Source organism: Gavia stellata, chromosome 18 (genome assembly GCF_030936135.1).
Source record: "Gavia stellata isolate bGavSte3 chromosome 18, bGavSte3.hap2, whole genome shotgun sequence".
NCBI classification, from domain to species: Eukaryota; Metazoa; Chordata; class Aves; order Gaviiformes; family Gaviidae; genus Gavia; species Gavia stellata.
Genome location: NC_082611.1, coordinates 1192178 through 1436150, shown reverse-complemented (window position 1 = coordinate 1436150; position 243973 = coordinate 1192178). Strand labels below are relative to the sequence as shown.

General features: G+C 56.5%; 3 protein-coding genes across 4 annotated transcripts; all 3 read left to right on the top strand.

Moving 5' to 3' along the window:
• The first annotated feature begins 10331 nt into the window (after nt 1-10331).
• Nucleotides 10332-16713, top strand: AQP8 (aquaporin 8). Its single transcript, XM_059826568.1, has 6 exons — nt 10332-10378; nt 10622-11137; nt 13387-13513; nt 14340-14554; nt 16174-16308; nt 16671-16713. Exons 1-6 carry the CDS (start codon nt 10332-10334, stop codon nt 16711-16713), a joined length of 1083 nt encoding a protein of 360 aa, XP_059682551.1.
• Nucleotides 16714-35020: 18307 nt separating this feature from the next.
• On the top strand, nt 35021-168291 carry PRKCB (protein kinase C beta). 2 transcript variants are annotated; one of them, XM_059826663.1, is made up of 17 exons: nt 35021-35190; nt 35628-35659; nt 87732-87814; nt 102529-102640; nt 103840-103968; nt 119260-119416; nt 119800-119934; nt 122223-122319; nt 128170-128316; nt 134644-134817; nt 138638-138729; nt 139679-139741; nt 141704-141842; nt 145113-145193; nt 145467-145574; nt 152178-152318; nt 168139-168291. In XM_059826663.1, the coding sequence occupies exons 1-17, from the start codon at nt 35021-35023 to the stop codon at nt 168289-168291; spliced, it is 2013 nt and encodes a 670-aa protein (XP_059682646.1). The 2 variants fall into 2 exon arrangements, with proteins under 2 accessions (XP_059682646.1, XP_059682645.1); XM_059826662.1 differs by lacking the exon at nt 168139-168291 and adding an exon at nt 162475-162889.
• Nucleotides 168292-179168: 10877 nt separating this feature from the next.
• On the top strand, nt 179169-211633 carry CACNG3 (calcium voltage-gated channel auxiliary subunit gamma 3). Its single transcript, XM_059826513.1, has 4 exons — nt 179169-179379; nt 207505-207588; nt 209687-209827; nt 211122-211633. The coding sequence occupies exons 1-4, from the start codon at nt 179169-179171 to the stop codon at nt 211631-211633; spliced, it is 948 nt and encodes a 315-aa protein (XP_059682496.1).
• Nucleotides 211634-243973: the final 32340 nt, after the last annotated feature.

The following is a 243973-nucleotide window of genomic DNA, read 5'->3' as shown; positions in this document are numbered from 1 at the left end:
GGGTTTTGCTGTCTGGTTTCACACTGTTGTTACTTGGAGTTTTTGAATATTTTTCATTCCTGCTGTGCAATTGCTCTGTCTGACCCTGACATGAATCCAAGGAGCTAAATTCAACAAGGTTCTATTAATCTGTCTTAATTAGACCTCTGAGTCCTCCAAACTTACTGCCTAGCTAAATATAGCATTTATGCCAGAGACCTGGAAGAAGAAAAAAACATCATGCATGCCTCCTTGCCCATCTTCAGTGTACAGTTTCTCCTGAGGTAACCTGCCTAGCTGTGTAAAGAGTAGATACTCAGCTGGCATAAAGAGGAATACCAGTATCCAACTGCTTTCTTGGTCTCTGCCTCTTCAGAAGGTCAGTGCGGAAAAACTCACCTCTAAAGATCTGGAACCTTAAGTTTGAGTAAAGACAACTCTCTGATAACCACCCGAAGACGAGAGTATCAGGGTCACGAGGGCAAAATGATATGGATAAAACTTCCTTTGAACCCCCCAGTGCAGATTTATAGCTGCCCTATTCAGAGCATAAAAACTGAAAAGGTTCCTACAGAACCACACGCTTGTCCTCCCTCTGTACCCTCCTGGTTTTGTTCAGGAGGCAGAGCCTGACAGCTAAAAGGGTTTGTCAGCTTCAATGTGACACTGACAAAATGGCAAGGGTCTCTGCCTAGGCTGGGATAGGGGCTTGAGAAAAGGTAGAACAACTCAAGAATCTCAGTCAGTTCTGCTATATTTGCAACATTTTTTTTCTCCTCTTTTGCTGTTAGTCATGATCAGTTGGAACAGCAGGTTTTTATCATGGATGTGCTGCCCAGGAAACCAGCCTAAGTTTTGGTGGGAAGACGGGTCTGATTCTACTGACTGAGCCACAGTCTAGTAAAAGTTTACTGCTCAGTTCTGCTAACATGGTTTCGTGCTGCCCAGAAGCTTGGTTATTGATATTGTAAGCACGGTTACTCTGAAAATATACTTAGCCATGATCTTTTTAACTTGTTTGCTAGTCCAGGCGTTGAGCCGTCTGAAATGGCGACGGCTTTATGACACATGATCTCTTCACTGACAGTTGGTTTGGACTGAGTGGTTGTTGGGTGTTGCTGGGTTTTGGTTGGTTTGTTTGTTTTCTTTGTTGTTGTTCTACATTTGAGGAGAAATGAAATAACTTGCTAAAAGAACTGCTATATTACAGCTGCATATTTAGGTTGTGATTCTGAGGTGCTTGTCTCGCCTTCATGCCCCTTCACCCCCACCCAGCCCTTTTCCTTTACCCAAAGACTATTTTCCCAAGTCTAAATCCTGGTAAGTCTTTTACTTGGATGCTGCCATCTCCAAACTGTTTTGGACTTCATCAGTACTGCATCTTGGATCATGATGTGGACCGTTAAGTTGCTTTTCTTGCTTTTAATGAGCTTATAGCATACGAGGGCCTCCCACCTACAGATGCTCTGACTCACATGAGAGCTTTGCTCCTGTGGGGTGTGTGCGCTGTCTTGCAAACTCATTTGCTAGATCAAAGACGAGATGTTTTGAAAGCTTGACTAGAGGTTGGGAACTTCATTGGTTTGTTTCCATTCTGAAGAAACAGTAAGGTGCTCCTGAGATGGGTAACAGTAAATGTTTGATTTCTTCCTCCTTCAGAGTGGACAGTGGCACTTGGGGAACGCGGTTGAGCTAAGACCTGTTGTTCCGTCTGCTGGTGCTGTATTTGAGATTCCTTTTGCTTCAGGTGAACTGACATAATGGAATTTGATGCTTTTATTTAATCAGCAGAATCGGTGGTTTTTGGGAGTGGGCTTATACCTGCTCTGTCCTTGCAGTGTGCATTAACCCTCTTGTAGAGGCGTTTCCATCATTTGGAAACGAGCCACGTTAAATGTGCATCCCTGCGGATGGCTGTCAGGGGATCCTGTTGGAGCAAAGCGTGGTGGTGACTGCTGTGCCATTGCCCTCCAGCCACCCGGAGTCGGATCTTGCCGCCCTTCCAGCCTCATCACATACCTAGCTGTCCTTGAATCTCGCTGTTGATCTCTCAAAATTCTCTTTCTAGTGTATATAAAAGCTAGTTCCTACTTTCCTGTGTGTTCATATAGATGCAATTTTCCTCCTTGTGGTTTATGGAGTAAGAACTTATTAATGGATGACTAACCTCTCTGTATTGGAGACTCCTCGGTACGGCTTTGACAAGATATCTGATTCTGCCTGCAGTACTCTTTGATGTTCTGCTCCTTGATCTCCGTCCGCAAACGACTCTGATCTGACTTGCTGGCATTAGCATTACCTATGTTGGGTGCTGCATAGGCACCCGGTGAGAGATGGTGTCTACCATGAAAAACCTCTTCATTTGAATTAATGTGCAAAAAGTATCTGAAATAGCTGAGTCAAAGGTGCTTAAATACGAAGGTGGGGGAAACGAGACAATGTGTAATGTCACAAATCTGCTCATAGCTAAGTTTGACAGGTTACCTGACAGTTAATATCTCTGTTAATAAGAATCGGGGATTAAAAAAACCCAAAACACCAACAAACCAAAAGCCCTATAACACCCTCTGCACTGCAGGAGTCTTCTTGTGCAGTGACTAACGCTTGCTCTGTGGCAACAAGACTATCCTGCTGATTTCTTCTGAATAAAATGAACGAATACATAGTAGCATAAAAGCCCTGTCTCTACTATCGTTTTAACTTTGGCAAGACCCCCTTTGAGAGCATATTCCTTGAGCCTCTTGTGACATGTTTTTATGAGTGAGAGCCAAGCTGAAGTCTTACCTCCTCTGGAAGAAACAAATGTGCTCCCTTTGAACTGGTCGGTATGTAAGATGCAACCACTGTTGCATTTTTCATATAAACGGGCCGTGAATGCAGCTCACTACAGGAGAAGGTCCTGTGCTCTATCAGTCTTTTTTGTTGTCTTATTTGTCATAGTTTCATCCTCTCTCTGTTTGGAAATTATGTCTCTGCTAGCATGAGGCAGATATTGGTGGAATTTCTGCTCATCAATTTCTATTTTAGGTCCTTGTCTAATTTGTTAATCTGAGGGATGCGCTGAAGAACGCAGCATAGGAGCAGAGCTGGTGCCATGGGATGAAAGGCACGATGGTGCCCCGTTCGATCTTCGTCTGACTGTCCACCTTGTAGCTGTAGCTACACGGTTCAGCATCCAGCTAGGAGAAGGGAAATCATTCTGCAAGAGCTCTTCCAACAGTCTCTTCCTGCTTAGTTGCCAGCAGTGGCAAAGAAAGTAGGTCACCTTGTGCTTCAGGGTTACAAGAGGATCAAAGGAATTTGTGGTACCTCAGGAGCTCATGGGGGGGAGGATGGGTGTGGGCAGTCTAGCTCTCATGATTACGCTAACTAAAATAAATCTTTCACCTCTCTTCAGGGAATATTTGGGTTTGGAGAGTGCCTGGTGCTGCTGAAACAATGCTACGTTGCTGGAAAGCCACTAGCTGAAAAGGACTGAGAAATGTTTTCTAGCCAGGAGAGAGGGCCTTTGCCTTCTGCTGCTGCTTGCTGTGCTTTGGGAGCCTCTGCTTGTTAGCGGTGGCTCCCTTGAGCTGCTTGGGGAATCTCTGCCTCTCTTTTCCCAGCCCAGCCTTTAGCCCGGGTTATTGGTACTGACAGTACAACGAAATTCATCCCTGCAAATGGTTTGTTTAAAGGAAAAAAAAAAAAAAATCATTTAAGCTTGAGTGAACTGCAAGGTGAGAGTTGGCTGCGTTGCCCCAGCCAGCCGACTGCGGTGCAGGAACTCCATCCTTCCCTCTGCAACCTCCTGCCCCGCCGGCAGCTTCCCCTGATGCTCAAAGGGGTTTGCCTGGCCCTGCCTGCAGGAGCTCGCCGGCTGCTGTCTGCGGTGGAGCTGCTGGCCGAAGGGGCTGAGAGCCAGACCTGGCTGGTGCCCGCCTCTAGATAAGGGCACTTCACTGTCACCTTTGCCACTGGGTGTGACGGGTGCGCTCGACCCCTTGACCAGAGTGGCGGTGGTTTGGTGCAGGCTCCGGAGGAGGTAAAGGCTTGAGCTGTAGCCGGGCCATGAACTCCTCTAGTTTCAATCTCTTCTCTGAAAACCCACAACAGAGCAGAGTGACACAGCGAGCATCGATGCATATGAGCTTGGAACACCCATCGTGCGATTAACCCGTGAATAGCGGGTGGCTTTTCCAAGGCTCATTTATCAAGGAACAAAGAAAGTTGTGGGTACACGGAGTCTCATGCATACCTTTCCCATCGCGTGTAATTTGACTACGAGCCAACCATTTTATCCCATAAATGTAACAGCCTCAGTGAGCCTTCTTTGAGCTCTCCCTGCTAGGCAGCGTGGCTGCATGGCGGCGATCTCCCCTTGAGCTGGGACATTTCTCAGGGTTCCTCCTCGAGGCAGAGACCTTTTAGCAACGGCAGATCTTTGGTAAGCGACTGATACGTGCATAACCTTGTAGTATGGCAACTCTGATTTTGCCTTGGTAACTTTGCATGCTGAATTGATGCTCATGAAACATTGCATAAACTTGCATATATAATCCTTTAGACTTAAACTGTTCTCCAAGTCTGAGACTAAGGTTGGACCTAGCCGCACCTAAGCTCCATCAGGAGTTTAGAAAGCAAGGGGGTCTGCTCTGAACCTCATGACTCACCGGGAGGGTCTTCCTTACCCCTCTCGTCTCCAGTCCCTCTGAATCATTCTAACTCGAGTGTAACTCAATTTTCCTTTGCGTGTTTTTCCATGCAGTAATTAATAGGGTGAGTCTTGCCATCAAACTTTGTTAAGTCGTACTTTCACAAAATTGTATTAAAACCACTTTTGCTAATAGCTTTGATGGTGATTCTTTAAGTGATCTAAATCGCTAGTTTGCGACAGATTGGCATAGTTGGCAGGATCCTAAATCAGGATTCACGACACTGGGATTTCTCATATTGGCCCTGAATTTAGCTCTGGTCTCCATGTCATAGCCACGCCTGTGTCATTTCGTTGGAGATCACTTAAAAGTACTTCAAATAGTTTCCTCTTTCCTACTGAATATAGGTTCTGTGTCTGTAAATGTAGTAGCAGCAGGAGATTCGATGTCATCAATAGGAAGAGCTCTGCCGCACGTCTATGGCGAGGAGCCTGTGATGTTGCTCCTCGCTATGGCTTGTGGAGCACCTGAAAAGCGGCATCTCCCCCCGTCCTCCCACTCTGTTTCGACTGCGGGGTGGGTAGTCAGGCTGTCCTTCCCGTGAGCCGTGCGTTCGGAGAGGGTGGGTGACGTGGGAGCTCCAGCGAGGACGACAGCCAGGCTGGTTGTGGCCCTGTGTGGGGCTTTGGAAGGAGACTGCCCCGGCAGCCCCAGGGTGTGGGGGGTGAAGGTCCTGCTGAAGGAGCTCTAGCAGCGAACGGGGTGGCAGGAAGGGGCAGCCAGAGGAGATGTGTCTGGTCGTACTTGCCCTTCTTGAAGCAAGATGCTGTTAATCCTCTTTGCTCCTCCGTGTGGCTGTGGCTGCGAAGCACTTGCACAATGAGGATGCTGAGTCCCGTTGCCATGGCAAATTGAGGGAGTCGGAGCACGTGGTCCTTGCCGGCCTTTGAGATGCCTGTCACAAATTGTTCCCGACAGGTACAAGAAAATCCTCGTATCTGCTCCATGCCGAGTTCCAGATGTTGATCCTCGCTCTGTCCGAGCTTCAGCCACAGTTTAGGTGATTACACTTTACTGTGCCTGTCTTCCAGCCAAGTGACCCATGCCTGAGCATCGCCTGCTCACTCTTAAAAGATGGAGAAGTCCCCTTCTAGAAAATTAAATTATTTAGCTTCTTACAGGGATTATCCATCTCTAGGAACTGAATGAAAAGCAGTTGTTAGCTTAGCACATAGCATTTCAAGCTTTTCTGCAGTTACCAGTGCCTCACTTCATACTTACAAGATTTTTCAGGTCTCTGTGCTGCTGGGGCACGGGGAAAGGCGGTTATTGAGGACAGAAACACTCTGTTGTGGTCGGCCTTACGGGACAATCGTGGGGAGCCAGGTATTAGGTAATTGCAGGGAAGAGGTGCACGTGTGTATGCTGCATGGGACCAGGAGCATCCATCCCTTCTCTGAGAGCTTGGTGGATTTTAATGTTAAATACCAGAATTAAGGTCTAAGTGTGGCTTCACCCTATGGGTTATTTTCCCTTCGCAAACCCCAGTCTACTCTGTGAATGCAGAATTCCAACAGACAACGGTAAGTCTGTATTAAGAACCCTTGGAAATTTCCATCTGCACTCAAGCTTTACGGCAGCAGTTTGAAGTGAAACTATTATGCAAGGTAGGCTCTATAGATGGGCAGAGGTCAGCTAACCTGTGTTACTGCTACGAGCTGCAAAAGATCGGCAAGTTCCCATTCAGTAACAGTTGTGTAATCATTACGACTGTCAGTCTCCAAGATAAATACTGTAAAGATAAGGCAGTGTCAAGTGAGTTGCCTTTGCCTTCTTTATGGCTTTTTAAAAGAGCTGACCATGGATGCTGGCTATGCCGGGGTCTTTCCTTGCCACAACACCATTGTGCAGCTCCGAAATACTTTGTTGTATCTTTTTTATAGACACGCAGTTGGAAGTCTGTCCTAAAAAATGTACCTGCACTGATTCAAGAGAGACTCCACGCGTGCTCAAGGCCTGCACTTAAGCACTGTTAAATGTTAATGGAACTTGAGCATGTTCTTAAGTGTCCGCTGAAGTGCTTTCTTGAATTTGGGCGGTTGAGTTTGGGTGTGATGGTTCGTATAGAAAAGCAAAGGGAAGGTTGCAGATCTGCAGATGAAGCAGGGAGAAACGGAATGAAACGTGGGGGGGAGCTGGATAAAGGTGTTCTGACTTTTCTCTCCAGGGCGATGGACATGGGAAACGTTCTCTGCAGTTCCTAAAAAGGATTTTTCGAAGCTGTTGCTTGTTTTGTACCACCATTTCCTCTACTAATTGACACAGTTGCTGTTGTCACTTATTTAACAAATCGGTGCAAGCACAAACAAGGACAAAAATAAATGTCTGCTAATATGAACAGATTTATCTGTTCTCATCCCCACGCCTTTTCCCACGAGCGTAGTTTCTATCAAGCTTACTGAGCAAACCTCAGTGCCAAGTATTTCATCTAATTTGTGAGGGGCAAAGGGTGCTAAGAGCAGGGGGGGGTTTCTTTGCACGTTGGTGGCATCTCTAAACAAAAGACAGATGCTGGAGTGGCCTCTTCTCAGAATGACATAGAAATGTTGGATGGAGGTGTCGCTTAAACTGGGTCTGTGGCAATCACTTATTACATGTTTGGAAAACGCATTATGCTCAAGAGTTGTAAGCTCAGGAAAGTCACCGTTCGGGGTAAACATAAGAGAAATCCAACACCACCTCTGCCAATTCGTGATGATAAATATAGATCATGCGTATTGCTGCCGTAAACCTTTGACTGCATGGGAGAGTCCAGGCAGCCCCGGGCGTGCTGAGATGACGCTGTTCCCTTCCAGCCTCGGTGGACCTCTGAGCCCAGAGCTCTTTTCTTCGCCTGCCCTTGCCTTGCCGGTGGTGTGACCTCCTGACCACGCTGAACAACCCTACCTCCCTTTGTCTTGCACGCTCTTCTGGCACTTCTCAGTGTGGCACGGCTGAAAACTTCGGATAATTCCTCCATGGCTAGTTTGTCTTTTGCCCGCCTGCCCTCCCACGCTGCCAGGTCCGGTGCTGCCCCTTTGCTGGTGCTGCTGCACGGACCCAGAGATGACTTGAGGACAAGCCAAGTGATTGCTCGCCCTTGCTTGTCCGTCAGGAGGTTCGGGTAGGATTTATGCGCTTGGGAGCGCTTTAGAAGGTGTAGCTGAGAGGTGCTGAAAAAATCATCCTTATTTTATTGTTATGGTTTTGTCCCTGTTTTTAAGGTTAACTTGAATTGCATACGGGGAGTGTTATTTTCCCTTGTAACCGTCCTTACGCCGAGGCAGCGGTTAGAGAACAGCAGCGTTCCCTGGACCCCAGGAAGAAAGACAAGAAACTGCCAAGTGAACTGTTCAGTTAGTGGCACATCAGTCGTGGCCCTGCAAAAAACATTTCCTTTTCCCTAATCTTCCAAAAGAAATCAGCCAGGGTTTTGCACAGTGCTGAAATTTCCCAATCCGGTTTCCTCCATCAATCTTTCCGTCAGTCCTGCGTGGCAGACACGGGATGCCTGGGCAGTGCTGCTAGCAGTTGGTGCGGAGCCGCTCGGCTGGGGCTCCTACCGACGGGGGGAACGTGTTCGCTCAAGATCACGCTTCTGTTTTGTTGTTTCAGTCCTATGCTTAGTAATAATTAATTCCTTTGTTGCCTGAACGCAGAGCATTTCCCCGAGAAGGCTCAGGCAAACACCCCTGCTCCCTGAACAATAATGGTAAATGTTTAAAAGCCAAGGACGCGGAGTTAATCTTCACTTTTGGGCTGTGACTTTCCAGTGCTCCGCTGGGAGACATCTGCAGCAGCCCACGTGGCCGCGGTCCAGGCGTGATGGCATTGCCATCGACGGTGTTCCTGTGCCGTGTACGTGGCAGCAGTGTCTGGAAGGGGCCGTTTTGCTGCTTCCACCCTGGCCGAGGAGCGGGGACTGGCTCCCGGGGCTTGCCCGCGCTGCCGGCCAGCTGGGGCTCAGCCGCCTGCCGGTGCACCGACGCGATGCCCGCATCGCTTGCGCCGCGCTTTGAGAGCTGCTGGTAAGAAGCACCAGATGAATTCTGGATAGGTGTTACGTTTATCTCTCATAATAAACAGCTCAAAAAATAAATGAAATCTGGGTTCCTTTTGCCCGAGGTAAAATCCCCCTCAACAAAACCCTCGTCCCGTTGCGCTGGGAGGCGTGGTGGCTGATGAATTCGGTGTACTTGTTGGAAACCTGCTCGAGGTCACCGTGCTCTGCGAGCTGATGAGACTGTCAAGGATTTTCCTGTTCCACAGGTCCACGCAGGGGCTTCGGAGAGGAGCCCCACAGACCAGCCAACCCCACCGCTCACTCTCCATGTTCCAGTGATTTCTATAACCTGCTGCCAAGACCTTTTGTCTGTAGGAAACAAGCTCTCGGGAGGGGACGTGACTTGACGGAGGCTCATTTAGAGGTGCCTGAACTGGGATTCCTTCGTAGCTCTGGCCTGACCCTCATCTGGCCTGTGGCCAGCAGCAGCCCTCCCTGGGGACAGGCAAGTGGAAATTTCCTTCCCATCCCCAGTGTCTTGTGAAAACATCATAAAACATCCGTGGCGTTCTTTACCCTTGCTTACGAGAGGAAAAAAAATATCTATAAACCCCAATCCTCAATTGCCCACTACAAACATGAAACGCCGCAGGCGATTGCTCAAGGAGACGCAACGCCGCGGCGGGTGGGTTGCATCCCCGCTCAGACGGCGGGCGTGTTCCTGCTGCTCGGTGCAAGCTGCGCTGCGCTGCAGAGACCCGAGCATCTGCATCGCCGGGGCGATTTCTGCTGTGCCCATCGCGGCACGGGCGGCGCAGTGCTGCCAGCGTCCCCTGCCAGGGCTGCAGCCCCACGGCCTCTGCTGCGGCTTGAATCTGGCTTTCTGGGCGGTGATCCCTTATGGGGTGCGGTGGGCGTTTAGGGAGGTTTTGGTTTAGGTATCGGATCAATGACAGCTTTCGAAGCTGCCGGTGGATCCCTAGGTGCCCTCGCCAGCAATCGTTCAGCTGAGAGCAGAGTGAGGGGGGTACAGACCGTCAGAGCTGGCTGATCCTGCTTCAGGAGCTCGGGGCGGGATGGGGGCTGAGCTTTAGAGGAATCGGCTGTGACTGTGGTTTCGGCAGGCTCCTTTGGTAACTGGCGGCAAATCGGTCGCTTTACCTGCTCTCTGGGGTCTGTAGGAAGAGATTCAGCGATAGGTCTCTCTGCACTGATGCTATCTTTAATGATTTAGAGCCCCTTAAGTGTTACTGTAGTAACCCAAAGTAAATTCCATGCTTGCCACGCACAAAGGTACCCGTGTCCCGCAGTTTTTGAAGAAGGCGCCTGCCCTCCACGCCTAACCCCAGACACTGCTCCGAGTCCTGGGCTGGCTCCAAGGGGCTTCGGTTTGCCCCCCCGCGTGTCAGAGCGGCGACTCTGGATGCGCTTTCCCCAGGTGCAGCCTTCCCCCTTGCTCCCCGTGCATCCCCTTCCGCACCCGTCTCGGGTGCACGCTTGCACCGTGCCGGGAAGGGCTCTGGTCTCTTGCGTTACACCTGGGCTTAGGCCTAATTACAGAGAGCTAAGCCTTGGCCAGGAGTGATTTTTCACAAGGAGTGGTTTTCTCCCTCCCCAGAGCTCCGTAAACCATTTCCCAGAGCGCTGCTGGATCCGTGCATGCCCCCGTCCATGCGATGTTGCGGTGCTTCGGGCACGTGCTACCTCTTGGCAGCACAAGCAGGTAAAAGCCGCCCGGTGAAGCAAGCCAGCTGGGCTGCGCACAGGTGCCGGCACTCCGGGTATCCACACGAAAGGACTCACATCCTGAGTCTTGGCAGAAAACCCTAAAACAACAACGACAACAAAAATATGCAGGGAAAAAAAACCCGCAAAGCCTTGAACCAAGGGACGGCAGTGATAAAGAGCTTTTATATTCCTGGGGGCTGGCCTATCGCCTTTTATTGCCCTTTTTTTTTTTTTTTAGCAATGCAAATCCAATCTGTTTTTTAGAGCCTCCCATCCACTACCTCTTCATACCGGTGAAGGGGGGCCTGCCAGCCTTTCGGCGGGACAAGCAGGGTGCTCCTCGAGGGTCCTCGTCCCTGCGCCAGGACCCCTCGGAGACCGGAGCGGGCAGCCTGCGCCTCCAGTTTCTCAAGCCCTCTGCTCCGCAGCATCTCCTCGCTCGTGCCCGCGGGACCGGCTGCCACCGGGGCTCTGCCCGCTTTCTTCCAGCCCCGCTCACGGCCGCTGCCCAGCGCGGTCACCCCCCTGCGAAGGAGGCGATGGTCGACATCGACGTCAAGTCCAAGCCCTCGCGGCCTCACTGGTACGAGCGCTACGTCCAGCCCTGCGTGGCCGAGCTGCTGGGCAGCGCGCTCTTCATCTTCGTCGGCTGCCTCTCCGTGGTGGAGGATGCGGAGGGCACGGGGAGGCTGCAGCCCGCCCTGGCGCACGGGCTGGCCCTGGGGCTCACCATCGCCATCCTGGGAGACATCAGGTAAGGGGGGGCCGGCACCTGGGGCCGCACGTGCTCCCCCCGCCACCTCCTCTGCACCCCCTCGCCGGGGCGGCACGGTCCCTGGGGCAGCACCCGCGCCGTCTCCCTGCGTGGGCAGGAGGAGATGCTCGTGTCTCCCCACACGCAGCCTTTAGGATCTTTCCTGCCCAAATATTGGAGACCGCGGCAACGCTGCAGTGCCAGCGAGCCGCTCGGTGACCGGCCTGGCTGCTGAGGCGGTGGCTGTCCGTAACGCCTTGGGTTTGGGGGAGCCCGCCTGGCTTTTGATTGCAACGTTTTGGTTTTAGCCCCTTTTAATGAAAATGGTTAAAGCTGAAACAAAAGCATTGCACTGGAGAGCTGAGACATTGCCCTTTAAAAGGATGTCAGAGTGAAACATTTTGACCTGCGCATGCTGCTCCCCTGTGTATTTTCAGGTGAAAAATTTGGATTCCACTTACAAACGGTTTCAATTCCTCAAAAGCAACATTTAGACAAACCTGCTTGTTGACAATGGTGTCGTTTAACGCTAAGATACAGATTTATCCCGAAGGCAGAAGCTGGAACAGTCCCTGTGGAGTTTCATTCCCTTCTCTCCGGTCGGCTCAGCGCAGCCCAGGGTCGGGGTGGCTCCGGGCTGGGACACAAACCTCCCCTGGCCGGGGAGGGTGGGTGGCTCGGCCGGGCTTGCGTGCGAGCCCTGGAGTTCAGAGAAAACTGACTGATAATTTATCAGTGCCTAATTAGGAGGGATAACGCTGCGGGGTGAGGCTTGTGCAATCGGGACTCGGTGACCCGGGGTGCGTGTGGCGGCGGAGCCGAGCCGGACGCCCGCTGCACCCCGAGCCCTCGGCACAGTGAAGCCACGGACCAGGGGAGCAGCACGGGGGGGCTTCGTGGTGCAGAGGTGTCTCGGGGCTCCTGGGGGTCCCCTGTTAGCTCCGAAGCCGGGAGGAGCCGGCTCAGGGTCCTGTGCAGGGAGATGTTTTAGCCTAAAGTCAGGTTTTTAGAGATTTGTGTCCAGAGGGGCTGGGGAGGAGCCTGGCTCGGGATGCGTGCTCGCTGGCCAGGCTGCGGTCCGCGCCGCGGGCAGGTGGGTGCTCCGGCTGGGGTTTATTTGCAGACAGGTCCTCCTTTAGCTCCCAGGCTCCCGCCCTTCCCAGAGGCATCTGCAGGCAGAGCCCTGTCCAGCCGAGACGTTTGCCAGCCTAAACAGCACAACTTCTTGCTCTCATATGACGGGTCTTTAATTACAGCTGAAGAGTAAGATGTAATTATAGTTCCTAGACACTCTGACTCATTGCCTTCACCAGCAATTATTATTAGGGCTGATTGGTTATGAAACTTGTTCATTAACGCGTGTCCCGTGGTAATCTGTTTTAATTAGAAGGTATCTGAGTTTGTCTTGCACATGGTCTTCAAGATGAATGATTTAGGTTCTGCAACGAGGTGAGCGCGGGCTGCTGCCAGCCCTTCCCGGGGCCGTGGTGGGCAGCAGGCAGGGATGCGGGGAGACCTGTGTGCCTTTGCGTTTGCATCGAGAACAGGGAGATAAACCCTGAAAATCCCAGCAGAGTCCAGCAGCGCTGGTGTGGCCGGGAGGCGGCCTCGGCCCTGCCCGACACCGCTTGTCCCGTTCCCTGGGTACCAGCTCTGTCAGCCCCTCTCCTTCCCCCAGCGGCAGCGATGGCCGCATCCGTACGGAAAGGGCAATGACTTTCCTCCCTCAGCCTTTGCCCCCGGAGGAGCTGCTCCAGAGAGCGCTGGTGGCCGGGCTGTGCTGCTGCCACAGGCAAAGCTCTTGCTGGGGGGGGGCCAGCAGCGTAACCCCCCCCGGACCAGGGCCTTGGGCACGGCTGCAGTGCGCCCCACAGCCTGCAGCACCCTGCAACGCCGGGAGAGACCCCTTCTCCCCGCACCTCCCCCGGCAGTGCTGTGGCAGCTCCTTGGAAGATCCTGGGGGGCTCCGGAGACGCAGCCCCAAACCCTGTCCCTCAGGCTGCGCGGCGGCAGCTCCTGCCCCTGCCAGCACTGCAGAGGGGTTGGGTATCCAGCGTGAAGGTGCTGCAAGCGGTAACTGCAGAGAAAGCAAAGGGCCGGATTCTGCCCTTCTGCAGTGCATAGCACCTTCTCACGGGAAGGACTGAAAAAGCATTTGCGGCTCTATGGCGAGCGCAGCGCTCCAGCCCTCGGGAGTGAACCCCGAGCTGGGGGCGAACCCCACGCTGATGCTCCTCTCTCCTGCGCAGCGGAGGCCACTTCAACCCCGCCGTGTCCCTGGGCGTGTGGCTGGTCGGTGGGCTGAACATCACGATGCTCATTCCCTACTGGGTCTCCCAGCTCTGCGGAGGGATGATAGGAGCCGGCCTGGCAAAGGTACGGACACCCCCGGGGACTCTCTTTAACCAGGGCTAACGCTGGGGTGCAGGGGCTGCCCCCCGCTCTGCCAACCTGCTGCCCAGCCCTGGGGTCTCCAGCAGCAGCGTGCCTGATGGGAAAGGCGAGGGGGACTCGGTGCATCAGTTCTGCATGTAATTAAGAGCGACGACTTCTCGCAAGGCGACACGGCTCAGAGGCTCGCTGCGTGGGCACGGGGCTCGTCTGGCGCTCGGGGCCGGGGCACCCGGTTCCTCCTCCCGGGTCTTTCACAGTCTGACTGCAGGACTCGGACATCTCGCCCCCGCCAGTGCCACGCAGACGTGGGGTGCCGCCTCTGCACGGCGCTCTGGGGCCCGGCTAATTAATGCTCGATGCAGCCGTTCTCCAGAGGTTTGCTGTGGCGTGCTAATTAGGCACAGAACGATGCACGGTACCTCTGCATCTCCAGCCATTTTCGCGCACGGTGCTTGTCTGTGCTTCTACTTACGGCACTGTGCTGTAAGGTTAATTTATGTTTGGCGCTGCCCGTTCCCAGCGTCCAGGCACCCCGCACCCAGCAGCAAACCCCTGGGCAACTGGGTGAGGCTCATCCCGCCGGGAGAACGGTGGCTGGCTCATTATCTCAGGAGACACTAAGAGCCTTTGCTAATGAGTTTATATTTGCCAGGCGCTTAGGGCTGGCTTTCAGGAGGAAAGTGATGAGATTAGCTCCTCTTTAACCTGATGCTACGTCTGCCCACGCTGTCCTGACAGTGAGCACATATGCCCGTTAAAGCGCACAATATGGAGTGTGGAGGGCACAAACAGGGCTCCCCCTGCGCAGGCCGTGGCAGCGAGCGAGCGGTACGCGAACGCCAGCGGAGGAGCCTTCAGCAGCATCGCAGCCGACGAGCAGATCCCCTCCGTCCTTGTGGGCGAGATCGTCATGACCACCTTCCTGGTCCTCGTGGTCTGCATGGGCGCCGTCAATGGGAAGACCGAGACCCCACTGGCGCCTTTCTGCATCGGCTTCACGGTCACGGTCGACATCCTGGCAGGGTGAGCTCACGAGTCCTCTCCCCGGGCGCGTTCCTACCGGCCCGTCGGTGCCATCTGCTCTGGCAGCCACTGTCACTGGGCAGGGTGCCTCGAGCAGAGGGTCAGGATGGGACCATGGGCTGCGGGGATGGAGCTGGTGCTCAGAGCTCCCTGCGGTGCTGGCTGAGCAGAGCCCGGGGGGCTCCCCGCACCGGCGCTTCCCCGCTGCCTCCCTGGCCGGCGCTGCGGCTGCTGCATCCCGCACCAGGGAGGGGAGAGTGCCCGGGCCAGGGATGGGGTGGGGTGAGATGGGGTAGGATGGGATGGGATGAGATGGGGTGGGGTGGGATGAGGTGGGATGAGATGGGGTGGGATGGGATGAGGTGGGGTGGGATAGGATGGGATGACATGAGGTGGGGTGGGATAGGATGGGATGACGTGAGGTGGGGTGGGATAGGATGGGATGACGTGAGGTGGGGTGGGATAGGATGGGATGACGTGAGATGGGGTGCGATAGGATGGGATGACATGAGGTGGGGTGGGATAGGATGGGGTGGGATGAGATGAGGTGGATGGGATGGGATGACGTGAGGTGGGGTGGGATGGAATGGGATGGGATGAGATGGGGTGGAGTGGGATAGGATGGGATGATGTGAGGTGGGGTGGGATAGGATGGGGTGGGATGAGATGGGGTGGGATGGCATGTGCCCCCTCGCAGCACAGCACGGGACTCGCTGGCTGGGGCAACTGAGGAGAGCCGAGCACGTTGCAGAGGCTGGCGAATGAGCCCACTGGCCCCCCTGACGCTTTTGGGGAGAGCTGTGGGGCGCAGCCCGGCCGGGTGCGGGAGAGGCCGGCGGCTCGAGCCCAACGCGTGGCACTTGAGCCAGAACAGCCTTTACAAGTACCTGTTACAGGCTGATAAAACCGAAGGGCCGCACGGGCGGTGTTTGTCATAGGAAGCCCTGAGCAAACAGGATAGGGTTTATCTGGAGCCGTTCCTCGCCGCCTGTCCTCACGGCTGCTGGAAACGCTGCCAAGCTCAGCCTCGGTGCAGGCAGGCGTTTCGGGCGAGCAGCCTGGGTCTTGTGCCACTGCAATCAGATAACGAGTGCACGCAATTATGAATGTTAATGGGTTGTTTAGTTAAGGCAGTGCCCCCTCTAGCGGGACTCAGAGCTCTTATTTAAACACTGCACAAACCTCGTCTGCAAATATTTATCTGTTGCAGTTTTCTCTAATCTGTAAACGCTATTGTCTCTCCTGGCCTGCTCCGCTACCTACGCGTGATGCAGAGCTTTCCCTGTTTAAAAGCCTGGCTCCCGGTAAGCCCCAAATTAGACTCGGCACTCCTGCTTCCACCCCGCACGCCGGGTTTTCCCCAATAGCTTGCAAACGCTCATGAGCAAAGGCAGGTGCCCACCGGCGAGCAGCCGCCGCGGGGCTGTCGGGGCCGGGCTGGTCCCTGCGCAGCTAGGACGGGGCCAGACCCCCAGCGAGGAGCCCCGGGAGGGGTACGCTGCTGCCCCTCGCCCAGCACCCCCTCCTCGCCCCGTGCATTGCCCTGTCCATGCGATGAGGAAGACGGGTGCTGCTTCGTGTCCCGCAGGGCTGATGCAGCCGGTTTGTTCCTCTTTCAGAGGCGGCGTGTCCGGAGCCTGCATGAATCCTGCCAGAGCCTTTGGGCCAGCTCTGGTAGCAAACTACTGGGACTATCACTGGGTTTACTGGGTAGGGCCCATGGTCGCTGCCCTCCTCGTTGGCGTGCTGGTGAGGTAGGTGATGCCCACAGCGGTAAGGAGAGTGGGGCCGTGCAGGCTGACCCCCCTTTCCCACCCAGCTCTGCCCTGCGCGCTGCCCGGCTGCTTCCCTGCTCCCTGGGACAAGGCTGCAAGCAGCCGCTTTTCCAGAGTTGTCCAAGGGCTGGAGACTCCCTTCCCTTCCTCCCATGAGGACAGGGCAACAGCAAAGATCCAACCGGTCTCCAAATCCACGTATTTGCTCCTTCCGTGTCTTCTTGTGGGGAGAATCCAGGCCCGGGCTGGCGCTGGGCTGTTGCTGTCGCTGGGTTTCTGTTGCACGCTTGCAATGGTGAAAACACTAACGCCGAGTTTCTCTCTCTTTTACCTCCCCAAAGGCTCCTAATCGGCGACCGGACCACCCGCCTGCTCCTGAAGTGATGCCAGGCACGGGGCCGTGTGCGTGCCACTGTCGCTGACCTGCCGCAGGCGGCCGGTGTGGCTCAGCACAGCCGGCACGAATCCCCCCGCCCCTCGCCATCCCACCTCCCCTCTGCATCTCCCAGGCAGCCCGCGCTCGGGAGATAGTTCACTTGACGTTGCAGGGACGATGGAAAGCAGCGCAGCAGAACCAGGCAGCCCTGTGCTGGCGGCAGGGCCGGGCAGCACCGCTCCCACCCCGGTCCCCAGGCCTCTGCCAGCCCCTGCCGTGGCTGCGGGACCGGCTCGCCAGGAGCATCCTCTGACCCGCACCAGTGCCCAGGAGGTCCCGGCCTCCCCCGGCGTCTGCCGTGCACGGCTTCCCTCCCACCAGGGCTGTGCCTGGGCATCTGCGGTGCCGGGGAGCCCTGTGCCCTCCGGCATGGGCACCACTGCCCCACGCTCAGGGGGTCCGATGTGTGTGGCTGTGGCCGGCAGCCCGGTGCTGGGCTGCTCTCCAGGACCCTCTCCAGCTCTCCGAGGCCAGCGGTGAGAGCTGCCAGTTCCCAAACACCCTGTGAGGAGCCTGCCGTAATCCTGCTAAGGTGGCGAGAAGCAACGTCAAGCAGCCGTGCCTGGGGACCATGCGGCATCGCTCACCAGCGCTGACACTAATTGCTTTCTAACTTCTTCAAGACAATATTAACTCCGGGGCCCGATGCAGCTAGCTCCCTCTGCCCTGGCACACGCCTGCAGGAGCTCCCCAGCCCTGAACGCGGCGGTGGGTGCTGCGAGGCTCCGTGCCCTGCCCTGTGCTGGCTCCTGCATTGGTCTCCCATTCGAGCATCTCCATCAACTCCCTTCTCTGCATCCAGCCCGCGGGGAGCCCATGCTCCAGCATGGCAGGATGCTCCTCCATGGGATCCCGCTCTCCAGCTTGTGCCATGGGTCGGCTCCTGTCCCTCGCACGGGTCCAGGATGAGGCCAAGCGGCTCTTGCCTGTGGCCTGCCCCACAGAGGCTCCCATGTAGGAGGGTGACGGGAGAAGGGAGCTTTGGTGGCAGTCCGATTTCTGGCCCCTCTCAGCTCAGGAGGGCAGGGGGTGAAGGACCAGCTGAGAGCTCGGGGTGGGTCTGTCCCTCCCCTGCCAAAGGACGAGTGCTGGGGGGCGAGGGGAGGGGGCAGCCTTGGCAGAGGGAGCTGCTGCCATAAGCAGGAGGAGTCGGCAGAAGGAGAGTGATGGAGCTGTGTGGGCACGGGGAGAGGAGCCAGCGCAGCAGCTTTACATCAGCTGAGTATCCGTCCCCTACGGCAGCTCTGCCCGGACTCATTGTGCGGACTCCCCAGCCTCCCCCGTGGTGGGGGGCTCATGGGGACCCCCTCCCCACCGCTCAGAGGGCTTGTTGGGTGGTAAACTGGCACATGAGTCTTGTTGCGAATACTCCCAGCCTCAGCAGGGAACCCCTCAAGTTGCCTGGCTTGAGTCACTCCTCATTTTGCAGACTTTTAACTTGGGAACTGGCTGTTGCTTTCCCAGACCCTGCACGCGTGGCTCCGCGGTGCTCCTGGGGAAGGGGCTGTGCTGGGAGCCCTGTGCCCCCCGCAGCGGGGCACCAGTCTGGATGCGGGGCTGCAGCGCAGGGGGAGAAGGGAGTGGGACAGAGCCAGGACGCTGTAAGTGGGAGCAATAGCATCCTCCCAGGGCCAGGACCAGCGTGCTGGGCTCCGGCTGCCGGCAGGTCCGGAGGAAACCCCTGGGCAAAGCAAGTGCTTCCTACCCCTCCTCCTGGGCTGCTCCACGCAGAGGCAGAAGAGCTGTTGCTGTGGCAGGGAGGACATTCCCAGCTTTCTGATGTCCCCGTGGGGCTGGCAGAGACCTGCACAATGTCACCTCTCTATTTTCAGCTTGCTTTCTTTTTTTCCCAGCCCAGGAGGTGACCCACACATCATGCACACATGCACAAAGATGTATTCTTTTTTAGAAAGGGACAAGGCTGTAGAGATGCTGAAGTGAGGAAACGCCAGAATTAAAGCATCCCTGACTCGGGGCGTGCGTGTTTGCCTGCATCCCTTCCCGCAGGCAGCTCTCCCGGGGCTGGGCAGGGGGACGCGGTACCCCGCGGTGGGCACCCCAGGTGAGCCAGGGCACAGGCAGCTGCTCATTCCGGAAGGAAAATGATGTAACCCACAGAAGGAGACAAATAGCATGAAGATGTCACTAGGACAGTTGTCATGGCAACGCCACAAAAAATGCCAAACCAAGCAAGGAGTAAAGTCACTGCTTCCTCCCCGGAGGGAGCCTGGGGGGCACCGGAGCGGGTGCTGGTGGGAGCTCGGGGCCATGGGGAGCCACCGCGGGGGCCCCGACCTGCCCCGGCCCCTGCTCGGGGCGCAGACCTCCACAACAGGCACCCACCTTCCCCTTTCAAAAGGAAGCACGGCCCTGCGACGCCGCAGGAAACACGCTTATGGCTGCAGCTGCCCCCGCACGGGGCCACCCCCTCCTGCACCCCAGCCCTCTCCTGCACCCCAGCTCCAGGACCCTTCTCCCGCGGGTGCAGGCGAGGGGGGCTGAGGGCCGCGGTCCCACTGGGGCAGTGACGCTGCTGACCGCTGCTCGTGGTCCCGGGGCGCAGGCGAGGGGGCAGGAGGTGGGGATGGCCCATGCACGGCCGCGTGCGCTTCCCTCATTTGCTGTTGATGTGTTCAGTACATTCATTTTTAATTCGTCAGGGTGACTTTTAATAAAGCATCTGTAATACCGCATTGTTTTTCCCTGAGTATTATTAAAAAGCTTAATTTATGCTAATTAAATACCAATTAACTTCCAAGCACTTAATGTGCTTTAAGGATATAAAATACGTCTCATTCCCATTCAATTAAATTTGCATCGGGCCTGGCCACGGGTCTGCACCGTGTTTTTATCGGCACATGGATCTGCCGCAGAGCCGGGACACTGCCTGGTGTTTTCCAGCTCCTTCGCATCCATTGGGATGGAGATGCCACTCGGGAGCAGGCCAGGCGTGGGGCAAGCGTGGGGCACCGATGCTGCGGGCACCTGTACCTAACGGGGCAGTAACTGCAGTGGTTTGGGGCTGGTGAGGACACGGACGCCCGCAGCCCTGGGCGGTGAGGAGCCCGGGGGGAGCCCAGGGCATCGCCTGGTCCACAGGAGCCGCCGAATGCTGCGGACATCGTGCATGTGCTCGCCCGGGTGCTATCGGCCGTGGCTGGTGCCAGTGCTTTGAGGACACAGGGGAAAAAATCAGGGTGTGCTCTGGGAGCAGTATCAGAAGGGTGTTTGTCTGTCCCTGCGTCTGCCCGAGCCCCTCCTGCCCTCACACTGCAGCTCTTTCACTCTGGATAAATACCCTGGTTAAACATTGACCGGGGGAAGAAAGCCACGCTGCCGCCTGCGGTCGGGTTCCCGGTGCCAGCCCACCCGCGGGGAACAGCCACGTGTTTGTCCAAGACCCGCCGAAGCCCCGAGCGCCGAGGGACGGACACGGAGCCCGGCTGCTCGCTCGTGGCCCACGTCCAGCAGCAGAGGAGCCCGGACCTCGGCTCGGGGCCCCGATTCGAGCCGGGCCCCTGCCCAGCCTGTGTGACCCCCCCGGCCACGCAGGAGCTCTCGCCGTGTTTTACACCTTGCTCCAAACCCCACGCCCTGCGCCCCGACCCGCGGCCGATGATCCCGGTCCCCGGCGGGGGTGGCTCTGCCCGCCCTGGCTGTGGCTGTGTGGGACGCGGCGGCTGGCAGCAGCATCACGCTGGAAATAGCTGACACGCAGCGTGTGAATGTGCGAATTAATGAGTCGGTTAATTCGGCTGAGTCTCTCCTTCCCCAGCTCACAGACCTGCCCAGCTCCACGGCGCTGCAGCCCCCCCAGGAATAGGGAATTTGCGGCCGGTGGGGCAGCACACCATGCGGTGACGGGGAGCCGGGGTGGCAGCGAGGTGCAGCACGGGATGCCCCTGGCCCCCGCACGGTGCTTGGCGGGACGTTGCCCACCCACTGCCCATGCACAGGGCAGCGCAGCTCAGCCCAGTGCTCAGTGACACGGGGCCGCGGCCGGTGTCAGGATCCCAAACACCGACGCTGCAGGACCGAGTCCCTTATTGCAGGAGATCCGGCTCCACCGCTGGGCCAATGCCCGAGCACCCCTGAGCTCGCCTCCAGGAGCGAGACAGTCCAGGCAGTAGGGAAAAACGGGCTGAAGAAGCAATAATTCTGCATGTTAGCAATAATCGGACAACAGCGCTCGTAACGAGAAAAAATCACCGGGGCCGTGAGCTCAGCAAGGCGCCGAGCGCTGCTGGCCCTGTGGTGGTTATTTGCTCGGCAGTGGAGCCTCACCGGGTGATGTTTCCCCTCCCGCGCCGCCGCGCCAGGCTCACAAAAGGCTTTTCATCCGTGGGCAGAACAACACCTCCCTGTTCCCCTCCGCCTGCTCGCCTGCCACCCCTGACCCCGCGGTCCAGGAAAGGAGGAACCCCCAGATTTTTTCCTTCCAAACTCTCCCCTCAGAAGGACTAGGGGTGTCTGGCAGCGTGCTCCCCCAAAGCCTCCTCTTAAAATAGCAGCATCCCTGAGCAGAGGCAGCACATCAAGATGCCAAGAGCGTGGCTGCGGCAGAGTGTGATGGATGAATGCTTTTTGGAACATGCCCCACGAGAGCATCTGGGAATTCTCACTTTGCTCTGCTGTAAAGGTTTTCTTTGCCAGTCTACAGCTGGAAAAATCACAGCCTTAAAAATAAAAGGTGATTTAATTCTTTTAGCTCATTTTGTCCATCGGGCGGAACGGCAGCGGCTGCGGAGCAGTGAGCAGGGACGGCTGGGGGCAGCGGGATGCTCTGCCCGTCGCCAGCACCCGCCGGTCAAGGCCGGACCCGCTCCCACGGCACCAACCTGCTCCTCGGCTCCCCGGTGCCTCCTGGCTCCCTCCCGCCTGCGGGAGCAAACTGGGGAATGCTGGCCCCAGCCTATGTAAAAAAAAATTTCAAAAACCATGAATTGCACTAAAACCGGGATGCAGGCAGGGCAGCGACAGCAGGGATGTGCAGCCCCCAGACTCCTCCAGTGCTCGCGGGTGTTACATGAGCCTTGCAGGGGAGGGGGGGGCAGCCGGGGGGCACCTGCAGCAACGGCCCCACACAAGAGTCTGCGTGGGAGCAGGGAGCGGCACAGCTCCTGCAGCCCTCGTGCAGCCCCGAGGGAGCGGGCAGGGCGGCTGCTGCGCCCGCAAGGCTTCCAAGGCAGCTCGTAATTTGGCTGGCAGGTCTCTTCCAGCCTCCCCTGTACTCATCTCCCGGGTCTCTGCACAAGCCCTCAGAGCACCCTGCTTGTCACCCTGGGTGCTGGTGCCATGGGGAGCTCCCATGGGTGCTCACTGCTGGGTTGGGGCGCCCCGGGGGCGAGTGTAGCGGTGGCTGCGTGGGCGCCGGCACGGGGGCGCAGGGGACAGCGGAGGTGGGCGATGACGTGCGGAGCCAGTACCATGCGTGAGCTGGCATCTGTATGTAGGAGACGGGGAGCCAGGCGATGGTAAAGGGAGTGGGAGTCTGAATGTATTCTGGGGAAGCTTTTAAAGCCGTGCCATTAGCGGGGTCCAGGCGACACAGGTGTGGGGATGGGCTCCTGCCCTCCCGTGCTTGGATGGTGCCCGTGGGGTTGGGGGACGCGCCCCGAGGCCAGGGAGCATCCCTCGCCGCCATGCCACAACTCCCGCCGCTGTGCCACGTCCCTCGCCGCCGTGCCGCCCCGGAGCGCCGCGCCAGCCTCCGCTGCTATATTTACTCCACAGCCGGAGAACAAGGCACAAATGCCAGAGCAGCCTCCCCGCCGGTTAGCATATATGCAAAGACCACTAACGAGCATCACCATCACACGCAAGTTCCGGGGGCTTCTGTGAACGACAGCAGCCAGAGGACTGAGGTGCTTCATGGGGGGCAGGCGGGGATGTCCCCAGCCCGGCTTTGGGGGCCCGACCAAGCGGTCCCAGACCCGACCCCAGTGGCAGAGCAGGAGAGGCCCCAGAGCAATGCTGGCAGAGGGGCAACGGGGGGAGAGGGGCTCATCCCTCCGCCTCCCGCCCCCTTCTTCTGCTTCTACTCATTTTATTGATCTTTAATTTCTTTTTGCTGTCACTGGCAGCCCACTTGGGCTCCCTGGAGAGGAGCCAGCACAGAAATGTGCCTCCTGGGAGGGAGCCTGGGGGACGGGATGGGGTGGCGTGGGGGCCCGGGACCCCCGGAGTCCCGCTTCCCCCCGGCTGGCAGAGGAGCCGAGCCGCTCCCGGCTGCGGGGGCTGCACCTCCTCTCTGCACACCCGGTGACATTCAGCCTCGCTTCCCCCAGCACCGAAGTGTTTCTTTACCTGGCATCGCTCGAGCTGCAAGGATTTACATTGTAAAGGGTTTTTAAAATGGATTTGGATAGATGTTTATTTGCATGTATTTTTTTTTTTCAGCTTTTGCCACTTTGAATGTTTGTGGAGAGGAAATAATAAACAGAAACCACACAAGGCAAAGCTTCAGATAATTAATTTGTGCCAATGCAAATGTGATGAAAGTGGAAGGCCAGGTTCAGACACATAGCTCCTGACCCTCGCTGTCAGGCTTGGTGCGAGTACCGGTGCTGGAGGGGTGTGAGCAGCCTGCGGTCCCGCTCCCCGGAGCCCCTCTCCACCCCACGGCGTGTCCCCAGCACCCCGTGGTCCCCGGTGGGAGAGCTGCTCCACTCCCCGGCAGCGCGGCCGCTGCCTGCCCTCCGCCCCTGCACCCAGCGCCGGAGCCGGCACAGGCTCCTGGTCACCATGGAGACCTGGGAGGAGGATTTTGAACCATCTTAGAGAAATTTCTGCCCCCCCCCAGCACAGCCTGTTCTCTTTGCTGGGCTGCAGCTTCGTGCTGCCCAGCCCCATGCAGGGGCTGCAGAGCCGACTGCGCAACCGTGCGCCCCATTCCTGTCCCTGTCCCCGTCCTCCTCCAAGGTCAGCCACCACGGAGGTCGCTGGTGCTGACCCATGGGCTCTGCTGGGAGCGGGCAGCGTGGAGCCCACCACTGCCGTGTGCCGGCCTTGGGAAAGCGTCCCCTCGCTGAGACACAGGCGCGCGCTCTTGAAATGGGCTGAAGCTGCCTCCCGGCCCCATGGCCGTGCTGCGAGCCCAGGGAGAAGGGCAGTTCCCAGCGGGCTTGTCACCCCTTCCGTGGGACGCTTCGGTCCCTTTCCGGGACTTCTGTCTGGATGTGCACCCTTCTACCTTACAGGTGCTGACGGGGCGGATGGGGAGGGCTCCTGCCGTCCCGGCACTGCAGGACCACCACGAGCCTTGGGGCAGGCGCCTTCCTCCCCGGGCCGTGCAGAGAGCAGGCAGGAACCCCCTAACCGGAGGTCACAGCTGGCAAAGGGCTCACTGCCCCACGGCACGGCCCCTCTTCCCCAGACCCGCAGTTATCCCATTGTCCCCAACACGGAGATTTGCCCATAGCGGCCAGACCCGATGCTGCCGGCAAGACCCCAAGGAGCGGGTTTTGCTTCAGAAACAAGAGTTTCTATCGCTCTTGGCCGGGTTTCTCAGCTGTTGGAGGGTATCAAAGCTCCGTTTGTTCTTTAGCAGCGAGGAATCTGAGCAGCGGGACTTGCAGACGTGGAGGTGCTTCGGCTGCGTATTGCCAGCCGTGCCGATGTCGGAGCGAGAGGTGCGAGGATGAAGGAGTTCGCCGGAGCAGCGGGACGGGCTGGAGCAAAGGCTCGGGGGAAGGGGAATGCTAATCAGGTTCTGTGCTGGCAGCAGCCAGAATGCTGCACAATAAATAGCCATTTTAATTACTGCACAATATTTACAAGATTGCTTCCTCATTTGGGAAATTAAAACAAATGCTCCGTCAAAATGATCAACATCGTACAGAGAAGCACAGGGCTGATAAAGAAATACATTGGCTGCTAACGGAAGAGTAATTGGCACCTTGGTGCTGGTGGGGCCTCCTCCTCTTCTTTGCAGCCATGGCGTGGCGATGGCAAAGGGCACCCCAGCGCCCGGCGAGGTGGGTCCCGTGCCCGGCTCCCCGGCCGAAGCGCCCCGGCCCGCGGTGGGAGAGTGCGGGACCAGGGCCCTTCGGCAGCGCGGCCCCTGCAAGAAGAGGACACGTGAAGGTCGGGCAGAGGATGCTGAGCTGCCAAATGCCTTTTGCGTCCACGGGTTTCTCCCGGCCGGGTCTGTCCGTCCTGCCTGCTGTTGCCACCAGCCGGGAGCTGCCCCCCCCCGCCGGCTTTGCCGCCCCCCCGATGTCCCCTCCCGAGCCACAGGTCCGGGATCATGCGGTGATTTGGGACTCGGCCCGGATTTCAGAGAAAAGGCTTCTCCGGCCGTGTGGGACATGGGGACAACCTCTCCAACCGCCGGCACGGGGCAGAGCGGACTGACCCCCCCCGGGTTGGGTTTCCCAGCGTTTGACACGGCTAACGGGTCCCCGGCCCCAGCAGCGGTCACGCCGCCGGTCTGCGCGGGGCCCGGGCCCGGCAGCCCCTCCCGGGGGGGGGGGGGCAGCCTGCAGAGCCCCCCGCGCCTGGGCCGGGCCGGGGGGGGCGCCGGCGCCCTGCCGGGACCCCCCCCCGGGTCCGCGCACCGGCGAGCATCCCCCCGGCCCGGCCCCGCGGGGTGGGGGTGGCCTCCGGGTACCGCCCCCCCGCGCTTTCCTCCGCTCCTTTCCCCTTTTCTTCCCTTTTTTCCTTGCCCCCCCCCCCGCAGCGCTCCCGTTGCCATGGCAACAGCGACATCCCGAGTCGGGCGGAGCTGCCGGGCGGTGCGGAGAGAGCCCGGGGGGCCCCGGACACGGGTGGGGGCTCCCCGGGTGGGGGCTGCCCCGCTCGGGGCTCCCCCCCAGCGCTCCCCCCCGGGTGGGTCCCCCCCCGGCCCGTGTCAGCACCTTTCACCGTGCGGCCCTGGGGCCCGGGCCCGGGGGTGCTGGCCCGGGGGGGCAAGGCGGGCTGCCCGGGCGGGCCCCGGCGTTTGGGGAGCGGGCAGGGCACCCCACGGGCGCGCCAGAGCCGGGTGGGGCGGGAGGTTTCCGAGGACCTTCGAAAAAGCAGCGGGATTCGATGATGTTCCGATACCTGCTGACAGCAGGGGAGATTTCGGGGGAGATTCCACCTGGAACGAATCGGGGGGATGGCAGGATGGCCCCCAAGGTGCCAAATGCTCCTTTATCACGGGGCGTGCAGGAGCCGGCGGACGGGGTCCAGCCGGAGCGGGGAGCGCTGAGGGTTTCACCTCCCGCTTGTTGCAGGAGCGGGCAGCCCCGGAGCAGGGAGGGGAAAGACCCGGTGACATCTCCCGGGTTGTCCTCGGGCCCCAGCGCGGCCCCGGGGGTGCAGAAGCACCTGGATTTTGTGCAGAGGTTGGGAAGCGGAATATGGAGGGAGAGCCGGGGAAAGTGGCTGGCTCAGGGACTGCTGGCGGAGCACAGACCTCCCTCCCGTGTCACTGCAAATGTCACCACCACCGCTGATGAGGATTATTTCCACCTGAGCACACTCCAGCAGCTCCCGCGCTGGGTGCAGTGAGTGGATTGGCCATGGCCTGGCATGAAAATCCCCCTGAAAACAGCAGCTTCCATGGTGCTTTGTGCCCTCTGGACCTCTTGCTCGGGTCTCCGTGGCCCTTCCAGCGGCCCTGGGCAAGGGCTGGGCCATGCGCTGCAGAGCTGACCTCTGCCCGGGTGCTGCGGAGCTCCGGGCTCCGAGAGCCTCAGGAAGGAGCCGGAGGAGCCGCGGTCGGTAGGGAAAAACCAGAAAACAATTTACAGCTTCCTCCAGATGGCAACCGGTACGATCTGGCTAACGAACACAGAGGAGCAAGCGTAAGGGAGGGACAAATAAACCTCGCAGCTCATGGAGTAGAACAAGCTGCTGCCGTTTACAGCAGAGATACCCCACTCGGCCAGTGCTGAGCTCCCTCCGCTTCCCTGCGCTGGGGCCGGTGTGGGGTGCCGGGGCAGGACCCTGGCACCCGCATCCCTCCAGCCTGCTGCCCGGGGGATGCCCCTGGGCTTAATGGAACCCAACCCAGCTGAGGCACTGCTGTCCAAAACCCCAAACAGTCATCTCGTTAGAGAGGAGTGAAAACCTCATGCAAATGTTTTCCATTCAAAAATCCTTTTGATTTCTAAATTCGTAAAGCAGCAAGTCTTTCTGGGGGATTTTTTTTCTTTTTTTTTTTTTGATGAAACATTTTCAAATATTTCTGGAAATTCCTCAATGGGTAGCTTGTTCTCTGTTTTCAAATTTATTTTTCATGGCTTTTCCTCCCCAGCTTTGTCTGACTTTAAGCATTTGTGGTCTGAGTGGTACCATGAGGTCCCACGATGCCATGCTGTGCAGAGCAGACCAGTTTGTCTGCAGCTCTGGCACTGGAGTCCCGAAGCTGTCCCAAACAGGAGCTCGCTCGCCTGCTATCGTGCTGCTGGAAGGAGCCCGGCCGGAGAGGAGTAACCGAACTGCAGAGAGGTGATGCCACGACTGAAGATGGCAGCAATAAGTCAGTGGAAAAGCTGCGGACAGGGGTCACCGCTCCTCGCTCCTCGGAGGGAAGGCGAGACGCCTTGGCCATGGCTATCGCAGCCCATCCACGATGCTCCGGTAACACAAACCTGCATGTGAGGATCCACAGCCCGGCAGCCGCCAGCGGCATGGGGACATGTCACCTGGGGTGGGCACGGCCAGGCTGCTCCACCCGGGCAGGCGCAGCGCCCGGGGAAGGGGTTGGTGGCATCCAAGGAGTGGCATCCACAGCCTTCACGGGTAACGGCGCTGGGGCTGGTGTGTGTTTGTACCCACGTGTGCGTGCGTGGGCTTTTGAGGGTGAGGCTGAGAGGGCAGAAACACCAGGCAGGAGAGTGCCAGGAACAGGGGAACAAGGAAGGAAACCCACGTCTCTGGCTGCAAATCCTCTGCGAGTCCCCCTCCTCTCCTCTGCCACGGTGCCCTGACACGCTCCTGCCAGCTGTGGGGTCGGGGAGGGCGGCCGGTGGGATGTCGGGGGCCAGCAAGGCAGGACCCCGGCACGCCTGGCCCGCAGCTCTTGCCTGTGCGCCCGCCTTCAAGCTGGAATAATCTCCAGTGGAAAATAACATGAGATAAAAGCGGTGAGAAAAGGCAGACCCCACCCTGCGCTAACGGGAGATCTGTGCTTTATCCCAGGCTTGTTTTTGCTGGGAAATGACCAGAGCAGCTGGAGAGACGGTGGCCCAGGAGCAGAGGTGCTGGGGGAAAGGGAGCAGAGTATGAGCACGATGTTTCAGCGGTACAAGCCAAATAAGACCCGTGCTCACTCGGAGCAAACAAGCAGGGAAGAGCCGCCCGGTTTTCCATGCAGCATCTGTGTGAAGGGATTTACGTGCTGAGGGCACGCCAGCAGCGGTGCCGGGCTAACTGGGGGTGGACAAAGGCCAAAGCCGTCGTAGGAACATCTACCTGAGGATTTCCATCTCCCAGGATTTAAGGCACCCAGGTGACAGCATTCTTGAAGAAAGAGGCCCCAGAGCATCTCCCAGCGCAGTCCCGACCCGCAGCAGGGCCCGTGGGTTCTGTGCACCGAGCGTTTGCGGGCTCCCAGTCGGTGGCTGTAAGGGAAGAGGTTAATGGCTCAGCTGCGGGGAAAGCCCTCGGAGGCAAAGCTTGATGAAGAAGTCATCAGAAGGATCAGCCCTGCCGCCTGTAACTGAGCCTCATTGTTATTTAAATACAGCTCCTTGCAGGGCTGGGTGAATAACTTCATGATCAGATGATTTTTTCTGAGCGATGTGATGAACCAGTATGTAAAACCAGCCATCCTTTATGAGGAGGAGTGCTGCGGAGAAATCCGGTTCCTGGGGGATGGCAGCTGGAGTTTGCCATGGCACAAGCAGGATTATTCTGCATCCCAGAGGAGGCAGGTGCTGCAGCCCCGTCCCCAGAGACAGGACAGGATTGCAGGGGCCTCGTGGCACCACCGACACCGGTGGGTGTGCGGCACTTCTGCTCCCCCTCTGCTCTGCCTCCAGAGCTGGGCTTCGTCCCCGGACAAGACTGATCCTCAGAAAGGGAGAGGGTGAACAGCTGCCTGGCCGGGAGCGTGCCAGGCACTCGGGTGCACGCACGGGTGCGGGGACCCTGTTTGTGCAGCTGGATGGGAAAGTGGCCGTGCATCAGCTCGAGCCCATCGCTTACAGCTTGGTCTTGTTGCTGTTCAGTCTGGGTCCCGCTTTTATAATCCAGCAGAAAATTTAAGAGCTGTCCTTAACTCTGCATGGTGCTGCCTGGCTGTCCTGAGCCTGGAGCTCCCCTTGGCACACCGGTGAGACCAGTGGAGGTGGCACCCTGGATTCACCCGTGTGCTAACCCAGCATGGAAGGCAGTGGGAAATCCCCACCGGTTTGGATCAATAGCAAGAAGTAATGACCACTTCCGATCTTACAGTCATAGGACGTGAAAGCCACTTACCGACCAAATGGTTTTGGAAAGAAGCAGCAAAACCCCAAGGATTTTACCACTAACTTTGTTTAACCAACTGTGCAGGAAGGCGGTTTGATGTGGGCCATTTCTGGGTACATGAAACAGAATTAATTTGTTCTCCCTGAAAGCCAGCAGACAGGAATATGAAATATTTAAATAGCCTAACCATGTTTGTGATGTGCCGCACCACACAAGTACCCTATGTGTGACTGCGCTTTCCGTGCACGCAGGTTTGGAGCACTCGGTTCCTGCAGCTTTTTGGCAGGTTTGGTGCCTGCGCCCCTCGCCAGAGCGAGTGGAGGGTATATCGCCGCGGGGCAGCGAAAGACACAGGCTCCTCGTCTCATTTATTCATCCACAGCGTGTTTTGCTTTGAGGAGGGATGGAAGAAATGTTGGTGGGCCTGAAAAATAGCAACGCATTTACACAAGCCCTGAACACCCAGCACTGCAAGTCTGCATGCCGAGCAGGAACCGGCTCGCTTCTCTGGCTCTGCCCCGCTGCCCCTCCCAGCCTGGCAGCTCCCCCTGGGAACTGCACCCCCAGGCCGTCCTCGCGCCCCATCCTGCTCTTGGGTGCCCGTGAGTCCCGGGCAACGGAGCACGGACCAGCTGCGAGCCTGGAAACAGGGCACGAGCTCTGCTTCTGCAGGAAATTGCGTTCTCTGGTGTGATGGGGAGATGCTGCCGTGCCTGCTCTGCCCTGGGCAGACAGACTTGGGGTGGACGGAGCCCTGTTTAACTACCTTTTTTTATTGCAGTCCCTTTCACTTGCTCGTGCCCTCCTCCCCCGGGATGGCTGGGTGCCACCTCTGGTGCAGACAGCATGTGCCAGCTCTCTGCCAGCTGAATAACCTGCGCTCGGGGGACTGGTTGGGGTAACATTTCTTTGCTTTCTTTGCCCAGGTTTCCTCCTCTCCGCCCAACATACCTGGCTGTCTCCATTCCCTGTGTTCGAAACCTCCCCTGGCCCGGAGCCCGCAGTGTCCCCCGGCAGCCCCGCCACCGTGGGCAGTGGTCCCGAGGTCCTCAGCATCAGCACTGTTTGATTCCCCTCCAGCACCTCCACGCAGACCCAGAGCAGACGGCTGTTCGGCATCTGCACGGCCGGATCAAAGCTGGCTGCTAAAAAAGTGGGGTGGAGGTAAATGAAAACGATTGCTTTTCACGTCTGAGATTGGAGCAGCGGCTGTTCCAGCCGTGCATCGCTGCCCGGCCGTGCCCCTGCGGCTCTCCCCATTGCTCTCCGCGCCGCCGGCCACTCGTGAGGGTTTGTGTAATGCTCAGGCACTAACGTTTGGGCTGCTTTGTTTTCACGCAGCGGCTGGCTGCGAAGGATGCTCTTGCCTCCGGTGGGTGAGTAACTAGGTCTCTCCTCACATGAACGCAGCTTCTCTCTTCCTCGCCCCGTCCTCTCTGCACGGAGGACGTGAAACATGCAAAAACGGTGAAAGCAGAAAGGGAAAAACCAGCGCAGCCAACGCCGCCCCGCTGCATCCCCAGTGCCCCACGGGGCCCGGGGCAGAACCCCCCTCCCCAGCGGGTGACCGGTGGGGCCAGCGCTGCCCGGAGCAGCAGCACGGCCAGGGATGCCCCAGCGTGCGGGTCCAGCCGTGGCTCTGCCCCACGGGCCCTTTGCCCGTGTGGTGTCACTGGGGCCGTGCTGCCCTCCGGGTACCGCCTGCTGTGAGCAGCAAGAAGCTTTTCCAAAGTTTGGTGGGACCAGGGCTTTCCTCCAAAGAAAGGAGAAAATGAGTGTGTGGGGGGGTGGGATCTGCCCTTTCTTGGCAAGAACATTTTGGGTGAAAGCTTTTAAAACTTCACTTGTATCTCCTGGACCCAAAGGAGCAGTGCTGCTGCCTCCGCATGCACCCCCAAGCCCTGCGTGACCCCTCCCCGCACCCCACCAGCCTGCACCCAGCCTGCCGCTCCTGTGAGCTTTAACTGCGCTCTGGCACGTACTCAGAAAGCGTCACACGAGCTCCGCAGAGCTGCAAGGAGGCACGGGGAGATGCACGGTGTAAGAGCCAGAGCCAAGACTTGCTGCGCGTGGAGCGATTGGTGTCGGCTGCACCCGCAGGGTGGACGCAGCAGGTCCCTGCTCCAGGGTCCCCTGTCCCTGCTCCAGGGTCCCCTGTCCCTGCCTCGGCCCTCCCGGCACGCTGCGGGGGCGAGACGGCGTCCACAAACGGAGGCGGAGGCCGCTGAGCGCTGCTGAGACACCTTTATATGTAATTAGAGTTTGACTCTTCCTCCACCTGTTTCCTGTGGCGGATTTGGGTCCCTAAGAAACAAATGCTGAAAAAAAGAGAAAATCTGTTCTCCAGCTTCTTTGAGTTCTTTAGAGAAAGCCAACGTGGGCACCAAGGGAGCAGCATCCCTACATCAATGCAAGGCTGGAGGCTGCAGCGCGCTTACCAGAGCTCGCCTGCACTCCCACGCGAGCCGCTGCTCCGGGACGCCAGCTCCTGCATACGTCCCGGCCGTGCCAGCAGCGTCAGGGGCTCCGGCACGTGTGGAGGCGAAGCTTGCTGAGGAAACGGGGAGAATTTACCTCGTCTTTTGGGATGCTGCCTCTTTGCTGGACTTTGGGGCTGGCTCTCCCCACCCTGGTGCAGAGCAAGCCCCTGTGAGGCTGCGGGGCTGGAGCCGGCCGGCACCGCAGCCCCGTTGCAGCGTGCCTTGGTGCAACCCACCGGGCTGTGCAATTGCAGCGGGTTTCTGACCCGAATCCCTGCAATTTGTTGGTTGTGGTTCAGGGTTTTCATTGGAAAGGGCTTGTGTTACTCGCCTCCTGCAACGCCGGCCCCGCAGCCTCACGCCGAGCTCTTCTGCTCAGACATTTCCAGCGGGAGCCGCAGCCCTGCGGTGCTCTCCGAGCCTTCCCTTCCATGAAGCAGCTCCTCGGTTGCCTGGTGGGAGGATGAGGTCCCTTCCTCAGGATGTGAATCATGTCTCTATGGGAGCCTGCTCCTGCACCCGCTGTCTCCCGCGGCTGCGGGGCTGCTCTCCCACCCCCCGGCAGCGGAGGGATGCCGCAGAGCCCACGCCTAACGGCGAGCCTGGATCTTACAGCGCTGAGCTCCACGGAGGTGCTCTGCAGCTGCAGGCAGGGAAAGGAGACCCCATAGCCCGCATCTCCGGTTGGGTTTCCGCGCCCCGCTCTATCTGACGGCAGGAGCCGATGGAGGGGGAAACGCGATACAGACCCTGCGCTTTTATGGAAACAGGAACGAATTGGGCTGGTTTCCCCTCCGCTCCACGCGCTGCGCTCCCCTGGGAGTGCCGGTTCAGAGTTGTTTGTGCATTAGTCCTCGCGTCGCACCTGTGGGGACTTCACTTGTGTTAATAAATATAACAGTTTCCTTAGAGGAAGGAGCTGCTGGGATGTTCAGCCCGCCATTTCAAAGCGCTGAGGGGATCCGGGTACCCAGCTCCCATGAAAATCAGTGTGGTCTTGAAAATCCTGCCTTTAATATGACGTGACTCTGAGTAAGCTAAATAATGAAAACGGTAAAAAAAGGAAAAAAGAAAACAACCTCCTGAGAGCAGGAACCGTACCTGGCTTCTGTACTTCTTGGCCTAGAAGAGCGAAAAAAGCTTGCGCATGAATACTAACATGATTATCAATACTTACAGGGGGGATTAAAGACGTATTCTCAGTGGTTTCTGCTGCTGCTGGGTTTCATATGCAGCAGCTACGCAGGCTGCGTGTGGAAAATGGGTACATACAGTAAAAGAACGACAAAGAAGAAGCAGGCAAAGCCCAGAGTTTACAATTAAAATAAGAATAATCCAGCCTAGCACGGCTACATGTGAAATGTAGCATGCACGTAGGGTAATACACCACTTTCCTTTGCGAAAGTACACAGGAAAAGAATCAAAATGACCTGTTATTATTTTCATTATTACTCTCATTCCTTTGCATGCGGAAGGAGTTATTTCTGTTGCGAAGCTTTCTATGTGCAAACCAGCAGTGCGCAGGGCCTCACGCCCAAGGCAGAAGACACCCCGCGGCACGGGCTGGCACGCCGGCGGGGAGGGGGGCACCACCTTCGGCCCCCGCCTCCTCTGGCACGCCGCGGGGGGCCTCGGGGAGGTTCCCCTTCGTTTCCGCGTGACACAAGCGCAGCACGAGGAGGGATGCCTGCAATTTATTTCTCCTCCTTAGCATTAAAGTCCCGCGGTGCTGGGTGTTAGTGGCAAGGCTGTCTGTTCATGGAAAGACGGCATCAGCAGGACAGGTCAGCTACGTTTTATTACTGCAATGAACCTTTTAAAGCAGCCGCATAATAACAGCTCTGGGCCTATTTCTGGTAAGCCTCCTGGGCGTTTAATTCCACAGAGCTCGAGGGGCATTCTTCAGAGAAAGAGCTTGTAGGACGGAGGGCTGGATCGTGGCGGAGCAGGGACCATCTCAGGCCACAGAAGGAAATCACACGGTTGCAGACCCAGAATTAAATCCTGCAAATGAGAGTTTAGAAAGCCTTGCTGTTCACGGAAATATTTTAGGTTTCAATCAAAGGTGTCTCCCGTTTTGATTTGAATTTTCATTGCCTCAGCTCCCAAGCCAGGCACGACGCAGCACCGGGCTGGCACAGGGAGACCTGGACATCGGAGCGGGATGCCGAGGAGGAGGCTGACATGTCTGGTCTTCAGCATCCGTGAATGCCGGCAGGTAGCAAGAAAGACGAATGGCAAATGTGGTTTGCAAACTCCTCCGTGCCAGTCAGCTGAGGTGTTTTCAGTGAGTTGGGTAAAAGAAGGTCATTATTTGAACTACAAGTTTAAAACGACGTTCTGAGAGGACCTCTGAGCTCCTCAGCTTTGCACCCCTTGGGCCTGGGTGAGCCCTGTCCTGCCTCCGGGAGGGTGGCCCTGCCTGGGCTGCACGCTCCTGCTCCCCCGAGCCGCGGTCACCCCCTGCGCCCGGCCGGGCACGTGGCCGTGCCCCTCCTCTGCGTCTGCCTGAACTCACGGCTCCTGCTGCTGACTTGTGTTGGGGCAGAGCAAAATAATTCTGGCCTCGACATGGGAAAGCCTCGGGCTCCTGAGGGAGTTTGGGAGAAACCGTCGCTCTCACTGCCAGTCCCGCTGGAGGCATTGGCCGTTCAGCACAGATGCCCCCGCGCCTGCTTGAAAATGGGATTTCCCTGTTGTGTTTTTTTTTTTTTTACCGTTGTCATTACCATTATTATCGCTTATACGCTTCTCCCCCCCCCCCCCCCCCGTGCTTGTCCCCCACCCTGCCTGCTCGGGCAGCGGTGGTGAGATGAAAGGAGCATGTCTCTGCCGTGCTGCTGGGCAGGGTTGACCAAAGATCCCCCCAGTGCGCCCCGTGCCGCTGCCGGTCACCCCACGGCCCCCCGAGCACGCGTGGGGCTCCAGCCGGGGTCCCCCCGCGGGGCCGGGGCAGCATCGGCGCAGGGATGCAGGTGGTGTATGCAAATGAGGTGCGTGGGCGGAGCCTCTCCCGGCACCGCCCACTGCGCCCCACGGCGGCCCGGCGGGGTGGAGGGGGGGCCCCCAGCCCCCACCGCGCGGCGCTATGCAAATCAGCATGCAAAGCAGAGGGGCGGGGCTATGGACGAGCGGCGCGAACGGAGGGCGGGGCTTGCCATGCAGATGAGGGGCGGGGCGGAAGCGTTATGTAGATGAGGGGGCGGGGCGGGGCCGGGTGTGTGTCGGTGCCTCCCGCCAGCTGCAACCAGAGGTGCCGAGCGCAGCCGAGCCCCGGCCCCAGCTGCAGCGGACGAGCCGGACCGAGCCGGGCCGGACCGAGCCGAGCCGAGCCAGAGCGGGCCGGGCCGGCGGCCGGCAGCCCGCGCAGAGCATGGCCGAGCCGCCGGCGGCGCCGGGCCCCGAGGGCGAGGAGGGCCCGGTTCGCTTCGCCCGCAAGGGCGCCCTGCGGCAGAAGAACGTGCACGAGGTGAAGAACCACAAGTTCACGGCGCGGTTCTTCAAGCAGCCCACCTTCTGCAGCCACTGCACCGACTTCATCTGGTGAGCGACCCCCGGCACCCCCGGACCGGCGGGACCCCCCCTCCTCATCCGCCCCGGGACCCCCCCCGGCCCGGCGCCCCCCCCCCCCCGACCCCGGCCCGGCGGAACCCCCCCCACCCGCTCCGGCACCCCCGGACCGGCGGGACCCCCCCTCCTCATCCGCTCCGGGACCCCCCCGGACTGGCGCCCCCCCCCCCCCCCCCCCGACCCCGGCCCGGCGGAACCCGCCCCCCCCCCCCGCTCCGGGACCCCCGGCCCGGCGGGACCCCTCCTCACCCGGCCCCGCGGCACCAGCCCCCGCCGCTACCGCTCAGCCCCCCCGGCCCGGCTCCCCTGGGCGCCCCCCCGGTGCCCCCGCCCCTCCCGCCGGCGGCGGCGGGCCGGGTCGCTGCGCTGCGGGGCCGGGGCCGGTGCTCACGCCGCCTCTCTCTCCGCAGGGGCTTCGGCAAGCAGGGCTTCCAGTGTCAAGGTGAGTGTCGCGCGGGCGGGCGGGCGGGCCGGGGGGCTTGTGGCGGGGGGCGGGCGACGGACCCCCCCCGGGAGCGGCCCCGGAGCCCCCGCGGAGCACCGCTGCCGGGCAGCGCCCCCGGGCCCCGCCGTGCCCAGGCCGGGAAGCAGCTTAGTCATTTTTTGTAGCCAGCCGGGGAGCTGCTCGGTGCTCGCCAGCCGGGCGGGTTTCCTTACCGGAGCCCAGCGCCCCAGGCTTCAGATAACCCCCCCCGAAAAAGGCAGAGGGAAGTTTATTGTTTTTAATGCGCTTAACGCGCAAACACGCGCTTTGACGGCAAACGGGCTGCGCGCTGGCCGGGCGGCAGTCCGGTGCCGTAACCACGCACTCTGGAGGGACTCGAATGGCTTACTTGTGTTGCTGGGGAGAAACGAGGCTTTATACCAAAATACGTTGCGATAGCTTCGGGGTTACCACGACCAGGGTTCTTTGTTCTGGTAAGGCTGCAATTCTGGAGGGGCTCTTCAGGGATTTATGATGTCCCCTCAGGAAATTAGGATGAATTAACCAGGCTTTATCTGGTTGCCTGGCGCTCTTTTAGCTAGCCCAACTGCAGGGCGCACGTGCTCGCAGATAGCCTGGCTAATCCCGGCACAACGGTGTGGGTCGCGCCTGCCTGAGGTTAAGGTCTGGCCTTGGGATCCGAACGGGACTGGTGCTCGCAGTGGCTGGCAGTGAAATTTTGCTCTTACGAGTATTTGGGGCAGAGTTTTATTTTGGCGGGTGGCTGAATCCCAAGCTGAGGTACTTTGCATGAGAATAAAACGCTGTATAGCTCTAATATCTCAAGAGCAGCTCCTCTTGGCAGCCTGCGTCTCTGTCTGAAGCAGAAAACAGACCCCCCTGGGTTGCAGTGTGGCACAGAATGAAAACCGGAGGTGCCGCGGTGGGTCCGAGCCCGGGACGGCAGCTCTGCCCGCGCTGCGCCCACGAGCCGGGGTGGCTGCAGGCAGGAGTGCTTTGTCCTGGCCGCTCTCGGGAGCGTCTCTGCAGGCACTGGTACAAGCGGTGTAAGTCTAGCCCGATCTAAATGGTGCTGCTACTCATCCTTAACTCTTGCCTTAGGAGTATAACCTTAAAATACCAAAAGCATCTCCCTGCCGCCCCCCAGGCCCCCACCTAAAGGCCTGGGCTGGTGTTGGCAAGCAGAGGGAAGCAGATGTGGAGATTAAAACATGTCCTAGTGGTGTCACTCAAGATCACAGCTTCCCCCGGTACCTGAGGTTTCACACATGGGCGGTTAAGTCGTGTTGCTCGGAGGAGTTTTGTGCAGCCTGTATCTCTTATTGTGGGTCTTCCCAGGTTTACCCGGCCGTTAGTTCTCTGACTTCCCGTATGGTGCAGGCAGCGTCACGCCAGGCGTGTTTGTGCAGACACACGCCCCTGAAATTCGAAGTGTGCTGGAAAAACTAGTGGGCATCGCTGCTGCGGGGCAGGGCTTTTCTTTCTTCCTGTGTCATTTCTAGTGCTTTGCTCAGTTCTACCTATAGCATTCAGTATCAGATAGCTGGAGCCTTTTCCAGTCTCTCTTCCAGCCGTTAGGAACTGTTGTCCAAACCTGTAATTGTCCACTTGCTTCAAGGTTTGTCCTTAAATGTTTTTAACCGGTATTAAACCACCCTTCGGTGTGAGGTCAGTAAATGGGACCCAGGAAGGCGGTCTCAGACTTGCTAGCGCGCAGCAGTTGGCCTCCGAATGGGGAGACCCTCCACCAGCTAGCAGGTGTTTAACAGCGCAGTCCTGGCCTGCGGTTCTTGGAGCGGGAGCCCTGACGAGGCCTTACGAGGAACACCGGCAGAATTCCCAGTAGCACGCTGCGCTCGGTGACGTCTCCCGAGGTGCGTGGCTGGTCTGTAACACACCTTTCTGCCTTAAGAAACCATTTCCCAGGTTGTTCCGCTGTTACAGATGTGAAAACCGCATTATTGCAATAGGAAATTTTGCAGGCTGCGGTATGTAGAACAGACCAATCTTCACCCCAAATACTGGCCCAAAATCAATGATCTTCTGTGGTTTTCCGCATACGTTCCCTTCGGCGAGGTTCTGAGGTCCCCGGGTGAAAGCTCTCCCATTAGTGAGGCAGCTGCAACTCGGACTGTGGGTGTGATCCCCATCACAGCGAAAGCATCATGCAGTTGGTGCCCCACAACGAAAGGCGCGCCGCGTCTGCGTGCAGAGCGCTTCCAGGTTGGAAAGTCAAGCACGAGCGAGAAGTCGCTACCGCCTGCCATCTGCTTTGAAATCCCAGCTGCCCCGGGAGGCTCCGGGAGGGAGAGCGGTTCTGTGGCAGGAGGAAGAACTCAGGGTGCCAGGGCTGGCACTGCGTGCCGCTCCTGCCCCCAGCGCGGGTCAAGCTATTGCGCCGGAGCCGTTGCAGTGCCGGGCTGTGCTGGGTACCGCTCCGGTTGGCGAGAAGCGCTAGACTTTGGGTTTGTGCCCCACAGGTTGCGCTGCGGCTTCCGTTGAACTTGGTAAATACGACTTATTTACCGTGGAAGGGAAAAACCCCAGGGCTAGCGTTTGTTTAGGGGCCATTTTTCTTCGGCTCTACGGGGCTTGCGGTAGGCTTTGATTGCAGTGTTCGGCTCTCCCTTTATTGAATGCAGCTTGAACTCAACTTCAACAACTTCCCCAACTGTTTTATCCTGTTGTACAGTGGGGATGGCTGGAAATGTAGCTAAGGCATGTGCCTGTCTCGCTTCCGAGCCGTTGCCTACTGCCACGCTTGCTTGAAGTAGGTTTTCACCTGTGCCCTGATTTCTTTCTAGGGCATTTGCAATAATTAGATTGTTAATTAGCTCATTACTTGTGACTTTTGGCAGGAAGTTAGCAGAAACTGACTCTTTGTAGCTTGAAATACTAATGGATACCGCAAGTGCCACTTAATTGCTTGCTAATCTGCTGCTTATCCTCGCATACAATCTCCTCCTTATCCTTGTATGTATCTTAAGACTTCCCTGGCCACGGTCTTTCTTCAGAGCCAAAAGCGATTCTGCGCTGGGCAGCGGGAGGTCTGTGCGCGGGCGGCCCTGAGGAGCGGGGCTGGTTCCCGCGGGTTAGCAAAAAACATCAATAGATGGTGGGTGTTGGCAGACTGAAGCGCGGTGGATGAGCCCGGAGCTGCCAGAAAGACAAACTCTTCCTGGGGAGGCTGGATGTGCACTGCCCGCGTGTCAGATCGCGGTGCGGAGGGGGCTTTCTGCCTCTCTTATAACGATCTGTCGTAGCCGGAAGGTATGTGAGCTCTCATGTGAACTCATAAATAACAAAGAAAGGGGTGTACGTCTTCTCCCCTTCCTGGGTTTCGAGATCCGTCTGTCCGATACCATTACCAGGGAATATGTGAGGAGGGAGAGAGCAGCATCTCGTTATCGGCAGGCTGTCTTGGGGAAGGAACGGCGTGCGGCTAAGTTACGGCTGATGGCTTTGCTGTCTCGGTTCTCCTGACTTAAGAAGTGCTTTCAGGATGGTAAAGGAAGGGGAACTGGTTTGAAAGCTGTCGAGAGTGGAATTCTTGGTCTCATTCTCGGGATGTGCCGCTTCTGGGAGCTGGCAGCTTTCTCTTTGTCTTTTCTGCTCGTCTTCCCTCCTTGCCATCCTTGGGTGTCTTTCTCCTCTCGTCCAAGCAGCTCTCGGTCCCTCTGCAGATCAGGGCACCGGTTGCATTGGAGGTTTTGTGAGGGGGGCGAGCCAGGTTTGCTCAACCTGCAGCCACCATCGCAGCGGCTGGGCCGTGCTTTCACCTTGGGAACCTGGGAAGAGCAGGGGACGAGGTGCTCGCGCAGAGGTGAAGAGGCATGTAACGTGATTCTCACTTGGGAGCAAAAAATAACCTGCATCTGTTACTGCTTTCACGTGTACGGAGTAAGCAGAAAAGATCTTGGAAAGAAGAATCCTGATTCCTTAAGAGAAGGGGAAAAAAAGAAAGCATCGTTTAGTAACGGATGCTTAGACCTCACGCAGTAACTTTTCTGGGGAAAATGTTCACGTCTTACCCCTGGTTATGCATGAGTAAGCAAAGATGCTCGTCGAATTTAATCTCTTTCCCAGCTCCATACCAAATATAACTCCTTCTTCCAGGTTTTCTTCTCCCCGGCCTCCAAATCTCGCTTGTTTTGTGTTTTCACGATTCAACCTTTGATACCCAAACCGAGAAGCTGGGAAGTGTCAGGCCTTACCTTTCAAGCCAGTGTTTCTCTCTTGCTATCTGCCTTCAAAACCCACCCTTCCTTCCCCCCCTCTTCGCTGCCCTCCAGACGGAAGCGAAACCCGTAACAGCTCTGGTCTAAGCTGCAGCTCGTGCTGCTGCTCCGGGTTTTGGTTTGTCGCCATTAACTTCATGCAGGCGTTCAGTGCGCGCTGTTATTGACTGTATTGAGCAAGTGAGAAACAAAAGCAAAACAAACTCCAATCATTCAGAGTTGCCTCAAACCCCATAATTTTGTGTCAACATATTATGCATGCTGGAGAAATGTTAGTGTTCAAATAGACTAATTAAAAATGTTACTGCAATTACTTTTGCAACACAAACGATGCTAATTATATAATGCTGCAGAAATTGGAAACATAATTCTGGAGGATTTTTCGAGCGCCTCGCAGCGGTAATACGATTCTGGGTACTGTGGCCCTGGGAGCCTGGTTCTCCGGCCGCTGGGGCAGCGCCTTGGAGCAGGTAGGAATAGAAAGGGGAAGTCGGTCTGGTCCCCCGCGCTGCGCCAGATGGTCTGCGGTTCTGCAGAACTGTGACTGAAAACACAGTTGACAGGGAAAATGGGAAGATGTGCCCCTTCGCATGTCGGTCGAAGGAGCAGGTCTCCTTCAAAGAGTAGTTTTAAAGCCTGTAGGCTGAGCTGGTTTCCCTAATCCTGCCCTTTCCTGCGCCAGGTACCTGCGGCGCAGGAGAGCAGCCGGGGAAGGAGATCTGCTTTGGGAGGAAATCCGGACCTGCAGAAGCCTCTTGCAGCGCAGGGCCTGTGGCTGTCGGCTTCAGCAGGGATCGCTCGATACGTTAAGCCCCGTTAGTGTCTCCTTACAGCGCAGAGGGTTCGTTTGAGTTTCTCAGTGGAAGTGGTTTCTCTTCCCTCCCCCTTTGCAGTCAGCGTGGTAGATATTTCTTTCTTATCTCCCGAGATAGCTGTCATCCTAAAATGATCTTAGTCTTTGATAACGAAGCGTCTCTTTCCTTCCCGGGGTATGTGCCTCTGGCCAGTGTCAGCACTAGGAAGCTGGGCAGAGGGTCTCGCAGCTGGCCCCGGGGGGTTCGGGGGCCATGGGGGCCGCAGGAGGGTTTGCATCACGTCTAGCTGCTGTCTGTCAGCTCCGACTCCGCCACAGAGTTTAAACCACCCCGGTACCCGAGCCTCTGCCATGATTATTCTCCAGGTATTGAGTCTTTCAGAGGAATTTAATGCCTGGGCCGTCTCTAAGGAGACTTCTCAGCAAACAGTACAGGCGTTCCTGTACATCTGCTAGCTCGCTCGCATGCGATCCTACAAATTCCTACAGCACGCGGGCTCCCGGAAGGCTGCGTAGGGCATCCTTGCACCAGCAGCAAGTTGTGGGCGAATGCTCAGCTGCCTCAGCGCTCGCAGAAGATGCTGGGGCTACAAAACAGAGCGAGACCTTGAGGGTTTGATAGCCGGTGTAAAACAGGAGGTGGGGTTGAACCTCCTCCCAAAACGTGGTGTGAATTCTGTTAACTGGCAGGGGTTTGTCTAGAAACTCAAGCTAGAGGAGTTGCACCAGCCCGTCTGGTGGGCTGCTGCCCTCCCAACCAGCAAGCACCGCTCCTCGTTCTTCAGTGGAAAAGGCAAAAATCTAAAAATGTTTGAGACGCTCCTCAATGCCATCCAGTCCCCCTTCGGATTTATCAGCAAATAAGTCGCGTGATCACAGGGACTAAGAAATGAACTTCTAGCTGTGCCCATAATCTGGTGCAGGGCAGAACTGCTTGGACCACGTCATTATAAAGCGTACAAGCAGAAGGGGAACGTTAAAGTGCCATCCCCTGGTCTGAATCGAACGCGTGCGGTAACGAGAGGGGATGCTTGTAATGGTGGGTGGGATGGGATTTTGCCCAAGAGGAGTGTTTGGGTGGATTTTTCCTGCAGAAGCCACCTGTGGAGAGGATTAGTGCTGTACGTTGACACAAACAGAGCTGTGGACCTGCCAGAGTCCGACTGTGGGCTGGTCGCCTTTTTATGCATGCGGTAAGGCTCCAGCATGAAGGACAGCACGGAGCAGCGGTGGAGGGCGTTTGCAGTGCTGTGCGATTAATTCCTCTAGCGTGGCTCCATGAATCATTATTCTGAAAGTCCGTCAGTTAGAGCCGTTTAGAAGAGGTGAGTAAGAAGCTCCCTGTAGGAGAGGGGTAACTGCTGGTCTTCTGGGCAGCGTGTTCCTCGCGTTCTTCAAGGGCTGCAACCCAAGACAGGTTGCTGAGAGCAAGCCCTGTGAAAAAGGCGATAGAAACAAAACCAGCAAAGCAGGAGTCCTTGTGCGGTGATCCTGGATGCAGCCTTGGGTTTCCATTGCCGCGTTCTCATGTCGCCTTCTGTGTTCCCGGCACAAATACCCTTCGCTCTGCTGATGACCGATGTGCACGCTGTCCCTGATAGCTGGGCAAGGGGAAGAGCGAGGAGAGGGTGCCAAGTGCTCCACAGACCCCCCCAGGCTTTTTAAATGGCGCTGTAGAAAACAAAGTGCAGCAGAGGACTTGTTCATCCTGCGGCTTGGCATTGCCCTGTACCTCAAGTTTTAGCAGAAGCTCTTACCGGAGCCAGAGCCACTGCGCTCCTCGGAGCGGGACCCCTGCAAGGACTCCCCGGAGCGAGGCGTTGTGCTGAACGGAGACACGGGGCTAGGGTGTCTAGAAACGGGGCTACCCCTTGGGTTTCGCGTTCCCCAGGAAAAAGACAGCTGTGGGCTGCTACTTCCCCTGCTGCGAGCCGTGGAGGGTTTGTCTCCTCCGGAGGCAGGTTTGTCAGCTTGAGGCTGCTTTCCCCGCCCCGCGATCCAGCCAGCCAGGGCTGGGCTGGTGTCGGTGACCGCCGTGCCTTGGCCAGGAGTCCCCTGAGGCAGAGGGCGATAGTACCGGCAGAGGTGTGAAATGGATGCAGTAAATGCTGTAGTCCTCCAGAGACTGACCCAATGGATGAAAATCTCTCCGGAGCTTTTCAGCCCACCAGGGTGAGTGTTAGGGGGTGCTTCCCCAGCACAGGGGCTATTGCCCCGGCAGAGAAGGGGCTCTCACCGGGAGAGACTTGGCCCTGGCTGGCCCCGTCCCGCCAGCCTGCACAGCCGTCCCCGACAAGTCAGTTTTTCCACAAAAGCCACAGGAGGGGTGGGGGAGGTGGGAAGAAAGCTCCAGTTGTGTGGTGCTCAGTAGCAGCCAAATGCTTCATATGAAGCAGAAGCAATTCCCAGAAGTAGCTGTGCTGGCTGTAACCCCTCCTGGCAAGGCAGCGTTCCCAGCCCTGAACGGCTCCTGGTGAGAGTTGCACCCGATGCTGCACAGGGGCCGGAGCAGCCGAGCGCTTGGCTTGCTTTACCGGGATGATAAGGATTCCTGCGGGCACCACGCAGAGCAGTAGCCCCGGGGTCTCTCCCTGGGGGTTGCTCTGCCCTCTCGGTGTGTCTCATCCCAAGGAGCTGAGGGCTGCGGGGCAGCAAACGGCTTCAACTGCGGTGAGCTATGCCGCAGCTTCCAGGGGTGGTCGTTGAGCTAAACGGGGAGCTGAGCTGAGCTGCCTGCGCTGCGGACCCCGGGCGCTCGCTCCCCTGCACGTGGCCAAGGCTTGACTGAAACGGCCAAGGGATGGCTCCGGCCAAGCAGCCTCTTTGGCTTCTCCGTGTCAGTCCTGATCGGTCCCAGCGCTGCGCGCAGAGAGATGGCTGGAAGCCATTCCCTCCTAAAACAGCCGCTGCCCCGTGAGAAATACTTCTGCAGGTAGTTCTGCTGGGGAGGAGAAGGGGGACCAGCAAAAACCTCCCCTCCCTCGGGGAGTAGCAGGAATTGGGGGTGCCCGGCACAATGCAGTGCTGGGGTGGTGCACGGCCCTGGTGCGCTGCAGCCGCGGGGGCTGATGCGGGCTGTGTGTCGAGGAGAGGGGGATCTCCACCGCTGTTTTGTGGTAGCAGTGCTGTGCTCTCTGTTCTGATTACCTTAATATAGGCTGCGAGTGATTTATCTGTCTGACCAGCCTCCATTGGAAAAATCAAATAAAGTAAAATGTTCTCCTTGTGAGTAGGCCACCTGAATTCTGTATAATTAAAACAAAACTTGCAAGCAGCAGTCTTTTATTTTCCCTTTTCAGGATTGTTTAACTGTTCATTGATATGGGGGGAAGCAAGACGCGTCCTTACAGGGTCCTGCCTTATACAGTAAGTCAGCCCTCACCATCGCTTCCGACAGCTGATCCTGGTTCCCTGTAAAAGGAAATGCATTTCATGAAACGTGACAGCTCTGCTCCTGCAGCGTCACCATGCAGACGAAGCTGCATGCTGCCACTGCTGCTCAGCTCAGCATGCGCTGGCAGCCACGGGCGTTGTGTGCTGGCCGCGTGCTGGTCTGCATGCGGGTCCGCTTCAGGACGGTTCCCCTGCACCTTAAGGCTCGTTGCAGACTGGAAAAGGACTTGTTGTCGTCCTGCGCAGAGGTTGCTGGAAGCCAGTTACTTTCTCTCCGTGTTTACAAAGCGCCTCTCTTTCTGGAAGCTGTCCAGGGCTGGGCAGACCTGGGCTGTGGCAATCGTTGCTCTGCTGTTAGGTGCTGATAAATGCTGTTTAGATGAAGATGTGATTCTTTCCCTTGCTGCTTCTCCGGCACGCCTGAGTTGCCTGCGCAGTGTATCTGCCGGCGTGTGCCAGCTGGGGGGGATGCTCGCAGGCTGACGTACGGGGATGGCGTGCGCGGTCAGGAACTGGCCGCGTTGGCTGGCCGGCTCTTTGTGCCTCGTAGTTGACCTGAGGCATAATTGCGGCTCAAGCTGTTTGCTTTTGAGGGATTTGGGCTGACTCCTTCAGCTGTTTGTAGCTGTCCTGCTCTTCCCATCGTGTGGAAAAAAAAAACCAACCCCAAACCAAAACAGTTCTGGCGTGATACTTGAATCGGCAAGTCTTTGGGGTGAACACCTGTAACCCCGTTAGCCTTTTGCTTTCGGAATTCAACCTCTCGCAGAGGAGCACAAGTCTTCCTGCCCCAGCTGATGTGCACCGATTGCTGGATATCTCATGCGTTTGAGTTGCATCTTGTCGGTGTCAATGATTTGCTTCCATATTTGGTCTTGCTTTTGTGCCAGACTTACACATCTTGTTTAAATATGACAGGCAGAATATACTCGCTGCTAATCCTAGCTGGACAGGCAATGCCTGCCAAAACCCCCCATATTAACAGGCTCTGGTACGTGCCAGTTGCTGGACTTGCTAACCTGAGACTCCTTACAGTACGACTCCCCTTAAACTGTCTCTTTTGCCTCCAGTTAAATCTGTGTTTATTCCAGTCTACTGTGAGCTTCCCTCTTCGGGTGGGAGTGCTCGCTCCTCGGAGCAATCTCCTGAGCAAGGAAGAGTGGTGGTTTGTGTTTTTGGTTTTTTTTTTTTTTTGTAATGGTTGGACTTGATGATCTTACAGGTCTTTTCCAACCTTAGCGATTCTGTGATCTTTCTAGCTCCAAGCGGGAGAGAAAAGAGGCGAATGTTTTTTGGGGTGGTTGGGGAAATGGGGGGATAATTAGTGGCTCTGCAGGGAGGTCTCGGGAGCAGCTGGGCTTGAGCTGGGCGCGTGGGTGCTGGTGCAGGCAGCTTCAGCGGGGACGCGTAGGGAGGGCAGGGTGCGTCGGGCGAGTGCACGTGCTCTCGAGGGCAGCGGCAATGGCTGGGTGCTCGGGGTGGCTCTGCCTCTGCTGTCGGCTGGGGGTCGGGTTTAACAACTTCAGCCTGCTGTAGTTCTGGTCCGGTCTGCCTACATTCGGCATTGAGTCAGCAGCAGGGAAGCTAAAAAAGGATTCCGATGCCTAAATCTCAGCCTTCAGCCGCTCCTCCTCTTCCTCACGCTGTGACGCTGGTGGCTTTTAGCTGGTAGATTCCTCCCCTTCTTCTGTTGCCATGTGAAATGATGCAACAGTAATAGCCTCACCTTTGGAGAGAACAGCTAAATACCTTTATTCTGACGGTCTGAACGGCAAGCACATTTAATAGTTGACACTCTTAGCACACAAACAAATGCGTTTTCATGATTTCCAATTATAGCAGAAGAATGAGAAAGTGAGGTTGTGAAGAGGAGTGAAAGTCATCTTGGCTCTCCTGAATGGCTTAATGCAACTTTGCTCGGTGACATAGCTATGAAGTCAGGAGTCAGTGCGAAGATTGTTTTATAATATCAGTAAGAAGCTGGAGTGAGGGGGAAGTGGCCCACGAATTTAATTTGCATCACTGAGTGGATTAGCTCCTGACGCAGTGCAAAGTCATTATTTACCATGTCTCCAGATCTGCTGCCTTTATCAGTGCAATGGTTTGGAGAGAGGCTGATTCAGAGATCATTACTTCTCGGTGTCTTACTTGGCAGGGACCGTTAACACTTGCCTTGTAAGCAAAGTGATGGGGCTTGTCAAGATTGCTAATATTGTGCCTACCCCAAAAGGCTGAGTAATTTGGTTTCAGGTTTTTTAGTTTCTTTCCATTCATTACGCTAAATACTTGTGCTTTAGCTTGGTTTAGGAACAATATTTGGAAATACTCCATAACCTGCCATTAACCTAGAGTAGCCAGGAGGAGGAAGATTGCCTAGGCGATAAAAATGGTGCATCCCTGGTCTCCGAGACAGATGCCTCTTCCCCAGCAAGCAGCAGAAGGTATAGCTGAGTAGTGCCGGCGAGCTCGCGGGTGGCAGCAGGGTCTCTGCGGTGCTTGCTGCTTTCAGCCTCGGTCACGGTGCTGGAGCCGCTCCGTCCCCAGCAGTCGCTATCACTCAGGATAAGTCAATGCATGGTCACCTTTCCTGTACTGAAGGAAGATTTATACACAGCTTGGAATAATCCCCCAAACTGTTATTTACAGACTCTCCAGAGCTTGACACTCTTTGCTGTGGAGCAACCTTTGCTATGTCATCATGATGATCAGCTTTGTTATAGGCTTTATTTTTCGTTGCCTGCTTCAGCCTTTGTATGGGCTTCTTTGGGAAAACAGCCTTTACAGGAGAGGTTATCGCCTTCTCCATGTTCGCTTGGTTTCTGAAGAGTTTGGAATAACTTGCTTTTTGGGGGGACCGACCAGAGAGAAGAGAGATTCTGCTGCTTCAGCTTACTGCCCCAGGAATGGCTGTGAAACTGAACTAATTCACATTTGTGTGATCATGCGTCTAAGGACCGTCTCCCGTAGCTCAGTCCATTAACTTCTGAATTTGTCTTATTCGTTTGTCTTGATGGAGAGGTGCCTCAGGGCCAGAGTCTTCTGGAAATAAGGCTCGTAGGTCTGTAACAGCAGCGCGTGACTCTCCTGGGTAAAACAAACTGACCTTCGCAGCAGCTGAGAAGCTGATTTTGGAGTTTGCTTCTGGGGGTTTTCCCTGCCTGGGACATCTGTATCTATGTGCTCATGGTCCTGCGAGGTGTCCCCTCCGGAGGCTGGCACGTCTCTGTCCCAGAAGCCTTCTACCATCGTGTCACCTCCTTGATGCCATCTCCTCCCAGTTAGAGGAGCCGGCTGGAGGAAGCGAACTTGTGCTGAAACAGCGAAGCTCTTGCTTTGCTGTCAAGTCTCCCGGGGCTGCCCCTGCTCCTCCAGGTCTCTCCAGCCGTCCGGAGCCGCTCCATGCCGCCACGCGTGGGGTGGGCTGAAGGATGCCCGTCAGCCTGGGGAGCGTGCCTGGGGGCTGCGGCCGTAAGGGCGGCTGGGGACAGAGAGCCGGTACAGGCGGCGGTGGCCGGTGGGAGGGCGGGGGACTGGCCGCCTTCAGACCTGCCTCTCGGAGCTGGGGCGAGGTGTGCCGGTGGCGAGGTCTGCCCCGGGAGCTGCCTTTACCCGGCTTGTTGGAGAAGCTGCAGAAGGTGGGGTGGTGGCTGGGGAGACGTCTTTGAACCCACGCTCTGGCACCGCGTGGCTAGGAGCAGCAGGGAGAGGAGCCGGGTATCTGTCCGTGTCACCTCTGTCCTAGACACCATCGGTGGGCAGGACATGGCAGATGTACAGCCGCAGCGGTGGTAAGAGCATAGCTTCTGACCTAGAGCCTCCTGGGGCTTCTGAGGTGGAAAAAGTCTCACTTACTGGGTCATTTAGAGACTCCGAATCTGGGGTTTGGCAGGAGGAAAGGCTTTAATTAGCTGCTGCTCAGTAGGGCTGCTATTAGATCTTCAGAGCAAGATGCTGCTGGACTGGAAAAAATGTAACAATAGCTCATTTGCTTAGGAAACCATGATGGTGATTTGCATTTTGGTTGAGTACTAAACCCTTGTAGAGGATTTTTCTAAAATAACTTCAAACTATAGTTCAAATTTCTTCCTTCTCTGAAACTGTATGACTAGCTGTCTCGGTGCCAAACAGTTGGAGTTTGAATTCCTTTGTCTGCTGCTCCCGCTCCGCTGTAAGGGAAGCGAGTGCTTGTCTGGGTTGTGGACAAGTACTGTCATCAAATACTGCGTGACAAATGGCTTGCTCCTCTCAACCTTGGAGCAGAATTAAATTCTCCCTTATTACATATCTAAAAGGATTTTTTTTCTCTAATAGCAGTCCCTCTGTTGACCTGAATACTCAGGAGACACGTACTGGGGTAGGAAGCTTCGCAGCATGTTTTCTGAACCTCAGCTCTGCTGCTACTTGAAAATAAGGTGCTTTGAAATACTTTCTGGAAACTCCTTGTTTCCGCCTGCGCTCGTCAGCTTGCACAAGACGACGCTGGGCATTGGCAACACAGAAAGAGAACAAACCTCTAACCTTGGGCTGGCTGTTGCTCCAGACTCCGCATCTGTATTACCCAACAGATGAGGACGGCGGCTGACGTTGGCAGGTTGGGTGTTGGAAGGCGATGGCCCTATCACCGGGGTTTACGCGGGGCAGAAGCGGCCGTCGCTCCCGCGATGCGCAGTTCGCTCTTGGGAGAGCGGTAGAAGCGGGCGGGGGGCTCGCAGGCTGCCCCGAGCCCCCCGGCTCAGCTGGGCTACGGGGAACCTGGGGCTGGGTTCCCTCATGAGCAGCTCCTCGGCTTGCTGGGGAGGCTTTCCACGCGGATCCTTCTGGTCTGGTCACCGGAGGATTGGTCATCTTTGATCCGCTAAGGCTTCGCTGCAGGTGGTTGTGCCTTTCCCAAATGCGAGTTAGAAATCTCCAGCTGTTCTGGCCTCAGCGTGCCACGCTTCGGAAACCAAAATCCCTTCTGCCTTCAGCTGGCTACGGTATGGCCCAAATAGCAAATGACTAGGCAAGAGGCTTGTCTTTTAGATGGGTTTTAGCCCTTTCCCCAAGCTGGCATGAGAGTCGCTCGCTTGCGCGGGTAGGAAAAATGGGATATTAGCGCTGTGACATAATGCGCTGCCTGTACCTCCTTGCCGTTGGGGGAACAGGTCTTGCAGGAGGTGGGACGGAGTGGGAAGGGAGCGGGAAGCCCTCCCTGCCTCCTGGCGCGCCTGCCTGGATGCGGACGGAAACCAAGGCACGGCATCCCTGGCTGGCGGCAAATCCCGGCGCTGCCGATGGTCCGCGGCACGGCGGAGCTCCCTTCCAAAACCGCCTCCCCCGTTCTGGGTTTTGTAAATTTGGAAGAAACTTAATTTCTCTGGTGTTACTATTAACTGAGTCCAAGAGGATGAAAATAAACGGCTGTTGGGAAGGGCAGGCTGACTCACTTTCTCATTCTCCTGTAAATTTCCATTTAAGTTTCGGTTTAAGCTCAGGTATGAGGGGAGTGAAAGCTAGTAATTTGTGACAAAAACTTCTATTTTAGATCACAGTAGAAGAACTCCCTTTCTAATTGCAGAATGCTGCGATTCTTGTAAAGGAATACTGCATCCAGCGGTTACCTGCGAATTGCCTTCCAGATGCTCCACTTCAGAGCCGCCCAAATGAACTTCAGACCGTACAGCTTGTGTTTCGCTGGCTCGGTGCTGCTCGTGCCGTGACTGCCGCTCACCTGACCCGAGGGCTGCAGGGGTAACCTGCGCGTTCTCGCCTCTCCCCCAGCCTGAACGACCACCCTCTCTTGTTGGCTTTTGCCCTTGCTGTCGCTGGCTTCGTTTGACAGCCTCTAGCTCTCGCCCTGGGAGAGGCGGAAGAGCCAGTCCTCACCCCTGCAATGCCAGCTAGGATTTTGGAGGCTTTACGGTGTCCTCCATCATCTGTCCCACCTCCAGGTTGAGGGGTTGCAGCCCACTCCATCATTCCCCGTATGCAAGCAACTTCCTAATTTTGGTCACCTTGCCCTTTTCCAGACCTTTTCCTGCTCCGCGGGGGCTCGAAGGCAGCGAGCCTTTTCTCATGCGGGCGGAGAGGCTGCCCTGCGTCCCCCCGGCCCCGGTGCAGCCCCAGGGCCGGGCTGTCTGGCAGCAGTGGGGGCCCCTTCATAGCTGTGGGGCGCAGCAACTTATCTTATTCCTGAATCGGGTGCCTCGGCGGCTGGGTGCTTCAGACTGCAGCTCTGCTGCAAGTTCCTTCCTTATCGCTGCCGGCTGGGCTGTAATTTTTCTTCCACCGTGTCAGAGTGAAACAAGAATACTTCTTTAAAAAGCAAGAGGAAAATCATGTGAGTAAGCAGTGGTATGTCAGCACTTAGAGAGGGTTCAAAATAACGTGGCCGATCCGGTCACTTCCGAAGGGGGAAGCAAAGGGCTGCCAGGCGTCGGGCTGCGCTGCCGTCCTCACCCTTGCGCTGGCACGCTGGGGGAAAAAGCGGCGGGCCCGGCTGGACGGTGGTGCTGGCTGCAACTGGTTGGTGTGGAAGGCAGCACTGGGGCAGGGGGACGGAGGCCGGTGTCCCCACGGAGCCCGCAGACGTGCTGACTGGTGTGGGTGACAGCAGGAGCAGAACCCGCTCCCCCTGGCACGGCGGTGGGAGTGGTTTGCATCGCCGCTCAGCACTGCAGGGTGCGGTGGTGCTGCCAGATGCGCCCTGGGTTTGACAGTGCTGCTGACGAGAGCTCCTCAGGGGTCTTTGGCTGCCTGGATGGCCGTGGCTCTCTTCGGAGCAGGACCCCTTCCCAACGTCAAGTGGCGAGCGACGCTTGTCCCTTGCTGGCCGATGTCCTCGGTGTGGGACGGATGGCGTGAGCCTGTCCGAGGGCACTCCAGCCGAGGTCTCGGCTGTACCCGCACGCTGCATCTCTGCACTGCACAGGCATGCACGGGTGGCAAAGCTGCTGTGGGGACATGACGAGCTCAAAGCTCTCGCTCTGCTCACGGTGCTTCTCCCTCCGCACGTGCGTGGCTGCGGAGGGGGGACGCTCCCACTGTACAGCCAGCGCTGGTGCAGTGCCAGAGCCCTTTCTCTCGCCTTTGGGACGGGTGATGTTGGTGACTGCAAAACTGCATTATGCACAGGAGCAAGAAGCGCCTTCACCCTTTGAAATGGCACCACAGTCCCACGTGGGTGCTGAAGGCAGGCTCCCCGGGACGGGCCCCTCAGCCCTCCTCGGCAGCACAAGCGTATTCCCGCCCCCCCCCCCAAAGAAACACGTTCCTTGAATATATTTTTGGGACGTACGTTCTTGAGCGGTGTTTTTCTTTTCATCTTTTCCTTCTGCAGCCTCTTGCATTTAACAAGCGGGGCGAGCAGGGTCCGGAGCTCTTGCAGCACCGCGCTGCTGGAGCCGGCTGGGAACCGCTCCGTTCTTCAGCGGACCTGGGGCGAGGAAACAGTCATCCACTCCAAGTCAGTCTGTGCCCTAAATTAGAGCTGCAAGATGCTGCAATGGGTCCATATGGAGACTCCTAAAATAATAGCTGTCGTCTCACTCCTGACTTGTATGGGGTGCTAAAGCTTTTGGCTTTAGGAACGGCAGGGAGCAAAGAAAAACGCTGGTGGGCTGTAGCCAGACCTGCGGTGTGGGTGTCTTGGCCCCGCAGGACATGGCCTTTGCGACGGTGGCACTCGGGACCGTGTTCTCCTGCTGTTAGAATATCCCATGGTTTTTGAGGAGCTGTTATTATCCATCCATTTATTACAAGGCCAAAACGGAACTTTCAGGAGAGCGAGGGTCAAACAGTTTCTTTTGGCGCTTTTATTCATAAAATTTCGAGGGCAGGTCCGCGACCCTGAACTGTGGAAGCGCTCATGGACGTGTGCCTCTGCTGGAAACGCTGGGGCAGTTGCTGCATAATTGCCTGGTATTTTGGTAACGGAGGTGTCTGTAAATGGATCCCCGCTGCTCGCATTTAAATCCCTGTTTATTGGCTATGGGGATTGATGTGCCTTTCCTCTAATGAGCGAGGGCCGATGGGTGTCTAATAAAGAACTCGTATCTCATCTTCCCACCGCTGTGGAGACCATTGGACTCCTAATTGCTCTGCAGTGGCCTTCTGGAGGTGGCTGCCTGTCAGGACAGCTCTTCCCCTTTGATCGGGTTATTGCACATTCAGGTCTTGTCCTGTTGAGGTTTTATTTGCTGTCCAGGCCCGGCTGTAGGTGAACTGCCAAGCCATTACACCAAAACCAGCCGCTTAATTGCGAAGGCTGGTGGCTCGGCATCGCTGATCGCGTCGGTGGGAGCGGGACGTGTCCTCCCGCAGAGCCGTCTGGGAGCATCGGCATTGCACTGTGTGCCGTCGCCGCTGCTAAACCAGAGAGTGGTGCTTGCCCAAGGAGACTGTAGCAAACCCATGCTGAAAAAGCTGAGGAAAGTGGCAGTTTGTCCTGGAAAAAACACTTTTCCTTTGTTACTGAAGCTGTTAATGTTTGGGGTGTGCGGCTAGCAACCCTCTCTCTGCAGCAGCGGGGGGAAGCGGATGCTGGAGGGGATGAGCTCTGGGTGGGAGCGAGCGGAGCGGCCTGTCGCGGGACTGGTGCTCTGTAAGGACAGGTGGATCTGATGGTGGAGTCCGCTTGGATGGCTAAAATCCACGCGTTTGCTTTGTATTCAGCGATAGCGAAGCTTGGCTGGGACCCCTGGTCTCTGCATGGCAGAACCGGGGCTCCTCGGCTGGTGCTGGGTGCTGCGCACCGTGATGCTGTTCCCATGATGTCTCCCCCTCCGAGGAGCGGAGCTCAGCTGCGCTGTCAAATGACATCCCACCACTGCCTTATAGCTGTTTTCGGAGGGGGAAGGAAGGATGTGATAATTACCCTGTTTCGTGTGGAAGAGCTGGGGGAGCAGTTCAGGATGCTGCTTGTTTTTCCTACGAAGCATCTGGCTCCCGCGCTGCTGTAACGCTGCCCGTCCTTTCAAATCTGCCAGCCCCGGTCCCCCCTGGCCGCGGGGTGCCCGTACCCTCTCCCCAAAGCTTGATAACACTTTCCAAGGGGGGCTGTGCCAGGGAAGCACAACCCCCTGCGAGGGGAACGGTCCCCATTTCTCCGTATTTTCCTGCTCGGTGCTGTTACCGCTAGCAGGTCCTGTCCGTAGGGCAGCCCGCTGACGGCGGTGAGAGCACCAGTCCGGGGGCTCCTCTGTACGGCCGCAACTGGGAGTGGGACTGGGAGTTGCATTACAGGGCTTGTGGGGACACTGGTGAGCTGGACAGGAGGTGGCAGATCCTGGCAGGACAATTTTATTGGCGTTGGTCCCAATGGGTGCATCTTGGAGCTCCCTGGCCCAGGCAGAGGTTTCGTAAGTAGGGCTGTGCTGAAGTAACACGGAAACCGTAGAGTAATTTCCTGTAAATGGCTTGCTTTCACTGGGAGAGGAGTGAAAATTATTACCAGAAAGGTTAAAGAACAGTACTCTGGAGAGCTTTCAGGTTCAAGAGTGCTGGAGTAGCCTTGGAGGAGCTGCTTACAAGTCTCTCTGCAGAACTGGGGTGTTCCTGGTCTAGTTTGTCTGGACAAGGGCTCACCCCCGGCCCCCTGTGAGCAGCATTCCTGTGCTTCGGATGGGTCCCGGAGCCGCTGACACCAGGAAAAGTGGCGCTGCTATGCATGGCTCCTGGGGTGCTGGCGGGAGGACGGCGCAAGCGCTTTTGGGGTGCACCAGCAAAACGTTCACTTGTCACCAGCACTCTCTGCTTCTGGGGGAGACGGGGACTGTGCTCCCTCTGCCCTGGGGGGACCGGTGTGCCGGGAGGCTGAGCAGAGCCCTGCGCCGCGGCGGGTGGCCGGGTGCTCCGGGGCATCCTCTGCTGCACGGCGTGTTCCCATGCAGCGGGTGACCTGGGAGCTCTTGAACCTTGTCCCTGGGCTGCGGTGGCTGGAGGCTTGGCCATGCAGCCCCTGCTCTCTGCAGCGTTACACGCGGAATCAGACCAAGAACCTGAGTTTTTACTTTCTTTCTTCACCCTTTGGGTTTTAGAGCAGTCTTTGAAAAAAACCTGGAAGACTTAAATGAAGAATCAAACCGCACATTTGAGGTGTTTGCGTGTTAGGTGTGTCAAATAGTCATTTTGGGGGAGTTTATTTGCATGTATGTGATTGATTGAGGAGCCTGCTCTGTTGGATGGCCAGCTGGGGCATGGGGTAACTCATCTGCGTGTCTGGGGGAGACGACATCCAGCCTACCCAGGCAAAAACTTCTCCTGCGTAGCTTAGCTCGCTCCCAGGGACTGTCCTGCCTTCCCGCAGGACCGCTGCTCATGGCAGGCTCTGCTAGCCCAGCGTGACAGTGCACCCGCCTTCCTTCCGAAACCAGGAGCACGCGTGCTGCTTCAGGCTCAGCCTTCACCTCCGTGTCCGTAAAAGCTAGAAGGTGAGTGTAGATGTGTGCGGTCTGTTGGCTGAAGCAACGTGGTGCAGAAATTACAAAACCTGAGATGAGAGCGCCTGTCGCGTGGCGGCACGGAGCCGACCTCGCTCCTGGGCAGCCTGTAGAGCGAGAGCGATGCACCTCGTCGGTGTGAAACACGGCGCTCCCGTGAACAAGCTCGAAGTCGGTGAAGCCGAGGGGGAGGCTGTGGGGCGGGTGCCGGCAGCCGCGCGGTGTGCGGGCAAAGCCCCCCTTGCCTGCGCAGGCAGCGTGTCCGTGCTGCGCGGCCAGAGCTGCGGTGCTGCGCCGTGTATGTGTGCATTGGTGTCGGTGGGCTGACAAAAAGTAATGGGAAGTGCCAACAGACGAACCCCAAAGGCTTCGAAGTCCTCATTTCTTAACAAACCTCCTGAAGGGCGGCTCGAGCTCCCCAGCGACCGTGTCTGGATGCCTGAGCGCTGCCTGCTCCTTCCCCATCGCCGGCTTCTCAAGATGCGAGTGCCTCGCGCTGTGAAGCCCCAGCTGGCTGCAGCCCTGTTTTTTGCAACCTCTCCCACAGCTTTTGTTGTTACTGCAATCAATATCTGTCTCTCTCTGCTTCTGCCTTGACACGTAGTGATTTTTCTTTCTGTGAAGGTTTCTGAGCGATCTAAATTGGGGAAGGGGTGGATCGCTTACAGACACAGCACCGTTTCAGATGCGAGAACAACTATTTTGAGGTAGTGTTTTGAGGTTTGACTCAACTTTAGCAGCTTCTCTGCAGGGAAAGCTGGATTGATAGTCAGAAGTGGTAGCAGGTCAGGTAGTCTATTTTTGGAAGTGCTGTTTAATTGACTGATGTTATTCTTGCAGTGCTCATAGCTGGATGGTTAGTTATCTTCTGTCAAAGTTTGTTAGCATAAGCCAGGGCTTACTGCATACTTGTATTTATTAAATAACAGATCCATCATAGGGTCTTGGATCTTTATGTTTTATCTTACTTGGTTGGGAGGGAGACAAGCGGTATGACGAAGCGCTCAGCATCTCTGTATTTTAATGCCAGAGAAATGCTCCAGAGTTCCTGTAAATCGGCTTTCTGCGCTTCTCCCCGCTGTCACCGCGTGTGCTCTGACGGGTTCGGCTGGCATCGCCGTCCCGGGGGGCTGCGCTGGGGACCTGCTGCAGCTGATGCCTGCCGGCAGGCTCTGCTGCCCTCCCCGCCTGCTGCGTCTCCGTTGCACTTGCTGGGTTTGGTTTCCTGCTCTCATACTCCATCTCAATTGCATAAAGGAAACGTTCTCTGCAGCGGAGAGGTCTTTAACTAAATGCTTTTTATTCACGTAAGCTAGTGATTAAAATGCTTTTGCTCTGCCTTGCTCCCCGGCTCCGTAACGGGTGGTTCTGGTGTATAAGGAGCCAGTAGACTGGCCCGGCAGCCTGCGTGGATGCCAGCGGCTGTACGGAAGGTGCCTCCTCTGCTCATCTGGCGATGCTCACGGTGTGGGGGCTCTCCCTGGGTTACGTGTCTGCAGAGGGGGAAGACCGCGGCAGCCCCGTTCCTGCCAGCCGCTGTGCACGTGGGATGTCCGTGAACACTTACAACGCCGCACTCTTCTCTTCCTAGCCTGTGAGACCTGTCCCTGGGGGTATCACTCTGCAAATGGATGTCCCAGCATTTATTTGCGTGGCATTTCCATAACACCAGCAGCGCTGTTCAGTGACATTGAAGGGTTTAGGTCCTCCCCAGTCGCTGGGAGCTGCGGCAGACCTGGTTAAGGCATTGTTTCTGGACCTGGGAAATGCGGACTCACATCCCTGTTCTGCCGTAATCTGCCTGTGTGACCTTGGGGTCTCCTAGTCTTGGTGAGCAATTACACCCCTACCTCCACAAAAGAGAAGGGGAGGATAAATACATTAAAGGCAGCAAGGTATTTGGCTGATCTACTCCTCCTTGCTCATCCTGCATGGACGGGGGACGGGTTACGCTTCATTTCTGTTGCTGGTTTGACTTGCCGCGTCCAAGTCACTGTTTGTTCGGTCTTGTACAAACACCGCTCTCTGCCCTCCACCCCTCAGTGGGTTGGGAATGGCTTCAGGTGTTCCCTCAACCCAAGCATGACTTCTGCAGTCTCCAAGGCTGAAGTAAAGCACTCTCAAAATTCATCTCCTGGTCTCTGTTGAGGAATGTGGTCCCTGGTAGCGAAACCCTGACTTCTACCTTGGTATACGAGTCGTTCTGCGTACAGTCTGCTGCAGAAGATGGGAGCCAACGTAGTGGGGTTGTGTGCTGCGTCCCACTGATGCAGTTGGCTTTGTTTGGGGTCTTGAGTATGTTGGAACATGCTGGCTCGAGTGAATAGTTTTAATTAGTTACATTCTTAGGCTGTGGTTTACTGTGCTGACTCACTTCCAGCTCTCTGATAACTTCAACACATGACTTCATATGAAGACAGAAGAACAGAAATTAAAACAAGGGAAGATGGCAGTGCACAGGCTTGGGGCAGGCTGTTCCCGTGCCCTCGGTTTTGGGGAAGCCGAGGCCAGGCTGCGCTTGGGGCAGAGGGCAAGAGGGACCAGGCTGGAGGTGAAGGAGATCCAGCGACAGCAGGCATCCGCTCCCCAGACTTGCAGAGCGGTGGAGAAGAGCCCTCCAGTCTCCATCCAGTCCAGAAGTGCGGTGTTCAGCTTGCTCTCGGCTTTCCCCAGTCCCCTGGGCAAACGCAGCGCTGTGGCTTGGTGAGGGCTTCGGGAGCCGAGCCGCCTGTTGAGGGCATGCGCTGCCGGCCCCGGGGCCGCGGTCCTGCCGGTGCCCGTGGGAGAGCAGGAAGCCACCGCAGCAGAGCAGTGCCAGGCACTGTGCCCCGAGAAGTCCCCGCGTGCACCCTGAAGCGTCATCTGTAGTATCGCTTCCCCAAAGCTATTTCTGAAGCTTGGAGGTTCTCACTAACCAGCTTGAACTTTGCCGGGCGCAAAGCAAGACTATAGAGCTCGAGCACTAATGCCGTGGTGTGACAGTGCATCCTTTGCAGGGTCCTGCTCATCCTCGCTCCGAGGAGGGGTTTTGGGGGGCGGGAGTAGCGGCTGTGCTGGCGGTCGCAGGCAGGGTGTCCAACGGCTGCAGTCGGCAAGTGCGGGGGAGCCTGGACGCCCTGCGCCCCGCTGCTCTCTGGTCTTGCTCCTGGAAATTCTGCAGTAAAAGGGAAGTGGCTGCCTAAGGTTTGAAGCCCCTAGTTACTCCCCTGGCAAGCAGTCAGGATCCTTCCCTTTGCAGAGGACCTCTGTGCTGTGCTCAGCATCTCCTTGCTGCCACGCGTGGTTTCTGGCTCCGAGTTGTCCATCCTCTTCTTCCATGCTGGAGCACTGTTCTGCTGGATTCTCCCCGTCAATACCATGGGGTTCACTGCCTTTGCATTCTAAACTGGGGCATCGGGGCCATATTAGACTTACCCTGTTGCGATAAACCTTCTTGTGAGAGCGGTTCAGGATTTGTAAGCCAAGACTGTACATCTCCGTCAGGGCCGGGCGATGGCCGGTGCCCCGGGGACAGCCTGCAGGAGCTCCCCGCCTTCCCCGTCCTGCGCTCTTCTGCCGCCTCATCACGCTGCTGTACAGCCGTTCCTCTTTGCTCTATGCCTGCTCAGTTTAAAAACAAGGTGTTGGTTGCAGTGCTGACCCCCAGCTTCCAGCCAGGGCTGGAAAGCTGCTTTGGTGTCGCCGTGCCGCTTTTCTGTCGGCAGCAAGAGCTTTCCAGTAGCGTGTCTCTGGCCACTGGCGAGACCAGGCAGCAGCTCCATCCCCAGCCCTTCTGCAACCTCACAAAGACTTTGACCGTCGTCTCTCTTGCGATGCTCGAAGGGGCAGGTGCCCCCAAGCTGGCGTTGGCGTGGAGGGTCGGGGCTGCGCTGCTGGGGGGCGTGGGGGGCCCCGCTGCGGCGGGGAGCCGCTCTCCGGCACTGCGGCACGATGGAAGGTGTTCATGAGTGGGAAGGCTGGAAGGGGGAGAAGCTCGTTGCTGTTCCTCCTAATTGCTCTCCCACTTCTGTACTCGAGCGAGCGAAGAGCTGTCTTGAGCTGCGTCCCTGGGGACGCTGCCTGGTTCTGTCATCCCCACCAGCTGCACCGGGACCCTCCCCGCAATCGGTCAATTTAAAAGGCATCCTTCTCTGTTTTGACTCGGTCCGTCTTTCCTTTGACGCGAGAGTGATCCATCTGCCTTTTGATGGGGTGGAGGATGCACGGGCTGTAGTGAAACCTGAGCGGGGGCGAGAAGCGCTGAGGACCGTTCCCGTTGGCGCGGATGAGCAGCGGGATGGCGTAGGAGCAGGACCCGGTCCCTGGGCGTCGGGTCCCTCCGCCCGCCCGTGCGGGAGGCTGGGCTGCCCGCCCCGGCCTCTCCCCTGCAGCCGGGGCTCCGCGCGTGGGCTGGGGCGGGAGCACCGGCTGCCGTCTTTGTCTCTGCTCCCAGGAGGCTGCGCTTTTCAAACGAAAAATCTGATGTCGCAGCCGAAGTTTCAAGTGCTGAGGACAGGATAGCTGTCCGTGCTTGGCAAGAGAAGTTTGTTTTCTAGAGCTTCTGCATGTCGGCTGAGCAGCACGAGTTTGTGGCGAGCCCCTTCTAGGCAAGGAAGGTCAAAATGCTGCCCTTGAGGGGAAGTTTCTGCTGCAGCCCCCAAAGAGATGGCAGCTTTGGCTACTGCTTGCTCTTTCGAGTTGTTTTGGTCTTTGTTTTGTTTGGTGTTTTTTTGCTTAAAGAAATCCTTGCTCCAGACTTGCTACTAGAAACTGGTAATAAAATTTGCAGGAGGTTTTTCTTGTGGAAGGTGTGGGGGTGCAGGAAGAGCTCCCCCGATCTGCATGGGCCGTACGTGGTCTGGGGTTGCGTGAAGCCTCTTGCCCTGCAGTCCTGAGGCTGGGCTTCGAGGTGGAGACCCGGATTTCACCGAGGCAATGGTCCGGGGCCGCCCTGTGACGCAGCTGCGTGGCGGAGTGCAAACCCAGGTGGACTCTGCTAGTGCTGAGCCTTGTCAGGTCCCAGAGGTGGGTACGAGGGAGCGCGGGCTTTCCACGGGCACATCTCCCGCCCCGCGCAAGTACTGCTGCAGAAGGAACGCTTCTGTCAAGGGAGTGGAAGGTTGCGCCAATATTGATGTGATGCTGTTGCATGCTGGGTCAGTCCCTTCAAAATCAGCGTTGTCTAACCTGCCGGTACCTCTTAAATCCTGCCGCATCTTTTCTGTCGGGTGCGCTGGGCTGATTGGCACTCGCTTTTGTATGAACCTGGAGACCCGAATCTGCTAAGCTGATCCTCGAAGCAAGCTTTCAGTGGCCTCTTTGGCAGCTGAAGGCGGATGGTGAGGTGTTCTCTCCTGAGGTGTCTCGCCCTCGCGGAGCTGCGGGTAGCACAGCAGAACCGCGCTCTGTCTCTTCGCAATCAGACGTGCCCAAACCGTTGCGGCACAGCCTTGGAGTCTTTTTCACCAAGCTCTGTCCACGCTTGTGTGAAAGCATTTGCAAGGAACCAGGGTGCTGCAGGAAGGAAAGCTACCAAGTCCTTAGACATCAGGTTGCCGGTGGCACTCGGCACTTCCTATGTGGGCAACTCCAGCGGGACGCTGGCACATCAGTTTGGTCTGGCCAAGGCCCAGCATGGCACTGGTGCCAGCACCACTCCAGCGTCGCTGGTGCGGTTCTTGCTCCGCAGCCGTGCGGAGGTGAAACTCCCGTGACCGTGTTTGAGAAGCGCGTGCTGTGGCGAGCTCTCGCCCTCGTCGCACCTACAGCAGCCCATCGTCTGGTGCGCGTAACCCCCCTGTGCCCTGTGGGAGCTGCTGTAAACCCTTCTAGCGCTCAGCCCTTACTGCGTGGGGACAGCCGAGCTCTTCGTTCTTAACTCTGTGAGGAGCTTTTTGGTGGTTGTTCCAGAGCTGCTCCCTACGACTGAGAGAGAAATGAGCCGGAATCGCTTATTTGTGCGTCAGGCTTGGAAAGAGTGAGTGCGGTGGGAGCGTGTTTGTGGTGTTCTCAGTGTGGCTGCGTGATGATGTTGGGTCACTCTCAGTATTGAGCTGGTGAATACCCAAATCTAGGAGGAGCGGTGAGACTGAAGAGTTGCATTTCATTCTCATGATCACTTTTGGATTAAAAAGGAGCTTTTTCTGCTCCAGAGTCACCTAGCAAATTTCACCTGAAAGTTGACTTCAGGCTCATTCTGCTGAAGATTAAGATTGGGGTTTATTCTGGTCTTTGTAGAAATAATGATGCCTAAGCACTGTCTTACTGGCTGGCCAGGAATTCACTGGAGAGTTGGTAATTCCCCAGAGGAGATGTTCGTACGCTGGTAACTCTCGCTTCCTGTATGCCCACCTGGATGCTTTTTCCCCAGAGAAAATTACCAGTTCAGCGGTGGTTACACACTTTCTCCTCTTTGTAGATGCCACCGGCCCCTCTCTTTATGCCGAGCCATCAGAGCACGTCTTTCAAAACTCGCTCGTTCGTACGCTGAAATTCCTGCAAGAGCAGGCTGTGCTTTTTCTCGGAGACTTCTGCTAACACCCGGGGTGCAGCGTCGGCCATGCGCGGTGCACGCCGCCGCTGCCGGACACAGCCTCCCCATCGGGGCGGCTTCGCAGGTCCTCTGGGTGACGGGATATTAGGAAAAATCTGCATGCGGCATACCCATCCGCCCGTGCTCTGCCGGAGCCGTCGCAAATGCTGCCGTTGCTACGGGAACGGGCGTTCTTGGGTTCGAAACCTGATTTAATTTGTTCTTCTCCTCCCCGCTCCCTGTTAGTTAAGACACTCAGATGGATTTTAAGTTGCGAATATAATAGTTTTTCGGGTTGTGCAGGGAGTTCAAGAATATCTTTTGCTAATGAAAGAGCTGCCTGAACTCTCAAGGGACTGAATGAGATTATTTTTTTCCCTCAATACCTACTATCAAAAGCAAAGTTTACAAGCTCCGTGTGCCTCGGGGCTGCTCGCTATGCCACCTGCATGGATAATTAAGACCTTTCAGGTTGCCATAGAGAGTAGTTTGGCTTCCAATATTGCATCAATTGATATTTGGGATATTTTCCTTTAAAACTGCAAGAGCTGGGAATGTTGTCTTTGTAAGGTGCACCGGTGGCAGGTACAGAAGGGGAGGGCTTTGGCAAGCCCTGTAATTTGCAGGATGGAGGCGATGATCAAAGCTCTAGCTATTCCTTACCTTTGGCGGTTTTAACAAATATTGTCCAGAATGTTCCTTTCTCGCCAGAGGGACTTCGGCAGCCTGCGCAAGGAGTAACGGGATTTTCTTTAGGCCAAATCCTGGTCTTACAACGGAGCAAGCAACTTCAGAGGAATTATTCCTCAGTTACATCAGCCCAACTGAAAATGATCTGGCCTCTTCTTGAACTTGGCACACGTGAGCAGGCACTACAACTTTAGAGGAATAATACTGCAAGGGGAATTAACCTTCAGTGCCGAGAAGTTTTGTTCTGCTCCTGGGAGCTTGCTTACCCTCTCTTGCTTTCTAAACCCCTGTTAGTGGTAGTGGCTCGTTGAGGTGGTGATGAAGATCATGGCTGTTGGGACCACAGCTCCAGAGCCCTGCCCCGCATCCCGCTGCATGTGCCAGGGCTTAGCCGCTTCCTCCGGCTGCTTTGGGAACTTGCAGCACTCAGTGGTGAAGCACTGGCAGAGGCTGCCCAGGGAGGTGGTGGAGTCACCATCGCTGGAGGTGTTCAAGGAACGTGTGGACGTGGCACTGCGGGACATGGTTTAGTGGGCATGGGGGGGTTGGGTTGGTGGTTGGACTTGATGATCTTACAGGTCTTCTCCAACCATAGTGATTCCGTGATTCTGAGAAAAGAGCAGCAGCAAAAAGCGTTTTTGTTGAGTTATAAGTTTATAGCAAAGAGCTTCTCTGAAATGCCAGTCCCTGCGTGTTGATGTTCTCCTTGCAGTACATCCCGGGATGCGAACTGGGATAGCAGTAAGGGTGGCGCGGGGCCGGGGGGGTCCGGTGGGGAACGGGGGCTGTGGGCATGTCAACACAGACCTCGGAGGAGAAAAGGCTCAGGCAGCATCGTGTTTTAGTCGCCTCCTTTTTGCTTTTGGGTACTGCTGGGTGGGCGTGTGAGCCTGTGGCTCTCAAAAGCTGTGGCCTGTCTACTGGGGGATCGGCGGGCGGTTAAATTCGTGCTAGGGAGCTCGCCGGTGCGTGGCCGTGAGCTTGCCGGTGTTCGTGCATCGTGGCCGTAGGGACTGTACCAGCACAGAGGGACACTTGCACGAGTGGAGCGTGGCACAAGAGCGCCCGACTGCAGGTTGAAGTTAGAGACGCCCAGAGCGAGCTGATGCAGGTGGGAATAGCCGCTTGCTCAGCAAAGACGAAGCCTCCGGAGCCCGCTGTCTCTCGTCCCCTGCGGCTCACGAAGGTGGAGGTGCAGCAGGTCGAGCAGTCGGGGCCCCTCTTGCCCGAGAGGAGCACGCAGCTCCGCTTGCCGGTTTGCCCGCTCGCCGGGCGGTCAGGGCTGCAGAAGGAGAGGTAATTCCATTAGCAATAAGAATCTGCTGGGTTCAGCCTTTGCCATCCGAAATAATATTATAATGAAATAGAATTATGATGTAATTATTATTAATGGCACCGAAGTTGGAATAGGGCTGACACAGGCAGGCGAGTGTCACGTTGGGCCATGGCCGAGCAGCAGTGCCCCAGTGATGACGGAAGGGGGGAAGATCCTGGAGCTGCTAAAGGAGGCAGGATGATGGAACGCAGGAAAACATGCAATAAAAAAGGGGATTCAAGCATCTAAATAGGCTCTATTTGAGAACCACATTTGCAGCAACTCAGAATCCAGGCAGGGTGTAAAACAGATGAATTTTTTTGGGAAACACCTTTTTGTGGGTGTGCTTCTGGTGTTCCCGGAGTCTGAAGGGCAGAGAAGTGCTTCCCTGGGGGCGGCTGGCAAATGAGTTTGCTGTCCTAGGCTGAACCTGCTTCCTCTCCTGTAGCTCCAGTCTCCATAAATCCCAAGATAAATCGCCTGCCTGATATGCAGCATTTTACAGGGGGTCCTGTCTATTCTAGCTTGAAGGGTGCGTGCGGGGGTCTCTGGGGTCTTTCGCAAATTTGACAGGCTGCCGAGTGCTGGGAGCAGCCAGGAGATGCAGGAGGAAGGCGAGACGAGCCCGGGCTTTCCCGTGCCACAGGGCTCCCGTGACGGGGAGGGCTGGGAGAGGCCATGGGAGGTGTGCTCTCACGCCGTGCTCCGGCAAAACATCGGGGGGCTTCAGAGGGGCCGTTTACAACGGGGAGATCCAGAGCGAAGAACCAGGAGCCACTGCAGCTTGGGAAGAGCGAGTCCTGTGTCCGGCATCCCCGGCAGCTCCCTCCCGGGGTGCTGAGGCGCGTGGCGAGGGTGGCCCGGGGCAGCGGGTCACTCCCGGGGCTGGCGGGGATCGGAGCAGCGCCGCGGACTCCCGGAGAGCGTCGCGGTGAGGAGGGGACTCTTGAACTGAGCCTCTGCAATATGTTGTTACTGTTTATGTAAAACTAACAAACCTTTCCAAATATTTATTACTATATCATGTGCTGAGGAGCGGGCGCCGTGCGTTCAGAAATGGAAAGCCGCCCCCAAGCAGCTGCCAATCTCACATGAGGCTCAATCTGAGATGCGGTTGAGGTGGCAGGGTGCTGGGGAAGCGGGGTGGGGGCCGGTGAGGACCCTCGGGACGGTCGAGCACGGCAGCGTGGCGCAGGTGCGAGGGGGAGGGCAGAAGGCAGCGTGAAGGGGGGGCTTTTAAAACGAGATCTGGTTGGGACGGCACCTCTCTTTGAGGGGTTTTCTCACCCCGAACTCTTCAAACGGACCCGGGTTTGTGTTTGCCGTTGCATTCGGGTGGCTTTGCGGGGGGCGTTGAAGGCAGCAGGATGGGGGAGCATCCCTCGGCTGCAGGGAGCATCCCTGGCTGCGGGGCCATGGGCAGCAGCTCCCTCCGCTCAACCACCCCGAAATCGGTCCCTGCCCACCAGCGCTGAGCCTGACCAGTGACGGGGCTTTGCGCCTGTGCCTCCCTGTTCGGCACCAACAATTCCGGGCGGCCTCTAAGCTCCCGGGAACATTAATCTTCCTGCAAAGGTATGCAGGAGGCTGCTGTGCAAAGCAGTTTTGGGGACATTTCTGTGACTTTCCCTGGGCTCTGCCGGTGCTGGGAGGCGTTGCAGGGTGGGGGTGATGCTGCAGTCATGCTGCACCGTACTCTCCTGCAAGGAGACGGGGAAACTTCGGATGACTCAAGGGAGGATTGCTGGAGGTGGGGTGGGATTTTTGATCCAGCTGCTGCAGCTCATTTTCCTGCCCCGGTGAGATGGCCCGGCCCCGTGGCACACTGGCATGTCACAGGTAAAGGGTGAGCACCTCTTCTTCTGCTGAAGATTGGCTTTTTACTCCAAAAATCAACCCGGGGGACTGCACAGCAGATCTCGGCGTGCAGCTGTGGACATGCCGGCTGAGCGCGGCGGAGGAGCTGGCGAAGGCGGGCGGGCAGGCTGGGGTTGCCGCTTGCTGTATGAGCTGGTACTGCAACTGTCAGTGAGTTACTAGAAGCTTCTGTTCTGTCCCCCCAGCTCAGCAGACAACTTCTTACAGCTCAGCAGAGAGGTTTCTCTCTTTTTATCGGGTGTAGCAGGGAGAAAACAGGAGGAGAGGCCCGTGTGAACTGGAGAGACTTGCTGGGGATGCACAAGCAAAACTCAGTATTTCTGAAATTCGCCCTATTTCATTTCTATAAGGTGCTCCATAACAGCTGGGAGAAATTTCAGGCGAGCTTAAAGATTTGTATCATTCCGTTTAGTTTCTTATGTATGGCTTCTCCCCCTTCATTGCTTTATTAAAACAAACTGAACGTAAAGCTGCCTTGGGCTAGCCGGTGACGGCCCGCCTTTGCTGTGCTGAGGACGGTGCGGCTGCCGCGCGAGCTGCGCAGCGCAGACCCCGTATGAAGCGGCACCCCGCCGCGAAGAGGCGGCTCTGTAAAACACCTGGAGTTCAGAAGACGAGCCACGGCAGCCCGCTTAGGGGGGCTGACGGGGCACAGGCTTTGTGCAGGGGTTATGGCGGGCAGCGTGCCGGGGGAGAGGCTAAACTGCTTATCCAAATTTCATTAAAAATGCAAATGGATTCTTTCACTGGGACAGAGTTGCATTAAAAAGTAGGCCATATCGTAAACATTAATAAAGTCATATTGGCCAGCAGGGACGGGGATGTGGAAAGTAAGCCAAGAAAGCTCTTTGCAGAGCTCCATGTAAATAAAAAGACTCTTCTCTTTTTCTCTTCTCCTCCTCTGAAAGCTGGCAGCCTAGATAATGTTTTAATTGAGCACAGTGGCATGTAATCGCACAGGACCATTGCCCAAGAAGAGCAAATTTAATTCATGGCTTGGTGAAGTTTTGTTAGTGAAGCAGAAGCCAAGCATGCCGGCCGCTTAGAGCTAAAGCAAAATTCACCTAAACGGTAATTGCTTTAAAAAAACCCAAAAAACAACAAACCAAAACCAACTAAGCAGGTCTGGTTTCTTTGTCCCCCCCAATGTGTTTTAAGACGCTTCCCTTAATGTGATACTGCAGGTAGCGTTCCCTGCTGACCTTGCTCGAGTGCTGCTGCGCCTCTGCGCTGTCGGCTCTCCCCGGCCATCGTGTCTAACAGGTTTCTGAGTGCATCCTACCCAGTGCCGAATCCCGGACCTTCCCTCGGGAAACCTGGGGCAGGGACAGATGGATCCTCAGGACAGAGCTGCCCCGCTCCCTCCCGTAGCAAGGTGACTCCTCCAGCCTGTGCTGCACTGTGCACCGCCTGTCTTGCGGCATCAGTACAAATCTTGTTCTAAACGGCTTTGGCTGGAGAGAGAGGAGCGAGCAGACATAGTAAATCTACATGTTGGAAATGTTATTTTAATATCTTATCTGTATAGCATCAAAAGGAGTGCCAAGTACACTAGAGATCTTGCCAGCTGCAGCCCTTTGAATGTCTTAAAGGCAGTAATGTTGCTGTATAATAACATACAGTGCTCCAGACTGTCATGAGATAATGGCCTGTTTTCAAGGGAAGAAAAACCACAAAAAGCGGTGTAATCTGCATCCTTTCCCGCGGCAGCGTAGCTGTGGTGTGTGGGGGCTGGAGCGTGGTAGCGCTTGTCTTGCGAGGGTCAGCACTGCGGGGTTTTGCTGTTGGCAGCGCTGCTGGCAAGGCTCTTCCTGAGACGTGAACGTTCATCTCCTGCCTGCAGCCGAGGCAAGCCTGGGAAAGCACTCGACACCGTGGTGAGCATCCTTCCTCGGGCGAGACTCGGCTTCGTGCCCCTCTGCGTTAGCGAGGTGCCAGGTGGTCCCAAAGCCCCGCGGGGGTCCAGCACTGGGCGACTTGCTGCGGGCAAACCCTCGTGCCCGGCTGGACCCGCAATCGGCGTTAGCCCCGTCCTGCCATGCCAGTCCCTGCTGCCCCAGCTCAGCCGGGATCTGCCCCGCGGGCAGGACGGGCGGTACCACGGAGAGCCAAAGCCTCGGTGGGAGCAAGGGCTGAGCATCCTCCTGGGTGGCGAAAGGCTTTCTGCCCCCGGCCCTGTGTGCTGCTGGAGCTGCCGTGCTCTTGCCCTCCATCCACTAAAGCCGATTTTTTCGGTAGAGGAGGCGGCTGGATTTCTTCTCAGCACGTCCCCATTGGCAGCACAAGGAGCAGGAAGCCCGTGAGACCCCCCAAAATTCCCCCGTGGAGTTGGGGACTGAGCAGACTTGTAATAAGGTGGAGAGTGGGTTATGGATGCTCCAGCCATCGTTACTGGGGTGCTCCATCCCTGGGTCCCTGCTCTCCGCAGCCCTCGGTGCCAGTCCCCGCGCAGGGGGTGCGTTTTGGGGAGGGCTGGCGGCAGGGGGGGGTGAGGTAGTTGCCGGAGCAAAATCAGGGTTTTGCAGCTCTGTGCCCAGCTCTGTCCATGCCTGATTTATGCCAGAACTGGGTAAATCACCGTGTTCTTTGTGGTGAGACCTGTCTGGGAGGCTGCCCAGTACTGGTGGGTACCCCGAAAGCTCCTGCTCCACCAAACTCAGCCTCCCCATCGCAGGGGCCCCCGTGGACGTCCGTCCGTCTCTTGGACTTTGGCTCTGCCCAGGCTGCCCTTGACCCCCGGCGCTGCTGTTTGCTCTCCTGTGAAAAGGCCTGTGTTTGATAAATGGCTTTTCTGCTTGATTGGAGGTTTCCGAATTATTAGGGGTTTTTTGTGGGTGGGGTTTTTTTGCCTGCCCTCCTCACCAGCATTCCCCCTGCCTCTTAGTGGGAGGAAAGGGTTTAATGTCAGCAGCGCTCTGAGGCTTTCAGAGGAAATCAGCTGTCCCAGGACAAATCCTGGGGGAGTTTTTTCATTTCACAACATGAAACGGGGCTCAAAGTGCTGTGGGGAGAGGGAAGAGCGGAGGGGAGAGGCTGCAACTTCAGCGAAGGTTTGGGATGGTCTCGTTTCCCATTTTTATGGGCACATTAGGGAAATGTGGTTTAGGTGACTGTGAAGTATTTTCCAGTATGGTGTTCCTGGTAGGATTTTCCTGATGGATGGGGAGTCAGTTGGAGGCTGGAAGCCTGCGTGGCTGGGAAGGGCTCTCGAGGGAGGCTGCTCATAGCCGGGGTCCCGTCCCTCGCTCCTCTTCCCTGAAAGCTCAGCACGTGTGCAAGGGATCAGCCCTGTGCCATGGGGTTAACAGAGCGCATGGCGCAGGCAACGTGTTTCCAAAAGAACAAATTGCCCCTGCAAATGGTCTGACCGTGACTCGCTGTGCTGGGGATGCTGTCCCATCCCGTGGCAGGCTGTGGCTCCGGCAGGTTTGGTACAGGCACCGCAGCACTGCCGCCGGGCTCAGGAGCCTTCAGCAGAGCTGTTTTGTGGGAGCCTCGTGCACGGTGTCGCATACCCCAGCATGTCCTTTCTTGTTAACATCCAATTTGTGTGCCTGTTACGTAACGTCAGAGATGCTCGCTGCTTCAGAAGAGCCTGAAGTTCAGCAGTGGTCCCTCGTGTCTGCCGGGGCACTGGCTGGTGGCCACGTCCTCTCTGTGCTCTCCCCTCCCGGCTCGCAGGGCTGATGTTTGTGGTACGGGGCTGGGAGCCGAGCCCGGGCTGGCGGAGGGCTCCCCGGACGTGTGGACCCCGGTGATGCACAGAGGATGCTGCACCGATCTCGGAGCCTGCCCGGTGCATTGGGTGCATCATCAGGACAAGCCTGCAGCCGATGTGGTGGGCAGGTTTGACAACAGCCCTCGGTCTGAACAGGATTTGGAAAATAAGAACAATTTGTTCCTAACGAGCTTCCCGTGAACGATTCCCCAGCAGATTCTGGACAGCAAGCGTGCCTCTGCTCTCCACAGGCTCGTAGGGCGTCTGTGGTCAGGTCGGTGCAGCACCAGGACAGCCGAGCTCTGTCCCTTGCTTGGCCACAGACCTGACATGTGGCTTGGGACAGATCCTGCCTGCAGACTGACAGACGCTGACGGCACAGGCTGACAAGACAAGCAACCTCCTGGTGTGCGTAGCAGGGCCTCGACCGCCGCCGGAGACCCTGGCTGTGGCTCTGCTGCTGCGTTCGCTAGTTATAACCTGACCCACGGGCTGGCCCCAGGGCTCCACTGCCCACCCCGGGAGGTGTGCCGTGGAGGGAGGGGTGGCAGTCCCGTCCCGAGCGATGGCGGTGGGTGGGAGTGGGGCTGGGGTGCAGGTCAGAGCCCTCTCCACGTGGGGAACGTGAGAGGAGTGGAAATGGGGTCCCATCTCGAGCAGCTGGGCGGCCCCGTGCTGTGGACCTGCAGGAGGTGGCTGGAGGAACCCGGGCAGGGGCTCCCCGCTCCGCCACCTTGTCCAGCATTCATTGCAAGGAGGTTTGCTTTCTCTGCCACCCCTGCTGCAGCACAAGAGAGGGATTGAGAACGGCCTCGGCGAATTAAGCTCATCAAATTAGCGGTGTCCGCTGGGGTGAGCGGGTAAGGCGTGACAGCAAGTGAAAGTGAAATGAGGCTGCAGGGCTCGGGTTTTGCTCTTCCCTTGCTGCGTCCTCTCAGTGCACCGTGTGGCTTTTGCTTGCTGAGGGTGGAGTAGCTGCAGCCTGGCCCGCTTGTTAGCCTTAATAAGGCGATCGCTAATTGATCAGCGACTGGAGCTGCACAGCATGTCGCTGCTCTCGCCTTTGCCAGCCGAAAACCTGGCTGCTGCCTTACGGCGGGGGCACGCGTCCTCCAGGTTTGGGTCGGCAGTCTGCGACCTTGCATCGGTCTGGTGCCTCTGCAGAGAGACGCCTGGGCGGGGGCACCCCCGCGTGTCACCGCAGCGGGCGTTGCGTCAACGCAGGGCCCTCTCCCGCCGGGGGCAGCTGCCTGTGAGCGTCCGGGGGGCTGCCCCGCGTTCCTCCCCTCTTCGCCGTGGTGCAAAGCCCTGGGCTGCTGTGTTCTTACTGGGGACCGAATGTCTCCCCAAGCTGCCCGTACTTGATGACGGGCCGTTTATTTGCCCATGTGAAGATGCTGCGGTGGGGGGGGAATAGCTGCTGGTGGCCGTTTGGGGAGGTCCTTCAGTGGGAGCTGCTGATGGAGAGCATCCCTGCTATCGCAGGACGCCCATGCCTGCGGCGTGCTGGGGCATTTGGCGCTCCTGCCCATGGTAGCGGTGATCTTTTTAAAGTAGAGAGACAGTGAGGACCAAATAACGCTTCTTTTTTTTTTTTTCCCTCTATTTTAAAATAGACTTAATGAACGTGGAACAACTTCTTGATGAGCCTGTTGCTCGCGGAGGGCTGCTGGCTGCCAAGCCCCGCTCAGCCCCTCGGACCCTCCTCCCCGGCCGGGTGCTGGTGCCTTGGTGGCGGGGTGGGAAGGTGCAGGTTGTTGGGGGGACGGGGTGGTGCGTGGGGGAAATGTGAGTCAGCGGTCACTGGTGCAGATGGAGCTACTGCCTCGATACCACTGCTGGAGGCTCAGCAGCACAGAGGTTGTGCATTCTGTCATGCTTCAGCCCCCCCAGGGTGTCCCTCCTCTGAACCCCCTCTTTGCCATCAGCCACAGAGGTTTGGGACGTATGCTCCTCTTGTGGGAGAGCCTGGGGGAGTCAAAAACTAAAGGAAACCCCTGTTCTGCTTCCGAGCTGTTGAAGACAAGCCTGCTTTCTGCTGGCGTGTTGCAGGAGGAAGTGGTTGAAATAACAAGATAAAGTCCGGTTGGCGGCTCTCCTCCGCCTGGGTCGCGGGGGAGAGCGGCACCTCCCCACGCAGCCCGGGGGCTCCGGGACCCTGCCTGGCCACGGCCAGCCACGCTGGGGGAGCAGACCGGGCTCACGGGAGCGTTTTCTGGCTTCCCCCCCAGAGGAGCAGGGATGGAGCTTCACCCCCTGCCATCCGGCAGGTCCTGTGGCTGTTTCAGGGGCTCGCAAGCTCCCAAGCGTGCCGGCTGATGTTAGTCTGGGTGGGTCGGTGGGGAGACCCGCGCGTTGGTTAGGTGGCAGTGGAAGAGCTGACGGTCGCGCTGTGCTGTGGTCTGACCCTCCGGCTGGAGGCTCAGGTGCCCAGCAGCGTGCTGGGGACCTGCCCAGCTGGGGCGGAACACGGCACGCAACAGCCTGCGGAAGGGAAAGGCCAGAGATAAACTGAAAAGCGTCTCGAGCGCTCCCCTTCCCTTTTCGATAGGTCGCAGGCGTGGGAGGGATGTTAGTGTCAGGAGCCGTTTGTGCCTGCCTCTAAAATGCTGTCAGGGCAAACCCGTGCCTTGGGTTCCTGCCCTCTGCGATGGGCCGGTGCTGGCGAGCGCGCGGTTATTTGGGGAAGTGCTTTGCCGGTGGTGAGGCAGCGGAGGAGCGGTCAGCGTTTGGCTGTAGGAAACCCAGGGCTGTGGCACAATTACAGCTTCACCTTGGGGGGACCCTGGCTAACTGCTTCTTGCAGTTGTACTTAAATTGATCTGTTACCGTTTCTGGGTGTTTGAGAAACCCTTCAAACATCACTTTGTATGCAGAGAACAAAAAATCCCAAGATGCAGCGTGCTCACAATAAGCCAGAGGCAGCAGCAGGGAAGTCATTACTCTTCATATTGTCCAAAAGAAAAAAAAATGTTGCTGTTGCATTCATGATTTTTTTTTTTTTCTGCACTTCCTGCAACGCAAAGGGACCGTGCAGCAACTCGGGTGCCTCAGCACCATCACGGAGTTACCGGTGCTGCAGGGTTAGGCAGTCAGCGCAGGAGCTCGCCGGCACGGCGGTACCGGTACGTTGTGCCCACGCTACGTTAAGCCCTGTGCGGATGTAAAATGGATCCCACCCAGCGCAAGTCTCTCCTGAAACGCAGCGTTGGGGCCGCAGGTCCGGCGGTGGGACAGGCACCCGGCTGAGCGGGAGCTGGTCCTGGCCGGTGGCGTGAGATGGAGATGTGTCAGATCTGGATGCTAGGTGGTATATGTGATTAATACATAGAAAATTATCTCCCGAAATGAGGTGAGAGGTAAACACCTGCACCCTGCTATTGTTCTGAATAGATTTCCTTTACTAATTTCCCCAAATTTGCATTAGTCTGATTTATTTGAAGCCTCTTTTTTAGAAATACACGGGGACACAGGGGAACGAGATTAGACCACGCTGTCTTTTTAGCGGTATATAAATGCCTCCCAGACTTTGCTGTGCAGTAGCCCTGTGTTCGTGGTCTGCTCTTGATGTTGTCTTGGTTGAAGACCTTAAATTCTTCACACTTGTAGGGTCAGTGTTGAACTCCAGCCCTTGACTCACCTGGTTACAAGTTGCTGGAGGCAACGCGAGCGCTCACGAGTGCTCCTGGGGGGGGACTGGGAAAGGAGGAATGACACTTCTGGCCACGGGTGCTTGAGAAATTTCTCACCCGTGTACGGGCTTGGCTCTGTACCCTAAATAGACTATCTAAAGGAAATGAGTGCTTTATCGTGCAATGTGTGCTCGGCGTAAATTCCTCTTGCTGTAGTCTTCAGGAACAAAAAGCAGCTCAGTCTCTGGATCTCCAGTGCCATGGAAACTTCATTTGGAGATCAGAATGATGAAGCCACTTGGCCAGGGGGTTCCGAGCACAGTGAAATCCTCGTCCTGCTTTGTCTTCCATCTGTGGGTTTCATTGTGCTGCAGGTTCGGGAGGAAGACACAGTCTGTCTGGAGCACCCTGCGCCCCGGGTGCCTGGGGATGGTTGGGGGGGGGGACGCCAGTGAGAGGATGGTTACAGATCAGCTACTGAAACTTCATCATAGGCGTGGGACTGGCACCTGATCCCGTCACCCTGAGGCGCTCTCAGTGTAGGCAAGGTCCGTGGTTTATACAGGGAACTGGTTTAATGCTTGCCGTTTGTCGGTAAGGCTCCTTAATCCACTTGCCTTAGCGAGGTGTCCCTCTTCCCAGGCTGGAGCCACCGGTGTGGTTGCTCCCCTGTGGCTCGGGGTGCACCACCGAGGCTTCGGTGACACCAGGCAGATAAAACCATAACGTTCCTGAGACAGATCTCTGCAGATCCCGTTGCCTTCCTGGGACTTTGAGTAGCCGCTGCCCCTGCAGATCCCGCCGAGGTTCCCGAAGGGAACTTGGAGAACCCAGCCCAGGTCTCCCTCCAGCAGCAGCGGGAGTCTCCTGATCCTCTCCGCGCAGTCTGACACCCTGGTACTCCCAGCAGGTTAATCCTGGGTCTGTAGCGTTGGAAAGACATCTTTTGAGAAACTGTCATTAATTTTAAATCCCATCTGCGAAAGCATCGCTGGAGGTTACCCCGGTTATGTCAGACGAGCCTGACAAAGCTGCTGCTGGGCTGAGTGTGTTCATTGCTGGTGGGGCAGAGACAAAAACCTGCGCTGTGGTCAAATGCAGGGATTTTAAAATGACCATCCGACTGACCCGGGGCGGGCCGATGGTGGAAGCGGAGGGCAGTCGGTAGCAGGTACAGAGATGGCGTGGCTTTTCACTTGACGCTGCAAAGGTTGCGACGGCGCTTACCGCGGGCGGAGGGAGCAGCATGGGATCTGCAGCCGGCTGTGCCAGCCAGCACCGGTGCCAGGAGAGCCGGGCGGCACCAGGCTTCAGGCAGAGCTGGAATCGGGACAAGGTGGAACAAGCCGTGGGAGGTGGAGGGACGTGGCCGCGTGGCTGTGGTACACCGGGTGATGCTGCACGCACCACGACCTGTATAAATGCTGAAGGATCCTTCACCAGCCTGGTGTTCCTGAAGCCTCCTGGCTTGTTTGGAGGTGAAGGTAGAGTTATCTGAGCATTGCTACTCAATAATTACCTTGTTCTCTGGTTTTGGAAATAAGACAACGTTCAGAATATTAAAATTTAAGCGGGGATGCGAGGAAGAAAATGGGGGTGAAGTTCCTGTCTCTGTCTTGGAGATAAGTGCCAACATTCAGCTTTAACTGAGTTATATTATGAGCACTTTGGGGACTGGGTTTTTATCTTCCTCAGATAGGATTAATACGCTGTTACAAAAAGAAACGCGTCTTTAAAGCAAGCTAGCAGCCATCTTCTAGGGCTCTGAGATGCAGGTATAACAATTGGGATGATGGTGGGTTATCGGGAGCTGGGACTGCCCTCTTCTTAACGTTTGACTTGTTCTCTGGGCTGGACTGATCCTGCAGGGATACCTTTCCATATTTCTACCTCCTCTCAAGAGGCTGACCTGGAGTTTCAATTACAATATTAAATTACCAGGTCACCAGAGTTAAAGTAGGCTGCCAAGTTTTTAATGCTCTTCTCTTTCTTGTCATGTGCGGGTTTGGTGTTTTTTTTTCCCCAAGCCTCCTTTCCATCTATGCGCTTTTAATTGAGACCATCTGTAATTTAACAGATCACAACGGCGAGCCCGAGGAGCGAGCGAGCGGTGAGTTGTGTAACTGGTGCAGGCGAGGCAGGGTTTTAAGAGGACTCGGCGTTCGTCCTCCAGGGACTGCGCAGCTTTCCACTGTCTTCCAGCGCCTTCGTAAGAAATCCAGAACTAATTGCCAAGACTGCTTAATCTGGTCCCTCAGGGCCTCGATTAATCACAGAGTACTCATTTTTCATCTCTCGCTGGGGGAGATGCTGACGGTGGTGTTGCGGGGCTGGGACAGCTCCTGAAGCTGTTGCGCGGCTGTTTGGGAGCGGAGCTGGCCACCGGCACCGGGGCGTCCCCAGGGATGTCCCCGGGGACCCAGACCCCGTCCCCTCGCAAAGGGACCAGGCTCCGAGGGGGCTGCAGCAGTTTCCTCGATGCTGCCTGTCCGGTTTGTCTAAGGTGGAACCTGAGTTTGTCCATCAGTCCTGCATCTCGAGAAGCCTCTCGTCTGCCTAGCCTCGGCCAGCACCTGGGTGCTCTCCCTCCGACACTGCCATCCCCATGGGAGCCACTGCAACCTCAGCATCCCCGCTTCCCTCGAGCGTCGCAGGACGGCTCCGTGGTCCGGGAGCTGGGGCTGTCCCATTCCAGCCCAGTGCTGTCCTTCTCGCTGCCCGAGGCAGTGACAAACTTCTCTGCGTGCAGTATCATGAGGCCCGTAATCGGGGCTTTTAAGAAACGGGTTAGAGGGGATGTTAACATGGAAAGAAACAAATTCCAACTTGAAAAATTACCTGTTAGTGTTGCTGCAACGTGTCACCTGGCTATAATTAAAGATTAGGGAATAGCACGTTTCCCTCCCGTTCATTCAGGGCATCTGTCAGGGCCGGTGCGTGGGCAGTTTCACGGCTGGTGCGGTTCCCCCTGCTTCTGTGCGTGGGTCTCTGCAACGGCACCTGGCACAGGGAAAAGGAGCGGAGAAGAAAGGTGTCTGCGATTCCTGCCCGCTTCGTGCAGGGAAACATATTGGCAGCTTCGTTCTCGTTGCTTTGAACTTCTCTGCTGGCCCCGGCTGCGTCCCGGGAGGCAGCTGGGTTTGGAGAGCGGGCGAGCGGTGCCGCGTGGTGTCTGCACGCTGCGTGGTTCGCGTGGCCCCCCCCCGTTCAAGTGCTGGGGCGTGCAGCTCCGCTCGCTGCAAACAGCCTCTCCCTAAAGGTTCCCGCAGGCGAGCCGTTCTGCCAGGGGCTTTTGTTGGTCCCTTAATAGCGTGCTTTGTGGTGGGGTTGGCCGTGCGCCTGCGCGACCGTTCCTGCCTGCACCTCGGGGGACAGGCACGTGGAGGGGAGCAAGGAGCAGTTCTCGCGCGGTGCCTTTGGGTGCTGGGGGCGAGGCTGCTGGGGTGCTCTGCTCGCTGCTCCCAAGCAGCTTTTTTGGCCCAAGCAATTCGGAAAGGGAGCAGGAGTTGGACTTCTGCCGTGTCCTGGGTGGAGGCTCCCACCCTCTGCCACGTCCGGTGACCCCTGTGCCAGCGGGAGCTGCAGAAGCCAGGCCAGCTGCGTTACCCATGCTGCTTCCCGGAGCAGCCCCCCCGTCCCTTGCAGCCCCCCCATCCCTTGCAGCCCCGCCGTCCCTCGCAGCCTGGATGTAGCTTTAGGTGTTTCTCTGGCACATGCAGTGAAAGAATGAAGATCTTTCCCTGATCGGAGCTCTAGTGCTGTCATGGTCCCCTTCCCCGCCCACCCCTATTATATTGCCTCGGATGATTGATGTTCCTCATCCTGCCTGGCTTCAGTACATTCATTGTCATGCAGAGGATGTTGTCAATTCATTACTGGTATTTCATAAAAAAGCTGCAGACTTTTTTGAATGTTTTGTTCATGCGTACTCAAATCCTTCTAAAAGTGCACGGCTGGGCTCGAAATATTTAACCCCTTTAAAAAGAAAAAAAGGAATATTAAAGATGTCTCTTTCAGAAGCGAAGAGCAGCGTAGCCTTCCTCCCCTGCTCTTCAGCGCAGCTGCCGTGGGCTGCTTCTGCGTGTGGGGCACTGCAGGCACTGGCTTCACTTGATTTTTGTTGACGAGGTCATTCCCCGAGAAGCCACAAATGCCGGTTGTACCCCCCAGCTCTGGCACCTGAGCGCTGCTGCGGCTGCGGCTTGGTGTGGGGAGGTGTCTGACCCTACATCTCCTGTAGGGACTCTCTGCCCTCCAGGTGCAATGGGAGCAGCAAGGCTGTATTTTCTTTGTATTTTTGTATTCTCTCAGTCCCTAAATTATGTGGGGAAGTGAGTGCCCAGAAGCATTGCTCGCACTGAACGGAGCGACAGGCTTCTGCTGTACAGGAGTGTGTTGGGGGGATCCGAACCACAGGCGCCTTTTGGGGGATGGAACTGGAGCATGCGGAAAAGTCAGCTGCTCCAGGGGCACACGTGCAATTCCCTGTGGGAGCAACGGGTGCTGCTGCGACCATCCAGGGACCTTGCTGGGGGTCAGAGCTGCAGAGGGGGGACCGTGGACAGCTGAGCGTGCTTTGAAGTCGTGCTTGCCCACCAAGTCCTCTCCCTCCTGAGGACCGAGGGTGGGTGCCACCACTGAGGGTTGGGGCAAAACTTGTGTTGGAATGTGCTGAGTTCATCTGGCCCTTGAGCGTGAGAAACTGGAGGAGCTCAGAGCAGGCAAGTCATAACTGGCTTACAAGGAAAGGGCACAGATAAATGATAGCCATGCAGCGAGCGCAGGGTACGTGGGAGGGATGGGGATAGTTACGCTGCTGCCTGGATGTGTCAAGAGCTCTCTGGGGCGTCCTGCCCACGTTGCGGCAGCGCGGGCGGTGGTGTGGCGAGGGGCGCGGGCAGCAGAGAGTCTTGTCTGCCAGAGGTGGGGAAGGGCTCAGGGGCTGCATCCGAGCCAGCCTGGTCTTGGAAATTAGGTGGGTGCTGCCATGCTGAGCCATGGGTTGGAGATGCTGTGGGAATGCAGATGAGCACCAGACCGTGGAGACAGCGCAGGCTGGCAGGCTCGGTCATCCATGATCTGACGGAGGAGAGAGGGGAGGAGGAGACCACAGCGTCCGTAGGAGCCTTCCAAAATACCCAGCCTGAGGCAGCACGAGAAGCAGCCTGGATCCTGCCCATGAAACCCCTCGGCACCTGAATGCATTTTCCTCCCCGTCTCGGGGCATCAGTAACACTGGAACCTTCCTGGGGAGTCCTGGGGAGTACTCAACGTAATGAGTAATTCATGGAGGAATCGGGGACGGGGTAAAGCCAGCCTGGCACAGCCCAGGCTCTTGCCCGGCTTTGGGGCTTGCGGCAAGTCCTGCTGCCTGCGCCGGAGCCTGGTGGGTGCGAGCTGGGCTCTGCTGCCCGATGCTGCTGCTGAGAAGTGCCTCCTCCCCAAGCCGCCTGGCTCTGGCCGTGCAGCCGGGGCTGGGGGGGCTCGGCGGGGCTCACCGAGCTGCTGCTGGCACTGCTGGTTCCTGCCGGCACGGCTGGCAGAGGCGCGGCTGCTGCTTCATGCGTCGTGCCGGCCAGGAGCGTGCACAGGGCTAAATTATTCAGTCTGAAAGTGAATCTCTGTTACAGCTCAGTGCGGGAGAAATGCTGATGAAGTATTTAAATTCTGAGCCGGGACGAGGCTCTCTAATGTAAAATTAATGTCTTTGTGTCTGGAAATAGCTGCCAGCCCTGGCGTGGCTGTGCAGAGCGGCGGGCGCTGCCGGCCGGTCAGCATGACGGGTGCCGGGAGACAGCTCCGAGAGGGGCTCTTCTGCAGGATCCCGGATCTCTTCAGACACAGCCTTGTTCAAAAGCCAACCGTGCCCCTCTTCCCCTCCCAAAGAGCAAGCAAGCAGGAGAGCAAGGGCTGGGTTTTCCTGGAGAACTGGGAGCTCTCCCTGTAGGGTGAATGGGAGATGTGAGTGAAAAGCCCGGAGCTGGTACGGGGTGTATGGGCAGACGAGGAGCCTAAATAAACAAGGATGTTTCAGTCTACCCTTTCCTTAACAGGGATTTTCACAAAAGAGAGGATTCCTGCTCTTCAGGCACGTAATCCTCGTCGCTGAGCTCCTCGCCGGGAAGGCTCAGTCCTCCCGCGGTGCTGGGCAAGGGCCTTGGGGGGCCGGGAGGAGCCAGAGCATCCTCCTCTCCCTGTGAAAGGGGAAGCGGCATCGGCCAAGGGGCTGCTCGGTCGGGGGCAGCTCGTGGAGGCCGTGGCAGGCCCTGATCCTGCGCGTGTTTGTGTCCACGCTCCATCCCTTCCCAGAAGCCAGCCTGGGATGGGGAACGGTGGGTTGAAGTCCTGCCTCTCGTGTCGGGCCTTGCGTGGTCCCTGCTTCGGGAACTGCTGACGGGATCTGCCGGAGGGCAGAACGGACAGTGCCAATTGTTTTTGTAATGGCTGGAAGATTGTAGAGCTTTAAAAAATTATATCCTGCTGCTTTTCCTTCAGAAATACCAGGAAATGCAGTTTTATCTCCCTGGCACCGAATGACAGCTTTCTGTAAGGCTGGGCCCCTTCGAGTCTGTAATGAAGGTTTCTTTGTACCATTAGCGCAGAATTAACTGCTCTGAATAAGAACCGCTTTCGGGGATTGAACAATCTTTGTAGCTGTTTGGGCAATCACAGTCTTCTGGAGAAATAAGGCTGGTGGGAGCTCGCAGAAGAGAAGCCTGCTGTCTGGCTCGCTCTTTTTCTCCCCCCCCCCCCCCCGTCCTTTCCCTGAGAAAAGCAGCTCTCTTTTTCTGCAAGACACCCAAACCGTACAGAAATGCTGCCTTGCACTCCTTCCCCCCTGCACCCCTCTCTATCTTTTGCCGGAATCAGCGGCGTCTCCCGCTCTCCCTCGGCCCCTGCTCCCCTGGGGCCTCTCTCCCCGCCGTGACCCTTCCTGCTCGTCCCGACTCCGGGACGCTGCCGTCCGGGTCTCCTTGCCGGGGCTGCACGCCCCAGCGAACGGGCACAACCCCAGTGTCTTCCAAGGGATGCGAGCTGCTCGTCGTTCCTCGGGGTTGCCGTGCCGTGGTGGAGGCAGGCACGGACCTAATGAGTAAGGGCAGGGGTTTTGCGACTCTTGCTTCGTCCTCAGGTCCAACGAGCGAACTAACGCACGCAGAACCAGCGCGTCAGCCTGGACCTGCCGCAAACGCCCCGTCATCCCAGTCCCCGGAGCTTTTCCCGGTAGGTTTCTGTACGGGAGAACTGCAGTCCAAAAATCCCAGAGCACAGTCATTCGTGCTGTGTGTCTCGAGCTGACAAGGGGAAAACTGCTGACGCCTGATGAGGAGCTGAGGATATTTGTTGTGTTGTGAGAACTCCAGAAAGCTTTTAACCAAAGCTGGGGATTAAATCCAAATAGCACAAATTTTAGCTCAGCTTCTCTCCATGTGCTGTAAGTCATTAAAAGCTGCAGAGTGCTGTCAGAGATTCAGGACTTCCCCTCCTGGAAGCCTTTCCCCTTATTTTATGATTACCATGCCTCACTGACTTTGATGTAGCAGGTCTTATTTTTTAACGTGGGAATGGAAAACTGTGGGCAACTGCTGGCTGTGGTGCGTTTCAGTACATCATCAGGGCACAGCCGGGCTAATGCATCTGACCCCGAGGGTTTGCCCAGCGTAGGTGGATCTACACAAAGCTCCTTTAAAAATATTTTTTTTTTTTGCTTATTTTGTTTTCTCCAGCTTTGATAATCCAAATTCCAAGCTGTTTCCTGAATCTCTTGTTATTTAGGAAGTGGAAATGTTATCCAAATGAGAATTTCCACAGGTTGTAAGGCAGCAGCTACGCACTGAGATACGCTCGAAATAATCTTCGAGCTTCATGATATTAGAACCATCTGCTAAAGCACAGCTCCGTCAGCTCTCTGGGGAGGTTTTAACTCCTCCCTGGGTTTGATTCTTAGATGAGTCTTGCTTGATCCTTCCTCTGGCTCCGTTAACTCTCCATCTGTCCGCCTTCTTTGACGTACCGTATCGGAGGCCGTTCTCGGTGCCTCCAGACCTCTCCCTTGCCAGGCGGAGGTGGACAAAGGGCTTCCCTGCAGCGGGAATGTGTATTCTGGGAAGAGATGTACTCGGTGGGAGGCATTAGAGGTGACTTCCCTGAATTATTCATTTCATGAAGGACTCGGGGAAAATTGATGAGCCCCTTCTTCGGAACATGGGGACAAGGAGTTCATGCAATGAGATTAGAGCAACAAATGGAGATCAAATAAAAGGCAGCGCTGCTTTGCGCAGCATGGAGTTGCTAGGCAGGGTTCATTCCTGCAGGAAGGCATTTGTCACAGCGTCTGGGTTTTTGAGGAGGGCTGGATACCTTCCTGCCAGCTAACGACGTTTCATGTGGGAGATGAGGCTAATCAGATCTCATGTGGCCGGCTCCCAGCCGATAGCGTGCAGGGGCCAGGAGATGATTTATCATCTCGAGCCGACCTTGCTCTGCTTGCCAGGTACATCGCAGGTTTGTGCTCTCCCGGCGTTTTTAAGCCCTCAGCTGTGGGCTGGGGCCAGGGCCCCGTGCCAGTGGCCAAGAGCTTGTGTCGGGGTTGCTGCAGCTTGGAGGCAGCTTTGGGGCTCTCCTGGCTTTTCTGGGCTGTGTGGAGATGTGGTGCTTCGGTGGCACGCCGCCACGGCTTCCCCTCCAGCATCTGTGACCCTTCGCAGTCATCCAGCCCCTTGCATGGGGTGGATCCATGGTGCGGGGCAAGGCAGTTTTCCCCTCTGAAGCGTGCTTCTAGCATCCCAAAAATCTGATCCAGGGCAAGGTCAAGGTATGCTGAAGAAACGGGGCCCCAAAATACCCACTCGGAGCAGGACTGGCCGCTGCGTCGGACAAACGTGTGTCCCGGCAGTAACAGCACGGGCAGAGATGCAGCTCCAGCACTTGGGTCTGCTGCTGCTGTCCAGGACGGACTCAGCAATGTCAGGCATTTGGAGTTGTTTGCAAATAAAACGCTAACCCTGAGGCTTTTTTCGGCTTTCATATTCCTGGGAACACCTGGACTCACATTGCACTGGCTCCCCAGGTAGCCTGACAGCGGTGTAAGGAGCTTGAAGCTTTGATAAAGGGCTTTTCCTGGGCAGAAGCCACTGGACTGGGAAGGATTTTGTATTCTAAGCACAAATCTTTCCGCATTGTTGTATCTTTGGGCAAACTGCCCAACTGTCTGCTTTTGGGAAAGCATCTGAATGGAGACGGAGCATGTGAGGTGAGCTGTGGTGCATATGGTGGGGAAACTCTTTTGCATTTGTTTACATTTTGGAAACAGAAGAAAAGAAAATACTCGGAAGGAGAGGGAAGGTGCACGTGCAGGCGATGCAGGGCAAACAAGCTCTGTCTTCGGGGTAGACAAACCCGGTGAGACAAAGGCAGCGATACCTGCGTCGGCGTGGGGGAAGTCTGCTCCTGCGCCTTCCCGGGGCTGCTGCCTGGGAGAAGAGCAGAGCCCCGGGCGATTGCCCGTGGGAGCCCCTTGCACGGGTGGGCTTCTGCATCGTGGGCTGGGGCTGTTCCCGTGGGCAGGAAGAGGGGGGACCGCGCTCCTTCCGCAGCCCCCAGGAGCACGGGGTGGCGGGTGCCTCCCCATGCCCAGGGCTGCCGGCTGCCCAGCCTGTCCCGGCGAGCCTTGAGGGGCGTGAATGCTGGTCCTGTCACACTGCAACGTCTCTCCTTGTCCCCTCTGAGAAAGAGCTCTTTGCTGCTTTTACTGGGCACAGCCGGAGGGACGAGGGGGCTCTCTGTTCCCGCAGGACTGGCTACACTGCAGTGACAAGCTGTGGTGGCTGCAAGGAAATACCTTATTAGTGGCTCTTCCCGGTGCCTTACTCACTCGGATGTTTGCGGCGGGTGCCTGCGCTTTAAGCAGCCCTCAGCTGATAACTTGGCGTGCCAGAGCCCTGTGCAGCTCTCCGGGCGCACAGCTTTGGGAGCTGGCTGTTCCCATCAGCTCTGCCCCACGTCGAGGTGATGTACCCTAAAACCTGCCTGGCTGCTCCCAGAGCTGCTTCACGACGCTGGAAGCGCCTGCTCGTCTCTAGCTGCACTCTGGTTATCGGCGAGGTCTTCTACCCGGCTTCTTGCAGCAGTATTTCCGTGCGGTGCAGTCAAGTGCTGGATTTGTCCCTCCTGCCATCGCCGTGGACGTACCGGGGGCTTCTGTCTGCTGCAATAATTTGCAGCGTTGTTCCAAAACACGCAAACGTATGACTGCTCCTGACCACATGCTGTTGAGTAAAGCTTGAATTTGCTGGCCTGTCGCCCTGTGTTCGGCCGCCCGCCTTGGCCGGCTGTCCGCAGCCCCGAGCTGAGGGATGTTCTGCCCACCGCTGAGCTGCACTAGCAGCCCTCGCTTCCCCAGGGGGGCCCTTCCCATGCGGGAGGTGCAGCCGGACACGTGCTCTGCAGCGTTCGTGCTCTTGGAATGCGTTTTGGTGAGGTTTTTCTAGTTGGCAGGTTCTGTGATCAGTTTGGGAAACTGCTTTGTGGTTTTTCTTGAGGATTTTTGAGCTGTAAGCCTTTAAGTGTGTGTATATATATTTTTTTGAAGCCACACCATTAGCATTTTCCTCTCTTTTCATCCTTTGAGGTCAAGCTAGTTCCTAGGGTTTGAAAATACCCTGGTGCCCTGTTGCTGTTGTGGTTTCTCAGCTCTGAAAACCAACCTTCTGGGAGACCTTTCTTCCCAAAACCGCACCAGGATCACAGGGAACGGGGGTGCGTGATCTTACCCTGACGCTTTGGTGCAAGTCTCCCCAGATCTGAGGAACTGTGCTGGGGCTGCTGTTCAAAACGTGTGTTCCAGTAAGTCTCGTAAGCCTGTGGGGAGTCACTGAGCTCTGGGGCTCTGCCTCTTGTCTTTTGCTGGGCTTTGTATCCTTCCTTCGCTTCCCCCGGGTGCCTGCGGTGGAGGTAGCTCTAAAGAAGAATTTAGGGCCAGGAAACGTTCTTGCATTATGCAATAACAAATGGTAAAGGGTCATGTTTCATTTTTGTCGTATATAAATGACTCAGGGCATTTGTAGCTCACCAGTGGGATTTGATAACTTTATTACCCATATAATAAGATTTACAAATTAACTGTCTAATTAGCAACCTGGGAAAGCTGCTGCTTGTACCGCAGTTTCTAAACTGACAGAGATACAGGCTTAGAACGCTGACGTGTGATGAAACGAGGAGCGGCACGGCAGCGCTCGCCCCAGCAGACCTGCCGCAGCTGCCCCCTTGCCTGTCCCAGTGCGGCGCTGCTGGAGAGCCGGAGCCCGGCTCCTGCTCGGCAGGGTGGAAAGCGAGCAATCTCTTCCCAGCGTGATGCGCCGGATTAGTCACGGGAGGAACGATCTGTCAAATCTTCTCGCATCTGTTGGGTGGGATGCATGATTAGGAGTTGAGGCAGGATTACTGGCGTAAGCTCCTGTACCCGATTAATTCTATTCGACCTTTTTTTGCACGGATTGACTATTCACCTAAGCATGCGTGAAATGTTTGAGTGGCTCTTTCCAAGGCTTGCAGAGCTTCCTTCGAGGTGTGGGACGCAGAGCCCGCACCGCTGCAATCAGCAGAGCCTCTTGTTTGCTTTGGATGCATAGGGAAGTGTTAACGCTTCGCCGTTGTCCAACGGATTGTCCTTACAACCAGTATTACCACTGACTGCTGGAGAACCTGCTGTTCTTGATAAATATTCCATTGCCACAAAGATGACTTGCAGTGACTCGGATATCATTTGCTTAATTGAACTGCAGTATGAATGTTTTGAATACACGGCAATTATTTTGCCACTCGAAGAGAAAACGCTGCATTTCTAGTGTATTCTTTAGGTCCCTGCTCAAAGGGCAGGAAAGGTTACCTGTGTGTATATATTTAATGCCATCTTTAATAACTAAACTCTTTGGTGAAACCTTAAAAGAATGAGGGGGAGAGGCTGCAATAAAAATCTGGGATGGTTTTGAGCTTCTCAGACATTGGCTTTCTTTCTAGTCTCTCTTGCCGCGAGAAGTGGGAATTTCCCCTCTTCTGCTTAGGCAAGTGAAAATGTAAAATGAATGTGTTCTGCTTTCATAGTGTCTTTGGAGAGGCATGAGCGAGCAGCTCGCCCGGGGTTGGTGTGCGCACACGCGTGCGCTTCGCTTGCTCCAGTCAACCTCTCGCACGTCTGTGAGGATCGGCCGCTTGGCTCCGTGCTCTCCTTTCCCTTCCTTCGCCAGATTCCCTCTTTGTTTCTCCTTATCGCCCGAGTTCTGCCTGTCAAATTAAATGTGTAATGAGCAGAGTATCGAAAGCCGCTGCGGATTCCTCTCATGCGCAGCAGAACTTAAGACTTTGATTTTGGGGTTTTTTGGGGTTTTTTTTTTGGTTTGGTTGGGTTTTTTTCTTTTTTATTTTTTTTTATTTTTAAATCAAATGCACTTGAAACCCACAGCTCTGATGTGCTGCATCTCCTGTCTATGCAATGCAGACTCGGGGCGCGGTGCATCCCCGTTGCTGCGCTGGCAGAGCGGGGCCCTGCTCCGGTCTGCCTGGCGCAGAGGGGATCCAGGAGCTTTTGAAAGCGAAGCACCGCGGCTTTCTGCGAGAGCAAAAATAGATCGGTCAGATTTCCGACTTCCCATAGAGTAAAGGCAAACCAAGAGCCTGCCCTTGCCGTGTTCAGGGGAGGCGCGTGCGGAAGGTAAAGCAGTGAGCACACGGAGAAATAGCCAAGGTGGTGAAGCCGCTATTACAAGGGACAGAAACGAACCTTTTTTAATCCCCATCATACCTCGAGCGCTCCATGTGCTGGTAGCAGTGTTTGGGGAGGCTGCTTTCCTCTGCCTGCTCCTGAACCGCAGGAAATTTGTTGTCGCACCCAGCGCTGCTTATGTGGGGCGTGCTCGGCCGGACGAGCTGCTGGCAGGGCTGCCCCGCGTTCGGAAGGGCTTTCGGCGGAGCTGCCGTGGGGATCAGCTCGGCAAACAGGCAGCGTGCCGCGTTATGTGGGTCCGTTGGGAGACGGAAGGGGCGGTTAGGAGACGGGAAGGGTGCGGCAAGGAAACCTGTTGTAATGCCGGGCAGGTTGCAGTGGTGGAAGAGGCAGGTTGGTCGGTTGTCACGTCCTTCGGAAGAGATTGGCGATGGCTTCGTTCTCCAAAGCCCTGTGGAGCAGAGCCTGTCCCGCCTGCGGTGGCCTCCCTGGACGCATCCAGCCGGAGGAAGGCTCCGGCACGGGCAGAGCCGGCGGGATGCTCGGTGCCAGGCGAGGGGTGGGAGGGCAGCTGCCGCCAGCACCCGGTTAACGCCGCGTGAAGCAGAAGCAGGCGGTCTCCTGCAACCCAGTGTCGCTCGTGGGTGAGCCATCACTGTGGGAAGACCAGCACAGACAGCTCCTGCTTTTTGCCTTCTCCAGCTTCTGTCACCCCAAAGGCAGGAAGGTTATTTTCCCCAAGGAGGAACAAGTATTGCTGTCCCGAAGTGCAAAAGCTTCATAGGAGCTCAGGAAGCACCAAAGGACCTGCTTTTCTTTCTTTTACCTACTCTTCAGAGTCAGGTTTGCATCCAACAGCCTTTTTATGTCTGGCATGGAGGAACGGCATTAGGCAGTTCAGCCTAGTAGCAATCTTGTTCCTTCTGTTGAACCGAAATCCTTCCGGCTCCGCTGGGAACCTCTCACCGCAGCCTGGATGTTGGCATCAGCGCACAACCTCCCGACAGCGCCTGCGCTCCAGCGTGTCGCACAGCCTTATTGAGTTTGTACACACATGTCAGGACGAATCTTTGCTAATAGACTTCTAATTTCTTCCCTCCTGCTTCCCAGGTGCTTCTGCCCCTGTACACAAATGACAGAAACGGTGAACAGCATTTTCAAGAAAATATTTATTTGTTAGACTCAGAAAAGTACATGAGAGGTCCTGCGAGGAGAGAGTTCTTGGCAGCTGTTGTGCCTCTTAAACCTGCTGGGTTTGTTGTTTTCGTAATGAAAAATGTGAAAAGGAAAACGAGTTTAAAGCTGGACGTGGCAGGGCACAATAAGGGGATGGTGAGCATAATGGCAAACGTCACTTGCCTTTTCCTTGTTCCTTAGGAAAAGCCCGATATCGATGCCACTGAAACCTGCTTCATTTTTGCACTGCTCAATTTGTTTTATGTGCTCAGTTTCTCTGAACCCCGGTAGACTGCATCTCATCTTCCAGTTGCTCTTTCATTTAGCGTAACTGCGGCTCGCGGGAAAAGGACGTGGCAAACGAGAGGCCCCTGAGACAGAGCTGAGTTTGGTGCCAGGTTTCCCCCGGACAAAGCACAGCCTTTGCCCAGTTTTGCTCTGTTCACGAAATCAGCACTTGTTCCCTTTGCTCCGTTCCTGCACGGGCTCCCTTCCTGCGCGGTGCTGCCTTGGAGCTCAGGTCCCAACTCTCGGGATGGGGCGCAGATGCGGGGACGGAGCACGGCGCGGATGCGGGGATGGGGCACGGATGCGGGGACGGGGCGCGGCACGGATGCGGGGATGGGGCGCGGATGCGGGGACGGGCACAGTTGGCCCTGGGGGGCTGGCAGCCAGGAGGAGGTGACGTGGGGTGCGAGGTGGTGCCTGTGCTCCCCAGCCCCGGGGCATCCCAGCCTCCCAAAGCAGTAGTGTCCCCTCCAGCTGCAGGGTGGGGTGGGCTGAGACCCTCAGAGAAGGACCTGGGCCGTCAGCTGAACTTATCTGCAGCGCCGAGTGGCCTTTTTAAGGTCTATTGCTGAAAGTAAGGTGCTTATTTGGCTTTTAAGGGGAAAACCAGCCTTTAAGTACGGCGCTTTGACTGCAAAAGTACTGCCGGCAGCTTTGGATTAGCGTGTGCTGTAAGGGTTCGGTGCTTTAAGGGATGTGGATTTAGCTCTGGATATTATGCTTGAAAGTCTGGGTGATGGCATGTTGGGATGAATTTTCCTGCGCTGCTCCCAGAAGGGTGACTTTGTCATCGACATGCCGTGCGTGAGGAGAGGAGGACGGTCGTGTCTTCTGGTCTGGCAAATGGAGGCTGTGGAGTTGCTGAAGAAAAGCGGAGCTGTGGGAGGAGAATTGCCCGCCTGTTCCCGTGGGTACAACCTTCCATTTTTGGACACATGCACTTTTCAGCTCAGATACCCGCGAACGCCAGATTCTCCCTCGTTTTATACCCGGCGGTGACCTCAAAGCGTGTGCCACGAGTGACAGTGAGCGCAAAGCGAACATAAGGGCTCCCAGCCCTCCTTTGACGTTTGCTCAACAGTTTGCTTCTGCTTAGTTTTACTGGGTCCAGCTGACGATATTCAATAAGGTTTAAAAATCTGCCACAGGTTTACTTACAGAAAAATAAAGTCTTCCCATAAATCAGGTATAACAGCTCGGTATTTTCTAAGCTCTGGGCTCGTGCATTGCCAATCCCTTAACATACCCCTGACACTGTCGCTGTCTTCTCTTTGCAGTTTGCTGCTTCGTCGTGCACAAGCGGTGCCATGAATTCGTCACCTTCTCCTGTCCCGGAGCTGATAAAGGCCCCGCCTCGGATGTAAGTACCAGCTCCAACGCCTCGAGTGAAGGCACAGCGCGGGGTTTTGTGGATCGCTCTGTTTCACAGCAATTTAGAGATGTTGTTCCTCCAGCTTTCTTAGCTGATGACGCTTCTGTGCTGTTATGTCACGGGCATCTCTTACTCATTGTTGTGAGTAGTTGTGTGGGCTCTCAGATATTTTTGAGACACTTAAAACACTTTCAAATCATCCAATAACGTGCTCTCGGCAGAGCAGGGAGAACATACGGGAATGCAGAGATGTTTCAGCTTGGGGCTGAGTCTGCAGCCTCACCCTGTCTCCCTTTTGTCCCTTGAGTCGCAGCCTCAGTTTCCCCATTGGTGAAGTGACGTTTCCAGGCTGTGCCACCTAACTGAGGTTTTAGTTTTGGGGTTAATTAACATGCACGAAGCACTCAGTGCTAAAAAGCTGGTTTAATCTTCCAGTGGAAGACTGTGGCCAGCATGTCCTGAGCCGAAGACGACTCTCTTCTGGCTGGGCTTGGTTCAATGTCTTGATCAATTCCTTTTGTCACGAGTGAAATACCTGAAGGAATCGGCTGTCGTTTAACTGATGCCTACCCTGTGGCTAGACTGGAGTCAGCCCCGGGGAACGTGCCTGTCCTTGTTCCTCCTCAGCTCGTGACTTTTTTCGAAGGCATCGCTGACCCACGTGTCGGTCCCGCGTTGCTCCGCGGTTGTTCGGCGTTACCTGGGGTCAGGGCTCTCGGCCACTTGCCTGCAGCATCGCTGCTCCTCACCCCGGGGGCTTCTTGCTAAAAGTGGGCACCGTTTCGTATCATCTTGCAGGTTTAATTAAACCAATCTATATGTTTGGTCTTCTCAAGGGAAAAAAAAAGCCCGCAGGCACATTTCGTGCTTGCTTGTGATTTGTGTGGACAGTGTTGCTGTGTTTGCTCCGACTTCCCCAGAAAACACAGAACTGCCCAGGCAGCAGCATCAATGACAACAAAATTACTGGGAAATACCAGTTTAGGTGTGACTTTTGGAAAACAGCATTGCTGGTCTTTAAAAACGGAGAAAACCACCCAGATGCCCGCTGACTAAGTCCCCATCCTTATTTTCACAAGGACTTAATTTCCTGGTGAATCCCCAGGCGTTCAGGGCGAGTGGGAGAGCTGGAGCCGCGGAGCGGAGCTGGCTTAGGCTCCTCGGCGCGGTTCTGCCAGCGCCTTTCAGGTCTGTCTGGCAGTTTTTGTGTTTTACCGTGGAAACTGGCTAATTTGGGGAACTGCTAGGAGGAAAGAGATCAAATTGGGGAAATGACAGTGCACCACAACTCTTACCCTTAAAAATAGAAGCAGTGGGAGCAGGCGGTGTAACAGGCAGCTGAAGGTGGAGGCTAAACACACGTTGTCAGTCGCCCTGCCCGAAACTGGGCTGCGTGCCCTGATTGTGATAAGTGGGAGCTTTTGGGGAGGGGGTGCGGCTCGCGGGGAAGGGGCAGAGCGGGGGGGTCAGCCCCTTTCGGGTGTAGCGGTGGGCAGGGAGTTGTGGGCAGGGGCTGCCTGTGCCCCTCGGGGAGATGCTGCAAGGGGAGGCCGTGGGGGGACAGGGCTGGGTGTGGGTCACGGTGGTCGGGGTCCTTCGCCAAAACTGCCTTTCTGTTCCAGGCAAACCGGAGGGCCAGCTTGCTGGCTTCCCCTTTCGTCTGGTTTCTCCTCCTGTATGAGTGTGCTGGGTTTGGGGCATCTCTGGGTTGGATCTGAGAAATCTGCCTGGGCTTTGGTCCCAAAGAACCGCTGGGCAGCTCCACCGCAGCGCTGCCGGGGACCCCGGGCAGGGGGACGGGGTGGGATGGTACCTGCCACCCCCCACGTCCCCAGAACTGCCCTTGAAGCTGGTCACTGCTCTGGCTCTAGCAAAACGCTGACTTTATCCCAGTGCCCAGCTTGGTCTGTGGCTGATCGAGGGACCCGTCTGTGCAAAACCCTGTTTCCACCCAGAGCCCCTGATGTCGGATTTCTCGGGACACGTGTGCTTGCAGCCCCCCAGCCGCACAGCACAGTGCCGCCAGCCTGCTGAAGCCTACCTGGCCACCCTCCTCCTCCTCCTCCGGAGAGGATGCCTGGCAGAGTGTTAATTGTAACGAGCTGATAATGAAGCTTTTGGCTGTTTCCCACAGGCTGAGGTGCCCTGATAGGCGTCTTCCAGCTCGCCCAGGTGGGTGCCGCGGCAGCCTGGATCCGGCTCCCGTGTGCTGCCAATGTGGTTGCTGGGGGTGCTGCAGGAGCACCCCCGAAACAGGCTGCTTTCAGACTTGGGCCTGTGTGCAGATCGCTAAGCCCGGTTTTATTTCCACTTCCCGCCAGACAATTAGTCAAGATATTATGTGGGTTTTTTTAACCGCCGCCCCAGGCACTTTGCATATGACTATCACTTTCCTCACTGAGGGCTTTCTTCTCCATAGGGGCTACTGCTAATTGCGGTGCATTGGTGGCTATTGAACCTTAAAAATCAGTTAGCGGAGGGGAAGAGGAGATGCAGTAGAGATGCCAACCCGAGAGATACTAATGCATCCACAAATACTCTGGTCCTGCAGACTGTTAGTCCATAACACATCTTTATGAACCTGAAGGTCAGGAGAGGCTGCTGGGGTCCTGCCTGACCCCAGGGCAGCCGGCGGGGTTTGTTCCCGGCCCCGGGTGACGGCCGTACCCTCCGCCTGAACCGTGGCAGACGGGTGTTTGCGGCTCCGTGCTGTGCAGCCTCCGCGGCAGCAGCTGCAGCACCCATGGCTCTTTCTCTGGGGTACAGCAAACCCGAGGGGAGGGTGGCAGGGTGGCACCGGTGTCGGGCCGCAGGACACAAGCCCCCGGCGTCTTTGCTGTGCCTGGAGCAAGCAGGGTCTTGCAGCGGAGTCGTGGGCAGGAGCTGCTGCCTGCTCGGTGCGTTGCTTGCAGGGAGCGAGGCAGAGGCAATCAAGGACAAGGCTCCATCGCTCTGCTCCTGGGACGAGGCTTGACAGGGATAAAAGCATCCCTCTGCCTCCATCTCTGGACGCTGTGGGCCTGTGCCAAAGGGGCACAGTCAGGATCCGTGCAGGGGAGCGGTGCTAAGGTCTGCGTGTGAGCGTGCACGTGTGCACACGCAGTGTGCCCGCACGGCATTTGTCCCAGTGCGCTTGTCCGGAGCGGGTCACTCAAGGGGGTAGAGTTGTGGGAGAGGGAAGCAACAGCTTTGCACCGCTTGCCTTCATGCCTCTGTTTTTTCTGGGCAGTTTCACTCACTGTCCCTGCTGCTGCTCCTCTGCAGCGGGCGCCTGCTGTAACAGGGCCAGGAGAACTGGAGAAGGCGTGGGGAGGGGAGGTCTGCCCTTCCCTTAGAGTTGACTTTGGCCAAGCAAGGAGCTTGCATGCGTGTGTCCGGGTCCCTCTGCACAGTGCCAGCGCTCCGGGTGGGGGTAACGTGGCAGAGCCCCTGCCACCAGCACGGCCTGCCCTGTGCCCGCCGGGCAGCGAGGCGCGTGTCCGGCTCCCTCCCTCCTGCAGCCGGCGGTGCTGGAGGTTTTACAACGACCTTTGCTGCTAAGTAATGACACACTGTGAGATTCCTTCTGGCCATGTGGATTTAATTCTGACACTCACGCTTTCTCTTCTCTATTGTCTGTCATCTAAAATGTGTAAAGAAAATGGCAGCAAGACCCGCTTGAGGGTCTAGCACCCTGCAGACCTGATTCAGGCTACAAGAGGTATATGTCATATAACCAAAAATATATATGTTTAGATATGTATTTAGATATTTGTGCATGCAGATGTGAAATCTTACTTATAAGGCTGCTTTAGGTGCAACGTAACCAGAGAAGGAGCTGCTGTCTGAGCAGAGCCCCCACGGTCCCGACCCTGGCTGGGCGGGTGGGCGCTGATGGCTGCGGGCACCCGGAGCGGGTGATGGCAGCGGGCGAGGGGGCTGCTGGCCCCACAGCTGCGAGTGGCCCGTTGCTGCTGCGGCAGCCCCGGGAGCGGCTGGGTGGGTGCTCTGGGGCGCTGCGGGTGCCTCTCGGGCGGCAGAGCTGGAAACCCTCCCCGGTGTGGTGCAAAACCGGCAGGACAGTGCCAGTGAAGGCGATGAGGGCAGAGGGAGATGGAAACGCTGGAGCCACTTAACCTTGCTGAAGGAAAATGAGGCTGGCAGCGGGAGAGCAGGGACGGCTGTGATCCAGATGCCACCTCCGGAGCTTTGCTCAGGCGCCGCTTTCTTATCCGTCCTCATCATCTGGATAGCAGCGCGCAGCAGGCAGGGCGGGTAGCGGGGAGATGCTTCGCCTGTTCCTGTGCAGAGTTTTGGCCAAAGGTGGATGCAACGCTCTTCTTTTTCTCCCCACCAGCCCTGTCCAAGGGGTGAGCGAGGAGCCCTGGGGCAGCCGGGTCCCTCTCCCCGAGCGCGGCCCCTTGGCCCCGGACCAGCAGGTCTCCCCACGCGTCCCTCCTCCCGCCCTGCGGCTCTCCGGCCGGCTGTAGGTTACTGTGGGCAGCCTCTGCCTGAGAAGGGAAAGGTCCAAATTAAATCTCTGTTGTCACCTTTTAAGAGGCGCCACTCGATGCCTTGATCGAATAGTCTATTGCTTGCTGGTGTGGCTGGGTGGGAGCTGCCGCTGTGGTTCATGGAGCAGACAGGTGAAAGCTGCCCAGTTGGTGTTAATGAATCTTTAATATATCATTTCTGAAAACGAGGAGGGGAATGCAGATGCTTGGGGCTTAAAGCAGGGAGCAAAAATGGCCCTTTTGTAGCCAGAATTTTTTGTCATTTGGCAAAGCCCTCTGGGAGACCCTCTGGTTTGTGCCCCTGCACAACTGTCACTGGGGGGTGCGTGCACGGCAAACTTCGTCCCTCCTGCACTGGCTGTCAAGCTTCTTACAGCGATACAATCCTTAAGGAGCTTTGAATCAGGAGGCGGAAAACTACTTCGCCGAACAGCAATGTCCTGTCTACTTCGGGACTGAGCCGAGGACAGGGGCTTCATTCTGCGCTGGTGCAAAGCTCGAGTTTTCCTCTGCTCTCTTGTTAATAGCTGCGGCATGAATCCAGAGCGACCTATAATTATGTCAAACGCTGGTAGCATCTAGGTTGTAACCATTATAGCTATGCATTTTGTCAGCCAGTGCAGCAATCTGGTAACTGTCTTTCCTTTCACGGATATTAATATCCAATGAAATCCTGCAGAAAGAATGAGTTTCATTTATTGCATTTGTTTAAACCCTGCAGTGTGTTCGTCATTACAGTGGGCCACGTGACTTTGCTGAGCTGGAGAGGGAAGAGATTCGTGCGGTGAGATGGCATCCCCGGGCTCGGCGTCTGCAGGGGCAGAGCAGAGCGGCGGCTGGAAGAGGCTGCTCTGGCTGGGGCTGCCAAGGAGCGAAGCTGCAGTTCCAGCCAGATCCCAGCCTGGGCTGGAGCTTTTAACGCCAGCTGGCTGCTGGTTTTCATCCCCAGAGCCGCTCTGTTCTAGTATGCCAGTCATGGAGCCCGGGGAAAAAAAATACATGGAAAGAAAAACATTTTCTAACTTTGCTCCTTGATCTCTGTGTCTTGTAGTACTTCATAGTTACTTGAGAATCAAGGAGAGAACCATTTTGCATCCTGTAAAGTGCTTGTGGTATATATGGATGCTTAATTTTAAACACCTGAGTAATACTAGTTACTTAAATAAAGCTCGTCTGTTTAAAGTTAAGGATGTGCTTGAGTGCTTTCTGGGATGGTGCCTTGTGCATGTATCCAGCAGATAACCCTGGGGGGAGGCTGACGTTTTACACTTGTCGGAGCATAACCGAATAACTGGAGAGCAGTGAAATGTCAAAGTCTCTTTCCGTTACCGTTGACTAGTCCTACTTTGGAGCAGTTTTCTGTTTGATCTGGTTGTGTTTGAACCTCCTTGAGGAGAGAGGGCGGGTGTGTGTTTAACCTTGCAAAGCCTACCAAATGGGAATCTTCATCTAAGGAGAGGAGGGCTAATTATACAGCAATGATAGGGCCTCTAAGTCAAAAAAAATTAATTGCTTCTTGCAATAGAGAATGACGCTGTAGCTGTAAATGCTGCTACTGAAGACACCGGGGCTGCTTTCATGCCAGATTGCTCTTAAGCCACGGCAGGATATTTTATTTTTTTTGATGGCTGAAGAAGCGACAGCGGGTCTCTGTTTCGGGCGGCGGCATTGCTGAGGACAGGGTGTCTGTCGCACAGTGCTGGCTAGCTGAGGGCAATGGCCTTGCTACCGTTTGCTTCTCTAACTCGGTCGGCGCGCGTGCCGCGCCGAGCTTGGAAGCGCTGGTGATGAGGGCTGCGCGCGCTGCCTGCGCCGCTGGGCTGGGCTGCCTGGGCGTGCGTTCCTGCGGCGGGTCTCAGCTTCACCCTCGCTTTGGCGTTAACGTGCTCTCAGGTTGCGGTCTCTCCCCAGCATCCCGAAGTCAAAAGCGGCGAGCGGCTCTGGAGAGGGCGGCCAGCCCAAACCTGCCCATTCCAGCATTAAACTCTGCTGGTTTTCATGACGGTCGCGGGAGGCAGAGCCAGCACGGCCGGTCAAGCTGAAGTTTTCTGGAATATGGCAAGGTCTTCAGGAGCTGAAGTCAGGCATGTGTAATGTAATGCAGTTGGCAAACCTAATTATAGTTGGAGCTATTAGTAGAATGCATAATTATTTAAATTGTAGACAAAATAATCATTAAAATGACCTTCTTTGCATTATCCTGTTAAAGGTCATCTAATCAGGATGCATTAATAAGTATCAGAGTTGCTCTAGGAAGGTAACAGGTCAATGTAGCTTCATTTTGATTTTGCATTTAATTTTTCCGCCATTTGCAGCTTTAGGAGAGGGTTTCTGAAATGCTGTCACCACGGCACCTTTGGTCCTTCCACGCTTTGTTTGCTGAGGCGGAATCTTTTCACCTTTCTCTTGGGCTCCTCCTTTCTTGAAAAGCTCCAGAGTTGAGCGTTTGTATGATGAGAACATTGCTGCCACCCTCTTTTCAAACAAGAGAGAAACTTCACAGGGTCATACAGGTGTTAACCAGGGTTAGAAGCTGTCCTCGCAGCATCGCTACGTGGTCGTTACCCCATCACGCACAGCATCAGCAGATCCCAAGCTGACGCTTGTAGCAGGGTGCAAAGAGGGTCGCTCCACTTTCCCAAATCTGGCTTCTTCTCTAGAGCGTTTGGGCAAACGTGGGCTGGCAACGACTAGCAGTGAGACTTCAGCGGCAGAACTAATGAAGATGCCATTTGTACTACCTGGAAATTAGCAGCTGCCTCAAGTTTCTCCCGTCCGGGATTATCTCCGGTGGGAAGGGTCGCCTGCTGCGGGGCAGTCCCTTTGCACGGGGTAGCCATGGGGTTATCAGCAGGCTCTGCCTGGCAGAGGGTGGAGGTGGGACACGCAGCTGCCTTCCCATGCTCCAGACGTGCCCGTTGAGCCAGGACCTTCCTGAAGGCTCCAAGCACCCTCTTGCCCAGGTCCTGCCTTAGAGAGCAGGACCCCGATCTCTCCTCGCACCTCACGTAGCTCTGGGATGCCCCTGGTCCGGTGCACAAGCAGATCTTCACAGCCTCGCTGCAACTTGCTGCTTCCTTTTGTCTTGCTAATTAACTTCTCCAGCTCTCGTGGTGTGCCATCTGCCCCTTGCGCGAGGGCACATGCTCGCTGCTCCTGCCGGCGCTGCCAGCCCAGGCAGCCGGTGACGGTTCCCGTGGGATGAAGATGTATCTGCCGTGCTCCCTCCCAGCACCTTCTGGTGCTTCCCTGGCTCTGCCGGAGCCCGGCTCTTTCTCCTGCCAGCCTGCACATGTCTTCAGCCCTGTAATTGAAAAGCTCTTCTCTTGTTTTCTGGGCGTGTGTGTGTCTAGTTACGCCCGTTATGGTGGCAGCCTCTCCGTTGAAGGAGTGGATTGGAGAGGGTGGTTGGGTCCGTGCCCTGCCCGTGGCTGCCGAGAGCTGGTGGCTGGGTCTGAGCTGGGTTTGTGCGGAGCGGGGCTATCGGGAGGGCAGTGAGGTGGGTGGTGGCACCGGTGGGGGGGTGTAGAAGGGAAGCGTCCTGCAGGCGGGAGCTCTTCCAGGGGGTCCGCACTGTTCCGGGCAGCCCGGAGGCTGCGGAGTGCAGGGAAAGCGCTGTGGGAGCCCTGTTCTCACGGAGAGCGTACGCTGTAATAAAATGACTCTGAAGGCATGTGAAAGATAACAAACGTTTCTAAATGATGTTGAGATGCTACCGCTGCTCAGGGAAAAAAGCTGAATTTGGCTCTTTTTTGCTGCTTGGTAAGAGAGTGTATTTTATTCAGTGTTGGCAGCAGCACGAAAAGAGTAACTGTCATCCATATCGCTCTGCAGTTGCCTGACTAGCAGATGAGATCTTTTGTCAATAAAAACGCATTAACTTGCTGGAAGCTGTCAAGGAAAGCTGTCAAGGGCAGGTTTGAGCTGCGGCCGTGTGTTTGACATGGAAGCGGCCCAAGCTGCGATGCTCGTGCCCGCAGACGTGTTAGCTGCTGGTGCGTTGCTGGCCATGCCCGGGGACCGCTTGCCCTTCCACAGCCAAGATCCGGGCAGAGGAGCTGCCTGCGCTGCCGTGCCCTCAGGGCCTGCGCTGTGCAAGGTGTTCTGTGGCTGTACTACTGTAAACGATAGAAAAATAGTTCTGGTGTCGCTTCCTGGAGCAGCAGTGTCAATCGTCTTTGGAATGTGGCATGCTGACTTCCACGGAGTTGCGATAGCGATAGAAAAGATCGCCCAAACCTTTGCCGTCTTGCCTCAAACAGGACCCGTGTTTTCCTCCTGTGCGTAACCTCCTTTCAGTGGAGTCTCTATGGTTTGTCATGGCTCTTTTCATTGAAACAAAGACCCGTCGCTCTTGTTCACTTGTTCCTTAACTTCCTCGCTTGGTTTTTGCTGGGACTCGGCGCTATTTCTCGCCAAAGGCGTTTCTCCAGCCCCGTGCAAGCGGGTGGGAAGATGCAGGAGGTGCATCCCCAGGGCAGCAGCTCCCGGCTGCGGGTCCCGAACAGGGCGAGCGCTGCCGAGAGCCTGTCCTCGCGAAAAGCAGGGGGTCCCTGTCTTTGGTGGCCACGGTTGTCTTCAGTTCCTCTTCCCCCGCCATCTCCTGGCTTCAGTAAGAACTCGCACAATCAGAGGCTGCTGCTGGAGCTGTTTTATTCATGTCCCTGGAAGCAACGACAGGCTTTTCTCTCCAATGTCACCTTTAGAGTCACTGTTAGGCCACTTCTGTCTCTCTGCTGTGAGTTATTCCATATGAACTGGGCGGGGAATTTTCCCCAGGGGAAGTGTGGGAACAAAATGCAAGGGTTTTGGTTTTACGTCCAGCGTCGGGGTTTCGTTAGGTACAGACAGTAAGCTGTCCCTGTGTTGTATTTGCTCTGCTATCATGCTGCTTAAATTACTATGAAATTCACTTTAAAATAGTCTCTTTGCATGAGCTGTGTTAATTCTTCTTTGGAAGAGATAATTTAAAGCTTTCTCTGCAGTGAGGTGGGGAAAGCAGGGGGGCGTAAGATTGAATCAAACCTCGGTGGCTGTTCACACAGAATCATTAAGGTTGGAAGAAACCTATAAGGTCATCAAGTCCATCCTGTTCTGTAGAGTCCAGGAAATTTTGACGGTACAAAGGATTAAAATAGCATCAGCCATCGGTGTAGGTCTGGGCTGCCAGCTTCGCCAGGGCGAGCGGGGCGGCCGGACTCTGCTGGAGGACAAGCGGTGCGGTGCTGCGGGAGAGCGGCGGGAGCTGGGGACGCAGCAGAAACCTAAGTGCCCTTTGTGTGTGACTTACTTTAGAGATGAACCCAAGTGAGCTGGACATGTTTTAAAAACGTTTTACGGCTCAGACGGGTGGGCCTGAGGAAGGGTCTGGTCCTCCCTCTGCCTCCCACCTCCTCCCTGCCCCAGGGAGAGGCGATGCCCGTGCTCCCCCTGCCCCAGGCAAAGCTGAATTTAGTGCAGAAGTAAATAAAAGGCCAGGCAGCATCCAGCGTGGTGTTTGCAACTCTGGGCATGACAGCGAGCTGCTGCCCTTGCCAGGACACAGGCTTTGCATGAGAAACAGCTGAAGCAAAGCGCCCTTGCTTGCCGGTCGGCGCTGCGCTGCCCTGCCGCCCCGCTCTGCGCTCGCGCCTCGGCTCGCCACTGCCTGATGAGCCTCTGCCCGGTGCCATCCTGACACATCTTCTGCTGCCACAGAAGAGCAGACGGATTCCTGCCTACTAGGAGCGGTGAATAAATCGTCAGTCCGATCAATGCCACCAGCTGCCTGCCTGCACGTAACTGATAAGCGGTAGCCCCTGCATCTCCGTCAGGGTTCAGCAGGGAAGCGTGCGTGACATCGATGCGGTCATTCAGCGAGCTCGGTGGTGGGTATGACCGTGAAGAAAGGCACGGGTGATTGCTGAGCCTGAATATGGGTCTGGCTGTGCTGTGCTCGGGGTGCCTCGAAGGCCACGCGTTGATTACTCAGTTATGAATCAAATGTCTTGCGTTCCTGGGAGAGCAGGAGAGCTCGGGCTGCTGTCGGCAGCACGCAACTGCCTCTGCCCGTGCTGGGCTGACTGGGGTAGGAGCAGCCGGAGATGTGTGCGGTTCTGGGGGCAGCCAGGGGCTGCGAGGTTTGCTCTGCAAGTCAGGGATGCGGGAAGTCAGGGATGCAATTGTGCACTGGCTCGTTTCAGACCAGAAACCTGCTGTCGAGTTGAGAAGCAGAAGCCGGCCGCCTCTGATGGGGGTCGGTGCTTGCAGGGCACCAGGTCAAAGTCAACAGCTGCTCCTCTCCTCGCCTGGCTCTCGTTCCGACCCCTCGTTTGGGCTCACGTCCTCAGAACACGCACACGTCCCTCCGCTCGGAGGCTGACAGATCTGCGGCAGCACTGATTAGAAAGGTCAGAGCCTCCCAGTGCAGTAGAACACTCCTAATGGCATTTTCCAATTCTGCTCCAAAGCTTTTTCTGCCCTGTTCTTCAGGGACAGCTCTGCGCTGGGAGGATGGAGGAAGAGCGCCTTTTCTTTTCTTGGCAAACTTCTTTTTAACCATTCTTGTTTTAAGTCTCTCAGCATCTGCACACGCAGTGATCTTGTCATCCCTGTCTCTGTGGTACAAAAATAGTCTCTTTGTAAAACGACTTCAGCCTTGTTCAAAAACGATATCCAGCATTTCCAGTTTCTGGCACCTTCTAAAGCACCGGTCAAGGTGAAACACCGCCCCCCTCCCCGCCATGCCCCGGCAGCCAGAGAAGCGGCTCTGCCTCCCCCGCGGACCTCCGTCACCCTCGCGCCCTTTGGGCTCTGGCCCTCGGGGTGCCGGGTCTCCCCAAAACAACCCCTCGGGGTTAGGAGCAGAAGGTGAAGCCTGACATTCCCCCGTCAGGGATCCGGCTCCCCCCGAGCGGAGGGTCCCTGCTCGCAGGGCTGGGACGCTGAGGGAGCGGTTTGGAAGCCTGCGGCCGTTCCTGTGCCAGCACGCCCTTGCCGCCGCAGCACTGCTTGGTGCGTGCTTTGCTTTTCTAGCTCTGGCTTTTTTTGAACTCCCACTGGGAATTTAAAATCCTTCGCATGAAGTGGAAATTGTCTCGTTTTGCATTAAGCTTGTGTTTTTTATGAATGACTAAAGCTTTCATTTGCCTAAACAGGAATATCTGTTTCTAGAAGGGAACACAGAAACTGGAGCACTCGGGGGCGATTCCTCCCCGTGTCGCACGCCGGGGTTTGACTGCCACGTGGCTTCTGCTAGAGCTGCCCCCGTGCCCTGCTGTCACTGCCCTCGTCCTGCTGCCCACGGAGGGTTGGCGATGGTGGGCCGATCACAGAATCACAGAATCATTAAGGTTGGAAAAGACCTGTAAGATCATCAAGTCCAACCACCAACCCAACCCCCCCATGGCCACTAAACCATGTCCCGCAGTGCCACGTCCACACGTTCCTTGAACACCTCCAGGGATGGTGACTCCACCACCTCCCTGGGCAGCCTCTGCCAGTGCTTCACTGCTCTCTCTGCAAAGACATTTTTCCTGATATCCAGCCTGAACCTCCCCTGGTGCAACTTGAGGCCATTTGCTCTTGTCCCATCACTTGTCACTTGGGAGAAGAGACCAACACCCACCTCCCCACAACCCCCTTTCAGACAGTTGTAGAGAGCGATGAGGTCTCCCCTCAGCCCCCTCTTCTCCAGACTGAACACCCCCAGCTCCCTCAGCCCCTCCTCATCAGACTTGTGCTCCAGACTCCTCACCAGCTCCGTCGCCCTTCTCTGGACACGCTCCAGCTCCTCAATGTCCTTCTTGGAGTGACGGGCCCACAACTGAACACAGCATTCGAGGTGAATGCCCGAGCATCCCCGGGGTTGCTCTCTGCTGCAGCGTGGTGCGGCGGGGGGCATGGGCGCTGTGCCCGGGGGGCTCTGCAGGATGCGTGGGTCAGTGTCCGAGTGCCCGGCCAGAGACCTCCTTTCTCCTGGGACGGTGGCAAAAGGAAGCTTTTCATTTTCTTGAGTGCCTCATCTCCAGGGAGGCAGCCGACGCCGTTCCTGCACATGTGCTGGTGGGCTCGTGGGCGCTGCCCCCGTGCCCGCAGGCGTTCAGCTGCCAGGGCCGGTCCCTGGGAGATGCAGTGAGTTGGTTCATGCCGATTAAAGAGCGTGTTGCACAGGCAGAGCTGCCCATGAAGATGGTCCTGAGCTGCTCTACAGAGCTCAGGTTATAAAATCAAGCAGGGTAAGTTTTCAGGGGCTTACAAGGTGTCCGGTGGAGGGGTCTGACTAACCCTGTAAGCCTCTGTAAGAGATGTTTGGGTTTGGCGTGGTGTCCGTTTGCGCTCTGGGGAGCAGTGCCCGGTGTTACCCTGCGTGCCATCGCGGCCCGGCTCAAGCACCCGCTGCCTCCCCCTGCCTCCTCTTCTAGCCTAAAATCCAGGTTTAAGTTTCCTGTGCTCTCACGTCTCTGGGGAATGCAAAAGGCTTTCAGATGCCCGGGGTCGCTTCATGAACTGCCTTTTTGGTAGCAGAAGACAGGTTCTTGGGGAGCCCTCGTCCTCCCAGGCTTCCTGCGACACAGCTGACAGAGGAGCCAGCAGACAGAGGCATGCTGCGCTCTGTGTCTAGAAGTGGTTTGCGTAGGGTTAAATGTGAGCTATTTTCAGTTTCAAGTATGATACATTTGCTGAAGCGTGTACCTAATCCCTTCCGCTTAACAGATTGAATTGAATGAAGCTCCGGTCCTTGTCCGCCTTTCTGGTATCACTAAAGTTACCTGGGATGCTGTGAAATAATGTACAAGATTAGTGATTAATGCAACTGAAAGCTTCGATGCAATAGCGGTAGGAAAATTAATTTCAGGGGAAGGTAATGTATTGGCAGCAATGTTATAGCTCGATTCTGACTCCACTCTTTATTTATTTACTTAGCTTACAGTGCCCTGAAAAGGTGTCTTTCCTAATGCCCGGGCACCTTTCCAGGCCATTAAAAAGCCAGTCAGCTCAAATGGCCGAGCCAGGAGCTATGCCTCATCCCTAACCCTTAAACAATTAACCCGAGATGAAATTAAGCCAGCTGCTACTTGCCGTAGTCTTCTCCCTCGCCCGTGCGCCTGCTGCTACTGAGCGTGCTGAGCGCCCGGGCCGGCTGCCCCAGCACCCTCCTCTGCAAAGCCGTGCTGCTCGGGGCTCTCCGTGCAGCAACGGCACTGCCCACCCCAGCATCCGCCTTGGGCCCCGCGTGCTCCCGGCGGTGACGTTTCTCCAGCGCCCGCCGCGGGGCAGGGAGGAGCAGGCAGCTGCTGCTGGGCTCTGCGTTTGCTGCCCCAGCTTCTCCAGTCACCACAGCAGCTTCAACCAACGCTGTCCGTGCTGCTTTGGGGGCCAGCAGGAGACATTCTGTTCCTTAGTCCCGTCTCCTGCGGAACTTTGTGTTGTCTTAACATTGCGTTGGGCTGAATAACCGAGGTTTCATCGGGGCTTCCGGAATTGTCTTGTCTTGCATGGAAGATACCAAGAAATAGCAAATCCTTGGTCCCCCTCAGTCATTTGTGCCGGTGGTTGATCTTATCTCCCTGTTGAGAACTTCTCATCTGAACTTGTTTGGCTTTAACTTCCGTAGACCCTTGTTGGAGTCCAGGAGCCCTGTTTGCAAGGTGCCTGTGCGAGACTGCAAACAGTGTCCGGGATAAACTGGGCTCTCCTGGCTCTGCGTGCTCTGCTGTTGCAGAAGGGTCTGCCGTTGGTTTTAAGAAAGCTCAGGATACTAAAGTACAGCCTGAGCAGCTTGGTTCCCTAGGAGTGTGCTGGGGAGGGGCTGGCACCAGAGCACAAAGATGTTTACTGGGTAGTCTGAATATAGGTGGAATCATGGGTGGCTTTTTCTGCTTTACCCCACTGGGTTGACGTGGAAGTTGAGCAGCGTCCAGCCCTTATGTTGGTTCTGACGTACCAATTTCACCTGGTGTTTTCTGTGCTAAGACCAAGTTATTGAAAAACAATAAATCCCCGGACGAGCCAACGCATTGCTTTTTCATTGTTATGGCAACACATATAAAGAGTAATAAAGCTGGATCTTGGCGACTGTTGGAAAAGGTCCACATCAGTTGGTGGCAGTTGACTGAAGTCCATTAACAGCACCTCCGAAGCCAGCTGGCATGCGAAATGCGGAGAGCGGCGGTGCCTTGCCAATATTTGATGCAAGTGTATAATCTTCATCTTTTCTTTTCCTCCTAGGATCCCCGGAGCAAACACAAATTTAAAATCCACACGTACTCCAGCCCCACCTTCTGTGACCACTGCGGGTCGTTGCTGTACGGGCTCATTCACCAGGGAATGAAATGTGACAGTAAGTGACGTAAGGGGTGGCTGCGGTTGCAGCAGCGGGGGGCTCTGGCACCCAGCGGGGCACTCTGGCACCCCGAGGTCCTGGGCACGGGCTCCCAGCCCGCCTGCGCTGCGGCCAAGAGCTTGTCCCCTCTGCCACCGGTGCAGAGCACGCTGCTGGCATCCGAGGGGCTGGGCACGAGTGGGCACCTTCTCACCTCTCGTGGGGAGCCCCCGTGACTGCTGCAGGGAGAGGGGAGGGCAAGGCGTCTGGCTGGAGGGGATCCTGCCCGCATCCCCCCGGCAGCGTCACCCGCATCCCCCGGCAGCGTCACCCGCCAGCTCTCGCAGCGCTGGCTCCGACTGACACCCTGTGGCGGTGGCGGTGGCTGCTGCAGTGACACAGCCTCTCCAGCGCGCCTGGGTCTGCAAGCTGGGGGAATTATCGTACAGAGAGGAGAAAATGGGGGGTGAAAGAGGAGGGGCGGGATGGAGAGAGAGATCAGTTGTTTTCCAAGTTAATCTTGTACGTTCCTGTTTAAAAGGACGGTGAATATACAGCGGCTGCTTACACGCTTACGCCGTCTGCGGGGAGCAGCATCCTCTGCTGCTCACCATGTGCTGCCTTTCTCATAAATATAGAAGCTTGCTGACTGTTGTGGGAACAGTGTATTCATTATCACCTTTAAAATGTTACCAAGTGGAAATGAATTTAAAATACAAATTTAAAATATAAATTTTTATATATCTATATTTTTATGTATTTTATATATACATACATTTTTATGTATTTTATATACACATACATCTTTATACATGTATATATGTATACACATATGCAAGTAATTTTTAATGCCCCTTGTCAGCTCCTGGTGAATCGGGCTGAATACCCAGCGTTGCACCGTGGGTGTGATGGAAGAGAAGTTTGATAAATCGGCAAAACTCGAGTAATTAGAGGAAGGGCTAAAAGCCCTGTAGTCTCTGCAGGCCAGACCCAGAACTGCTGGTGGCGGCGGGTCCCGGTGTCCCTGCAGAGCTCTCCAGGGCCTTGAAGGCTGTGTTTGAAGGTCCATTTGCTGCATGTTTGTCCCAGAACCCCTCACAAACATCCCCATTTAAGAGGAGGACAAGTTCTTCCCCCCATCCCCTCTGAACATCCCATGGGCTCTGGCAGAGGTGACAGGAGTGCTGAGCGTCCCTTTCTTTCTCTCCACCCCACAGCCTGTATGATGAACGTGCACAAGCGCTGCGTGATGAACGTCCCCAGTCTGTGCGGGACGGACCACACTGAGCGTCGGGGACGGATATACATCAGGGCTGACATCGAGAAGGATGTGCTCACCGTCGTAGGTAGGTGTGCGACCCAGGTACAAACCCCGCACACGGGGTTGCCTGGTTGCCTCTTGCTGCTGGCGTGTGCCGTGCCGACAGCGGTGCCGGCTACGGTGCGTCCGGGCAGTGCGGTGCCCGGTGTCTGGCTGGTCAGGAGCAGGCTCCTGGCAAGGCTGGACAAGGCTTTGAGCCTCCTCCAAGCACGCTCCTGCCCTCTGGCAAGCACTGGCTGGGGCTCCGGGGGCTATTGGTATTAAATAGCTTTTCCCGTTACAGACTGCTTTGAGAATCATGTAAAATTTCAGCATCCGCAGCATCCTGGGAAGGGGTGGCGGAAAGTTCCTCCGTTTAGCTATGCCGTGTGAAAAAGCATGTTGTTTGTATTGTGCTGTCCCTGTGACGGTGAATGTTCTTTTCCTGCTGTTCTTTCCATGCCTGTAATGGTACCTGGGCCCGTACAGGTCTTGGTGGGAATCTCGGATGGTCCTTTTATCTGACTAGAGCTTTGCAACCTTCTTCCACCGATCTGGAGACTCCACTGCCTGCGCCTCTCTCCGAGGCGTGTGCTGCCCTCCCGCTGGGTGCTCAGAGGCTGCTGGGGCAAGGCTGTCCCTGCGGCGTGGTTGTGCACTTGGGGGGCACAGAGGGACATCAGCCCTTCCGCGCTGCCACGGTGAAGATAACCATCGTTCTTCACATTTCCTTGCTGTTTCCCAGCCCCGATGGAGAGCTGGAGCACGTCGTAGCGCTCGCAGGGCAGGCTGCTGCAGCTCTCTGCAGGGCCGGCATGGATCGGGGGGGCTGGTGTGGGTCTGACCACCCCAGTGACGGGTGGCGGGCAGGAGCCATCCCGCGCGGGCGCGTCCCCAGGGGAGGTGCAGAGTGGCAGTGCCATCTCGCCGCGTCCGCCTCCGGGATGTGCCAGGTGGCAGGAGACAGGGCCGGAGGAGGCTGCAGGCAGCCGGGCAGCACTGGGCTTAGCAGAGGCTCCTGCTCTGACTGTCCCAGGGACCATCCGCGGGGAAAGCACTTGTCCCCCATCCCGGTTTCCTCTGTCCTGGAACTCCTCCGTTCTCGGTTTGTGGCAGGAAACAGGATTATCCCGTCTCTAAAGGCTTTTGCCACGTGGATTTTGAGCTCCTAGAAGATACTGCTTCCCCCATGACCTGTGAACATCTCATGAGACATAAGCTGTATTCTTGTAAAGCCTCTTGTCCCCTGCATGGGGAGATCAGATGGAAGACGTGACTCTCTCCGTCGGGTGCCAGTGACCGGCGTCCCGTGGTGCGGGTGCCGGCAGGGAGCAGGAGGCAGGGAGAGCTCTCTGGCAGGCAAGGCAGGCAGCTTGCAGAAGAGCTGGGGATTGTCTCGCGAAGGCTGAGCCCGGTGCTGAGCCGGGGAAGGAGGTTTCTGCCCACGCTGGGTAACCAGGCAGCTCTGGGCGGTTACGGTCTCTGCAGGGGGCTGCCGAGCTGTTCACGGTTATTCACAGGATGAGTTAAGACCCAGACCATGGGGTGTAAAATGCCACCTACCTGCCCACGCTGCAAAGGTCAGACACCACTTTGGGCCCCAGGGGGTACCAGACTGATGACACCAATAACAAGGACTGGATCCTTCCCTGTCGTCCCACCAGCTTTGGCTGGCTCCTCCCGGAGAAGCCTGGTCTCCAGCATCCCGGAGAAGCCTGGTCTCCAGCATCCCGCAGGGCGGCTGGGCCGGCAGCAGGAGAAGCTGCAACATCCACGGGGTTCGCTTCAGTGGGATGGGGTCAGGTCTGAGGCGTCCCGCTGTGCTCATGGCCGCTCTGACGGGCCCTTTATCCCCCAGGGAGAGCGTGCGGCTGTGCGGCTGTCGAGGTCTCGCTGCTCTGGGCTGGCTCCTTCTTGCTTGGGAGGGCAGGCTCGGCCGAGCGCATCCGAACAGAGACAGCTACAACGCCTGTGATCCCGGCGGGGGGGCTCCGGCCCTACCTGCCCCGTCTCTGCTTCGGCGAGGGGTGACCCCAGCCAGTCCCCCCAGGGTGAGGGGAGGCTGAGGGGAGCGTTGGTCCGTGCTGGGCACGTGGCGGTGCCCAGGGGTGGGGAGGTGGTGGTGCGGGTGACCCCAGCCTCGCACGAGGACACGCTCAGGTGTGATCCGGGAGTGCGGAGAAGAGCCGGGATCCTCTCTGGCCTAGAGAGCCATCAGAAATATTTTCAAGAAGACCAAGTTATTGAAAATACTAATGAAAAATGGTCAAAAGTTTTTTTTTTTTTTGTATTTTCTTTTTGGTTTTATTCGTCCTTAAAGGAGAGCTTCAACGAACCACACAGAACTTTCTTTCGCAGAAGTCCTGCTTCCCAGGCGCCTTCCCTCCAGGATGCGAGGCCGGACTGGTACCCAGCCTCCCGTCAGAGGCCGGGCGGAGGCCGGTGGGGCAGAGGCCAGTGGGGCGCAGCGCTCGCTCTCCCGCTGCACCCAGGGCTCCCTGGCACCGGAGCCGTGTTCCCACAGCTCCGAAGGCAGGGGAGAAATTCCCCCGGCCCCCTTCTGTGCAGCTGGATTTTCTTTTCTTCAGCTGGGTTTGAAAGACTGTTTTATTTCTGGCCCTTTATGGAGGTGTTGGTGAAAACATGTCATCTGTTGGCTTTTCCAGAAAGGCAAGGAAACGTACTGTGCTCTCCAGCTCTGCCGCATAGCTAACGAAGGAGTGGGAGCACTTTGAGAGAGGAGAGACCGAGTGGCAGCTGCCGAGGTGGGGAGCCCTGCCTTCCCTCCTGCCCCTCCAGGCAGGTGAGGGGCTCGGGATTTTCGCTCCAGAACGTGGAGGGGAGGTGGAAAGGTCTGCTTGGACCCAAAGCAAACATGGGCACCCAGCCCTGGGGAGACGGAGCCACGTGCCGGGCAGACCGCAGGCTGGGCACTGTGGTTGCTGGCTTTGGCTCCTCTCCAGTGGGTCAACAGAGATTTCCGTTCCCCCAGCGACTGTTCCCTTCAAAAAGGCAAAGTCCTCGAATAGTGACTGGGTTTGTATTGCCAGGTTTTTGGCAGGGAGAGGCCACATCCTGAAAAACTGGCCCTCAAGTTGTGGCCAGGGCTTGTCTTGGGGGCGGTAGAAAGCGTGGCGGAGGGGCGGTCTGGGTTTGAGCGGCCGGGGGCTTTGCGTGCGGAGCGGCACGGGGGTCTGGCTGGGCTGGAAGAGCCGCGGTGTGGCATGGCGTCACTGGCGGCTGCATGTGGAGGCAGCTACTCCGCAGACGGGGACGTGGCCAGGACGTTGGGCTGCTCAGAGGAGTCTGTGCTGCTGATGGCATGTGCCAAAAAAAGCCACCGGTCTCTTTCTGCGGGACGTGCCTTGGCCACCCCGGGGTGGCCCTTGGGGGCATGGACGGAGAGCGGGTCCCACAGGGACCCAGCCCGGCACGGGGAGGCAGCGGGCTGAGCTGGCAGGTGGGCTTCTGCTGGAACAGATTTCTGGTGGAAAATGCCCTTTAAGCATTTTCTGCAGAAATTTCAGTTTGGGGCGGGCAGGGGGTGGACTTCTGTCAAGAAGGGGAGCGACTGTGAGGCGGTGGGTGACGGAGCACCCTAAGCCTGGCAGGGGTGGGGAGGCAGCGCTGGCTGGGGGGGCGAACCCCACCACCGGGGTGCTCGGGCTGCGAGTTTTAGGGTTGCAGGTGGAAGCCTGGCTGCTCACCCACCCGCCTGCCCTTCCAGCGGGCGCTGTGGGGCTGGAAGCAGTTCGGGACGGAGAAGACGTATGGCAACTGGTTGGCAAAGTACAAATGAGCACAGAGACTAGCGGGGAAGGGGGAGGAGGTTTCTACAAAGTGAGGAGGTCAGGTCTGAGCAGCGGGATCAGAAACCGATTGAAATGGACCTTGTCCAGCTTGTGGACGGGGTTTTGTGGCCCGGGGGCTGGCTGCACTAAGGGATGGATGAGCTGCTGTTCCTGCTACTCCCGCGGTCAATCCCAAATATCTGTCAGCATTTTCCAGCATCGCACGCACACTCCATGTGCCAGGTGTGTCTCCATCTCGGCACGGAGCGGGCAGAGGCTCAGCTTCGGGCAGCGATGCAGCCAAGTGCAGGCAGCATTGCCTCTCGTGGCAGGCAGAGCTCAGTCACGCCAGACAGCGGGATTTCGGTGCTGGGATCCCTGCTTTTCCTAAATACACCTCTCTGCTGGTTTAAGCAGGCAGTGCAGGACGCTGTAGCGGGGTGAAGCTGTTGGGGTAGTGGAGGGCAGGGGTCTGTTTCGAGGGGCTTTCCCTGGCGCCTGGGCACCTTTGGTCCCAGCTGCACGGTAAAACGCAGGGTCTGGTGTTGCGGCAAGATCTTCTCTCCATCCCACCAGGTGTGGAGACCCTTGCCCAGAAATCTAGCAAGCTTTCGCATGGCAAAGAGCATCCCAAGTGTGGTATGAAATGTGGAAGGTCCCCAAGTGCTTGGCTGCTGGAGGAGGGAGCCGGCAGCGCGCAGGCAGCGCGTGGCTGGGCAGGAGCGGGTGCCTGCAGGCGGCAGCACGGGCACGGCCAACGGAGCTGATGAACTCCGTGCTTTCATTTTTTCATCGACTTGACAAATTTGACAGGAATTTGCTATATGCTTTTCAGCAGCGTGTTTTTCTTTCCTCTCTCTTTCTCTGATTTTTTTTTTTTAATTTTTTTTCTTTAGCGATAACCTTTTACGCCCAACGGAAAACACAGCTTTTTGGTTAAACAAAGCGAGGTGTTTGACTTAGAATGACTTGTTTGCTTAGCTAGCGAGCTGAAAAATTGCATCTATTTGCATCCCCCTTTTTGAAGATGACCCTAACTTGCCCCAGCAGCGTTTCCCCCCCGTCACGCTCTGTTATCCGAGACCACCTCTGCGTGACGGCAGCAGGTAGGAGACGCTGCTGCTACCAGTGCAGCGAACGCTCACCATCTTCAGCCCACGAAATGAAGATCAATAAAGAAGGAGACGTGTTTAAACATAGCACAAACTCGTGCTGCGAACCTCACTGCTGCGAGGTGCAGTTTTGACCCCAAAGCGTACCATGGCGCGGGGAAGGAGCGGGTCTTTTGCCGGGACAGAGCAGTCGCAGGGCCGGCCGTAGGCTGTGCTTTCCTTCAGCAAGGGCTGTGCTCCCGCTCTCCTTTTTTACAGCACTTGGCACAGCGCGGTGCTGCCTATGGCATGGTCTGCCTGATACTAAGATTGTAAAAATTGTAATAATAACATCAGAAAGATCCAAATTTCAATATTTTTAACCATTCTTAGTTCTGAAGAACCAGGATGAACCTCAGAGCTGTAGGCTAGGAGACTGGTGAGAGCATCTGTATCGGTTCCTGGGGGGTTGCTGAGGCTTCGGGCGGTGGCCCCTGTGGAGGCAGGGGGTTGAAATTCAGTAGCCAAACCTCCAGATTTCTCAAAATCTACAAAATGTGCACAGCACAGCCCTGGCTGGCTCTCGGTGAGGCTGACTTCCATCTACTGTGTGTGGTTCAATAAGCCGGCAGCGTTGTCCCCGGCTGATGCCTGCTCGGAGGGCAGTGGGGAGAAGCCCGGCGGTGGGGACCAGCCCCGGTGCACCTCTGCGAGCCGAGCGCAGTCGCCCCGCTGCCAGCCGGGGACGGGGGCATGGACTGGGGATGGCCGGGGCTGGGGTCCGGCGCAGCCGCAGCTTTGCAGGTCTGCAGGGCTGTGCCCAGAGCAGCAGCAGCAACGGGAACCTGCAGAGCTGCCCCTCCTAATTAGCTTCCCAGCCCTTGGGTCTGCGGTGTTAATCACGCCTTTATGTTCAGAGAGCGGCTCTGTTACAGCTCCTTTGACACTATACATTGAATGTAATTGTATAATGGGTGCACCCAGGAGTGCAGCTTTGCACGCTGCAATCAGAGCCCTGCATTGCCATTGTCTGCTGCTGCTCCGGGGTTGCTGAAGCACTGGGATTTATTGGTGTTCCCAGTGATTAAAAATGCGTGGCTTTGTCTAATAATAGGGCACCGGACAAATAAGGGGCACCTTCCTAATGCCCGCGGCTTTGCGCGCTTGGCTCGGCAAGGTGAAGCTGTGGAGTGTGTCCCCCAGCTCCGTGCTGGGGACGGGGCTCACAGCTCCACCAGCCACAGGCAGCTTCCAAAACACAGGAGGTTTCTGCGGGCCTTGTTAATTAGGGCACAAAACAATCTGCGTCTCATCCAGAAAAGCACTTAGATACGTCCTCTTGGCAAGCGCTTCTCTTTTGAAGCATCAGTGCGAGCTGCGTGGGGACTCTGTCATCATCGAAAGCCCAGGGGCGTGAGCGAGGTCCCCGAGACGGAGCCGGCTGGGACGGCCCCCACCCCCTCGCTGCTTCCCCTCACCGGGACGTGCTCTCCGAGTCGGGACACTCGGGGTTTTGCTTTGTGCAGGGGGGAACTGGCTGCAGGTGACATCCCTGGCTCGGGCACGCTCCTGCGGTGGGGCTGGTTTGGCTGTTGGTCCCCGGCACAGAGCGGCTCCGGCTGTGCTGGGCATCCCGCGTGCTCTCCTGGTAGGAGGCAGGCTTTGGCTGCGAGCCTCATTAGCCAAGATGGATTTGAGCAGCAGGAGGAATGCGTTCGATGTCCAGCACTGTGTGTTCGATGTCCAGCACTTCTGTGTGTTTGGGCTGGCTGGAGTTAAAAGCGCTGCGGGACATGGTTTAATGGGCATGGTGGTGTTGGTTGATGCTTGGACTTGAGTGTTGGTTGATGGTTGGACTTGATGATCTTACAGGTCTTTTCCAACCATAGTGATTCCGTGGTTCTGTGATCTTCAGCGCTGAAAGACCGGACCCAGGGAATGGGTGCGTGAGGCTGGAAAACCCCAAGTAGCTGATTGTGTTAGCAGCTCCGCTTGCTAAATGTGTTGTTTTAAATCACGGTAAAGCACCCTGGTGCTCGGTGCTGTGCACGGCACCGCCGGGAGAGGGTCCCGTGAGTGTCCTCGGAGGCGAGCGACCTGAGCTGCCGTGGGCTCAGCCTCCTGGGAGGCCATTCGGGGAGAAGTCTCTCCAGCTCTTTGGCTTCCTTACGTCAATACCATGATTTTCATGATACCATATTTGGAGCCCCTTTCACTTTTGGAAAGGTGGATGCAAGTTGCGTGGCGTTTTCCAGCGGCAGCTTGGGAAGCTGTCCAAGCGGAGCATCGCTGCACAGCCGCTGGAGAGTCGGCCGGCGCGGGACGCGGCAGCGGGCTGGGGAGCGAGGGCAGCCCGGCCCGGGGACGGCTCTGTCGCTTCTCGAGGGGCGAAATGAGACCTCTGCTTCTCTCACCCACGGCGTAAACCATGGCAAAATCCCGCTTGTGGCTTTGTCATACCAAGTAGGTAGCGTGGGCTGGGTTCTTTAGCTTGAGCTGCTTGAGAAAAGAGAAGTCATTTTTGGGCCTGGTAAACAAAATTTGGGTACCAACAGTGCTCTGAGATGGGTCACATATTGCCAAAGCAAGTTAATTCCCTTCGGATGCTACTTAAAGACGCTTAATTGACTTGGGCAGTTTTTACCCCAGTCATTCGGGGAGTCTGGTCCTTTACACCCAGTGAGTCTGCAGACACTTGTCATTATTATTCCCCACTCCAAGATTGTTACAGCTCTTGGCTTTGCCTTAAATATAAAGAGAGGATTCCCTGGAGCCGGTCTGTGTCAGTTTGTGTCCACAAGTCGGATCCTGCCAGCTCCAAGGGCAGCAATGCAGCGAGGATGGGGCTGCTCTCCACGTTCACAGTAACACGCAGTTTCTTCTGAAAGGAACAAGAAAAAAGAGCCTCGTGAACGTAACAGCAATGCCAGCACACGGGATGGCATATCCGCAGCCGCGCGAGGTCTGGCTGGGATGTGGTGTCAGGATGCTGCGGAGCGGGACCGACGTGGGGTGTGTGTCTGAACCGCCTCATGTGGGAGGCAGACGTGGTGGAGCGCGGCAGGGCATCGTTTGGCTGATGTTGGACAAGAGCAAATGTGTATATTCACAATCTGTGTCTGGTCTGGGCTTTGATCAAGTATCTTATTAGCGGGAAAAGACTGCTGAATAAGGTGGGAAATTGTAGCGAATTAAAATGTCATCAAGGCGTTGCACATTTTTGCTTCCATAATAGAAAAGCTTCCCAATGCAGATTATTCTGAGCCTGTCATATTAAGAGATGTGAATGTCTGAGTTTGTGAAATGGAGGAGTGAAAGAATACGAAGGCTGGGCTTGGAGTCCATTAAATCTATTGCTTCTCCCAGATGGTGAGACAGTAAGTTGCACGGAGGACTCTGCTTGTGCATCGCTCCTTTCCTGCGGCCAAGAGCTGGCTGTTCCTGCTGCTCTGTTCAGGCAGGAGTTGCAGCCCGGCATGAGTCGGTGTGTGTGTCCTGGCGTGTGTCGGTGTGTCCCGGCGGGGAGCTCCCTGCGCCAGGCTGGGCGTCAGCACTTATCTCGGGGAAGTGGTGGTCTACAGGGACTAAATGCAGAAAAAACATGGTAGGGTCATGCTGCAGGTTCTGGGGTGTATACAGGAGATAGAGACTATTCAGCCCATTTAGGTGGCTTTGACCTGTGTGCGTGTAAAGCAGAGCGTGCCCTGGCCCCATGCAAGGGTTGCTGGAGCGTGGGGACGATGTTGGGTTCCCTCGCCTCTCAAGTGTCCCACAGTGTGCTGACGGTCCCGGTGGCTCCTGCGAAGCCGAGACCCCCGTGGGGACCCGCAGGGACGCGGTGCCAGCTCAGAGTTACAACCGATGCCCCTGTTGCGCCTGCAGTGTTGGCAGAAGCTGCCGGAACCGGAGCCTTGCTATTTACCGAGCTGATGAAGTAAAACATTGACCAAAACTGAAACCAATTATGCTGTGATTAGATAAACGAGCTGGAAGTGCGATAATTAATAATCACCGGCCCAGGAAGATGCAGCTGTAATGAGTCCTGTGCCTTTTCTGTTGTATAAGCATGTGCAAATATATTCTTCTGCAGAGCGTTAATTAAATGTTTTAACGCACGGGGGTGTTAATCCGAGCGCCGGGTGCTCGCTGGAATGCGGCTGCTCCCAGCTGGGGATGGTGTGTGCTGCTGGGGGGAGGAAGAGGAGCGCTGCAGGTCAGCTCGAGAGCCTTCCGCCCTCCAAAATCCTGTCCAAGAGGTGTGAAATGGGGTGCCACTGGTGTGGCACAGCATTTTACTGGCCGAGGCCATGGTGAGGTGTTCAGGCTGGCTTGAGGTGGTTGAGCTCTGACCTCTCCTCGCAATGAGCAGGGCTTTCAGAAGGGTTTCTTTCTTTGGTGGGCAATGGGAAGCAGAATTATCTGCGCTGAATATGTTGTAATGGCCTTGCTTACTCAGAGATGAAGGTAAAGGATTTGGCAGCCAGCGTAAGCTGTCTTTAAGAGCGGGGTAGGAGTGGATTTTGTTGTAGGCTTTTATTTTTTAACATAAAAGTGAACCCCCATATGGCACTGCATATTTAGCAAAGAACTTGCTGGTCTTTATTTATCCAGCATATTAATCTTGCCTTCCCATGGAAACCTGGGTACCAGCCGCGAACAGCCACACGACCCCGGGGAGGTGGTGGGGCCGGCTGCAGCCCTTCCGCGGAGGGCTCTGCAGCCTCCGCCGTGCCCCGGGCGTGAGGCCGGCCCAGCCCTTTGGGGCAGGGTGGGCTGCTCTGGGGCGCAGGGGAGCAGCCTCCCTTCAGAACCACGCCGGAGGTGGGGAGCAGACCCGGAGCTGGGCTGCGGTCTGCCTCAGCCGCTGCCTTCCCCGGGGAGGGCACCCTCACCCTCTGCTTGATGCGGGGCTGGTTTTACCCTGGGTGGAACGGGAGTCCTGGGAGCAGGGAGTCGGAAACCACCCTCTCGCGCCTGCCACCCCGTCGGCCGGCAGCCGAGCTCAGCAGGACCGTGCCACGCGTGGTGGGACGGGCGGCGAAGTGGCCTCCGGGGTGGAGACCTGCAGGAGTCCTCCCCGTCGCTGGGTCAGGCAGGGAGGGGGACGCCGTGCACCCCCAGGCACTGCATCCAGCCCCGACCCTGCGGTGTTTGGCCACTCCGGAGGTGCCTGGCCCGCTTCTCCAGGGCACGGCTCTCAGTGGAGCTGGAGGAAGGGCCTTGCCCTGCTCTCGCGGCCGCTGGCTGTGACCTCCGTGGCCAGAACAAGCTGCCTGAAAAGGCCGTGTTCCGTGTTCGCTCCTGCCGTGGGCATTCGTTACACTGCTATTTCTCCCTGTGTTTTCCACTGGAGATGTGGGTGTCTGAAATAAGTGTCTCTTCCCAAGCCTGTTCATGCAGTTACGGCTGGCTGAGTAATTAAAAGATGTTGTATGAATAATTTATTTGGAAACTACTGCAAATTTTGCAGAATAAATTATTCAAATATCGTTTAACCAGCTCTGCCTGCCCTGGCCCTACAAGGCAGAGCGGGTGACATCTCCTTCCCGTGGCAGTGGAGCGGTGTCCCCAGGGCAGCACTACACCTCCCCGCCGTGCCCTCGGGCAGGCGAGAGGCTCTTCCTCGCAGAAATCCCCCCCAGCAGCATCGCTGCCCCTGTAGAGCCACGGCCGAGCAGCCGCAGCTGTAGCTGCTGGTCTTGGTCTGCCGAGGCTTGACCAGGGCGTGGGGTCACGGGCAGCATGTGCTGCAAATGCATCCCGAGGGGGAGAGGTGTAAAATCGGGGTTATTCGTCCGGGCCACCGCAGCAGCGAGGGCATCCCGGCCGTCGGTGGTGCGGTGACGCTCCCCGCACCTGTGGTGCCGTGGGCGCCCGGGAAGGAGCACGCCGGGTGCCGCCGAGCCGCAGCCTGCGCCAAGTGCTTGCTTGCACACGCGCACCCACGTGTCCCCTCTGAACGCGAGCGTGCGCAGGCACCCGCGGCGTGCAGAGGAGGATGTGGGCGCTGCCAGCACTGCTCCCACCCCAAATCCCCTCCAGATCCCATGAAGTCCAAGACTTACGGATGCCTCTTCCTGACCATAGCCTGAACCAGGGCGGCTTCTCCTCAGCTCTAGCTGGGCTTGGTACCCAAAGTGATTTAAGGCTGATTCAAATGGGATCGTAATAGTCTCACTCGTCAGTATTAATAATGATGTTACTGCTTCTTAATGATGCACAAAACTGTCAGAATATGACAGATGTAAAACTGTTTTACATCGCATTTAACTGTCAGAGAAACATCATAAACGGTTGGAGAGCAGCATGTTTCCCCCGACACGAGGTATCACTACTACACTTCTTGAGGTTTTTATTTTTCTTTCACTTAATTGTTGATTTCTGCTTGAAAAGTCAGAAAGTTACTTAAGGTCAAGCAGAAGCATTTTGGTTTTTTAAATGAATAGATAAAATTATTCCCATTAATGAAATTTTTAGGTCTACATGCAGAGATAATAACATGAGGTAATCAAATCTCATGCTTCAGGGCATAAACTGATTGACTACGAGGGTCAGGAATTATTTTTCCTCTTCCTTAAAGAAGTGAACAATGGCCTGATAAATGACGAAGGCTTATTTATTTGTCTCCAGAGGACGTCACGCTGGCCGTTTGGACAGCGAAACATGAGGCAAAGTCAGGGCGTTGATTCAGTGTGACACCATGTTGCATCCTCGCTCTCTAAGGGGACATTGTCCGGTTTGAGTCCCGAGAGCGAGCGGCTCCGTCCAGCTCCTGGGTTAGTTCTGCTGCTGGCCCAGCGGCCGTTGCCGCCTGTCTCGGGGGGGTGAGGAGTCCCGGGGGATTTCTGCTGAGCCCTGGGGTGGATGACGAGCGATGGTCACCAGCGTGGACCGTGCCTGCCCCAGATGCTCGGTGCAGGACCTGCGCTGGGGCTGGGGCGGGCACTGTTCGGTGCCCAGTGCTGCGACAGCCCCGGTTTGAGCGGTCCTGCATGACAGCGAGGGGCAGTGGGCTGTCTGCTTTTGCCGTGGAGGTGGGATCTTGCCCCAAGGCTCTCACTCTCCCTGTGCTGCAGATGGTCAGGGTCACTGAAAATAGGTTTTTATAATAATTTTAAAGCCGGGAAGGTAGTGAAAGGCGGTAAAAGCTCAGCAGAGTGGCAGGGGGAGGGTGTTAAGAGGCCGTGGTTCATCGGGAGCAGCATTCACCCTGCCATGGCAGCGCGGGGATGCGGGCAGGGAGCCCCGGTCGCCCGCGCTCGGGTGAAGGCAGGAGCCGGCAGAAGAGCGGGGCGGTTGCCTGCAGCTGTGAGGGCTGCGGTGGGTCCCGTGGTCGGACCGACCGCAGAGTTAAGGACGGAGCTGTGCAAAGGGCGCGGGGTGGGGTGGGGGGCAGGAGCGCCGGGCTCCCCAGGCAGGGCACTTCCCACCTCTGCAAACAGCAAAAGCAATTCCTGCCGCTTCTTTACAAACCCGATGAAGACCACGTCCCCCGCGGGCTCGTTGCCAGTCAGGTAGTGCCTTGGCAGGACCTATCGTGGGGCGTTTCTGTAAAACACTTTTGTGTTTCATAATTCAAGAACGTGGTTATGAAGATTGCCTTTTTTCCTATCAAAAAGGCACAGATAAAAGCTTATAACGGTGATGAGAAAATACGTATTCTTCTCCTCTGATACGGGGCGAGGGAGAGGAAGGCATTCCGGCTGTATCAGTGCAGAGCCTTGGCGGGGCCCTTGTAAATTAAACTCATTACTTTTAGAGATTTCACACAGCAGATTGCAAGCCTTTCTGCTTGGATGGTACCAAGCTTTCTGCAGAAGATTTTGACTGAGAGACCAAATTAAGCCGCAGAATAAACTGCTGTGCATCCTCTGAAGTGCAGAGCTGGTATTTATGTCCAAACTTTAAAAAACAATGATTCATTTATTAAATGGCACGTGAAGATAATCGTCAGGACATTATAGAAATGAAGTCATGCTGCTTGTGTCACAGCAAGCAGTTATAGGCAGAAGAAGGGGCGGCTGTCGGGCTGCTCTCACAAGACGCAGCGCTGGACAGCTTCGTCGTGTGGATGAGGTTGTTGCGGAGCAGGTAACGCACCTCGGGCGCTGATGCTTCACCAGCCCTGGCCCTGCTGCGGATTTCTACCCGTACGGAGTCCGTGGAGGGATGGCCCAGTGCAAAGCTGGCCCTAACTCGGAGAGCAGCCTGTGCAATACATAACGGATCGGCAATAACCCGAGAAGCTTGAAAGCTGCTTGGGTCTGATGTTTTCCTGTCCTCTCTTTAAAGAAATTTCAAGCCTCCGTCCTCTCTGGTGCAGCAAGGGTGAATCCTCCTCCTTGGGCATCTTCTCATGAGTGCTTTTAGGATTCTCCGGTGTCCCCAACCTGCCTCAGCACCCTCCCTGGGGACGACAGCAGATTTCGGAGTCGTGCGGTGCGCAGGGTCCCCGGGTCCTGGCATTCATTCCTGCTGGGAAAACAAGACCGCTGCTGCCTATGCAACCTGCGGGAGGGACTGCCCCAGGGACGGGAGCCTCGCCACGTGTGCTCCCCCTCTTCCAGACAGCAAAGCCGCTTCTTGCACATGAGCAGAGAAAGCTGTTTGCAGATGCCGATGCCGAGCAGCTGCTGCATCTGCATCCCTGACCCCACCGACCGCTGGCGGGCCTCAGCCTCCCAGCAAAGAGATCCGACCGTCCTGGGCATGACAGCGCCCGCGGCAAGGTCACTGTACATGGCTGCTTCTGGGGCTGTCGGTAATGAAGTCATTCCTTCCCCTTCTGCCGAGGGGCAGGAGGCGGCTCAGGCTCCCGTGGCTGCCTCGTCTCAGGAGTCGGAAGAATATCTAGCGCTGCCGAATCGATAGGGCTGCCCGGGCACCGGGGCAGCGGGCGACTCTCTCTGTCTTGCCTCTCACTGTCTCACGAGCTGCTGTCAAGGGTGTCACGTTTGATAAATGAGCCAGTTTATAAATGCAGATTTGAATTTTGGCTACGAGTTCTGTTCCGTGGAGCTGGAAATTGGGCAATGCTTCAGGAGGACAGCAGTAGATTGCAGGTTTTGGAGCATCAATTTGCTTTTCAAAACTACCTGGCTCCCATCCTTTCATTAGAAACTGGTGATTCGGGAACTGAGCAATGGTTTTTACTCTTGCTGACTCTCTGAAAGTGTCTTCTAACGTCCTGCAGCACCACACACGCAGCTGGAGTCCTCTCTTCCTCGGGATTATGGGGTGTATGGGGTGAAGCTGTGCCCCCGGCGAACCTTGCAGCAGAGCTGCTGGTGTGAGCTGGTGGGATTGCAGGCAGCGCCGAGGTCCCTGTTCCCAACGCGTTCCCAACGACCCTTGGCGTGCGCTGGTCCTGGGGAGGTGACGGCGTCCTGCGCCAAGGGGCACGGTGCCGGCTGCCGAAGAGGGGCTGGGGGCTCCGTAACCGCAACGCTTGGGCAGGAGGGAAGCCCCCACCGCTGCTCGGGCAGCGCTGCCGGCTCAGGCCTGGGCGGTTTGGGCAGGAGAGCCTGCGAAAGCGCCCGGCGGAGCTGTGTCTGCCGGCTGCAGCGCAGGGGAGGGGAGTTTCTGCTCTGGGCTTTCTTGCAAGCAGCTTTTCCCTCTGGTTACGGCCGTGCTCCATCACGTCCCGTCAGACTTTCCATCTCTGACATCTTTGCTCAGGCTGAGGGAAGATAAGACCCTTCTCCCAGAAGACAGACCCTTTTTGACCTAATCTGGGGAAAGAGACTTAGATCAGCCTGATTGTATTTAATCTGTCAAAGCTGCAATCCAATTACCAGCAGTCGAGGTCGCCCGCAGGTTTGCTCTCCCCTCTTCTGCTCCTTGTCCTGCTCCTGCTCCCCGAGGAGACGCTGTGGCTCCCAGAGCCGGGGTGACGCTGCGGAGCCCAGTGGCCACACCGCTCCCTGCGGGCATCCCCCCGGTCCCTCGGGGCCGCGGCGGCCGAGCCCGAGGGGACCCAAAGGAGAGCTGCCGCTGGATCCGGCCGCTGGGCTGGTGCTTTCTGGTGCCTGCTCTCCCCTCTTTGTGGCTGTTTCGTTTCTATTTCCACTCTCCGTGGAAAGCACCGTCCCCGTGCTCCCGCCTCGCCCAAAAGAAAGAAATCAGTGCACTTCTGCTTACCAAGGTGCAAGAGGAAACAAATCAGCTTTAAACTGTTTACAGCTGAGAGGAAACAACAAATGATCCTGTCAGAAAGTGAAAACAATCTCTTGAGTTGTTCCTTCAGCCTTCATTGTCCATTAGAGCTTTATTTGCGTTGCATCGATAACTGTATGTCATTTCTCATGTAATGTCCGCGTCTGCACGTATTCAGTTTTAATTCTGTTTTTAATCACTATTTTCACACTTACTTACTCTTGGCTCACAGGGAAGTTGTCCATGGTTGGGTATTTTTACAGTTTGAATACTGAATTTAATCCTTTTTCTCTTCCCCAGTAAGAGATGCTAAAAACCTAGTTCCTATGGATCCTAATGGCTTGTCAGATCCCTACGTGAAGCTTAAACTAATCCCTGACCCCAAAAACGAGAGCAAACAGAAGACCAAAACTATCAAGTGCTCCCTGAATCCCGAGTGGAATGAGACATTTAAATTGTAAGTACCAGAAAAACGTTTAAACTTGTAAACTGATTTTTCTCACCCCTAAGAATTAACGTGATTGTATTTGCTCTGATTTAATTATTCAGAGTTATTAAGCTGATTCAACTGAGAAATAATTCTTTTCGGTCCTGTAAGTGTGACTCAGGAACACTTGAACGTCTGCCCTGACCCCTGACCAAAGCTGAGTGTTTCAGGGCAGGAACTCTGCATTCCCTCTTTGAAACGGATGTGGTTAGGAAATTAAATATTAGAGAGCTGAACGGTCATTGAAGACCATCCCTTCATTTTGCGTCCGTGTTCTTACGGAGCGTGGAGGGCATGGTGGTGTAGCAATGGCTTCCAGAATAAACCATCCCTTTTTCTTTCCTCTCCTCCAGCCAACTGAAAGAGGCAGACAAAGACAGGCGGTTGTCCGTGGAGATTTGGGACTGGGATCTGACCAGCAGGAATGATTTCATGGGCTCCTTGTCCTTCGGGATTTCTGAGCTGCAGAAGTCAGGAGTCGATGGATGGTAAGAGTTACAATTGTTTTAAAAATACTCCCGGCAAAAAGCAGTCCTGATCTTTTTGTACGCGATGGAAGATGTGGCAGCTGTCGTACTTTACCCGCATCCCTCTGTTCAAGGGCCACCGGTCGGTCTGGCTCCCGTGTAAGGTGCCGCTCCACCCCTCAGCCTGGTGGGAATCGCTGGTGCTGGGGTGGGCGGTGGGGTGTCCCACGGGCGGTGCCAGGACAGCGTCGGAGTGCCCCGCGTGGGCTGGCTTTGCCTCACCTCCTGTGTGTCCTCCTGCCCCTCGCAGGGCTGCTCGGGGGGCTTTTCCCTCCCATGGGCACACACAGACGCGGGGCTGCTCCGCCTGGCATTCACGGCCGGGAGCGCCGGTGCTCCCCGCGGCTCTCGCTACGTAGGCTTCAGGAGGAGACGGCATCGCCTGCCGGGAGAACAAGCGTTTTCCAGCATTTTCTGGTTGGATCCCCTTAGCTGCTGTACTGGGGAGGCAGCGTGGCTCCGTCAGGCGTGCAGGAGAGCAAGGCTGCGAGCGGGTGAAGGGCTGGGGCACACGCTTTGAGTTGTGACTCGTGGCGGGGGCAGCCGCTGCGTGGCACGCGGACTAGCAGAAACGGTGCTGAGGGGCACTGTTCAATAACAGGAGGAATGCTACCCAAGTGTGTAATTACCGTCACTCGTTACCATGCGAAAGATGAATGCAGTGGGTCTGTAACACCCTGCTGAATGGGTCTCTTCATTTCCATTTTATCTCCCCCGGCAGGACACATGCCGCCTTATTTCCCTTCTTTTTTTTCCCAGCCAGTGATGCCTGAGAGCTGTGTTACCTTTCCATGTGAAGTGCAATAACTGAAAATAGGTATTACATGTCTTTTGGAAACCGAAACCTGCGTGCTATTAATTTACATTCTGTGAGCTGAGCAAACACCCCGGACTCTGTCTTTTCCACCGTGGAAGCTGTGCATGTCGCCCTTACAGAGCGGAGAGGAGGAGGCATTAGCAGAGGGGCTACCCTGCCTGCACAGCGCCGGGTCGTGCGTCTCTTGCACGGGGAGGTGGGCTGGGGGGTTGGCACCACGCGGGGCACCCGCTGCCTGCCCTGGCACCGCCGGGGCTTGGGGGGCAGAGCCGGGGGTGCTCCCTGCCGCCGGCTGCCTCGTCCTGCCCGGCGGGAGCCCACAGTAGGGCAGGCAGCATGTGCCGTTCCCCCAGGAATAACCCCCCGTCGCGGGGCTGCCGGCAGAGTGTGGCCGTGCTGTGGGGCGGGTGGGCTGCGGCAGGGCTCGGCCCGCCAGCCTCACACGCCGCAAACCAGACCCTGGCCGAGACACGGCTTCTCTTCTGGGGAACAGAAGAGAACGGTCGCTTCCCCCCAAAGCTGCCGTCAGCTGTCAGGGTGCGCCTGTGTCGGCTGGGGCCGGTGCGCAGCCCGAAGCCTGATCGCTTTCCCAGCCTTTTAAAACTTTTTAAGACTAAAAAGCGGAGATCGAAGTCATTTTCCTTGTTGCAGCATTTGGCTAGAATAAACTCTAGAAGGAGCTCTGATGTATGTTTCATACCTAAACAACTGTGGTTAATGGAGAAAACAAGCTCGAAGGAGGAGCCTGCCCCTGTATTGTGCAAATCGCACTTTGTCGGTTCGGTGCAGCCCCTGTAGGTAACACCCAGCCGATCACTGCCCGCCGGCTGCCGGGAGCGTTCGCCGATGGAGCCGAGGCTTTGCCTGCGGCTGTGCAAAATGCCTCAGATCCCAATGGCGTTTCCATGATTTCTGATAGTTGCCACTTAAACTTTTTTCCTTTTTGTGGTGAGCATCTTGGCTCCGTGCTCAGGGTTGTCAGTGCCAGCCTGGCACCGGCATGCTCCGCGTGCTGTCTCATGGAGCCCGGCCTGCCTTGGCACCTGGGGCAGCTGACGGGGAAGGAGTCTGCCCACGCGTGTGCCCATGGCCGCGGCGAGAAAGATGTGCTTTTCCTGCCGGTTCTTGGGTCAGGCGTGTGTTTTGGAAGAGGCGTCAGTGCTTTGTGGTGTCTGCCGCAGCGGGTAGTGGATGCGTGTCCCGGGTGGTGGTGGCCGGGGTGCCCAGTGCAGCGAGGGACCCGGGAAACAACCCGCCACTCGGGAGCGTGTCTGGGAGCTTGCTGAGCGGGGCGGTTTGGGGGTGTGAGGTGGGGGGTCTTCTAACCTTGGGGAGGGGTCACCTGGACGCCGGTACAGCCGAGCTGTGCTCGGAGCGGGAGGTGCGGCCGTGCCTGCCATCCTGACCTGACGTTCTCGCTGTGTCCCTCCAGGTTTAAGCTGCTGAGCCAGGAGGAGGGGGAGTATTTCAATGTCCCAGTGCCTCCCGAGGGAGAAGAAGGAAACGAGGAACTGAGGCAGAAATTTGAGGTGAATTGATTTTTCTTGGGAACTCAGGGGTTTTCCTCGCTGCCTGCCTGCCATGCCCTCAGCAAGGGGCTTTCCCTGCCAGCTCTTTCCCTGGCTGCACGGGGAGCGTGGAGCAGGGTACGGCCCATCACTCCTCCCTCTCCCCGCTTGGCACCCACTCCTGGGGACCCGTGCCCTCGGCCGGTCCTTCCCGAGGCTCTCCATGGCACGCCTGGCTCCGGGGCACGAGCTTCAAATGGTGTTTCTGGAAGGTAAGTAGGTTGTTCAGTTACATTTAACAAAAAAAAGTCACTCCGAAGATTTGAAGCTTTCCAGACATGGTTTGGCTATGTTAAATAACACACAAGGACCTTGCTGGATCTATTTGGGAACGGCAGGTTTGTGATGCACCCGCAAGCAGTTCCTGCCTCGCTGGGCAGCGCTGGGTTGTGTCATCACGCCAGGTTGGTGCTTCCAGGGCAGGGGAGACTGGAGAGACCGCGGCTGCTTCGAGCAGGGACCCAGAGACTCCTCGGATCGCTGCAGCTGTGCGCGTCCCCCAGCGCGAGGCACACGGCGGGCCAGGAGCAACTGCGCCGCGGGCCGAGGAATGAGGGGGAGCTGGGGCGGATGAGCCAAAGGGCGTCATTTTGTAGAGGTTTGCCACAGAGCAAGTTAAGGCAAAAGGATTCAGCTACACCAGGAGCTGGAAGCGTGGGGCTCGTTTGCCTGCAGTTTTCTGATGGGATTGACAACATGGTTTTTAATTGTAGCACACGGAATGAGCCATCCAGCTCACCCTTCTGGAATTCTCTCTGCTAATTTGAAAGTACGGTGAGCTCCCTGCGCACGTGTGTATCTGACTTTGTGTGCGGTAGGAGCAGGCAGTGGATTAGCGAGGAAAGGGAACAGTCGTTTCTGGTGGATGAGGAAATGAGAGATATGAAAATCATTCTTTGGCACTTATGTCAGGTTGGAAATACAACGGAGAGTATTGCACAATGCAGAGTTTTGTGTAATGTTTGCTTGGTGCCTTGGGCTCCACTAAGAGCGTGCTTGATCCCGTGTCTCTGCTGCCTGCGGGTAGGAAGGAGTCTGAAATCCCATCATTTTTAAGAAGTTATTTCCTCTTACGGCAAAGAAAGCAGCATTGCAAACATCCCCCTTTCATTTGCCTTGTTCCAGACCACGTGTGTCTTTCTGTTAGGGTTACATAATTCACAATTTGCGTTTGCCAAAATGAGTACAGCGTAGCTAAATAAGGAGATACTTCATTTAATGTATTTCCATCCCTATATTCCAATTAAAGAGGAACGAAGATCCTGGATGTCCCAGGATGACCTGATGTAACCATGCTCCTGATGTCAGCCCGTGCACGTGTTGTTGGTACAGCAGTTCTACCCTCCTTCTGAGGTGCCATATAGTAGGATTTGTTTGTCTGTTTTTGCTGTCATGCTGCTGATTATGAATTAATATAATTAACTAAGATAAATTAAGATATTAATATAATTGGACTTGGAGCTAATCTCAGAAAGAAACCCTTTTGTAGCCATTAAATGTCGTGGCAGCCTCTGTACCCCGCCTGGTGCACTGGTTTTTAAGCGGGTGGTGGCTGGGTGAGCTGGCCCATGGCCTCGGCGATCCCTGACGGCGCTTTGCACCGAGGTGTTACCGACAGAAACACTGCTGGGGCTGCTGCAGGCGTGACCCTGGAACACTAGGGCAATACCTACGGGCCAGTGATTTCATTCTCAGTAACGCAGGTAATCCGTCCTTCCCGTGGTGCGTAGCCCTGCTCTCTCAGCCCAGACAGCGGGGTAACCCGATGGAGCAAGGGCAGCGTCTCTGCTAATTGAACTACGGGCTAATTGATGTGGCCAAGTGACAGTGAAGGTGGGGCAGGTGACAGTGCCTTGTCTGAAGCGAGCCCATAACTTTGAGGGGAAAGCCAGCGGCACCGGGCAGAGCGCTCAAGGGGAGCGGCGGGGTGTGCGGGCTTGGCACTGCTGCCCGCGCGGATGGAAGCGCAGAGCAGTCGCTCGGGGAAGGCGCTGGTGGTGCCTGTGAAAAGCGAAGGACAGAAAAGCGATGGGCTTTTCTGAGTGCTTGTGGATATGGGACTTCAGGGAGCCAGAAAGGCTCTGCAGAGCCTTACCACACCTGGGCTTCCCCGAGGAGCTGGCCCGGCTGAGCTGCTGTCAGCATCCGGGAGCACCAGGGCTCTGCACTGGCAGCGCCAGGGATCTGCACGGAGGTGAGCTGAAGCTGGGGAGATTTCCGTGCCAGCCTCTGAAAGATTTCAGTGATGCTTCGGTCCAACTCCCCAAAGAGCCTTCAAGGAGAAATGTCTATTTACTACTCAATAAGCCATGGAAGATCTTGCCGAATGATTGACCCAGACATTACTGACTTAATAGGTCTTTGCCATTTTTCGGTATAGCTAGTCTTTCCAGAACCCTAAGAATGAATGTGGTACATCTGGAGACTCACGTGAAATGAGCCATATATAAAATAAAATAATTGTGCTTAAAGTTGTCAGTGTGAACTCCGTAATTGTAGCACAGGGCTGGAGAGCTGGTTCCTTCTTCTCCTTTCTCCTTTTAATCTCACATTCATCTCATTTATATATAACTTGCCTGAATATCCAAGAAAATAAGACAGTTCTAATACAACAGTTGGCATACGGCCAACGGTTGTCAGCTCTGTAAAGACCTAACTACCTGCTGTTGTTGCATTTCATGAGGTTCCAGTGGTGTTAAAACGGTATGTATGTTGGAAGTCAGATGATGAGTTGTCTACAGATCAGGAAATACATTTTCCAGAGGTGTCATTCCACTCTGCCAGAGTACCTCCGTACCCTCACCCTGCTGGGTCTTCCCCTGTTTCATCCTCCTTTGTGAGCAGGTCGGTGTTACAAGGAGAGAAATCCCTGGCCGGCTGAGCGATGGCTTGTGCTGGCGTCCCGGGGGCGAGGAGCGCGCTGGAGCCTGGTCGTGGTGCTGCAGCCAGGGCGCTGTCACGGCGTTTCAGGCACTAAGGACTAAGAAGAACCCTCCAATCGATCTGCATTAGTGCTGCTTGATCCTGCCGGCTCCTGGGCGGCGCGGGTCAATAGGACAAAGGTGAGACACGTATGACAGGTTTATATTTTGTGTGGACTTAACGTTGCAAAAGCACTCAGCTGCAAGGACTGAGGTGTCAGCCTGGACAACGCAGAAGACGCGCAGATGCTCGCAGAGCTGCCGGCTGGAGCAATGCCCCTTTCTGGCAGCCTGCGGTGCCGATCTTGGCCGAGGTCCTGCTGCTGTGCGTCCTGCAGCCTTTTCTCTGCAGCAGGCACGTCCTGGGCTGGACAAGAAAGCGTCCTGAGACAAAAGCACAGCGTGAAGCCTTGCACTGCATCCCCTGCCAGTTCTGCTCGGTTTTTATCAGCCATTTGCTGGGACAGCTTGATAGATGTGAACATCAGCTGCTATTGCATAAATTCAGATGTAGTAAATTAACTATGACAAATGGAGTTGGATAACGAAGGTCAAGTGCTTTTTTTAAAAAATTCTGTGAGCAGTATTTGGCACGCTTCAATTATAAACCTTAAAGAGGTCTCGATTGTGTGAGCATCAGGAGTGTATTAAAAACAGGTTGAAGGACTTTTGTACTCACTTAGAGACAGACATTAGAGACACTTGATGGCAAAAACAAGGCACTTGACTTGGGGCTGACGATCTTTACATCTCCCCCACTCTTATTTTGGGCTCTTTTCTGGACCTTTCGCCCTCCTGGCCAACCTACACGCTGAGCCTGTTTCATCAGGGAAGTCGCCTTGTGTTTACATCCTCATCTCGTCTCCTCTGAACGCACTGTCATGCTGCAAACGCAGGTCAAGTGCCAGACTGACTGTGACTGAAGCAGCCCCTCTCCAAACGCGGGCTCGGGAGCAGCTGTGGGCTGGGAGGGACCTGAAGTCGCTCTCACGCTTGGGTGCCGGGTGCTCGCCCGGGTGTCTGCCGGCGCTGCCGGCAACGCCGTGCCTGAAGCTGGCCAGTTTGCTGGGATGAAGCAAATGAAAATCCTCTTCCTTCCCCGCTCTTCGTGTTGCTCTCTTCCACTCTGCTCAGGACTGAGAGCCTTTCCCCGGCTTTGGCCAGTGTCTCAGTGAGTCCCGTGGCCGACCCCAGCGCCGCTGGGCTGCGGATGTGTGGGAGGATACGGGCTCGTCTGAAATGCAGAGGTGTGCTTTTAGGTGTCATTTAATGGAAGCGTGATATTGCCCTTGAATTTTATTACAGCTTATTTTCACAGAGGTTAATTTAGTGTCAAATCTCATCTGACAAGATTGTTTTTCAGCTGTGGTAGAGTATTTAGGAAGCTTGCACAGAATATGGCTGTTTTGCCTGCTGATAAGTACACGTTTCTTTTGGAGATAGCTTTGAAATACAATGAGGTGGGGATTGCGGAAGGCAAAGTTACTCAACACAGGGCTGGCTTTGTGGAGACGCAGAGGCTGCTCTTGTTCGGTCGCCCACGTTCGGATCCCGCTTTGGCCAAGTTCAATGAGCAGCCTTCAGTCGGTGCCAGAGCTGAAGGCTTCGGCTTCGGGCATGGTGAAGGGTCAGGGGTTGAGAGGTGGGGCGAGCGTCAAACCAGCAAGGACTCTGCTGCTTGTCACCTGAGCCGATTTGAAGGAAGATGCTCTGGCTGGGTATCCCCTTCTTTTGGGGACGCTGCTAAAGCCTGAAGATTACAGCGAGAAAAAACCCTCGTACTTCGGGAGAGGTGGCTGTTTCCTTTTCAGTGTATGCACTTTTGATGTTTGCAAATCCCGGAGACCATTCCTGTCGTTTCCAGCGCAGCAGTTCTTCAGATGTTTGTGGGTGCTGCAGGTGACCTTGAATGGAGAATTGTACAGCACGGAGAACCTTGCAAGAACCAATTAGCAGCAGCAAAGGCTTGGAGATTACTTGTGAGGCTCCTATCTGGAGGAGCTGCGAGCAGCAGCCAAATTGAACTGCTGGGATCGGGTTAATGGAATTTCATGCTAGACTGAGCTCAGTGCAAGCCTTACACTGTCGCGTATTTCTAAAAATTAAAACTGAATAAATTGTCAGATAGCTTTTACAAACTGTGGTTCAGCAAATTAGATAGCCCCTGGACCAATGAGGAGGTGCCGAGCCACTGATGGGAATTTGTGTTTAAAAACGTGGGGGTTTTGTGAGGCTCCTTAATAAGCAGTTGTGATTGCAGCAGCTCGCGCGATGGCTTGGGGATGCAGGAGGAGTGCTTTCTATTCCGGTTTGTTCAAAATGGATTTGTACCTTCCTACATTCAGCCCGAATTGGCGCGGGAGTGCGATTCCCTTCAATATCAGATAGTAACGGAGGTGGAGCTGGGTAAAAAGTCCTTTATTTTGCCTTAATATATTTATATTCACCTGTCCTTTTCTGGTGAGGTGAGAGACAGAAGCCAGCTTTGAGGAAAAAAAGCTGATTTAAGCCTCTGTTCCATACCTTGGATGACCTAGAGCATGTTCCAGGGCAGCTCCCCGGACACGCTCGCTGCCCTGTCCTGCTGCGGGGAGAGGGGTAACGGGGTAGTGGGCAGATGCGGTTCCCAGTCGCTCTCGCAGAGATTAACTGGGAACCAGCCAAACGGCACAGTGCGTTGGGGCTGATAACTTCTCCAGGGCCCTTCCTGGTGCTGTCCCTGGCACGCTTACAGAAAAGGTTCCCGTAGCTCAGGGTAGGGTTTGAGCTGGAAAAGAGCACGTTAGCGTGGGATTTCAGGAGCACTCACTGGTTTTATAATGACCTTTCTCCAGACTGTTTTCAGTGATTTTTTTTCTCTTTTCTCCCCATCCCATCTCCATCTTTGCAGAGAGCCAAGATTGGAACGGGGTCCAAGGCTGCAGATGAGAAGACAACAAATGCCATTTCTAAATTCGACAACAACGGGAGCAGAGATCGGATGAAACTTTCGGATTTCAATTTCCTGATGGTGCTGGGAAAAGGAAGCTTTGGGAAGGTGCGGTACAACATACGCCTTCGCACTCTCTGTATTTAACACACGTGTTTCTAGCGTTTCTGAGCTGTGGCCGAGTGTGGTCTGTCCGTGCTCTGCCTGGGAGCACTGGTGTCATGGTAATGGGAGCCCAGTTCGTTGGCTCCCTTCCAGACTGTGGGACTGCTGTGTCAAAGTGATGAAGACCTGAGATGTCTGATCAGATCACAAAAATCAGACACTTTTTTTGGGAGGCAGAGCGTGTACTGGGTCTTTAAAGCGCTTTTTTATTTGACCATTTTTTTTCTCTAATAATTACAAATACACATGAACATTTTAATTAACTTTCCAGGCCGGTTACGAGTGGTAACAGAATTTCATTCTTCTAGTAATTATGTGACTTGGAGCCTTGATTTTTCTTGGGGTCTTGCCAACTTTGTCATGATTTCCGTTAGAAATTCAGTCTTCGGGTGGCTGCTCGGGCTTCGCAGCCCGGAGCGGGCAGGGAGGTGGGCTGCTGTTGCTGTGCACTGGTGCGGTGTTTGCCGGTGTGGTGGATGGCCCGACAGCACTCTGGTTAGCGAATTGCCTTAATTGCAGGGAATATTGCTCCGCCTTTGGGCACCTCTCTTGGGCGGGGAGCGGAGGCAAGGAGGGAATGCTAGGGGAGCGATGCTCACCCATCGCCTGCCGAGCGCAAGGGGTGAACCACCTTTCACAGCCAGCTCCCATTCCCTCCCCAGCCTTTTGCTGCTGGCGTTTGAGCTCGGGGAGGTCCCAGCCTCTCTAGACGGGTGTTTGCTCCCTTTCTGGAGGTGGAGAGCTTAGAGATCCACTGAAACATCTGTGGCAGGAGGAGAACGGGGAGTTCCTGATGGTGCCCAGCATCCAGAGCATCAGCCTGCGGTTCTCCTGCCAGCGATGCCGCCGGGGAGGAGGCTGCCGTTACTCTGTGTTTTACACCTTTGCTGCGGGTTGGCAACGTAGGGGAGCGGGAAAGCCCCGGGCGTTGTGCCCGTGCTGCTGTCACTCAGTAATGTATACATACCCCTCTTCCCGCTTCGCTTTCGTCCCCTTTTCTCTCCCTCCCAACACCTAATGCCTTTTGAAGTCTATGCTTGGCATCTGGAAACTCTGTAGCTGTGTCATTCCCCCCCCTTTCTTTCTTTTAATTTGAGAAACGTTAGCAAACTCTTCAGTCGGCATCATGGCTTATATAAGGGAATGTGTGACAGAAACTGTTCCCTGGAACAGAATGTTATAAATATGCTAATTAGTGCTTATTAAAACAGCACGTTGGTTTCTACGGTTAGATGCAGCCGCAGCCTCACGTGTGCCTGCACCTCGCCGGCGAGCGCTCCCCGCAGCTCCCCTCCTGCCTCCCGGCATCCCGCTGCCGTCCCCTGGCGCGGGGACAGCGCGGTGGCACGGCGGAGGGTGCCCGGCTGCAGGGCCCTGCTGCAGAGGACGCCTTGCTACCTGCTGGTTGTGTGCCTGCGGGGAGGTGCCGGATGATTTGGAAGGAGCCAGGCAGAGGTGCGCAGATCCGTGCCGTGCCGGCGCTTGGCTGGTAGGCAGAGGAGCCCAGCGCTGCGGTCTCGGCTCCCGGCAGGTTCCCTGCCCTTGGCATGCCGAGCAGCCGGTCGCACCCGTGGCAGCGGTGTCCTTCTCCAGGGCTGGCACCGCCTGCTCCCGTGCTTGGCTGTATGCTGCCAGCCTCCCTCCTCCCAGTCCCTGCTGCTGCCGTTCAAGCAGGCTGTGAGAGCTCTTCCAGTATAATCACACTGGTTTAGTGAGTCTTTGTCTCAGGCATAAGCTTATTAACCCTTTGGCATCAGCAGCTCAGATTTACTGCTTAGTATTTTTCTCTCTCCACCACTACGGCTGTCCAGGGTCAGGAGTACCTACGTGTTGGCCTTGGTGGAGTTTAATAAACTTGCTTTCTCTACATTCAGCATCAAAATGTCTCCAGTTATTATGCTGGAGCATTCCCAAACAAATACTCTATATTACAGAAATAAATCGAGTTAAATATCAGCTTTTTCTGCACCAAAAAAAAAGAACACAGTCTACTTCCCAGAGAGTGAGCTGGCAGATGGAGGTCCCCACGGAGCCAGGCATCGAGGTTTAGGGGATGGAAAATAGCTCTAGTTTGGAAAATAGCTCAGGGACGGGGGCTCGGGCGTGCGTGGTCCCGGCTCAGTGTGTTCAGCCCCGCGACGCAGGGCGGCCCTTGGTGCCCTTGGTGGGCTGGGGTCTTCCTGGGCCGCCCCCGCTGCTGCCCGCCCCGGCCGCGGGGTCCGTCGGGGCCGCGGGCGCTGTAGCTGGTGACAGTCCCGCGCTGGGCTGGCCAGGGAGGGGAGATGTTCCTGACTGCAGAAGGCAGCACTTGGCACAGCCCACAGGGATTGCTTTGCTGTAATATAAATAGAGGGAAGTTAAATTATGTGGCTTGCTCATATTTTTGCAGCTAATCAATCTGTCATGCTATCAAGCTGACAATCTTTTCTGGGGGTTTTATGGTGTTTTTCTGAGCGGGGCTGATTCTTCTGCCTCTTTGCTTATGGATTAGAGTGCAATGGGAGACAGTTTTCATGTCCTATGATAATCTTCAAGCTATAAAATGCGTTCCTCTCCTCTCTTGGTATGAAACGTGGCAGGAGGGCTGGCAGTTGGTGCGCTCGGGCAGGGACTCGGTCTCTGACTTGCAGAGTTGTGCTCTGGCCCCTGGGCACGTGGTGAGGTTTGGGTGCGCGCTCCCTCCTTTGCCAGCGTGCATCTTGTGCTCAGCTCTGCTCAGGGCGTTACCAGACTGCGCTGGGTGCATCCGCTCGTTTGAATCTTTTTGTATTTACAGTGCAGTGGGGTCCCAATCTTTTTCTTTCCTCTCGGTGTCATTATCAGCCGTGCTGAAGCCTGCTCCTCGATGGCTGTGCTTCTCCTGAGATCTTTGCTGTACCCTCGCTGCAGTCACCATAGGAACTGCAGTGCCAGCGTGCTGGAGCCAGCTCTGAGCCAGCCCTTGGCGCGCCGAGAGCACCGAGCTTGGAGCAGGCTCCTCTGTGCAGCTGGATGGGCTGCGACTCCACGCTGCAAGCTGTCGCTCTGGCACCGCACCGCCGAGCTGCCGCGGACAGGGTCGGAGCGAGACGGAGTCGGAGAGGATCGCGTAAGCCCCCCAGGCTGCGAGCAGCCCTGTCTCCTGCTTGGAGAGCGGGCTTGTGCAGACTTTGTGCCCGTCGCTCAGGGTGCAGAAGGTGTTTTCTCGATTGGCTGTAGACCAGAGCCTGCAATCTCTTCTGCATATGCAAATCCACAGTAATTACAGCATCCTGAACGGCATTAGTCTCGATGTGCACTTCTGGAGCTGCTCGCTCTGCCAGCCCAGATGTGAGAGAGAGACAGAGTACTGAGTGGCTTTCAGCATCCCTCTGCACCCACCCAGACACACGCTCTCACACTCGGCCTCGTTGCTGTGGGTGTCGTGCAGCTGATTTTTAGGCAGCTGCAAAGTCCTTTTTGCCTTTCGCATTTCAGTAAAGCAGGGCTGGCTGGCTCAGCTGCTCGGGATTGCCATGTCATTGGGAAGCTACCGCATGAAACAGTCACAGTCCATATAAGCCCTAGAGCAGTTTTTTGCATTTAGCGTGGCACACCAGCCAACCTCTGCCTCTCACTGCGCTGACCGAGCGCGCTGGTGGTAGCCGCGTCCCCGGTTGGGTGGGAATTGCGCACTGACATCTCGGTGGCACCCACCGCTCTCTCTGGGGTTTCCTCCCGTGCAGCCACACTCCGATCGCCCCGGCAGAGCTCAGCTCCCCTATAGAGTTATTTACTACAGCCCAACCCTGTTTGCCAGCAGCTGATTTTACCTTCACATTTGATCTGTGTGTACCCCCAGGGAAGCCTCCTGGTGCGTTTATCCCCAAACACGCTCCGTTACCAACAACAGCGCTCTCTCCCCTGGGAGCCTCCAAGGAAAATGTCTAGAGAAGCACCAGGATGCTTTCCGAGCCCTGCCTGGCTCTGCAACCTCTGCTTCCAAAGGGGGCTCCTGCTGCCACCCCCCGGCCCCGGCGCGGTCCCTTCGGGGCAGTCGCGGATGCCGGGTTCAGAGGATCCCTGGTTTAGTTACTTTTTCTCTGAAAGGGTTGTGGATAGCGAGGTAGGTCTGCATATAACCGATACTGCAGCTAAACCACTTACTCCCAGGTGACAGTCTACATCTTCCCACAAACCGTGTTCTTGGGGTGGTCACTTCTCTTTTCCACCAACTCTGAGCTGCCAAAGCTCATCTGCTTTTATCGCTTAAAAATCAGCCCTGTTTTTTAGCACCTGCGCACGGTGACTTGTAAATCTCAACTCACATAAAAATGGTGAAGATAAATGGAGGCGATGAACTGAAACGGTTCAGTTTGTGCAGAATCGCAAGAGAGGGCAGAGGTGCAGACTCCACGTGGAGCTGCTGTGCCTGCTGCCCTGGCACCCTGTCCCGCGGCTGCGGGCAGGGCACCCGTCTGTCCGTGCCCGTGGGCACTCCTGCGAGGAGAGCTCGACTTGGTGCAGCGGGCTGTTGCAAGACACCTCAGGGAGCTGGTAGCAGGGAAGGATGAAGCACAGATCTGGTCCCAGTGCCTGTGACCTGCTGGGCTGCATCACAGCAGCACGCCGAGCTGCTCGGGGCTCCGGGTTCTCAACTCACTTCAAACATCAGCGAGTAAATAAATCAGTTACTGAAGTTGCTGACACGCTGTCAGTCTGCTTTTTAGCTCTGCTGACAGATGAGTGCGGCGTGTGGCCGCTGCAATCCTGGCCCTGCTGATGAAAATGTAAATGTCAGTGGCTTCTCCAAAGCACTTGGCGCTGAGGAGCCCCGATGCCTTTCCCGGCTAATCCTGACAAGCAGCGTGTCAAGGACAGCCAGCCTCTCCAGCGCCGCAGCCAAGCGCCTGAAACGAGCCAGAGCCCCATGTGCTTTCAAAAAGTACTCGTCCCCAGTGTACTGTTACTGTCACCCTAACAAGTGGGTGGGCACCCAAGACTTCAGCCCTCGGGCTGCGTCCCCTGCCTTGTCCCCAGCCCTTGGGCTGTGTCCCCTGCCTTGTCCCCAGTCCTCGGGCTGTGTCCCCTGCCTTGCCACCCCAGGGCTGGCACACCGCTGCCCTCTCCCCAAACCCCAAAGGGGCTGCTCTGCCCCGGGACAGGCTCTGTCCCCGCTCCAGCCCCCCGGGGAGGCTCGGGGCTCTGCGCGGGATCCTGGGCATTTTGCGGCGGGGAGCGCGGGGCTCCGGCCCTGTGTCATCTGCCTCGGGCTGACAAGAGGGTTAATTCCGCTGTCCTTAGTGTCTCAAAAGTCCTCTGTGAGACCCACTCGTGTTTCCTTTGCCAGTCTGCTACAGTCCGAAATGCATTTCACTTCCACCCTATTGATATTGACTTCTCGTAGTTTATTTTCAAAACCTCCAAACTCCTGTTCCTGATGTGACTGGAGGATTTCTGCAGACTCTTTCAAATGGGAAGCAATTCATTTCCACCGAGCACTCAGACCTAATGTGATGAGAGAGTGTGAGGAGGGAAAATGGAAAGCAAAGTGTGGTTTCAGAGTCCGTTTATTTTGTTGGCAGACCGAGGAGCAGCTTATGCTGATGGAGCGTGATGGATCAGTCTGGGGATCCTCACTGGGGCTGGTGTGATTAAGGAGGGAAATCTGCACCCGCAGAAGCAGTGCATCCCATTTATTGTAATAAAAAAACCTGCAAATGGGTGAAACTGGTTTAAAATGGGAGGGTGAATGGATTCTTCTGCATGAGAGGGGCTTCGGCTGGGTGATGGATTGGCATGTAATTGGGTTCTGATCACTGCGCGCTGTGGAGGGGGTGCGCGAGGCAGAGAAAACCTCGCTGGCTTTATTTCCTATTGGCTATATGCTAACTCTTTTCCACTTGAGGTTTTTACCACTTCGTAACTTGTCGGACTCTGTGTTCAAGCTCTTGACGCCCTCCCCCGATGCTGCTTGCACCCCGAGGGTGCCGAACCGGGGCCAGACTCGGGGCTGAAAGGTGATGAAGGGTGATCTGTGACTCGGGCATCAGCAAACCCCTTGGGCTGGGTTCCTCGAGGTGATTAGGTGGCGAGGAAATAGAGGTGTTACTTGTTAGGGTTCCTAAATAATTTTGGAAATACTCCTGGTAGCTTTCTGCATCATTTGGCACCTGAATCTCTTTTCAGGACTATAATGGGAGTCACAGGATAACAAGCAAGCGGTTATTTTTAACTATGGGCCATGGCAAGCTAGAAGCATTGCAGATCCACCTTTTCCTTCATCCTGCGTGTGTCCTCTCCCTTGCGCAGGTGATGCTGGCGGAGAGGAAGGGCACCGACGAGCTCTACGCTGTTAAGATCTTGAAGAAGGATGTCGTTATCCAGGACGACGACGTAGAGTGCACGATGGTTGAAAAACGCGTCCTGGCTCTCTCCGGGAAGCCTCCGTTCCTGACCCAGCTCCACTCCTGCTTTCAGACGATGGTACGTGCCGCTGCCGCAGCCTGTCCCTGGGGAAAGGGCGGAGTGGACTGGGGACCCTGCTGGACCCTGGACACTGAGCGGGGGGAGTCTGACACCTTGCAAAATGGATTTTAGTCGCTTGGCTTCAGTGGTGAGTTTGTGGGCAGAAAGCCTCTTCTAGAGACCCAGTGTCCCCAGTTATCCAGCACCAGTGCCTTTCGGGGCGGCTGCGGGGCGCCCAGGAGCTGTGTGGATGGAGCCATAGGGACTTCTGCCCTGGTCACCTATTTTAGCTTCTCGAAACGTGCCTTTGCTTTTATTCGTGTTTCTTTTCTGGATATACATCGCTACACTTGCAAAAGCGGCCATGTATTTTCTGCCTTGGCAACCTCACAACTTGTCCAATTTGTTTGCAAAAATGCCTCCGTGAACAAAACGTGTTTGTGTGTTAAACCGGAGGCTGTAATGTACAATATCTGCACCCCTGAGATTTTTTCATCAGGGAGCTGTTGATGGTGTTAGACGAGATTTCCAGCCCCTCAGGTGGCCCTCCCGCCCGTCGTGTCCGTTATGATTCGGTAGCAAAGTGCTGCGCTCTGCCTCAGGATTCATTCTTGTGGTCAAAAACCTGAGTAGAGAGTGACACCCAATACAAACCGCAGGAAATTCTGTTTGAAATGGGGATGCGATTGAGTTTGTACAAATGAGAAGCGGGGAGGGGGCGTGGGGAAGGGGACAGGGGACCTTTAAAGCGATCTCTGCCCAGCCGTCGAGCAGCCTGTGAATGAAAACGTCCAGGTACATGTCAGCGGGAGCAGGGAGAGGGACTCAGCAGAGTCCTTTAGAACGATGACAATGCTATCCAGGAGGATTACATTTTAATATTATCCCAGAAATTTCATTTACCAAACACATTCAGTGTATTTAAAGCCTGCGGACCAGCTTTGCAGCACAGTAATCAAAATGTGGCAGGAGAAGCTATTTCACACAGCATCTCTCTGGCATCTGAAGTGAGTCAGCGCAGGATTATTCCTGGCAGACCTATAGTAGCTTAATAGTAATCGTATTTGTAATGTAATCAAAATGTATAGCATGGTGTATTATCAAATGCTGGCACAAAGCACTGTGATTTCTGGGAGCACAGTCCCCAGCACGCCTCTCAGCCGGGGCTCTTCGTTCAGCCACTGGTGGGAGAGAGGAAAGCCCTAAATCTGCGTTTTTAAGAAAACATGAAGATGAGCAATGAGAGCGCTCCTGCCTGGGCCAGAACAATGAGAGAAGCCTTAGCCCCGTGCGGGACCCGGGGGTGCTCTGCCCCAAAGAGGTGCTGGGTCAGAGCCTGGGCTCCTGGGGGGTGGGGGAGACCCGGGTGTCCCCGGGTGAGCCATGCCTTCGCCGACAGCCTCCCTTCCCTCTGGGGCTCAGCAGCAGAGGGCACAGCAGCAGCAGTGACCCTGAGAAATGACAGATGACGGGTGGATGGGGGACTGGGCTGTTGTCCTGGCTCTGACTCGTGCTGGCAGCGCGGAGTCAGGCAGGAGAAGGGCCCAAGGAGTGGTTAATTAGGAGGAGGGCATTGGGAGGAGCGCGGGGAGTTGTGTCTTGGCTGCCCAAGGAAGGGGGGGTGTTCTACCAGCTCCATGCAAGTCTCTGCAGGGGGTATTTACATTTCTGTAACTTGCTGTTGCTCAGCGAGTTCGGATACTCCAGACTTGGCCAGACCCCGTCCTTTTCTGCCATAGACAAGAGCCAGGGCAGCTTTCCGTATCCATCCCTCTCTTCCAGCCTGGAGGCTGGCCAGCCATCTGGCTGCTTTATTCATGGTGTGGTTTTTTCTTCTCTGAAGCACCAGCATTCTCTTCTCCACCCAAATGAGGAAAGCTCAAATCCTGCTTTTAGAGCTCAGCTGGCTGTTTCAAGAGACCATCTTTTTGATATTCTTCCTTCTTAAAGCTGATCGATATATTTAGGAAACAGCTGCGAAGGAGCACAGTATTGCTCTGCTTTCCAGTTACTCTCACAGGGTGACTAGCGTGACAGTGGCTGCTGAAGGTGACTTTGCCTGCCTGATCGCTGAACTGGATTGATGCCTTGGCAGAGGCAGTCATTTACAGAGGGGTGTGCTCCGAAATTCCCAGTCATCTGATAAGCTGAAATCTCTTCTCTATCCCATCAGTGCCACATGTTTTACATAGCCTGATTGCCCCTTCGGTACCGTATTGAATTACCTCGGAGGCCGCCCCGCTGTCAGGGCGGGCTGTGCGCGGTGGGCTGTGCTGCGCCCACCCCGGGTGGAGGAGCTGATTGCCCGAGTTACTCCGTAGCCCTTATTATGGTAATGCTCATATCTGCGTACCTTCTGGGCTCCTTGTCCTTACTGTCTTAAAAGCAGGGCAAGGTTTATTTAAGGAGGAAATGAAGAATGGGAAATATTAGGAATTATTGTGTAATACTGCCAGCCCGAAGCTCTCGCAGTGCTCCAGCCTTTGTGTGTCTCCTGCCGTGGTGCGGGGCTGGGGCGAGCCCCGGGGTGTCGTTGGGCTCCTGTGCATCGAGGCCCCACGACTGGTTTCTGAAGGCTGCGGAAAGTTGCTCATTGTAAGAAGGTGACTCAGGCTTGGTGTTACGCAGCGCTTTGCTGTTCTCGTCTATAACTAACTGACACGCGCACAGGTCGGAGCGCAGATGTCTGCTGGCAGGGAAGATCCGCTCGGACGGCAGTCTGTGTCCCAATCCTGCATGCACGCCGGTGGTCCGGAGCCGGCGCTTTTCCCTCCCCCAAAAACGTCCTGCGCTCTTGGCAGGTTCAGGTTGGTGGGTTTGGCAGTCTTGCACGATTTTCTTCGCAGCCACTTCTCGTTAAAAAAAAGAGCTGTGAAATGTCAGAGGACAGCAGCATTTCAAGGGCACGGATTCCCCAGGGTAAAGGTGTCGCTGGTGCGGAGCTCCCGCTTGCCCAAATCTTGCGTCTCCCAGGAGTTGCAGGGCTCGTGCTAGAGCTCTGTTCGAGATGCGGCATGATAAGATCCAGCTGCTTTTGTTTTATTAATCCACAGTTCTGAGCTTTGTGGGAACGCTCGGGTCTTGTTTATTGCCTTGTAGCTCTCCTCGGGGTTGATAATGGCCCACGCTTTCTCAAATTTCTAGCAATGTTTAGAGGACTGGGCTTAAATGTAGCAGGACTAACGCTAGCAGCGAACGCAGGAGCGGTGCTGTGCGTGCAGCCCCCTGGCCAGCGGCCCCAGGGCAGCGCACGGTGCAAGCCGGAGCCTGCCCCTGCACGCGGCTTGGCTCTCCCTGGGGACAGCGCGGGCCAGAGAAACACACATCGCTTCAGAAGCTTACTTGGGAATGTCGCACGTCCTCCTGGCGCCGGGCCGAATCGCAGCGGTCACTGCCTGCGCAGGGAGGCTGGTCCCCATCGGAACCGCTCACGTCTCTAACTGAAGCCGTGCAGTGCCTGGGGAAATAGCAGCAAGGAGCTGTCTGATCAAACACCCCACAAAATGGGCTCAGTGAAGAGTGAGAGCAAATTTATTAATGGGAAGAGAAAAACCTCTGTTTTAGGAGTTCCTCCACTTGCCTTCTCCATCGGATCTATCTGCAAAGGTGCAGAGCTTAACCCCAGAGCAGAGCATTGGAAAGGAATTAGTACATCTGTCTTACAGGCTCTGTATCAACACGAGCTCCACCTGCACCCCGTGGGGAGGGCAATGGTGATAATTGTATTGCCATGAAAAATGTAGACTGGAGCTGTCGGTTGCCTTGGTCCTTACTTCTGACCCCTGCAGATTCCCTGCTCTAATAATTCTGCTGCTAATTGTTTGCTTTTTTTCTTTAGGATCGCTTGTATTTTGTGATGGAATACGTGAATGGTGGGGACTTAATGTACCAGATCCAGCAGGTTGGGAGGTTTAAGGAGCCACACGCTGTGTAAGTTCAGTAGTCCTAGTTTGGCACCTTCAGGGTAGGTATTTGATGTCCCCTTGTCATGTAGCTGGACATATAGTCCAAGGCACAGGCTTTTGTGGCACGAGTCCTGGCCAGAAAGGAAGGGCAGCAGGAATCGAAAGATGCAAGATGGTTCTTTGCCTGGTGCCAAGGATGCTGGTGCCTCCAGATCATCCTTGGGATACATGGCACTTGTTGATAAGTAAATAATAAACCATAAAAGCACCAGGCGGGGAGGTTTGGAGGCTTCCTGGGACACACCGGCAGCAGCCGGTGAGCTCCCAGCCGCTGTGCTGCCAGCACGCCTCTGCTCTGCCCCTGCCCTTCCCCAGCATATGAGAGGGACATTGGGTCTTTGGCTCCTCTACTGGGGTTGCAACCCGAGTGTGAACGGGTGGCTTTTGGCTCCTGCTTCCTGTAATCTGGGCAGAGCAGAATGTGCTCGTGAAAGCCTTCATATGCTTAAATAAAGACCACAAACAGTGAGCAGAGCCCGGAGGGGTTTGAACCTGTGTTTTGCACTCTGGCAGAGTCCTCCAGGACCCAGAATATTCTTTAAAGAAAGCAGTGGCAGTGCCTGTTATCTCCTCGGCCTCCCCGAGATGACAGATAACTTTTCAAGCCGCATTGCCAGCACACAGTAACGAACAGCCGTAGATCCCAGCTCTTGCTTAATGAGAATTTGTGTAACGAGAAGTGACAGCCCCCTGCTAGCCCACAGCAACCCGATCACATCTCTGCCCGATACGAGCGGAGGGTGGGTCGTCTCATTCTTATGTGATACTTGTCTGGTATTTTTATGCTGTGGCTGTCTTCATCCTTTGGTCATGTATGCCCAATGCGTTTTGTTTAGTGCGATTGGATGTGAAAGGTTTTCATTTTGATTCATCTCCTTTAATTATCGGTCTTCCTTTTAAATCTTTCATTTCAGATTCTACGCAGCAGAAATAGCCATCGGCCTCTTCTTCCTGCAGAGCAAAGGCATCATTTATCGGTAGGTGAGCAAGTTCCTCCTTCCTCTCTTCCCCCGAGAACTCCAGCCAGAGCGGCGGAACCACCGCGATGCTCTGCCGGGCTCCTGCAGCCCCGCTGCCGGCTCTGCCACGCAGCGACCGCCCGTGGGGCTCTCCTCCCTTCTAGTGCCACAGATGGGGCCTGGCAGCTGCCCGTCGAGTATGCACACCCGAAACAGAGCTGGGAGCCTCGTAGCATCGCTGGTTTTTGAGAAGGCTCTTGTCTTTGTCCCCGTTTTATAGGAAGGCAGCTTTGATTCCTCTCTTGCCTCTGTTTCATGCGTTTCTCTCCATATGACACAAATGCTCACTGGCAGCATGGACCGATTCTGAGCCATGTATTTTGCTGCAGGGCACTGTTTTCTTACCATTAACACTGGAGTAAGTGCTTATGAATGGCTTATTCCGAGATCTGCAGTGCAAGTCTGTCACTTCTGGTTCAGACGCTAAAAATTCTTTTCCGTTCACGATGTGATTATAGCATCCAGCGTTAGCTAGGTTACTGCCAAGTGCTGGACCGGGCTCTGAGGCTGCTGGTTGAGCACTGAAACTAGTGTACTGCTGCTCTTCCCCGCTCGGGAGTATTCCCAGAGCCCAAGGTAGAGCAGAGCATCCTAATGAGTGTCAGATACCATTAACTGCTTTGCGAAAAGAAATGCCAGCTGTGCTACTGAAGTTATGAGATGCTGAAGACTGTTCCAAAGATGAAAGAAGTGGAGCAAACCTGACGTGAGGGATGTTTTTTGCCATCAGCCGCTACAGAGAGATTCTAGGTCTGCTGGTCCCCAGCGCCCCTTCTTCCTTCCTTCCTCCGAATCCAAATCCAGGCTGGTGTCCGTCTGCCTTTGGCCCATCAGGGTTCTAAGCACTGATGCAATAACTGGAAAAAACAGTCTTAAAACACAGCAAGAAGTTGTGAATTATGCAGTCCCTTCTATTGGGCTCTTACTTCACAGAGCTAAGCCTCATGCACCGTGCAGCCCCAGGGGTATCTCAGCCAGGGGTCTCTAAGAAGAGGGCTCACGCAGACACGGTGTGCCCTTCGCGCCAGCGACGTGCGCTTGCTCCTCACCTGCAGACGAGGGGTGCAGCTGGGCAGAGCTGCAGGGACCGGGCTGGCCGAGCCGACCGGTGGGCAGGGCACAGCTTGTGCCTGCACCAGCCTGCCGCCCTGTCACCTGCCTTGTCACTTAATGTCGCCCTCGGGCAAGGGTAGTCTTGCTCCGATATTGAAATGGAGACCTTTGAGTAATGCTTTACTGTACAGAGCATAAGCCAGGAATGGCACGGATCACAGAACTGCATGGTGCTTACATGGCTGGTAACGTCTAAATGGCACCTGAAATACTGAGTGTTTGCTGCAAAACTGTCCTTCAGGCTGGAGCACCCACCTCGGGAGGGGCCGGTCAGGGCTGGGAGTTGGATCGGGAGCTCTAGAGCTGAAACCGTCTCCACAATTTGAGCAAAGCTCCTGCAGGGTTGGATATAACTAACAGATACTCTGTGGACGAGGATCAGAGAGAAACGCGGTTGATTTGTATTTTCGTGGGGGAGCATAGCATAGGTGATGCAGGGACTTCTGCTGAGTAGGTACTTCTTCATTGCTGGTGAGCTGTAAGTATACTTTGATTTTCATAGGTGCAAAAAAAAAAAAACTATTAAACCTGTCTCCCTGCTAGATGAGAGCATTTTCCGTCATACACTTAAAAGTGATTTGCCCAGCATGGTGTTCCTGTGGGTTAAAAGTAAAATAAACACTTCGTCCTGACAGATCTCTGACTTACTTTTACTCATTTCCCCAAACATTATCCTACAAAGAGTCTGGGTGTGAGGCGAAGCCAGAGCTGACTCACTGGTGAGCACCTGGAGTCAGGAGACTTGTGTCTTTGCTGGGTGGCTTCACAGGTGCTCTTTTGTGTCATTGTTTTGCTTTCTCTTTGTAGAGACCTGAAGCTGGACAACGTGATGCTGGATAGCGAGGGGCACATAAAGATCGCAGACTTTGGCATGTGCAAGGAGAACATCTGGGACGGGGTGACTACCAAGACCTTCTGCGGCACTCCAGACTACATTGCGCCTGAGGTAGGGGATGCAGAAGGGCGGTAGATGCTCCATACATGTTTTGGCAGCCTGCCTGATGCCCTTTTCCATGGGGTGACTTTGCTTTGGGCAGCTTTCTGAGAGAAACAGGGACATTAATGAATTCACTGTCAGCCTGGAAAGTTCATCCCCTCAACACTGTCCGTCCCCCCAAAGGCTACAGCTACCTTCAAGGAGGCAGTGATGCTGGATCTGCCTCTCTGTTTGGCTGCATGCCCCGCTTCTGCCTCAAAGTACAGAAAATCCTCCGTGCTGGTCTCCCTGCAGTGTTTTCCCTCTCTGGGTGTCGTTCCCGTGTCTGTGCTGCTGGCGTTCCCATGTCTGTCTGATCCTTGGCGCACGCAAACCCACCAAGGGCTGCTCCTCGCGCGCTTCCTTGCTCCTGGAAAAGATGAGCCCAGGAGCTCGGCTTTGCCCCTCGCTGCGTGTGACAGCCGCTTCCAGCACAATGCGACCGGTGGGGAAGAACGGAATTATCAGTGGATGGTGCTTCCATGTGAAGTGGAAATCTTTAGATCTCTCCAGCTTGCTACTTGCAAGCGAGGGCTGCGTGCCTGATGAGGAGAGGCTCCCTACCTACAGCTCTAGGTCACGCCAAAATTATTTTGTATTTGGTTATTACTTATGTGATGGAGTCACATATGACACTTACATGAAGTGCTGTATGGGCGCAATTTAATGTCAGACTCGTGAAATTCAGGTAGGTAATTATTCCCAAATGCCTGTTCCCTTAACATAAAAGTATCCCTCTAAAATCTTCTCACTCTGCTGAATTTTCAATGATGAGATTAATATTTATTCATTTAAATATTTTAGAGAAAGCGATTCTCTTTGCCTAGGACATAGATGCACTTCTATGCTAAACTACATTGTGTTTTGCTGCAGCCTGAGAGGGTCTTAATTACTCATTCAAATGTGTATTACATATCCTCGTCCTAACAAGATTAATACTGGTGTCCTGTTGGTACACAGCTCAGTTGCTGTGTGTGATTAATACTCTTTCAAAGCAGGCCAAATGACCGGTTCTCTTGGTATCTGCCTGAGCATTATCACTTAAACTCTTCATTTTCTTCTGCTTGCTCTAATTTTTTTTTTTTCCCCAAAAGAAAACCAGAAGATGGAAAATCAGGGTGCAGATCACTACAGCACCCTGGAACGGTGTTAAAGCCTGCTACCAGTGGGTCTCAGGGTGAATATACACATCCCCTGCTCTGTAAACAGAAGTAGGGGGTATACAGTTCTGGCGTGCTCTCCTGCTGCGCGGCCGAGCCCGCGGCAGAGCCGGGGTCCCCGCGTGGAGCTCCGCTCCGGGGCCCTTCTGCTGGACCGTGCTTCCTCCCGTTAGGAAGCTGCAGTGTGCTCAAGCCAACATGTCTTCAGGGTAAAAGTGTCCTGTGATTTGCTTGACCCATTTTTAGGGCTTTTTCTGTTCTAAGACACAGCTCTGCGTGCCAAGGTGACTGGTACTGAGTGCAAATGACCCCACGTGTATAATCTCTGAACAAAACGTGTTCTTCGGCTGTTGTGTTTTGACCTTCCCTATGTGCAGTCGGCGACTTCCATTTACAGAGGCTGCTTTTCTGCAAGGATTTCTTCTAGGTACTCTTTCCTTTCAAAGGCCTTTATGGCATGAACGGTTCACACCTAAATTTCCCAGAACACTCGTAAATCATCTAAAAAAGAAGTGGGACGAACTTCAAGTGCGCTCGGTCGAGGAATTTCAGAGCTGAAACTCAACGTCTGATCTCAGCAGGAAGGGTCACCCACACCCGGCCTGACCGCAGGACACTGTCAGGGCACTCGGAGTCGTGTCACCGCGGCTGGAGACGTGGCTGGACCGGGACTCCACAGAAGAGAAGACTGGCATCAGTCTTGCTCTCTAACCTTGCCTTGGTGCCGATGCTTTCACAGGACGGAACTCGTCTTTTCTTAGGTGGGGTGGCCGCACCTGACCTGCATCTTGACGTACCTCCTGGTCGGACGGCGCTGGATGCTGCGGAGGTCTTTTGCAAGGAGAGGGGCAGCTGAACATGAGGACCCCTGAGGGTGCAGGCATTGCCCGCAGCCACGGAGCCGCGGGGCCGGAGCCTTGCTCGGGAGCAGGGGCCGCGACGGCAGGAGCTGGGGCCGGATTGCTGTGTACATTCTCCTGTGATTAGCATGCGATTTGCATTTGTGCTTCAGTATAGGGATCTTTGCAGAATAGAATTCTGTAATTAGGATGAATAAATTGTGTAATTGTTTTGCGTTAGGTAACAGATGGCAAAGCCCAAGGCCTGTCAAACCCCAAACGCTGAAACGACGCCCAGCAGCAGCAACCCAGCCAATAAACCGGAGCTTGAAAGACCCTTCAAAGCAGAAAGGTGCCTGCGGGAGCCCGGCTCCTTCTGCGGTCCCTGGGTCGGCCCTGTCACCGCTCCTCTCGGGTCTGGCCGCAGCCTCCCGCCGGCGTGCGGGAGGGCGGAGGGACCCCCGTGCTGAAGGGTGGCTTTGCTGCAGGGCCGTATGATTATGAAATTTGGGGTGTTTCAGATTTTGCAGAGTAAATCATGGAAAAATACAAAAATTCATGTTTTGGTGCCTTATCCAAAATAAATGTTGATATTTTTAAATTTAAAGAAAAAAAACAAACCCCAGTTAGGTCTGAACTCCAGAACAACCACATTGCTCAGGTAAGGGTAGGGCTGTTGGATATTAGGTTATTTTGTAAGGAATGTTCTGCAATAAATAACAGAAAGCAAACTGGCAGCCTGGAACCCAGAGGGGTTTGACCACCCACATGCTGCAAGTCTGGTTTAAAGGGCCACGTACCATCCACGGAGGGGCAAACTCTGTGTTCTGATTTCAAACCAACTGCACTGAAGTCAGCGGAAAAAATCCCAAAGTGCATCACGGGTAAGCAAGAGCGGCTGCTGCTCCTGCGCCACCGCGCCTGGCTGCGATGAGTCTGCAAGAGCACAACAAAGATGCTAGAGTTTCAGCTGAATCAGAATGAATCTGTCTGAAATCACAGCGAGTATTCTGGGTTTTCCTAATATTTAGTGCACATCTGAAGGCTGATGATTTTTTAAAGTTACTGAACCCTTTGCCTATCATGCGTTCTGTTTATAATTGCAATTTCCCACCATTCAGGGACTGGTGTCTCGGTAAATAACCTTGTCCTTTTGACCTGGACTACAGCTTGAAATTAGTTTGCATTGTGCCAACAGGTTAAAATTGGGAGTGTAATCCTGCTGTTTGTGTTGTTTTCAGATAATTGCTTATCAGCCCTATGGGAAGTCTGTGGATTGGTGGGCATTTGGAGTCCTGCTCTATGAAATGTTAGCTGGCCAGGTAATTGAATTTTAATTGATTCCTATGGGACTGTGTTAAATTCTGTTGTGAGCATATGCTGACGTGTAATTTGTTTTGTCGCTGGCACACGGCAGGAGGCCATCTCCTCGGTGCTGGAGACGAAGCCGTGGATGCAGCCCCAGGGACTGTGGGGCTGAGACACGAGTCACCGCGCGGCGCAGCCGGGGCTGGTTTCATGGCTGAGGATCACAGCAGCAAACGGAAGCTCAAAGACCAAGAAATGCCACTGAACCTCTGTTTGCTTTGCTCTAGGCTCCCTTTGAGGGAGAAGATGAAGACGAGCTCTTCCAGTCCATCATGGAGCACAACGTAGCCTACCCCAAGTCCATGTCCAAGGAGGCAGTGGCAATCTGCAAAGGGGTAAGGGCTGGCCTTCGATTTCTGGGAGGCGGGAGAGGTGCAGCTGGTGGGCACAGTGCTGTCTGTGCACCTCCGGCAGTCCTACAGGCGCGGGGGCCCCAAGCCCCTCCTTGGCGCTCCTTGGCCCTCCTTGGCGCTCCTTGGCCCTCCTTGGTGCTCCTTGCCTTCCTTGCCCCCCCTTGCCCCCCTTGCCCTGGTCCGGGCTGCAGGTTCCCGGCACAAGGGCAATCTGGCAAAACTCAGTCGTGTCCCGGTGCCCGTGCTCTCTGCTCTGAGAACCACAACTTGTGCTGCTTCATGTATACGTACTGAAAACCATTAAAAGTAACGCCTAGATCCTTTCTGTGCTGTTACGCCAGACTGAGCAGAAACACGGTAAGACTTGAGGGCTGGTCTGTCTTTGCTCAGGTGAAGGGCAGGAGAAAATCAGAGTGTTGGGTGGGATGTGGGAGTTGAGGGCATCTGCCCCGAGACCCTCCTCCCCGTTCGGTGACAACAGGGGAGCTTTATGCGTCTTTGCCTGAAAGAAGAATGATGCCTAGAGAAAATGAATGTGATTTCTAAATAGTTTCCCTAAGATCAGATGCAAAGCCTTCATCCTGCAGAGGTTTCCATTTAGCTCTGGTGAGTCGCCCTTTAGGGGCACCCGAAGGTCAGCGCTGCGTGCGTCTCGGCTGGGTTATTATCATAGCTCTTAAATTGCAGTGAAGCTCTGCGTTGCCCAGTGTCCTGAGCTCTCTGTGGACTGAGCCTCGGCAAGACTTAAAAGCAGTCTGGATTCATTTGGGTTGTGACGAATGAAGGCTGACTGGGTCCTGAAGCTATGCCTGTGGTTATCGCTCAGGACTGAGCCTCATCTCAGCCAGCCGGTGTCAAACAGTGCTATAAATATGTGTTTGTGTAGGAACTTAAAAAATGTTTGCTTTTAATACTTAATATTTAAAATATCTGAATGTTCTATATCTCAAAATAGTGTTTCTATCTACAAATGACACATCTCGCGCTTAGCGCTCCCACTGCGGCATTTCAAAGCCTCTTTCCGGTGTTGCCAGGATTCAGAGCCGGTGTTAAAGAGGAGCATTCGCTCGTCCCGTGGGGAAAAGCTGCTGCAGGAGTTCCCCGCCTGGAGCAGGGCGCAGGGAGGGGATGCTCTCCGGACCACCGGGCACTCACCTTCAGCAGAACGTAGTAAAATCGAGTCCTTAATTCAGAAACCACGCTGGTGATCGAAGGGGGAGCGTCCACAAACTTTCTCATCCTCTCTCCTCTTGCTGCTTTGATTGGGGCATAAGGGGAAAGTCCACTGTGCTCCTGGCCCGGCAGGAGGGAGGGAAGATGCTTGGTGATGCTGAACAGTTATCCCCACGGTGCCCGAGGGAATGGCGCTTGCGAGGGAGCGGAGGCTGGAACAGGGATGGATCTCACTGTCGGCTTTGTTTGCTGTTGCATCACTCAAAATGTGAATGCTGTAAATAGACGAGAAGAGACCATGACTGAAACGTCTGCTGGGTGCAGCCGTAATGGCTTTTCTCACTTTTGGAAATGTGAGGCTGCATGGGAGGACATGTAGCCATGCATAGAGAGCTTGGTTCTTTACAAAGTCCTGTATTTTTTGCAGCAAAGTGGTGGTTCCCTTTCTACAACTGTTGTTTCAGGCAAGTGCACAAAAATTCCTGACATTCTTTGCCACCACCAAACTGCTACACCAGAAAGTTTAATTAAAAATATGTGCACTATTTATGAACCGTCAGTTAGTGGGAAACCAAGTGTTTACGTTTTCCCCTAGAATGCAGCGAAATACATCTTAATGCCGTGCTGTTGCATTGGTACGTGGTCAGTCTTCCCGGAGGGCACAAAAGCAGCCTTGTATCAGCCCAGGGAACAAGCACTTGGAGAAGCCTCTGCTCTTAAATGTGGAGGGTTTGGTATTTCACTGCCATGCTCTCCAAAACAATTTTGTTGTTCCCACGCGGTTTCACTCCAGCATGCCGGTGCCAGTCATCATTTACTGTTGCACAGCTCAGAGATGAAAAGCATTTGATCCTGAAAGCCTTGTATCGGCCCGAGCCAAGAAACAAGCGTTAATCAGAGATAGTTGGCTGGGAAGCAAGACAGAGAGTTAACCAGAACACAGCTCCTTGACTCGACGGTCAGAATCAATTAGCAGATCAAATGGAGCATTGCCCTCCTCTGCTGTCGACTTGGGATTTTTTCTGAAGGCTGATGTCAGAGCTGCTGTTGCTGTGATGCAAGTAGCTTAGCTTTGCTCTCTTGAGTTCTGGGTTGGTTATCCGGAGCCAGGCTCCCGTTTCAGAGCCGTGGAGCGGCTGCATGTGCGTGCACACGGGCACTGGCGCAAACCATCAGCCGTTTTCCATCCCATATGGAGGGGTTTGACTGTGCCTGAGCACAGCAGCCCTTTCCAGGTGAACAGATTGCCTGCGAATATAAGCTCCCTCTTTAATCTCTCCCTGGTAGCAACGGCATAAAATGGCATGTTTTCCGCAGTAAAGTTTACAGGAGTTTTGGGTGGTGTTCCCACTGATGGTGCTGCCTGAGGAAAGCACATAATAGCTGCCGAGCGCCGCGCTGCAGCCCTCTGGGAGGTGCGGGTGTGCCCGTGTCTCGGTGGCCGTGGGTAGGAAAAGGGCGGCTGGAAGGTGGGAGCGTTTTGGGGCGGCGCATGGCGAGCGCTGCTGGGTGCAGAGGGGTTTGCTGCCTCTGACTCCGGCTGAAACACCGGGCTGCGGTTGGGATGGGGCCGGGATGTGCTGCCGCGGTGGCACGGCTGTGCCGCGCAGAAGTGTGCCCCGGCTGTGTGCCGGGACGGCGGAGGGACCGGTGCCTGACAGGAAGGTCGCTGTGGTGGCTGCTGCCCGTAAGCCGTGTGGTCTCATCAAACATGGACAAAGATCATCTGGAGCAGCTTCACCTCTCGGTGCAAAATGTGCCGCTGTTAAATGAAGCCTGTGAACACGCGGCCTCCGCTTGCCTTCCGGGGACGGAAGATCAAGCTGCAGTTTAGCAAAGCAGTTGAGTCCGGACTTGGACTTTCCCATATCTGAGCTGCAAACATCAGATGTACCATTACAGGTGATCTGGTGTAAAGCATCCTTCCTTATCTGCAGAAGCCTGAAGGGTTTTCACTGCATTAGTGTGGAGATTAAATCAACTGTTCCTATTTAATACAAACAAAGCTAAATGATTATCCTATGTAAACCAGGAGAATTAGTCTGCATGTTTATAGGGTCCTATATATCAATAACAGATGGTGCCTTCATGCTCACATGCATAAAAGCACAATAGGAAAACAAGAAAATGTAATTTCTGGATGTGTATATCGAAAATACTGAATAACTGCACTGTAATACAGCTCTGTTCAGCTTTACAGGCAGGTACGTGAAGTAGAAAATCTTTTACAATTCATTAATCGGCCGAGCTGCTCTGAATTCGGTGTGCATTGGTGTTCCGCTGAGGAGCCTGGGGTTTAACCACGGCACTTCGACTTGGGGGCGGGTCTGTGTAGGACCACGTCCAGCACAAGGCAGCAGGTACGAACCTGGGCTCTGGCTGGAAAAGCTAATTAGGAAAAGAGCACAGACTGGATTTAGCGGGGCGTGTGTAGGAACCGTCTGCAGGGCAGCGCGGAGGCTGAGGTTCAGCAGATGCGAGCAGAGCTGTAGGTGTTTTCACTGGGTGCACCTGGGGGAATCGGACTTTCCCGCAGGGGAGAGTCTGCTTGGGGAGAGCCCCGGCACGGCGCAGCCTCGGCAGCTTTGCTGCCCTCCGGGAGGGAGCCGGAGCCGGGAAGCGGACCAGGGTGCGTGGGGACGGGGCAGCGAGCCGCCTGCCCACCAGCACCGCCGACCTTCGAAGCCTCCATGGGGCTGCAGCCTACCCCCTTGCTAACGCCTCCTTTGCAGCTGAGTGACCCCACGTCTGTCCCGCTCGCACTGTCAGGTGCTTTCGCAGCTGAATTTTATGCACAGGTGTCTGTGAGCTTCAGTGTCGACAGAGGCACGGATCCTGCAGACACAGACCTGCTTTCCCTCCTTGCCCCAAATGATCTCTGGCAGTAAAAGCTAGAGGTGTGCCAGCGTGTTCAGGATCAGCACTTAAGAGCAAGGACCCACGAACAGATTTCTTCTGTTTACTGAATGCAAACCAAGCTATTTGACGCAACAGCCAAATCACGAAATCAGTTTATTAGCACATGTCAGGCTCTCACATTGTTGCCGGGGACTTGCTTTAGGAAAACCTTATCGAGTCACAGGATGCTTTTTATTCTCCCGCTTTAGCACAGCTAAGCAGGACCTGATTGAATTGTCAGGATGCTGTCTGGAGCCCGCCGAGGAGATGCAAAGATCCTTTTGTTAGCTGAACCCGAGTCAGCTTAAAGTGGACGTAGTGAAAGCCGAGGGACGGTGAGGTTCAGCGGGGCACGGCTTTGCCAGGGTGGATGGACCACGGCCGGAGTGGACCGACGCCTGTCCGTGTGCCGAGGGTGATGTGAACGCTGCCCGGCAGCACCGAGGGACTGGCGGGGCGCCCACCTCGCTGCGCTGCCTTGGCAGCGAGAGGACCGGACCGTGAGCCTGCGGTGGGGCTCCCTGCTGCCAGGGCCACCTGCCCGCGCTGCCAGCAGCACCCGGTGGCACCGCTCCCCTCTCCGGGCAGGGGACAGCGGTGCTGGATCCAGCCCCACCTGCTTGTCCGTGCTGCTGCCACGCTCCTTCAAGAGACCAAGACACCAACACCTTGCCAGGCTTCTTACACTGGGATTTGCTTGGGTTTTTCTTTATAAAGGGCTGCGTGCTGCAATACCGAGGGAAACTGTATTCTTTACAGAAAAAAGTAAAACACGAGTTAGGAAAAAATCTTGCTTTTGTTGTTGCTGCCACCTGGACCCCCCGGGGCCCGCCCTCTCCAGCCCGCCGGCAGCGGCTCCAGCGCATCTCCTCGCACGGGGACGGGCTCTGCAAGGCTGATGCTGATGCCAGTCACATCCTTGCCCTGAGCAGAGGCAGGTCCCACCAGCTGGAAAATCACTTGTCCAGCTTGCGAAGGCTGGTGGGCCCTTGCTCTTTGCAGATGGGCTTTCCTGGGGGTGATGCTGGTTCAAGGAAGCCTCGCTCCATCAGTCTTTCAGCGGCAGGTTGCCTCCGCAGCCGGCTGGCCATGGATGTAGTGCTATTTGCTAGCAGAGCGGTTAGCGGATCCACTCTTACTTCACGTTTGTTGGGTTTTTTTTCTTTTCGTGGTGGTTTTTTTTTGCCGGCTTTTCCTTGCTTTCAGCTCCCTGCTGTAGCATTACTTCCCTGAGCAAGTTTGTTTTGCGCGATCGTGGATGGCAGGGCTGACCTGCGTCAAAACACTTCACATCTCGGGGAGAGGAGCTCTGCCCGGACGCGGGACCTGGTGGGGCTCATTAGCTCCCCGTGGCACGGCGGGCTGCCAGCCGCCCGCGGGCGTGGGCTGATGTGTTTATTTTTGTCAGAAGATGCTTGCTTATAAAAACCTTTTCTTTCGGGGGTGGATTAGTCTCAACAGAAGGGTGGGGAGGTTTCTCGGCTCTCCGGCTGACCTCCGGCAGAGCCGCGGGTGCCCTGTCCCTCCCGGGGGCTCGCGGGAGGGCAGCGGGGGTCTTTTGCAGACCCACAGCCCCAAGAGATGGAGTCAGGCTTGCTGCAACCTCTGCACAGCTCTGGGATCAGTTCTAACTGCCCTGCTTTTAATAAAGTAGTCCTTTTGTTGCAGGTGCCCGGCTCATGTTCTCCGTGCTTATCAACGTCTTGCAAATCTCTGGAATCTCCATCTGATCTCCGAACACAGCTCAAACAATGCCCCCAGGATATTAATGTTTGTGCAGCCACCCTTAATTCCCGTGGCCCATTTCACTTTTCTTATTGAGCCAGTGAAGAGGCGGAGTTTGGGTTATAAACAACGTTAACGGACTGTTTGTGCTTTTTTCCTCCAAACTGACTCTTTCGTTAGAAATATGCCTCTTGTCTGTGCTGCCACGGCTCCGGAGAAGTGGGGGTTCTGCTTCTAGGGCTAGTGGAAGTTTTTGAGGGCAGATTGTTCGCCTTAACTGGGCAGTGGCCTTTAAAACTAGTTACGCAGATGCTAAGAATTTGCTACCAAGCAAGGGGACTGCTAAGCAGCTTTGCACACATCCTGCTCCCCTGTTGTAGCAGTCTGGTGAGACTGCAACGGTGCAGGGGGGTCTGCCAGCACCCTGACATTATTTCTTGGTGAACCAATTTCATTCCCAGAGGAAAAGGGGATGTGCTCATCCCACCCAGTGCTCATGTCCCTGCAATCTGCTTAGTCTCCTGTCGTAAGCCATTGTCAACCTTCCCTGTCCCTGGAGCTGCTCCGGCTTCTCCCTCTGTCCTTTGCTTTGAGCACCAAAAGCTGGGAGAGGAGATGGGAGCCCCTCTTGGGGTCCGGGGACTGATGCGGGGCGTCCCGGGGCAGTGGCCGCGTGGAGCAGGCTGCCCAGCCGGGCATCGCAGCACCCCGGGGACTTCTCAGAGTGGACATTTTGGGAAGGAGTTGGCCACTCTGTGAGTGACTGTTTCTTCTCTTCCTCTCCCCAAGCTGATGACCAAGCACCCTGCCAAGCGACTGGGATGTGGCCCGGAAGGGGAGCGGGACATCAAGGAGCACGCGTTCTTCCGCTACATCGACTGGGATAAGCTGGAGCGCAAGGAGATCCAGCCTCCCTTCAAGCCAAAGGCTGTAAGTGTGGCTGCGTTACGCGTGTTTCTCCCCTCCCGCTCCCACGCGCCGGTTCTTCCCCGCGCAGTCTCTCCCACGCGTGCTCGTGGGTGCACACGCACAGGCACATGTGCAGGCACTGCTCGTCCTGCCCGCAGCGTGGAGATGCCGTTTCTCTGTCTGCTTAGAGGATCGCGTCTCCTCAGATCTGGCACGTGTCAAACCACTGCTGTGACAGGATAACTCTCGGACACCTTGTCTCGCTCTGATTTGCAGGGGTAGAAACACCACGCGTTTAGCTCACGGATTTAATTGCGTTGCATACTGTCTGTTTGTTATCCCGGGGTCAGTCTTTCTGTTGTTCTTTTTCCTCCCTTCTTCTTAAGCTGAACCGCTCTCTCTTTTTTTTTTAATCTAAACTTTATTTCAACATCTAGCTCAGCACCACAGTCTGTCTGAATTGGCGGTGGAGCTGTATTTCACTCGGCAGTTTCTCTCCAAGGTAAAGCGGTGGAAGGCTGGAGCCTGGCTCGCGTGCGGGCGCTGACACGGGCGGAGAGGAGCTCTGCAGTGAGGAGAACCTGGCTGCTCTCTCTCGTCTCTGCCTTGCTTTGAGATGGGCTCTACTAGCGAGAGAGGTGCTGTGCGTGCTGGGAGCGCGAGGCTGTGGGGGGAGATAAGCTGCCAGCAGCGAAGCTGAGGTGGAGGCATGAGTAATCCGAAAGGTATTTGTCAAAAAAGACAGACTACTTGACTGCTCCTTGGTCCAGCCGCCTTTGCGGTGACGTCTGTCCGCGTAATGCCTGTGCCAGTGCAGGGGTGCAGCCTGAGCCACAACGCGGGTTTCATCGCCTGCTGCGTACGGGGTTGATGCTGAAGCAGCACGAGGGCAGGAGCCTGCGAGCTGCGGTGCTCAGGCTTCTCTGCCTGACCCCCAGCGCGTTGGTTTGCTGCATCTCTCCGCCTGTGACCTCTCTGCCCGTCCCAGGAGAGGACGCACAGGCAGCAGTGACCACGTAGACTCAGGGACAGGGACATCTCTCCCTGGATTTCCCTATTTCGCTTTGCCACTGTTGGGGCTGGGGGGGCCACAGCTATGTCTGAGGCTCTCCGCGGTGGTCCAGGTCCCTAAGGCATGGGCTTATTCATGTGCTCCCACCTCCTGCATGCCTGTTAGCTGCTGTGCCCTAGATGGGCACTGGTGTTCTACAGAAACCTGTGAATCCAAAGTTAAATCTGATTTACATGGCTGATACGGACTGATATTTATGCCCAGTTGTCAAGGTGGGGACACTGCATGCTCTCTTAATCCGTCATCCTGGATCACAACTCAGAGTCCAGAGGTGTTCCGTGTATTTAACCGAGCCTTCCCCTGCCCCACTGCCCGTAACCTTGGACACATCTGCTTTTCCTCTGCTTTACAGTAAACCTGTTCTTTTGAAGGGACCCCTTCAGTGCTTGGAAAAACTCTGCTTTCAGGGAAAACATGGAGTGGGAGTCCATTTGATGTAGGGTGCTCAGCTCCTTTAGCTCTCCTCCCTCTAAATGCCTCTCTGCTCTAGCAGCCTTTTTCCTTCTACAGCTCCTTGCTTGAGTGATCGAATACGAATAAACCGCCCATTAGCTGGGCCTGCCAGGAGCCTCCCCAGCCCCGTCTCCCTCCCGGCATGCCGTACTGATGGGGGAGCGGCTGCCGACCAGGAGCTCTGCTCCTCGGCCCGGGTCTGCCCACGACTTCCTGCGTGCACTTGGCACCGCGTATTTTAATTTCAGACAAACGTTTTTACCGAGTTAGCTCCTGTGCAGCGATGCCTTTGCAGGAAACTCTATGGGGTACTACTGTCCTCAGAGCCTTTCGCTCCCACGGTGAGAGCTGCGTCTGTGCGGTGCAGTCTCGGGCTGCCCTCCGCATCGGCAAAGAGGAAAATTCCCATTCTCCTTGCCTGTCTCAGAAATGTGGAGAGCCAGGTTGCTGGTAAGCAGCTGGTGATGGTCAGCACAGAGGTCTGTTGTTGCTGTTTTCCTTTCCCTTGGAAGGAATGGTGCCTTCAAGCCATTAGACAGTGCAGGAAAGGCGTTACTGGGCAGTAACGGTATATATGATGTTAAAGTACAATAGCACAAAGTGTTCAGGGCTGTTTGCACACCCCGTGATCTGTTGGCTTAGAGTGGGATCCGACCGCTGTGCAGAGGATGCGGAGAGACCCGGCGGGTGGTCTGCGAGCTCCAGCCGCGGGGGGGACGCTGCTCCGCAGCCGGAGCCCGTCGGGAGGGCTGAGCGGGCACCGGGGCTTCGGGGTCTTATTCTGCAAGGGCCCGTTTCTCCTCAAATCTGTAACTCCTGTTTCCCACCTCTGTGTTCGTTTGCTAATGACACTGTCGCTGCACCCCTCCTTACGTCTGCCCTTTCTTCCTGAGCAGATCCCCAGTGATGCTCTTTGCCGTGGGTTGTGGCATAGCGTTATTGTTTGGTGTCTTAGAGTTAAAAACAATTGAATTCTGTCAAAAGCGCTTTCTTACTGTTTTAAAATGTGCAATTTTTGTCCTGCATTAAATGTTCTTATTTCTTTGAAAATCCTTTTGATGCTGGACCTTGGAGGGGGGACGGTAAGCTGCCGTCTGTCACATCTCACCTAACGGCTGGCGCTGGGGAAAATTCACCATTTGATAGGACAGGAAGATTAACAGAAAGGTAGACGCAGTAGATTTAGGATTTAGGTAGGATTAAGACAACTCGGGTACCTGCAGATAGCTGATATTTCAACAGCGGTGCATCTGTGCTGGAAGATGCTGCTTCTTTCATGCCAGCTGTGAGCGCAGATCAGAGCAGCACAGAAATGAAAATCCGGGTTCGGGCACCTTCACAGTGTACTTGGGTGGGTCACGAGGAAAGACGTTGCTTACTGCTTCTGACCTTCAGCTGCGCATGCAGGGCTCGAGTGCCTGTGGAGCGGGGATTTGTCCTAGCCTGGTGCTTTACCTTGGCTTAAGTCTATTGTTTTTAATTTGGGGGTTTTTTTAAATTGGCTTCTATAAAGATAAGGCTACAGAGATTGTCTGCAAGCCAAAGTTTCAAAATACGGAATAATATGCAAATGCGGGCTCGGTATCTGCCCACAAATGCCCACAGCCTGCCTGTGCTCCAGCACCGCATGGGCCCGAGCGCTTCAGCCCCACAAACACAAGTCGGGGTGGGCACAGCCCGGTCCAAATTGTCTTTAGCATCATGTCAACAAATCTGCGTATCAGAAAGCATCATTAATTCATGTTTGCTCATTGCTCGAGTAGCCCAGAACCCCCTCTTGCGTACGTGAGCGCTGTGGCCAGGCGGGTGCAGGAGGGCAGTGGAGGCACCGGGGAAGGTCCCGTTCCGGAGCAGGCGGGTGCGCAGCTCACGTGCTGCCTCCGCACCTCTCCCCCTGGGGTGGTCCCATCCGCACCCGCTCTCCGCAGAAGCGTCTTTGCTAATTACCTCTTCCGTAGCACCCACGGGGATTTTTGCCACGTTTCTGTGATTTTGTAGCATCTCCGCAGGTAGTGAGCGTGGCTACAAGCGAGGGCTCTCCGTGCCTTCCCAGCGCCTGCTTGCCAGGAAGGGCTTCACATCCCTTCCCAGAAACCGGCATCATTTTACACCGCCAGGAAAGCAGAGCCTTCAGCCCTCTGCCTGGCTTGGGTGTTACATACCCGGAGCTGAAAATGAATTCCCAAGAGCTCATGTGTTGCTTCCTGCTTTGTGCTTGATTAACCTTTATCAGAGAGACGGTAACGAGACAGAGCAGGGTCTGGGTTGTCTTTGGTGCGCAGAAACTCGGCGGTTTTGACATGGGGCTGTGCTTGGCTGCTCCGCGGTTTGGCTTGTGCATAACAATTCCTTTCATGGGTCTGCGTTTACCCTGGGGAGTGTATTTACACTTGCCTGCTTTCTCTGTCTCTCATTGAGATAATTATTGTTTTTGGTATCTAATTACTCCTTTACTTTACATAAAGCCTAGTGATTTGAGAAGTCTCCTCATTTTGAAAGCATTGAAATCACACGGCAGAGCACAGGATTACTCACAACAGGACAGTGGTTAAAAAAAAATGCTTTTAATCTAATAATTTTTAATTGCATAAATTAATTTTCCTCTAACTGCGTTGAATTAATTAATATTGAAATGCCATTTATAGATCCGGATTTGTAAAAACTCCGGTTCCCCTGCATGTGCGTTCTTGTAGCCTTATTTTCGGTCTTTACAAGGTGAGTTCAGATGTTTGCATAAGTAATTTCCTAATTAGGTGAGATTTAAGGATTGAGGGGGCCAACAGCGGGCAGGAGCGTGCCGCAGGGAGGCGGCCAAACGCGTTAAGGTTAAACATCTCCTCTCGTAATCGAGACAAGATTTGCTCTGGTAGCCTCAGGGTCCTGTAAAGGCTTTCTCTGAGATTCCCCTCTGATTATTCAGCCAATATTTTCAGTACATTGGGCAGAAACGTGGCTTTGTTGATAGGGGAGAGATGAAAGTCGGGCTCCTACATCAGAAAACCCTCGCAGCGAATGCTCCCAGCCTTTGCCCAGAGCAAGGAGCGCGTGCTGGAGCATGCCGAGCTGCGGTCTGGGATCATTAACCAGACACTTACAAACAAAAAGCACCGTCGGTCCCCCGACCAGCGCACAGGGGCCTTTGGCGTGGCCCCAGGTTCCTGCTGCGAGCCAAATTCCCCCACACGTGATGCATCTACTGCCAGAAGTGTCCGAGAGCCTGATCCTCCCTCGGGTGGCAAGGAGCCAGGTTCTAACCCGGAGCAGCACCAGAAGGTCAGACGTGCCCAAGAGATGCTTGCGAGGCCAGTGGGATCGTGGCCGGACCACTGGTTTGGGCCAAAAAGCTGGGAAATCGAGGGCGGGTGCAGCCCACTGCTTCTGCTCGGCGCTGGGAGCGAGGGCTTCGTCGCGGCAGGAGAACTGCCGTCCTCGGCTTTTTATGATCTTTGATTGCATCTCAGGGATCAATGGAAAATATTTTATTATGCCTTTTGTCTCTATTTGAAATCAAGCTAGAAACTGATAAAATAAAAAGGCTATCTTCTAAGCTGACAGTTTTATTTCTGCAGCTTGAAAAAAAAGCCATTCTGTGCTGGCTATAAATATTAGACAGGACACATTGGGGATTTATGTAAGATAAATTCCCACCCTCCCCCTTTCTCCATTCAGGATGGAGTGATGCCTGTACATTAATATAGTACTAACATGAGGCAGATTTTTCACAACGTGGCATTAGACAAACGTAGGAATTCATACAGCCTGTCTCCCGTCCCTTAAAGAGGAACTTAATTTCGGAAGCGTTAAAGATGGTGCTCCTGCAGATAGCGGTTTTTTGTCGTCTGGAGCGGCGTGGATCTTTCTTGCTCTCTCGTCTCACGCACGCGGGCCAGACCTTGCGTCTGAAGCTCCAGCAGCGTGGGGCCTTGGCCACCGGATTAAAACCCGCCACGTGCCCAAGGGCCAGTGGCCGCCTGTGGCACTGTGGGGGGGGCTCGGGACGTGGCGTGCAGGGCAGCACGGGTGGTCACAGCCTTTAGACCTTGCGTTTGGGCTTGGATCCGGCTTCTATAAACCCAAAGACAATTCCCAGCCTTAAAGGACATATTTTATCCATGTGAAAGCTCCCAAAGAGGAGGGTGCGCTGTTTGGTTTGCTGGCCAGGCCGAGTTCTTATGCATCTGAACAGAAGGTGCGCAGGAAAAAAAGCAAACTTCACAAAGCTGGGCATGAAATGCTATGGGTAGATGCAGCTTGTAACATTTTCCATCCACATATTCCTGCCTTACTGTTTTACAGCGAGAATTATCGCTTGCCAATATACCTATCAAAAATATATTTGTACCTTCTATCCCAATAACTGGAAGCATTTCGCAAGGATTAGTTTTTAAGTCTTAATGATGGAGTTGCTTTTGTTTGATTTCTTTTTTTTTAAGGCAGCGCATTTCTTTATAGCAACGAGAAGGCTAGAGCTGTCAGAGATTTCCCATGCACTGCCTTGCCTGTCTCCACCGAGAGCTCGGGAAGCTAATAGGCAATGACAGCTATATTTTCAAAGCACCGTAAAGCTTTCACCGTATATTGGGAGTTGATAGCATCTGCAGGTGAGCAGCTTATTAGTAGGTAAACCCTGCTATGTTCTGTGTTACTGCACTGATAACCTTAAGCGCTGCAGACTTGCCCAGTAATCTTGCTCATAGTTTGTTTTATCTCGGCGCTGAGGGGGAAGACTAGTGACAACGTGGCCTAGAAAAGCCCCTGTCTCTTTGATCCGTGACTTTAGCTTCCAGGCTCTGTGGAACTGGCAACTTCAGTTCGGGGAATTTACTTTCTATCTTGATGTTAATATGATGGCTTTCAGGAAGGCATCTGGCTGATGCTGACTTGTCAAACATCTCAAACACACTTCCGCACGTCTCTAAAGCTGTACTTGATTGCGTGGTCCAGAGCAGCGACCAGCTCTTCCCAAACAAACTGGAGCTGCGGCAGCTCTTGCTGAAATTCCTTACGGCGGGAATGGTCAGCTCATCAGCAGATGACCTCGCTATTCGTTTCTGGACCCCTAAGAACCTCGCTGCTGGGCTGCTGCTCTGGAGAGGGGGTGTCTGTCAGCCTTCGAGCCCTCTGGCAACGCGGCGCCTGGTCTGAGCACCCCCAGGAGCGCTTCCCCAGGGGAGGCGCGGGGGCTTGGCCGCCCTCGCCTCCGTCCCCCGGCACGGCTGCTTTCCAGCTGCTTTCCAGCTGCTCCCGCCTCCGCAGAGGCAGCGGGCTGGGATCAGACGGGAGCTGCAGAGGGGAGCACAGGTACGGCTGGAGTAGCCGAGAGGGGAAGGGAACCAGAAGGTCCCCTTTTGGCCACTTCTTCGTGGGATGCAGAGCCTCCGTCTGCCCCGGAGATGGGCACATCCCCGTTAGTTTGCACCTGCCTGCTGCTCTCAGGGATAAGGTGCTCGGAGAGAAGAAAAGATGCGGAGAATTGCCTCGGGATGGGGTCCGTACCGCAGTCAGGGATTGGCAAGGTACAAGAACCTGGGCTTTTTATAAGGAGCAGCTAACGAGCCTGTGCCTGCCAGTCTGCTCGCTGTGCTTGTGTCTTCATTCTCCAGCTCCTTACTGGGTTTCTGTTGTTAATTAGTGCTGGGCTCTATGTTTTCTGGTGCAGGGACCTGTACCCCTTCCTTGGAGAGGCCGTTTTCCATTTGGGTCTCTGTGCTTGAAATCAGGGATTTCCAAAAAGTCGCTCCGGGAGGGCGACGACGCGGACGGCATCGTGCTGGGACCGCGGCCAAGGGCAGCCGGGCAGGTTCTCCCTCACCGATGCAATGCTCTTCATAGGCTGCATGAAAGGGCTTCTCAGGCTCATTTTGGGAAGCCCTTGTCTTCCTGGTGAACTGGTTGGCACTGTGTTTACATGTTTGGTTTGGGGGGATTTTGTTGGTCATTGTTTGGATTTTTTTTTTTCTTTCTTGTTTTTTGCCTGACTCCTCCCCTCGCCAGCACCAACTCGTTTTTGCATCCAAAGACTTGAAAAAGAGCAAACCACATTGCAACCCACCACCCCAAGAGCAGCGTCTGCTCTTGCCTGAGCTCATCCTGGGGCCAGAGGCAGGAGCTGTGTTCGCCGGGGCTGATGCTGCAGCGCATGTGGCCACGGCAGCCCGGAAGAGATGCAGGAGGGAAAAAGTGCCTCCGAGCTCTCTGAGTAAGTTTGAGTGCTGAGTTAGAAACCGTGCTGAGCTCGTGATCCTGGACAGAAGATGGGTTTGGGAGCGGAAGCTTAACAAATCCCGACTAGAAATGTGCTGTAGGTTAAGACATGGCCTTACAAAATACGAGCGGTACAGTGGTGTGGAAGAATGGGCTCAGAGGCGGGATGGGCTGGTGTTCGGCACGGCTGTAGCTGGAGTTAAATCATCTGCACCTCGTATGCTGTGTTCAGTTTTGGGCCCCTCACTACCAGAAGGACATTGAGGTGCTGGAGCGTGCCCAGAGAAGGGCGACGGAGCTGGTGAGGGGTCTGGAGCACAAGTCTGATGAGGAGTGGCTGAGGGAGCTGGGGGTGTTCAGTCTGGAGAAGAGGGGGCTGAGGGGAGACCTCATCGCTCTCTCCAACTGCTTGAAAGGGGGTTGTGGGGAGGTGGGTGTTGGTCTCTTCTCCCAGGTGACAAGTGATGGGACAAGAGGAAATGGCCTCAAGTTGTGCCAGGGGAGGTTCAGGCTGGATATTAGGAAAAATGTCTTTGCAGAGCGAGCGGTGAAGCACTGGAAGAGGCTGCCCAGGGAGGTGGTGGAGTCACCATCCCTGGAGGTGTTCAAGGAACGTGTGGACATGGCACTGCGGGACATGGTTTAGTGGGCATGGGGGGGTTGGGTTGGGGGTTGGACTTGATGATCTTACAGGTCTTTTCCAACCATAGCGATTCTGTGATTTTGTGATCTCAAACATTGCCCACTGAACATTTTTTAGAGACTTGGGGATAATAAGTGTCTCATTTGGCGCTGTAAGAACATGTAAGAGCTGCCAAAGGAACAAGCCATCGGAGGCTGATGGATGTTCACGTTGTCTTACCTGAAACGTTTGTGGCAGAGGAAGGAACTGGGAAATGTTGAAGTTTACATGTATTTGTCTTTAATATTTTATTATATTTAGTCTGGCATTTATTAAAAATGTAAATCTGTTTCCTTAGCAAATGAAAGTTAAATGCCAGGGAAAATTCTCCCAGCACTTGAAGCGTATGTTCTCCGTGGGGAAATGGAAGGAGAGAACAAAGGGACTGAGAGGTGCTGGCTTTGCATCTCTCCTGAGGGGCCGGGAGAGCATCGGCTGTGTGACGGCTCTGATAGGAGGGGGAGTTCGCCAGCCATCAGAGCAAAGTCATCAAGTGCAGTTCACAGGGGTGTGACACGCGTGTGATAGGTAGCAATTGAGCACCATTTGTAGCTGCTGCAGTGACCCGGTATCCACCTGTTATTAGCTATTGCTATTATTATTATATTAAATCATCACTTGCAGCGCAGGAAGTTACAGGACCCTTGTTTTGATTGCTAAGAAAATTAAATAAGGCATTTGGCATGTCTCCCTGCTCCCGACCTCCCCCTTTTGCTGCAGAGACTGCGGCGTGCAGCCAGCCGGATCCTCAGCGCCTGCCCAGGGCTCCTGCTCCACAGCAGCCTGGAGCGACGGACGCTGACTGACCCCCAATGAGGGTCTGGCGCTCTTGGGTGCCTTCCAGACCCCGTGTTTTCCTGCCCTGCAGCGCCATGTCGGCCAGGGCGGGGGCCGCCCGGACTCCAGAGCTTTTGGGTTCTCTCACCTGGCTTTGCTGGCTGCAGAGAGCTCGCCGGTGCTCCTGGACCCCTGCCCTGCCTGACACGGGGGTTGTCATCAGCTGCCTTCTGGGGCAAGAGGGAAAAATGTCACGGTGAGCAGGGTTTTAGGGCTAGCCAGCCGTGCCCAGCTTCAGGGAAGAGCTGTAGGGATGCCGTGCGGAGAGCCCGGCTGCCACACGGCAGAAAGCTGGTGGCCAGGAGCACCCCGGTGCTCCAGCTCCTGCCTGCCTCAGCCGAGCAGCACCCCGTGCACCGGCATGGACCGTCAGAGTCTGACGGGCAGTCGGGAAGGGACGGAGCAGCCCCGGCGATTCCCTGGCACAACTGCGGGCATTAAACATTCGGCCAGCAGCAGTTTACAAGAGCTCTGCGGAAGGTGAGGAGCCCTCTCCTTGGGCAGGAGCAAGGAGAATCCTCTAAGCAGTCCAGGCATGACGAAAACTTCCCGCTCCCGGGGAAGGAGGGATGACCAAGCGGTAAAGCCGCAGGCGTCTTTCAGAAGAAGTTGCCCTGCGCGTGGTGCAGCGGAGAGAAGGTACAGTGTAGGCAGGGGACCACAGCAAGTAATTGCGCACCCATCTCATTCCTCTCCTGCAATTACTTGCCATGGCGCAGCCGGAGGATTTTGCCGGTCTCTGGTTGTGCCATGAGATGACATCGCCTTGCGACTAACAAAGCTCATACCTATTTTGCACCTTTTTCTTTTCTGCCATTGCTGCACCGAGATAGGCGGCGGCGCGCGGCGAGGCTGGGCGGGTGGCTGCAGCCGCATCCTGCACGCTTCTTTCTCCACCCACCATACGTTCTTTTCTTCCCCTCTCATAGTGTGGACGCAATGCTGAAAACTTCGACCGGTTTTTCACTCGCCATCCACCCGTCTTAACACCTCCTGACCAGGAAGTCATCAGGAACATTGACCAGTCAGAATTCGAAGGATTTTCCTTTGTTAACTCTGAGTTTTTTAAACCTGAAGCCAAGAGCTAAGTAGCTGTGTAGATCTCATTCCTGCATCTCTATCATCCAGTCCCAACTGCTGTTGCGGTGACATTTTCCATTGCAAAACTTGCATTCATGGTTTTTCTTTAGTACTACTACTAGAGTGACCATATTTCAAAGCCAGAGTGTCTTCACGTGATTTGGGGCATGCCCGGAGGGTGGGTGATGTGCACTAGGCGCTGCGAATGTGCTTTTATGACATTGTATTTGTAGAAAGTGAAAACAGTTTGTTGGCTGACGGAGGTAAAACGGAGAGGCGCAGGCCATGACAATCGGGAGAAATCTCTTCAGCGTGTGCTTTCATTCCGGCTCTTCCCTTCTCCTTGTCTTTTAATACAATCATGAAAATGTAATGTTTCGCCTTCTTAGCCTCAGTGGCAAGCAAGCGATTTTATGAAACCTTTCCCTGCACTAAACACGCACCCCGCAGCGCGGGTGCTGCCGGCTGAGCCTCTCCGCTCCTCCCAAGACGGAGCAGTTGCTCCGGAGAGCTGAAATGCCGATTCTGGCTTCTTTTGTCGCTCCGGCCCGCTGTTTGTTGAAACCCACCGCGGCACCCCTTGCCGCCGCAGACTCGTACGTACGCGGCTTTGGGCAGGCGTGGTTCTCCGCGCTGGGTCTTGGGCCGCGGCGATGAGTCGTTAGGGAAGCCAGGTCTCCTGTTTGCAAAGATTTCTCCCGATTGTGCAGTTTCTAAGTAGCATTTTTTAAATCAAAAGAAACATACCCAGTTGTAAACGGGAAATTTGGAAGAGCTGTTGCAGATGCTTTTGAATCCATGGTCACCCTAGTAAATACCACACACCGTCGGTTCTCATAGCAAAACGTTTTCTTTTTTTCAAATGCCAAAGCAGTCGATTGAGTTTGTTACCTGCGCTTTAAATGTGTCAAAAAGTGGTATTAACACAAATGGGATGCTAGTTAACTTTGAACAGTATTGTGAATTCTGATATGAAGCTTGTAAAGAAACTTGTTTCAACTAATAGTCCTACTTTTAAAAAATGCCGCTAGATATTTAAATGGCCTAAGTTTTGTTCCTGGCATCAAAGAAGAAGTTTCAGGAAGGATGAATTTCTCTTGAAACAATAACGATCATGCAGCTTCCTTTTATACTATCCTGCAGATGTTCGTGGGCTGTCACTGTATCAATCTGCTTTAAGTTGTAATGTGCCAATTATTTTTTTTTCCAATACTGATTATAAAATAAAAAGTGAGAAATAATGTGAAAGAAACCTGCATGTGTTTGGCAATAATGAGTTTCTACAGTTCTGGCCTCGGAGATGCCAGGAGCGCCCAGAGTCGGGGCTGCACCGCGCCGAGGGCTGGAAGCTGCCCCGGCTGCTCGGGGATGCCGGCTCGGGGCCACGGCGGGTCCCCAGAGCAGCGCAGGCAGCAGCGCAGGCAGCAGCGCAGGCAGCAGCCCACATCACAAGGCAGCCTCCTGCGCCGCCGGCGGAGCCGTGGCCTGTTCATCCTCTGCAGTGCTCGTCCCCAAACGAGGTGCGATGTACTGGAAGCATCTTCCAAATGGAGAGCCAATGCCAGCGTGTCCTCTGCACCAGCTTGTGCTGCGCAGCCGGCGACGCTGCTTGCGTGTGCCGCTCAAACGTGGACAGGGAAAGGCGTTTCTCTCCGACATCCCTCAGAGGAAGGATGATTTGGGGCATCGGGACGGCCCTCCTGCGGGGCGCTGCCGAGGCGAGCGGAGCTCTGCCGCTTGGGGATCTCTTTAAATGCCTTGAACAGAGACAACTGCGGTATGCGCTTCGGATTTCTGGAGACTGCAGAGGCAAGGCTCTCGGCGAGGCAGCGCCCTGTGTCGGTGACTCATCGCCCCGGCCCCGCGCTCTCAGAGGAGCAGTTGTTAAAAGCAATTGGCAGTTTCAGCTAAAGAGGGATTACGGGTTCCTGTTAACCTCCCTTCTCCTGAGCGCGTGTGGAGTGCAGAATTTCCCTTCTGTCTTTGGAAATCCACTTCTGCTGAATTGCTGCGGTTCTGAACTCCGCAGGATTCTTCTGAAAGGCACCGAACGGCAGCACCGACGGCAGCAGCTGCTGCCTGGCTTCCTCCGCCCATGCGGCCCCGGAGCTCTGCCGCGGGAAGGGGCTCGGAGGCGGCGGCTGGGGAGGATTCCCGTCCCCTGTGGTCCAGGCACAAATGCTGTTCTGGGCCAGACGTTTCCTGCAGGCACACTGCCCTGGGCATGTGGTAGCCCGGGGTGCCTCTGCCATGCCGTCCTGTGCTCCTCGTCACCTCCCAGAGTGCAGAATGCCGGCAGCATTTTCAGCCTTGAATTTCCCCTGCCTTCCCCTCTCTCTGTTTACCAGATCCACGTAGCCGTTCTCTACCGGCTCCCAGGCTATTCATTGACAGAGGCCAGATTGCCACCAATTTCAGACAAAATGCAAGGTAAGAAATCAGCAACCCCCACTTTGCTGCGCTCACGGCTGGGCCCTCCTGCTGCTGCCTTCTCCTGCCCAGCCCCTGGAGGGGGGGGCAGCTGCCGGAGGATGCTGTGCAGGGGGAGGTGGGCTGCCCTGAGCCCCCTCCCAGGCACGTCACAGCCTTTGCCAGAGCTTTCTGCCGCCGAAAAGCGGCAGGAGGTTTTGCTCACCCAAGGGCTCCCAGGCTGAGCACTCGCCCTTTCTGGTGCCATCAGCAGAGGCCACTCCAAAAGGGCTGGGGACCGTGGTGGCGATTTGCACCAGCAGCACATGTGGACATTTCATTCCTCTTTGCAGCATCCCACACGTTCCTGCTTGGGAGAAGCTCCTGGCTCAGTAGGACAGTGTTGTCTTGGCACACGTTGGTTCGGGTGGATGTGGCCTTCAGGAACCATTTGGTCAGCTCAGCATCCCTCCGGGAGCGGGGCAGGAGCCTGGTGCCACCGTCGGCTCCTTCCTTCTGCACGTGCTGGGGCTGCAAGAGAAGAGCCCTGGTGCAACTGCTTCGAAGCGGCCTCTTCGCAGCGAAGGGCAGTGCCTCCGCTCTTCCCTGGCTCCGCGCCGGCCCCTCTCGTCCTAGGGGGGATGCTGCCTTCCATCGAGGTGGGCTTATATGTGCCTTTCAACTGCTTCACCCTGTGCCTGGCAGAACTCTGCACCTGAAGTCGGCTGCTTCACCCCATCTGCCCTTCCCCGCTCCTGCTCTGTGCCCCCAAATCCACCTCTTCTTCCTTCTCTGTGTTGGGGAGAGGAGCCCTGCAGGGACTGTGCCGGCTCCTGCGTGACACTTGTCCAAAAGCGACGGCAGAGACCCAGCTCCGGCTCGGGGACAGCCTGGGACCTGCAGGCACGGGCAGGTTGGGACTCTGGTGCCTTGCGCACCGCTGCGCGTTCAAAGCCTCGCTGGCTTGACGGCATGGCCGCGTCCTGGCTCTCCTCCTGGCTTTTCTCTCTTTGCTCCTTGAGCTCCAGCTCTGTTCTTCTTCCCACCTCATCTCTTCTCAGCCACCCTTGGCTCTCTTTCCCCTCTGGTCTTTCCCCCAAGGCTGAAGCCGCCCCGATGGGATCCCTCCTGTGGCAAGTGGCGTCTTCGAGCGGCCGTGGAGGTCCTGGGCTGCGGCTCGTCTCGAGGCTCGTCTCCAGGGGCTTGATCCAGCTGCAGCTGTGATGTGGTGCTCCTGGCCTGGCCGGGCTGGCAGGAGGAGGGCCGGGAGGACCTGGCTCATGGCCACGTTCTGGTCGTGCTCCTGCTCGAGGCGTGAAGGTGTGGACGGCTCTGCCCCGGCGTCCCTGGACAGCGGCAGCCGGCGGGACGAGGTGCTGCAGTGAGGACACAACATATCGCCCGCCGGGCGCAGAGCAGCGGGGAGGATGGCTGCAGCGGGAGGGAGCGGGGTGGGGGCACAGACCAGCCAGCGTGGTCCCTCCCGCCGCCGGCGGCACACGCGTGTCCGGTGATGGAGCGGCAGGGGTGGGAGCGCGGCGGGGACCCCCCGCAGTTACCCCTCAGGGCCCTCTGCCGCGAGCTGACAAAACAAGCCAGAGCTGGAAATCTCCCGGCGCAGCGGAGCGCAGGCAAGCTCCCAGCGCTGCGGGGGCCTCGTTCAAAGGTGGAGTCCGAAAAAAGAAAAGACCGATTTGCAGGTTACTGCAAGGCACCAGATTTGTGACAGGGTCCTGCCAGTGTCACGTCAGGGGAAGGTCACCTCCAGCACCGAGTCAGGGCATGGGGCGGGCTGCGCCTGCCAGCAAAACCAAAAAAAGTGGTGGAAAGTGCAGCGCTCTCCGGCGAGGCTTGTCCAGCCCCGGGGCGATGCTGCGGGTCTCCACCCGTCACCCCCCTGCAGCATCCCAGCCCCGCGCCCTGCGCGCAGCCTTCACAGGTAGCTGGAAACGCTGGGAGAGGGCTGGGAACGACTGCGCTCCCGTCTCATCGAGCTCCTCCACAGAGACACGGAAGAAGAGATGGGAAAGTCTTTTCTCCCTGCTTGCTTTAATAACGAGACGAAGCAGGGCAGGTTCCCAGCCCGCGGGCTGCCCGGCTGCTCACGCCACTGCCGCACTGCAGGGAGCGGGGCTGATGACGGATCCTGGGTGCTTGCATTGTTTCTCCCGTGCTCCGGTTTCCCATTCAGCCGAGGCACCGTAACCTCCCGCAGCCGGAACAGACCTTACGTGGACAACCTCTGATGCACACCCCTGTATAAAAACGGTCCAAGCGCTCCCGACCGATGGGCTCTGCCGTGCCAGGAGCAGGTTACCAGCGCTAATCACGACTAACTTTGTTTTTTCTTCTTTGGGTTGGCTGTAGCTGCAAAGTTGTTCTTCCCGTGCAACCTCTTATCATTTTAATTTCGTATGTGGAATTTTCATTCTCTGAGGTTTTGAACTACGGTATATTTTCTATATACGACCCTGGAGCAAATCACATCCTCAAATCAATAAAACACTCTGTTGGTTAATACCGTATCATAGCATAATTTTAAAAATCAAGCTCAAAGCAAAAGGAGCTCTTGCAGCTGATTGTTTTGTGCAAATTTTGAAATGCTATTGAATGTTTACTTCCATTTCGAGGCATGTTGCTTCCTCCAGGCTCCTTCCTCCCGTGTATGGTGAACCTCTGTTTGCAGTGCTGGTTTTGCGTGCTGAGAACCTGCTCTGTTGCTCTCTCTTGCAGTGGCCAGGAGAGGAGGGATGCTCGGCCTGGGAGCACCGCAGCCCTCCCCGACGCCCCGTGCTCTCATCATGTCCCTTTACTGTCTGGTTGTGTGTGTCAAGCGCATTCAGGCGGTGTTCTCTGTTCTCGCCCACGGTGTGGGGCTGCTTCTGTTGTACAGGGGCTGTGCTGCCTGTCTGGGCGCGTGTTCCTCAGCGCCGGCGGCTTCAGAAACCGGCGCGGAGATGTCGGGTGCCGGGCGCGAAGCCCGGGGCTGGCACAGCTCCCCTGGGGACAGCAGAGCTCTCCCGGCCGCGTGCCCTTGGGTGCTGCCACCGCTCGCTCGCGCTCCCCCCTTTACCGCGTTTAACTCTGTGCTTTCCGTTTAACAGAAGGACAAACGAGACACTTCCAACTTCGACAAAGAGTTCACCCGGCAGCCGGTGGAGCTCACGCCCACGGACAAACTCTTCATCATGAACTTGGACCAGAACGAGTTTGCTGGATTCTCCTACACTAACCCCGAGTTTGTCATTAACGTGTAGTCGCGGCGCAGCCGCCGCCCGCCCTCTCCTCGCAGTCCGAAACTCCAGATCGCCTTGTACATACCGACACTAGTCTTCCGGGATTAGCAGTGCAGACATACATACCCTCACGCGAAACACGCCGACCGCTTGTTTTAGGAGGCCTTTCTATGTCTGTGCCACTTGCTAGCTTGGTTTCCCTAGCTGGAGATGTTTGGGGGTCGAGTTAACAGTCAGTAATACTTCTAGGAACTATAGTTGGTGGTGACTAATAGAGTTTTTAAACAGAAATAGACCAAATTGCTACAGTCTGTGTAACTTTTGAAATCAGATGCTGAGATGCCGGTGACCCTAGCTACTCACAAATCGTTTCTGTTGAATGCTAAGCATGGTTGATATCTTAAACCGTTGTGCTGAAGCTTGCGGTGACTGTGAGCTTGTCTTAGAGGAGCCTTTTGTTCAAGGCATGGATACGTTTGGGCAGTGTGGAAAAGTCTGCTTCTAGACATGTATTTTTAAATGCATTGTATATACCGTCAGCCTGGCTCGCCGAAGCCGTCTTCCTCCCTCGCCTGCCGCCAGCCTGCGCCTCGCCCCGCGTCCTTTCCTACGCTCAGGCATTAGGACTCCAAACGAATTCCATGCCAGCTCTTGTAAATCAGAGCAAATCTTTTTCTAAGTGAAAGGTGGGATTTTTTTTTAACATCTGGAACAGTTTGCAGTTTTGATACACTCTGTCAGCACTCTCATAAATCTTTCTCCTGTTTTTTCACAGACACTGTCGAAATTTAACAGCTCTGTAAAGGATATTAATACGCTACCAAAACAAAACGCATTTATATTCTCGGTTTACAATTTACCAACTGAAAATATGCCCGCTACAAAAGGGCTGTACTGAGGGCTATTTATAAAGGTAACTTTTCTACTTTACACCCTCTGCTATTATCTGAAAGGCTCAAACCCATGAATTTTACAGGCATCTTGATTTAGCCAAAATTCCTGGGGCTTTTATGCAGCAATCCAGGACCTTCGGCATCATTTCAAAAATTCTGAATCAGAAGAGATGATTCCAGCAGCTGTTTGTAAGGCCGTGCCGCGCCACGGGCAGGGATGGGTAGGGGTGGGCAGGGGCAGGCAAACGGGCAGGGGCAGGCAGGGATGGGCAGGAATGGGCAGGAATGGGCAGGAGCAGGCAGGGATGGGCAGGAATGGGCAGGGATGGGCAGGGATGGGCAAGGGCAGGCAGGAACGGGCAGGGATGGGCAGGGATGGGCAGGGGCAGGCAGGAACAGGCAGGAATGGGCAGGAACGGGCAGGAGCAGGCAGGGATGGGCAAGGGCAGGCAGGGATGGGCGGGGCGGGCAGGGATGGGCAGGAATGGGCAGGAACGGGCAGGAGCAGGCAGGGATGGGCAGGAACAGGCAGGGATGGGCAGGGATGGGCAAGGGCAGGCAGGAACAGGCAGGAATGGGCAGGAACGGGCAGGGATGGGCAAGGGCAGGCAGGAATGGGCAGGGATGGGCAGGGGCAGGCAGGAATGGGCAAGGGCAGGCAGGGATGGGCAGGAATGGGCAGGAACAGGCAGGGATGGGCAAGGGCAGGCAGGGATGGGCGGGGCGGGCAGGAATGGGCAGGAGCAGGCAGGGATGGGCAGGAACGGGCAGGGATGGGCAAGGGCAGGCAGGAGCAGGCAGGGACAGGCAGGAATGGGCAGGAACAGGCAGGGATGGGCAAGGGCAGACAGGGATGGGCAGGAGCAGGCAGGAATGGGCAGGGATGGGCAGGGGCAGGCAGGGATGGGCAGGGGCAGGCAGGAGCTGCCCGTCGGCGGCCGGGTGGCCGCTCTCGCTGGCTGTTGGGTTCGCAGTGGCGTGAGCCCCCAGCGTGAGCATCCTTCGAGTCACTGGCTGTTACTCCCCTCTTATTACACACCACCAGTTTGGTCGGTTTGCAAAATCCCCCTGTGTATATTTTCCGAACCACTACCGATTCTAATGTAAATACCATGACTCCATGCCTATAGGGGAAAATGGGGGTGGAATTTTATGAATCACGAGGAATCCTATAAAGGAAATTCTGGTTTGTAGATCTTTTATAAACATCAGACTCTACCTTTTGAAATTATTTTCTTCTTTTAATGATTCATTGAGGAAAAAAGGCTGCTAGAAGCTAAAGCTGATGTCCCACCCACCGGGGAGCGGGTGGCCGGGTGTCCTCGCCCCGTTATTAAATTGCAGGCAGGCAGTGCCCCGTGCACGCGGGGGGGGGGGGGTGAGCTGTGAGTCCATGGTCTCGGGTACTGACCTGGGCTGGAGGAAACAAAACCAAACCCAGAAAAACTGCAAATTGTGCCAGATTGCCGAGAGGGTTTATGAGACACTCTTTATCAGACGAAGCCCGGGGAAGCCTCGCGCGGGGGCTGGTTTCTGGTGAGGGTTCTCCTAACTCCAGCACACGTTTCAGAAGACGTCTCGCCATCCTCTGCAGACCACAGTTGATGTTCAGAGCATGTACGTTACTGTAACTTTCCAACCTCTTGCTGCAGAATTAGTATTACTTCAGTGGTGAATGTTTTTCATTTCCGTATCTTCAGCTCTGAAGCCGCTCCCAGGCTCTGCCCGGGATGCGGCTGTAAGGTCTCCCGTGCCGAGGGGCACCCCGGGGCCGTGGTGACACGCAGGGGCTGCTGTGGGGGGGAGTCACGTCTTTTCTGTTCGGGACCTCTGTGTATGCGTTGGGGTGACACTTCTGCATGGAGCAGGCGTTGCTGCACCGCCGAGCGAGCGGGCAGCCTCGGAGGGGGCCCCGCGGGGAAGCCGGGCCAGTGCGTGGCCGTGCTCGGCTGTGCCGCCGGGCAGCTTCGGCGGCACCTTCGGGATCCGCAGGGTTAAGATCCATGCTCCAGGGAGAGCTTAGCAAAGGCTAGGTCCTGTTTGCAGGGCTCGTACCTTGAGCGGTTCTGATGTTGTCCATTCTGCCAAACCCTTATTTCAAGGTTTATTTCCAGATGACCTCTTTCTTCTGTGGCGAAATGTAAAATGAGATATGCCTGGCCCTGCACAGCCGTTGAGATTTGTACAAACTCTTCCAAGGAAGGGCAGAGCGACAGTGGTTGACTCACTGTTTGCTGTAATTTGATGATTTAATCTCCACTATTGGATGGGGAAAGCAGTGCTCCAGGAAGATGCTCAGAGCTGAGAGGCTTCAGGAGAGCCCCGTTAGTCAGTCCCCGGGTGCTCTGATACACGGATAAAGCCCAGTAAATCCATACCTGAGCACGCTGCCAGCACGCAGTGCACCCACTGCTGTGTGCCGGGGGGATGAGGGGACAGTGCGAGCGAGCCGCGGGTGAGGCGGGAGGAGGAGGATGCTCTGGGGGACAGAGGAGGCAGCTCAGCCTGCAGCTACAGAGGAGAGAAAAAGCCCGCGGGGCTTGTGGGGTGCACCCTAATCGCTCACCTGCGTGCTGGAGGGGGTTTGGCCGCAAGCCCGGTGTCCCACACTGAGCAGCCTGGCTGCGGTGGGATGGGCAATGGGGTCCAGTGGTGGCAGGGGGGGACCCCGACACCTGCACCTCCCCATGTGAGGGCAGAGAAGGGACCGAGGAGGCAGGACATACAGTCACCCCCCCACGAAGGACGGCAAGTCCTGACTCTTTCTCCCGGGCTGGATTACACCTGAGCGCTGCAGGTAAGTGGGGTTCAGGCTCCTCAGGTGGTTCCCCGTGGGGCAGGATGGATTAGACAGTCCCCCCCCAGGGGCTGTGTCTGCCCCATTGCTGCTGGTCGGCGGCTGCAGCGGGGCTGCGGCGGCTGCTCTGGACAGCAGAACCTGCACGGCTCCTGCACCCAGCCGAGGGGCTGAGCAGCAGCGTGGGCTTTGCGAAGGAGACCGTGTGCTGTGTGGAGAAGACACGGGGCAGGAGGGCTGGGGCTCCTGGAGGCAAAGAAGTAACCGCTTGCATTTACCCACTGGCTAAGGATTTCTTTCCGAATGCTGGACCCCCCCGGGGGTCCGCAGGGCTCTGCTGGGGGCTGTGAGGCTGTGGGCAGGCGAGGGGGGTTGGAAATGCTGACCCGCTCCGACTCTGCTGTCCTGCAGCTGCGCGTGGCTGTTTGGGATACAGCCGGTCCCGACCCAGCCATTACACAGCAGTTCAGGGCGAGTCTGTGCGGGACTGTCAGTGCTGCTGCACCGCCCAAACGTAGGTGCCCTCCAGCCAGCGCGTGCCGGGGGGCTGCCCCGGGGCGATGCCGTTTGCAGGAGGCAAGGGGGACTGCTGCTCCTGCTCCTGTCTCCCCGGCTGGATGTCTGAGCAGCCTTCTCTTGATAAGAGAGCCATCACCAAAGGAGTTACTGGTCCATGTCGTCCATTTAATAAGGAAATGTAAGTTTGCATAGCAGCCAGCCCATATAGGTAGTCTCAAAGCTGGGAAGACGAGACGAGTAGATACGCTCTGCTGATTGTGAATCGCAGGAGCTCTGATACCGGTGAAGAACTAGGGTGGTTTCTAGCGCAGAGTGCATGGATCTAGCTGTTTGAAAGGTAGGGCTTACAGCTGGAGGGTGGAACTAGCTCAGACTAACAAGCGCTGCGGCTTCTCTGCTTTTGCAGAAGCAGGTGAGCCGCTGACCCTGCAACGGCAAAAGAAGCAACAAGCGTCTTGCTCCATGCATGGAAGTGTCATCCGAGCTGTTTATTTCTGATCACGTTCAAAGTGGCAATTAAAACAAGGGGAAAAAAAAAAAAGAAAATGTTTATTGTTGAACAGTTTGTGTTTGTGAATTTGATTTCACCTGCAAGTATTTGATGACTTTTCTACATCCTAGACTACCTGCTGTGTGTTGTCAAAAGATTCTCATAAAGACCTCCTTTTAGATGGGCATATACTCTTTATTCTATTTGCTGCATGTATGAAAAAATAAAATATATAATTTTAAAGAATCCCTGAGAGCTTGACTTCCTTTGTCCGCGAGACTCCGGTGGCGTGTGGGGGGAGAGCCAGCGCGCTGGCCATGCCATGGGATCCCCGGCAATCGGCAGCTGGTTCTGGCTGTTGGCCGCCTGCGTGGTCACGCGGAGGGCCCCCCCCGAGCCCTGTTACAGCAGCAAACGCTGAAATGCTGCAGCTTTTCTGTAAAAGAGATGTGTATCTGCGCAGCTAGAGAGTATTAGCAAATGGAGCCTGCCTGAAAGCAGGGCCAGGACTGGAGACCTGCGGCCGTGGCTGCGCTTAAAGGTACATACAGACCAATGGGGAAGGGGAGGGAAGGTGTAGCTTGTTTGTATCTTCAGTTAATCGCTAAGATGAGTCAATTAACACTACTGCAGATGCTCTTCCCACCCCCCGTGAGCACTGGTTCCCAGTCCCTACAGCTCTCGCAGGGCTGTGGGGATGAGCCGGCGGTGCCGGGGAGGTCGGGTGCCCGGCAGACCCTCTGCGGGCGCTTCGCACGGCCTTGCCCTGCCACGGCAGTGAGGGCAGGGGAGCAGCAGGCGCGGAGGGTCGGGGCTCTGCGAATCCCCCCGCGTCTGCATGTGCTCCTAACGAGGCTGCGAAGGGTTTCCTGGCCGAGCGCACCGTTTGGCAGCTTTCCGCTCGCTTGCAGGGAGAGCTGCACGGCCCGTACCCGCTTTGCTCCATCGAGGGAATTTGCTTTTTTAGGAACTGCCCTGGTGAAAACTGGTGAGCATGTTAGGGAGGGCATTTCCCTTTCCCATTGGGGACTTCAGCGAAGCATCAGCAAGAGGATGTCCTGTCTCTCCCACCTGGCAGGGCTGGTGGTCACCAGGGACCACCCCGACCTGCGTGGGGGTGGGAAAACCACAGGGCTCAACCAGCCCCGGCACTGCCCGCATACCCCCGGCATCTCTCCTCCAGGCTGGACGGTCCTGGGCTGTCCCCCTGCTCCCCGAGCAGCCGGCCCTGCTGCCGGCACCGCTGCCATCCCCGGCTCCCCCACAGCCCCGGCCACGGAGCAGGACGGGGCGGTCTGCGGGGCCGTGCCAGGAAGGTCTCCCGCCGCCCCCGAGCAGGGTTTCGGGGTGGCTGGTCCAGCCCCTCCCCAGACTGGCTGGCGTGCCCGTTCCCAGCACGTTGGAAATGCTTCCGAGCTTCAGTTACCCTGGCTTGTGTAAGTGAAACATTTGGGTTTGTGACACTTCCCTTAATTATGGGCGCTAATGACAAAACCATTGTGACAAATGACTCAGCTTTTGATAGTGAAGTTAATTAATTCTGAAGTTAGAGTCTCCATCGGAGTATCTGGAAAAACCCGACTGAGCAGCCTGCTTACCCAGTGCAACGCTGGCAGCAGAAACCCACGTCCCTACAACACGCCAGGTGAAATCCTCCCCACCGCTGCGAGGGGATGATCCGCTTCAAGCGGGGAGAATAAAGGCCAGACATGAGCACGGCGTTTGCCTCCCGAGCCGTCCCTCCATCCATCAAAGGCTTCAGGAGGAACACAGCCTCATTAATGTTTGAATGAGTGACCAGAAGCGGCTTTACGTTAGGCTCTGACCTTCAAGAGCCGTCTCCCTGAAGCCATCTTTCATCTCTTTCATTTGCATTACAATCCTGTTTGCCTCATTATTTGTTATCCACTTCTTCTTCAAAGAATTTAAATCAAATCAATTAAATTGCACCGGGTCAGAGCAGCAGCAAACCTTTTATGGTGGCTCAGCACGGTCCGGCTGGGCTCGGGCTACAAAATATCTTTTAATCTACTGCTATTTGTTCTTTTATTACTTCTGCGGTACCACTGCCCCACGGAGTCCCTTGGGTAATCCTGCTCCTTTCCCGCCCATCCCATGCAGGCATGCTCCATGTAGCGGCTGGTCTTTGTATGACCTTGGGGAAGGGATTCCTCCGGCTTCCCTCCGGCAGCCCGGGATCGGGCTGTCACCGGCGGGGCTGCTGCGGAGGCGAGCTGCTGAACGGCACACAGCACCCTGTACCCTCGGAGCCAGCACGGAGCATCTGGGGGAACCCCGTGGCACTGGCCTGACGTTTGCTGTCCAGTGTCATCCTCTTCCCTCTCCCGGACTTGTTTGGTCTACCCAGGGTATCGGTCCAGAGGCAAAAAAAGCAGATGCCATGGTGGGGCATGCCAGTGTCTGCAGCTGGTGCGTGCAAAAGCAGAAGTGTGGGCAAAGCAGCATGGACTTGAGCATGCAGCTGCTCTAAGCGCGTTCACCTGGGCCTCCCGAGAGGCTGCGTGCTGCTTGCTAGCCCATGCATGGCCGCTCCTGCACTCCCTTAGCGTCTTCCCATAGTAAAGAGGCTTAAAGAGAACGGATTTCTGTTTCTCTCCCCTGCTATTTTTATTGCTACTGAGCTGTCGGAAGTCCGGCAGGGAGCTGCGGAGCTGGTAGGCAACCGCACGAGCTCGCACCGAGAGAGCCAGCTCGTGCCCCGCGCGCTTGGGCTGGTGGCACGTATTGCGTTGCTCACTCACGTCACATCTGGGAGAACCTCCCTGAACTCAGTAGCACGTCACGTAAGGACACAGCAGCCTCACCACTGGAGTCCTGTTAGAGCCAGTAGATTGCACCCAGCATTTCAAAGCATGTGCAGATATAAATAATCCCCTCGTAGGAGTGGGGAAGGATGAGCACATGTGCCAAAGGCTCTGGAGTCCTTATCCCCTCGCAGCCCCCGGGAGCAGGGAAATGAAGACTAGGCGAGGCTGGAGCTCAGCATCTCACTGCATAGCTAATGACCTCAACTCGCCGTGTATCAGAGCCTCTCTTCCTTCAAGGAAAAAACCTAATCCAGCTAGGGATTATTTCTGACTACTTACTTTCTGTCACTTTGCCAATTTAAATGCAGCAGAGCTTTCATCGCTGGATTTGGAAGGACAAAGCCTAACAGATCTCAGTTTAGGACACTTTTGCCTGCAAGGACAGCCTTTTTTTGCACAAGTTGTACAATCTTTGCGGCATGGGCTGGGTTTTGTTATTTGTTTCTGCTTTGCCCAACTCAGGAGGGTCCAGATCTGTGAGCGGGTAGGTGACGGTGGGCAAGGCAGTGAAGAGCAAGGGGTGGCCGGGGCGGGAGCTGGAGGAGCCCAGGCTGCGCAGGGCAGGGTCCCAGGCTGTGGCCACCCGAGCACACTGCCCTCCAGCCCTCCACTTTGCTGCAAAGCGGGGTGGCGAGGTCCCCAAATTCTCGTTGGCTGCAAATCTTAGTGAACCCCCTGCGCGTCCCCTGGGGTGGCTGCTCCAGCCAGAGCTCCGGGCTCACTCCTGGGACTGGCTACTCCGTGCAACGAGTGGTAAGAGGGGTGCGGGGCTTGGCGAGGGGTGCCCCCGCCACCGGCCCCTACAAGGGCCAACATGCTCTGACATGGACTTGGATTCTGTTGGAGCTTGCTTTGTTAAAAGCCTAGGAAACGGTACATGTGCACTCTGCACACACCTACACACACTATGTTAAAATAACACAATCAAGGCTGCAAAATCCCCCACTCGGAATGCAATTTGCAGCCCCTTCGCTGTAGGTGTGAGATATCTTTGCTGCCTCCTCCCCGGGATGCCTGCCTCTGCGCAGGATGGGGGCCGGGCAGGGTGCTGGTGTCAGGCTCTGCCCCACGCGCTGCAGGAGCTGGGTGACAGGCGGTGGGAGCGGTGGGGGTGGCAGGACAAGGGAGCGTGATGCCACCACGGCTGAGGCAGCTGTCCCGGAGAAGCACGGTCTCTCCCTGCACCTTGCCCCGAGCGACCTTCGTGGTACCCAACACATCACCCGGGAGCAGCATCCCGGTGCAGCCACGCGCGGGGCTCATCCTGGTGTCCAGCCTGCGACGCCAAGGCGTGACCTGTGCCCGTCGTGTGCCGCTGCCAACGCCAGTCACAGAAACCAGGCAACTATAACTCCCTCCTCAAAAAAGCTCTGGGGTTCAGCTTGGGTGGCTGCTTCCGACCACAGCCCCTGCGTCTCCATCCTCACCCTCATCAGAGTGCTGTCGGCCCGCGGCCCGCTGAGCGCTGCAGCTCTCCGGGTGGGAAGGCTGGAAAAGCAGGAGCTGGCGCCGTGCACCCGGGAGAGCCTGGGCAGACCTGCCTCCGGCTCCAGCCTGAGTGCTGAACAGAGGCGGTGGCCGAGGCAAAGGGCCCGTACCGAAGAGGGGAATAAGCCAGGGTGGTCCCCAGCCGGGCAGGCAGTGCAGCGGGTGCACCGCGCCGGGCAGGGCGCTGGGGAAGAAACACGGTGGCGTGGCAGTCAGCGTGCCCTGCCTAAGGAGCGTGCACAAAGAAGGTGATTCAAGGTTGAGGAGGCTACTTCATTTCCACACCACTTAATTTCTCAGTACCTGATTTTGCGGTAACCTTCCTAATTTTCTGTTTGCGTTTTGGGAGTAAATAACTGGCATTTCCATGTGAGTGCATACAAATGGGAACTGTGGAAGTACACACTACCAGGTAAATCACATGCTTCCCTATCGCACCCGTAGCCCTTAGAAGACTATTAATTTAAGAGGTGGGTATATTATAGGGCTTATTTGAAAGGTCGCATGAGTCATAAGCTCATCCAACTGGCTGCAAAAATGTTTGAGAGAGATGGGGAGGCAGCGGAGAGGCGCAGGGAGGGAGAGGGAGGACTTCAACTGGTGGCGAACGCCGAAGGAGCGTGATGTGGCGAACACCCCAGGGCCCAGCGTCGGTTTGCGGGTGCCCACCTCGGGCTGGGTCCCTCGCGGCCCTTGGGCCCGGGCAGAAGCGGCTCTCCCCGGGCAGGCGGTGCCGCGGGCCGGTCCCGGGCCAGCGCGGGCATCCCCGGGCGCCACCGGTGCTGACCCCCGCGGGGGCGCGGGTGCCCGGGGCTGTGTCGGGGCGCGGCCCCTCGCCGCCAGCCGGTGCTCGGAGCCCGCACCGGGGCAGCAGCTCCAGCGGCGGGGCCGAGCGCGGGGGGGGCGGGGAGCCGAGCTGCCCCGTGCCGGGGGCTGGGAGCGGGTGTCTGCCCGGCACCCCCGGGGCGGTGCCGGCACCCCGGAGTGGGGCCCCCCGCCCGGTCCCCGGGAGAGTCCCGGTCCCAGCACCCCGAGGGGGGCTCCCCCGCGTGGTCCCGGTCCCCGGGGCAGTCCCAGTCCCGGTCCCGGTCCCCGCACCGGGGCAGTCCCCGCCCGATCCCGGCACCCGAGTGGGCGCCCCCCCACCCAGCCCCCCCCGGGCGGTCCCCCCCCCGTCCCGGCATCCGGGTGGGCGCCCCCCCAGACCCGGCAGCCCCCCCCCCGAGTCAGTCCCCCTCAGTCCCGGCACACGGGTGGGCGCCCCCCAGCCCCCCCCGGGCGGTCCCCCCCCGTCCCGGCACCCGCGGCGGGTACCCCCCGCACCTCCCCAACCCCCCGCCAGCCGCCCACCCCGGTCAGTCCCCCCCCCGTCCGGGCACCCGGGTGGTCGCCCTCCCCACCCCCCTACCCCCCCTACCCCCCCCCGGACGGTCCCCCCCCGTCCCGGCACCCGCGGCGGGCACCCCCCCGGGCGGCCCCGCCCCGTCCCGGCAGCCGGCGCGGGCGCCCCGTCCCCGGGCGGTGCCCCCGCCGCCGGCCGGGCGGGGGGCGGTTTCCCGGCGGCGCGGCCCCCCGCGGCCCGCCCTCCGCTGCCCCCCGCCCCCGCCGCCCCCCGCGGATGCCTTGGCCGGGCGGCGCGGGGGAGGCGCCGGGAGAGGCGCCGCGCTCCCGCCGCGGGCGCACGGCGGAGCCGCTCCGCGCCCCGCGCCGCCGCTCGGGCCATGCCGGCCGGGCGCCCGGGGGCTCGGCGGCCCCGCGCAGCGCCGGCGCGGGGGCCCGGCTCGCCGCGGGCCGCGGGGGCATGAGGCGCCGAGCGCGGAGCGCGGCGGCGGGCGGCGGCGCCGGCCCTTCCCCTGCGAGCCGCCGCCGTAGGATGAAGCAGCATGAGGATGTGTGACAGAGGCGTCCAGATGCTCATCACCACGGTGGGAGCCTTCGCAGCCTTCAGCCTGATGACCATCGCCGTGGGCACCGACTACTGGCTCTACTCGCGCGGCGTGTGCAGGACTAAGTCCACGAGCGACAACGACACGAGCCGCAAGAACGAGGAGGTGATGACCCACTCGGGGCTCTGGAGGACGTGCTGCCTGGAAGGTACCGACCGCCCCGCCGGGGCGCCCCGCCGCCCCCCCCGCCCCCGGCCCCGGCCCCGCGGGGGGCCCTGCCCAAAAGTTCGGGGGAGCGCGGGGGCACCCGGGACCCCCCCACGCCGGACCCGGGCCCCCGGCGAGCCGCGGAGCAGCCCTCCCGGCCGGGCTGCCGGGCGGCCCCGCCGCCCCCCCCCCCCCCGCCGCCGCCCTCCTCCCCTCCCCGGGCGCGGAGACGGCGCCCGCTGGGGCAGCGCCGCGGGCCGGCGTGGGACTTCGCGGGTGGGTGCTGCCCGCGGGGTGCTGGGGGCCCCCCCGTGCCCGGCGCGCTCCGTGGGCAGCCGCGCTGTGCATCCCCCGGCAGCGCCGCGCGTGTCCCCGCTGCCGGGGGTGGGGGAGCGTCGGGCCGAGCGGCCCCGGGTCCCTCTGCGGCCCCGGGGGCTGCTCGTCCGCAGCGCTCGGCGAGCGCAGCCCCTGAGCCTCTGCCCCCCCGCGGGGCTCCGCGGGCGCCGCGTCCCTCCCGTCTCCCCCGTCGCACCCGGCGTTTTCACAGCCGAGCCCCGCCAGCGGGGCCAGCCCGTCCCCCCAGGCCGGGCAGCGGGGCAAGGTGTGCCGCTGCTGCGCCCCACCGCAGCTTGGCCCTCCTCTGTCCCTCGGGGTCCGCGCCCCACGGCCTGCCTGGGCTGCCCCACTGCCGGGCTGCTCCGCCGCAGCTGCCCCACTGCCAGGCTGCTCCGCCACAGCTGCCCCACGGCTGGGCTGCTCCGCCACGGCTGCCCCACGGCCGGGCTGCTCCGCCACGGCTGCCCCACGGCCGGGCTCCCACCTGCCCATCCTCGCCACTTCGCTCCTGCGGCAGCGCCCGGCTGGCGAGGCCACGGCAGCGGCTGCCCTCCTGCCGCACAGGCCGCACTTTGGGGCAGTTCTGACCCCGAGCTACTGCTTGAGATTTATACACGCAACACCAGGCTGTGCTTGAACAGGAGCCGGAACGGAGCCGGGCACTGGTACCTGCGCAGCCAAAAATGGCTGATGGAATCACACTGGGCCGTAACTTTTATAATTAGCAGCAGCAGTTGGTGTCCTGTGTATTCGGGGGGGACCTGCCCCACTGTCCTGCGGAGCCCCGGGGGCCTCAGGCTCCCCCCAGCCCGGGAGCGACGCCTCCGACAGCGGGGGCAAGCGAGCCGCGGCAGCCGAGCTGCTCCCTCCAGATTGGAAAGTTCTCGGTGAGTCACGGCCACAGATGCAGAAATACCCTGTCTGTTCCCGGTGCTCGGTCCTAAACCCGGTGAAGTCAGTCGGAGCTTTCTTATTGATTCAAAGAGGGTTTGGATCATGCTCTAATTCCATAATAAATAATTTGAGATAATCCGTCTCCCCTCTTGGGCTGAGGGAGCCGAGGAGGCAGCAGCCAGGGCTGTGAAAGATGGGATCACTGGAGGCATGAGTAATTTCCAAAATTCTTGGGTTTGCTGGCTGTATTTTTTTTCAGCGAATGTTTTACGTTTCCCTCACTGTGATAAATCACTGCTTTGGAAGGAGCCGGCGAGGCCCCGGTCTCCTGGGCACAGCACGCTCAGGAAAGGGCTTAACGGTGCCATGCCAGAGCTCGGAGCTGAATCACCATCCATCGCCCTGAGCCCGGGCGCAGGGCTGGGAGCAGCGGGGCACGGGCTCGCTGTGGGCTCGTCACTCCCCGCTGCACGTTCTCCCCCCGGCCCGGCACTCCCACAGCTGCTGGGGCGGGAGCGGGAGCAGGGCGGCTCAGCGCAGTGCCGTGCCGTGCCGGTGCCACTTGGCCGTGCCCATGGCACAATCGAGGCCTCGTGCTGTGCACAGGCTCCGTCATCCCTGGCATGCGCGTGAGAGCGCGGGTGGGCAATGGGGGCTGCGGGGGTACGCAGCACCCAGTCGGTGGCCAGGCGGGGAGAGTCCCAGCCAGTGCTCGGGGTGAGCACGTGGGGCTGCGATGGTGCTGGGGGGATGCGGCACGGTGCTGCTCATCACCCTCCTGAATTTTGCTGGAGAAACGAGCTGGCGTCTCACAGGCTGTTAACTGATGCCATGCTGGGAAGGGAAAACTTCCCCCAGCCGAGCTGTGCCCAGCGCCGGCACGTTGCCGTGCAGGGGAAGGACAGTGCTGCAGCGGGGGCTGAGTCCCCCAGCGCTGAGGATCGCTGCTGCAGCCGCTCGGCCACTCTCTCGCCAGCGTGCCCTGCGCCGGGGGAGCGCTGGGTGCTGAGCCCCTGTACCCAGTACTGTTATGTGCAGCAGGTCCTGTCTGATCCTGCTGGCAGTGTCTCTGATTCCTGTGTGCTCATTGTACCTGGCTTGAAAACAGACAAAAGGTAGCGCTTTATCATCCTGCGCTAGGAATGAACACGGTCAGTCGAAAGGGCTGGTTCTCCCGTGATGCAGAAGATGCTCTTAGCACCGAGCGCAGCTCTCTGACCCTCAGGAAGCACCTCGGCCTTGAACTTCCCGCCGCTAATGGGGGTTTAATGTGTGGAACGACGGAGGAATGAAGTGGCGAGCTCCGGTCGCTCCTTAGCTGAGCGTGCGTGGCAGATTATTAAAACGACCGACGTGAGCGCTGGGTGCACGCTCCGTCGCAGATGCTGTTTAAATCCATGTCAGTCACACGCGCGCAGCGCCTGCGTGGGAGCCGCTCGCACCACGTGAGCGTCAAAAGCCCATAGGCGAGAGCGGATAAATCTTGAATGAAGCCGCCGCAGACCTATGTAGAGACACCCACGCTGGAAAACACGAATTAGTGGTTGACTCAATATCTGGAGCCCAGGCAGGCATTCCCAGGCTGCTGTGCTAGGATAGCCTCTGTTTTAAATTGCAGCATTTGGATTCTGATTATCACTTTTACAATATGCGAATACTTTTAGGTGTTGTCTTGTACGTCCCGCGCAAACGTGAGCAGCGTCCGGCGGTGTGTGTCCCGCGGGGCTGTTTATCATCAGTTGTTTTCCTCGGTGATTTCCTTGTTAATGGAAGAGGTAGGGAAATGGACGGCACTTCAGGGAGAAAGCTGAAGTTGAGAAATAGCTGCTTAGGCTTGTGTTGGTTTTAGGCAAATAAAGGAACTTTGGTTTTCATCAAACTTAATTAAATTCAGCATCGTTAAACGCAGGGAGCCTCCTTGTCCTCCCTGCGGTGTGGTATAGGTTGGGACTGGCTCCATGGCATCATGCGGAGCTGAAACAGGCAGAAGTAGCAGGAGAATTTGGCCAAGGCTACTTGAAATACCACATTCTAAGGCGATGTGGTACTTTTCCTTTCCTCCTTCATTTCCCTCATCAGAATAAAGTGCTCTGTCACGTCTGGAGGACCACGAGCGTTGCTCTGCCGGCCTCCCTCCCCGAGGATGCACGGCGTCCTGCCGTCCCTGCTGCTGGGGCATCCCCGGATGGGGCGGGACGCGGGGCAGTTTGCAGAGGACGGTTTGCAGAGGACGCGTCTGCCTGCGGCTACACGAGAATGCGGGGACCCAGAGCCGTTCCTCAGCCGAGCTGTCCCACTCGGACCTGTCCCGGCACCCCGCCTCCAGCGTCCCCCCCAGCAGCATCAACGCCGCCTTCGCCAAGCCGGCGATTCCTCCCTGCAGACCTGGAGAGCTTTGCTTGGGTTTTGGCCCGTTCGGGGGGAGCCTGTCCCTAATATTGCGGGTATTGTCAGCTGAGCCCTGCAGCCCAGAGGACCCTGCCGAGCCATTTCTGCACCGGCCGCCAGCTCCTGCTCGGCCCCTGGTGCGTTTTAGGTGGATGGGCAGTCCTGGAGGTGTCAGCCGGGGGTGAATCCGCCGCGTCCCTAGGCCGGCTGGCGCTCTGGGAAAAGAAATGAACCCCTGAAACATTTCCTTTGAAGTTAGGAAATAATCTCTGCTGTTTGCCTCTCCCACCCACAATTATTTGATGTTTTCTTTAATACTTTCCGTAGAGACATCGGATGACACTGTACCATCTCTGCAATCTGCCTCCCCATCCCTTTAAAAAAGTGCTCTGGATTCTGCATAATACCGGTCTTGCACTTTGTCAGGAGAGCTAAATCAAACAGCATGTGGAACTCTAAACGTATTATGGTACTGATTTCCTTTATCAACCGAATTTTTAACCATATCAAGAAAAATGGATGAAGTTTGATAAACCTATTTTCTGCCAGGCCGTTTGACACATATCTCATCCCTGGTTCCTCCCTGCTGCTGCCCACCTCGGCTAACCCACAGGCGATGCTGCGGACGCAGCTCCTACCATCGCCCATCGCCATCGCTCCTGGCACAGTCTGATTAAATGTTAAACCAGCTTTTCCTGTCTTCTAGAAATTCAATAGAATGCCAAGGCTTATTAAAATCCGTTCTAGATATTCAGAAAACTTCTCAGCTTATTCTCTGAGCGCTCTTGGGAGAAAGTTCTCTAGTCCTACCAGTTTCATGTTCACACTTAATAGTCGCTGTTTAGCATCCTCCTAACTCCTGACGGAATACAGGAGCCTATTTGTCTCAAGTACAGAACAGAAGTATCTGATGAATAAATAATCATGTGTCACTTCTGTTTCATGACTGACAGTTGCACCGTCATGATCTGGCAGTGATTTACATCAGCGGCAAAGCTCCTTTCTTCTAACTAAAGAATGCCTCCTGGTTTTGCTTAAACCTTTTGGTGGTAGATTTATTTTAACTGATCCCGTTGGCTTCTCTTATCAGCCACGTGTGTATCCTAACTGCTGCTTCCAATATCAGAAGCCCTGATTTTTAATTCTTTTAATTGCAATTTTCAGTTCCCCTCTCGACAGGCCTTGGGGCGCCGGGGAAGTGCTCTGCCCTTGCTCCTGAGTAGCAATTGTGCTTCTGCATTTACGTTTTCCCACCAGTTGGGTTTGTCCGTGGTTGCTTTTGGCTCTGCTGAGCTGGTTTGCACCGAAGGCATTAAATTGGGCTGGAAGCAGCTGCCCCTGGACAGGCACCAGCTCTTCGCCTGCTTTCAGCTCCTCTCAGTCCTTCTGAGTGAGGCCAAGCAGAGAATTTCCCCAAGGTGACAGCAATATTGTTTCTGTTAGAAAGTTATTATCTTTAATTTTTAAAAGCGCCAAGCAAATGTCCCTGAGATTGCAATCATCCATGATAGAGCACTTTTTCTCGCTACTCATTATAGGTAGGTATTTAAGGAGCTGCTCATCCTGTTCCTCTGTCTGGTTGGTGTCTGTAATAGATTCTCATCAACAACCCGTCTTGCTATTGAACACTTCTCCACGGTGCTCTTGGTCCAGCTCCGCACGCAGCCACGCTGACCTCCCCGGCAGCGGCCGCTCCAGCCCACCGACCCGGCAGCCCCAGCATCGCCCCCCCATGCCGATGCCACCGCACGTGGCTGTGTCCCGAGGATGCCCGCCGGCTCCGGCACCAAGGAGAGCCCTGGGATGACGGCCGTGCAGAGGGGGACTGCGCGGATGGGGACCGTCGGCATGGGCTGGAGGTGATGGTGGGGGAGACAGGAGAGGTCTGTAACAGCGTGGGAGGTTTGGGGAGATGAGCAGGGAGGGGCTATTTGCTCTTCGCGATATGAGAGCTAGGAGGCATCAAGTTAACTTGGGTGATGGAAAATAGACGATGGAGATGTCTAAGGCGATGGCGATGGGTGAAGGTGAAGAGGGACCCGTTACTCATTTGAGACCATCTGATGCAATTACCACGCTGCGGGTTTACCACCCCTTCCCCTCCGCCCCCAACAAGCCTCTCCGCCAGGACAGCGCGGGGGGGGCAGGCCCCGCGCCTCGTGCTGGGGTCAGTTGTGTCACCGGGGTCAAAACGGGCTCGAACAAATGCCTCGAGCACGGGGCTCTGCCAGGTGTCGCATACAATGCCCCAGACATAACCTCGGAGTTAGGAAATCCCTGAACCTCGGCTGGGTGGAGGATGCATTGAATAAGCATTAATTACTGTCCTCTAATAGAGATGGAAATGAGGCTAGCCAGACCCTCGGTCTGCTCCAGACCCGTGTTCTTGTGGCACGTGGCCAGCTTCCAAGAGCCATAAAACTCCTTCTGGACCGAGCGGGGCCCTGGCCGCTGCCAGCCGGGGCTGCGCCTCCAGGCAGCTGGAATCTCACCGCTGTTCGGAAGGTGTCCGGAGAGCAGTCGTGCTTCAGCTCACTGCCACCAGCTCTGCTTCGAGAAACCCGCACTTCGAACAGGGGGTGCAGAATTGACCCTCCTGGGATGCTGCAGCATTTATCCGGACAAAAATCCCGTCTTCTGGGGTGGTGTAGAGAGCTGGTTCCCACACTGCCTGCGAGCAGCACGTGATGAGTAAAACGTATGCTGTGAACAGCTCAGAAACAGGCATTTTATTGCTGCATAGGCGTGGTGCAGAGTCTGTCATCTCAAGAGCTGTTACTGTTTAATAGAGGTGGAAGTCTGAATTTGAATGAGGCTCAAGTGGGTTTTTTTTCCCATGCAAGGTCACTATCTCCATTACGGCTGTAAATAATTAGGGATGGCTAATGAAGGCTGCAAGCCCTGGTGCCGGGGCTGGCGGCTGGGAGCACAGCTGTGGTTTGGGGGAGGACGCCCCACGGATTGATGCCGGATCCTCCTCTCCCCAGTCCCCGGGGAGGTGGGGCGCTGGCACGGGCTGGCCGGGAGGTGCCGGCGGATGATGTTTGCTGAGCGCGGCCAGGGAGCAGGGAGCGATGCTTGGCTCTGCCACCGAGGGTTACGTGGCCTTTGGTAAATCACTTCCCTTCTCTCTGCATGAGGTTTTTTGCTTTTTATAATGTGAGGTTGGGTGGATTCAGTAGTGTTCGTCTCTCGTACGGCTCCTGGAAAGGCACACAGCGCTGTTATTGCTGGTCCGTAGGGTACAGACCCTTCCCCGGCCACCGGCACAGCCTGCCTGGACCACGCGGTGCTCTTGGCACCACGGGCCACCTCTTAGTGGTTGAGGGTAATGGTGCAGGTGTGGAGACCTGTGATGCTCTGTGGTTGGCCGTGCTATTTGGGATGAGATGAGGTGAGAGAGCCAGGGAATTACACTTGCTCAGTGCTTCTTGCATCTCAGTGGTTACTCTTCACATGGATTTCACATGGATTTTTAATGAACACGATGTGCACTTCATAAATAGACATTAACCTCCTTTTTCAGGAAAATCGAAATTGCTCTTAAAATTGCATAAATGCGCTAACCCGTAGGTACAGAGGGGTTGCTCAGCTGCTGCCCGAGGGGTCCCACTTGGCAGGGGGGGTTGATCCCTGGCTCACCTTCCCGATGAGTGTCTCTGGCTGACTCACGGCCGCGTGCTGGCAGGATGCAGATGCGACGTATCCACTGTCATTAATGCACACCAGCGCTGATGGGTGCTGAGGGTGAGTTAGTCGAAGACATCCGAGGGGAAAGGTGCCCACCCCGTTTACTGAGTCACTGCGAAGCGCCCGCGGGGAGACGGGGAGCGAGGGGGGAAGCGCGGCGGGGCGCGAGCAGGGCTGCGCACTTGGCAAGGGTTTTCTGCGACGTTGAAGGAACTGGGGAGGGCTCCTGCCTGCCCGCTGCCCTGCTCCCCGTCGGTAAGGGCTGCAACTGTGCTACAACATCTAAAACTCCCTTTATTTTTGTAAATGACACTTGGAAGCAGATTCCTTGAAGCTGGTGTTTGACTGCATTTTGGGTTTGTGCTTGGTGTGGGGACGATGGTTTCACGTCCCTTCCTAAGGTTTCATGGGTGGGTTCGCTTTGGCTGACACTTCAGGCTCAGCACCCGAGGTTTTCTGTAGCTTTTCTCTGGGGCGAGGCACCCCGGGAACGTGTCCATTGCCGCTGGCTCCGCGCAGTCCCACCGCTCAGGCTGTAGCGAGCCGTGGCTCGCTCAGGGGGACCGCGGCAGCGGGCGCCTCAAGACCCGTCTTTGATTAAGAAGACACCTGCTGTGATAAAGAATGACAGTGCCGGGGTGACCACTGGTGTCTTCTCCCTCGGCTCGTGCGTGCTGACAGCGCTGCGGCGGCTCCGGGGAGGAGCGGTTCCGCAGCCTGTGCTGAGGAGGAGCAGTGGGCTGCGTCGCCGCGCAGCAGATCTGATACCCAACCGCCAGCGTGAAATGCCGCTTGTGTCACAGGCCGGGAGTTGGCCCTGGGGATTAGGGATGCTTTCTGAAATGTTCTTGTTTTACATTTGTGTTATCTTTTAACCATCTACTTGCAGCCGGTATTTAACAGTATCTTCAAAATGAAAAAGTTCGGGCAGGGTATGCTCTGTGCTTTAAATGCCCGATGGCCTGTGGAGGGATTCTATTGGAAACGGGAACACACCGACTCCTCACGGTCGCTCTCGGGGCCGGAGGCGCGCTGCGTGACAAGCGGCACACCTCTGCCCGGCCACGGGCTTTCCTAGGGAAGGCTGTCGAGCGATGGCTTCGCTTGCCTGGTCCGGTCCCTCGCTTGTCCGAGGTGGCGAGGGAGGCAGAGCAGAGGTCGCTTGAGGAGAGCCGGCACGGACGAAGGTCTTCTTACTCTGCGGTCTCCAGAGAAACGTGAGGACAAAGTGGGATTTCCGCATTCGGGTTAGCTCACGCTCCGCAGCCCGAGGAGAGCCAGCCGCCCTTGGCGGGACCAGAAAACCCGGCCGGCCTCCTCCAACAGCTCTGCCTCTGGGCCAGCGCCGGCAAAAGGGCCAGATTGTAATTGAGTTGCTCTCGCGGCAACTTGATGTTTTGCGTTTGCTTGCACATCGTCGGTAATCAGGCTCCCAGAGGCGGCTCTCCCGTCCTCGCCGCGCTCCGTGGCCGGCAGCCTCAGCAGCAGGGCTGATTCGCCATCATTTAACCACCGTCTCAGTTCCAAGGGTTTACGAGGATGTTAGTGCTAAAACTGCTGCGGTCCCTTCCTCCGTGCCACCTTTGCCCGTTGCTTTGGCCGTGCTCTTGCTGCTGCCCTCCCTGTGCCGGGGCTGCTGCCGCCATCCCACGGCTTGCGTGCCCAAAGGAGAAGGGGTGGAAGGGACTTCTGACAACAGGATTTTGCTCCCTTTTGAAACGTGTGGCGGGACACCTGGGCTTTGCTCCTCTCCCTAACCCTTGCAGAAGTCACTTGCGCAGCGGGTGAGTGACTGCATTTGACAGGCTTGAAAATATCAGGGTTTTTCATAGTCATCCTGGGGAGAGGCAGGGGAAATGACTGTGGCTGCTGGACGGGTGATACCGCATGATGATTTTTCTCAGATATTGCCTGTTCCTTATCTCCTGACACTGCAATCTATAGACAAACCTGGCGCTGTCGGGTTGCAGAGGATGGCTTCGCCGTTCCCACGTCAGGTTATTAGGAACTGTGTTGTTTTATCGTACGGAGACAAACAGGGTGATAAAGAAATGATAAGGCAGGCAAGGGAAGGCAGAGGGCAGGCGCGGGTGCAGGAGCAGCACCTCGCTGCCATCCCACCGCCCTCACGGGGGGCTTTGTGCATTTGCTTTTTGCCAAGCGGTTCGTACTGAAGGAAGAGAATTGGGCCGGGACAGGAGCCCTGGGCTGGGCGCAGGGAGCGGAGGGGGATGTGCGACCCCCCCGGCCTTTCTGGGGTCTGCTGGGAGCCCGGGGGTGTTGGCATTGGCAGTACATCCCGTGGGACTCGGGCGGTGGAAGGCAGTGACAAAAGGCGGCATTTGAGGGTCACATTTGTGTTTGTGCCTCTCGAACGCTTGCATTTCCAATTTCACTGGTGATTTGGTAATTGGCCCCTAATTATACCTTTACTCTCAGTTCGTGCCTGGAATCACAAGGGGAGGGGAAAGCAACGCCCAAAGAGGCTACCAACAGGCAACTACCCTTTTAAAGTATTCCGGATTTTAACTTCTTAAAATCAGCGTCGGCTTATGCTGCTGGCACCTTCGTCAAGCCGCTCATGTCCTGAGAACTACCCCTGGTCCCAGGGATGGCACCGCTGTCCCCCCCCGGGAGAGGCTGGGCTCCCTCCTGACAAGGAGAAGCCCCTGGGGACCGGCTGGCTGACGCTCGACTGGGTGTTAAAGCCCAACTTACAATTATTTTTTGCAACTGTCAGAGTGCTTTGATGCATCAGCATCATCAATTGCATCACACCACGTCATCGCATGACCAATTGCAGGGGGCTGCGAGAGTCACCGGCTGCCTTCCCTCTGGGCTGCCTCCTGCCCGACCCCGATGCTGGTGCTGCTTGCCTGGCCGGGAAAGGTCACTGTCACTGTCACTTCGCGAGACAGACTGCGATCTCGCATCGACTTTCCCTGCCGCTCGGAGCCTGCAGCAGCTCCGGCTTTGGCTTACCAGCCAGCCGAGGCAGTCATTTCTGCCAGGCTGCACAGCACCCTTGCCAAATCCTCCATTTGCCTTAACAGCCTTGCTCAGCTGAGCAAACCTTATCGCGGCGCAGCAGCTGTGCCGCGCGGCTTCACCGCCGAGCAGCCGGCGATGCTGCTGCAGAGCGGGCTGGGGACCCCGTGAAGCAGCGGAGCAGGGTCCCCTCCGGACGGGGACCTGTCGCTCCGCCCTGCCAGCCCACGGCACGGCAGCAAGCGGCAGGCTGCCGATGGTGTCTGGGAGCCTCTTGCAGCCCCGAGGCGCCTTCTCTCCGCACCAGGATAATCTCTTGTCATTCCTCAGCACGCTTCAGCAGGATGAAAGTGCTTCCTGTGGGTTAGTCTTTGGCCTTCCCTCCAACGTGAAAAGCTGGAGATTGATTACGCCTTTCGTAGGAAGCAGGAAAGCTGCAGCCTGGGGTGTGAGACCTCGTAGCTGGGGTCAGGAACCGGGTCTTCTGCTTCTGTCACCGAGCAGTCGAAGCATGCTCCAGCGAGGGTGCAGGGATGGCAGTGAGGTGGTGTGCGTGTTTTAAATCAGTTTAAATAATAATAATAGTTTTAAATATTATCTACCCTGCATATTGCCCCAACCTGCCCCAATTCCCACTGCTGCTGTGGGGAGCACGAGAGCTGCTGCTGCCCCCCAGGCTCAGCCGGCCGCGGGAGAAGGGCAGGTCCCGCTCCCGGGCTGGGGCCACCAGCTCGTCCCCTCGGGGCGGTGGCACCCTCCTGGCTGAGCTTCTGTGCATCCCTATCCACGCGTGCCGTATGGCTTTCCTGTTTGTCCTAGCTAGCTGGCGGCTGAAGCGAGAGACAGACGTGTCAGCGCCTCCGCCCCTGAGCCGCGCTGCCGCAGCGCAGCCCGTCTGCAGGCAGCGAGCACTCGGCCCCGGGGAGCGAGCGGCGCCGTACGGTGTGGTGTGGTGTGGCGCGGTACTCTGGGGTGTGGGAATGGCCCTCTCTGCCCATTCAAACATGCAGTGGCCACGTCTGTCGCGGGCATTTGGTATGTGGGAGCTGCTCTCCACCACCTGCGGTTCAGCACCGGTGCAGTGTGTGTAAAACTGCAGCACCTCGGTGCGTACGTCGGGCATCGTGTCTGTGCCGCTCACCGGAGCATCTCGGAAGCAGCCCTGTGTCTTAAGCAAGGGCTTTTCAAGGTATGCGAGTTCAGTCACTCGTTTAGAAATGATTTCTGTTGTCAATTTGGACAGATCTCCCCCCCCAGGGTGAGGAAGAGTCTCCCAGAAAATAGGAGAAGCAGAAAGTCCCATCGGCATCCAGGAGCTTTGTTCCTTGGGGTCCGGGTTTCGTCATAATCAGCCCCGCTCGCAGCGCAGGCTCTGGCAGCGCTTTCGGCCGGCTGGGCGGCAGCGCCGTCACCTCCCGCGCAGAGCCTATTTCCAGGGCTGTGCCGAGGGCTGTGAAATCCCAGCCTCTGCGCAGCTCCAGCTGAGCACCCAAAATGAGCAGACACTTGTGAGCTGCATCTCTCCAGCCCTCCACTGCCACCTGTAAATGGGGGATAACACCACCTGCCCTGGCTCAGCGCGGGAGCTGGAGGGGCCTGTGAGATGCTCCCATGCTGCCGGAGCCGAGCGGGGAGCCTGTGGGGGGGGCATAGCTCCCTCTTGGCAGCAGGCGAGGTGAACGAGGCTGGGGGCCGCACGCTGAGCACCGAGGGCAGATGACGAACACAGCTCCAGCAGAAAGTGCCCCGGGGGAGCTGGCAGAGGTGGGAGCGGGCGAGGGATGGGAAGCGATAACGTAGCAGATGCCGGTAACCCAACATACACAGGGGCTGGCCCCGAGCTGTACAGGCTGCCCCATCCCCACAGCACTGCCCTTTCATCATCTCCTTTAGCCAAAGCTGTGGGTGCATCGTCAGGAGCGAGGGCAGGTGTGTGCCGTGAGCGTTAACCGGGATGGGGCTGCTGGGCTGCAGCTGGGACAGACCCATTAAAAGGGCTGCCACCGGGCACTGGTCCCCCCGCAGAGATGTGTGGCGTGAGCTGGGCAGTGCCGAGGGCAAAGCGACGGATCCTGGGCACGGAGCCTGAGCTGAAAATGGGGAACAAACCGGCGGGAGCAGCCCCAGGTAAGCAGCGGGGGGGAGGCAGGGCTGGGGGGGCTGGTGCCGGCAGAGCCGGGGCAGCGCCGAGGCAGTGCGGGCAGCCTGTGCCGTGCGGGTGTAGCAGCGTCTGTCCCAGGAGGCTTCCCCCATGCTTGGGGAGTGTCGTGCCTCTGGCCGGCACAACCCCGCCGGCTCTCCGTGCTGTGCCATGGGGCACAGCCCCGCTGCCCCTGTAGCCGAAGGCAAAACATCACCTGGCTTCAGCAGCAGCAGGATGGGCTCTTCTGCGTGATTTAATGCAAAATCGGAAGGAGATGGAAAGCACTGGCACAAGCTGTGAAGCTATCTGCTTGCCCATCCATCTCAGGGTCTTTTATTCCGATCTCTATTCAGCTGCTGCTGCCCCCTGGAAGGGCAGAGCCGCGTGGGAGCTGGGGTTGCCTCGAAGCTCTGGTGTTGTTCTAGCAAAACGTCTTGTGCTTTCAGCCAGATTTGGGAAGCTGGGGGAAGGTGAGGCTGGTTTACAGCCAAGGTAATGGTGTGAGCGGCTCGGGGACCCGCGGGGCAGTTTGTCCAGGTCTGACCCATGTGAAAGCGGAGCAGGTTTGTAGCTGGGAGCGCGGTCCTGTTCCCTGCCCCCAGGTTATCCGAATGCAGGGCCCGCAGCGCCGGGGCTGCGGCATGGGCAGGGGAAGCCAGAGCCTTAAATCGAGGAGTCCCACGTGCTGCCTGTGGGCAGGAGAGCAAGGGCCCAGGGAAGCTGTTTGCAATGTGTTGCGGTCTTTGGGTGCTGTGCGATCCCAAAGTGATGGGTGACGGACAGGACGCACTGTCCCGTGGCTGTCCACCGCTGCCCTGAGGCAGGGAGCGCACTGCCTGTACGGCAGCGTGGAGGAGCTTCCAGCGGCAAAGCCCTGCCGAAGGCAGCGGGGCAGAGCGAGTGCTGTGCGATGGAAATCGCTCTGGATTTCTGGAAAGCTTACCAGGGCGTAGGTAGGCGTCTTCTGATTCTTGGAGGGGGAAGGCAAGCTTGGTGTCACTCACTCGCTCACCAGCAAAGTCCTCTCCTAATGCTCAGTCTATAGGATCGTCCCTTCTTGTTCTCCCAAAAAAGCCAAGAGTGAAACTATGGTGCTACTCCCGAATATTGCTTTCCCCATCTGGGGTGTTGGAACAGGCTTCCCGGGGCTCTCTTCCCCTCCCGCAGATGGTGAGGAGGCGGCTCTGCCTCCTGGCAGGCAGCGAGCTAAATCTGTCGGTGCTGGATGCGCTGCAGTACCTGCGATCGCGAGCGGGGCCGGACCCTGACCCCTGGGTTACGCTGCGCGGAGCAAGCCCGGTGCCAGCCGGGTAGGGGAAAGGGGGGAGCCTGCGGTTGCAGGTTGCCAGCACCCCCCGCTCCTGCACCAGCAAACGTGAAGCACGATGCCCGCTGAATTCCCTGAAATAAATACGCTTTGATGGATCGAGTCCCTTTTAGTGCATCAGCTGAAAACTTCAAATATTTATATCGTTAGGGAGATGTGACAGAAGTGTAAACATATATTAAAAAAAAGGCAGGTACTTGAGTGGCAGTCTCGTATTTGAAGTTCAAATACTTACCTTCAAATCAGTGCTATAAAAGAGGAAGAAAAAAATTAAATTTAATATCACTTTTGCAAGGAAAACAACCTGCCGAGCCTCCTCCCAGGTTAAATGTGCTTTAAAGATTGACTGTGCGGCTGTAAAAACTATTGATGAACTGTAAACATGAAAAGATCGCCCTGCTCGTGGCCTGTCAAAAGCATTAGGTTGGAAATGCTCTGTGCTCCGCTCCAGCATGACTCACTGAGTCCTCAGCAAATGTGTTTATTTGTAAAGATCCTTATTTCAGAAATAGTGACCTTTTTAATGCCTCATGCAGCAAGCTCAGAAATTCAAAATTGCCTTTTGGCTGCTTGCTAGTCTTGCTGAAGCTCTGACAGTGCTTTCTGTGGCAATTTACATATTTTTAGCCTTGGTATTCTGCACTGTGGGGCTCCTTTGGAAAATGATTTGCTTTTCACAGCCCTCAATGCAATTCGGCATCTGCAGCGCTGGGCTGAGATCAGCCTGCGCGGAGGGCACGGAGCAGATCGCTCGCTCGCCTGTCGGGCTCCTTACAGCACCCCTTCCCAGCCTTCTGCCTCTTTGAACCCTCCCTTGAACCCTCCCTGGCTTTAGTAACACCCTCCCTGAGAAATGGACCGTGGTATTAGTCTCAGACCGGAGCAGTTGCTTCACCTTGAAATAGGGAATAAAACTTTGAAGCTGTTAGTCCAGGCTGCTCTGCGTCAAAGCACCAGGTTAGCTCTCTTGGCCACCGCGCTCATCGTCGCCGGGCTGCCCCAGCCCTCCGTCCGCACTCGCCGGCACGGAGCCCCCGTCGCCGTGCTCCTGCAGTCTGCTGTCAGTCGCACCAAAGCAAGTTTGGTGACCAGCGACCTCATTGCTCTGTGTCCGTGGCCTGTCCCCTTGTTCCGAGTCCCCGCTTGTGCCATCAGATACCGGCCCAGGGACCTGGAGCCGTGGAGGGACCTGGAGCCGTGGAGGGACCGCAGCGGCACCGCTCCTCGCAGGGCCAGGGCGTGCTGGAGCCTGGCGAGGGCGGGCGCTGCTGCCCTGCTGTGGAGCATCTCCGTCCTCACCCTTCTTGGGAACTTCCCGGCGAGGCATTAAGCATCGCTGTGAATTGCTCAGTGGGCTCCTTCGGCATGTCTCTTTAAGCTCTGGGATGTGAATATGCTGAATATGAAACGTCGCAGTTGTAATAACAGTTATTTAACATTTGTCGGTCCTGTGACTAACGCTTCTGCCATTTGTGTTTGGTAACGGGCGATAGCATTGCTCCTTTCTGTTGTTCATCCTAATGCATCGGGGAAAGATGTTTTGATGGTTTTTCTACTGTTTGTTTGCGTCCTTTCTCAGTGCTCTGCAATTTCTAGTTGCCAATTTATATTCAGAGATATGAATATCTCCTTTCTTCTTTTTGCTGGGCATGTTTTTATTTTTATAGCTGTTTACATATTAGCCAGGCAGTTTTTAAACTGATGCAAACTCCTGTGGCAGTTACGAGTTTTGGGGTAAAACACTCCTAAATCATTCTCTATCCACAGTCGTGCTTTTATGCTTAAATCCCTTCTACTAACTGAGTTGGCTTATAGTTATTTTCTGCCCTGTCACTTGGCCTTCCGAAGCACCAAGAATACCTGCTAGTGCCTTGGACTTGCCTCTGTTTGCCCATAAGAAGCGTAATCAAGTCACGATTGCTTGGACTCGAGCAGCAACTAGTTTTTGATTCTGTGATCCATTCCCCTTCAGCTGTCAACACAGAGTCTAAAATAGCACTCCCCTGTGCTAGGTGCCACGCTTCCGAGCTATGAAATTGTCATTTACAGGTTTTGAGAAATTGGGAGGACATTTTAATACTGGCAAAGTGAAACCTCCAGCTTCCCATCATAATGCAGCTTTCTCTCCTGCTTATTATAAATAGGTGCTTAAGCAGCCTCTGGTACGACCTGGCCTCCGGCACAGCTCGGGGTTTGAAGCAGGCACCGGCGCACCCCATTTCTATGGGTTATCTTTGTCTGAATTACTGACAACTCGTTTAACCAGTGGCTCCCGGGTTTTTGCACTCTTGACCCTTGTTTTTCCCACCTGGTCCCTTCTGGGCAGGTTTTATCATCGATTTTCAGCGTTCCGGCCATGTAGGTCTCTCTGTAGCGCTCAGAAATGCCACGTTGGGTCAGACTCACTCCAACACACGCGCGAGTCCGGATCCTTCTGTCGTCGTCCCAGCCCGCAGCTGGGATGCGCAGGCAACCGCAGGGCTGACTCTTGCTTTCTTGACGAGTTTTGCTCTCACCGTCTTGATGTCGTGCTGGAGAAGGCCTCGGTTGTTCCCGGTTCCTCCCTCCTCTTTTTCTGCTGGTTTAATGCCTCCGCGTTGCCCGACCGCTGCCGGGGAGGCCGTCGCTGCGGGAGCGGTGACCTCCAGCTCCAGCTCGGGGTGGATTCGGGAGGTGCCGCTCTCCGCAGCGGCTGCGTGCGGGTCCCCACTGATGGTTTGCTGACGCAAGGCCCAGCGCCGTGCGGAGAGGCTGAATATGGACCGTGTTAATGGGAAACTCTGGTTATTCCACAGCCCACAAAAAGGGCAGCCCGAGATGTGACACAGAGATGGAAGTTGTAGGCACTGTGAGTGATGCTTTTTGGAGGTGCTGATCAGCAGTTGGGCGAGGGACACAAGTCTCGGTTTAGTCCTGCGTCCGTCCGATCCGTGAGGTTGTGCAGTGACCGGAGCGGGCTGATGCAGTACGATGGCTGCAAACGCGATGGAGCCAGGCTAGAGAGACACCGGCAGTGAAGAAGACTAAAAAAACATTATAGTGAAAGAGCGAAGGAGAGAAAAAGACATCGTTTGATGCATGGAAATTGTGTCCAAATAAGAGAAACAGAAAAGGGCGTGAATTTTGACAAGGTAAATGAGGAGCCATTATAAGGCAGGCAGAAATGATCATGAAGGACAACTTGCTGGAGGCACAAAAAGCAATAATAAAATCTTTACTCTTAAACACGTCCCTGGCTGCCATAGGGTGGGTGTCTGGCAGCTGTGGCTTGGGGAGCAATGGCTCCCTGTGAGAAAACGCGGGATTTCTTCCCGTGGAGGCGGTTGCTAGACCTCTCTACAGGCAGGAAAAGTGAGGTTTGGGAAGGTCGCAGGATGAAGTTGGGTCCATGCCGCTCTCCTCAGGGTGACACCGCTGTGCCTCCGGACGGATGCGTGAAACTGCAGTCTCGCAGGAGAGTGGAGCTGGGGCTGGACGTACCTGCTCAGCTCTGGCAGGGGGGTGCCGGCGGGGAGCCCCAGCGCTCTGCCAAAAAGACGCTCGAGCCCCGCGGAGGAGCGCAGCCGTGAGCGCAGGGCTGGCGGAGGACGGGGTCACTCAGTAAGGTCCGCAGCAGGGACCGCGTGGCAGCCGTGGCTGGAGGGTAAAGTGGCCGATGGCGTTTGCTGTGGACACGGACAGAGGGATGCACGCTGGGAGGAAAACGCTAACCTGGGGAAACATGGAGAGATCCATGCAGAGAGCTTTTGGATGCACCAGTTCTCAGCAGCGGTGGGAAGGGGATTAACCCAAGCCCTCCTTCCCCAAATGGGCGCAGAGCTCCCACGCTGCCGGACAGACCTCCTTTCCCCACGTCCTGTTAGTAAAACGCTCTGTGATCCAGGAATCTCCCGGGGCTGAGCTGGCCGCCCCTGCTACCGGTAGTCTAAGACAAGGCTGGAAGGCAAACCCTTCCCAGAAGCTCATCGGTTAACCCAAGTGAATCTAAAATGTTCATCAAACGAGCAAAAGAGGGGTCCTGCCCTGACAGCGCGGCTGCGCGGAGGGAGGTCCCGGCGCCTCGGGCACGGGGATGCTCAGCCGGGGCCAGGGCTCCCAATCCTGCCCCACCTCTTACCATCAACATCTCTGAGCAGGCAAACAAACAGAAGATGAGTATTTTTTTTTTAATTGCCAGAATTGTATTAGTTTAAACAGATAAACTCAATCAGTGAAGCTCATTAATTTCTAGCACATGGCTTATTTACACTGATCCTGGCTGCTCCAGCACTCATTTCACTATCATAGGAATGCCAATTACCTTTTAAAATAAAAATCAATGTTTATTCACTGTTAAAGATAAAACATGAAACGGTTTCCTTAGACATGCTGACGAGCGCTCTCCTCCCCAGCCCGATCCGAGGGCTCTCAGGGTTGGCGGCCGGCTGCCCCTCGCCGTGCCACGGAGGGGACGGCAGCGCGTTGGCCCCCCTGCAGGGAAGGGACCATCCTGGGCCCCCGCGCTGGCAGCAGCCCCCTGAGCCTTCCTACCCCATCCCAGCCAGGAAAGCCCAGCATCTTCCCGGGAGCCGGGTTTGTGGCGGGGTGTTTCCCTGCCACGAGCTCCACCGATGCGGAAGGATGGAGGGAGGAAGGACACCCAGGGGAGGGCGGGGGGAGACCCTGGAAGGCAGCTCCAGTGCATTACCTGATTATTTTTGTAATGAGAAAACCAAAGCTAAGCCCTTAAAGCAGAGTGCTGGAAATTACCCATCATTTTCAAACTTTTTTCCTCCTCTATTATTCAGAATTGTTTTGCTTTTCTGAACTGCCTTGTGTAGGTTGCAACAACCCCACAGATTCCAGAATGGGAGATGATGAGTCACTGTCAAAATGTAGAATTTTTTTTTTAATTATTTTTTTCCTTTTAGCAATGCTGAGGGAGTAAAGTCTCCGTGACACACGCCGATCGCCGGCACCTCGCAGGCTAAAACAGGCAGAAGCTCCCAGCCCACCCATGCGTGCGAGTGCCTGGGCTGTGCCCACGACCGCCCCGATGTGTCCCCCGTGGGGATGCCCCTCACAGGCAGCGCAGAGCTCCCCAAGCCCCGCCGAGCTGCCGGGGATGCACGGCGGGGGGGGCTCAGTTCTTGCACTGCTGTGCCTGTGTTCGAACGTGTGTTTGCGCTGGCCTCGGTGTCCAGCCGGCACCGCAGAGCCCACCTCTGCCGCCTCCTCGCTGTTGCGCTCGTTTCATTTGACTTGGGTTTTTTCCACTGGGTTTTTTTTTTTTACAACAGGAAAAAAAGTCCTTCAGAAAAGGCATATCTGTGTAGGTGACTCTGCTCAGACACAAACCACCACCGCAGAGAGGGGGAGAGAGTGTGAAGTAGAGATGGAGCCAGATTACGCCGGTACCCGGGTGGGAAGCTGGTGTGGGGCCGCTGGGGCGATGGGGATGTGCTGGGGGAGCTCTTGGTCCTGGGGAGGAGGGTTCGTCCCGCTGGCCGGTGGCGGGGAGCCCAGCATCCATCCCAAGGAGGAGAGAGCTGCTGGCTACAGCGTAACATGGAGCAGGGGGCTTTTTTAAACCAATGCCCGAGTTTTGCCTTAATTTAGCTGCTCTCCAGTGGAGTTTAAGCAAACGGGTGGGTGTGTAAAGCGGTGACAGCCTGTGGGCTGTGTAGGTTTTGATGGCGATTTGATGGCGAGGACCGGTGCTCGCCTGACTCCCCAGGGTTCCCTGGCTTTGGGAGGAGAGCAGACTCCTTCCCAAGGCGGCTGTGCTGGGCAGCGTCCTTGGCTCGAGGAGCTCTTCCAGCTGGCTCGCCCTGAGCTGTGGGTCTGGGGTATCCGTAGCCGTCCCGCCGGCCTTCCCTGCTGCTTTTCTGAGCTGCTTGTGTTGTCTTTGAAACTGGGCTGTATCGAACGCTTTGTGATGCCGGAGGCAAACAAGATGCTGGGGGCTGGCGGGGACCCTGCGGCCCTTCCCCGGGCCACAGGACAGCTGCTGCCGTGGGGGAGCTGCTGGGTGCCAGCGCTCCTGTGCCGGCTGAGCCGAGCCCTGCGCGGTGGCCGCTGGTCTCTGGGTGATGGAGACCTGAAGCCCCAGAGCTTTGCGATCTCACGCTGGGGACCTTATGCAAAGAGCCTCCGGATCCCTCGCAGAGCGTGAAGCTGGGGAAGGGAAGGAGTAAAGATGAATTTCTTTCCATCTCTCCAAGCATCTGGGAGGTGGGTGGGAGGTAAAAAAAGATGAGCCCTGAAGTTTTAATTCCTTGGAGATATTTAGGTATCTTGCTCTTGTTACTCAAGGGAGTGCAGAGCCTGAGCATCTCTGAGGATGTGCGGCAGGCTTGTACCTCAGCATTTGACAGCTAAGCTCGGACCTCTGACTCTCCAGTGAATACTATTTTTCAGAGAACTTAAACCATAATGACCCCACTGCTTCCTCCAAATGGCTTTGGCGTGACGAGGTATCTTTAGGAAGGCCATGGCTGTGAACCACAACTTAGGAGATAACTCACTTGAATTCATCAGGAGGTGCAGAGAGCTGAGGGCTGAAGCGTGACCTTGTCCCAGGACTTCTCCTCCGGGCTGAGCCGGCCGACACGAGGGGAGAGGGGAATTTTCTTCTCATTTAAGAACGGAGTTAGCTCATCTTCCCCAGCCTGAGTCTTACTTTGCACATTGAGCAGTAACAACCAGAATAGTCCCTGGAAAAGTGTTCCACTGGATGAAAAGTAATGAGATTGTAAAACCATAACTAGAGCTCTTTAGTCTTCTGGCTCTCTGGGTTAGGATCGATATTCTTAGCTGTATTTCCACCATCAGAAGCATTGTACTTCCCTCGCAACCCCTTCCCTGCCCCCCCAGCCCTCCCTGGGGAAAAGGGCTTTGAGAGGAAAAAGACCTGAGATCAAATCAATTAATTGCCTTTGCATTCTCCAATAAATGCAGCGCAGAGAGTATGTACGTCGAAATACAAATGAACTAAAGCAGCAGCGACAAAACCCTGCTGAAACAAAACGTTACCCTGCGTAAGGCAGCCCTTGTCCGGGGGAGAAGAGGTGACTCGCGGGAGGCAGGCGTTAGTCACGTTATTTAACGTGCAGCTCGAGGATGCTCTGATCTGGTGGGGATGAGAGGGATCGAAGAATCATGTGGAGCGCGGGATGAAAAACAGCCCTGTGGGAGGGGAAGGGATGCCTTTACAAAACCGGTGAATACAAAATGTGTTATATGAGTTCATCTCTTCCAAATTAAATCTGATGTTACCTAAAAGGCGGGGCTCGCTGCAGTGAGCCCGGAGCTATCGGGCAGGGGCAGCCTGCAGGCACTGCACTGCATGTGCCGCATACAGTGCTTACACATGGAAATGCCCTGGAAGATTTGCCAACTGGAAAGGCCTTCCTTGTGGTGCCCAGGGATGCTCAGGGTGCCCCCGGGCCGGCCGCTGGCCAGAGGGTGGCCCCTGGATTAAAGTGGGACCATTGAGTTGAGAGCTTGAACCGAAGCTGGCTGAGGCTGGTGCAGAGCACGGAGGGATGTGGCTCTGCTGCCGGCCAAGGGCTTTGCGTCAGCTGCGAAGCACGAGGGTGGAACAGGCACCTCGCGAGAGGTCACACCTGACCGACAGCAGCGCTGGGGTCGCTCACGCTGGCCCTGCCATGGCAGGGTGTCCCTGGCACCCCCAAGGCAGGAGGAGAGGCTTCCTGCGGGGCTCAGACGGTTCCCTGAGTGGTGGCCCCAAGATTCAGGTGTCTGGTACTGGGGTCCGTTCTCACTGCAGCGGGGAAGAGGGATGTGGGGTGCAGGGAGCAGCAATTCTGCATGCCGCTGCCCACCTCAGCGGGTCTGTCATGACCCAGCACCAAGATCGGGGCTCCTTGTCCCCCGGCTGAGCTCCTGGCTGGGCTCCTCCGGCTGCTCTGCCAGCACGCTGGCTGCTCGTCCATGCAGTTCGGAAGTGCCTGGGCTGTGAGAAGGCTGGGATCTGCTCGGTGCTCAGCTACGTGGCGGCGGTTTTCATCCAGCCTGGGCAGGGAGCGCGGTGCCGTGCTGCGCAGCTGAGCGCTTGAAGGACACGCTCGTCCTGGCCGGCCAGTCCCATGCTGCCATGGGCGCCTCGTCCGGGGCGGGAGGGCATGGCTCATCCCCAGCGCTCCCGCTTCCCGCCTGCTCAGTCAGGCTCACCGACGCGCTTACGCCTGTTGATGTTGCTGCTCTGTTGGCTGACTTACCAGACTTCAACGTACCGGCCCTCGGGGGCCGTGCCGCCCCTCCCCGAGCATGTTGCGGTGGGGCTGTGCTGCCCTGCCACTGCCCCCAGAGCTCCCTGCTCCCGGAGCTGGCAGCAGCGCCGGCCATGGGAGAGCACCGAGGCGGTGGCGGGTTGTGCAGCTGCAGATGCTCCTCCAGGGAAGAGGGGAGGAAAGCGAAACGGGAGGGCCATGTAACGTGACAAAGGATTGTCTTGCAGGCTTTGCGGCTGGCACTTGTCCAACTGCTTCAAACCATTGTTTCTGTGGCTCCTCGCCGGTGCCTGTTGGCCGGGCACCGTCCCTGCCTGTTCGTGCATCTGGGGGTCCCCGGAGCGTGCGCTCGCGGGGGGAGGCTGAGCTCGCTGACAGCCGTGCGTGCTGGATGCGCCCCGCGCGTTCTCGGGCAGGACCCCGCTGGAGGAGGGGACAGGCAGGTCTGGTTCCTCAGTACAGAAAAAGACGAAGGGAGAAGCTGTCCCGTGCTGGGGTGGGCGAGGGGAGGCAGTGCCAGCGACCGGGACTCCCCGACACAGCCCTGCTTCCCGGCCAGGAGGCTCCGGAGCGGGGCTACGCAAGCCGCCATGAGCGGGGCTGCTTGCTGCCGTGTTGGGCTCCGGGCAGGGAAGTGCAGCAAGAAGCTAAGTTGGCTGATCAGGATTCACGCTAACAGGGAGAGAAAATTGCCCAGATCTACCACAGAGACAGCTGAGCGGGGAATGAATAACGGCAGCAGCACGCTGCCTGTGCTGGCGCTCTCCCGGCCAGCGGATGAATTAAACCCGAGGTGGTGTGAGTCACGCACGCAGCGCGGAGTCGCGTCGCAGGCATGGGCATCAGCTGGGGAAATTACTCACGAGCAGGCTGGGATGTGCCGAAACCAGCAGCCCCCAGCAGCCCCGCATGCTCCCGGCCGGCGGGAGCTCTCCCCTTCCTCCCGCGAAGGGAGAGGAGCCCGACCACCGGCCCCGAAGGGAGCGGTGACTGCGGGGGGAGGCCCCGGTGCCCCAACCGTCCCATCCACACAGCATGAGCTGCTCTGGGAGCCGTGCCTGGGCCAAGGGCTCACAGCTGGGTGCCGGCAAGGGGCCCAGCGAGGTGTTAGCAGGGGCTGAGGCTGTGAGTGCCCGGAGCAAAGAGCCGAGCCTGTACCCAGCGTCCTGGCGAGTGCCACGCTGGCCGGTCCTCCCCAGCTGATTTCTGCATGCAGCTGCCCCGGCGCTGGGCAGGGCTCGTATCTCATGCCTGAGCTTGCAGCCGCGGCCTCTGTTCTGGCAGGGGGTCAGAGATGGCACGGAGCAGGCGATCCAGCGTCGCCTCTGCCTCGAGTCCTCGCTACGAAAGCGTGGGCAGGGGACGGGGGCCCCGGAGTTTGAGGACTTGGACAAAACCCACTTCCTTTATGCCTGTGGTGTTGTAACGCTGCCTTGACCAGGGCCCAGCTCTAAAGCCAGGAGAGGAAAGCCCGGAGCTGCATCTGCCGTCCCCGGGGAACGGGGACCCGGTGCCTCAGGATGAGCCGAGCAGCGTGAGCATCCGGCATGGCTTCTTGGGGGGGACGAGCCCCGGCCAGGGCCGCCCCATCCTTCCCCGGAGCCCTTTCCAGCCGCACCTCCTCCGGGAGCATTTTGGGGGTCAGGGGGGCCTTTTGTGATTTAAGCCTTGTTGTGGTGTTTGTTTGGAGGCTGGGAAGTTGTGTGTCAGGTGACTCAGTGGTTGCCATGGCGACGAGCATCACTTAATGAACAGAGGGAGTAAAGGAGCCAAAAGAAATGTCAGAGCGTGAAATAGATGCGACGGAGCCGGGCAGCGCGGGCAGGCAGCGGGGCTGCCCCGTCCTGCCTGCCCCCTCCCTGCGTGGGGGGCCGGCGGCGCTGCCCGGCCTGTCCCTGGCCGGGCTGGGGCTCCCTTTGCCTTGGGGGGGTGGATTTTGCTAAACCACCTGCAAGGTGCAGGGCGAAGGGCCGCGGAGCGAGGAGCATGGCGAGCCCTGGCTCTGCCACCTCTGAACGCGCAGCCCCCGGCCCCGCCGGGGCACATGTGGGTTGTCTTCGTCCCCCCCGGCACCAGGCAGCTGGAGCCCCGCTGCTCGCAGGGACATGATGCCCTGCACCCGCCGCAGTGTCAGAGCAACCTGCAAACGTTAGTGATGCCGCCGTGCTTTCTCCCTCCTGCCGCTCAGCTGTGCCTGCCGGGGCTGCTCCGTGCTTCCCTCCGCAGCAGGAGGGAGTTGGCGTTGAGTCCTGCAGCAGCAACGCTGAGCAAAGGCTCTGCCCCTGCCCTGAGAAAGTCACTTGATTTTTTTTTTTTTAATTTTTTTTTCTCCATCCCATCTCTTTTGCAAAGGAGGCGTTAGGGTGGGGCAGGCAGGGCTGAGGGAAGCAGAGAGGTTACAGATCCCGGTGGGCAGATGCAGCGCAGCTGCATGCGGTCCCGGCTGCGGCGGAGTGAGGGAGGGATGGATGGACGGACAAGCATCGCACCCCGGGTGAGCCCCGTGCCCCGGCCCTGCCAGCCCGCAGCCAGCGGGGTGGGGAGGTGTTTGCATCCAAAGAGGGCATCCCCTGCGCTTGCAGGTGCCTCCTGCTCCCAGGCTGGCCCTCGTCCCTCACATCACAGGTTTACCTGAGACGTTGCCTATGCCGGAGGCGAGGCGCCCGGGGGTCCTGGCTCATCCGTCTGCTGCTCAGGGCCAGGGGGTGCCGGCCCCCCCAGCCCAGCGCTGGGTTTCGGTGGGGGCTCAGCAGCACAGGGAGCCTCGGAGAACTTCAAAGAGATCGATCCCAAGGAAATTAGTATTCTCATTTACACGCTGCGCTGATGGGCTGACTCAGTCTCTGAACTCCTTTCCCACGTGGCACCAAGGGAAAGTTTCCTCTCGCTAATCAGATAACGAACGCTGGCCCCGCGACCCTACCCGGGAGGTTGCTGCGGAGGGAGATGTTCCTGCGCTGCCCGGGAGTCGGTGCCTCTGGAGAAGTTCCTGCAAAGTCCTGCGCGCTGCGCAGGCGTCCCTGGCTGACAGCAGCTCTGCAGCCATTAAAAGTCAGAGCGGGCAGGTCTGTCCCGCCAGAGCAGGTCGTGGCTTCGGGGCTTTGAGGCAGAGTGAGGATGAGGCGTTTAGGGACCAGCTGGAAACAGAAACCTTGGTGCTGTCCCAGGAGTGCTGGGACATTCTCAGCCTGCACTGGGTGAGAGTGGAGACGTGGCCGGGGGGACCCAGCGAGTCAGGCGCACGCTGGCTCTGTGCATCCTTCTGGGTCCGTCGGGGTGTTTTGGGGTGCTGTAGGTTGGCACAGTCCCACTCTGGCAGCACGTGCCCGATGGCTGGAGAGCAAAGGGACAAATGTGGGGGGCGGCTCTGGGGTGCGTGGGACGGAGCCCTGCTGGCAGGTACGGGGAGAAGGTCGGAGAAGGTGGGTGGAAACCCAAAAGCTGGGAAGAGGAGAAGGATGGGGGCTGTGCCGCACAGCTGCCATCCTCCCCGTGTCAGGTGCCTCACCAGCCCTGTTCGTGGTACCCGTTCTCAGCCTCCCCTTCGCCTGCAGTTCCCAAAGCAACGGGAGCAGGCGGTTCTCCCTCAGATGCCGTGTCTCCCGCTTGGATGACAGCTTGCCACCTCCAGAGCTTCATCTCCAGGCTTTAATTGATGCCTGTCACGATGCTCGGCTCCCCCGAGCCCGTAGCCGGAGCGCAGACTGACAGCGTGCCGCCATGCGGGACACCGTGCAGGTTGGCTTCTCTTGCCTGGATCCCTGTCCCCTGGTGGCACGTCCTTTCTGGTCCTGTGGGAGAGGGGACAGAGCCTGCGTGACCTGACCATCTGCTCCAGCACTGGTGTCATGAGGGGGCTGCCCTTCCTGCAGGGAGACACTGCAGGAATTCCTCGCCCTGCTCCTTGCCACTGCAGAGAAGTCGCACTCTGTGCCTCAGTTTCCCCATTTATAACATCAAGGACAGCGTTTGTCGGCACTGCGGAGGAAGCATCATGCGTACTCTTGCGTTAGTGTTTGCTGCTTGCTTTGGAGAAGACGGCGCTCTGAATCCTGCAGACAGAAGCGGCTGCTGCCGCCCCGGGCCCTGAGGAGCTGTGTTCCCATCCAGCACCATGGCACGAGCCGAGCGCTGAGCCGGCCCCAGCAGATCGCGAGTGCCGTGCTCGGTGTCTTGGTGGGCTGCCATGAGGAGCAGGCTCGCAGCGTCCGCAGGAGGTGACGGGCTGTGTCTGTCGCAGCAAATCCATAAGTGCAACTGGGCATAGCCAGGATGTTTTTATTATTTTTTAGTGCCTTTAATGTCTCTCTGCCTGTCCATCAGTAGCACATGGACCAGGCTGCTGGGGCTGGTGGGTGGATGAGCAGAAGAGGTGAGAACCTGTTCACAGCTGGTCCCTTCCTGAGGCTGTCCCATAAACACGTCTGAACGATAAGGCTCTCCCCCTCCATGGCCCCGTTCTTGCCCCGCATCCACGTCTTGCAGTGCGTAGCTGAGTCCCCAGTACATCACCTGCCCGAGCCTGGCTCATCCTTGGCTTTTTCGTCTCGTGGCACAATTGCACGGCTTCGGCGCAGGAGAGAGCTGAGCCTGAAAGCGCAGCGAGGAGAAAGCCGAAGCAAACAGTCAGGCGTTTAAAGGCGAAATGCATTTGTTTTGCTTCAGAGGCAGGAGTAAAAAAAAAAAAGCCACAGCAAAAGAACCTTTTTTTCCCAAATGCCAAGTGGGAGGCCAGCAGATGCCGAAGCATCTGCCTCCTTCCCCAGGTCCTCCAGGCGGCATTGCATTGCCAGTGCTCACCGCGGTGGGGCTGCTCTCGCCCCACTCCCGAGTTGTGCCGTGGGGACCCAGGCGCAGGAGGGAGAGGTGACATGTGCGGAGCGGCCAGGGGCTCCCGGCGGGACCGTGCTGCGGGGCACTCCTGCCATGCCAAGCTCAGCTGTGATGCCTGCCCATGGCAGTGGGTGCTTATCCACAGTTGTGCACGGGTGTGCACACGCGTGCTGTGGGGGACGCGTGAAAGCAGGCTGGAAATGGGGTACGGACAGGTCATCTGGGCCACTCTGCCTCCTCCGGCCTCTGGACACAGGCACAAAGCAGGGCTGAGAAGTGGCAGGGAAGGGTAAGTATGCTAGAAACTTTTTGCAGTCGTGTAAATGAACTCATCTGTGCCTCCAGAAAAATCACATCTCAGAAGCTAAGCTGCGGCCCAGATGTTGCTTTAGCAAACGTGCTGAGGAGCCTCGTCTGTGCGGCAGCCTGTGCCCTGCGTTTGTCGCAGTAAATCAAAGCTTCTCTCTCCTACAGCTGAGGGGCCGGGGCAGAGGGGCCAGACTGGGAGGACTGGGCTGCTCTCTCTCGGTGCTCCCCCCCGGGGTGGGGGCTCTGCTCAAGCAGCCACTCTGACCCCGGCGCCATTGTCATCTCCCCCAGCAGGAATTTGATATGAAAGCAGATGACCCTGACATCCCAGAACAAGCTCTGGGCTGCAGCCGTGGAGCGCTTTCCCCAGCGCATCTGAGTAACGTGTGGCTCGGACCTGAAGGCTGGGAGGGTTTATTTACAGCCGCATTGATTCTCTGTCAAAACCAATGAGGGCTTTGCCTGGGTGGGTGGGCGCTGGGAGCCAGGGAGTGCCTGCCCTGCTTCGCCTCCCCTTCACTGGAGAAAACGGGGGCCAGGCGAGCGTTGCTGTGCCTGCCGGAGCACCCAAGGAGCAGGGGGAAGCTTAGCCGCAGCCGGGCAGAAGCAATGCCGTGCTGAGCACCGCTGAGCTCCCGGCAGGTCCTCATGGCACCGCGCAGCCAGAGAGGGGAGCGGGAGCTGCACTGCGGAGAGGCGCTGCCGTGGGGCGAGGAGGGCGGCTCGGGCATCTCCTCCCAGCTCAGCAGCGAGGTTGATGGCAGGATGTCATCTGAGAGAGAGAGGGAACCAGCGGTGCCGGGAGGGTGCAGGGGCACCCAAGGGAGCACGCCATCCCCAGCGGCCAAGGGCAGTGTTTGGCATTGCTGACAGCCCCAGGCCAAGCGGCGGGGGCTGCTGCCATGCCAGCCCTGTGCAGCACATCCAGCAGCGCTCCTGCCAGTGCAGAGGGATTTGAAGGTTTCCTGGCTTGTGTCTCCCCAGGAACCTTCCGAGGAGTGTGCAAGAAAATCGACCACTTCCCCGAGGATGCGGATTATGAGCAAGACACGGCCGAGTATCTCCTCCGTGAGTCTGCTTTCCCGTGCGCGTCAGAGCTGCATGTGCTCCCGGGGGACCCCCACGCTGCACTGGCACCCCTCTCCCTGTCCCCCAGCACCCGGAGCTTCACCCAGCAGGTCCCCCCCACTGCTGGCAGGTCGCGGCTCCCCAGGCTCCCTGTGCAGCAGCGGTGACCCTCCAGGTTACCCAACCGTGGCCACGTCACGCCGCAGTAGCAGTGTTGATGGTGCATTTGTCTGGCACTTGCTGTCCCCGTGGCTGGTCCCAGCAACTGCTGCGCAGCCCGAGCTTGTCAGGGCACGAGGGCCACTGGGGACCGGGATGCCACGGGTCCCTGGTGTGGCACCGCAGGGGTACCATGGTCGTGCCGGTCTCCCTGTTCTCTGAGTCTCTGCAGCCAGACTGGATTTGCTGGAGCTCGCCAGGAGAGCGCAAGGAGCATCTGCCATGCGCTCTGCCAGCAGCAGCCGAGTGCAGGGAGCTGGTGGCTCTCCTGGGAAAAGCGGGGTCCTCCTGCTCTCGGGGGCCAGCAGAGCCCCTGGGAGGACCCGCAGGGTTTTTACCTGGGGTGCCTGACGAGGGGCGAGGCTGACCCTGCAGAGAAGAGGCACCGTCCCACGAGCACTTTGCAGACACGTACGTGCACGAGCGAGCGCCGGGGCACCCAGGCGCAGGGTGACAGAGGCTGGACACAAACGACACACACCCTGACACGCTGAGCAACACGGACGTGCACTGCCCGGCACGTCGGCAAACACGCACGTGTGTGACAGGCTGGGAAGCCTGCACGGCAAAAGGTGGCTCATTTGAACGCCTAAATTTCCAGACTAGTGAGAACATAAGGCAGCAGGGGCCCATGGCAGCCTCGGGGGCGTTGGCATCGCTGGGCTCTGAGCTGCTGGGGCTGGGAGGAATCCCTGGGGGCGAAGTGACCCCCAGCACCCATCGCCCCTGTGCTCAGCCCCGATCCCCGGGGACAGGCAGCGGCCCCTGCCTGATGCTGCTGTGGCTCGTCCAGATGTTGCTGTGAACTCCCCATTTTCTAACTCTGCGGGGAGCCATCAGCTCTGCTCACCTGTCTCAGAGGGGAAGGTGTTTAATGGAATGGGTTTGCAATTTTAGTAGATTAGCGTTTAAGTTCTTCTCCCACCCCCTCCCACATGTAAAACAAAAAGTCTATTTTAAAGCCCCCAGAATGGCATTTTAATGGGGCTTCTCTGTTTTTCTGTGCTTTTAATAAAGGCCCTCATAGAGGGATGAGAGCCCAAACCAAGGCACCGTGTATTTTCAGTGCAGCAGGTAGTGATTTGCTGCATTAATTACTCTTTACTGTCATTCTGGAAGCTGAACTTCTGACAGGCCATGTAGAAAAGACCCTTCTTTGTGTAGCTCTTGGTCAGGGACTCCGGAGCGTGCAGAGCCAGGCCCTGCGGAGGTAATCCCCTTGGGATAGAGCCCGTGCCGGGGTCACGGCATCACACGTGGTGGGCTCGGGATGTCGGGCTTTGTGTTCGTTTTGATAACATTCCTCCCCTACATCAGCAAACAACTTTTTTGTTGAACTTCAGGTGCGTTAGTCGGTAAATTCTTGACTTTCAAAGCAGCTGCCGTAGTTTGGGGAGCCACGGGACAGGCTCCTGACCCTTGTGGTTGGCGGTACCGTTCCTCGCCAGCCTGGTGAGGTTGGGGGGGTTCCGCAATCCCTAGGCTCCGGAGTCACATCCGTAGCCTAAACCCGTGGATGGTGTGTTTGGTAATGGGAAGGTAAATTGCTAGTGCTGACTGTGTGACAAGACTGGAAGAAATAATTCCTTGAAATAGCCTTGGAGGAAAAAAGAGAAATTCAGGGTTTAAACTATTTTTGTGACAGGAGGCCTGAAACACAGGGTTTGCAGGGCTGATGCTGGGCTCCAGAGCGAGCTTGAAGCAGAGCGGCTCAGGGACAAGCAGAGGATGCACGGGGGGGCCAGTGCTGGGTCTCCCCCATCCCTCGTGGCATTGCAACAATTCTTTCCGGGCGCTGGCACTGGTGCGGCAGATGCCGGCAGCCCGCACTGCAGGAGCGATGCCGGAACCTGACCCTGCCCCGCTCCCTGTCCCACAGGTGCGGTGAGAGCGTCCAGCATCTTCCCCATCCTCAGTGTGGGTCTGCTGTTCTTCGGGGGCCTGTGTGTGGCAGCCAGCGAGTTCTACAAGAGCAAACACAACGTCATCCTCAGCGCCGGCATCTTCTTCGTCTCTGCAGGTAGGAGCTGCCACAGCGGGGTTGGGAGCAGGGTGGCTCCAGGTGTGGAAGCATGGGAGGACACGGGGGAGCCGGAGACAGGTTGTGGGTCCTCCCAGGCCGTCGGCACAGAGGGATTCTGGGGCTCCTGGGCTGTCCCGTCCGGGGGAAAAATCCTCATCGCAGGGAAAATCCAGCAGAGGTTTCTGGCAAGCGGTCGCCGTGCTAGACAGCAGTGAGCACCCTGCTCTGCCCCGAGCGGTCTCTCCTAGGAGGGGCTGCGCAAGCACGGCTGTCCCACCTGGGGGGCCCCGGGCAGCTCCTGGGGGGCTCTGCCCTCCCTCGAGCAGGTCGCAGGGCCAGGCGAGGGCAGGGGCTGTGCTGGCAGCACCAGGGACCGGGCAGCAGGCAGAGGGGCTGCTGCAGTCCTAAAGGAAAATCACTCTCTTGAGAGGCCGTTCCTTCTGGATTACTCATTTCTCTGTGCACCGTTCCCCAAACGCTTCCGCTGATTATCGCATGACAATGTCTTTGTCTCAAGGAACTGCTCTATTTTGTGTTTTTCTTCTCCCCACAAAGAGACAAATTACTCTCCCTCCTTCGGCTGGCAGGAGCTGCTGATGCAGATGAGAAAACGACAGAAAGAACATAATCGATTCATTAAGTAAATCCAGGAATACATCAGCCTCTCCCCAGCCCTGCGGCACAGCCCCGCGGCACTGCTGGCGGTGCAAAAACTGCCCCGATCCCAAATGCAGCCTCTGGGCTCCACCAGAAATGAAAAGGAACGGAGCCGTTCCTGCTTCCCTGTGCTCCCGGGGCCGCGGCAAGCCGGGGTTCACGCCAGAGGGATCCCCGCCATGCCCCGTGGGTTGGCTCTGCTCCGGCCACAGCCCCGGCACCGACTGGGCTCCTGTAGTCCATGGCACAGCAAAACCTGCTCTTGAAATGTCCCTTTTCTAAACAGAATAGTGGCTGCTCCTCCTGCTCCTTCAGTATACATGGATATATGTATATACTGGATATATACTGGGTGCATGTGAATGTAGCTGTATACTGGGGACAGCAGCAGAGGTCTGTCAGGGGTTTTGGCCCCGGTGTGCTGGCAGGTGGGTGGTGCCCCATGGGGATGCAGCCATCGCCCCTGGCACCCTCCCCGCCTGCCGGGCACCCCACGGGTCGTGGTGGGCAGGAGAAGGGCCGGGCTCCTCCAGCCTGCGTCCCTCCGCTGCCGGGCGGGGATGAGGGCGCTGCTGTCCCGCGTCGCTCTCCTGCCGCTCAAGTGAGCGCCTCTCCCTCTCGTCCTCCCCTAAAGGTCTCAGCAACATCATCGGGATTATAGTCTACATCTCGGCCAACGCGGGGGACCCAGGGCAGAGCGACTCCAAGAAGAGCTACTCCTACGGCTGGTCCTTCTACTTCGGAGCCCTGTCCTTCATCATCGCCGAGATGGTGGGGGTGATCGCCGTGCACATGTACATCGAGAAGCACCGCCAGATCCGTGCCAAGTCCCACTCGGAGCTGCTGAAGAAGTCGGCCTTCACCCGCCTCCCCCCCTACAGGTACCGCTTCCGCCGGCGGTCCAGCTCCCGCTCCACCGAACCCCGGTCCCGGGACATGTCGCCCGTCAGCAAGGGGTTCAGCACCATCCCCTCCACCGACATCTCCATGTTCACCCTCTCCAGGGATCCGTCCAAGGTCACCATGGGGACGCTGCTCAACTCGGAGCGGGACCACGGTTTTTTACAGGTCCATAACTCCATCCCCAAAGAGTTCAAGGAGTCTTTGCACAACAACCCGGCCAACAGACGAACCACGCCGGTCTGAGGCGGGCAGGGGCGTTTTGTCAGGCTGCATGACATCATCCTCGTGACGGTGTAACCCATGAAATCCCGTTTTTAAGGACAAACCCAGATGGCTCCCCGTGCCCCTGTCCGCAGGGCTGTGTTTTCGCTCCCGAAATGCCGCTGGCCGGGGCAGGCCACTGCGCCCACGGTGGGACCGGGACCCCCGCACCCCTCCCTCCCTGGCGGGGAGGGGACGGGGGCTGCGCTGTGCCCCTGGCCGTGGTGCCCCTGCAGACTGAGCGGGGCTTCCATCACCACCCGGGACAGTGGCTTCCCGAGGTCTCCATCGTTAATGTTGATCATAATCGCAGTGTTACCGTAGCTGTATGTCCCATGGAAATGCTGGCGATAGCCCTGTCTGTGAGAATCCTTAATCTGGTAGTTACATTTAAGCGAAATTGCCTGGAAGTCTGGAGTCTGAAGCACTGAGTCGGTGCCGTAGCGAGTGCTCGTGGTTCGGAACCCCTTTCCCTGTCGTGGTGGATGGAGTGCTCTGCCTGGGTTTCTCTATGGCGTTTCGTGCATGCATTAAATAGCTTGGAATTCAATTTTGTCATGTCGGGTTGGAAGAAACATCCTTTTGCAATTTTCTGTGGTCTTGAAAGGGCTTCTTTCTTTCCTTCTTTCTTCCTTTGGTGCATTCAGGCCCCATGAAAGGACTCAGGAGCAGAATTCCTCTAATGACTGGTAGCAATTAGCCAGCGTTTAATTAACCTCTAATGTTGCAAGAAAATGAATTAATTCCCTAAAATTAATACACACGCAGTCACAAATTACTGTCCGGGCACAACCAAGGAGGCAACGCTTGATCTGGTGGTACTGAAGGAGAAGCTGGGTTGATGGCTGGGCTGCGGGCTGCGTGCGGATGGTGTATGATTCTATAACGACTGGGAGATTGATGAGAAAAATAACAATAAAATCATCCAGTTTGGCAAGCAAGTTACTTGGCTGAATAGGTCGCACTGACCCTGCTGCGGGCAGCTGGAAAACCGCGCGCTGTGCCCCACGGGTGTTTCACGGCAGCCTCGACCTCTCCCGCGGCTGCGTGGGGTGCCCGGGGTCGGGGCTCCCCGGCTGCAGGGGGTCTGGGGGAGCAGACCCCCACAGCCCCTGCCCTGCTCCCGACCTGCCCTTTGCAGTGCTGCCCTGGTTTGCATGGGGGGGCTCGGCCGGGCAGCGGCTGGCAGGGTGTGGGGTGCACGGGGCACCACGGGGTGGGGGCGAGGTGCGTGTGCACGTGCAGCCCCCCGAGCCCAGGCACCGGCAGGGTGAGCACTGCGGCGGAGCGGCTCGAAGGCCATTTCCCCCAAAAGGTGCCACGGTGGGGTGACGACCCCTCCCCGGGGGCAGCCGGGCATCCCGGGGCAGTCGCGGTGAGACGCCTCTCCCAGGGAAATGCTGAGTTTGGAGCGAGCTACAAGACCTCCTTGGGGAGCACCTCTCCCGGCTGTGCGTGCTCTGGGCGTTTGCCTGCCGGGTGTCGGCGCGTGCCCGTCCCCTCCGAGCTGCATGGTGGGGACGTGGGGCTGCCTGTGCGGTGTGACAGCCGGGGCCGGGCGGGCTGGCAGGGAGGAGGTCCGTCTCCAAACGCCGAGGCGTATGCGTGCAGCCGGAGGTTTGGCTTGAAACGCTGAGCCGCCTTCTCTCGCCGGAGCAGAGCTTGTCTAAACGGAGGCGGTTTTGAAGCAGCTGGGCTTAGAATTCGACCTGTCACTTAATTGAAATCTTATTTAACCTTCTGGCAAAAGTGATGGATTCCCATGGAGTCCCTGGGGAGGCTCGTTAGGCAGCCGCAGGTAATCGGGGGCCAGCGGAGCTCCGATTTACTCATGCTCCTGCAGAAGGGAAACATCTGGCGCCTGGGTGTGTTTCTCTGAGCAGCCTTGCCCTGGGTCTCCCGCCCAAAGCCGGAGTGTGGCCAGTCACGGGGCATGTCCTAATCCTTCCTGGGAATAACAGGCAGGTTGCTGTGGGAAAGCCGGTGCGGGAGCGAAATCCCTCCCCGAGCCCCTCAAACAGCCCCAAGGGCCGTCTGCCCCTCGGCTGCGTGGGGCTGCACACTGTGTGCAGGTTCTTCATCCCTTAACGCTTGTTTGCTACTGTTGCGAAGGGGGTTCGTGTGAGAAGACCGATTCAGATGCTAATTAGGCCTCTAATTGCCATGGTCGCTGATTGCATGTATTAAAAACAGTTGAGGAAGCATAGCACTCCGATCTTAGGGAAATATTTAAAAACAAAGCAGTGAAAGGACTGGCGGTGTAAAACATGGAGTAAGCTGTGTTTTAGCTTACCTGGTGTGTGGCTGCCGGTCTGGCCGGGGCTCCTGCCCGGCTCCCTGTCACCAGGGGCTTGCCCTGCGAAAACAGCGCCTGAGCAAATGGTGGGTTTGCTTTATTAAGGTATTAACGCACCCCAGAGCTCTGACTGGCCTGGACGAAGATCTGAAATTAAATCCTTACTGATAATTAATCCAGGATTCTTGCTGGGAGGTCTGGGTGCTCAGGCAGAGCCCCCTGCCCTGCAGCTTCCCAGGAGGGGAGCGGTGGGAACCCAGCCTGGTTCCGACGGGGCAAGGGGAAGGAGGGATGCTCGGAGGGGAAGCTCTGGTGGGCTGGCTGCCAGCATCGATGCACGCGGAGCAGCGCTTTTAGGCAGGTCATGAGAGACTCCGATGATGGAAATGTGGGTTGAAAGCCACACCGAGACCTTCATCTACCATCCCCGTGTGCTGGCAGTGTTAGCCGCAGCGGTGCCGACCCCGGAGGGGTTATGGTGCTGCGGGCAGGAGCCTTGCTCCGACTGCTCCGACACTGCGCTGAGCAGCTCCTGCCCGGAGCCTGGCTGCCGTGGCAGCCTAACAGCCCTGCCTGGCTGCAGAGACATCACCAACCTCTAGATTTTATACACACATGTGCTTTGTGCCTTAAAGGAAGGATGTATTTTTTTTCAGAATTAAATCTCCGGGAAGCGGGCTCCGGCTGAGTCACTGACTGCCGCAGGTAAGGAACCATGTTCGTCTCTATCAGGCAAAGCAAAGCATGTGAACAGGGTAACGTTTCTTAATTCAAACCAAACCCCACAACAGCAGCAGCAAAGCCCCGGCCGTGCGGGAGGCCCCTTTCTCAGCGGTGGGCTTTGCCCCGCAGCAGCGCGGTGCCCGGCACGGTTTGAGCCCTCCTTGGCAGGACGGGCGGCTGTCCCCGTCCCTGGGGCAGGGCTGGCTCCTGACATCGCTGTGTGTTAGTTCTCCCGACCAGCTGCAGACAAATCAACTCCTGCGGCACGGCAAGTGTTGCTAACACAACTGAAAGCGTTGTTACCATTATCAATACTGCTGTCATTATATATTGCCATTGTGGCAGCAAATCGGAGCAACCGTTTGTCACTGCTGCGCCGCGTCCTGTGCGCACGCGGGACACTCGGTGCCTTCAGGTGTCCTTAAAGCCACATTCAGGGCAATTTGTGGTGCCAGTGTTTTTCTTGAGGGCCGGTGAGGCAGGAGATCAGTTGGGAAAGGATTTTGCTTCGTTTCAAAGAGAGGATTGATTTTCTGAAGTTAACCAAGTTATCCCCTCAGTAATTGAAAAGAAGCAGGAGGTGCCCCAGGACAGTGCTGGCTGTCACCTTCCCCTGCGCCGTGCCCGGTGCCGCGAGGCAGGCGGGTGCCTGAGCGTTAAGTCGGCAGACAGTTTGCTCTTAACTTGAGGCTAAGTTGATGACCTGGAATTGTTTGTTTCTGAGGCAGCGTAACTCTGGGCACTGCTTCTTCTAGTGCCTTTGCCCTTTGGTTCCAACCTCCGCAACTCGTCTCGGTCCCGCAGCTGGCTTACTGTGGGGCTGGCGGTGTAAAGCCCCTCCGGTGCCGGTCAGATGAGGGGGGAGAAGACCCCTAGAGCCACTGCATCCATGGTGCCTTTGGTGTTGGACTACCTGTACAGGACCCACGTGGGGAGCAGAACTGTTGGAATAGAGTAGAGTAGAGTAGATTTCAGTTGGAAGGGACCTACAACGATCATCTACTCCAACTGCCTGACCACTTCAGGGCTGACCAAAAGTTAAAGCATGGTATTAAGGGCATTGTCCAAATGCCTCTTAAACCCTGACAGGCACGGGGCATCACCCACCTCCCCAGGAAGCCTGTTCCAGGGTTTGACCACCCTCTCAGTAAAGAAATGCTTCCTAACATCCAGTCTGAACCTCCCCTGCCACAGCTTTGCACCGTTCCCACGCATCCTGTTCCTGGATCCCAGGGAGGAGAGCTCAGCACCTCCCTCTCCACATCCCCTCCTCAGGAAGCTGCAGAGAGCCATGGTCCCACGCGCAGAAGGGACCGACTGACCGGGCCATACGTGGCCGGGACCGCAGCGCTCGTCATCAGATTGTTCCATGACGGCACATGGCCGAGCTGGGCAAAGTGTCGAATGCCGGCTTGGGGAGAGGGGAGGGGGCGGTGGCGGAGACACCGTCAGCCGGGGGCTGGCAGCTCCGCTGCAGCTGTAGAACTGCCTGAGCACCTTCGTGTCGCAGTGCCGGCATCGGTCTGCAGCCTCCCCGGGCGAAGCGGGGCCGTTTGTTTACGAAGGCAGAGCAGGCGGCCGGTGATTGAAGGTGTTTACTGCCACATGTAATATCTTTCCTTCGTGCCAGTGTCTTTCCCCTGGAAGAGAAAATCAATACCCAGGCTAAATCTGGAGGCTTCAATATTTTTCAGAGAAGTGCAAATCAATATGGATTTTTTAACAAGTTTAATTTCAATACCTAAAAGTGCACATTCTGCCTATTTCCTGACCTTTCCAATCCTTCGGGGAGGAAGATTAAAAAGATTTGTTCAAATTCAACGAATTGAATCAGCAAATGCCCCATTACCTTGTTTTCTTTCTGCCAGACCTTGACAAACAGTATGATAGCCCATCATCCTCATGTGGCTCCTGGTGCCTTGCCCAGCGCCATTCCCGACACAAGCTGTGCCATCCCGCACCGACCCGCAAGGGAGGGCAAGCCAGGGCACGGATCCCTATGCCAATGCCCACAGCCGCCTCCATCGCGGGCACGGCAGCCCAGGGTGGTGATGAAGGGGCCGGGTGCCATGTGCAGATACACCCGCTCCCCCTTCTCCGAGTCCCAGCGGACCCACATCGCACAAACGAACCCAGTCCTCCACTTGCTTCTGAGCAGCCTGATTTAAGGGTGCTGCAGTGCTTGGGAATAGCTCTATATTTATCCTACAATGCCTTTATGCAGTTTTAGATCATCGTGTGATCACTGTAAATGGCACAAAATGAGCGCAAGCTTGTAGGCTCGTCTGGCCGGAGCAAAAGACTTCAGGTAATTCAGTCGTTGCCCTTGGAATGATCCCGCTGGGCGGACAAAGCGAAGACCATCTATCCAGTTACCGTACTACAGCAAACGTGTCTGCTAAGGTCAGCGCCTAGTGTTTCAGTGTCGAATACAACAGCGGCTGTGGCCATGGGTTACTCGCAGCTCCCCGTGGGTAAAACGGGACTCCGCATCGCGGGGGACGCACGCACGGCCGGGTGCTGGGTGCAGCCCCGATGGGTGCTGGGTGCAGCCCTGCGGGTGCAGAGGGACCCAGCTATAGCGAGGGGAACTGGAGATGGCTTTCCAGTCATTGCTGGGGCTTTTGTTCACTGGTCGTTGTGGGCTTATGTTCCGGTTTACCTCTCAAGGGAGGTTTTTAATTGCTGTACTGGTGCTGTAATAGAAACCCAACGGGGAACTGCCCGCTGTCGGCCTGCAGATGCCGGCACTCGCACAAAGAGCCGCGGAGGGGAGATGTCAGCTGGGTTGTATCTGCAGCAGATAGCTTTTCTTTCCACCCTTTTTTCCCAGGTCCAAATCTACACCAGGATAACCATCCAGACTTCACCACGGTTTGCTGCAAGGGAAGCTCCCTCGGTCCGTGTTCCTGCAGAGCAGCCACCTCTTTGGCTGTTCCTTTCTCGACATTGTCCTTTGCCCTTTCTTGCTTTGATTTGTTGGGGGTTTTTTACTGTTTGCAATAGCTCATGAAAGCCTAGGTAAGTCCAAGCAATTTATATCGCATGTTTATTATTTACTTGATGGACAGTAATGGCTTCTGTGGTGCCATTACTATATGTCATCTAAATCCAAACGCTGAGACGGTTTAAAGGGCAGCCTTCATTCGGGGGCTGGAATAGCTTCTCTGGCATCATTATCATCTGCCGTGAGTGCTTGCGCACCCGTAAATCTTCGGCTGACCACGGCCACTAAATCCAGCTCCTAAAAGTTCCCCAGAAAATTTTAAACAAATAAAACTTTCCCCTGCTTGCACAGTAAAGGCTCTTCGCTAACAAACTCTTACCCCTCTGTCGTTAACCTCCCTCTAGTCGCCAGCGGAGAAAAGCCTCCTTGCCCCACCTGAGCCTGAGTCCGAGAAGGTCGTTGTGAGCCGGGGGTGTTTTAGGCGGGCGGGGGACGGGTGCTGTGCGCCTGCGGCTGCATCTCTGGAGCGGCCCCAGGGCCGGGGGAACCCCCCAGGGAGCTTCTCGATGGGTACCCTGGGAAACTGCGATGCAGGGAAGTGCAATTAGCAATTAATTATTGCCGGTTGTCGTTGCCTGCCCCCGGGTGAGCTGGGGAGGGCGGCTGGCACTTCTTGTAGACCTGCACGTCCTCAGCTACGGCAAAGCCTAACACGGGGCCAAGGGTTTGCGACGGAGCTCTCGCTGCGCTCTGTGCTCCATCCCTCACGCAGGCGTTCGAGATCCTGGGGCCTTCCAGGAGGCCGAATCTTTCAGGAAACGGACCCAAAGAACAGCGCTGGCCCCTGCGGCTATTCCACGCTGCCGGGCAGCCTGCGGGCACCAGTGCCGCTGCAGGAGCGCCCTCGGGGTCCCACGAACACGGGTGTGCGTCCCAGAGGGGAAAAACGGTCCGGCCACGTGTCTGTCGGCTGGTGTCTGCCAGTGGGGACCTGCCAAACCCCGTCTCGCCCTGCCGGGAGCCCAGCACAGGCGATGCTGCAAAGCGGTGACAACGCACAGGAGCTACTGGCGTTGGTGTCCCTGGTGACAAGTCCCCAGAGAGCATCAGTGAGCAGGTTTATGGGAGCATTTATACGTGCCGCTTCTCTGAGGTGCCACCTCGCACAGATGCCAGCTGAGGGTTTTTTTAAATCAAGCAGGGTCTTCCCTTTTTCTTGCTAAGCTGGTGTCTATCGCTGGTCGAAAGGAACCTGCAAGGATCTAAGTTACTGCAGGCTTGCTCTCAGCCTGCCCAATGCAGGACAAGGCTGATGACAAATAGCGCTGGGATTGCACAAACCGGCCTCCCTTTCCGTCTTTTTGGGGGGTTTTCATTACAGTTCTTGGACAGTCTCTGTCGGTTCAGCAGCCTCCTGGCACCGGGCTTGGCGGCGTCCGGGGGCATCTGCCTGAAGCAACCATGGGCTGAGCCGTAGGTGCGAGGAAGGACAAGAATTTGCAGTATATATAGTACAGATGATGTGATTTGCAAAGTTGGTGTCTAAATGAATGGAGGATCAAATTTACCAGTGAGTGGAAGACTCCGTGTCCTCACTCGCACGAACCTCCTCCCTAAAGCCAACCGGCTGCACCTTCCTGCTCTCTTTTTATCCGTTTACAGTGGGTTCTAGTTCTCTTATTAAGCAACTTTCTTTCCATCCTCTTTGGTTTCCTTAGTTACTCTCATTCCTTCCAGCCTCATTAGCATTCACACCGCTGTCGCAGCATTGGCTGTCTCCCGCGCCGTCAGAGAGTCGGGCGGTGCCAGCAGCCGTGAGCGGGAGAGCCGGACCCCGCGGGGCGGACACCACCAGCCCGGCCTGTCCCCTCGCCCGGAGAGTGACCTGCCGAGATACCGAGGGGTGCACGTCCCCGTCTGCCTTGGCGCGAAACCACCCGGGGGATGTAGCGTCTCCGAAAAGAGCCTGGGGATCCGGAGGGCTTTTGCCCAGCCTGCATTTCTAGGAGCGCTGCCCCGGCACCTGCTTTGCAAACCCTCTGCCTCCATGGGTACGTGCGGCTCCCCTCCGCCAGAGCAGCGGTGGCTGGAGCCGCCCGGTGAAGGCTGTGCCCTCAGCGGCGCTCGGTGCTGTCCGGGACACGCACACGTGGCTCTGCCCCGGCTCGGCCTCTCGGCTGGGCAAACGCACCGCTTCAGTCCACAGCAAATGGTGCCGCGGCTTTCTACGCACTCCCTCCAGCAAAGCAGGTCCCTGCGGGCGGGCAGGGCTGGGTGCTGCCCCCGGCAGCGTGGGACCCTCCGGTGCCAGCGGCTTCGCAGCGCCGTCACCCTTGCGTTGCGCTGTCGGCTCCAGCAACCAGCCTGCAACCAGCAGCTAATAATGAGTCTCTGCATCTCCGGCCTGTGACGGCAAATTGGGGAGGGGGGGTGTGGTTCTCCTGGGAGCTGAGGAGCGGAGGAGAAAAGGGAGCTGGAGTTCTCCGGCAGCGAGGGAGGCCCCGGCTGCCCCGGGCCGGGAACAGGCACACGGGTGGGACGGGAGCAGCGCGGGCAGGACCGGCTCAGGGCTCCCGCGGGGCTGCCCAGCCCGGGGTCGATGGACGTGGACCTGAGCAGCCTCCGCGGGTGTGCAGGGACTGAGCTGTGTCATTTGCAGTCGGGGGGGATGAGCAGCCCGGGGGCCGCAGCGGCGGGTGACAAGGTGCCGTCTCATGCAACGGCAGATGCCTGCGCTGGCACCGTTGGCTGCTACGGGGAAGGGTGGCGGTGGCCACCGCTGAGTGGCAACTCCTCAAGCACAAGAGTTAGCGGTGGGTTGGGATGCGGTGCCGAGTCAGGCGCTTGGCAAGGGTGGGGCGAGGCCAGCGTGGGAATGTCACTGGTGCTCGAAAACCCTGGCAAGGACGGCAGATCTTGTGTCTGGAGACTGCGGGTGATGCTGCGGGGACGGGCCCTGCCGGCCTGGGAGAGCGGGACAGGGGGACCGCCGGAGGCACGGCAGGGACAGGGGTGGTGAAGTGGGAGCCTGGCATTCCCGGGGGAGGACTCGGCTCCCGCCTGCCCCGACCCTTCAGGCACCACATTCATGTCGGTGGTGCCGCTCTCTTTGTAGAGAACTAAAGTTTCGGCTTCTTTAGTAACCTGTAGGTCCGTTGGAAAACTGCAATGAGTAGCATTAAGAAGCAACTTGGTAAGTTTATTTTGATGAAATACAATAATTATCATGCTTAGCAGCTGTTGCTATTTAAAATAAGAAAAAACGGGGCTTGCATTGAAAATGTTTTGTAAACCATGTGCACCAACAATCTGTTCCAATGAAACCAGCCATTATGGAAACGGTATAATAGCAGGAGCTCATTATGGAAAGTTAAATTGCAAATCATATTTTGTTTCAAATGAGCTAGATGAATGCATAATTTGCCTCAAAGAAACGGTTTTGTAGTTCTGATCCTCCTGCCAAGAGCTGAAGCTCTGGGGCTGCAGCTGCCGGCGTGGCCTGATTGTCCATTTCAAACTACAGGAAGTTTTGGTTTCAAAGGAAGATTTGAAGAGAGAGGAAAAAAAAAAGGCAAAGAAAAAAAGGCAGCATGCTGCCACCGCCTTCTGAGCGAGTGCTCAGTTGGTTTCCTACACAAGATCCCGGCGCCTGCGGGGCTGTGCAGGCTGGGTTTAAAGGCAAACAAGCCAGAGAAAGGCTCTGCATGGCTGGAGCGCGGCGCGGGAATGGCCATGCGTCCCAGGCAGAGCACGCCGTGCCGGAGCCGAATGCCGCTCTGACAGGCAGAGCCGTGCCCCGCGTCCTGCCAGGGGCTTGGGCAGGATGAAACCTCCCTGGCAGCCGCGCTAACGGGCTGCGCGTCTGGGGAAGGCGCAGCACGTGCTCACGTACTGCGGACGATGCCGCGGAGGCAGCCAAGAGCAGTCGGCTCCATCTCGCCCGATTGCTGCAGGCGGGAGCCGGCCGTGCGTGCCAAGAGCACGGTCTCGCAGGTGGGGTGTCCGGGGCTGGCGTCGGGGGTCCGCCCCGCGCTCCCCCGTGGCACAGCGCTGAGGTGGCCCCGTGCAGATGCGCACGCCCTGAGCTCTGCCCAGCTGCCGGCTTCAGCCAGGGTGTCACTGGAGAAGCCGCACTGACATCTCGCAGACAATAAACCCCACATCCCCGCGGGACCTGCTGCGGGAGCGTGGCTGCCCGGACTGTGGAAGCTGGCAGCTGTGTTTGCTCAGCGCTTGCAGGGCTCTAATGCTTGGCGGGTCAGGGGGCGAAGCTGTGGGGGTCGGGATATCTGACTCCAGAACTGCCCAGATGTCCAAGGAGAGCAGCCCAAGCGCCCGGTGCCGCGGCAGCAGCCACCAGCACCTCGTGGAGCAGCCGCCGGTTCGCTCCCCACTCCAAGCCCCTCCTGGGCATGGGCATGGGGGGAATTGCTGCAGGATGCTCCCGTCGGAGGGGCAGAGCCTTTCCCGCACCAGAGCTCACAGCACCAACTTCCAACCTAAAACTATTCCTCTTCCATAGCAGTTTATAAGCGTGAAAGTGGTTATTATCCTTTCATCACCAGCTCTGTCCCAGTGACTCCTAGCAATCCCTGCATAGTCAGTAAGCTTGCAATAAATGCCATCGGAGCTCTCTGTGTAGGCTCATCCATTTTCACTGATTAAAAACCATAGTAAATACTCCAAGGAGTCTTGAAAGCCTCGTCTGCTCCTCGCCAAGGCCCGGTGGGGGGTGGTGAGTACCCGTGGCCCATTCCCAAAGGGAACACAGCGCTTCCGTGGCTGCCTGGCGAGCCGGTGCTGCACTGCTGAGTGTGTAAACGCTGCACGTCCCTCTGCACGCGTCGGCAGCCTGCGGGGACGGAGCAATCCCGCCAGCTCCAGCTGCAGTTACTCGTTAACAACAGGGAGGAACAGATAAAACAGCTGAGAAGAGCCTCCCCAGGAGCCCAGTTCTGTGTGACGGGGATGTCCCCTGCATATTGATGTAAACTATGACCGCTGTGTTTTATTACCAGCCTTAAGAAAGAGCATATGTAGTAATGAAGCTTGGCAGGAGATCCCGACACTCACATATAAATTCTGCGGCTGAATGGGAGTTGAGCAGCGATCCCACAGCCTGTGCCGGGACGTGACGGTGCAGGGAAACGCCTGACTCCAGCTGGGGAGAAGGGCAGTAGCTGGGCCGATGCAGGCTGCATTAATGACTGTCTCGTGAAACGCTTGTCCCAGCAGCTCCGGGCCCCGGGGAGGGCTGTCCCCTGGGAGCAGCCAGGCAGATGCACGCCAGTCGCTGACGGGCAGTTTCCAGCCCCGCAGCCTGTTCCTGGGACAAGGCAGCAGCTGGGATAAGAAGTCAGGATGGCCCAAGGGTGCTGCTCTGGAGGGCTGCGGGGTGGCCCATCGCTCGGGGGACACGGGGATGTGGGAAGCAGCCTGCGGTGCGGGGAGCAGGGCTGTGTTTGCTCTGTACCACGCTGCCAGTACGGCCACGGTCCGTGGGACAGGGGTGCTTGCCAGACTTCTGGGACAGCCTATGGAGGGGATGTCCTGGCAGCCAAAGCACAGCAGGAGCCTGTCCTAAGGTCACCATATGGGTGCCCCCCACCCATCCCTGCACCACCCCCCCTGACACCGCACGGGGCTCTCCAAGCAGCCCCGTAGCACAGCGGCATCAGGGTGCGAGGGATAATCGAGGCAGCGTTGACTGCAGCTGCACCGAGGGGCTGGACCAAGTGAACACCGCCGGGGCTGCGGGACCTGCTCCTGCCCCGCGGGCTGAGTCCGACTCGAGCTTGCTGCGTCCCCTTGGGTGCACCCACACCCTCAGGGGCACCCCTCGTCCCAGGTAACCCCGCTCCGCTGCGAGCTCTGCAAGCGCTGTCGCTAGCGGGGACGCGGCTGAGCAGAAAGTGCCAGTTTAACTCGCCCAGGCTTCCAGCAAACAGAAAAGGCAGAAGTTGGCAGCAGGTAAAGGGTTGCTATTTGAACCTGTAAAGTCGGAGAACGTGGGAGCACAACGAGCCACACTGTCACCAGCCAGGATGAACGAGGAGCGCGCTCTCCCCAGCGCCCCGGGGAGCGGAGACAAGCTCTTCAGAGACTCTTTAAATGCATCGTATATCTTCACAGAGAATTTCAAGCCAGTTAACCTAGCAGCAAACCGGCAAAAATAATTGAAAAGGCTAACGAGCGTTCTTTAACCTCCGAGTAAATAGCAAATATTTAAAACTGCAGGCTCGGGTTTTTTACCTTTCTTTCTTTTTTAATGGGGGGCTTTTTTTCTTGTGCAGCCTGGAGCTCAAAGCAGGTAGGTGATTTCCTTTTGCTTCCCAGTCTTAATTAGGCTCTCTTTCTTGCCCGTTGTCAGCAATATGCAGCCAGCTAATTACTTTTTATTGCTGTCAGAGTCCTCACTGCCAGGGCAGCACTGCAAGGCAGCACCTTCCTCCTGTCCCTTGCTGTCCGTAGCTCTGACCACAGTGACGTCCCCTGTCCTCATCACAAGAACAGCCCCAAAGCGTCCCACTCCAGCCGCAAGGCTCCCGACCCTGTCCCGGCACCCTGCAGCCCCAGGGATTTGGGGCGAGGTTTGGTGTCACCCCAGTGCCTGCAAAGCCCAGGGCTGGTGCAAAGGGGCTGGTGAAGGCAGCGGGGAAGTTGCCCGGCACGGACTGAGCGAGCTGCAGGGGCAAGGCGGTAGCGTTAGCTCCACGCGTCTGCATCCCCCCACCCTTCAGGTGACCGGGGTTTGGGGTCGGAGGGGCTGCGTACCGGTGGGATGCAGGTTGGCGGCATGGCTGGAGCGGCTTAGCGGGGGGACGGAGCAGCTGCGGTGCTGGCCAGGAGACGAGAGGAGGGGATGGGATGGGGACAGGGATGGGGACGGGCACCCACGGCACTGGTGCTGGTGCAGGCGGGGACGAGCACCCTGCCCCTGCCATGGGCATCTCTCCTGCACAGCCTGGCTCAGCCTTGCGAGGTTTAGTGCTCAAAAGTGAATTTCGGCATCTGACAGCCCCCAGCCCTCGTGGCTCCCCCTCCCAAGCCAGCGCAGCCCTTGTCACTGCTGGAGCAATTTTCTGTGCTAATCTGCTGGCTGCGAGACATGAGGATTAAGGCCCAGATCTGCCAGGCTGAGCCTCGCGCCGCAGAGCCCTGATCTACAGGCGGCGGCACACGAAATGCCACACGTTAACGGCTAATTGCATTTTCTTGTCACCGGGCGGCTCCCGGGACGGGCAGCGGTGGCACAGGGGATGCGGTGCCTCCGCTCATGGCTGCTTCGTTGCCACTCATCGGGAAGCGACCGGGGGGGCGGCTGAGCCCAGCCCCTCTGCCATGGGTAGCCACAGCTGAGCCAGGAACCACCCGGAGCCCCCCAGTACCCGGGTGGGTGTCGGGGCTGGAGCCAGCCCCTCCGTCACAGGCTGGGCACATCTCGGGCAACGCGCTGTCCCACATCTACACACGCCAGGCTGGAAAGACCTTCCCAGCGCTGGAGGGGCACGGGGCGTACGAGCTCTGGCTCGGCAAGGCGGGGACAGAAGTGCTGCTGGTGGGTTTTGCGGGCAGAGAAGTCCCCGAGCCCGCTGGGCGGGATACAGCTTGCTGCAGGTGACCTGGTCCCTTTCGGCAGGGGCACAGCGAGCACTAAGAGCGAGGTATCTTGTGCCATGGTCACTCCCTGACCACGGGTGGCTCTGCAGGACGAAGGACCTGCCCCTCTCCTGCGTCCCTGACCGTCACCGTGGTTCACCCAGTGCAGTCTCAGGGCGCTTTGGTGTCACCGGCTCCCCGCTGCGTGCGGAGGAGCCCACCCCCTGCCACCGCATCCCAGCCCATCCCGAAGACAATTTCATTAAAGATTAAAAACAACAGCTGCTCGCAGTATTAGGGGATGGTTAAAGACAGCGGAAGCAATTTGCAATTAAAATGTGTTTATCTTAGGAAAGAAATCCCGGAAACTTGTAATTAAAATGTTTATACAAAGGCCAAGATTTCATAGCCTGCATCTTTAAAAACTTCCTTTTTGAAGACAGCAGTAGCACGGGTTAAATTGTCACTAGAGAGAAACCAGCAGCGGCTTTCTGGGCGGTGCTGGGGACCTGGGATGGTGGGATGGTGGGACACCATGTCCTGGCGTGTTGGAGCAGCTCACAGGAGGCTGAAGCGCCCGGAGCAAGCCTCCGAGCTTCAAAGCGTGAAAGCCCTCGCCCAGCCGCCGTGCCCGGAGGATGCAGGAGAGCGTTGGTCGATGCAGCTCCTCGCAGGGTCAAGCTGCCACCAGGCACAACCGGGGCGGCCAGGACGGCTCCTGGCCGAGGCAGCCTGGGCTTCTACGGATGCTGCTGAAGGAATAAATAACGTGTCACCAGCGTGACGCTGGGATGTGCCCCAGCTCGGCCCTGTTGTCCCTCGGATGTTCGCTTCCACCTCTCTGGGTCTGGGGACGTCTCCAAACACTCCTGCAGAGGCGAGAGGCCACTGGAGCTGCCCCCGAGGACGGCCGGTGTGTCCCAGCAGCTTGGCCCTGGGAGGCAGGCTCGGTGCCAGGGGGTACCCACCCCACAGGTGCTCTGGGGACGCTGGGGATGGTTTCTTGCATGAGCAGCAATAAATCTGCAGTGGGAGGTCTTCGCAGCTGGTCTGGGTAGGTGCAGTGCTCCCGGGGAGCAGGGCTTGGCTGAACTCCGGAGAGGTGAACCTCAGAGTACCTCGAGCGCTGCTCCGATTCGTACCAGCTCTGCTCCTCTGCAAACTCACTGCAGCACTGCTCCCCCACGCCGGCAACTCGTCTTGCTGCTTTCACAGCTGTTTTTTTTCTTTGTTGTTGCTTTTTTTTTTATTATTCTGCTTTTGCTGCTGTTGAGGTTTGCTGTTGGCTTTCCCCGGCGCCCTGCGGGCACTCAGGGCACGGGGGGTGACCGCAGCCGCGGCCAGCGCAGCCCTGGCCGCTCACCCCACACCCCAGGAGCAGCGGGAGAAGGCTGAAGAGTGCAAAGCCAATACCGGGGTCCAGCACGTCTCAGCCGAGGAGCTCAGCTCTGGGGGGGCTCTGCTCAGTCGTGGCTGGCAGGGGAATGGAAACCAGCCTCACCGTGCAGCAGCGGGGGCTGGCGTCCCCCGGCCCATGCATCCCCGCTGCCCGTGGGGCCGGGACACCAGCCGCTCTCCTCCGCCCCACAGCCCTCTTGGCCCCACAGCCATCTCGGCCCCAGCCCTTGGGGGTCGCTTCCCCCTGCGCAGCGGCGTGCCCCCCCCCATGGGGGTGAGAATGGAAGCCGAGCCCCCAAACTTGCAAACTTCTTCGAGAAAATGCAAACACCTGCTGCCCCCGTCCTGCCCAGCCCTCCTGGGGTGTTTTTGCACATTTCCAAGCTTATTTTTCATCCAGTTACGGCAGGTAGGAACTTACCTTGCAGAGCGCGTAATATGAAAATACCTCCTGATTTGGGAAGTTGTAAAATCACGGGCCCCCCAAGCCCGCCCATGCTTTGTGGCTTGCCCTGCGGCAGGTAGGTCTGGGGCAAGAGGCTGAATTTTAAATCCTCTTCATATTTATCTCACAGTGATAACAAGAAAAATAGAAGCAGGAGAGGGGAAGCAAGCTGGCTCTGGGCAGGTGGAGAAGCTATAAATCACTCTCAGAGTGCATCCCAGAGGCTTTCACCTCGGGGTTCAAGTGCCTTTTAACCTCTCAGATCACAGAAACCCTGCAGGAACGCTTTGCCGTGCCTATCATGCGGTCTTTAAGTGCCTCACAGCCCAACAAGACGCTGCAAATCCTGAATGCAGGCTGCCTGGGGATACAGGATCACCTCTGGTGCCGGTTAAACATCCTAACAGGAGGGATCAAATGCGTTTTATAAAGAGTGATCTTTTTAGACGGCAAGGAAGGCGGGCGTCCCAATTCTCCTACAAATGGGAACAGACTTGGAGCAGCAGGTCGGGTCTGCAGCCTCTGCTGCTGGGCTCGGAAAGGCACCTTTTGGGCAGTTTTTCGTACCCCAGGAGGGAAAGAGGGAGTGAGTGCCCTCCGGTGAGGCTGTGGCCACTGTGCCCGTCCCTTGGAGTGCAATGGGCGCTGCTGCCCGTGACCCAGCCAGTCCCTTCAGCATCCTCTGCTGCTGCCGTGCCGTACCGGGGGAGAAACGCTGCTTTCCTCCCCGTTACTCTGCTGATGCAGGCAGCAGCAGACCTTCCTGCGACGCTGGAGCAGCCCCTTGCCCTGGGTGCCCTGAGACCCCCCGGATGCCAGGACAGTGCCGTCAGCGCTGCACGGGTACCGGAGCAGCGGCGCGTCGGGGCAGGGAGCCGTGCGGAGCAGGCGGGAGTCTTGCTTCGCCTGCAATGGGAGGGGGAGGGTGCTTTTTGCAAATCCTGTCGTGGCCTTACCTTACGTGCTCCTAAAGCATGAGATTGTTTTCCCAGACTGGGTGTATTTAGGCTGTTTCTTCAGTGAAAAGGGCAAATTTGGGAAGACTTACTGTTGTGCTGGCTCTCGTCCGAGGTGGCAGAGCCTCCCCCAGCGCCCGCCCTGACGGGCGATACTGGGTTCTGCTGAGCGCTGCCCGGCACCCGCTCCCCCCGGGTCCCCTCTGGCTGGAGTCACAGCGGGATCCCGGAGCGCCGGCACCCGAGGGGTGCGACGGCAGCTTCCCGGGACACGCGCCGGAGGGGCACCGGGGCTTTGGCTGAGATGCTCCGGTGCAAAGCGACGAGAAGCTGCCGCGCTGGAAGCCCGTGTTGATTGTGGTTACAAACTCTGCAACCAGAACAATTTGCCTTCGCACTTCGAGACAAAACTGTCAGAGACCAAGAGGCTGCAAATAACCGTCCCAGCCCCGGGGGAGCGGTGGGGTTGCACAGAGAGGCCCAGGAGGAGATTCCTGAACGGGCGAGTCCAGCCGGGCTCGGCGGTGGGTGAGGGCTCGGCACCCCCAGCCCCTCCGCTGGCAGCACCCACCCAGTGGTGCCCCTTAAGCCATTCTGGCAGCAGATGCCGGCTCCAAAACTTTTGTGGATAATAATGAACTGTGTCTTTATGGCCTGCAATTAATGTTTATTGCCTGAGATAGGTGCCTCTAACTGCTGTTCATTCTAATTGCTCTGTTAGAGCTTTTTCCCAGGGTGTGGGCACACCTCTGCCAGCACATTGCTGCTCGCGGGTCCATGAACTCTCCCACAAGGAACATTTTCTCAGGGAAACAAGACAAGAAGGAGAGGAAAGAAACACGAGAGTCCTGGTTCCTTCCACCACCAGAATTACAGCTCAGCAGACTATTCTGTTCTTTCACTCTCCAAGAGCCAAGGCATCTGCTAACCAGCATCAGAGCTGAAGGCAGGGGATGAGCTGTGCCCTGGCCGCAGGACCGAGGCGTTACAGCCACGCACACCAGTACGTGCGAGGTGCTGGTCCTGCACAAGCCCCGCTCCGGGTGGGAGCTGCTCCCCCGGGTCCCCGTGCTGCCGTCCATGCAGACACAGGGACGGCGCGGTGCCCGGCCCAACGTCCCACTCTCAGGGGCAGGAGGGCTCTGACGGCAGAAGCACCGAGTGCCAAGAGAGCCCCAGCCTTTCTGTAAAATCGACATGACATACACGGGACTTGCTGCAGCTGCTGTTCATCGCCTGTGTCCTATTCCTAGGTCTGATCATTATTTTAATGAGCTGCAGCATCTCATAAAACCCAGCACAGAGAAAATTATATTAAACAACTGTGAAAAGAAAGAATTTATTTCCATAATGTCTGTGTTTTGGATTGAAGGGGAAAAAAACACAACTCCAGCAACATGACTTTTCCTGCCGAGCCGCAAAGCGGCAGGCTGCTCATTAGCTTAGATCATTGCTGCTCAAAATGTAATCATCTTTAACAATGATTAAATATATAAACCCCACTGATAAGAAGTGGCAAAGGCCTTTGCACTCCCAGCATGCCACCCACCGGCACCCTGTGGTTTTCACTGGGATCTCTGGTCTGTCCAACCTGCAGACACCCTGTAGCTTTAGGGGTAATTGCTTTCAGCCCTGGATGCCTGAGATGCCACCGAGCCTCCGGACCTTGACCGGTATCCCGACCTTTCCACCTGCTTCCTCCTGCCCTCTCCAGAAAAGCAGCTCCGAGGAGGGACCAGCGAGCGGGAGCCTTTCCTTGTAACCCGACTCACAAGCATGTGATTGAATTACAGAACCACAGAAATCACTATGGTTGGAAAAGACCTGTAAGATCATCAAGCCCAACCCCCAACCCAACCCCCCCATGCCCACTAAACCATGTCCCGCAGTGCCACGTCCACACGTTCCTTGAACACCTCCAGTGATGGTGACTCCACCACCTCCCTGGGCAGCCTCTTCCAGTGCCTCACCACTAATTAGAAGCTGAAGAAGCAGCAGCCGCCACGTTTTTGCAGGATCTTCAGAAAAAGTCGCAAGTTTCGGTCAAGAACATGGATGTGTGCCATGGTTATGGTTTGAGCTGGGTGTTGGACTTTCCCAGTCTTAATTACGGTGTGATCCCATGGTGGAGCCTGCACGGAGCCTCGCAGGCTGGACTGGGTTTGCGAGGTTCTGGTAGCGGGGGCTGCAGCCACGGCTGGATGGAGAGACGAGGTCGGCCCAGGACCCAGCGTGACTGCGAATCCGCGGTAGCAGCGTGGAGCAGGCGGCTCCGCTCCCTCTCCGGGCTCATTAGTGGAGCCCATTAAATCTTATGCTACACAAGTAATGCATGAAGCAAGAAGGGAAATGAGCATGAAATCTGATTGCAAGGTTCATCAGAGCTGATGGACCTGGGCAGCCGGAACAGCCGTACCGCGAAGGAGGCTCAGGCGTGAGCCGTCAGGCTCTTCCAAGGCATTGTTAAATAATCATCTATAGGAAATGATTATTCATGAGCACTATGAAGATTATCATTTAGAATTCTTAACAATTCAGCACAGCTCCTGTTTGATGTGGTGAGGCTCTAGCAGTGCATTTGCGTTAGAGAAAGTATTACTACTTTTGATGGGGGAGAAGGATTACAGGAGAAATCTGCATAAATTTATTGGTAAATGTCATTTAACATATGTCCAAATGTAATTTATCATGGGTTTGTAGTGCAGACTGTCTGACTCACAGAGGGCTTTTTTTTTTTTTCAATAGGCAGATAAATAACCCTTGGGACAAAATTACCTCATTGAGAGGAAACTGATATTAAATCACTATTGTTCCAGGTGAACAGGGCCTGCCCTAGGCACCTCTCTCTGGGCAGCTGCCTGCAGCTCGAGGCAGGAGTGGCCCAAGCAGAGCGACGTGGAAATGCAGGTCCTGGGGGAGATGCTCGGAGGAGCCCATGCCCTTCTTCTGCCCGCCGAGCTTCACCCCAGCTCCGCACGTGTGCTGCAGCCGCCCCTGCACAACAGCCCTCTCCATCTGCCTCCAGAGCGGCTCCTCCCTCCCAGCACAGAAACACGCCGAGGATTTTACCACAGCTGCCGCTCCGGCCGTCGGGGACATCCCCGTGCTCCCGCTGGCCGCCTTTCCTTCCTGGAGCTCCCACGAGCCCAGCCCTGGGGTGCCGAGGGACAGGCACGCGCAGCAGCAGCAGCAGAGCCTGTCTCTGTGGGAAGGGTTTCCTTCCAAGTCAACAGCTCTCTGTTCCTACGGGCCCTTTCAGGACTTCTGTTTGGGTTCATTTCACAGCTGCTGGGGCTCATTCTGTCCTTGAGGAGCTCTCCAAAGGGATGTGCTTATCCACAGAGGCTGTTCCAGCTGCCTTGGCTTTGATCTCTTTGGTTTTCCCCATGTGATGCAAGGCTGTTTAACATGCTGGCTGTGACAGGGAGAGGACTCTCTGGCAGCCCGGCATCTGCCAGAGCGTCTGTGGCAAGCCCAGAGCAGGTCCTGCTAAACCAGAACGTCAGCCACACCGCTCGGCTGAAGCTGGACAGCCGTGTCCATCCCCACAGCCAGCTGCGTCCATCCCCACAGCCACCAATGTGTCCATCCCCACAGCCAGCTGCGTCCATCCCCACAGCCACCAATGTGTCCATCCCCACAGCCCCCAGTGTCCATCCCCACAGCCCCCAGAGGCGGTTTAGTTGTGATACCAGCCTGGCAGCGGTGAAGGTCACTACAGCGACTGCCTGCAATGGGAGAGGCGTGATGGCACTGGGACAAAGAGCTCAGTCTCCCGCCCCATGCCCATCCCATGGCCTCCCCATCACTGTCTGGAGGAACATCTCTGTGGGGGCTTGGGAGAGCGGCTCTGGACAGGGATTCGGGAGCTGCAGCTCGAGAACCAACCAGTCATTGGCTTCTTCGACTGAACTTTCCCTAAATGCAACAAGATGCACTCAAACACCCTGAGACGGGGAGAAGGGCCCGTGGACATCTTCAACATAACCGGTCCGTAGTTGCATACAGTGTGACCTTGCAAACATTCCTGTTTCTTGAGGAAGTCAAGCCTGAGAACTGGAAATTGCAGCCTGCTTTGAACTCCAGCCCTGAAGGCTTATGCCAAACCCCAGCGCTCCCCGGCCAGGCAACGGCTTCCAGCTGTCGGATATCCACGTCTGCAGTGATTGCTGCCTCTCACTCCAGACTCTGCTTCCACACATCTCTCCCAAGCAAGCAAACGCATGCTCCATCATGACTGCATGATATGTCTTATCGCCTTGTTAGCAATTAATATTAGCATGGTAGAAGTTGCTAATATGTGATATACAATAATTAGAATTCAATTTAATTGCCCAGTAGCTTTTAAACTCTGCATACAAATGTGGCTTCCTCTCCCTGGGTTACAGAGAATGACACAGGAGGAGAAGGCCATCCCTGAGGAATGGCTGAGGCCAACGCAGCCCAGCTGAGCTCCAGGGAGGCGGTTGCAGGGCAGCCCCAGCAGTGGAGGATTTCCCACCCCCCAGGCTGACCTGGGGACCGGCAGAGCAGCATCGCTGGGGTGCTGAGCCCACTGCTGGGAGCGGGTGCCGAGGGGAGCGCAGACGGGCTGGGATCAGATCAGGCAGCACTCAGTGCTCAGCTGTGCCTTATTGCAACAGAGGATGCAGCCTTTTCTCCTGCATCGGGGTCTCTGGTGAGGCTGGAAAGAGGCGTTTCTCCTGGAAGCAGCAGAATGCTTCGAGTATACCTGCAGGTACAAAAAGAAATAAAAAAGGAGGGAACCAAAGAGCGTTTCCGTGGGGTCAGTGCCACCTGCACCCGCGCTGGGCGCAAGGCAGGGGCTGCCTCGTGGGCTGTGCTCTCTGCGGCCGGTGCGGCGGAGGGGTGAGGGCGCGCGTCCGGGAGAGAGGGGCTGGGCGAAGGGGAGCGTGCCCTGCAGCACGGTGGCTCTGTGAAAGGCTCTGGGGCACAGGGCAGGTACCCGCTGCAGGCGATGCCCGTGTGATGCTGCGGCCAATGTGACTCCTGGGTCCCAACAGGGAAACACCAAAGCAACATCCACAGAGAGGGTGTTACCTCTGTACAGCACCAGTGTGACCAGTAACACCCGCGGCCAGCGCTGGTCTCTGCACTCCCAGCATGGTGTTAAGAAACTGCAGAGTCCTGGCAGGAGCTACGAGAGCTGCTCGAGGTCTGAGAATCTGCCACAGAGAGAGATTAAAGAGGGGAGCCCCTGTATCTTGTTAAAGAGGGAGTTAAAAGATCACTTGATTGTCATCTCCAAGTACCTCTGTGTGGAAATTTTCGCTAACGGGCGGCATAGCAAGTTGTCTAACTGAGACAGATTTAAGTTGGAAATAAACCACGCTTTTTAACAAAGGGTGAAATTAATCTGGGAACAATTTACCGAAGAGTGCGTAGAAGGTTTTAAAATGAAGGCTGCAAATAATGCTTGCTTTCAGCTTGCCTTTGCTGAGGGCGGTGTAGCAATTGCAGGGGTGGCTCGTGGCCCCACGCGGTGCAGAGCCGGGCTGGGGGAGAGGGGAGACCCGTGGCTCCGGGGGGGAGCGGGGACAGGCAGGGATTACCCGCAGGGTAATCTCACACAAGCGGCGGTTCTGGGGCGGGCAGGAGCCCCCGAGCCCGCTGAGCAGGGGTGGCCGAGAGCCCTGGCTCCGGCGGTGCTGGCTCCACGAGGTGACACGAGCGCTGGCGCGGTGAGCGACCCCGCAGCGTGTCCCGGAGTGCTCCCGCCAGCACTTCAGCTCGCACACGTTTATTCCCTTTTTTGAGGTGTAAGCGCAGCGGGAAAAGTACCAGCGTAGAAAGAGCTGGATGAGGCTGTTATCTCTAAGGGATTAACGGCTGCTGGTGACTCGGAACTGCGATGACTCAAAGAAAGGCAGCATCCAAGGGATAAAGTCAACCACCACGGTCCCATCATCGGCCAATTCCACACACTCAGCACCATCTCCTGAGTGATTAGCGCAACCGCGCAGCGAGTTTGCAGGAGAAAAGTGCTCCCTTTTGGTTCTCCATCTCCCGAAACTTGGCATCCGTGTCTTGCGATAGCTGCTGTGCACAGCCAGGCAGGCCTGGCCGGGGCTGGGGAAGGAGGGCTCAAGAGGATATAGAGAAGGGGCCTTTGATCCCTCTAATTAACTCTGACTGAAAATGTATTATGAAGCTAAGAATCAGGAGGAAAGCTGGGCTTGCTTTGATGTGCCTGGGTGGATGGGGCCAGGAGGCTGCCCAGAGGACAGAGATCAGGGGAGCCGGGAAAGGTTTGGGGCAGGGACCCGGGAGCAGAAGGGGCTGATGAGCACCGATGGGGACAGACCCGTTGGTGCTCCCACTGGAGAGCCCGGGAGGAGCGCGGTGGCACTGGGGAATGGCGCAGAAGCTGCCGAGTTCCCGGTCAGTCGTGGCCCGGCAGCGTTTGCTCTCCATGCAGAGAGCTCTGAGGCTGCAGCAAAGCCACGGCTGCTCCGTGCCAACAGGACCCTCACGTCCTCTGCGCTCGCTTGAACAAGGGCACTGGGAAAGGCCACGTGTGTGGGGCTGCCCTGTGCATAAACCAATATTGATTTTGCTACTAGATGTGACTGTGTGTGTTACCAAGGGGATGCTTCCTGCCCTTCCTGATGGAAACAACCACCCACAACAGGCACCAGCACTTTTCTCAGCAGTAATTGCTGCGGCAGCCGCTTGCAGGGACTGCCGGTAGCTGCAGACCCACTGCCCTCGGGCCCCGCGCTTGGTGCAATCGGAGGGTGCTGAAGGGCAAGAAGGACATTGAGGTGCTGGAGCGTGTCCAGAGAAGGGCGACGGAGCTGGTGAGGGGTCTGGAGCACAAGTCTGATGAGGAGCAGCTGAGGGAGCTGGGGGTGTTCAGTCTGGAGAAGAGGGGGCTGAGGGGAGACCTCATCGCTCTCTACAACTCCCTGAAAGGGGGTTGTGGGGAGGTGGGTGTTGGTCTCTTCTCCCATGTAACTAGTGACAGGACAAGAGGAAATGGCCTCAAGTTGTGCCAGGGGAGGTTCAGGCTGGATATTAGGAAAAATGTCTTTGCAGAGCGAGCGGTGAAGCACTGGCAGAGGCTGCCCAGGGAGGTGGTGGAGTCACCATCCCTGGAGGTGTTCAAGGAACGTGTGGACGTGGCACTGCGGGACATGGTTTAGTGGCCATGGTGGGGTTAGTTGATGGTTGGACCTGATGATCTTACAGGTCTTTTCCAACCTTAGCGATTCCACAATTCTGTGACACGGGTCTCCAGCGAACAGAAACCCCGCAGGTCACCCGGGAGCCAACTCCCACCTGGAGTCTGGGGGCTTCTGCGGCTGGAAACGGCGCTTTGCTGGATGCCGACCCCCCGAACCCCGGAGCCTCTGAACCCCCAAACCCCTGAGCTTCGGAACCCCCGAGCCCCCGCGGTGCACCGGGGCTGCCGCCCGCCGCCGGTGCCTCTCCCGGTGCTCAAATGACCTCTAGTGGCGGGCGGGGACCGGGACCGGCACCGGGGCCGGGGCCGGCGGCGAGCTGGCCCCCGGAGCGGGGGCAGCGGGGGGAGGAAAGTTGGTTTTCTTTAAAAACGAACCAAAAAAGCGAAAGCCCAAACCCCAGCAAAGTGCGAGCGCCCTCGCTCTCCGTTGCTTTCCAGTTGCTATAGAAATCCTCCCGCTGCCCAGGTTTGGGAGCCTACAGGAACACCAGCTCCGTGAACCATGGCTCCTCCTCGTTTGCCCCAGTGCCGTGGTGACTCTGGAGCCTACTGATGGCACTGTCAGCGGTGGGGCTGGCTGTCGGTTGCTTTGCTGAGGAGCATTTTGATGTACATTTATCTGCTCGAGCAGCATCAGCCTGTTCTGGGTAAGACTGCCCGACTCCCCTCCTGCCAGCCAGGCCTCTGGCAAGCACAGCGGCAGGAGGAGGAGGTGGACAAGCACCATCTCCTCCAGGGCCTGCCTGGTACTCCCCAAACTGGGCTTTGGGCAGTTGCAAAAGTCCTTCCCCAGGACTGCTGCGATGCCAGCGAAAATGGGGTGACGGGAAGAGCTGCCACGTGTCCCAGCGCAGGCACGAGTGCCAAAAGAGCTGGTATTGACCAGCAGCGTGGAGGGAGGCACGGGTCCATCCTTTCCCCGGGGCGTCCACCTCTGTCCTCAGCTGGGTGCAGAAGTGGCCCTGTCCATGCAGGAGGCAGGCAAGAGCCCTGCTCGAGAGTGCAGACTCTGAACTGAGGGCTAACAGATATTTTGCATTATTTCAGGATGGCTGTTGAAGTGCCAGCACCTTTGCCTGTCCCTCTTCCCAGCATCACGGCAGCCTCGAGTCTCAGACTGAAATGGAGAGCTCTGGGTCACCTCCATGGCTACGGGGCTGAAGGCGGCAGGTCTGGGCAGCTCACGCTGGGGCCGCGCTGGGTGGCTATCTCCATCTGAACGTGGCGTTGTAATGGTCCTTTATGGGAGAAGCCCAGGAGCCTGTACTCTGTACCTGTACTCTGGACCTCTAGGCTCCTCCACGCCTGGGAGGGACCTTCATTAGCACACCGCCTTCCACCCGGCGGGGCTTTCCCCGTCAGGGCCATGGCAAAGCTCTGTGCGCAGGGGAACAGGCAGAGGTCCTGCCTCGGGGCACAGAGCAGGTAGGTAGGCAAAACCCTAAAGTGAGAGGTAAACCCAAAACCCATCCCTTGGAGGGTCCAGAGACATTTTACCCCCGCTGCTCCCCCGTTGGAGCAGGGACAGACCCACAGCGAAGGTCTTCTCCTCCCGGCCGTGGGCCACCGTCCCCCAGGCTCAGCGGGGCTGCAAGCCCCTAGAGCCGTTTGGTGCTGCTGCCGTTGCCGAACAGCGTCAGGCTCCTTCTTTCACGAGGTGGCAATGGCGAGTTAGTTCTGTCTTTGCTTTCACTGAGCAGAATAATTAGTGACTCAAAATTCATTAAGCAGCAAGGTCACCCCTGGTGTTCTCCACACTGAGAGCGGGGATGAGATTCAGAGGTGGTGCCAAGCAGTGTCAGTGACGGCGAGATAACGAGCCGGTGTCTTCCCAGAACCAGTGGTTTCCCTGGAGGAAGAGGAGACGTCCCCGCCGGCAGCGTGATCCCTCTCTGCACCCGCGATTCAGGGCGCAATGAGCCAGCGGGAGGGCTGAACTCTGCCAGCCTCAGAACAAATGCTGGTGCGCTTGCTTTCAGGCTTAGTCCTCTGCTCCGCTGCTTGTCTGGTGGCGAGGTCGCAGAGGTCTGTACTGCAATGCCAGACCCGGAGGTGGGCTCATCTCATGGCATTATTTTGGGATAGGATCAAAGGAAAAACCTCTGCAGAGCAGTTCTCACTTTAAGTTGGGATCGCGACCCAGGGAGAGCACTCTCCCGACAGGACAGGCTCTGCTGTGGGGTGCACAGTGCTGGGACTGGGAGTCTTGCATGCTTTCAGGCGGGAGCAGCAGTGGTCCCAGGGCAGGCTCATTAGGGGCAAGCTTGCTGATGAAGTTCTTTATATGGCTTTTATGACTTCCTGGATAAACAAGCTCTGCTTATTACAGAAAAAGTTACTTTTACTCCAGAATACTGTTCATGCAGGAAGGAATTGTTTGTCCTGCTATACCTCTCCTGGTTCATTTTGTGATGCTGGCAAACCCCTGCCGAGGAACGAGCTCTCATCTTCCTTCTGACTAGTTGACAGGGTCAATTTTCTTCTCCTTAGTACAAAGGGTAATAAAGTCAGACATCCATGTAAAGTCATGACAAAGGATGCCCAGACTGAAGATTGCTGGCCCTTGCACCAGAGAGATGCCGGGCCAACACAACTCCACCGGTCTTCTACACGGGCGTGTAGGGCTTGCGGCACGTTGGAGGGTGTAAGCAGAGCTGCCAAGAAGCAGGTCCCGGGACCTACAGGCTCTCTTGGTAATTACAGGCTGGGCTTTTGCTTGTTTACTTGTTTGTTTGTTTCCCGTGACATAAAAGCAGGTTTCTGGATTTGTTTTCTGTATTTCGGCACAACTTTTGCAGTTTTCTTCAGCTTTAAGTCCCTCAAGCCTAAGGGAGCTGGCAAACGTCAGGAACTTGAAGTGGATTGCAAATTGCAAGAGGACTTTGGAAAACACCTTGGGAAACAGAGCAGAGGGGCTGTGCCAGCGCTTGCAGACTTGTGCTGAAAGAATTCCCCAGTTTTCCGGGACACTCACACCCAGACATGCTCTCCCCAAAGGGACGGCTCTTGTGGTCAGGTTTCCACCGCTGGTGAGCTGTTGGTTCTGCGTTTCAATGTATTCCTAGGATTTTTCCTCGTGACAATGGGCCTCCCTTCCTTCCTGCCTGGTGATGGGATGGTAATGGGGCTGGCGGCATGCAGCAGCCTTGGTTTTCTCCCCAAACTCCTGTTATTTGGGGTTCAAACACCTGCCCGGTATTGGGCAGAGCTGATAGGCAGGAATGATGCATAAAACATGGGCTTTATTAAGATGCCAAAATTTTATGAACAAAACCAGGGAAAAAAGGCAGCCCGGCTGTGTAAGCCCTGGGCTGGGTATCGCGGGGCGGCTGGGCTGGGCGATGCCCTCCCTGTTTAGGGGCTGTCGGCGTGTGCCGCTGGCTCGGCACCGCAGCAGATCCTCGCTTCGTCACATTTGACCGACTGACAGGCTCTTCTTCTGCCTCTTAACCCTGTGGTATTTAGGTGACTTTTTTGCAAAGAGATGTGATGCATGCCTGTCTCTGCCACAATGACATGGTGTAATGTTAAAGTATTAACTGAAAACATGACAAAATGTCTTTTTTTTTTTTTTAGTTTAAGAAAAAAAATCAAACCCTTTGCACAGTGCTACCCTGAGAGCACCCTGCAGGTCAGTGAGCTCTGGGCTCTCCTGTGGGCTGTTTGCGGAGGTCTGTGCGAGTCCAGGTCTCAGCTGGCCACGGGGCTCCTGGACCGCGGGTGGGAATGTGCCACGTGGTGATGGGAGGCTCTCCATGCCCATGAGAAGATCCTGACTGCACAGAGACCGTTACAGGGTGACGCAGTGCCACCAAGGTGTCCGAGTCCACCCCCCCACACCGCCTGGACCTCTTGCGAGCAAGGCAGGGATTGCCACGAGCACCTTCAACCAGGGCAGGACGCTCACCACGGTAAAAGACGCTATCCTACGAAAAGCCAAAGTATTGTTTTCTGAGCAGGGCACCTGGGGGGGTGGCTGTCCCCGAAAGGTTGTGGGGAGCAATCGGCTCTGAGGTCTGGGCACACCGTCACCACGATGCTCCTGGGTGGGCGGCCAGGCTGCCCCTCCAGCCGGGGCACCGGCGCTTCCCGGGGCTCGGAGGTTTCCCAGTCCCTAGATGGCAAGTTGTGGCCAGCTGGGGATAGTGGCCGCTTGCTCACTGAATCCTCCAGCTGGGGAGGCCGAGACAAAAACATGGGTTTCATTTCAGCCAGTAAAGCTGCCTGGGTGAACGGAGCAGGGGCTGGGAAGGGAGAGGCTGCAGAGGCGTTTCCTGGGGAAGCCGCACAGGAGCAGCGGGGGGGTGAAAAGTGTCCTTTTCTCTGCATCCAGGGGCTGTTTTGCAGGGGTATAAAGCACTGGTGCCACGCAGGGTGGCAGGGAATTGGGACCCCCGATTTATGGGTTGAGGGAGGCGTGATGCAGAGCCTGGGAACCCTCTGAAGCTGTCTGGCACTGCCATCTTACACCTGTGCCTCTCAGCAGTTCTGGAGTTACAGACAGTCCCGTCTTCTACCGCACGTCAAGGCTTAATTAATGCTTGAGAAGCAATTTACGGATGAAAAGCACAAACGTGCAACAATCCCAAAAAACAGGTCGGTCGGGAAGAGGCCTGACCCATAATGGTGCTTTGCTAGATGTTTTCTGATGGCACTCATGCGCTAGAGTACAAGTTTCTGCGGCACTGGGGTCTCGTGCAGGGACAGAGCTGCCTGCCTGCAGCGGGGACGTGGTCTGCCCGCACGAACACAGCCGGGCCGAAACGAGTGTCTGCTACCATCCAGCTCCTGTGTGCCTCTGGGCAGTAACGGGACAAAAGCCACACAAGATTTTCTTCCCCACCATGTGGGATGCCAGATTTCAGCAGAGGCATTGCATTTTTGTTCACACGCTGCATTGCAAAGGAGCTGTAGGGACAAGTGATCCCAAAACATCTGAGCTTTTTTGGTGATCTGTGAGAGCAGTACCAAATCTGTGGGGGGAGTAAAGTCCCCCACTAATCTTGGGAAATACATGCAGCATTGCCACAGAGACCAAAGACGGTCCTGTGAAACCAAACTGCCATTCAGTGTCTTAGGATCTCTAGGTCCCCCTTCTTTGCCTGTTAATTATTTCTTCTCCCTTTCACTTCGTAAACTGCAGAACAGTTCCTCACAGAAATCTGTAATATTTATTAGCATTTAAATTCATAAATAACACCTTACTTGGGCCCCTGGGCCCATTCGTCCTGGCCAGTGCCACCCCAGAAGCCATACATCAGCAGAGCAGTGGTAGTGGGATGATGTACGGCGCTGATACATCATCCAAGCACTGGCACCCTGATGCAGTGCTCCGCGCAGGGCTATCGCTCCGCGTACAGACAGCTGGCTGGTGGTGCAGCCCTGACCATAACGAACGAGTCAGATGGATCCTAATCTTTAATGGATTGTCCTGAACTGTAATAGATTTTTTCACAAAAAAGTAACTGGACGGTTTACGGGAGGGCAGGCAGATACTGGTGGGTGAGAAGGCTCTGAGGAGCTTTAACAAAACCAGCTTCTGCATCTAGGTAACTAGTTTGAACTCAGACAAGTCGATAACGGCCAAGCTGGGCAATCCACTGGGCAGCCGTGGGGTAAAAGGAGCTTGCAGTCTTTCCCCAGTTCCCAGGCATGGGTACAAATGTCATAGCCAAGCTCCTTCTGCGCTCTCCCAGCAGAAGGGCCAACGAGTCAATTAGGGAAGTTGGCAGGGCACAAAGGAAGAGAATTCTGCTTCTTCATCCCATAATTATTCTGTATTATTCTGAGAATAACTGGAGGATTCACAGCTCCCCAAGCTGGGCTATTAGGCCAGCACATGTCCCATGTATTTGCCAGGCAGTGCCCAAAACACCATTTTTTGGTCTTGAATCAGAACAACGGCACAGGATGTTTATTAAAAACAAGAGGATGTGTTCTGATTAGCTTTGGTCTGTTTCTGACAAAGTTCCTCCTAGTTTTGGTGGCAAAGACAAGGAAAAGCCTTTCTCAGGCTGATTTCTTTCTCAGCTGATACTATCGTCTCGGGAAAGAAATCCGGCGGGTGGGCTGCCGAGGGTGCTCTCACAAGGCGTGCACCTCCCCTCCTTCACGCTGCGCTGGCATTTGGGACTCTCCCTCTGCCCTTGCAAAGGCATTTCTCCCTTGGGAAGCTTTGGGAATCAGGAAGCCAGAAGCTAGAAAATTTCAGCAACTCCTCCTGGGAAACATTTCAGGGATTAGAAACTGCCCGTTGGGAATCCCAGCCTCCTTTCTAACCAGGAGGGTGCCCAAAGCCAGTGATGAGGGCTCTTGCAGTGCTCAGAGCACGTGGGGACTCGACTCCCTCTGCAAATAGATTATCTTTCTCCTGTTCTCATCAGCAGAACGTGACCCAATGTTAACGGTCCTTTGTCTTTGATGTGACAACATCCCCTGTCCTTTCTCCATTCAAAAAATAGTTTTTAAAAGTATTAAACAAAGCCAGAAAGATCCGACTGTCTCTGTTTTGTGCTTTGCAGCTGGGGAGGTGTGCTGCACAGGCAGCCGGGGACCCCCGCTGCGTCAGGGAGATCCTGCCTGCATGAGGCTGGCTTGGATCCGGGATGATCAGAGGCTTCAGGTTGTGGGTGAGAGGGAAAATAACAGAGTTGTACAGAAATCAAATCCCACAGCTGCAATATGGAAGTGGACCCAGCAAAGGGTGGGTGCAGCTCAAGTGAGGATCTCCTCACAGAAGACCACAACACCACACCCGAGTGCTGGCTTGGGTTTCAGAAAGGAGTAGCACCACAACCGTTTGGAGTCTCTGAAGTATCCTCACCGTGCCCAGGGGACCAGGCTTAGAGGTGGAGGAATACGGTCAAGATCATGCGTGATTCATCCACTGCTCTGGATTTTAATGCAGTATGCAGAGGATTATACTAAATTACAACAATCTGCTGCTCGTTCTTAAAGTCTGTGAGCATTTGAGTAAAGACGGACAGAGTTCAAGCAACCGTGGGTGTGCCACACTTGGGAAGTGTATTGGTTTATGGCAATAAACGTAAATGGTTTGTGGCTATAAAGAGTAAGAGGGGAACGTGGTGCATGTGATGCATTGCCATCCCTAACGTGCTTACTGACTGTGTACAGATGTTGGCACGCTGGTTCCAAGGTCTGCTTTCTCCCCTTAGTCAGCAATGCAAAAGTGCAGACATTTGCCTGATATTCCTCTTGTCCAATTAGATGCCTTCATTTACCACCCTCTAGGCTCCAAGTTGTGATCATTGTGCTCAAAATGTAATAATTTATCAATGGTAATAAGTTGGTGCAATGTGGTGGTGAGACATGGTTTGGTGTGTCCGTGGTGTACGCACATGGAGCGTAGAGCAGCTAAGTAGAAGAGAGCGGGAGCAGATAAGAATCAGAGTTTTGGGTTTGGGTTTGGTTTGGTTTTTTTAAGCGTATTAATGACATTGTCATTCTTAATTCCAGTTTAGCTTTAACCAGTGCCTGCCCACAGTACCTGTGCTACCTCGGAAGCTGGACGGATGACACCGAGCTGTGGAACTGTGACTTAGAGAGCAATGTGGATATTCCAGCAAAACTGGCCACGTGGGCCCTCGGCTCTGCAGGCGCTGATCGGGGCTCTCGGATCGCTCCAGCCCCGAGCACTCGTGGCAATGCAAGGTCCTCTTCTCCTGCACAGAACTCACAGCTAAAATTAAAAAAAAAGAAAAAGAAGTAGTCTTTGCTCCTACAAAACAAACTGAAGAAGGAAACGCAAAGACATACCTTCCCACTCGCCAACCTGCTTATTTGCATGTCCTTTTCCAACAGACTTGCTCGTGCGGCTCGGAAGCTGTTAGAAATAATTTATCCTTTCTGGTTTTGAGGGTTTTTTTGGTTTGTTTCTTCTTGTAGCGTTCGGTTGTACAACAGGTACTTTGCAGACACTCAGGAACAATTCTGTCTCAGCCCTCAGTCCCAGCGCTTGTGTATTTCAGAATTAAAGCAGCACGGACAACTGCCCGCAGCAAAAGGTGCTCAGCACAGCGCAGCAGGACTGTACATCGATAAGCTGCTTCTAACTCAGTAAAGTGGTAAATGAGATGAAGTTCCCTACGCACCTGCTAATAATCTGTAATGGTAAAACACTGAAACTACATTTTAAAGCAAATAGTTTCTCTTTATTGCTCTTTTTTAACTAATGTGTGAGTATGATCTAAAATAACGACAACAAAACTTGGGTAACTTACATTTTAGGTTGTTTCGCAGAACTTGGAGAACAGTTTACTGCTGAATGCATTTGAAAGCAAAAGAGTTAAAAGTTACACAGGTAACAAAGCTACAAAACCAGTCTTGATGCCACCAGGCGTGCAGAGGACACCAAGCTGCTCTCCTTTTTGAATGACTTTCAGAACATAACCCAGCTCCCTCTGAAAGCCACGGGGTATTTTCTTGCCTCCCTAGGAGGTTCCAAATTTGTTTTATAAAGTTATAAATGTGGGTAACTGAGAATACTTTATGTGCTGCAACAGCAAGCTAACCGTTTGTTATGCCATGAGCATTTCTGTTGAGTGCGGTAAACATCGTTTAACAGGCATGTCAAAACTTTTGTAAAAGACAAATTTGTCTAAGTAAAGACAGGGCAGCGTTCCCAGGCAGTCAGGATCCGGTCACTCATCCTCCTCTGGGTGCAGCTGGGAGGCTGCTGCCCAGGTTGCCGTCTTTAACTGCTCTCACCACCCTCCTGCCAGAGGTTACTCC

Coding starts and splice junctions, on each gene's coding strand:
- AQP8 (XM_059826568.1), top strand. CDS start 10,332: ATGTTGCGGTGCTTCGGGCACGTGCTACCTCTTGGCAGCACAAGCAG. Junction 14,555..16,173: donor ACGGTCGACATCCTGGCAGG/GTGAGCTCACGA, acceptor TTCCTCTTTCAG/AGGCGGCGTGTCCGGAGCCT. Junction 16,309..16,670: donor CTCGTTGGCGTGCTGGTGAG/GTAGGTGATGCC, acceptor ACCTCCCCAAAG/GCTCCTAATCGGCGACCGGA.
- PRKCB (XM_059826662.1), top strand. CDS start 35,021: ATGGCCGAGCCGCCGGCGGCGCCGGGCCCCGAGGGCGAGGAGGGCCCG. Junction 122,320..128,169: donor AACTGAGGCAGAAATTTGAG/GTGAATTGATTT, acceptor CCATCTTTGCAG/AGAGCCAAGATTGGAACGGG. Junction 145,194..145,466: donor ATGAAATGTTAGCTGGCCAG/GTAATTGAATTT, acceptor GCTTTGCTCTAG/GCTCCCTTTGAGGGAGAAGA.
- CACNG3 (XM_059826513.1), top strand. CDS start 179,169: ATGAGGATGTGTGACAGAGGCGTCCAGATGCTCATCACCACGGTGGGA. Junction 207,589..209,686: donor CACGGCCGAGTATCTCCTCC/GTGAGTCTGCTT, acceptor CCTGTCCCACAG/GTGCGGTGAGAGCGTCCAGC. Junction 209,828..211,121: donor CATCTTCTTCGTCTCTGCAG/GTAGGAGCTGCC, acceptor CCTCCCCTAAAG/GTCTCAGCAACATCATCGGG.